This window comes from Lepidochelys olivacea, assembly GCF_965140295.1.
Source record: "Lepidochelys olivacea isolate rLepOli2 genome assembly, chromosome: 25".
In the NCBI taxonomy this organism is placed as follows: domain Eukaryota; kingdom Metazoa; phylum Chordata; order Testudines; family Cheloniidae; genus Lepidochelys; species Lepidochelys olivacea.
Window position 1 is genome coordinate 15,184,943 of NC_140435.1, and position 284,744 is coordinate 15,469,686.

Genomic DNA, 284,744 nt, shown 5'->3' on the forward strand with positions numbered 1-284,744 from the left:
TGCAGTGTCTGGGGGCACAGGGGGGTGTCCTGGGCTGTGCTCTGGGGCACATGGGCTGTGTTTGGGGGGATGTGCGGGTTATGGGGGGGGACATGCAGTGTCTGGGGGAACAGGGGGTGTCCTGGGCTGTGTTTGGGGGGATGTGCGGGTTATGGGGGGATGTGCAGTGTCTGGGGGCACATGGGCTGTGTTTGGGGGGATGTGTGGGTTATGGGGGGACATGTAGTGTCTGGGGGGTCAGGGAGGTGTCCTGGGCTGTGCTATAGGGCACAGGGGCTGTGTTTGGGGGATGTGCAGGTTATGGGGGGATGTGCGGACTATGGGGGGCACATGCAATGTCTGGGGGCACATGGGCTGTGTTTGGGGGGATGTGCAGGTTATGGGGGGATGTGTGGATTATGGGGGTACATTCAGTGTCTGGGGGCACATGGGTTGTGTTTGGGGGGATGTGTGGGTGATGGGGGGATGTGCGAACTATAGGGGGGACATGCAGTGTCTGGGGGCACAGGGGGTTTCCTAGGCTGTGCTCTGGGGCACATGGGCTGTGTTTGGGGGGATGTGCGGGTTATGGGGGGGACATGCAGTGTCTGGGGGTACAGGGGGTGTCCTGGGCTGTGTTTGGGGGGATGTGCGGGTTATGGGGGGACATGCAGTGTCTGGGGGGTCAGGGAGGTGTCCTGGGCTGTGCTATAGGGCACAGGGGCTGTGTTTGGGGGATGTGCGGCCTATGGGGGGCACATGCAATGTCTGGGGGCACATGGTCTGTGTTTGGGGGGATGTGCGGGTTATGGGGGGGACATGCAGTGTCTGGGGGTACAGGGGGTGTCCTGGGCTGTGTTTGGGGGGATGTGCGGGTTATGGGGGGACATGCAGTGTCTGGGGGGTCAGGGAGGTGTCCTGGGCTGTGCTATAGGGCACAGGGGCTGTGTTTGGGGGATGTGCGGCCTATGGGGGGCACATGCAATGTCTGGGGGCACATGGTCTGTGTTTGGGGGGATGTGCGGGTTATGGGGGGGACATGCAGTGTCTGGGGGTACAGGGGGTGTCCTGGGCTGTGTTTGGGGGGATGTGCGGGTTATGGGGGGACATGCAGTGTCTGGGGGGTCAGGGAGGTGTCCTGGGCTGTGCTATAGGGCACAGGGGCTGTGTTTGGGGGATGTGCGGGCTATGGGGGGCACATGCAATGTCTGGGGGCACAGGGGCTGTGTTTGGGGGGATATGCGGGCTGTGGGGGGATGTGCGGCCTATGGGGGGCACAAGCAGTCTCTGGGGGCACAGGGGCTGTGTTTGGGGGGATGTGGGGCTTATGGGGGGACATGCAGTGTTTGGGGGCTCGGGGGGGCTGTCCTGGGCTGCGCTATGGGGCACATGGTCTGTGTTTGGGGGGGATAGGCGGGCTATGGGGGGATGTGCAGCCTATGGGGGGCACAAGCAGTCTCTGGGGGCACAGGGGCTGTGTTTGGGGGGATGTGCGGGCTATGGGGGATTTGCGGGTTATGGGGGACATGCAGTGTCTGGGGGCGCGGGGGCGGCGTGCTCGGCTGTGCTGCGGGCGACCAAGCGGCTAACGGGGGCCCGTGAGCGGCAGGCCCAGCAAGACGCGGCTCGCCCGGCAGGGCATAACGGGTAGCTGCACGGACCGTCCCGTCCCTCCCCCACCCAAGATGGCGCCGCCGCCTCAGGCGGCCCCTTTGTTCCAGCAGCGGCAGCGGGCGCCGCATTGCTGCGAAGGGCGCGAAACTAGGGCAGCGCGGCCGCGGCCCCGCCCCCTTCCCGGCCTGGGGTGAGCCTGTGGGCTGCGCCGGGCTGCGGCTGGGAAGGCCGCAGCCAATCAACCTCTTCCAATCTCTCATCCCACAGGAACACGTCCCCTAACTTTCTCCCCCTCCCATCCAATCAGCACTTTGCCTCCCCCCCCCGCACTCCACACCACGTGGGGAATGCGAAGCGTGCATCACCTCCCTCTCAGCATCTTATGAATATTAACCAGGCTGCGACCAATCAGGAGGCGAGGCGGTCCTCGAACAGTCGCAGTTATCTCATTCAGGCCGATGGTGATTTGCATATTCATGAGCAGGGCGGGGGGGGCCAGACGAGGGGCTATATAAGCAGTTGCGCCGCCAGCTCTCAGCGTACATCGTGCTGGGATTTTGAAACGTTGTGCTGCCCTTGCACTCACCGAGGACCGGTAAGGAGCCCGGGGAGAGGCAGGGGAGGGCGATATCGCCTCAGGCGGAGGCGCCCTCTGTAAGGCGGTGTCCCATGGGAGCGCCCGCTTCCCTTACAGGGAGAAGTGGGTAGGGTCGGTCCGCCCGCCTTTATCATCGTATTCAACGTTTTCAACCGCTGGAGTCCCCAACAGGGCGAAGCGCCCCGCTTGGGCTGCTGTTAGGGGGAAGGGCGATCAATTATCGACGACGCGCCTTCGGAAACAAAATGGCGTCCGGTCACGGCCGGCGCAAAATGGCTTCCCACATATGTGTAGCGCGCATGCGCGGAATGGGCGGGGCAAAGGGGAGAGGCGCTGAGGCTTCGCTCCTTGGCGCAGGACGCATGTGCGTTTGCCGCATCCGGTGGAGTGTTTGCGCCTGCGCCCTCCTGGGTGCCTGCAATGCCGCGAAGCTCGTGCGCTCTTCCATGGCGCGTGCGCGGGAACGCAGTGGGCGTAGTGCGGCAGAGCATCTTCATTTCGGGCTTGGGTCCTGGCCTGGCGTCGGGGTCCTGAGGCGCCGGGAGCCGTTAGGCTCATCGAATCTAGCCACAGCCCATTCAGAGGCGGCCTCATTCCGTAAGTGGCGTGGTGCGCTGTGCCATTGGGTCCCACTCTACGGCACCCGAGTGGTATCGGGCCTGATGCTAGATAATCAAAGCCTGAACGGGGTGGGCAGGGCGCTGCCTGGTATGGACCCGCTACGGCTGGAGACTAAGGAAATGGACCATGCAGCTGGATCTGGGTGATAGCACCAGGCCTGCTGTGATACTGTGTATTGGAGAACGTCTTGGGGGGGGATGCTGGTCTTGGGGGGAAATGTTGCTTGGCTGCAGGGATAAATCATGCTGTTGGATAAATTACATTCTCTGTGGTCTCCTCATTTCTGTAATCTGGCTAATTTCTTGAAATAAACACTTTTAATCACCCTGTGTTTACATGGAGGCTGACTACCAAATGGATTATCTCTAGATACAAAGCTGTGATTCTCTTCTGTGAATTACACATGGCAGCTTCCTACTAGCAGTTGTGGTATTGGTATATAAGTATTATGGTCCTATTGACACTGGTCTAGTGAATTAATCCCTTGGTCCTGTGTGAGTCCTACATACTGAAGCAACAAAAAATAACTTTTCCTGTGGGATTTAACAGTTGATGTAATGTCTTTGTTTACAGAACAAAATGGCATCAGATGAGGGAAAGCTCTTTGTTGGTGGACTGAGTTTTGATACCAATGAACAGTCACTGGAGCAAGTTTTTTCTAAATACGGCCAGATATCTGAAGGTAAGAACAAAATAAGTGGTTGTGATGAGTTTTATCTTTTTGTGCTAGTGAGTATGTGCCAATGGTGTCTTTGCATTTCAGTTGTCGTGGTGAAAGACCGAGAGACCCAGAGGTCCAGAGGCTTTGGGTTTGTCACTTTTGAGAACATAGATGATGCTAAAGATGCAATGATGGCTATGAATGGAAAGGTAAAGAGATCTTGTGTTCCATTTCTTCAGAGACAGTGTATAGAGCTGCAGAATCATGGTACTATCATTTCCAGAATAGTAGCTTTGTGTTTTTCTTAAGCAGAATTAACCATAGGGGATAGTTAGAATCCTGAAATCATACATGATTCAGGAATTAAAATATTTTGGCAACATAATGGAATATTAAAATTTCTAGGAGCAGTTAAAGTAATGTATATATCTAAAAATATGAATGAAATCTAAATATGCAGACTTGCCCTTTTCCTTATTTCAAGCAATATTTTTATTTTTGAATGCTCTGTAAATAGTTAATGGTGGTGACTTGGTTGTGATTTTGGGTATGAGGGCAAATCATTGTGGACACAAATGAGTAAAACTGCTTCCAATTTGTACCTTCAGTTTGGACAGCTTATTTGGCAAATGCTGTCCTGTTATGTTTTAAAAGCATGTAAATACTGGTACAGTTTATTTTTTTTCTGTTTTGTGTTTAGTCTGTTGATGGGCGTCAGATTAGAGTTGACCAGGCAGGTAAATCATCCGAAAACAGATCCCGTGGATACAGAGGGGGTTCATCAGGTGGCAGAGGCTTTTTCCGTGGAGGCAGAGGTCGGGGGGGCCGTGGCTTCTCTAGAGGTGAGTTAGTGTAACTGATTTTCAATAACTGACTTGACACTGAGAAGTTTTTCAATGTGTTAATTGGTCCTTTATTGTGTCCATTCAAGGAGGTGGAGACAGAGGCTATGGAGGAAGCAGATTTGATTCCAGAAGTGGGGGATATAATGGGTCTAGAGACTACTATAGCAGCAGGTAAACACGATGAAAGTAGACTGCAGGAGTTCAAATTGCTGACTGTTGAGGTTTTTGTCGCGACAGTCCTGAAATAACTGTTAACAACTTGACTGGGATGTAAATTGGCTCAGTCACAATAGCACAGCAAAAGTGTAATGTGTATAGATCACAGCATGTTTCATAAAACAAACCTTTGTTACTTTTACCAGCAGGAATCAAGGTGGCTATGGTGACAGGTCTTCAGGAGGGTCCTACAGAGACAACTATGACAGTTACGGTAAGTTTTAGTTCAAAAGGGAACGAAGAATACACTGCCTTGGGAGCTCTCTAAATCGATTGACCTGTTGAAGTCTGGAAATACTGTAAGGCTCAGTTGGACCATATCACACTCTGTTCTTGCCCATAAGAACCAGTCTATTTGCAACCAGGCCTTGGAAATGTTTGCCACTTAAATTCCTAATTTTAATGCATGTGTAGGACTTGCTTGGATCTAAGGCAAAGCAAGTAGTAAATTCTCTCATTCATGAAGCTCGAGAATTAGGCAAAACTCCAAATGCCCTCTAACAAACTTTAATCAAGGGTGGGGGAAGTTCTCTTAAGCTCTAGTGAACTAGCACTAGCCTCTGAAATAATACAGGGAGTAAAATGCTAGAACTTGTCTATGCTTCGGTGCCTTTACAATTGTGCCTGCTTCTTGTCCTCAGCTACACACAACGAGTAAAAATCCTTCCTGACTCAAGATCGTCCTTCCAATGGCTGTATTTATAAAGATTTTTGGAGCTTCGCTGAAATCGTTATTGTGTAGTACATCTACTTGTATTTTCACTTTTGTAGTATTATCAGTTCTGATCTTGTCAAACACAGCCTGACAGCTTCTGATATAAGATGGTCTGATTAGACTTTTCTTTAAGAAAGCTCTGTTTCAAAGTGTTTTTAATCTTTTTTGAAAGCACTACAGATTTTATTTTATCCTCTGTGATAAGCCAAGGTGTTTTTTTAAAAGTTGTGAAGTTGGGGCCCTAATTCAGTTTTTTGAGATAGAAAAGGACCTTTAATTCAATGTTCACTGGAAGCTGAACAAGCTGTGGACTTTTTTTTTTAAAGTGCATTACCTTCGTCTCTTGTAACATTCCTTTAGTGTAGCAAGGTAGGCATGCAGCCTGGGTGTAAATTGGAAGGCAAACCACCTTGATATACTTAAAGAGAAACTTGCTTGTATGTTCAACCTGCATAACGGTATTTTTACTGTATGATGTAAATTACCCAGAAATAGACTCGCAAACTTACCATAAAAGAGGTTCTTGAAAATGTTTATTTATATTGTCCTTTTTTTACTGGAAGAAATATGCATATTCCGTTGATATTGTATTTGAAGTGGTAAAGGATTCTTGTATACAGTTTTCTTTGGCTTTACGAAGCCTATTAAAAGACCGTCTGAAATGAACTCTGCTCCTGACATTTACATTTCATTGCACAACACAGTCCTTGAAGATCTTGTGAACAAGCTAAGTAATAAGGAGGACGACTCTAGAGAAGAGAGCCTAGTGATAGGAGTATTAAAGCAAGCTAGACTTACTGACCATTGGAGAGAATGTAATCGTAACTGGTCTTGACATGTGAATACTGTCAAGATGTTTTCACATAAGAATAGTCAAATTGTCTAGTGGCAGACTACTAAAAGTATACTCTAGGGAATTGTAATCACTAACTTGTTATACTTAAATCATCAAAAGTGGAGGGAAAACCCAGCTGGCCAGTTTAGTCAGAGGACAGTTCAGGATTTTCATAAAATAAGCAGACATTGAAATTTGTAGTCTGAATCAGACTTTTGATAACAAGTAGTTACTGGTTTGACACAGTGTTCCAAGGTAGACAAATTGACTTAATTAGCTAGCTTTGTCATTGCCTTACAAGTTCTAAGAATTCTCTGCTAGCGTATGGAAACTGCAGTGTCCTTGGAGAAAAGAAGTGTTGTGCCTCCAACAGAAACCTCTGAGACGAAAGCTGCTTTCTGGGCTAGTTCATATGTGGAAATAGTCCTGTAATTCGAGGTAACTCCTTTTGCTCATGTCCGCATCCTTCCTCTTGTTGAGAGCTCATTTGAAAGTCTAATGTACCTGTGAAATATTCCTCTGACAGTTTTGGTCAACTAATGGAAAATTTTTAAATCCATGCCTATGCAATCTTTGGTTTGTGGCACAACATCAGTTCCACAGGTCAGAGTTGGGCACACAGTCATGTCTTGCCTAGTAGGTATGGAAGCAAGATGGGAAGCAGAATTCCCTGACTTGATTTGTGTTCATCTATTGAGACTCTTCCTAGACTCATTAAGTCACTTAATGTAGCTTTCTTTACCATCTTGTTGCCATTAACTTTCTCCCATAGCCCACACTGTTCCTAAGCAGCCATGTCAAAGTGGTTAACTGTTTCTGCTTAAGGATCAAATGAGATATATATTGGCTGGTATATCAAAGGCATCAGCCAGCCCTGGAATTTCCCAGACTGTGCTTCTGTGATGTGATAGGGTTCAGCGAATGGCTTGTGAAACCCTTGTATATGATGTGACTTGTGTTTGGGGAGGTGGGTGGCAGTGTAAACACCATGGTTGGATATGGCTAGTAACGCACATTTGCTTTACCAGGGTGAAGAGAAGATGGACAGTTGAGCCTGAAACAGCATTCCTGAGCATTTCATGAAAGCAGTACCAACAATCAACTTTCTAAGCAGGTACCATCTACAGTGCATTCCCTTGTAAGAAATTACTGGAGTAGAGGGGAGCTCCTCTTGGAGAAATTTGATTTTAGGTTTGGCATATGTACATGTACCAGAATGAACGTTTTGCCTTGTGCTAATATCCTGTGAGAAATAAGTTGGGGTTGATAACTTGGCTAACTCTTGGTCAGTAGCAGTTTTAGATAATTTAATATACGTATGGATCTGCTATTTGTAGAACTCATTGTCTTGTTTTATTTCAGCAGTGAGCTGCATTGAAGAGGATTGATACGGCTGACTGACCAGTGGAGTTCAAGAGCTTTGAGCAGTGTATAATATCTGATATAGATCAAGTGAACAATCTGACTTGTTATAACTGATAGAATAAAGAATTGGACTGGAAAAAGCAATGATTTTTTAATAATTTTATAAATGCAAGAAAGATGGATTTAGTCAAGGCACGATTTGATACAGATTTTGGGTTATATGATGTATAGTTTAAAGCTTTAGCACTGGAAATCTGTCCCTACTTATGAAGGTCCAGTTGATCCATAAAGGGTTAAAGATCATTGAGTGAGCCCCTGTGTAGGATTCTAAGAGGTTTGCTTATGACTGGGGGGATTGAAGGCTCCTCCTAAAATACTTTAGAATCTGTCTGTTTTAATGGCTGTTGAGGGGGTAATGATTTGGTGGCTTACCCCTTCATGACCAAGTCAGAGTTCAAAAAAAAACCTAGTCACTGAAACACCATTGGAACCTTGTATATGGTTGTTCTAGCTACATGTATTCTATCTATTTTGCATTCACAAATGTTACTACCTTCTGATAACTTGAGTTTGAAGGGGCCCTATGGTCATTTGAGCAACTACATAAACACTAGTGGTCAGTATTCGTTTCTGTCCCAAACCTATTACTCTAATAAAACTTGGAATTTTAGAAATCAGATTTACATATTGAAATTTTTGCCTTCTAGATTAAGGTTCATGTACATTAGTCTACAGGTGGTTTGTACCCTCTGCTGATGAATGTTAAAAATTCTAGGGAAAAGTGTCAAAATTGCACTAAATAGTTTTCTAAAAGCTTTTCTACCAAACCTCCATATTGGGTGGCAAATCAGAGCTAACTATTTTGCAACTAATTTTTTGCTATTTATCAATTTCCAGCATCCAAAAAGTTCTACCTAAGTAGTGCTATTACTTCTACAGATTCAACTGTAAAAGCAGTGTTTCTTTGTAGCAGCTGTTCGAGGTGTCTCATACAGTGAAGAGACTTTCACATTTGGGTTTGATTAAATATTTCTAACTTGAGTTTATGTTCAGAGATCTCTCCAAACCCTATTGTGTAAATTGTCATTTAGCAGTTGGGCTACTGAAGGTGACTCAGCACTAGCAAAACCTTTTCTGCCAATCCTCCATATCCACAATAGGAAATTGTCTATCATGGCAGTTGTCTAGTACTGAAGACCTACTAGCTGCTTTAAACTGACTTAATGAAACTAGTATGTTGAAGCAATACTGACCCACTAACTTACATTGAAGTACTGCAGTCAGGGAAGCTTTTCAGAAATACTTTAATGCTGGAAGAGACTTAATACAATAGTGCTCAAAAGCCTCCGTTACTTTGTAGCCCCATAGTTTTGGTGCTGTACAAATGCCTAATTTTGTACAAAAGTTTAGAATAAGGGCTAATCTAGAGGTTTTGTACTATTCATTTTGTATAAAACAGTACAACCTAATGCAGTTGTAGTTGCTGTTATAAAGACAGACATACAATAGATTAAAGCTTTTCCCTCAGTGCAATTCCCTTATCTAAATAAAGTGGTACAAAAAGACTAAATGAAGGACCAAATCCTACAGGTAGGAGAAGGGTGAGGAAAAATGTTTCACAACTGTTTAAAATGTATAAATAAAAAGATGCCAGTGGCCACCTTGGCAGTTGCCTTCTGCCAGCTTGCCATAGGTGGCATAGAGGTGGGCTTTAATGGCTTCCTAAAGGAGCATTCCAGGAGGACGTTAAATGCATAGGAGGTGGCTCCCCAAAAAGCCTGAAGGTTTGTGGGAGAAATGGACATAGTATTTGATTTAACTATCCATTTCTTTCAAAGCTTTTACAAGTGCATCAGTTTTTATACTTAGCATGTACAAGTGCTTTAGAAACATTTGTCTAAAAGTATCTCAAAATAGGATCAAAAGGAATACATTGGCTACAGCCAGTAATAAACACCACCTTGAACAAAATATTGAAGACTTCTTGACTCCAGCCCCTAAAGCCAGGCAACCCAATACCTGTCTTTCCTCAAATGTGTTGACTCAACTTCTCTTACTAGCTTTGTGCTTTTCTATTAGTCTTTCCCAGCAGTCTTTCCAAAATTCCAGGAAAGGGCTACCTTATGCACTCATTGCTTTTGTTTCCTTGTACTTCTTTTTATAGAAAGGTCAAAATTAAAGCCCTGTGGGGGTAAAAAACATAGCCTTGTTTCCATGTGATCTGCATGCTAAAGTTAGTTACTTCTGCTGCATGAACATAACTACAACTTACTCTTTCCCTTGTAGCTTCATCTGGCTGGTGCTGCTCTGAGAACTTGGTTTCAGGTGTGGTTTCCCTAACTGAAACTTAAGTGAATCCTCCAGTTCGTAGCTTGCTTTGTACGTTGTTCCTCATCCTTGAAGAACTTACGCTGGTTACTCTGCTTACTGACTCTGATTTACCAGTGCCTTGCACCATGTGCATTTATTTACAGCAGTGCAAAGTGGATGTGAAATGCTCACAGCTCAGAATTGGTACTGTTTTCACCCACCTTGCACAGGTGTGACAACACACAGTGCAGAGCATTGGCGTTGAACGCCCCTACATCTGAAATCTTCAGTCCCATACTTACCCTAACATTGAGCATTCTCATCAGACTGTAATTACACTTTCTAATCTGCAGCTGGGTTCCAACCATTTGATGAAAGTTGCTTGAAGTAGATTTAATTGCCTTACTTTCATAGAATGTGCCTCATCTAGTCATACTATTTTTTCAAATATGTGAATCCAAACTCTTAGCTTCTAGAACTAAACCAACTTGAACTTGACAAAAAACAAGTCCACCTTTACAATGAGATGTCCCAGAGGCTGACTCCTCTCATTGAGCCACATTGTCTTTGTTTCCCTTTTGTCTTAGTGAGCAGTCTGGATGTAGAGTGCATGCTTGTTTTTGTTCCCCTCTTAATTTTCTTCCACTGTGTTAATACAGCCCTTGCTAATTAATGAAGTCAGGTCCCTTGTTTAATCCCTTGAGTTAAATTCTTAGTTTATTATTTCCTGCTCTAAGATGCTTCTACCTGTATATCAAAGGCTCCTTTCCATTAAATATTGCCTTACCTCATTTTATTGTCTTGTCTTGCTGGAACAAGGAGGTGTCCTCAGCTGGTTTCAAGAACTTTGATATCCAATAGCTGGCTGTGAATGTTTCCAATACATCCCTTTAATTCAAACCTCACCTAAGTCTCTGCCCTTGTGGCTGTCATTGATGTTACACCAGTGCCTTGTCATGCTTAAAAGTCGTAAACTAGAACTAAAGCTGAGTGCATTTCTTTATTTCCAGCTGTTTGCTGAGTTTTACCTGTATTGATCTGAAGTTCCCTTGTGCTGTGCACTTTCCATACTCTTGGAATGTGTTAGAATTTCATTCTGCTATACTGACTTCAAATTCCTTTTCAGTAGCCAGGGGACTGATTTTTTTTTAGGTGTGCTGAGCACTTACCGAAGTGGCTTCAGTTGGTTCTGGGGTTGCTCCACACTGAAAATCTGGCCCTATGCTCCTTGTTTAACTCCTGAAAAACCATGTAGCTCTGTAAGCTTACAGCTGCAAAGTAGGTTTCTGAGACTTGATAAAGGGAGGAGAGTGCTGTGTGCAGGTGATAATTGAAGGAAGAGGGTTACTGAACCTCTGTACATACACCAGATTTACAAACAAAGGTGCTAATGGGGAAACCCCATTCCCCTTCTCATATTAATAAACAATGCATTTGATCATATCCCAGCCTTCCTTTGCATGCTGCCTCATCTACCTCTCTATTATGAGATTTATGGTAGTGCCAGTTGTTAAATTCTATTGAAGATCTGCCTTTCTAAGAAAGTGTATAAGAGTTTGTACTACATGATGGGCTAGTGAATAGGGCACTAGACTAGGAGCCAGGAGATAAGGTTTCTATTCTTGACTGTACCACTGATTTGCTGTCTGACCTTGGGAAAATCACTTTTCTGTGTCTGCATCTTGGACAGATATGAAAACTTACAGGAACAATTAAAGGATTTATGTGTATACGCAGCAGAGCAAATCCTGAAGTCTACTTATCTTGTACCCCCATCAAACTCATTGAACCCAACGAGAGCAGAAAAAAACATTTAATCAGAATGTTGCCTGATGTATTTAATAATTTCTCTGTTGGTGACTGTGGGAGTTCTGCATGCCCACTGTGGTTAGTGCTGCATATGAATCCTAAACAGCTTGGAAGCCTTCATGATAAATACCCTCTCAGAAGTTAAATACACATAAAGTATGATTTGAAAAACCAAGTTCCTGATATGAAGAGGCCTTTGTGCCCTAAATTACTTATGCAAATAATTGTAGGTGCAAAAATGGAGGCCTGACTAAATTTGATCTACAGCATAACTGGTTTCACAGATTACAGCAAACAGATTAATGAAATGATTCCCAGAATCACTTTGGGATGAAATAGAATAACTGGCTGAAAGGACTTAATAGAAAGTCCCCTGTTCAAAAAAATCCCGGGAAGTGGTTTTGAGATGTGGAACTATAGTGACACCTAATGGCCAGTGTGAAAAGGAAGTGAAATCTTGAATTAGGGCATTTTGAAAGAGCATGCTGTAATCTTCCAGACATCCCACTCTTTTCAAGTGTGTATCCTTTAAAGGTTTCTCTACAGAGAACAGGACTATTAACACAATATTACCACCACCAGCCTGCAAAATCTCTTAAAATTGCTGGGGGGGGGGGGGGAAGCACTGCTAAAGTGAAATGTTTATTCATTCAATGGACTTTACTGAGATTTCCAATAAAACAATTAGGGCCAGATGTTCCAAAAGAGCTCGGCACTAAACAGCTCGCCATCATGACAAACCCAGATGTCCAAAAGACACCTGCATCTTAAACTTGATGAGCTCTTCAAAATCTAGCACTGACAGCCTGTGCTGAGCTATTTTGAAAACCTGTGGGCAGATCCTCAGCTCGTGTAAACTGACATAGCCGCACAATGGAACTATGACAGTTTATGCCATCTTGGGATCTGCCGGTGCTTCACGCAGATTAAAGTGGTGGCTTTTGTGATGTGGTTGTTTGTTCAGCAGAAGCTGGGCTGAGCCTGTGAACTCCTTTAAGCTGTCATTGGTAACAATTTTTAATTAGTCTGGTCCTGGTCAAATTCAGACCAGTGACTTAGAGTGTGTACCCACGTACGTCATGTGTACGCACATGTGAAACCAGAATGTTTATTCCTGGTTACAGAGTAACAGCCGTGTTAGTCTGTATTCACAAAAAGAAAAGGAGTACTTGTGGCACCTTAGAGACTAACCAATTTATTTGAGCATGAGCTTTCGTGAGCTACAGCTCACGTCATCGGATGCATACTGTGGATACTGCAGAAGACATTATATACACAGAGACCATAAAAGAATACCTCCTCCCACCCCACTCTCCTGCTGGTAATAGCTTATCTAAAGTGATCATCAAGTTGGGCCATTTCCAGCACAAATCCAGGTTTTCATACACATTTTAAAGAGAGTGGTCACTTTGGATGGGCTATTACCAGCAGGAGAGTGAGTTTGTGTGGGGGGGGGGGGGTGGAGGGTGAGAAAACCCGGATTTTATTGCCTTATTGGAAAGCTCAGGGAAGCGGGCGGGTGCAAGCGTGTCTGCTTCTAAAGGCCCCTCCTGCAGCCTTGCAGGAGGGACCACTGGACCCGGGATTCAAACGAGTTTAGGGGACAACTAAGAAATAACAGGGTCAGGAGTGAAGGTCAAAGGTGCAAAACTAGGAATCCAGAAGGGGACACAGAGCGGAGAACCCCGGACAGTGTCCACTGTTCCTCAAAGGTGTCTAGGGAGCAAGCAGATGCCGCCCAGAGGAACTCTGCCTGGATGCGTGAGACCAGGGAGGAGCAGAAATAGGCCCCACAGTCGCAGAGCACCCCCTCGTTCAGCATCCTCCTCCTGGTGTTGAAGATGGTCACTTTGGCCAGGGCCAGGAGGAGGTTGACGTGGTCTCGCGACTTCGTGGGGCCACGGACAGGGTGTGCGAATATAAACAGGTGTGGGGAAAAGTGCAGCCAGAACCTCAACAGGAGGTTCTGGAGGAGCCAGAAGAGGGGCTGCAACCTGGCACATTCAAGATAGGCATGTGCCAGGTTGTCCCTCATGCCGCAAAAGGGGCAGGCATCAGGGATGGGTGAACCACGCCAGGTACATGCCCATGCTTACGGTTCCATGGAGGAGCTGCCAACCGATGTCCCTGTGGCCGTGGGACCGGGGTGGAATAGAGGCTGGCCCACCAGGGTTTCTCATCCTCCACAGGTGATAAATAGTCCCACCATTTGGTATCAGGGCGGGACATGAGGGTGAGGAAGTGAAATGTGTGGAGCATGAGTGTGTATAGTTGTTTCCTTGGCACAGTTCAAAGGAAACTGGCTGCAGGGCATGCAGCTGGCTCAGATTGTGGAAGGGAGGGGGCCCGATGAAAAGGCCTGGAGGGCCTGGGGTGAGGGGCAGGTGGGGAGCACCCTCTCGCAGTACCCGCTTAAGTAAAACCTGAGAGGTGGGCAACAAAGCTGCCCCCACCTCCCGGAGTACACGCAGGGAGGTCAGAAGGATGGAGAGCCCCATGCACTGACCGAGTGCTCGGGTGTCCATCCAGTCCCCCCCGTCGTAGTCCAGGAGGTCTCAGATTCTGGTGGTTTCTATCAGGACAACCTCCGGTGCACCTAGGGGGACTCTGCCACCTGCATACGAAGGTAGGAGTTGTGTAGCCGGGGCTCCGTGAGGAGGTCTTCCCCCTTGGTGGCCACAATGGAGCTGGTCGCCGAGAACAGCATCCAGGTCCGGAAGAGGTCCTGGTTGAAGATTGGCAGCTCGGCGAGATCTCGTGGAAGACCCCTCGGGTGGAGAAAAAAAGGGCTGCTGGTTGTATCAGAGCCCTCGGAGGTGGCGGAGGAAGGCGTGTGCCAACGTGCTCCACGCTGGACTACCTGCACCGTAAAGGATTCTCTGCAGGGCCTGGAGGGGGAAGACATGGTCCTGGCTGTGGAGGCAGACCAGGCCCTGTCCTCCCTCCTCCAGGGGAAGACTCAGGACCTCTGCAGAGACCCAGTGCAGTCCTGGCTAGAAGAACTCCAAAACTACCCTCTGGAGCAGGGCCAAGAGCCCTGGGGCTGGGCTCAGGGTGTTGGGCCAGTGCCAGAGCATGGACAGGACTAATTGGTTCAGCACCAGCGCCCTCACCCTCAGGGAGAGGCACTGGAGCAATCCTGTCAATCTCCACAGCCGCTCACGCACCCTGGCCTCCAAATCCCACCAGTTCTCCAGTGGAAAAGGATGCGTGGTGGAAAGGTAAACACCAGGATAGAGCAGTGAACCCGCACGCCACTGAATGGCTTGAAGTTCAGGTGGGAGGGAGCTCATCTCCCACCCATCCCCGACCATCATGCCAGAGCTCTTGACCCAGTTGACCTGGGCGGAGGAGGCCGCCAAGTAGATCGCCTGGCAGGACTCCACCTGCACCAAGTTGCCTGGGTTCTGGACCATGAGGAGCACGTTGGTGTACACTAACAGGACTAGCTGCAACTCCAGCTCATGGAGCACCAACCCTGTCAACTTCCGACGGAGGAGACAGAGGAAGGGCTTGATCACCAGAGTATACAGCTGGCCTGACAGTGGACACCACTGATGAACCCCCTGCCTGAAGCTGACCGGCTCCGTCAGGGTCCAGCTGAGCCTGACCAAACACTGCACGGTGGCGTACAGCCCCTGGAGAAAACCCACAAATCGGGGCCCCAAACCGAACACCCGTAGAGTGCCCAGGAGATACCCGTGGTCCCTCCCACCTGTCAAATGCCCTGCAGCCCCTTGGCGCATGGGTGGCTAGGGAAGCTCCGTGCGCTGCCCCCGCGCCCAGGCGCCATCCCCGCAGCTCCCAGTGGTCGGGGTTCTTGGCCAATGGGAGCTGTGGAGCCGGCGTTTGGAGCAAGGGCAGCGTGTGGAGCCTCCTTGGCCGCCCATGCACCTAGGGGCTGCAGGACCTGGCGGCAGCTTCCGGGAGCCGCGCGGAGCTGGGGCAGGCAGGGTGCCTGCCTTAACCCCGGCCCCCCACTACGTCACCCACCAGAGCCGCTCGGGTCCCTTTTCCAGGAGCCTGGAAACCCTATTGCTCCCCCATGGCCCCATACCCCTCTGCACCCTGGGGTCCCTTTGCACCTTCCTTCTGCTTCCTGATACCCCCTGCTCCCCTCTGAACCGTTTCCCCCCTGTTCCCCTCTGCACCCTAGAGTCCCTTTGCGGGCCCCCACTGCTCCGACACCCCTACCCTACTCTGTAGCCTGCCCGGAACCCCGCGTTCCCGGAACCCCGTGGGCGGGCTCTACAGTCCCCGGCCGGACCCCAGCCAGCGCTGCGCCGGGCCGGGCCATTTCCGGTGCGTTGGCCTCTCTCTGAGGCCGAGGCGCGCGTGTCCCGGTAGTTGCCGTGCGCCCGCCATGGTCCCGCGGGAGCTCGGTGGCCTCCTGCCCCTGCTGCTCTTCCTGCTCGGCGCCTGCGCGGTGTCCAGCTCCCCCGGGCCGGGCGGGACCTCGCCGCCCCCGGGCCCCACCGCCGTCGCCAACGGGACAGGGCCGGCCGGGAACCACAGCGACGGCGGGGTCCGGGGCCTGGACCTGCTGGGCGGGCGGCTGCCCGCGGTGCAACGGGGCTTCTACGTGCTCAGCGGCCTCTGCGTGCTGGCCGCGCTCTACTTCCTGGTGCGGGCGCTGCGGTGAGTGGCGGGCGCGCGGGGGGCCGGGAGAGGCGGGGGGGGGCAGACATGGAGCTCCCCGTATTAGGGACCCATCCCAATAGAAGGAAGCTGGTCATGAGACCCTCCCTTCCTTTCCCCTATATTCCAAGGGGATGGGTCCCCTGTAGACCCCCGCCCCCTGGAGCATCTCCTTCACTCCATGGAGTGTCTTTGTGGGGGTGTGTGAACAGGGGTGGGGTCCTTACCCCCATCTCCCCAGGAGGCAGGCTTGGGAACCTCCGTTGCTTCCTCCCCCCCCCCCCCCCGCCGTTCCTGGGAAGCAGACATGGGAACATCCTAGACTCACTTTCCCCTGGAATAAACACCCCTCAGCCCTCCCCTCCTCCGGAGGCTTCTGGGAGAGCCATCGGTCTTCCACGCCTCTGTCATCCTTTGTGGATTCTCTGTTTTCCCACGGGGCGCTTTAGAAAGAGTGAGGAAATGCTGGAGCCTTTTGCAATTCCTAGAGAGATTACGCCATGCCCTTAAAACACGCCTGCATTCTTCTATTTCTCTTGGGAACTCTGAAATCTTTCTCCTGTCGCTTGAGAAAGCGGCTTCTCCAAAACCCCACCCTCTTCTGATGAGTGTGGGCTCAGTGAAGGTAGCTCTGTACTTCTGCTGTAAAAGCTGAGAGGAGTCTGGAGGTTGGTAGAAAAAATGTCCCCTGAGACTCTGCCGTCCCCTTTATCCCCGTGCTGGTGTAGCAGGGACAGAGTAGTTGTTCTTTGTGCCTCAGGCCCTGAAGTGAGAGACAGAGTCCAGCATTCCACCCTCTGAAGTGTGTGATATCCTTTCCTGCCTTAATAAGGGTTTGTCTACACAGGAAAGTTTTTTTTTTTACCAGTCTAACTGCCTGTATGGACATTCTTATCCTGGAATGAGAGTAGCTTTTTTTGGTTTCGCTTAAGCCCCTTTTGGATGGCTTGTCTGTATTAGAAGAGATCTGTTGGTATAGCTATGCTGGTATAGCTCTGTTAGCAAGCCTTACTGATGTAGACACAGCATATACCCATAAAAGCACTTTTTTTTGTTATGATTGTCTACAATATAGCTTTTACTGGTATAGAAATGTCAAAAAAAAAATCACATCCCTAACTGGCATTACTGTGCCAGCAAAAGTCCTAGGCATAGACCTGGTCAAAGTGACATGGAAACTGAACTGAAAAAAAGGCACTCTGAATCCGGAATAAGAGTACCCACACAGGGAGTTATACTAGTATTACTATTCTAGTCAAAATTCACTCCATCAAAAGCACCAACTAAATTGTTTCCGATACAGTCTTTCTGACTAATATCCCCCATTGGCAATGGTATGCAAATATAAGGCTGATATTTTTGAGCTACTCTACAGGTGATGACCACTGAAGCCAAACTATGTGCTATCCAGGAGCAAACCCGAGAGTATGTAATAAATAGTCCACAGACAAAACATCCCGATTCCCTGTTTTTGTTCATTTTGTCCTTTTGGCTAACCAGGCCTCTCCTGTCCTTATGAGCTCATGACATTGTATGCAAAAGGGAGCCTACATCAGGGTTTGTGAATGAAAGTTCTAGATCAGAAGTACCTGTGAATGAGCTCAAAACTGATTTCAGGTTGAAGAAACCTCAGCGGAAGAAGTATGGTCTCCTTTCAAACTATGATGAAAATATGGAGTTGGGTTCTCTGGACAGCGATGAAGACACAGTGTTTGAAACAAGAAATCTGAGACGGTAGGTGGATGTTTACAAGTAGCTAAATGTTGCTTTCAAAAGATGCTTGACGCTTGGGCACAGAATCTGCAACTGGATCCATACAGGTGAAACTCTGTGCAGGTGCAAGGGTCCAACTGTGTGGATGGATCCAATTGCAGTGTCAGGCATTTGGGTTAACAGTCTCAAGAGAACGACATTGCATAGATGGTCTTGCTTGGGATACTAAAGGGCCTTTATACATGTGAAATTATTAGAGACATGGATTAAAAATTAGCTTTTACAAAACCTGAGATCAATAATGGGGGGGGGGAGGGAAATGGGATTTTTTTTTTTCTGTAACAAGGTTTCTCCTATTGTTTGCCTCAGCTTTGTAGCACGGTGCTAATGCATGAAAACCAGCAAGTGAAACTGAATAAAAGCTTACTAACACCTTCCCTAAATGAAAATGTCTAGGTTATTTTCTTCCTGGGACTGAGTGAAACACAGATAGTAGACAGATTTCAAATCCTTTATTTTAAGAATCTACTAAATGCTTTTTATAAGATAAGACTCTTTCAAATTATTTTTCATGTGATAATTCCCTTTCCTCTGCATCTCATAGTTATTTTAATTCTTCCTCCTTCCACTCTGCAATACTGAATGGACTCTTCAGTAATCATTTTTATTTTGGTTATTTCTGCAGTGGACACAGTGCAGTACAATAGGTGATCTGTGTTAGATAGTTATGTCGCTCTCCTAGAGAGGTTGCAATTCAGAACAAACACAATGACCCAAGGTCACTTAGAACTGGAATTTATCATAGAACGGTCCTTTATAAAGAAGGAAAAGGGAGGGGGTTTGGCATGCATATCTCTCAGATTCAGTTCCAAGCATATGGAACGCAGTGAAAGACCCAAAGACTAAAGAAGATGAAGGGACTTATCCCCCCGGAAGTTCAGGTTTATTTAAGAAGTGTCTGGAGTACAGGTGGCGTGCAAGAATATGTAAGCGGGTAACGAGTGCTGCATGCTCCCACACAAAGTGGGAGACTGAGAACAGCAGCTAGAGGCAGGCATATTGTGGGTGGACTGCGTGTGAACTTCTCCCTGCACAGCTCTGGCATTGCATGTCCTAAAATCATCTTCCCTGCCCTCCTGACGTCTGTGCATTGTTCTCCAGTCTCCTTCCATCTCAAGGAATCTGCTCCTCATTTTGGCTCCTACCTTCCCTGTTCTGAGAACCAAGCAATCTTTTTGCTGCATCTAAATTAAACATTTCAGACTCCTTTGCATTTAATCAGCTAATGTCTGTAAAGCACTTTGAAGTTAAGTGTTAATCTGGTACTTGGAATTTTGCCGTTTAGAATATGGCTGACTGAACACCTAATAAAGCAAACTTGGCTTTTAACACTGAACTCAGCTCTGCACAATTCTACATTTAGAGGCGCCTCTGGCTTCGTTCAGATATCGCTTTCTCTTCATTATGTTTTGTTCTGATCTCATACAGGGGGGTAATAATACCTAGCTTTTTATCAGGAGTTCTCCAAACACTTTACAAAGAAAGCCAGTATCATCCCCATTTTACAGATGAGGAAATAGGGACATAGAGGTGAAGTGACTTTCCCAGCAGAGCAGTGGCAGAGCTGGGAATAAGCCAGGTATCCTGTGTGCCCAGTCTAGTGCTCCATCCACTAGACCACACTCCCTCCTTACAGAGTGGAAGCAGTTAGTAGTCCGATAGCCCAAACACACACTTCCTTCAGGGAGTCAGAAGCGTGTGCTGTATAGTTGCTTCTGCTAGAGATTCTAAAACCTTTCTCAGTCTTATGTGGAGGAACCAATGGTGTCCTAACTCAGAGCTGTCTTTATCCCATTAGGACACGTGTTAATTTTAGCACTTACTTTTTTGCGGTGGAGTCTTGATAAGTGGGTTTGATTCCTTCAAAGTGTTTTCAAAGAGGAAGAGAATCACATGCACACAGCCCTCCTTCATCTCCCCCTCACTCCATCTCCCTCCCCCACAGCTATTTCAAGGCATGCTAAAGAACTGTCAAGCTGTAAACGCTCATGCTGGTGCTTGGATGTCTTCTGTTTTCCAGATGATGTGGGACCAATGGCTCCAACTCCACAGACTGACCGAGAAGGTGCAAGTCCACCAGCAGAATTGCCTCACCAGTTCTTGGGTTTATTTTTTCTAACTGCTTAAGATGGCTGCTAGCTAACAGCACACAGTTTTATAGGTGTGTGTGTGGGAGGGATCTAAACCTGTTTCCCTTATGTAGGAGAAGGCAGAGTGGTAAAACGATAAGTCCTACTGCCCTGGGTGTTATTGCTCATGCAGGAACCGTTGTAACTCTCTTGATAACGAAAATGTGACTCTCTAAGGTGGGCTTTCAGTTTCTAACATTCCTAGTGATGGACTGAAGTATTGCAGCCACATCAGCCGGCCTACGAAATCTAGTCAGTATCCTGTATACATTTATATCCCACCCTCTAGCAACTATTGCAGTGAAACTGAAGTGGTATCAGGCAGTTGGATTCTGCTTGTTGCCCACACAATGCTCTTACTTTATAACTGACTCCACGTCAAGCGATATCAGTCTCTGAGGTCTGGAGCTATCCCTTGCATTAGGTAATGGATCTGTACTGTAGTTCAGTCAGCTGGAGAGCGGCTGTGGGGCGGGGAGGGAGCGTTCAGTGCATCAGTGTTCTTGCAGTTGCTATTAGGGCTAATGCTGCAACCCAAAGATGGAAGCGACGCAGTGACAATACAAGTCATTACCTGACTTACAGAATGAAGAAATGTGTTTACAGCTAAGGGATATCACTGAGCCAGGAGGAGAGTCTGAAGTAGTAATAACTTGTTTGGCTAGACTGTGGGATCAACACGTGTTCAAACTCTACTATTTTGTATAGTTGCAAACCAGAGTACCTGCAAAAGACCCCTTTGCCGCAGAGTTGTTTAATATCTACCATGCTATTAGTTTCAGTACAGATGGCATTGTCGTCAGACATAGAAAGTCGGAAGTACTTGTTCCCAATGCAACACATCCAAGAACAACTGTTGGCTGGAAAAAGCAGAATAACCTTGAAGAGGAGTTGAAGCCGGATCCCTGTTGACTGCAAATCTTAAACTGAGGCAGTGCTGGTTCAAAAATAGCTGCTCTTGCGTGTAGGGAGCAGTTTCAGTCCATGCATTAGTGCTCTGGGCTGAGCCATGGAATAAGCCCAGTGAGCCGCAGAAATGTCCCGTTGTAGCCTGGTTGTGTTGATGGTCAGTGACCTGTGGTGAAGGGATCATATGTGAATGTACTAGAAGTGTGCAGCAAATATCTCCTTCCCTGTACCCTCATCAAGTACAGACCCTGCTTATACTGTGATGGAAACTGCTAGCAACAATCCTGTTTAAAGTACACTTCTTGCAAGCGTGTGGCTTCAGCCACAATGCAGATGCAGGGTGCAGTTTATTTGAAAATTAAGGGCCATACAGCCCTGCAATCCTGAAGATCCCACCTCTCCTCTAGGGAGCGGGTGCCATTGCTACAAGAATCCCAGCACAGTCAGCCTGTAAGCTAGAAAATACCCTACTGGAGAGGTGCAGCTTTAAGGCTACAGGACTGTATTGTTCTCAATACAGATTGGGTGCTACATGAAGCATCTTTGGGAGAGAAATATGGGATAGCAGCTCCTTTCTCTCGGAAATGAATTCTGTCTTGTTAATGAGGGAGAAACTGACCTGTTACAAAAAGAGCGCCAAGGAGAATGATTAAAAATTGACCATGCTTAAATGGGTTTGCTGCCAGCCAGGCAGCAGAAGTGATCTCTGGGAGCTGAGCCATGCTTTGAAGTCCTGAACCAAGATAGTGTAGAGAGCACCATGTCCCTTGGGGTCATCTACGCAACAGGCAGTATTTCTTGATACCAAGGTATCCTGATTAGAAGTGTTGATTTCCTCTACCACCCCAGATACCTTAGCTCTTAGCTGTAGGCTCCCCAGCCTGCTGAAAGAGGTGCGTACTTGTTTAAGATTGAAAAACAAAATATTTTTGAAAGGACGACTTCCGTATGATCAAAGAGCACCTTGATAGTCACAAATTTCATCTAATTTGTATCTGTTAATGTCCATTTTAGCATCTTTGTATGTTTAACTGATGCAGAGATGAATGTGCTTTCTGTGTTACCCGAGCACAGCTGTAATGGCTGAGTTTGGCCGGTGATGCAGAGAGTTAGCTTGTTTTGATTCATTAGAATGGTGGTGTCTTCATCCCTTCTAGGGCGGTACTCCATAAACACCAATGGTAATGCTTGCCTTAACCCTTCAGCTCCCATCACACCTCTTTTCCTGTAAAGCATCATTCACAGGTCACTTAAGTCAGACGCTGCATTGCAGGCCAGTTAGTTAACGGTTTGGCTCAGGTTTTGTAATGTTCATTGGCCTTGCATTAGCTGAGGCAAGTTATTTTTTCATTCCTTAAGTTCTGCTTCTTTGTTGGACAGAGTGAGTTTGCAATCTTTGATTTTCTTGGGTCTGTTGGAATGAACGATTCTAAGACCGTATTGATTTTAATGTGTTAATGGTTTAATAATTCTGGTGAAAGAAGATGGGACCTATTTTATTTTTATATATAAAATTTTTTTCAATTATTCAGGTACAAACTAGGGGCCTATTATGAAAATGTTCTAAGTGGAGTTTGATGTCCCCTTAGTAATTATTAAAAATCTAGGTGAGGATAGCACTAGTGTATGTAACCTGTGAGATACCAGTTCTGCTGGTATTGAGTAGGTGCCTAAATTCACCCCATTGCAGAAGGCTGGCATGATGCCTCTGTCCCTCTTTAAACCCTCAAAATAAGCTGTGCATGGGTGAATTTTGCCCCCTGGAGAGTAGAAGCAATATTTCTGTGGGTGTAAAGGGGACGCTTGCTACCTAGGAAAAGCCTCTTGCACTTTTTGATCTGAGTCTGTTCTGGTTGGAGACTGACCTGACCTCTGGCCAATTCCATATTAAAAGCTGACTTGTGTAGGCTATTTTTTCTCTTAAGCATGGGGAATGCACCTTAAATTCTGTGTCTTGAAGTCTTTACATCAGCTTGGCTTTGCACGTCACAAGCCAAGATTATCTCCTCACATTCCTGCTCTCAGGCTTTTGGTTGCTCTAAATTATTAATGTACCTTGCGGGAAGAAGTAAAATTGATGACAACAACAAGGTAAGACTCCTTTCAGTGCAGATCTATTGCTCCATGTGGCTTTTGTGCCTCCCCAAGCTGACCCGAAAGAAGAGTGGGAGAGTCAGCACTGTGGCGAGACCCGCTTCTGAGAGCGGTGGAGACGTCTTGGCAATGGACAGTTGGAGTGAGGCCAGCATAGCCCTTGCAGGACTATTACTGATAATGGTGGCTTTTAAATCCTGGCTCTTATTTCCCCCAAAGAGAGGAGCTCAGGCTGGGAGGTGCCTTCAGTGGTTATTTTAATTTTTTTTTTTTTAAAGCATGTTTTGGGTTCCATGTGGACACCCCGGTAGATCACTCTGCAGTATGCCTCCGGCAAAGCTTTTGGGGCCCTCCTAAAGTGCCTCTGGCAACACCCCCTCTTCTGAAAAATGGTTTTGATGTGTGTCCTACTTCCTGTTGTTCTGGGTGTGAGGGGCCACTCGCTCTGGCTGCTGCCTCTTGCCATGGGCCTTCCCAGTCTGCTCCCTCCAGACTCTTGAGCTTCAGAGCCTGACTCAGTGGTTGCCAAAGGACCTGATTCTCAGGACACCGAGCACTCCTGAAGTCGATGTGAGCTGAGGATGATCAGGACCAAGATTGTGTGATGCTTCTTAATGTTCATGCAGACATTGACCAGCGTGTGCTCCAGGTAACTGCTATAGAGTTGAAACTGTTAGGGTTGTTTAAGCCAAAGGCTAATTAACAAAATTTACATAATTCTCTCTAATCTGTTTGGGGGGTTGTATCGAGTTGTCTAGTACTGGCATTGAACTACTCACTGCTGAACTAATAGGCAAATCGTCTGGGGCTTTGGTGCGGTTAATGAGATTGATTCAAAGTGATACCAGGCTGCAGCGCTCTACTGTTAATACTGTACTCTTGTTTTGTTGCGTTTGCACATGACTTGAATGTGATCTGTAGCACTGAGTTGCTGAGAGAGACCTGTGGTCTGAACAGATTGCTTGGCAGTCAATAAAAAAGCACTCTAGTGCACAGTGGTTTCCCTCCCCCTTGGAGTGTGCTTGTTTTTAAACAGCAGCCAATCCTGTATTGATCTTCCATTTTCCTTTTGGTCACCACTTGTCTCCACCCCTCATATCTTCAAACCAATAAAATAAAACATTCCATTTCAACAGATTCCTCCTTTGTAGCGACGGTGACTGTGACCTTGGTTATTCTGAAAGACTGCCCAGTACCAAGGGCCCAGTGCTGTGCTGATCCACAAGGGGCTCTGTTCTCAAACTCTCTCTCTGCTTGGGTACTCTAAGGCTAAAAGATGTCTTGCAAGCAAGAGGGCCCAGGGATATTAGTGTAAGAGTGAGTGGCATGTGCTAAAGCAGGGGAGAGCACTGCTGTCTTGTCTAGCTACTAGCTGTCATCTGCATAGCATGACATAGCACCTCCCAATCACACATGGATTTTTATCCACGTGTCACCCCAAGAAGTATGCGCAAAAAGAAAAGGAGGACTTGTGGCACCTTAGAGACTAACAAATTTATTTGAGCATAAGCTTTCGTGAGCTACAGCTCACTTCATTGGTATGCAGGATCTGACCAAAACCACCCCAGTGCCTCCACCCCCAGACTATTTACTGCATCATGACAGACTATAAACATTTGCAAATGGGTCCTGAGCCCAAAAAGATTGAGAACCAGTGCACTAGATTATCCTTCCTATCCCCAGCTGCCTTTTAGCCATCAAAAATGGTATAGAGGCTATAGATGTGTTTTGCTTGTTACGATTTTACCAAGCGTCCCTTTACTACAACTCCTTGCTCTGTGCTCTGCTTTTATCAGTGTCCCTCATGCAGACCCTGTGGCTTAAGCCCTGCTCTAGCTTGCCCATTGGTCCTCTCCACTGATGGAATTTCCTTGCATGTCTCAGCTTAACCTTTTCCCTCATTATGAAGATCCTCACTCCCACATTGCACCTTGTTTTCCTTTTCCGCAGGTTAGCACTTACCCTCTTCTCTCCCACTCCCCCCTTCATGCATATCTAGTCCCCGCTTCAGGTAAGAGAGGCCTCACAGCGCTCCTTGTGCCAGCTTTATTTCTTCAAATACTTTTCTGTTCCATCAGCTCAGCAGCAAGCCACCTGTTTTCCCCATCAGTGAGAACAGGGCAGTTGATACCTGGACCTCTAAATGCAATGCTGGCCCTTTTCCCCATAGCTCAACGGCCGAGTTTGCTTATTTGACACCTGATGGAGCCCAAACTTAGGAATTAGTCCAAATCCAGGCCCAGAAAAAAGCTGAAATTACTATGGAATTTTTAAAATACAGTAGTCCACTAGGTGGCAGTCTCACACTGAGTGTGCCTATTAATAGGGGGATGAGGTCAGGGAGGGAATATATTGTATTGGACCAACTTCTGTGGGTGAGAGAGACCAGCTTTGGGGGTAACACAGAGCTGTTAATGGGGGGTCCCTTGAGAGTTTGTTACATGCTGGTGCCACTGGGTATCAATAACTTCAGGCACTCTCCAAACACACAAAGACCACTCCCTGCCCCAAATAGCGTTCGGTTAATTATGGCAAGACAGAGACTCTATGGTGGAGAGCGAAGTAGGCTTGTGGGCCCCATTTTGTGAGTTGAATTTTGTAATGGCTGGGTATAAGCTGGGGTTGTTGCAGCCAGTGTGGCCTTGCCCAGACTGAGTTTACAGGTGTGATGTTAGCTAACATGTTTTAAGTCTAGTGTAGACAAGCCACATGGCTTTTAATAACTGCTGAACTGCTTGAGTTAAGCCCTGGGCTCCCTGCTCATACATGCTATGTGGACTTTTTACAGCAAGGGTAAAGCTTGTCTGTGCAGGAGACTGAGCTGGGGGGCTGCTCAGTCTGTGGAAGGAACTCATGCAGGAGCTAAGGGTCATCCCACATCTTCCCACTTCCTCTCCAAGTGCCGGGGTGCTTCTCTCATGGGCCTTCTGAACCACAAGCCCAGGCAACGTGGACATAACATCACCCTAGCAAAACTACACTGCACGTGCAGTTTCCCACCTGGGGAAGAGAGTGAACCACAAGTGTCAAGGTTAGTCATGTTGTTGATGCACTAAGGGAAGGTGCTCAGATACTCCAGTGATGAGGGTGGGATAAGGACGTGTATGGGACAGAACAGTGCTAACCGCACCTTTAAATTCTAGTGCAGAGAACGCCTACATAAGAGATGAGAGGGTAGTAGAGGGAAGGCTGAGCTAGAATGGAGTGGATGAAATCTCTGTACACCCTTCCTACATATCCATGGGAGTGCTAAAATAGTGAGACACCGCCTTGGGGTGGGAAGAGCCAATTGGTATGTTCTCTGGATGGGGAGAGAGACAGCCTGAGCTTGTCTGATGCGGGATTTGGTTCACACATACCAGCCCGCAGTGGTCTGCCCTGATTTTATATTAACGTCCGTTAAAGTGATCTGGATTCAACTTTCGCTGCCTGAAATGGGAACTGCAAGCCACTTTCTGAATGGCTGTAAACTCTCCTGGCTGTACTGTCATCTGTTCACTGCTGGAATGCTGTTGAAACTGACAGCAGCGCTTCATAGAGTGGAGGGGAAACTATTTTTCATTTTTCTTCCATGGTGGCAGAATTACAGAAGTCTGTATGGCAGGGCTCTAGCCATGGTTTTCATGATGCTTATGTATCAAGCGTAGGGAAGAGATGAACAATAGTTTGTGTGTGTGTGAATGTGGTCTGCTAGCAAAAACAAACCCTACTGTAATACTTAACTCTTACGAAGGGGTTTTTGTTCATAAATCTCCAAGCACTCTGTGAGGGAGGGTATATACCAAAGAATCATAGAACTGGAAGGGACCTTGAGAGGTCATCTAGTTCAGTCCCCTGCACTCAAGGCACTACTAAGTATTATCTAGACCATCTCTGACAGGTGTTTGTCCAACCTGCTCTTAAAAATCTCCAATGATGGAGATTCCACAACCTCCCTGGGCAATTTATTCCAGTGCTTAACCGCCCTGACAGTTAGGAAGTTTGTCCTAATGTCCAACTTAAACCGCCCTTGCTGCAATTTAAGCCATTTGCTTGTCCTATCCTCAGAGGTTAAGAAGAACAATTTTTCTCTCTCCTCCTTGTAACAACCTTTTATGTACTTGAAAAACTGTTATCATATCCTCTGTCTTCTCTTCTCCAGACTAAACAAACCCAATTTTTTCAATCTTCCCTCATAGGTCATGTTTTCTAGACCTTTAATAATTTTTGTGGCTCTTCTCTGGACTTTCTCCAATTTGTCCACATCTTTCCTGAAATGTGGCACCCAAAACTGGACACACTTCTCCAGTTGATGCCTAATCAGCGCAGAGTAGAGCGGAAGAATTACTTCTCAAGTCTTGCTTACAATATTCCTGCTAATACATCCCAGATTGATGTTTGCTTTTTTTGCAACAGCGTTACACTGTTGACTCATATTTAGCTTGTGGTCCTCTATGACCCCCAGATCCCTTCCTGCAGTACTCTGTCCTAGGCAGTCATTTCCCATATTCTCTGGTAGAGAGAGGTGAAGTGACCTGTCTTAGGGTCACACAGCAGGTCAGTCGCAGAGCAGGTAATGATGCTCAAGTCTTTGGCTCCATTGTCCCTATTTGCTGCCCCCACAGCCTGGCAGTGAGCATTGCCACTTAGGTTTCTGGAGTCTTGTTTTATTCTGGTGAAGGGAAGTGGCATGGTCCAGTTTTTAGGACGTGTATTCTGGAGACCTGGGTTCTATTCCTGATTGAGTGCGTGACCTTGGCTGAGTCACATCCCCATTATGCCTGTTTCCGGTTCACTAAAACTAGAATAAAAATAGTCACCTCTCAGGAGTGCCTAGGGTAAATGTATTAATACTTGTAAAGTGCTCTAAGATCCTCGAATTGGATGTTACAGTGTTACTGAATAAAAGACAGTGCTCAGACATTGAACAGGAAAATATCTGCATTTTCATGCTAAAATATTGTACTTGCTGCTCCAATTAAGTTATTACCACACACCCTTAAGGCTAAACAAAATGCATAACTTTGGGGTTGTACTAGTGCCCCCTGCAGGCTGCACTTCCACATGCACCGTCTAAATTTTGTGCTTGTAACCATTTTCACTTATGCATAAACCCCCACACAGCAAGGTACAGAGGATATTTGCAGGAGCCATTTGGGGTAGCTGTATTTACTCAGTTCACAGCCGCAAACATTGTTTCTGCAATGAACGGGGAGTATAAAATCTGCTCGGAAATGTTGGCTCGCTATGCATTGGTAATACAGACAGCACGTTCCTCTTCAGCATAAAGATAGCTGGAAATATTTTTAAAGTCTGCTGTAGGTTCTCTGTCGTCTCTTCTGTGCCACTCAACAAAGCCCCTCTCTACAGCTAGCAAGATTCTCTGTAAAAAATTAACTTTACTTAGTTGGCTTTTAGTCTAAATTCTCCTTCTGATCTTTATCTTTCTTCCTTACAGGATGGAAAGGTGAGTGGAAGTGGCATTTCATCCAGGAAGGACTCTCCCTTAGAAATGTTAATTGTTGTTTTTAAAAAAATTTGTAAAGAGGGCGGTTTTGCAGTGTGTGCGTGCATGTGTGTGCTTTTCTCCCCCTCCTCCACCCTGCTTAAGGCGCACTGGGGAATAAGAGTATAAAGGAAAGACATGAACCTAACTCCACTGGCAACAGAACAATATTTTTGTGAGCACCATCGCTAATTGGAGAAGGAATTCACACAACAATTTTTGCCATCTAAGGAGGAGTAAACATTAAAGGGGATGCTGTACTTTTGATGCATGCTAATGAGTGTGTGTGTGCACAGAACAGAGAAGATGCCCCTAAAATTAAACTCGAGATGAATGGCTCAGATGTTACATTTTAGTCTTTTATTTCTTACATCACTGGATCAAAGGCACAAGCCCAAGCCCACGTCCGAGAATACCTGTTGAGGGAAGAAACATCCAGTAGACCTCACAGGTAGTGAAATTCAGTACTCAACTGGAATGGGAGCCTGGTTCAAACCCCATTGCAATTAATGGGAGTCTTTCCATTGGCTTCAAGGGCCTGTGGATCAGACCACTGAATGGCATAATGAAGTTCCAGTCCTGCATGTGGGCAGACTTCTGCGCCTGCGTGGTGGTCCTTGTTGGCTGTGCTGGGGCAGCATACAGGCACGGGTGCCTGCCCAAGTGGAATTAGTTACAGGATCGGGGCCACACACTGAATTTGCACTGGATTAGCTAAAATTGTGGTTTAGATGGATTTAGTTAAACTCATGCTAGCCCTTGTGTGCCACGCTTTATAGGTCAGTCATAAACCAGTGGTGGTTCTGTTGTTGGCATTTAAATGCTCCCCTGCCCTGTTTGCAACCCAAATATTCCAACTTCCTGCTAGGTCATGAGCACCAGAAAGTGAAACTGCCTAGACTTGTAGATTTAAGGCTGTTCATCTAGTCTGAGCCTCCCCAGCGGACAGGCCAGTGATTCCTGCATGGAGCCCAATCATTTGTGGTTAAAATAGAACATCTCTGTTAGAACTTCAGACTTGATTTAGAGTCTCAAGTGATGGAGAATTTACCACATCCATTGGTCATATGGTCCAGTGGTAAATTACCCTCACTGTTAAAAATTTGCATTTGTAACTCATGTAGCTTTGTCCGGGTGCACAACATAAGGACGGTACATGGCAAAACATTGTTTAAACTCCTTGGGTGCTTTTAGCTATAGTACTCTAATGTGGCATTAGTTAACACAGGTATGGAGTTGGGGTTTTTACTTCTTGTGGAAGGTGCTCAGATGCCGTGGTGATGGGTGATTAAAAATCTTGATAAATTACAGTGATTTTTTTTAACTTGACAGTGGCCCCCTTTGTAAAAGCAGTGACCCCTCCAATAATATCTAGTTGCATAGGTTGTGGTGTTCTTCCCCAGCAAATACAATTTTTCCATTGCAATTATTTAGGATATGTATTGTGCTGGTGCCTTAATACATTCCTCTCATGTCAGTGCAGTCTTTGTTAAAGCTTTTATGTGTGTCATGCTTAAATCTTTTGCCCGTATTCAAAGCGGTGTCTGGGTTCGCTTGTTGATATCTCTTCCTGTTGTCACTGTGGCTGCATTAAGGTTTTCATGAAACTGTTTTGGAGGTGACTGAGTATTCCACATGGTTGGGCTGGTGATCTGCCAGCTGCACGGCTTCTCCAGAACTGGCACTTTTTGCTCTGAATTGCGGATTTGCCTTATTTTTAGCCTTATTCTTAATAAACATTTATGTTTTTCGGCACCCAAAAGCCCCCAGTCAGGCTCAGAGCCTCATTGTGCTGAGTAATGTACAGAGAAAGATGGAGGCTCAGACCCTCAGCTGCTGTACCTCAGCGACTTCACTGGAGCTACCCGGATATACACCGGCTGAAGATCTGGCCCCGAATCTCTGCCTCAGAAGGTTTTAAAATCTCTGGATTTAGGATGTAGCTTATAGGATGGTTTAGGTTAAGAAATAAGTAAAAATTAGGTTGTTCTTCAAGTGATAGTCCCTGTGTGCATTCCGCACATGGGACATGCATGTACACTGTACTCCTGAGTCTGGAATTGTTTGTAAGCCCTGTCTGTTGCCTGTACATGGGCTATAGCTCTCCTTGTGCTCTAAACTGAGGGCATAAAAGGGGGTGCAGGCCCACACCTCTCCAGTTCCTTCTTAGCACTGCATGGTCTGAGTCAGAATCTTTGGTGTCCTCAGCTTCGTTTTTTACTGCTATCATTGCTGTGAGATATTTTATATAGTTAGTTTTAGAAGTTAGTGTCTCCCCCCTCCCCCCCACCTTTTCTTTCTTCCTCACTCAGGGACACCCCCTGCCCCAGACCCTCCTAAGAAGTCCGGAATTATGCCCATGGTCTCAGGGTTCAAAAACTGTGTTTCCTGCCATACTCCTTTTCAGTGAGTGACGAACGAACATCAATGCTGCCTGGGTGAGGCTCATATTTCTGCCAAGTGTGGTATCTGCTGCTCTTTCCCCCCAGAACTCTTGGGGTTAGGGAACTGAGACTCAAAAAACATCTCATGGAGAAGACAATGAAGCCCCAATCATATCTGGGCTGGAGACCCCTAGCCCCCATCTTACATCAGTTTCATCAAGCGGACAGCACTTCTCTGAGCATGAGCTTGCGAATGGAGATGAAGACTGTTAAACCCAAGGAGAGGGCTTCACTTGAGAGCAGTGGACACTCCCATAGACATAAGGACAAGTCGTCTTCGTCTAAAACTGCCCTGAAGAGAGAGGATACTTCCCAACTCTCCTAAAGGATATAGGCCTGAGTAAATCTTTTGGATAGGAGAAGGTGACACACATGGGTACGGATCTGATGGTTCTGACGTTGGGTCAGATGGGGAAGCCTTGGGATAAACAGCTCCTACTGCTCCCATCTGCTTCTAGAGCCGATGTGGTACGTTCTCCTAGGGCGCTGACTGCCCCGTTGACCAGGGGAGCGCCAGTTCTGATGGCTCTGCCAGTGGACTCTTCCCAGGGCGATCAGAGACCTACGTCTCTCTGGAGGCCATCTTCACGCTTCCCTATCTGCAATCACCCCTCCCATTGGGATCATCTATTCTGGGGTGTTGTGACACCAGAGGAAGAGACCATCCCGACGAGGCAGAGTCGTTCTCCCATCCTGCCTGCCAGCCTTGAGGTGCAACCATTGGTACCATCGGTTCCACCAGAGAGAAGGGATCCGGCTTTCTCTTCAGATGAGCCAGAGGCCTTGCAGGAGTCTCTGTGGCAGTGGGTGGAAGTGGCATGAGACAGGAGCCCCAGAAGATTAGGGTTCCGGTCTCAACCAGATATGATTGGCCAAGAGACAGGTGGTAACCTATGCCATGGGGTTCTTCTCCACCAGTTGATCCATCCTACTGGCAATATTGGGGACTGTGGGAGCCTTACTCTAGATTCCCAGGATTAGCGTTGGAGTCCTATCTGCTATCGCCTGGACACCCACAACTGGTCCTGCCAGAATGTTCGGAAGAGGAAAGTGAGCTGGGTCTGATAGTTCCGGGAGCAGTCTGATCATCTTCAGATGAGGCGGTTCCTCCAGCCTCTCCGTCTCCGCTGGACAACTTTAAACAATATCAAGAGGTGATATCATGCCCGAGGTGACTGCAAAGCTACAGATTTAGCTTGAGGAAATCCAGGAGCCTCAGCACTGTCTACTAGACATTCTGCAGCCTTCCGGTCCCAGTCGAGCAGCCCCTCCACATCAACAAGGATATCATGGACCCAGCAAAGACAGCTCCCCAAGAGGGCTGAGAAGGGCGACTTTGATTTGCTCAAAGAGAAGAGTTTTTGTTCTCTCAACCACCACTTAGGTGCAGGTGGCTACAGAGTGGTCCAAGCAATGGTATCCAAAGGCTACTCCTTCTGTTAGGGGTCACAAACCACTCAACCTTCTGTGGAGAAAAGGTCGTCTTTTCCACCTCCCTCCAGTTCAGGATCTCAAATTATCAGGCCCTCTTGGCCAAAGATGATTTTATTAATTACAATAAGTTTTTGGAATTTAAGGACAAGCTCCCTGAGAAAGGATAGGGCTGCTTCCAGGCCTTAGTGGATGTGGGAAATTGCTGGTCAAAACTTCCCTCCAAGCCATGGTGGACACAGCAGATACTGCATCTAGGGGGATGGCTATTGTTATGAGGGGATACTCATGGTTACAATCCTCACATTTCCCTAGAGAGGTGTAGAGTGCTATTCAAGATCTGCCCTTTGATACCATCAGCCTCTTCCACAAGAAGATGGATGTGTCTCTCCACTCCCTCAAAGCCTCAAGGACAATGGTTTGTTAAGTGGGCATTTATATCCCTTCTCTGAAGAGAAAACACCATAGAAGGGTAGAGGGTTAGACTACTGTCTCAGCTGTTTTACCTCCAATGTCCTTAGGAGTCGCCATGCAAGAGACAGAGGTTTTTTAGACCCAGGAACCCAGGCTCTGCAACATCCACCACCACATCATGCTCTAACCCCATGTGAAGAGCGTCTTTGGATGGGACTGTTGAGACCTTTATTTTATCCTTTTATTGATGTTGCTTCATTCCCCTCCGCTGATATTCAGAGGCTGGCTTACCCAATTTGCAAAAAACCGGAGGGCCCCAACTACAGATACATGGGTATTAGAGATTATTCATGGCAGCTATTTGATCGAGTTTCTGGTTCATCCGACCCACAAACCCCCCTCCTGGTTCCTGTTCAGGGACCAATCTCATGAGGAGATTCAATGACAAGAGGTAAACGTCAGGGGAGCTATAGAAAGGGTTTCACCTCAACATCAAGCAAAGGGATTCTATCCCCCTTAATTCCTGAACCCTGAGAAGAATAGGGGATGGAGGCCAATTCTCTATCTGAGACAGCTGAAAACCAAAATTCCGCATGATCACCTAGATAATTCCTTCATTAGAGGAGAGCACGTGGTTTGTGGCTCTTCATACGAAAGAGACACATTTTTCACATAGACAACCACCGAGCCCATAAGAGATTCCTCAGGTTCCTCTATGATCAAGAACATTACCAATTTGGAGTCCTCTCCTTTGGTCTAGCTACAGCTCCCAGGATGTGTACAAAGGCTTTTTCAGTAGTGGCAGCTTGGATGAGAAGAGAGGGATTTGCAGTCTTCTCCTACCTCAGCTGGCTTCTGACGGGCGGTTCCTACAGGGAGGTACAGTGGGCAGCCAGTGTTCTTCTCAGCCTTTCTGCCTTCCCTAGTTGTCTGTGTCAATCACAAAAAATCCACATTGGCCCCCATGAGGGTCATATATTTTATAGGGTCACACTGGACTCGACTACAGTAAGAATATATCTCCCCCTTGAGCGGTTTCAGGCCGTGAGTGCTCTCCTACATCAGGTCACTGTCAGTGCCAGGACATCCACCAGAATTTGTCTTTCCCTTCTCGGCCACAGAACGTCATGCACACATGCGGTGCTGTTCGTCAGGTTTCATCTTCGCTGCCTATAAGCCTGGCTTCTCTCCATGTACTCACCAGAGAAGGGCAACATAAACGGCAAGGTCAAGGTGACAGTTCTGTCCGAAGTTTTGGACTTGATCTCATCTGGCAAACAGAACTGGAGAATGGTTTGGGTGGGGATCCCTTTCTTCACACCGACTCCTGATTCAACTTAACTGGGAACATTTCCGCATGAAGTTTACAAGAGATTACAAGAAGCAGCGGACTCCCAGTGGGAAGAAATGTTAACATGGTGGTGCCCACAACAGGCAGGAACTGTCTGTTGCTATAGCACAATAGGATCTGGGGGTGGTCTTTGGGCACCATTGTCATATCAATGTCAAGAACGATACGTAGAAGTTACAGCAGGAACCAGGGATCGATCAGTTTAAATACCAGGTACTAGTTTCTCCCATGGACCTTTTCTTACAGGGTACTTGAGTCACTGTGTTAACCCACTTCATAGCAGAAGGCAGACGGACCAGTTTTTCTCTTCTACACCCAACACTTCCTGTTTAAAGGGTTGGGGTGTGTTGGGTTCCTGCCCTTTGTGATGTATACAGACAGCTGGAAAGGTTAGTTTTTCTCAGAGGGTTTTTAGGCTCCCACCCATCGTAAACGTCAGGATTGTCAAGTCTCATGTTCCCTTTTATTGGTGGATGGCTTCTTAGCTGACTTAAGTGCTTTCGGAGCTCTCTCAGCTGTTCTTAGAAGAGGCAGAAATGGTGCATCCTTAACTAAGAGCCTCCTTCCCTGCCTCCCAAGTGTTTGAGGTAGATAAATTTCAGTAAAGACCGTTCTGATTATGAATAAAATCCTTTCCTTTCTCGGTTAGGGTTATGTTGTGGCAGCACCTAACGGCTCAAACTGAATCCCAGTTGGGCTGGGCGTTGTACAGACATGAGAGACAGACCCTACTACAAGGAGCTCACAAAGGCAGTATTATCCTTTTGTTACAATAGATGGGGAACTGAGGCACAGAGGGATGAAGTGACTTGCCTTAGCCTCCGCAGGGAGGCAACAGCAGAGCTGGGAATTGAAACCAGATCTTTTGAGTCCCAGTACAGTGCCTTTGCCATTCTTCCTCTTTCCAGTTCTCCAGTCACCCGCGGAGTCTTCCAGAGAAGCCAACACCTGACTTTCTAATGTAAAATCCTCTTTTTGAGGGGTAGTCTGGGGACAGATTCAGGCCAACTTCATATCACAGAGCAGGGGACAAAGAAAGCACTAGCATATTCCTCACTCCCCCATCTTTGCAGGTCACCGTTAACACAATTGGAGATGATTTTTCACCCTTTCCCCCCCCCCATGCATACACGCTGTTTTTAAAAGCACTCTGCTCTCCTCACTTTCCCACTGCCCTTCTCCCAGCTTCAAAAGGTTTACTAATTACCCTAATGAGGTCAGGAGAGACCAAACGCTTCTGTCACTTAAAAGAGGAGGGGGGAAAGAATATCTTGACTTCTACCCAAACAGATCTATCTATAAGAAGATTGTGTCTCTCTGTATCTCATAACGCATTGCCTTCAACTCTCCCCCCAACTCCCCCATCTCCAAATCTCCAACAAAAAAAGAAACTATGGACAGAAGATCTCAAATGTATCAAACAGCTTTTAAAAAGAAATTCCTTTTGACTGTCAAAAGAACAAACAGATACACCAAAAACTGTCAGAATTAGTGTTGGAGTAATTGCAGAAGCTCTCCAAGGTTAATGCTCCATTAGTGAGCAGCTCTCACACAGCTAAAAGCCAGGAAGAGACAGGTTGTCAAAGGCTTGTTGGAGATTAAAGAGCTGCGTTCCCAGCCTAAACTCTCTTGTGTGTGTTGTGTAGGGAGGATGGGAAGATGAAGATAATAGCAGCGTTGGTTTGTGCTGTGTGAAGCCACCCAAAGTATTTGACAGCAGTGTCAAGGGACAGAAGCAGACTCAGAGCTGAATTAAGGCTCTCTCAGCCCATGGCTCCCCCCGGACCCCAAAGCTCCCTGGGGCCACATGATCATTGCAGGATCTTAGCTTTCATTACAGAGTAAATTAAAAAAAAAAGTTCTCTAGCCCTCATGGATGCAAAATTAAGCAAAGCTTAAAAACTTGACCCGAGGATACCTTGATGCCTGTCTGAGTTTGCAGACAGCCTAGAGGGATGGCTCCAATAAGTGTGAACTGCCCCATTTATTTGTACTTTGCAATATGCTGCTGCCCCAAAGAGCGAGGGGCCCAGGCAGGGATGGGAGGCAGAGGGGTGTGCCTAGGGCCCTGGATTGCATTAATTAACCCTGAAAACAGACCACATGGGTGCCACCTGAGCCCAGTGGGCAGCTCCAGTGAGCAGGGCCTCAGTTTTAAATGTCACTGGGGCCCAATTCCCCTCTTGGGCCAGTTTAATGCTGTTGGTTTTAAATCCAGGTGACAGTGCTGAATGACTGGAGCATTGTGCCCTGTCTCCCAGAGCACAGCCCCGCTGCCCCTAAATGCACTGTGGTGGGGGCTGGGGCAGCTGGAACGTGGAGGGCACGGCACCACTTGCTGAGCCGCCATCACCTTTTCCTGCTGCAGCCGCCGGGTGGTCCGTGGCGGTCTCCCAGTTCAACGGCAGATTTATTGCTAACACTGAAGACCAGCTCGACGTGTTAAGAGAAAGGTACCTATATGAAAATGCAGCTTTCTTGGGAGCACTTTAGCCGTGGGGTGTGTGGATTTTGGATCGTCCAAAGAATTGGGTCTATGAAAACAACACAGAGAGACCCCAAAGTGCCATGCTACCAAACAGCCCCATTGCAGCTCCCCTTCATTTAAACGAACACGTGCTCAAAACTAAACCAGCAGACGTTTTCAGAGCTGCTGGTGAACTAAGCAGGGATGAGTCTGGTTTGACTGGGCTCTGGGGCTACTCCAGCGCCGGTGGGGGGTGGATTTGGGTTTTAAATTATTTATTTGTATTATGAAAGTGCCTCCTGGACTCCCATTGTTCTGGGTGCTGTACGCACCCACAGTGAGAGAGTCTCTGCTCTGAAGAGCTTACAAGATAGACAAAACGTGTGAGGGAAAACAGGCACAAAGGGTATGTCTACACTGCAAAAGAAACTCAGTGGCAGCAAGTCTCAGAGCCTGGGTCAACTGACTTCATAGAATCATAGAGGGTTAGTGTTGGAAGGGACCTCAGGAGGTCATCTAGTGCAACCCCCTGCTTGAAGCAGGACCAATCCCCAATTTTTGCACCAGATCCCTAAATGGCCCCCTCAAGGATTGAACTCACAACCCTGGGTTTAGCAGGCCAATGCTCAAACCACTGAGCTATCCCTCCCTCCCTTGGGCTCCTGCGGCTTGCGCTGTGGGTACTAAAAATAGCAGTGTTGATGTTCCCACTCATGCCGGAGACCCTCCTCCCTTGCTGGGTTTCAGAGCCTGAGCTGGAATGTGTCTGCTGCTATTTTTAGCTCTGTAGCGTGAACCCCATCAACCTGAGTCAGCTGACCCAGGTTCTGAGACTTGCGGCTGCAGGGTTTCTCTTGCTGTGTAGATGTACCCTTTGTGCCTGTTTTCCCTCACACGTTTTGTCTATTTTGTAAGCTCTTCAGAGCAGAGACTCTCTCACTGTGGGTGCATACAGCACCCAGAACAATGGGACTCCAGTAGGCACTTTCATTGACCTGCCACATGACTTTGGCAAGGCACTTCCTCTCTTGAAAGTTCAAGGGGTGACTCGATCATGGTCTATATCTACGTGAGATGATTTCTGATAGTAAAGGGTTCTTTGGTCCAGTGTATAATGACATAACGTTGCTAAGTGGCTGGAAATTGAAGCTAGACAAGTTCAGACCAAAAATAAGGCTCAACTTTTAAACAGGATCAGTAACCTTTGGAACAACTTACCAAGGGATGGGGTAGATTCTCCATCACTAAAAGCCTCTAAATCAAGACTGGGTAGCTTTTTATAAGAGATGCAGGAATCACTTCGTGGAATTACTAATATTTTTTATTTGTATTAGTGTGTCAGGGACCAGGCTGCCACGGTGCTAGGTGCTGTACAAACTCAGAATAAAAGACAGTCCCTGCCCTGAAGAGCTGACAATCCCTGTGGGGTGAAACTAGATGATCATAATGGGCCTTTCTGGCTTTGAACTCTACGGGTGAAATCCTGCTCTACGGATGTCAAATGGGGCTGGGATTTCACCCTATAAATCTTATGAAATAGTGAAGAAACCAGGTTTCCTGACTCCTCGTCAGGGGGTTCCATCTGCTGCACCATGTTGCTTCTTTAAAGGATCAAACATGAGGAGGGGGAAACAAACAATGTCATAATTAGAAAATTAAAACTTACTTATCCTTTTGCTGGCTGGATAGAACTTGTAATTATTAGACTTAGGGTACAGCAGAGCCAGGCAATGCAAGAATATTTTGGAACAGCAAAGAAAGACTGCTGCTCAGACCACATTGCTTTAGTGAGTTGATTTGCATTCATAATCTTCGTTTGGGATGATTATTTTTTCCCCTTGTGCTTAGCAAGTGATATTAGCATAAAGTCCCTTTTTTCTTGTTTTCTATACATGCTCAAGGTCAGAGACTTAGCGAGACACCACGGAAAACAATCTCTTCCTCACCCTCTTTTAATTCTTTGCAGAAATGCGTCCTGGGGATTTTAACATAACAATTGCTGGGAAAGGGGAAAAAAGGACCTGAACAGAGGGCCCTTTCTGTGTTGGAAACAGGAGCTGCCCCAAAAAGAGATGCAAATCCACCAGAGGAAGGGAGGCGGGATAGATCCCAGAACAGCGCCAGTCCTGTCTTATTTCTCTGACATGTGTGGGCTAATTTAGCGATTGGAAAGGCAGGGCTCGTAGCGCTGATTTGGAGCAGACCTGAGGCTGGTGGGGGGCACATAAGCAGCTTCTCTATGGACAGCTTTGCTGAAGCACCTGGTTTGGAGCCCTGCCCTTGCTGTTCCACTGCTAGGCTTCCCCCACTTCCACAGTGCTTTGCCCATACCCCTCAATCTCAACCCGCAGCCCTGCCCTTGCTATATCCAGTCCTGGGCTCTTTCTTCACCTCCCCGCCAAGCTTTGCAAATACCCCTCAATCCCAACCTGCAACTTTCCTATAGTTCCAGTCCTGGGCTTTCCCTACACGCATAGCTTTGCCAATGCCCCTCGATTTCAAGTCGCAGTCCTGGGCTCTCCACACACACAGCTCTGATGATGCCCCTCAATCCTGATTGGGACCTCCCCATACAACTCTCCTATCCATGTACCTTAGTCTTGACCTGCTGCTAAGACTCCACTGGATGGTTCCTGACAGCTCCTCGTAGCTTTTTAAGTTAGATGTCTTCCTTTTGGTTCTGCTAGTGTCCACCAGGGGCGGCCATTTCACTGGGGCAGGGTCCTTCGGTCTGTCCCTTTTCTCGCTCAAAGGCCGTGCTTGGGAGTGATCCCGCTGGCCAGGAGAGGCTAAACCAGGCGACCCGGGCATTCCCTCACCACACTGAGCATCAGAGCGATAGAATCAGCACCTGCTCCTTCTGCAGCTGAGCACACTTAGCCTGCCGCTGCCAGTCGCTGTCGAGGTTTAGTGGTTAGAGCCAGGGCTCCTGCTGGGTTCAATTCCTGATTCTGGGAGGGGAGTGGGGTGGGTCTACTCACTTGAGCCATGGGCATCGTGTGCTGCTCATGCAGATTCTCTGTAAGCCAACGGGAGAGCGCTCCCCTCAACTTAATTACTCCAGCCCCTGTGTGCGGTGGTAGCTACGTTGCTGGGAGAAGCTCTCCCGCTGGCATAGCGCTGTCCACACTGGTGCTTAGGTCGGTATAATTTATGTCACTAAGTGGGGGGTGGCTACTCAGACCCCTGCGTGACATAAGTTATACCAACTAGTGTGATATAGCCGTGAAAGCCTTATGTTCTTTTCATGCCTCTGCTGCCAATTTGCTGTGTAATGCTGGGCAATATTCGTAATCTCTCTGTGCTTCGGTATCCCCGTCTGTCAAACGGGGATAACACCACCAACTTAGGGGTGTTCTGGGGCTTCATAATTAATGTTTGGAAAGCAATCCAAAGGCAATAGCTTGAAAGGTCGTTTTTACTGTTTCACTGGGAAAGGCGAGGCAGCGCATGACGGAGCAGCATTGACTCTTCCTAGTGGTTCTTGAACAGAGTCAAAAGCACAGCATTTTCCAAGCACAGAAAATTAATCTTACCGACTCTCAACCCTGCTCAGGAGCCGGCAGGGGACTCCTGTGTGTTGCCTCTGGGTTTGTCTACACTGCAGCTGTGCCTCCCAGCCTGGGTAGACGGACACGGGCTAGCTCCACTCTGGCTAGCTGCCCAAATCCAAGCCCATCCCATTCCCTGGGTCCAAGCTTGGGAGGCCATGCTCCATTGTTCACACTGCTGGTTTTAGTGCACTAGCTTGAGCTGGGAGACTGTCTCCTAGCTTCATTGTAGAGGTACCTTAGTGCCCTGTGCTGCAAGAGACAGGCCCTAATTGGAGCCACACCCTAGGGCATGGTTTGTACATATATAGCAAGGCGCATTTCTTCCTGGTTTTAAGTCAGAACTGTATAATCAGTGAAAAGGGCAAGGAGGGAAGATTTACCTTTAATAGCTTGAGATAGTTAAGGTTCAACTTTTTTGGGGGGGAGGGGTGAAGGGTAGGAAATTGATTCTTTTTGTGTAGTCAGGCTTTGATGGTTTTAAAAAAGAATCTATATTTTATATAAATCTCCCGTCTTGGGTATAGACTTCAAGGCAGAATGATTTTCTGTTAAACTACATGTGGGGGTTGGGTTTTGGCAGGTGGCAGCTGCTTTTGCTAATGGCCCAAATGATCTGAGCAATCTAGCCATAGGAATATTGAGAAATTGACTGCAGAAGCTGTTAATTAAACTTCCAACGGCCAGTCTGGAAGTGGAGATGGGAGGGTTGCATGCATCTGAAAGCTCAAGTGTTGTTTCCTAGTGCTAAGAGGTTTTCATGTATATTTTCTTTTGTAGGATTAGATGGTGGGGTGCTCCGGGGGGTTTAGATGCTATGATATGCAGTCTGAGTGTTTTCATGGCCCCTGTAACACGCCACTAAATAGTCTGAGATGCTGTCTCTTAATGCCCTAGTCATGCCGCAAATGCGGTAGAGCTGGGCAGAGCAAGCAAGAGAAATGGGAATCGATGAAAAATGAGCACAAGAGAGGTAGAGATAGAGGGGAAGGATGGTGGGGAAAGACTAAAACGGGAAGGGACTTCCTTTCCCATTCCCTGTTTAAATAAACCAGCCAACCACTTTGTCTTGTGGGCAGAGCAGTGGAGTGAGGGTCCGCACTCCTGGGGTCTGTGCCTGACTTGGGGAGAGGAGTGTTCTAGTCCACTGGTTCCCCGCTTTTTCCAGGACCCCATGTTATGGCAGAAGAAAGTTTTGGGATCCTCCTCCTGTGCAGTCATAAAAGAAGGGAGGAAGGTTGTGAACCTAAGGCTGAGAACCCATCTCCTGGTGCTTAGAACGAGGGAGTGACTTCTGTTCCTGCCTCTGGGAAGGAGCATGGGCAAGTGGTTAGAGTTGGAGAATTGGGAATCCGGACTTGTGGGTTCTATCCTGACTCTGGCAGTGATTTGCTAACCATGTCTAGCATTACAGGCACTCCAGCAGGGCTGCTAGAGCGTAGATGCTTTCAGCAGTGACAGAAGGGGTTTCTCCGTTGCTGTAGTTAATCCATCTTCCATCCAGCTACTGCCATTTGGAGAGAATTCTCTAGCCAACCTAGCCGCATCTACCCCAAGGGTTAGGGCAGCTTAACTATGGTGCTCAGGGCTGTACATTTACCCTTGAGCGATGGTGACCTGGGCCTTGTGACCTTGGGCAAGTCACTTCCCTGTTCTGTGCCTTGGCTTCCATCCCTGCATGGTGAGTGCGGTGAGCTGATGGGATGCTTGGCCCATAGTACAACACAGTATTGTTCCTGCTTGCTCAGGGACTCGGGAGCTGTCTGCTAGGCAGGGCTATTTTGGGTGCATATTTTTTTTAGAACAGAGACATTTAAAAGGTGGAGAATGGGGGTGGGAGGAAAAAGATGAAAAGTTTTAATCTAACAAGGTAAAGTTTGTGTCTCTTCCCAATGGCAACTGAGGGGAGTTGTTGGCTCTTGTGTTGTTAATTCAAGTCATTAAATTTCCTGCACTCTGTGTATTTCTCCACAGCACCACTTGCCCCGTCTGTTTGATCTGTAAGTACCAAAAGTACAGCCTAAGGCGGCGACATCAGCAACCTCGCGGTCGCCATAGGAACCAGAGTCTCCTGCTCCCATATGCCTTGGTCTCTCGTGGCCCAGCTCCTGAGGCTGTGCTGTAATGAGCCTGTGAAGTTTAGCTTATAAAGGCCCGGCTACAAGGCCCTGGAGGCCTGCGTGCTCTGCAGCAGGCTGTTGCGAACCTGAAAGGTAGACTTCCTTTCTAAGCAGAGCGGCACAAGGGCAGAGGTTATTAGCGTCCGAGAACTTGCAGATTGAGAGGCTAAACTGCTATAATATTCTCTTGACTATGGGGCGGGGAGGGAGAGGGGGAGAGCTCGCACAGCGAGGCCCAGCAGCCTGGAGCCAGAGCCCGTTTCCTCAGGCTGGATAGTTCTCCGCCAGGGGAAGGTGATGAGTTATGATCTACAGTAGGCAGGGTGGTGTCATGGCCCTGGACTGGGATTCAGGAGGTCAGTGCCTGGCTCTGCCAGAGAGGTGTGACCTTTGGCAAGTCCCTGCTTCTCTTGAGTCGTCAGTGCTGTGCCTGTAAAATGGATGTAATGATCCATCCTCCCCTGCTTTGTCCATCTGGTCTGCCTAGAGTGTAAACTCTTTGACAGCCCTTGCCCTGTCTACTACGTGTATTTAACTGTGGCTAAACTAAGGGAGTTAGGCACCCAACTTCCACTGAAGTCAGTGGCTGTTTGACACCCAACTCTCTTGGATGCCCTTGAAAACCAGAGCCCATTTGGTTTTCACTGGCTCCCAGAGGCCCTAACCAAGCTGTGCTCAGTTCTGCACAGACATGGAATAAGAGACGTTCCTGCCCCAAAGAGCTGACAGACTAAATAGACAAGACAGACAAAGGGGATGGGGAAAAGGACTTGCCCAAGGTCATCCAGAAATCAGTGGCAGAGTTGGGAATACAACCCATGTCTCCTGGTTCCCCCTCTAGTTCCCATAAAGGGTTTAGTAAGGTAATCAGGTCCTAATCTCAGTGGGCGCTACCATACAAGTCATTGATGATGATGATAATAATAATCTGTGTATCATGTCTTTGGCAGTGTAGTATCCAAGCTCTAGAGATGGTTGAATAATATTGGCAGTAGAGGGGGTGAATTTTTTCCATCCATTAACTAAATGAGGCAGCATGGTCCAGTGGATAGAGCACTGGGCTGGGACTCAGGAGACCGGGTTCCAGACCTGACTGTGTGACCGTGGCAAATCTCTCTGCCTCTGTTTCCCCTTTGTCTATTTACACTGTACGCTCTTATGGGCTGTCTCTTTGTCTTGTCATGTGTCTGTACAGCCCCTGGCACAGTGGGGCTCGGATCTTGGTTGGGACCTTTGGTACAATGGTAATACAGATGACTCCTGCTAGTGACAGTTAATAATCTCCCCTTCCATATCTTGAACAGTTCTGCTATACTTCAAACCCTGTGATGGCAGACCGGGCCCTGAGCAGGGCCCTGGTGGGCTTGCAATACAAAGGCAGCTGTCACTCCCCTCCCTTTGAGGCAGCTGCAGAGGTGCAGTCCTCTTGGTCCAGAGCTCGCTGCCTCTCTCTCTCTCCCTGATTGACACCCCCGAGCAATCCTGACTCCCGTCTATAAACACATACACTTTCTAATTGCTGACAGTTATTTACTGTAAAGAAAGGAACGCATGCACCGCCAACCTTGACATTTCATGTCAAAACCCCGCAGGAAACAAAATAAATATATATATATATATATATATATATTCCCCCTCTGTTCCAAACAGTCGGATATATTTCCCCCTTCTCTTTGTCTTGTTACCTTTTGACAGGTGAGCTGTACCTTGGGGTCCCCCCCCATGATAAAATCCAGTCCTGGTGAGGTGCTAAGGAGGGGGAGGAATCTCCCTTCTAGTCCCTCACCCCCTAAGTCCATGGCTGACTGCTCTCTGACAGATGGGTGCAAACTTACATACAGTGAATTCTAACTCACGCCTACTTGTTTATTTGCTGTCTGTTGGACCCTCTGTGTTCAAACATAATTGGTTCTGCTCGGAGCAGTAAACAATGATGTGCAATGCATCACTAATCCCTAAACGGCACCTACATGCAATTAAAATAATTGGGCCCGTACCTAGGTCTGATTTCTCCCCCACCCCCTTCTCTCTTCATCTGCTCTTTTTCATGCTTTCATTCCATCTTGGCAACGCATCACACAAACGCGCGCCCCCTACCCTTCTTTATTCCTTTTAGCCCTCTAAACCAGGTGCAATCACTGAATCTGTTTATGATTGGTGAGTGTGCAAGGAGGTGCATTGTAGAGCACGGGGCGGGGGACGTGCGCGTGCGCGGGAGGGATGGGGGTGCGGTTTGGAGGCTTATTCAGCTTGGCCTTGACACAAGTGCAAAGTGAGTTCTCGAGCACTGAGTGAGAGAAGATATTCCAGTCGAGGTCCATGAAATATAATGAAGGCCCAAGGGATTGTACCAGCTCCTTGGTTAAAAATGATGCTGTTATATTTAGACAAGGTAACTAGAGGCCCCTCTGGACACAGAGGAGTACAATTTTTTGTTTAATGATTCCATAATCTGATATAATGTTGGGTCTGTAAGACATAATGAAGACCTGGGGGAGTTTACATCTTCGCTGCTTTAAAGGGCCCGCACTGGGGGCTAAGCCAGGTGGAGGTTTGAACTTTGGTGCAGTCAAACATGTTTTTCTCTGGATTTGTTTGACGTGATTGAGAGAGAACCTGGCAGCTGTGGGAAGGGGGGAAGACAGCTGTAAACACGGGAATGTTTAAAACCAACCCAGGCAGCTGGTTTGCTGGCGTGTGGCTACGTGTGGGGTTTGTGCCTGGAATGCTTTGTGGCCCAATTTGGAGTGTCCTAACCCCTGGGTGCTTAAGAACTCACAGGATCACCATTGTTTATGGTATGGTAGTGGCCCCAGCTGTGACAGGGAGAAGGGATGGGGAGTGGCAATGGCTCGGCGCGGCACAGACAGGCAGAGACAGAGTCCCTGCTCCAAAGACTTTACAATCGAGACAGGTAAGGAAAACCCTAAAAGGGGCTGATTATCCCCATTTTACAGATGGTGAATTGAGGCCCAGAGGGATTAAGGGGTTTAGCTTCACCAGGAAAGAAGGTGTGTTCATAACTCAAGTTAGCCATACACCTGGTAAAATCCCAGTAAAGATGAAGCAGTTCGTAGTTTTCACATATACTGAGGTCTAGGTAAGGACTGAGGGGGATCCTTGGGGTTTGTCTCAAACTGCTCACTCCTGTGAAACTGACCAGCTGCCTTATCTTTGCTAGGATTTTACCTCAATTTAGCTAACATGAAGTAAGGACACCCCTTTTTTAATCAGTGAAGACCAGGCCTAAGTGACTTGATCCAGGTCACAGGCACAGTCCATGGTAAAGCCAAGAATTGAACCCAGGACTCCCAAGTCCCCCTTTTGGTGCCTTTAAACACAAGACTACAATTCCTTAATCAGGCCCCATGGTGGGAGGCAGCTGGAGGAGTCAACGAAAGGCAGGGAACTTGGTCCTGCTGTGTGTGTTATCAGCCCATCTGCAGGGTTCCAGCCATCTCATCATTGGGCAGAGACATTCCATCACCGTCTCTGATCAACACAAGAGATGACGGTAGGCTGGGCCTGAACCAAGTTTGGATCCAGACTGGCAAATTTGGGAGGGTGTGGAGGCAGGTTTTGGGGTTGGGTTCATCTCTAGACAGGTAAGGAATCGGAGGGGCACTGCAGTGGTAGGTTATGCTGCACTTGTTACGCAGTGTCCCTGGGTGGGTTCGTGTCGGGGATTGAACCCTGGATCTAAGAGCAGGTGCTGTTACTGCCTGAACCCATGCTCCATAGCTCAAAGGCTGTGGGAGGGTCATGCCCCTGCACACATGGACTAGCTCCTAGAGAGGGGCAGAAAGAGAGGCTGTTTAGGGATGGTGACATCCGCATCACAGCAGGTGATACAGAGTGGGAGACCTGGACAGGGACTGAATGGCTTGGGGAAATAGTCATAGTGCCTTTAGGTGGCCAGTCCGGTTCCAGCCCAGGGCAGTGACTGAAAGTTACCATTGGATAAGGGGTTGGTGGCTCTAGCTCAGTTCCTCAAGGGCCAGTGTCCATATCGTGCACAAAGATCCCCCCAGTTGGTTGGTCGCCTCAGCAAAGAGGCCGAGGGCTGCCTGGGCTACGAAGACTGAGCTCCTCTCCCATCCACAGAGGTGGTCACCCTAGCTCAGAGTTGAAGCATGATGGCGGGATGGTGTGGGCAAGGGAGCCCCAGACCAGTGGCTAAGTGTAGGGCTTCAGTCTTCAGAACTGTCGGCTGGCCACCGTTCACCAGCATTACATTTGTTAAGGAAAAGCTTCTCACTAAAAAATATAAACAGGAAAGAGAGTGGGGTCTAATAGGGAGAGCTGGGGGAGAGGAGATTGGGAGTCAGGATTCCTGGCTTCCCTCCCAGCTCTGAGAGGGGAACAGGGATTAGTGTTTAGAGCAGGAGGGAACAAGGAGGCAGGGCTCCTGGGTTCTATTCCTGGCTCTGGGAAGGGGTGTTCTATTGTGGTTAAAGCAGAGGCTCCTGGAAGTCAGGATGCCTGGGTTCTGTTCCCAAATCTGCCACTGACATGTATGAGCTCAGGAGAGTACTATGACCTCTTTGTGTCTGAGTTTCCCCATATTGTAAAGCAAAGATGATCTCTCCCAGGGGTGTTGTACTTAGAGAAGGAGCAATGTGAGTGGCCAGTAGGATGATAACAGTGATATGCTCCTGGTCTGCAGGATCCCACACAGGCAGAGCAATCCTGTACTGGGAGATAAAGATGACAACCACCCTCCCCCACCCCGTCTAATATAACCAGTTGTGCCATCTCCCAGATCATCTCCTCCCCTCCTTGTCAGCCTGGGGAGTGGGGATTTGGAGGGACACAAACAACATGCAAATGGCAAAATCCCTTTGCTAGGATACACTGTGATAGAGTGAGGAGCATCTTGGAAGAAGGTGAGGCTACAGCTAAAATTTACTCCCATGGATTATAACGAACCACCAGGTCTGCTCTAGTTAAGGCTAAAACCTACTATCTGTTTAAAGCACGACTCTTTTACGTGCTCTAAAGTCCACATGGTTATTCGGTTTGCCTTGAAATCCACTTGCAGCTTCTGTTTTCCATTGACACTCATTCTTGGGGGGCTGTATACATTAAGCTGTTGTGCAGGGGAGCACAAGCCAGAGAAACTACAGTGATGAGCCTTATATAAGCTAGCCAGGGGTGTGGTTGTAACATGGTCCTTGCTTCAGTGCTTGGTCCAGGCCAGGATTTAGAGATACCTAGCATGGCGGCACTGGGCAGCATAGGCTGTGTAAATCTGGGAACCAGAGAGGACCTCAGGGTCTGTCCGTGTCCAACAGCTTATATAAAGAATCCCCGATATATTTGTTACAGTTGTCTGTTCTTTACTGCTGTGGATGCACCAGGGCTAGTTTTGCAGCAGATTCTCAGCACCTATGGCCTAATCCAATGGCTAGTGGAATCCATGGAAAGACTCCCATTGACTTCAGTGAGCTTTGGATCAAGGACTTGGAGGTTATCATTAATCTGGAATAATCCCCCCTCCTTCCCCGCTTTCACCAACCCCACTGATTTCAGCGAGAACCGGCTGCATGCTGGGCTGAGCGCACTGGGCCCTTCTGAACTCTGTGGCTGGCTCAGGTTTCAGCATTTCGAAAATAATCTAATCCCCTTTAGGGTATGAGAGAGCCTGCAGATTCCTCCATTAGGAATAGCCCCTCTGGGGGGGGAACTGTAATGAATTCCTATCATTCCAAGTTTTTCCAACACAAAGGCAGCTTGGCAGAAGATATGTGGGTCACTGACCTACTATCCCCTAGAGACATCAGTTGTACACCAGTGATTCTGTGCTCCTGACAGGCAGTAGCTCAGAGCTGCAGGGAGGTTAGTGGAGAGCGGAGAAGCAGGACTCTCACTTGCTGGCTCGCTTTCTTCTTATTTCTTTTTTTAAAAAACTTATTTTCTGCCTAAACAAAGGTTATTAAGTACCTGACTGGTGCTGCATTTTCCAGCCCCCACCGCACACTCTGCTCTGCTTGCGAAAGTGCACCCGAGTTATCTGCACAACATGAGGTGGAATCTCATATACCGTGGCAAACTCATGGTGTTCCAGCATGGTGCAAATTATGGTCATGTGCTGTTGTATTATTTATTTGTGTCCCAGTAGCAGCTAGAGCCCCTAACCAAGATCAGGGCTCCATAGTGCTAGATACTGTATAGACCAGAGTAAGAGACTGCCCTGAAGAGCCTACACTATGCATCGGCAAGGCAGGCAATGGGTGGGAAAAAGGAAGGATTATTATAATTGTTACTTTGGAGGACAAGTCACTTTGTTGCTCTGTGCCTCAGTTTCCCCATTTGTAAAATGGTGAGAATAATTGCCACTTCCCTGGGATGCTGTGAGGCTAAATCTGCTCCTGCTTGCAAAGTGCATTTGAGATCCTTCCTTGTTATAGAACAGGGGTTCTCAAACTTCATTGCACCGGACCCCCTTCTGACAACAAAAATTACTACATGACCCCAGAAAGAGGGACCAAAGCCCAAGCCCCTCCACCCTGGGCAGGGGGTCCAAGGCCGAAGCCTGAGCCCCGCACCCCCTGGGGGGGTGTCAAGCCGAAGCTTGAGAGCTTTAGCCCTGGGTGGGTGGGGGCTGTAACCTAAGTGCTGAAGCCCTCAGGCTTTGGCCTCAGCCCTGGGCAGTGGGGCTCGGACTTTTGGTTTCAGCCACAGGCCCCAGCAAGTCTAACGCCAGCCCTGGTGACTCCATTAAAACAGGGTCGTGACCCACTTTGGGCTCCCGACCCACAGGTTGAGAACCACTGCTATAGAAGAACAAACTATTACCCTTCTGTTTCATGTGGTCGTTGGGAATTAAGGGACAGACGCTCCGCCCTAGGCTGTTTGGAGAGAAGGCGCCTGTGCCCCTCCTTGTGTTGCTAGAAAAGTTACTTCCTCTAGAGCGCCAGGAAGTTCTCTGATCTGGACTATCAACAGCAAAGTAGTTTGATCCTTATTCTGAGCAAATCTGCCTCCAAGGGGGAAGGGAAAAATCTGATGCATAATAGAGGTGGTTGGTCTGCGAAGGTTGGACGTTTCTGTGGATAAGAAGAGTTACAACAGAAAGGGTTAAAAGAGAAAGAAAGAGGCTATGACCCCTCCTGGGTGGGGACTATGAAGAAACGGCCCGTGGGTAGGTTATTCCATAGCCGTCCACTAGGGGCCAGACTTTCAAAAGTGTTTGGTAGAAGCAATGAGAGCCGGATTTTCCCAAATGCTCAACACTTTGCGGCTCCCATTGGTTCTCATGGGAGGGGGCAGTGGGGATTTTCCATCATTCCCACTGAGGGCAGAGCGGGATGGTCCATTGTTCTCTCCTGGGTGCAGAGCCCTTGTGAAAGTACTGAGCTGTTGGGTTTTCTTGCAGTGCTGGAGGCAGATATTGGCGAGGATAGACCCCTGCTCTGATCCAGAGTAGCAATTCCGATGTCCCGCTGGGCTTGATCCTATAAGGTGCCAAGTGCACGGATGTCTGTGTGACATGCAGGTCCTAAGAGTCATGAAAAATCTTGTCAGGGGCTTGTACAAACCCTGTGTCAGTCTGGGAGAGAGGGGGATTGCATTTCTCCACATATCTTTGGGGTCACCAAGCACATTCCTGCCAGCCGGTGAGCCCACAGTGCATGGACCCTGGCCCCCCAGGGACATGCCCCCCCTCACTCAGGGTTTGTTCCATGTTTCTGCTCTCCCGTTTCCTCCCTCCTTCCCCTCCCCCCCCAACATGAAAATGAAATAATGAAACCTGTCCTGTCAGGATGCTCTTTAATATGGTTCCATGTCTCGGGCTTGGATGTTTCACCTCAGGAGCTGCCACTCCATCTCTGTCAAGCTGTCAGATGCAACGTTTGCGCTTTGGCTGAAGCCAAGTTGCAATTCAAAGTGGATTAACTGTTTGGGCTGCCTCCCGCCCCCCCCTTCCAATTCCACTTGGGTGGGTTCTGGCCAAGCAGAATGTGGTTTTTCTTTCGCGGTTTCCATATTCAAGAGGCAGAAGCACAGAGTTAGACACTGGAGGGGCTGATTCTGCTCTCGCCTGTGTAAATCAAGAGTGATTCCACAGCAGTCAGTGCAACCCTATTAGTGTGAAAACAGCACAAGTGAGAGCAAAATTGAGCCCTAGCAGCTTCACTCCAGCATCAATTCTGCCCATTGTTTCTTGCCATAGTCACACCCATCCAACTCCATGGACCATAAGAATTCAGTTGGAACGCTGGGATTACTATTCCCCTCCTCTTCTGATACATGACGGTGAGCCTTTCACCTCCTACAGGGATGTTGAGCCAGATCCTCCAATGGTGTAAATGGACACAATGGATGTGCATTAATTGACACAAACAGAGCATCTGGCCCCGTGTTCCTATCCCTCCCTCTGTACGTCGTTCCTGGAGAAGCCAACCACACAGTTAAAAAGTTTTTGGTGCACAAACTTGATTGCATTTGGTGTGGGGATGGATGGGGGAGGCAGCCTCAAAGGGGCCATCAGGCTTCTGGGGTCAATGCAGCGTTTGGGTCTGTCCAGGTTCATAGACTGTGTCCATCAGTGCAAGATCTGACTTAGACCTAGCCTGTTAACAGGCACATCCCAGCCATTGACTAGGTAAGAGCTGAGAGGGTGGGAAAAGATCATGGCCACTGAGCGTGTGCTTGTGTGTGTATTCCTCATGGGCTTTCATATGGCAGTATCCACAAGTAACATTTCCTACCATCTCCGGTGGGCTAGGAGTCTCCGTCCCATCTTGGCGGATGATGACCTGGCCTTGGATATATATTGGCTGGCCTACTGCAATGCAGTACACCTAGGTACTTAGGAAACCCCACCTGGTGCAGAATGCTGAGGCGCATCGTGTCCATTGTCCGTGGTCTGTGCCAGTTTCCTGTAGGATAGCGAGTCAACTTCAAGCTCTCTGTCCTTATCTTCAAGACTCTGCATGGCTTGGGCCCAGGAGATCTAAAAGATCAATTAAAGCTCAGGGATGAAGACCACGTTGACAACTTCACTGCTCTGCCACAAAGGAATTCTTGGTGATACTGGGGAAGCTCCCAGAACTTCCTCTGGGGCCTGTCCGAGCCAGTGCAATGAACGCCCCAGGCACTAAGGCCCATCGCAAACCTCCCCCCCCGCACCTTCCTCTCCAAGCGCAAGATGCATTTTTTTGACCTGCCTTCTCTGCCAAAAACATATAGCAAGGGGTGTGTCTATACCAAATAAATAAAATCAAAACACTCCACTGCATATGCTTCTCCCCTCCTTGCCCCCCCCTTCCCTGGAAGAGGAGGAGGGGACAGACACATGACAGATGTTTGTCATATATACTAGTGGAAGGTGCTCAGATAGTTCAGGAATGGGTGCTGGAGAAGAATCTATAGAATGGATTTGTACCGGCAGGCAGGTGTTTAGAAAGTGGGGTTCAGGTCTCAGCCATCCTTGTCACATGGATTCCAACATATCCTGCTGTTCTGTGGCCTCCTTTAAAAAGGCCCTCCAGGTTCTTTACCAGAACTCTAATTCTGACAATGCCCCATGTGCTACAGTAGATCAGTGTTATCCCCGTTTGACAGGTGAGGAGCAGAGAGAGGAAGTGGTTTCAAGTGCTCATGGTCTTACTGCAGGTCAGAGGCAGAGCTGGGAATAGAACCCAGGAGTCCTGGCTCCCTGTCCTCTGTTCTGCCACTGCTACCACAGACCCCCTGCCGGAGTGCTGCAATGTAGGTTTCAAATGTTAATATCCCCATTCACCCAAGACTGTTAGCGCCAGCATGGCAGCTCGCTTCCCAAACTTTGTGATCCTCTTTCCCCATAACTTTCCGTTCAGGTTTCCACAGCAAACAAACGAAATCTGCAGATGTTTGCACTTCATGGGCTGTTTGCCAGGGACAAACTCAGCTTAAGAGGGTGAAATTTGCATCCATAAATGCAAAAAGCCCCATGTGTGCCCCTCAGAGATTCCAGTTCCAATGTGTGTTTACAAAGCTCCTCTGGACTGGAGAGAAACTACCTTCTGAGCAGGAGGTGGGGTATTCTCTCAGTGAAGCAATTATTACAAGGGGGAACATAACACAGAGCTGCCACTAGGGGGAAGTATTGTCTAAGCGATTGTGTATGTCAGTTACCCCCTGCAGAAAACCAAGGACAGGTTCTTTGTCTTCAGCTGCAGCTTTGGTTAAAAAATGAAATCAAAACTGTAGAAGAATATAACTTTGTATTTTATTTTTTGAAACAATTTAACATTAGTCAGGGAATCACTTCAGCTTGGCAAAGTACATTTAAAATTTAACTTTTTCTTTTTCTTTCTTTGTCGTATATCTCTCAAATTTTCCCTAATACATTATTTTATATATAACTAAAACACCCCTCTCCTCTTATGAACTAAGATCTGGATGTGTTGCTGCGGAATGAGGGAGGTATCGGAAAGTCATAGTTTGTGAGGCGAGATTAATTGTTTTCCCCTAATGACGGCATGGCAAATCGCAGTGTTTTGATTCCACCTTTTCTGCTGTGTATAGTGAAGAAGAATAAAAGTGTGAGAATCCCAGACTTGTTCAGTAAATTTGGGTCTCAGAGGATGGGACAGTTCGGGTATAGCTCAGGGATTGTTACTTCTGCTCTTTGCTTGTTCTAAGTGGCTGTTAAGAGCGTCATGTAAAGAGCTGCTTTCATGAAGCCATTGGCAAAGCACATTTGATTGGTCTTACAAACCCCTTATCTTGAGCGCCCTGTACTGGCACCGTATCTGTTAATTTAGAGCTCTACATACCTCTCTCATTTAGAGACCATGTTCATCACAGTGGGCAGAACTTGATATGGGACCCTCTAAATCCCAAGGGAGGTGTTTCTGCACCCTGCCTACCATTGGGCACCGTATTTTATCCTGACAAGCTTCATTTGGTGCCGCTCCCTTTCAGGGGCTCCTGCAGCGTCACACACTGCTGTAAAAGCGTCCGGCTTGTCTGCCGTTGGTCTGAGTTATGCTCGCTAAACAGCGAGGATAGCCATTGGTTCCCTCCCCATGGCAGGGAGGAAAGGCCTCATAATTCTTGCTGTCGTTAAAATTAATTGGGTTTCTTCTGCCGTGGATATTCATAGTAAAACGCTCATAAAATCTCCACTTGGTTTAGGATTTATTGCTTCCCCCTTCAGAGAACCTTTTTAAAGAGGTGAGTCTAAGAAGGCTGAGATGGCGGAGGTCTCACCCATCCTGTTCTCCAGGCCCCTGTCCCCTGGGAGCTGCCCAGAGCCTGCTGGAGAAGAGAAGCTGTGAGCAGGGCGTTAAATGGAGTGCAGGAAATGTCTGTCAGACCGTGGGCCCAGTGCATCTGCTACTTGGCCTTTGATAGCTGCTCCTGCCTTGTAATGATCCTGAGAGATGGTGCCATGGAGCCTGACTGCACGTGTTTTAGCATCTTCAACTTGATCCTAAACTGGAGCAGCCTATCTGAACCCCCAACTTTGAACTTTGAGCAAGTTTTAAGCTAGAGCCCGATCAACACTTTGCAGCTTTGGACTCATCCTATAATGAATGGGTCAAAGCGTAACACTGACCCCCCCCCCCAGCACCCCTGAACCTTGAGGAACTTACGGATCAAAGCCTCTTGGCTCTGATCCATCACCCCGTACAAGCCTGGTAGGGTATGTCTGAACTGCAATAAGAGACCCATAGCACATTGGATCAGCTGACTCAGGCTTGGGCTGCGGGGCTAAAAATTGCAGTGCAGACCTTCAGGCTTGGGCTGGTGCCTTGCCTCTGAAATCCAGCCAGGGGGGTGGGGCTCAGAGCCTGGCTGAATGCCTACGCTGCAATCTTTAGCCCCACAGCCTGAGCCCGAGTCAGTTGACCCAGGCTCTGAGATTCGCTGTTGTGTAGATGTCCCCTTAGTGACCAAACCCTGCAGGACGGGACCGGGAGCCCTGAATTCTTACCTAGCTTCTGAAACCTCTGTGGAGATTCCCAAAAAGAGGCTGGAGATTCCTACCCAGGAGCTGGGACAAGCCTTTCTTACACATTTATACCCAGTGTGTCTCACTTCCATCCCATCTAGGACATGCAGGTGCAGCCTCACCCCTTTGTCCTAGGCTTACTTATTGTCCCCAATAATGAATAATGTCACCCCTCTGCAAGTAGTTGTCATTTTGAGGTGGCCTTGCAGGTCTGTTTTCTGTTGGAGAAAAAACCAGTGATGTGGAGTCAGGTATTTTCGTAGTATAACTTGTTTGATTTACACAAATCCTGGGACAGAGCTGGTCACAAACACCCCTTAGGCACGCCCCTTGTTCTGAACTCTCCGCCCAAACACCAATGCCCAGTTCCCAGGAGGCAACTCTCTTGGACTCTCGCTAGAGATTAAGGCTGGGAGCAAATGCTCTTGCTGCTTACAACAGCTCCCCCAAAAGGGAAACTTCATCACAAAAGTAACAGCCCCATGCTCTCGCCATTAGACCACGTTTGAGTCTGAATCTTGGCCCTCCATAGGGCCTCCGGTCCTGGGCCCTTTTTCACCCAGGAGAATGAGAGGCACCCATCAGGCATTAATGACCCACCATGGCAGCACTGACTAAAGAGCGTGGCTCAGTGCCTCTGTCTCCCTGTTGAAATATAGTCTGAGCTGACCCCTCTGCCCTTTGTAACAGCTTGGAAGGATGGTCTAAAAAGTTGCCTTCAGTGGCTCCCAGCTTCGACAGAAGCTGCTGTTTCTTCTCTCCCAACATGCACCATTCAGCACTTTGTCTTAGAAACTGCAGGACACATTTGTTGCAGGTTTTGAAGCAGCCGCCCCATCTAATCTGGGTGGATGCAGGGAGCCCCAGTCTGGAGTGCTGGCACGTTCACTGCTCACACAGGCATTGCTAGCGCAGAGATCCCAAGTCTTTTGAGTCCCCCGGTGCTGGCTTCATGGCTACGCTTTCCTTCTGCTTTTATATTTTGGGATCAAAATTAGTGTCCATACCCTGCTCTGCACCTTGTTCCTGAGCAGTAGCCCTCTCAAGCCTGCTATTTCAGTTCTGTGCTACTCCTCCCAGCTCTGTTGATGCCACTCAGTCTTGACCCTTAGCCCCTCCCATGGGTGGTGGAACAATTTTTATGGTGGGGGTGCAACAGAAGCTCTGATAAGCACCCCTAGTTCCAGCATCTGTGGCCCCTTCTGCTATTCCAGCCCTGGCATCTCTGCAAAGTCCACATGGTCTGTCTTACTGTGGTTTGGCAATGTGGACTAATGCTCACTAGATAAGATTACCAGAACAGTTTCACTTGTAATTTAAGCCTCATTTGAATCCCTGTCTCTGGCAGTAAGAAGGTTGCATGCAACCCCTGACCCCCAACCTCCCCACCTTACAGTCTCCTCTCTGCAGCCCTTACAACATGTGACTCTTGAATTCCCTTCCATCCTCGCCCATAAAAACGGGGAGGCTGATCTTTTAATAATCCCTTTTACAGAACTTTTTATAAAATCTCTGAATTAAAGGGAACACCCCCCCCAACCCTCTTCAATGTTTTATGGAAATCCCTTATTGCATGGAGTAGACTGTCTGTATGTGCAATAAAATGCCTTTTACTGTCCACCTTATCCATAATGCATTATTTTATGTCCTGGGAAAATAGACCTCAGACTGCTATAAACTTCCACTGGCAGGAAGCCTTTGGATTAGGAGCTGGCATGGTATGGATAGAGCCTTCTAGCACAATCCATATCTGTGGGAGTTAGGTACCTTGTGCGTAGTGGTGTCACGTGGCTGCAGCTGCTGTTTTTGTGTGTTACTGTAGCACCTAGAGGCCCAGCTGAAACTGCAGCCACATTGCGCTGTGTGCTGTACAGACACCCAGTGGGTCTGCTGCCAACTCAGCGCTGAGTTGAGTTATCTACACTCAAGTGGCTCCTCTTGTGTTAGCCTCGCTCGCTGCTAGGACCCACACTGTGCAACAGCCCGCGAGTTGCTGCAAGCTTAGCTGGAGTTACTGCCCCCCCTTGGGGGTGGAGGCACGGCTTGCGGGGCACATCCCCTGGTTTGTAGCATGGCGCAGACGAGGCTGCCCTAGGATTTCTTTCGCAGTGGTTTGTGGGAGGACGTGTTTGTCTTTTCTGGGCACCTGGGAGGAAATGGTGTCGTCCCAGCAACTCCCTCAAAGAAAGTGCTTCTGGCTTGGCATACTGCAGATGGCTGTCTGTGACCTCCCTTCTAGCCGGTGGGTAGGCACAGCGCCTACTCTGAACAAAGTCTGGTGCTCAGGGCTAGCTTAGGTAACAACCTAGGTGAGTTTCAGTTTTGGGAAAGGAGGCTGATGCAGGGCCCAAGATGCAGCGGAGGGCATTGTAATCAAACCAGAGATGAGGTTTATTATCCCCATTTCACAGAGGGGAACTGAGGCCCAGAGACATCAAGGGACAGGTTTTCGCAAAGAGCTCAGCTCTCTTTTAGGCACCAAAGTAACTGGCGAGATTTTACCCCATGCTGAGCATGCTTTAGTTGGGGATTGGTCCTGCTTTGAGCAGGGGGTTGGACTAGATGACCTCCTGAGGTCCCTTCCAACCCTGATATTCTATGATTCTATGCTTGAAAATCTGGGGTTTATCTATGGGCCTATATGAGAATATGACCGTTGTGTGCTGAGCTCTTGCAAAGTTAGCCCTCGGGCTCTTCAGGCTTAGCTCCCATAACCTCCTTTGAGCCAGCCTAAGAGGTTTGCCCAAGATCACCCAGGCAGCCTGTAGCAGAGCCAGGAACTGAACCCAACTCTCCTGAGTCCTAGCCCGCTGCTTTATTCACAAGCCCCTTCCTCTGGCTGGAGCTCCCTCAGTTGTGGGAGAGAGGGGGTGTAACCCTGGTAACAACAAGACCTTCCTTCCTCTGTAGCCAGCCCTGGAATTTCTCAATGGCTCCTTTAGAAACTCAAGACAAACAAACCTGGGTGTATAGAAACAGGAAAGGCTCCAGAGTGTGCATCCTACGGGCAGCCAATCTGTACCCAGCAGCCCAGATTTCTCCCCCAGGTGACTTTCCTGTTAGGATGGGGCTGGATTCATGAGCAGATCTGATCCCAGCTCCGATAAGGAATGGTCTGGGGTTTGTCACTTTGTTGGGAAATTGTTGCTCTTAAATGAAGCTTTAGATTCTGAAAGTAACTGACCCCTCTAGGGGGTTTGCCGGCTGCCTGGACAATGCTACAGGGGCAGGAGATTTAAGAGCATTGAAGAAATGGAAGTGACTTTCATAAATAAATAAAGCCACACAGGGCTCTCTGAGCATGGCTGATGGACAGCAGCAGCGTACACAGGAAGGGGTATTTACTCGTGGTTAGAGAGCCGGACTCCTGGGTTCTACTCCCAGCCCTGAGAAACATGTGCTCTAAGGGTTAGAGCAGGGGGCAGGGAGTCAGCTTTGGGGCAGGAGAACACACTAATACATGATGTGGAACTGAACACCAGACTCCTGGTTCTACTCCCAGCTCTGGTACTGTGTGACCTTGGAAGAGTCACCGCCCGGTGCCTCAGTTTCCCCCTCTGTAACAGAGGGATTATGTATTGAATTGCACATACAAGGCGTCAGTCACTTTTGTAGCTAGGCAATATGGGGGGATAACTTACCTACCTCCCTGGGAAGGGGCTGAGGTTTAATTAATGTTTGCCAGTTGCTTGGGGAACTGCTGCTAAGAGGGCCTGGGATATTAGCAGTGTTTGTGAATGGCAAAGCTTTTTCTGCAGGAACATCTGCTCAGACGGAGATAAAACACTGGTTAATTTCGCTGCACACCGTGGGGGCACCATGCTGAGCCCTATGGAAAAGGAGCTTTGGGACAAATAAGGGGTGATCTTGATCAGTTCCCAAGGGACCACCCTCCAGGTGTCCTGGCTAAGAAAGCTTTGGGAGGGGGCTACGAGGCAGGGGGCTGGCTGCAGAGTTTTGGGGGTGAGGGAAGGGGAAACTGGAAGAGGGAAACCTAGAACTTCTGACCCCCCCTCACCTAGAAAGGTAGGTAAGTCTGGGGATCTTCTGCCAGAGGCTCCTCTCAGCCGTCCCCATCTCTGTCCATGAGACTCTGCCCTTCTTGCCATAGAGATGGGAACCTGACACAGCATTGCCAACCCCCAATGTTAAAAAACCATGAGTTGGGCTCACCACAAATCATGAGACTGGCTTTAAAATCAGGAGATGATGTAAAGATAATGAATTTGGCGATCTTTTTATTTCCCTTCTGCTTCATGATCCTTTAGGGTGCGCCCAGGTCACATTTTGAAGTTTTCTCCACAGCCATGAGGGCTAGAAATGTACTTTTTCTTTAAGACTGAAGGCTGAAATCATCACTTGACTCCAGGAGCTGGGGCTTTAAGGAAAACAAGAATGATCATGAGACTCATAACAGATGGCAACGCCACCTACATTACCCCTTACTAAACTGAATTCCTGCTGAGCCTTCCAGCTCCCCCATTTAGCAGAGAGAGGCTGAATTTGCCAGCTTGGAAAGAAGCCCCACCACCTTCTCCTCCCAGAAGAACCCACTTCCCACCTGCCCATCGGCTGCCTGTAGACATTCTGCACCATCCACTCTCTCAGCTGGTGCTCTTGCTGGGAAGCCCCTAGTCTGGGATAGGAACTGACCACAACAGGGATGGGATCGTGGTGAACCCCTTCACTGGGGCATGCACTGATGCTGCTGCCTGGAGGATTCCTCCACAGCAATCGCCCCCCTCGGGGAGCACACGGGGTCAGACGTATCCCTGGCTGACACAGATCAGCTTTGCTCCGTTGAAGTCAAGGGGAGCTATGGTCTCTCTCAGCAGATGACGGAAGGTTTTATATGTAGCTGGATTCCTAGGACTGGCATTTTAATGAGCATCGGGCAGCACAGTTCTTCCAGGTGCTGCATTCTGAGGAGAGAATCATAGAAGATCAGGGTAGGAAGGGACCTCAGGAGGTCGTCTAGTCCAACCCCCTGCTCAAACAGGACCAATCCCCAACTAAGAGAGAGAGCCTGGTCCTCGCCCACTGCACTAGGACAGCAGCAGTGTGTTTCACTTGCTTCCCTCCTCTGGCATGGAGGCAGGCCTGTTGCCCCCTGATTACTGGGTCAGAGCTGTATTTTGTGGGCATTCCAGTCTGGCTCGCCTTTCTTCAGGAGGGCGAGGACAGCCTTGCAGTTAGGACTCCGGAGACCAGGGTTTAAATTGCAGCTCATGCTGCGGTGGTGTAAGTGGCAGGGTTTTGCACCGGGGCAGATCCCTACCCCTGTGGCTCACATTTTGTGCAGACCACTTGAAATAGTTTCATCAATACAAAGAAAATCACAGCCCCAGCAGGTGGGTGTGAACTCTCTCTAGGGGGATGGGACAGAGAGAAGGAGGCTGCCCACCCAGCCTGCCTTGGGAAGATCTGTTTCTTATGGCTTCTCCTGGCAAACTGCACCCAGGTGTTTTTTACTGCTGGCTGCATCCTGCTGTTGCCCTTTAAGCAGAACTCTCCTCTGAAAGCTCCGCTGCCAATGGCCTGGGGTTATTCGCTCCCTACTGCTGAGTCCTTCCTATGCAACAATCAGTGCAAATGTGTCTCCGAGGGAGTTTTGCTGATGGACAAAACATTACAAGACAAGACATTACACGTCTCAATCCGGGCCAGCAGCTCTGGGTCTCAGCAGCTGCTAGCCCCTTGTGTGCCGGGTCCCTTGTGGCAGCACGGGTACCAACTGGAAAAGGGAATCTCTCTCTCCAGACTGCAGGAGAGAGACAGATCCTGTGGCTCTCTCTGGGTTTCTAGTTCCCAGCCTGTGCTGCCTAGTGTCACCATATGGAGTCTCCCGAGGCTGGCACCCAGCTGTCATAGACAGGAAGGGACCGCTCACAACCACGTGTGATGGGCAAAAAAGGCTTGTGAGCATTAGCGTCTGCCGCTGGCTGGCTGTGTTTTCCAGACTGTTACCTGGTCTGACCTCCTACATAACCCAGGCCAGAGGATTTCACCCGGTTATCCCTGTATCGAGCCCACTGGCTTGTTTGACTAAAGCATCTTCCAGAACAGCAGCCAGTGTTGATGTCAAGACTTCAAGAGATGGAGAATCCACCGCCACTCTCGGTAGTGGGTTCCGCTTGTTAAAAGTGTGGGCCTTATTGCTATTTGCCTTTAGGAGAGGAGGGGCAGTGGTTCTGTGCCAGCTGATCCCTCTTGAACTGGGAGTGCAGACACTTCTCATGCTGCCCGGTGTGGAGCGAAGCTGTTACAGTTCAGGACAACTGGCCTCCCAGCCCGGCGCGGCTTAGGGGAGCGGACAGGCCTGAGCTGACAGGGGATGCTAATAAGCTGGCAGTAATGTACTTGTGGTTGTTCATTACTTTGGGTTTCCTGACATTTGGGTGAGTTAATGGATTTGTCTCTTTCCCTCTCTGTATTCCTCCCCCTCCAGTGTCTGCCTGGCCTAGTTGTAAATTAGCCCTTAATTTCCCACATGTGTCTTCACTTAACTAGCAAACTCCACCCCGCCCTGTAAACATTTTTGGGTGAGTTTGGTATTCATGAAAGTGAGGGACTAAGAGCATTGGATTAAAGCCAAGCCTAGTGTGGGCAGATGCTGGGAAAGCTACTCCCCCACTGCCCCAAATCACACACAGCCCTGCCAGTTGCAACAAGCCCCTGCTGTTTTGGTCCTGCCCTGCCTCCCCCAGCTCTGATGATGCCCCTCAGTCGTGACCCCTAGTCCCCCCTGATATTCCAATCTTGGGTTTGCTGCGCATACCCAGCTCTGCCAATGCCTTCAGTCCTGACCTGCTGTCCCCCTTGCCTGCTACTCCGGTGCTAGGCCCGTTCCTAATACTCCTTCCAAAGCTTCTCTGTCCTGACTGCAGCCCCCCTGCTGTACCAGTCCTGAATCTCCCCCTCCGGCCTGCCAGCTCTGCAAATGCCCCTCAAACCTGACCTGCCTCACCCCTGTCATTCCCATGCTAGGCTCCCACACACACAGCTTTGCCAATGCCCCTCAGTCCTGACCCACAGCACCCCCTGCCATTCCATTTCTTTCCCTCCCAACGCAGCTTTGCCAACGCACCTCACTCTTGACCTTCTGCAGCCCTGGCTCTCGCAGTCCTGAATTTCTCCTGAGCAGAGCTGCCAATCACGTCCCAAATCTGCAGTCATTTTATGGTGCAGATCAACTCCTCTAGGGGCCGAGGCTCCCCCTTCCCCCACTCAGACATACTCATGTCCTGCTAAGGATTTGAATCCAGGTTTGCAAAAACTCCCAGCAAGTCATAAGAGCCCTCTTTTACTGTTGCGTCTAACAGGCAGTAGCCATATGTGTTATTAAAGAGACAGATTCGTTTCTGTGCCACATTTCACTTTCTTTCTTCCTTTTTTTCTCTCTTTTTCTTTTTCCCCACTAGCAAATATTTTTCCTGTTCTCTGGACCAGCTCTGATGAAGCTAGAGCAAAGAGGTGTAAATTACACTTCCTTACAACCAGCCCTGGCCCCTAGAGTAGCAGAAGGTTGGAGATTTGAGAACTGCCATAATTAAGGTGAGTAGGGGGTGTTTTTCTTAATTAGCATCGTTACAAAGAAAGAAAGAAAAAATCGTACAACATGTTTTTCTTCCAATTACAAAGAACTAGCAGAGGGGAAAAAATATCAAGATATGAAAAGCTGTGGCTGAGCTTTGGGCCTGACGAGGGGACACATAGAAAGTAAAACAGAACCTCAGAATAAAGTAAACATTCGTCTCTGTCGCGGGAGACTGCTAACAAGGAGAAAAGATTACCAGGGCTGTTTCTTGTGTTCTCAATGCTTCTCTTCTTACAAGCCATTTTCCAGTAAATTTGATCCATGACTTTCCTGAACACTGGCGGAGCTGGGTAACCTGTCTGCCCAGGTGCGACCTGGCAGAGCTTCTCCGAACCAGTGTTGTCTAGTGGTTAGAGAAAAGGACTGGAAGTTAGGACTCCTGGCTTTTACTCACAGCTCTGGGAGGACAGTGTGGGGTTTAATGGTTAGAGCAGGGGACAGGGAATCAGGACACCTGGGTCCCTGTTCCCTGGTCTAGTAGAGCAGGAGATTTGGCATCAGGACTCCTGAGTTCTGTTCCTGACTCTGCCACTGACTCACTGCATGACCTTGGACAAGCTGGTTAGCCTAAATTTTCAAAACTGGCCATTAATTTTGCAAGCTTTAATTTTGGGGTCTTAGCTGGGCACCCAAAACTAGTGGCCACTATTGAAAATATTGATGTAAACCTCTCAGTGCCTCTGTATCTGCAGCCACAAAAAAACAGATTAATCCCAAGGGATGCTGTGAGGCTTAAAAGTGTATTAAGTGTCATTATTAATGTCTCTGTTTAGGGGCCTGATCAATGGGAGTCTTTCCATTGATGTCCTGAGGTTTGGATCAGGCTGTAACTGCAGCTGGTACCATAGGAAGTGAAAATGTGCTGAACAATTGAGAGTCCCTGCCCCAGAGAATTTACAGGACAAACCACAGCTGCTGTAAGTAGGTTCAAATCTGTGCATGTTCTGTAGTGTTGCACCCTCACACCCCATGTCTGAATTTGGCTCCCATCTAAGGCACCAGCTGGCACAAGGCAGAGTCCTGTGAAGCTGGACAAAGTGGGTGTGTGTGTGTGTGATCCTGATAGCTGGAATTCTGGGGTTGGGAGCAGGCACGTCTTGAGGAGGAAATGAAGGTCTCGGGGTGGCTATTAAATGGCCAGCTTATCCAAGCATAGCTAACGTTAGTGCGGAGCTGGAGATGCTGGAGAGGAAGATATTGTAGAAAGGCGGGCAGCTATCAGTAAGACCTGGGTCTTTCCACCGCTCCTGTGTCTTTCCAGACAGGGTTTCCCAGTTGCTAATGCTGCTGTTTATTCCTTCAGGGGCTCGGGTTACCTTCTGAGCATCACTGCTGGATTTTCTGTATGGAAACAAGACTAAGGCCTGCCCTCGCCCCCACTCCCCATTGTAACCATTAGCCAGACTCCTGCTGACGTCAGTGGATGAGAGTTGGGCTCCATGTCCTTTTCCTCCAGCTCGCTGTAGCCCCCTGGAGGACGGGGAAATGGGGCAGGTAAGGGCTGATCTGCTACACCAAGGCCAGTAGGTGACTCAGCTTTTCGAGCAGCTGGTCTCCTGCCCTCAGCAAACCCTGAAGAGACCTTGCGTTTCTGCCAGGGCAGGGTTAGGTATGAACTGGCCTCATTTCGTCTGACCTCCCCGAGCCAGGGAATGTCTCCTGGTGATTTCTGCGTTGAGCCCCAGTCCCTAGGGCGTGACCCAGACCGAAAGTCGCTAGTCCCCATCGTACAGAGACAGAGGCCCAAACAGACCCGCCCGCCCCACCTCCACATGGAACTGTTCTTTTAGGGACCACTCCGCAAAGTGAGCTCCCCCTGCAGACATGACCTAACGAGACCAAGCAACCAGCTCCCCTTGCAGCCAGCCCTGCAGACCACTCTCCTGTATCCCAGGGAATGATTGCGCCAGAGCGAACATTTCCTCTCTTAATAGCTTCCTGCTGACCTCGTGGCCCCAGTCCTCCTGCCAAGGGAACACCTCCGCTCAGATGCCCCTAAACCTGCCCAGACCTATAAAGCAGCAGTACCCTCCTTGTTCAACCCCAGCCCCACTGACTCCACCAAACCCCCCACTCCTTCTGCCAACACCTCCACACTTCACACTTCTGAAATCTGCCAGAAGCACTAGCCCCTCATCCCACATCCTAGCCCACTCAGCCCAAATGTCCCAGCAGGATGGGCCTGGAATATACAGGGGCAACAAAGTGAGTAGGCTGAACTATTCAGGACCCCAGTCCCTCAAAACCAGCCTAGTTACAGTCCTCCTGATTCAGCTGCCTGCATACACCCCAGCAACCCTGGGGCCTCCCCCTCAGGTACTTCCTGCCAGCATCCGCTTCCCTCACCCATTGGCTGGTGGGAAATTGCTACCACACATACTTGTTTCCTCTCCTCCCTTTGCACTGGGTATTAGGTTCCTTTGCAAGCTGTGAGCAGTTTGCTGTGGACTCAACTATTCTTTACCCATCTGCTTGCAGAGCACTTAACCCTTCTCCTCTGCATCCCATTAGCATTTCTGTAATTGGAGCACCACCCAGCCAGCTCCAGGCCAGACCCGTGCTCCTAGACCTCACCCTGCTCCCCATCCAAACCACATGGTGGCTGACCATCTCTGTGGGCTTCTCCCAGACCACAGACCACGGGTTCAATGGTGATTGTGGGGGTTTCAAGTACAAGTTTCAGGCCCTTTAGGGCTAACCAGTATAGAGCAGGGACAGGCGGTATGGTCTAGTGGGCTCATCTCAGGGTATGGAGCCAGGACTGATGAGGTTCACTAAGGACAAATCCAGAGTCCTGCACTTAGGACGGAAGAATCCCATGCACTGCTACAGACTGGGGATTGGCTGGCTAAGCGACAATTCTACAGAAAAGGACCTGGGGATTGCAGTGGATGAGAAGCTGGATATGAGTCAGCAGTGTGCCCTTGTTGCCAAGAAGGCTAACAGCATATTGGGCTGTATGACTAGGAGCATTGCCAGCAGATCGAGGGAAGTGATTATTCTCCTCTATTTGGCATTGGTGAGGTCACATCTGGAGTATTGCATCCAGTTTTGGGCCCCCATTACAGAAGGGATGTGGACAAATTGGAGAGAGTCCAGCGGAGGGCAACGAAAATTATCAGGGGGCTGGGGCACATGACTTATGAGGAGAGGCTGAGGGAACTGGGATTGTTTAGTCTGCAGAAGAGAAGAGTGAGGGGGGATTTGATAGCAGCCTTCAACTACCTGAAGGGGGTTCCAAATAGGATGGAGCTCAGCTGTTCTCAGCGGTACCAGATGACAGAACAAGGAGCCATGGTCTCAAGTTGCAGTGGGGGAGGTCTAGGTTGGATATTGGGAAACTATTTCACTAGGAGGGTGGTGAAGCACTGGAATGGGTTACCTAGTGAGGTGGTGGAACCTCCATCCTTAGAGGTTTTTAAGGCCCAGCTTGACAAAGCCCTGGCTGGGATGATTTAGTTGGGGGGTTGGTCCTGCTTTAGCACGGGGTTGGACTAGATGACCTCCTGAGGTCCCTTCCAACCCTGATATTCTATGATTCTATGACTCCTGGGTTCTATTCACAGCTCTGCCACTGACTTACTGTGCATCCTCAGGTAGGTCATTGGCCCTCCATGTGAGTGTTTCCTCATCTGTAAAATGGAGGTAATGGTACCTACCCCCCCTACAGGGGGTGCTATGACCTGAATGTTGATTCAGTGCTCTGGGTATGTAAAAGCACCCTAGACAAGCTGAGTAGTAGTATCATTGTATTCTATTTGATGTCTGGAAATTGCCGATAGGTCAGAAAAAACAAGCCGCTCTGATGGGATTTCACACACAGCCAGTTTATTCTCCTGGGTCCCTAGCATTCTTTGTCAGTCTCCACTCATGTGACCCTCCCACTGAAGTGTGAAGTCAGTGAGTGTTTGCTTGGGTGAGAACTGAGCAGACGCCCCCGCTTTGGCCCCGGAGCACGGGAAATCAGTGCTGTCCTGGATTGAACAGTAACTATTCACTGGGCTGCGACTTGGAGCGGTTGGAAAGTGAAAGAGTTATTATCAACAGCAGCGTTATCGAAAGCACCAGCTGGCTGTTTTGGTGCCTTCGTTTTTGGGTGGCCTGACCTGATTCACCCCAGGTCTGATTTTCAAAGCTGCTCAGCACCCACGTCTCGAGTGGAACTCGGGGCTTGGGGGCGGGTGGGCAGCACAACCCTTCCACAACGAGGCCCTGGGGGTTTCCCGTCGAGTGCCCAGAATCAGTGACCACTTTTGAAAACACTGGTCTGAACCCCTTCAGGCTTCATTGCTTTATTCAAATATTAGATGCTGCTACTCCTAGGTTCTTTTCTTGACTCTGCCACTGACTCACTGTGTGATCTTGGGCGAGCCAGTGATGGTCTCCAAAAGTGCTCAGCACCCAGGAGCTCTCATTGGCCTAGATTTTCACCAGTGACGAGTGGTTTGGGGTGCCTGACTTTAGGTACCATAAAGTCACCCGATTGTCAGAGGGCAGGTGCTCAGCACTTTCCAGAAACCAGGCCCCCACAAGGGGTCTCAAGTTGGACCCCCAAAGTTGTTAGCTGTTTGGAACGTTTGGACAATGGGGGGTGCTGGCTGCTGAGCACTTTTGAAAATCTGGCTGCTTCAACTAAGTGCCTAAATGGAAACTGAGCTGTTCTGGTCAGCTGGCCGTTAATCATGCGGTGCCTCGGTTTCCCCATCTGCAAAATGGGATAATAATAGTCCACTGGCTTTGGAGAGCATGTGAAAGACCTATGGATTTAAAACACCTATAGAAAAGCTAGTGGATGGTTTCTGTCTCCAGGGTTATCCCCATATGTTGCTTTGGTGGTTTACAGGGGGCAAAACTGTGCCATGAAGAGCCAGGGGCAGGCAGGGCCCTGTGCTGTCCTCCTTACAAGCCCTGCCACAGGTGGCATGCCAGGGGTGGTGCTAAAGGTGAGAGGGGGAGTCTTCGTAGCACATGCTGTCCTGGAGTTTCTGTGCTGTTCCAAACTGCAAAGTGACCCGTAGCCAGCTTTGGGGATCTTCCTGTACCCAAGAGCTCCCGGGGGGCTGCTTTAACTTATGCAGGGGACATGGTTACGCTAGAGCAGCCCAGAATGTTGCAGGCACAAAGGGTATAAAGCCCATCCCCACTTCTGCTTCTCCAGCACCTAAGTATTATTTTATTAGAGGCACCGCATGGACTGCACCACACCATCGCCACACATGAGCCACATACATAGGGACAAAGCATCTTGGATCATTGTTTCCTTCATATTGCCCTCCCCTCTCTCCTCCCAGCACTCAAGTGCGTGCGGAGCTAAATTCTCCCAGCACACAACATCTTCCCCCTGTAGGAACATTAACAGCACAGGGCCAGATCCTCCACTGGTGTAAATCAGCATCCCACCATTGAGGCTGATTTATACCAGCTGAGGATCCTGGCTCACTCTGTTTTTTAAAAAGAAAGAATACACCAAAAGAATAGAAGGAAAATACACCAGAGAAATCTGATGTCACTTGGTGATGCTCAGCACAACAATACGTACATGTGTGTTATCCGTTAGAGCCATAGGGCTTGGAATGGGAAGTCTCCTCCCTTTCCCATTCCTTTATTGTTCATATTATAGTAGCATCTAGAGGGCCCAATGAAGATCATTGACCCCATGGTGCTAGGCACTGTACAAACACCTTGCATGAGACAGTTCCTGCACCAGGAGCTTGCAATCTAAATGTAGTTAGCTGCCCAAAGTCATTTAGCAGATCAGTAGCAAAGCCGTGAATAGGTGGCTCAATGCTTCCCATTATAAGATCCTGTTTTCCGTCACTTATAACTGCCAAACTTCAACCATTTGGGCTGACATTTTCCTTGCTGGGTGTCTGTCTGAGGCCGAATTACTCTGGAAAATTTCAGTCAAAACAATTAAGCCATTTCAAAGAATCTGCCTAGGGAAAAATACATTGTTTTGCCCATGCTAAAAAATTCTCGCAACCTTTCCTTTGAAAAGCTTTAATGTCCCCATACTTTAGAGCAGGGACTTGAAATTTGCCAGGCAGTGGCCGTTGTGTCAGGGATGTGCCTTTAACCATCTCTGTGAAAACCTGCTCAGATTTGGCCAAGTTATAAAGCTTTGAAAAATTGCAGTTTGCACATGCTCAGCAGAGCCTTCCTAGATTTTTAACTGCTAAATTTCCCAAAGATTGTGTCTCTAGCGCACGGGGCATGCTCCAGCTCAGGGCTGAGCAGGACTTTCCCTGCAATTGCATCTCTGGACTGCTTCAGGCCATGCTGGTCTCAGTTTGAGTTGTGGCACCTGAACTGCGTGCAGGGAGACTGTCTATCCTGTGTTCTTGATGACTCTCCTGCTGGGCCCTGCAGCATGGAGGAAGAAGCTGTTTAATTCAAATATAGAGGGGACAAAGGCTGGACCTGCAGGGGAGGGAGTGGGGGAGGCAGATCTGATGAGGGGAAAGAACTGGGATTGAATGGGCCAAGAGACTGGGACAAGGAGCTGGGGGGGGGGGGGGGGAGATGTCGGGAAATGAAACAAACTGAGCATAGACAAAAATCCTGGGGAGGGAAATTGGGACTGGAAGCCAGTGGGGATGGGGGAGAAAGACAAATAACGTGAGGAGCTGGGAGTGGGGGAATTGGGACTCTGGAGGGGTCAGAGATTAGGACTGGCTGGACAAGGAAACCGGGACTGGGATGAGATGCTGGAGGAGTGGAAAGTGGGACTGGGACAAGGACAGGGTAACGGAGACACAGCAGGACGGGTCAACATTGGAGGGAATGAGTAGAAGACTCTGTGCCCACTCGAGCACGCTCCCCTCCAGGGCCTGGAACGAAACCCAGGATTCCTGAGACTCGCCATTCCTCTGCTGTCAGCAGATATTGGTGTACCTCACCAGCGAAGTGTCCCCCCCCCACTCGCTGTAGAGCTCTGTGTGGTGGCTCTGAAGGTTCCAAGCCTGCTGATGAACCATGTGGGTGTCAATATGGCCAGGTCTGTACTGTAGAGTTTTGCTGGCATAGCTGTGTCGGCCAGGGGCGTGAAGAGGTGTCAGAGCTGGTGTAGGTGCAGTTACATCAGCAAAACTGCGCTTTGGCTGGCTTACATGGCCCTGGAACTGCACCCCTGACAGTGTAACACCGACACACCCCAGTTGTCGGTAGGCCCGATCAAACCTGGGACCTCTGGAGCTAAATGCATGAGCCTCTACTGCAGGAGCTAAACGCCACAGGGCCCTTAGCTAAGGCAATGGAGCAGACTCATTAATCTCTAAGTGGTCTCGGTGCCACTAGATGGGACAGAACACCACCCCCAGGAGGTGTGTGGATTACACCAGTTTCAGGGGATGGGGGAGGGAGGTGGGGCCTCGTAGCAAACATGGGCAGGGCCACGGCCTGGGCTAAGGAAGGCATAGCCTGTCCTGGCCTTGGATACCCACTGCCCATGCTGGCTTAGCTGGTTTCACGCAGAGGTGGGGGGAAAGGGTTGGAATGAGCTATGCCAACAAAATTGCAGGTACGAGGAGAAAACGAAATATTGACCAGCTGTTCGTTAAGTGAACACTGTCCATTCTGTGCACTGAATGGGGCAGGGGCCTTGTGGGAAAAATAATACATGGGATCAGTTAATTGAAGACTGTATCCTAATGCACATCCACAAGTGGGCTGAGTTAATGTTGCTCCCACAACCTTAATTCTGGCATTTCCTAACATTCGAGGGCTTGGCTTTGCAACCTTAATAAAGTTCCTTTAATGTAGCTTTGTGTATGCCATAGATAGGGCATCTGAGAGGAGAGAAGGAGGACTTGTGGCGCCTTAGAGACTAACGAATTTATTTGAGCATAAGCTTTCGTGAGCTACAGCTCACTTCATCGGATGCATCTGATGAAGTGAGCTGTAGCTCACGAAAGCTTATGCTCAAATAAATTTGTTAGTCTCTAAGGTGCCACAAGTCCTCCTTTTCTTTTTGCAGATACAGACTAACACAGCTGCTACTCTGAAACCTGAGAGTAGAGAGAGTGTCCATTCCTGGGTCTCCAGGGCTTCCTGAACTCAAAGGAGATTTGCCAAATGCAAAACACATTCCACATCCAACCTTGAATCAGAAACCCCAACATCATGGATCTTAAATCCCTTACATCATACATGTGTGTATGTGGGGGGGGTCGGGTCTCAATTTTTGCAAACACACCCCTGCCTTAATAATGGGCTGAGTCCAAATTCCAGATCCCATTGCCAGCGACTTTGGGGTGTTTGAACTCTGGATCCACACCTGAAACCTGCTGCCTGAGCCAGTGTCCGTAGATAAGTTTTTGGGTGCGGAGATGGGGGAAGAAGGTGCTATGAAAATGTATGGTATTGTTAATGATTATGATTAAGATCCTGGATGTCTCACAGACACACACAAAGCAGCTGGGGAATCTAAAGCTGCCGGAGCATGGAGTTTCTCTTCTAATGCCTAGGGAAAAGTCTCTGCCTGACCCCCCCTCCGAGCTCAGCTCTACCTTGTAAGTGTGATAGAACATAAGAGGAGGCCTAAATTTGTGACTGCAGGCGGTAGGGAAATGTGTCCTTCAGCTGATGTGCTGAGAGAGACGTTTCACCTACTTTGCCGCGTCCCTCTGATCTTCCTCTGCTGGAGCTGCCTCAGTTCAGCCTTCAGTGGTGCTGAGCTGGGAGGGGCACTAGCATGTGTGGCTCGCAGTTCTGTGGATCCAGCGGGGATGGGAAGTGGGGTAGTCATGGGGGGTGGGTCAGAAATGCAGGGTTTCCTTGGGAGCCAGCACCAGGAAGACGGGAAGGACCAGACCAGCTCAGTGGAAGGATATCTGCAGGAAACCACTGGCCCCAATGCCACCAATAGCTTTTGATCCCCCTGTCCATGTCTTGAGGTGGGTCCCACCAGCACCATGGACCCAGAGCAGCACTGGAATTGGAGTGGTAGTGAGAAGGGAATGCCAGCTGTCTCCTGATGCCAAGCTCCCTGCTGGGAGATGGGGTTGTGTCCAGCATTTGGCAATCTCCTCTGAGCCCGCTCTGGGCGGGCTTAGGAATGCAGGGTGACGGAGGGAAGGCTATTGCTCAGTCCCTGCTGGGACTTGTCCTTCTGGTCTGAGTGCGATCCCCTCAGCTGCCACACAGGGCATCATCCTCTTTGGGCTGTAGCTGTGGCAGGCCCTCTGCTTGCTGCCGGCCTGTTGCTTTGCATAACTGAAGTAAAGTCAGCCTGGATCCAGTTGTTGGATGGGAGACCACCTCCCCATCAGTTTTGGTTGGTGCTTCAGTAGATGGCGCTCTTCCCTCTGAATACTGAGCCAGTGGGGCACGAGGGCTATTTTTTGGATGAGCTGTACAGCCCAGATCCTCCCCACTTGTAGCTGTCACCGACCCTGTAGCTAATAATGCTTTGCTCTGCTTTAACACCTTCCGCTGAAGGATCTCAACGTGCTTTGCAAACAGGAATGAATCAATTCTCCCTCAGATCCATGTAGATATTGCCCTTGTCCCTCCGCATCCCTCTGTCCAGAACAGAAAACCGAGACACAGAGCAACTAAGCAGTCACTTAGAAAGTCTATAGCAGAGCCAGATCTCTGGTCCCTTGACTATTGTGTGGTAGCCCCAAGAGAGGTGTTAACATGGCAGCTAGACTGAATATCCGAGTTGGAGTTTACATTCAGCCTCTCAGAATTCTCCTTCTTGCTCCAGTTGTGCTAGATATGCCATTTACCCTCTGTCTGTACGTTTTTGTGGGCAGGCTTGTAGGTTCTCAGTTGCTGTGTTCCACCCCAGGGCAGGCTGCACCTCTGTCCTTGGCGAAGTGTCCCTCCCCGTACGTGTAGCTTGGGATCCTTCAGGATCAGGAGCCCCACACAAAAATGTGAGCTGTGTCATTGTTGTTATTTTTAGAAGATGGTGTAGCAAGGACAGGGGTAACCCGGATGGGAGCTGGCCGTGAATTTAAAAGAACGCTCTCATCGTTCTGAAAGCTCCCGTGGGGGAGAAAACATTTCTCTCTGTGTTTCTGCTCTCTCGATTGTGTTTGAAGTTAAAAGTTTTTTGATCTTAATTGGCATTTGTAAGCCTCCTGCCAGCAGCCACCATCCAGCTGGGAAGTAACATGGCCAGGCAGCCCGGTGTCAGGGATTGACCATGGGAGGGATTGTGCTTTTTCTCTGCCTATGGTCCCACTAATCCCATCCATGTTAGGGGGGATCTTCTCTCTGTCCCATCAGTCAGCTGGAGGGGGATCCTCCAAGAACACGAGGCTCCCCCTGTCCTCGGATGTCCCAAATTCTGATTTCTGTGGGCCACCTCTCTGTGCTGCAGCTAGATGCTTGGGCAGGTCCAGGCATTTTTCCCCTTTTAGATTTAAAAAAGGGATTGAATATAGCCCTGGCGTAAACAGGTGCAAATTGTTTTGAAACCAAAGGGAGTTGAGAGGAAGGATGACCTTATGGAATGGGACTCAGGGGAGCTCAGATCCATTCCCAGCTCTGCCATGGACTCCCTTGGGCATCTCTCTGGGCCTCAGTTCCCCATCTGTAAAATGGGGATGCTAATCCTTTGTCTCCTTGATTTAGTTAGACTCTTTGGACAGAGACCATCTCTCACTATGTGTCTGTACAGTGCCTAGTACAGTAGGGCTCTGATCCTGACTGAGACCTTTAGGCGCTACCGTAAACACAATCAGAAAGATGATTACCAGCCATGAAATTATACCCTGGAAGTGGTATAACGAAGTTGTCTCCCGTATGATCAGATGCTTCCTTCTCCGGTCCACATCAGAATCTGTAATATACTATATACCAAGCAGCCATCCTGAAATGCTCGAGCTTTCTGAGCCACTTTGACCTGTCTTATCAGCACAAACGTGAGAGGCTTTCTATCAGAGACTGTTTAAGTGGCAAAGGTCATTTGCAAGTTCTCAGCCTGGGTACCTTTTCTGCCTGCTGTCCAAACATATAATGTTTATCCTGGGTTGTTTCTTCCTAGGGACAGATGCCATTGTTTCGCTCCAGCTTTTGACAGGTCAAAGTCATGAGAAGCTTTTCTCCAGTATGAAATCCCCTCTCCCCTTGTCACGGAAAGCTTGTTATCGTTATGGATCACGTGAATGCCATTCCAGAGGCTCGAGGCCAGAGTCAACCTATTCCCAATAGTTCTGCTTCATAAGCTCATTTTGGGCACCTCAGACCATGCTAAGCTATTGATGAATTTATGAGTGGCCAGAGTAACTCACTGTTCTTTAAAGAGTCCTCTCCTGGTTCCCAGCATTCCAATTCTAGGTGCTTTAAGGTCTTGGAAAAATCTCAATTCTAGCTTGACTTGGGGACTTCTCTAGTTTTTACTGAGCCTCCAGCTCACTTCTCTTGCTCTGCTGCTTGGACAAAATATGTTTTTGTTTGGTTTTAGTTTATTTTCCCCTCCCTTGCACTGCAGGCTGCAGTTTTACACAGCCCAACTGACAGCAGCCTGACACTACACCAACAGCGGCCGGTCCCCTCTTCCCAAATCTGTTCTCTTGCTGGCCATTGCCGCTGTGATCATACATGATGGGACCACGTGTGAGCCCCGTTGGTGTGGGGAAAAGGCTTTTAGTGGCTGGGCTTGATGAATGAAAACAAGTAAAACTGATGGACAAGTGGACAGCTTTATGATAGCTTCGTGCTGACAGGAAGAAAGATTGGTTGACAGTGGCTTGATAGAGAAATATCTTGATGGGAGTCAGATAAAGAGATGTATAACCTTGATGATAAGATGGGCATCAATAGGAAAATTGAAAGGTGGATAGGGAATTGGTTAAAGGGGAGACTACAACGGGTTCTACTGAAAGGTGAACTGTCAAGTTGGAGGGAGGTTACCAGTGGAGTTCCTCAAGGATCAGTTTTGGGACCAATCTTATTTAATCTTTTTATTACTGACCTGGGCACAAAAAGTGGGAGTGTGCTAATAAAGTTTGCAGATGATACAAAGCTGGGAGGTATTGCTAATTTAGAGAAGGACAGGGATACCCTACAGGAGGATCTGGATGACCTTGTAAACTGGAGTAATAGGAATAGGATGAAATTTAATAGTGAGAAGTGTAAGGTCATGCATTTAGGGATTAATAACAAGAATTTTAGTTATAAGCTAGGGACGCATCAACTAGAAGTAACGGAGGAGGAAAAGGACCTTGGAGTATTGGTTGATCATAGGTTGACTATGAGCTGCCAATGTGATATGGCTGTGAAAAAAGCTAATGTCGTCTTGGGATGCATCAGGAGAGGTATTTCCAGTAGGGATAAGGAGGTTTTAGTACCGTTATATAAGGCACTGGTGAGACCTCACCTGGAATACTGTGTGCAGTTCTGGTCTCCCATGTTTAAGAAGGATGAATTCAAACTGGAACAGGTACAGAGAAGGGCTACTAGGATGATCCGAGGAATGGAAAATTTGTCTTATGAAAGGAGACTCAGGGAGCTTGGCTTGTTTAGCCTAACTAAAAGAAGGTTGAGGGGAGATATGATTGCTCTCTATAAATATATCAGAGGGATAAATACCAGAGAGGGAGAGGAATTATTTAAACTCAATACCAATGTGGACACAAGAACAAATGGATATAAACTGGCCACTAGGAAATTTAGATTAGAAATTAGACGAAGGTTTCTAACCATCAGAGGAGTGAAGTTTTGGAATAGCCTTCCGAGGGAAGTAGTGGGGGCAAAAGATCTATCTTGCTTTAAGATTAAACTCGATAAGTTTATGGAGGAGATGGTATGATGGGATAACATGGTTTTGGTAATTAAATATTCATGGTAAATAGGCCCAATGGCCTGTGATGGGTTTTTAGATGGGGTAAGATCCAAGTTACCCGGGAAAGAATTTTCTGTAGTATCTGGCTGATGAATCTTGCCCATATGCTCAGGGTTTAGCTGATCGCCATATTTGGGGTCGGGAAGGAATTTTCCTCCAGGGCAGATTGGAAGGCCCTGGAGGTTTTTCGCCTTCCTCTGTAGCATGGGGCACGGGTCACTTGCTGGAGGATTCTCTGCTCCTTGAGGTCTTCAAACTACAATTTGAGGACTTCAATAGCACAGATATAGGTGTGAGGTCTTTTTTAGGAGTGGTGGGTGAAATTCTGTGGCCTGCATTGTGCAGGAGGTCAGACTAGATGATCATAATGGTCCCTTCTGACCTAAATATCTATGACAGAGAAGTCAGTTGCACAGGAGGAGGAAGAATTCTGCCTTTATTTTTGGGGGGTGTAACACCCACAGTTCACTAGCATTTTCAATTGAGATTTGCTAAATAATTATGCAAATCCGTATTGTATTCATACTGCACCTATCCAGAGAATGTATCCAAGGTGCTTTCTAACAGAGCTTGTTTTGTGTTAAAAAAACCACCCCTCCTCCAAAACTAAAGCAGTAGCTGAGATTAAGGGCCAGATTTAAAGAGGTAAATAGGTGCCTAAACATGCCGCTAGCCACCCTAAACATGCCGCTAGCCACCTCGTCAGATGTACAAAAGCATCTGACTCCCACTGACTTCAGTGGGCAGCTCGTCATTTTTAACAAGTCCACTAGGCGCCTATCTGCAGCTTTAGGTGCCTAAACACCTTTATAAATCTGGAGCTTCAGCAATACTAGATTTGAGTGAGGGCATGGCTTTGTCATTTGAGTGGCTAGACTAGACTGGACGGAGCTGCAGGCTCAAATCCCCCCCAGCATCAGCTTATCCTGTTGAGGTGATGATTTGTGCTTTGGGATCTGAAACTATAAGGTGCTGCGTGCCCTCAGCTCTCACTTGAAGTCATTGGAAGGTGAGGGCACTTTGCAGTATCAGGCTTTCATCTGAGGCCTGTAAGTGGCTCACCATATACTTTACTGTGTGTGGGTCTTTTAGAAGAGACCTTAAATAACCAAGCTCCTGTCTGCCTGCTTGGAATATAACGATCCCAAGGTGTTTTTCATACGGATTTGCTCCTGCATTCCTGGCTAAGAGTTCTCCTCCCCTGCACTGGTGTTAGAAAATTATCCTGCAGCAGTGGGTCGAAAACACCGCAGTTGACATCAGTGATTCTGCAGGGTTCGGGGCACGTCTTGCTCTGTCTCTGCTTGAAGGTGGGTGACTGCGTGCCAGCAGGCCACCCCTGTGTTATACAGTCTGTGCGGGGTTTGGGGATGAAAGATGCTGTGTATAATGGGATAGGGCTATGAATGCAAAGGGCCAACTGGCATTGCAGTGGCTGTATAAGTGTTAAGTATGATTATACATGTTGTCCGTCTACAAGAGCTACGAATGAAAGTGACCTATCAATGCAAACTCTCATATTATTAGATTATTATTTGATTTGATCATGGATGATCTAGAGATAAAAAGGGCTGTATAAACGCAGAGTATTGTATCTGATCTATCACCCCAGGTAGTCGGCCTGGCTTCCTACACCATATTTGGGCCCTTTGACTGTGTTTTTGTGATGCTGATCCCTTGCAGGGGTCACTCAAAAGACCCCCAGGAACAGACGCCTAACTAAACCCACCCAAGCCTTGAGACAGGGCGTGAAAAGCGCAGCCCAGGTCCATCCAGCCCAGCCGCTCCGGCTCTCGCTGAGTGCCACTTCCAAGCCTTCCCGCTCGCCCCCCAGAGCTCGGACCGACTCGGCAAGAGACCCCCACCGGCAGAGGTGGGGCCAAGCCCGGGTGAGCTTGGTGCCGGCCAACCAACCTTGAGCCCGGCGCCCCGCCCCCGCGAGTGGGGGGCCGAGCCGCGGGTAGGGTGAGCGCAAGTGGCAACAATGTGAAAAGATCGGTTCGATTCCCCGGCACCCGGCGACTCCGGCCAAGGAGCCGCTGAGCAGCGGGCGGCCCGGGCGGGCGCTGCAGCAGCCGCGGGGGCAGGGAAGAAGGGGAGCCGTTCGCCTGCACATCCCTGCAACTTTGGACTGAGGGATGGGGGGGGCCTAATTGATGATCATGCTGCTCTTGCATTAAAATACAAGGGGGGTTGGGGGGGGAGGGGGAGACGGGACGAGGAGAGGCCTCCTGCCCCCCAGCCCTCACACCCAGCCGCTGCCTTTTGCACTTCATTTCGTTGCCATGTTGGGTCGCTTGGTTTCTGCCCAGTTCAGTCTGAAGTGAAAGAGGGGGAGGATCCTGGATGCAAGAGGGAAGCTGCATATTTCTGTGAGCAAGGGACTGCGCGGGAGTAACCTGTTGTAGGCTGGAGCTGATCTTGGCACACGCCTTTCAGAGCCTGTTCCCCAGATCTCCTCCCATTCTGTTTTTACAGGTGTGGGGAAGGCACCAGGAAAAAAAACAACAACCCAGCAACTCTTTTAATGGGGAAAGAAAGGGAAGAAGGGGCCCTTTAAGAGAAGAAGAACTTGGATAAAAGTTTGCTTTGGCGGTGGGGGGAGAAATTATTCACTCTTGGAAATATTTTTTCTCTCTTTTGCTGGGCCGTGGAAGTGCTGGGGAGGATGGGTTGGCGCTAAGACTCTGAAGGAACCCCCTTTCCCCCCTTTGCACCGCTAGTGCTGAGGGCCAAGGTGCCCGCTCTCTGTTTCTTTCCCTCCTCGGAAGCCGTGGGCTGTGTCCGCGTGGCAGTGCTCTCGGGCACCAGAGGAGCCACACGCTTTGCCTGCTGACTTTGCTCCCCTTTGGAGAGGGCTGGACCATGACTGCTCAGGAATGGAAAGGGGATCATTTGCAACCTGTCGCCTGATTCTGCCGACTGCTGCTGTTCCTAGCTCTCGTTTTCCTTTACATTTGCACCGGTTGGATTGAAGATTTTTTGTTTTTAAAGACGTGGGATCCTTTCACTTCTCCTGCAGGAAAACCACCGAAAGAGTTGGAGAACCAGGGACTTCGGTGGTGCAGAGGGAATGCACGAGAACAAGGCGAAGGGAGAAAGTTATCCGTGAATTCCCCCCCCAACCCCATCGGACTTTCATCCACCGCTGGATTGTTTAAAACAAAAATTCCCACAGCCCCACCTACACCAGTAACACCCAGATCATACTGAAGACTGTCAATACTTTTGTTTCCAAAAGATCCGATTGCAACAGACTTTGCAACAAGGGGCGACTGCACACAGGAACTGCACATGCTGCCTAGCAATGATTGCAAAAGGGGATTCACTGCTCTGAATGAATCAGGAGTGTTTAGTTGCATCAAGAGAAAGGGCAGCCAGAGGCTCTGGGAATAAATGAACCGGTTGCATTCTTGGTAAAGCGAAGCCTTGCAGATACATCGGAAGGTGGGGGGAGGGGGGAAGAGAGAAAAGAAGGAAGAAAGGACGATAAAATACGATGGTGCATTTGGAGGTGGCCGTGCTGCTGGTAGCCCTTGTCGGGGTTTGTGTCTGGACTGATGATGCTGGGAAAGTTATCTCGGATCGTTATGCTGTTTATTGGAACAAGAGCAACCCCAGGTAAGATGGACAGAAGCCAAATGCATGCACCCTCCACGCCCGCCCCCCTTCTATGCAAAGCCAGGGCAGCATCAGAGAAAGAGCCAACATCCCAGTGTTCTCCTGCAGCCCTAGTAAAGAGAGAGCTGTGCTGGGGGGAGGGGGCTGGTGGAGGTGGGAGAGAGAATCTGGCTCACATCATCATTTTGCTGTTGTACATGTGTTTGTTTGGTGGGTGGTTGTGTTGGCTGGGACAAGAGGGTCTTTTATTCTCCAGGGATGCGCCAAGCCTGCAACAGAGCAGTTCCTCTTGGGAGATAGATCTCTCTCTATGTATGCATGTAGGTATAGATATATATACACACACACACACATTTTCTTCTCCCTCTCCTCTAAAAAGCCCAGTGGCGGTGATCAGGACAGAATGCAAAGTTAATGATCCATTCAGGCTGAGTCAGGCTGAGGCAAATAAGGTGAAAGGTGCAAATCAGATGGTGCCTGGGTTTTTCTGTTTGTTCAGGGAGTGGGAGCAGAAAGCGCAGGATTATCATAGACACTGGGGTGATTATTTTATATGAAAGTTGCCACCAACTTTTCAGCTCAGCCAAGGCCTGATTTCCCGAAGAAGTGAGAGAGATGCCTACCTGGAGAGTTTCAAACAGTCTACATTAATTTATTTGTCTAGTGTTTGTGTGTATGTGGGTGGGTGGGTGTTTATTGCTGACTTGTTGCAAAGCAAAGCATTCCTAAATAATGAATGGTGTCAATTTGCTCATTCAGTCTCCTCTGTTGTAAAACTGGGAGTGGCAGAAATACACATGCATACATGTGTATATAGACATAGATTTGGTCTAGCTATTATTTTATTTGGCTTCGCTTGCATAGTGATTTGATATCCTCAGGAAATCAGTATGTTTTATTAATAAAAGTATTTGTTGCAAAAAAAGCAATTCTGGGCAATATCCATTTGCAGTGAATAATGGATTCTTTTATATATATAATAGACTGCAGCTACCAGTAAGTCTCATATTTAACAGGAAAAAAAACCCCCAACCATTATATTTTATTTTATTTACTGCTGCTAGTTTTAAGGGGCTTTGCGAGAGTTTCACTTTTAAACTTGTAAGCCCTTGTTGAAACAAAACTGATGCAAACCCAATAGATATAGATATTAATTTTACAGTTCTGTTTTTTGGCAGACATGGTTCTGGCACCAAATACCCATTCACCCAGAAGCCAATTCTGGGAAGTTGTGAGTCTGCTTAGCCAAGGTGAACAAATTATAGCAGTTTTCAGAACCACTGCAGACTGTAAAATCAATTACACGTCACTTTGGAACTCTCTTCTTGTTGAATTAAACACCCTCCCTCAGATGACAGTTGTTCATCTTTCTTTGATTACTGCCTGCTGGTTCAGGTATATATTGGATGCAGGTAAATATGGCTCATGTAGGAATCTTTTTCTCAGTTGCCTTTTTAAAGTTTACAAATGGCTGAAGAAGAAGCCTCGCTCCTGGTCTGAGCTGCAGTAGGTATAAAGATGAGGTCTGTGTGGGAAAGTAATGTTGTTATTACCTGAAGTGCAGGAGGGCTGCAGATTAGTGTGTATTTTTCAGTAGTGAGGATTTCCATTTCTCAGGAAGTCAGAACCTAAAAAGGCCACATTACCTTTAGAGATTCATATTAAGCCCAATAAGAACGCCCTGCCCTGCTCTACGAACCATACCTAGGAGTTCTGCAACCCATGGGTGTGGGTTCTTAAATTTGCCCAATTTCTGTTGTGAGATATTTAAACTCTTCCATATTCCTTGGTGATGAACTTTGGGAAAATTAAAGTTTTCCCTTCCATGCAAGATCCTGAGCTGGTACTATTTGGGGCTCTTGAAAACAGAATGGACCTTCCAGTTTGACTTTAAAAGAAAGCTTAACTGTGTGAAATGTATACTGTGGAGCCATGAACGTACTCTGTGAGAACCCGAAATATATAACAAAAGGCATCTTGTACTGCCACATGATTATTTAAAATAAACTCCCATGGCTGCTTCAGTGGTGAGACTAGAAAATGGGTTATCTGTGTTCAGAGGCTCATAATGGCTTTTGCGAAATATTATTCAGTCTACCAGTGTCTAATAAATAGACCACAAAACAGTGATTACATGTGGTGTGGAAACCTGAGAATTGGGAAACAAGATTTCCCAAATACTGTAAAGGAGGGAAAAAAATTAAAGTTTTTTTTCTCTTTTCATTGCTGTTGAAAAAAATGGTATTTGGTCACTTTAATTTGTCTTTGAATTTAATTCTGCTCTTTTAGAGGTTAATTTAAACAAAACAAAGTTTCAGGTTTGTTGTAATTCTTTTAAGTCTGAATTTTTTTGGAAAACAAAATAGTTTGAGTTTTAAATCAAAATGAAATCATCGTCCCCCTCACAACTCAGGTGACTAAGACCATAAGGATTTCCCCCTCCCCCCCAAACTACTTGAAATAGACAAATAAGTAGACAATTCCATAGAAAGCCTACTTTTTACAATTCAAAAAAAAAAAAGTTCCGCTAATCACAGAAATCTTCTCTATATGGAACTAAATATAATGATCATTGAGTTTGGAGGAACAGTAACTGTACTAATTTTATTCACTAGATGGTTTATATGTGCTGTTTCCTTTAGATCTTGTTTTTTTTATTTGGGTAAAAAGCGTATTTTTCGGCTATCTTCAGAACCTGCAGAGTGTTAAATCCGCGCAAGTATGGAAACATGAACCTTAGCTGATCCTTATGTAAAGACCTGTGCCCCCCTTGTAATCGTGAAATAGACAAATAGGTAGCAAAATAGATGAAATGTTGCTTCTGACATGGGGAGACCTTTTGCGCTTCCAGTGCTAGAGATATTTTCCCCCCTCTTGCTGTGGGAAAGCTCCAAGGGGAACCTTTAATAGAGAACTTTTTATTTTCCAGTTTGGTTCCTGACAGTCTGAATGGACTCTTCATTCTAGAGTTGATCTCCAGTGAAATTTTTTCATTTTATTAGAGCTCTCCCAACTGTATTTCAGTGAGGATCTCTGTCCAAATGAGCATAGCATGATGTACGAAGTGGGTGCTGGTGAGACAACTTGTACATGGGTCTGTGGTGCAAGTCGGTCTGTCTCACTAGTATGTCACTTATATAATGTATCTATAGTCACCTATAGACTGTTAGGTGCACACAGGGTTAGGAGAATGTTAAGAGTCTTCTTACGAGCTTTATTTATCCAGCCATCACATGTTCTCTTGGAGGGATAAACAGGATCCTCAAATGTACAGTTTCTTCCAGCGTCGTGTCTGCTTTGCTCATACGATAACCCTAAAGTTTGGGAATCCCATCCTTTTGTGCGTGCATCCCAGTAATGGCTTCTTTATGGGCCGATTTTGTTGCATATGGATTTTATTATCTCTCTCGCATTTTTGTGGGGGGTTGGAAAGGAGAGATTCCCCCACCACCACCCACCCTTACTAAGTTTTTGGTTACAGCTTCAATTCCTTCCCAGCTTCCACGGCCTTTGCTCTTTTCTTTTGTTCTGTTAAATGCCAAACATGTGCGAGGGCCCTTACAAGACAGAATGGATGTGGCTTTAACATATGTTATCTGACCGATCCAGCTTTAGGATCAAGGTCGTTGGAACTGGGGGACAGTACTGCCAGTTATTTTGGGTCAGTTTCTGTTACTAGGTGCTCAAGTATTGTTACAATAGTACTAAAAGCTGAAATTAATTGATGGTACTTCACTCCCCCTTGATATAAAGATCTCAGTAATGATGCTCACCTTCTGTTATAAGGCTCGTGACCTTTACCTCCCAACTTCATGAAACACCACTATAATTGCCCTTTTTGCCACAGCGCCTCTGTCCAAGCCCCGGGGTGGGGTTATGTAGGAGGGAGTTGGGGTATTTACCACTTAAAATAATGTTTCACAAGGAAAGTATATCTGTAAAGAAAAGAAATAGGGCAAGGGGGTGGAAAAATGAAAAAAAAAAAGCAAAAGGAGGAAAGGAAAAACAAACAATGAACAGCGTCAGTGGATTTTAGCGAGATGCATTAGCAGCATTTGGATCCAGTTAAAGGTGCCGAATTTTCCTGATGCGGTTCTGTCCCGCATTGTGGTGTGCCACATGTGTATGTCTCCATTCTGCGTGACTGAGTGCAGGAAATTTAGGGCAGTTTATTAGATGTAGTAAACACAGACATTTCTGTTGAGTTTTCTGTTCGGTTTTTAAAAAACCAACAAGTGGTGTTTTTATTTATTTACCTCTAGAGATGGCAGAGGTTTGCTTCAACCTTTAAAAAACTATTTTTTGTCCTTTTCCGTTTTGATTTATGTTCTTTTCCATCTTGTTTAATAAAGGAGAAATGAGAAATATTAAAAAAGAAAGAAAGAAAAGGAACAAAACCATAATCCTTAAAACCCGCCCGCTTGGCTTTGCAATACATGTTTTTCCTTTCGACTTGTATTATAATTTACACTCCATAGAAGCCAATGTTAAATCTCACGGTCCACATGATTTGTCCGAGTTGCACAGTAATTCCACACTCGATAATTGTGACCAAATTAAAAATGAATTGTAAATTGAGACACTATGGTCTACCCGTTCTGTACACGTTTTTAATACAGGTAGTCTCAATAGATTGTGAGGGACGTATTTATAAGGGTATTTTAACCATGCATTTGGAAAATGATAGATAAATTTTATTAAATAAGTCTCATATTGGGCAGTATCGAAATACCTGTAGGAGAGATTAGCTAGATCATGTATCTATATCTATATCTAGCTCTAGCTCTCTTTCTATATATACACCCACTTATATACAACATATATGTACTTATATACACACATTTATTTGTGTGCGCGCGCGTGTGTATGTGTGTGTAATATATACACAATAATACTTTTATATAGGCTTAAATGATGGCGGTAGCAGTTGTTCTCATGAAGCTGTCAACACCCCAATCAAGCCGCGTAAAATGGACATATGTGTTTCCCATCCATAGATGTATCTCTACAAATCTATGTCATACTATGTTACATGCATGTTGACTATAATATCTAAAAGGAGGGACTTTCATATTGGTTCACTCAAGCCATTATATGATTGCATGCAAACCCCAACGTACAAACCATGAATGTTTAATTTCTAGTGATGGAAAAGAACCTGATTTGGAACTCCAGTCCATTGCTCGGCCAATGCAGGATTGTTTGCTCCAGTATATTTTCTAGAGTGCTGTACCTTAGAGTTTTAAAGGTCCCGAGCGGGGGGGTTTTCTTATGCAGCACCCACATAGACATTGCATATATTTTTAATCCATTTGGCAGGGAACCCTTATCTGTAGGGCTTGTGAGCCAATTGTTTGGGTTGAATTAAAAATACAGGCAAGGCAAAGCCGATGGAGCGTGGGGAGTTGAGAGAGTTTTGTGCGTGTGGCACGTATGTATCTCATGCCATCAGTTAGAACCAATACTGAAACGCTTCCAAAATCTGTCCTCCAGCTAGCTGGCTCACGTTATGTCCGTCGATTGGAACTCACCTCTACGAACTCTGGTAGCTGCATTCGGAGTACGGCTGTTTAGTGGGAAGGAACGACTTCACTCCAAGAGGGCTCTCTGATACTGTACGGCCAAAAACCCCACCAAGCCCGCACTGTCCTGTGCATGATTGAAAATCTCTACAAAGGCAGAGGGAGGACTGTGGATTTAATATTTGTCTCCGTTCCCCACTCTACCTGCAACTATGTAATAGGCAGGTTATAGTAATTCTAGAGTGACAGCTTTCCTGCAGCAAATGCAGGTCCTGTGTATGCAGCCATATATTTATATATATAGAAAGGAAGAAATGTGCAGCGTATTACGTATTTTTTCTCTCTGTTCCCAGTAGAGGGACAAACACCGTAAATGGTCTAACGTTTACCCATGCCCTGTATTTACCTGCCAAGTTGTTTCTTTGCCTCGGAAGATTTATTTTTTTGATTTTTATTGTGTGAGCGCCTCTGGGGTTTCTTCTCTGCTCTCTTGCACTCCCCCAGTTTTGTGGAAGTCTGGGATCAGCAAGCTGGACAAATAGTCCCCATCAGGGAGGTAAACCCTTAGGATGGGGCAGGCCACGGGGCAGATGACCAACTGCATGGTGATGCTCAGTGACACTCCCCCCAATGGGAAGAGCTTTCTGGGGACTGTCCAGGCACCGATCTCAGCCCTGTCCAGAGTGGGGTTCAGGTGCTCGCAGATGAGTTGGTGAGATGTCAGAGTTCGTCTTGCTGTTTGGATGTGAGTGGGAGGTTCCCTTTCAGACAGGGCAGGTTTGAAGGCTGATCCGCATTCCCCTGTCCCTCAGTGGGGACAAATTCCCCCAATCCACGTATCGTGCACACACTGTTGTCTGTGTTATTTCCCCATAAACGGTGGAGTCTCCTACCTGAAAAGCTTTAGCTAAAGGCATCTGGAAGAGGCACTTCTTTGTACTCCAGGGCGCTGGCTGCTGGCATGGGTCGTGCTTTACCCAGGAGTTCAGTGCATAGCAGCTATGAAGGAGACAAAAAACAAAACAAAACCCCAGAAACTTAGGTTCTTTTGGCTAGTCTGGGATCTGGATGGTTTTGCTCATACACAACTTAGGTGGCAACGGTTAAACTGTGATGGGCCAAATTAATCACCAGGATCTGCTGACTTAGTGGAGTTGCAGCAAAGGTGAATCTGGCTCAGTGAAAACACTTTTATTTAAAGTAGAGGAGCAAGGGGCACACGTCTTTATTATTCTGGGGAGCGGTCGATGCCAGGTAGAGATGATGGGGGATTGAACAGGGCAGTTAGAGCCCACTGGGAAAGCGCACGCATTCAGTGCCAGGCTTCCAGCTGGCCTTGTCTTCAAGATCTCTGCTTGCCAGCACTTTCCGTGGGACCTTGGGGTTGGCGATGGTCCTTTTGGATAATTTCTCCAATATCTCCAGCTCACGCCCCACACAGATTTTTCCAAGCATCGCACTGGGATTTTTGCACCAACCTCTCCAAGGAAAGTGTCTAACTCTACGCTCAGACCTCTTTAAAGCCCAGTTAATTTCAGAGTCCTTGACAGAGTGCAGATAATTGCCCCCACACTCCATTAATGCCGTGCACTGCAGCAGGCTGTCGTATTTTTTGGGGGTGTGTGTGAAAAGGCTTTTTCGGGAATGCTGATTTGAGATGCAAGACGCGACCGTCCGAACTGCCCCACTCCCCTCTGATACACGTGTCATTCTCCTCTGTTAGCCCTTTTTAGTTTTCATTTATTTTGTTTTCCTTTTGTACAAAGATTGTTTAAAACCTTGCCCCCACCCCTTGCTCTCTCCTTTCCAGGCCGTTAAGCCCTGTTAGCTATTCTTTACTTACCGAGATCTGTAGCAAGCACAGTTAATAAACAGCAGATACAAACAGGTCCAATGTCTCTGACAAGATTTTCTCTCTCTACCTGTCTCTCTCTCTTTCTAGGGATTGCAATTACATTCCCCACTGGTTGCACATTTGGTATCCAGATGCTGGCTATGTACAGAATCCTAATATAAGGCTGGAGCTCGGAGGTTTGAGGTGGAGTGAAACTGTTCGCAGGTTCACTACTCACCTATGCACTCCACACATTAAATCCTCTAAGCCATCCACCTGGTCTTTGTGCGAGAGCAAAGCAATAGGGAAAGGAGCCAGAGTGGGAACGGTGGGGAAAAAGCCACTTTGAATTGAGACATGAGGGCTTTATATCTCAGCCAAACATATATCTACATCTACATACAATACACATGCATATAGAATCTGTCTAGAGGCATGCACGCATAAATTTATCTCTTTGCATTGATATATAATATATACACATTTATCTATAGCTGTCTATGGGTGCACACTCATCTCTATATTTATCTATAATATACACACATGTATGTATATATAATGCGTGCACACGTATATCTATAGGCACACATACATCTGTATGTATCTGTAATGTGTATAACACATATTTATAACTGTCTGTCTATAGGTACACATCATATCTATGTTTCTCTAAATAGGTGATACTTTCCCACACATGTGTATATGGTTATAGAAATAGTATGTTGTATAAAACAGCCCTTGGTCTCAGAAGGTGAAAATTTTGGCTCTTCTGCATTAGGAGTAAAGCAGGTTTTTAGGGACTGCCCCCCGCCAGTAGAATTAAATGAATCTTTTGGCAGGTGATCACATCTGAGCATTGTCACCCTCAGCACTGATGAGTGTTTTAACATTTTTGAGCTCATCACATCTTATCCCAGAGGCAGCCGCATTCCAAGCCCTGAATTCCACCATTCTCATGTGCCCGTGGCTTGTTAAAAAAAAACCAACCAAACCCACCTCCCGCCACCCCAACAGCCTTTTGTGCCTTCTTGGGTGAGAGGATGAGAGGCGCTTCTAGAAAGGTAAAATATTAATATAATTGCAATGTCGTGTAGCTGATCCTGCACACTCAAGCCCCTTGCTGCTTGGGTGCTGTCTGGCGCCGTGCAGACACAGCTTGGGAGGTGAGGTCCTAATGTATCAAAATGGGGAGAGAGAGAAAGCAGAATTCTCCTGCGGCCTGTGACATGCTGATATTTAGTAGTTGAATTTGTGGAGCATCTCTAAAATCAGTTTTCAGAGTAACAGCCGTGTTAGTCTGTATTCGCAAAAAGAAAAAGGAGGACTTGTGGCACCTTAGAGATTAACCAATTTATTTGAGCATAAGCTTTCGTGAGCTACAGCTCACTTCATTGGATGCATTCATTGGAATGCATAATGCATCTGATGAAGTGAGCTGTAGCTCACGAAAGCTTATGCTCAAATAAATTGGTTAGTCTCTAAGGTGCCACAAGTCCTCCTTTTCTTTTTTCTAAAATCAGTGACATTCTCTGAGCAGGTGTGGTGATTCACTATGGGGTGCGGTGGGGAAATCTGAACTCTTCAGCCACGTGTTTGCCAGCGGAGTGCAGTTTGGAAAGGCTAGTCTAGAAAGGTCTGCTCCCACAGGCTGCGACTCCTCTTAAAATCTCCCACCATTGCACTATCACCAGGGCAGTGCTAGCAACTGCAGGCGTGTTAGTGTGGACAGGGCAGGGGTGGCCTGGCAGTTGTGCTGCTCTATGCTACGGTTGCGGTGGGTGGGAAATCTTAAGGAAAAAGCCTAGCACGGGCAAGACCGATGAAAGAAAGAAGGAAGAAAGGAAAGAAAGAAAGAAAGAGGAATTGTGTTAGAGTAATGGATAGGATTTATTGCATGCACTGCCCTGGCCTGCTTCCCTTGCTCTGAGTCATCCCAGCTCCATCCAGACAGTTAATCAGCATTTATTAGTAGGTGTTAAAAGTGACTTCATTTATTTATTTATTTCTCCCCTTTGGTTGTTGATGCTGTTGCTGCCAGGCTGCTAAACAGCTTGCCATTGTTCAAGGGCTAATTAGCTCTTAATGAACCTCCTTGCTCGAAAGCCAGAGAGGAATGGAAGGGTGTGCTGTGGGTTTTTTCCAGGCGCAAGAGTTGAGGGCAAACTGTGTGTCCGAAAGAAAGCATGGCAGGCCGTGAGTGACTGCAGCATAGGGGTCGATAGAGGGATGCCAGGGAAGGGCCGGGGGGCTCGGTCGGACTCCCAGTTGAAAGTCAAAGAGGGGCGTGCATCACCCCCCAAGATCACGCACTTCATCATTAAAAAGAAGGGGTTTAGTTTTGCACTGATCCAGGACTGAAAAGCTCCACTCCCCAGACTAGTGACAGTTAAAATATCTGTGGTGTTTACGCTGTATGTCCTCTGCTCCCACTGCTTCAGAGCCTGTTCTCAGAGGGTAACGAGGGGAACAACCTGGCGATAAGTCATATCCTGGGCTTGAACTAGGGAATTTTCGTTTCTGTTTTAACTTCTCAGCTCCAAAGTGGGTTTCAGAAAACATGTGCAGGAATCACAGGGTGAGATTGTCTGGCCTGGGTTACGCGGGAGGTCAGACTAGATGTTGCTAACAATCCCTTCTGACCTTAAGAATCTAGGACAGACTGGGTCTGCTGTGAGGAAAATAACATTTTCAATGGTCGTCATTTATATGTATCACTATCGAGGACAATCATTTTAAAATGTTCCATTTTCATTCATATGTGCAGCTGTCCAGGATGTTCTAAGCAGATTGTACAATGCCTAACACAACTGGGGCCTGGTCTATGACCAGTGGTCCTTGGCACTATGGTGATATAAATAATTAATAGCAATAATAATAACTTGCTTACAGCAGCCTCACATATCAGGGCAGATCCTCACTCGGTCCAAGTCCACTCAGCCCAACCCTGTTTTGGTTGACGTCGCCGAGCCGAGCCATCCTGGCAGGAGAAGATCAAGTAGGGCTGTGGCCCATAGCGAAGCTCCGTTGATGGGGAAGTAGAATCAGTCGCTGTGAGTCCTGAGGAGTAGGGTGATGGGACAATGTTTGTATAGGGTAACATGGTTGCGTGTGAAATAAAGGCTTAGACGGTTCTGCAGCACACGATGAGAACGCATGTTCTCTGTGTGTGTGCATGTGTGTCATATCTAGCTTGGGTATTTGAACCAGTATCTTAGTGGTTTCACTCTTGTTACCAAATGGAAGAGGGCAAGAACAAAATAAGGTTTTTAATGTTTGCTGTGTTCCTTTCACCCCATAACTAGCCACGCAGAACTGGATCAAGCCACCGGAGCTCCCTGCGGGTTTGAATGGGTATGACCCGTTGTCTTTTAAAAATAGCAGCCAAAGGGGGCCTGATCCCACAACCAGGAAACGCAGGCATTATCCCATTGACTTCGATGGGAGGTGGATGGGGGCCTTTGATTTCAGTGATGCGACTTGCGCCAGCAAAGGAGGCAGGATTGGGGCCAGGGTGGTATATTTCTGCTAGCGAATGTACCGAGATCCCTGAATCTGAAGCATGCTGCCCTCCACTGTGCCCAGGGGACTCCCCTGTGCTGCTTCAGGAAAAGAGCTGGCACTCATTGGAAAGAGATGGCTAGCGCTGAGGGGTGCCGCTTCCTAGCCATAGAAGAAAGTGTCTGGCCAGATCGCCAGAGTGGCGGAAGGAATGGAGTGAGTCCTCTTCTCTCTGCTCATTGGATGTGGAAGAGCAAACCTTGGGTATGTTCACATCGCGGCCCCATTCAGCCCGACTCCTCTCTCCCCAGCTTGTTCCGGCGGCTGGGGATTGGGAGCGGGTGCCATGGATGCTCAGTCGTGGCACGCCTGCAGCGGCTCACGCAGCTCCTCTCTCTATGAGTCAGCTGGCGAGGCGGACAGGGTTGAAGCTTGGCAGACTTGATGAGAAGAAGGGTCCTCTCCAAAGCGAGTTCGGAATCCACCCCCCTTCCCCACCCACCTCCTGGTCTGACTGAAGCTGGGCTTTGTGTCCTGCTGTGCCCCGGTCTGGGGGCGGGTAGGAGGCTCCGAAACATCAGATGGGGGGTGGAAGGTGGCCAAGCAACAACAATGGAAAAATAAAGGGTGGAAATTGACTTGCTAGAATAATAACTAAGACGGGGAACAACTTTTTATCCCCCCGCACAGCGCGGGGAGCTCCCGGTAATGCGGTCGGGCTGTGCGGAGGGTGGACCTTGCCTCTCCTGGATCTGACCCTATTCTCAGTCAGCCGAGTGTAAATCAGGAGTGACCCTATTTACACCAATGTAATTACACCAGTGTAAGCAAGACCAGACTTAGGCCCTAGTCTGGGGGTGATGGGAATCTCAGGAGCTTCTTTCTAGCCCCGTTTTCCTGACTCGTTGTGGCACGGTGGGTTGAAGGGCCACATCATCTGCTGGGTTAAATCGGCAAAGCGCTGCTGAAGTCAGTGGATCCAGGCCAGTTTATGTCAGTGCAGGATCTGGCTCTAGGCTGGACGGAGCATGAGAGTGATGGGACAGCCCTGACCTCCCCCAGGCCCTTGGGTGGGAGATGGATTGTGGGAGCATTTCCCATCACTGATGCTTCTCGTCCGGTGATGGACAGCCCTGCGGAGATGGGTGGAGGGCCAGGGGAGGTAAAGGAGAGTCCTGCTGTGTGTGGATCTGACAGAATTCTGCAGCAAGGAAGGGTGTGCAGGAGAGAGGGGGGAGCCTGGTGTGCGTTTGATCTTTCCCCAGTTAGCATGTTAATGAATGCACCCTGGGAGATGGGGTGGGGTGGGGGCAGGGGAAAGCAGAGCTGCTGAGTTGGACAGGGCTTTCTGACCCTATAACGGAGATCCCAAGTCCTTGGGCGGCAAGGAGGATCCCCAGTTCCCTGGGTTTCCCTAGTGCTGTCCAAAAGACCCCCTGAAGGTTTGGCGCACCCAGCTCCTGCGCTGTTGGCCAAGAGCAGATCTTGATGCCGGGAAGCAGGGCCCTCAGCATCGCTGGCTGTATTGATCCTGGAGAGAGATTTAAATGCCACAGAACAAGGCTATTGACATCTCACGGCCTCCAGTGAAGCCAAATCAACATCGGGGCTAGCAAGGTCTGAGCTTTCCTTTCCCAGCTCTGCTCACATTTGGTTTGATGTTTCCGTTCAGGTTGTTAATTGAGGAAGGTGGGAGGCAGCGGGAGGATGGAAATTAAGACTTTTTAAACACCCCCCCGCCCCAAGATTGGCGTTCCAGCACCATGTATTTCCCCGACATGCTAGATGAGACATGGCGCGGTACCACTTACAGGCAGGTTTGGGAGCAAGATGCTGATCTCTGTCCTCCCCTGCTGTTTCAGGAACAGTGTTAGCAAAGTCCCCCCAAACTTTGGTCACTGAAAATCCCCCACTCCTCCAAGCAGGAGCTGTTCCCCAGAGTCAGGCAGCCTTGGTCTCTTTCAGCGCGTTTGCTCCACCCGACGCTCCGATTTTTTCTGCCCCTCTAAATTCTTTTTCCCCCCTGGGCCTGGCTCGGGCGTGCTATAGCAGTGACTCGGAGGTGTACGGTATTGAAGGGCATTGATCTGGCTGCTCCAAAAGGCCCTTCCGAACAGTCCAGGCTTCTGCTTACACTCAAGATTCCACCCGTCTTGCACTATGAAAGTGACAACATGCTGTACCCACCAGAGCCCATCTGTAAATACGAAGGTTATCTCCGCCGAATGCTGCAGTAGCATTCCTGTAAGTGGTAGCATTTAGGACCATTGCTCTCGACTCCAGTACAGGAAGAGAGCGTTCTTTTCCGTCCTTTGTTAACAACCTCCCAAACTCCCTTTCCCCCAAGGATGAAACCTTTTTATCTCTGGTTATTTTACAAAACAAAAATCCCTGTCTTTGAATTTTATGATTTTATTTTCTAGTGGGTCCGAGATCAGCTGCTTCTGTTATTGTAGGATCTATACCAAAGGCATATAAACGGCCAAGCTGATTTGTAACAATCAGAGATGGAAAAGACCTATTAGATTGTTTGGTCGGTTCTCCCTCCTGATGTATCAGAATTGTCTCCTAAGTGTGTTTTATTAGCGCATTGTCCAGTCTCATTTCAGAGAGAATATTTGCTGTTTCCCAACAAGTTTGAAACCAAATGTTGTAGGATTTTTGCAAAAGGGGAAAAATATTTGTATAATCTTATTTGCTCTTTAACATTCTCTGAGGAGCAAACCAGACCCCAGTAAAAACCTCCCCATGTGCTAGGAAATAGACCAAGTGTTTGGACTACTAATAAAATATTTCTGATCAATTGGTCCAGCTACTGAAATTCCCTGCCAGGTGGGATTTCTTACTGTGCTTTCTAGTGGGTTTTTATTTAGGCTGGATTGGGATATTTTTTTAAAGCCCTATTTATGTTTGCAGTGAAATAAAATCCACCAAGCCTGACCCTGTAGAGAAGTTGGAAAATCGCAATTCTTCCTCTTTTCAATCTCGTTTCTACTGAGAAAAGCCACCAGCCCTCATGCCCTGCACCAAATCCAACCGCAGTGGAATTATTTCAGCGGCTGAGATTTCTGAAGTCAAAGGAACTGGTGCGTGTGTGTTGCAGGAGGCGGTTGGAGGGGTAGAATGGCGTCTCCTGATCTGTGGGAGGTGCGGACGTGGAGGATTCTTGGGGGGAATTTGCAGGGCTTTTCAAGATCTACTTTCCATCTCGCCGATCTGCCTGTGAAATTCCTAGCGGGGTGGGTTGGGTGTGGAACAGGCAGCCACATAAAGGTCTTTGAGCCATAGACCAAGGTGACTAGGGCATCGTAATACACTTACCAAACCATAGTGCAAAGCACAGAGAAAACACAAAGCGACTGAGGAGTTGCGGGAGTCACAATAGATTCCCCGGCGGGCGAGTTGTGGCACATTGAGCTGGGAGAGTAGGTATTTCATGGCACGGGGGAACATAGATTTCCTCCATATGGATAAACCCGCACCCTCAGTTCTGCCGAGAGCTCTCCAGAACCCTGCCCCGGCATAGAAGGCAGGAGTCCTGCGTACTTTTAGCTTTATTCCCCCAGACGCATTTATATTTGTAAAAGAAACTCTCGCATGTGTGATTTTTAAATGAAGTGGCCACATAGGTTCCTTTGATTCATTCTGCCCCACAACCACCCCACCCCAATCTGGGGTAGAGAGGTTGGTAAAGAACCCAATCGTGCTCTGTATAGATTGTGGCCATTCCCCCTTCTGTCTGCTCACCCTGCTTAGATCTATGAGTTTTGGGGCTTAGCAAATATCCCGTACTGGGCAGTTTAACTAGGGGTTTTAGCCTTGTGACCTTGAGATTGTGGGGGGAGAAGGAAGAGACTGAATCAGGGGGTTCCCACTGTGAAAAACCAAGCTTGCAGTTATCTTAGGTACCAGTGAGGTGTCTCTCCCCGTGAGCCTCACAGCTGGGGTTGGCGTGGAGATGCCTAAGCCATACAACTAAGCCAGCTGCCAAAAAACCAAGAGATATCAGGAGCAGGGGAAGCTGTTTCCCAGCCAGCTCGATAATCCCAATTATTATCTGGTTTCTAGATCAGGATTCTTATTAAATCTGGCACAGTTGGATTTGCTGTTCCGGCCGCCTGCCTCAGCAAAGGGCTCGGAATGGATTTATCTCCCACAGATTCAGGAAGGAAATTGAGTGGAAAAAAACCAGCGCCCCACAGGAATGCTTGGTATTTTGGAGTAAGCAGAGAAAAAGTGGCCGGGGGTTGGGGTGGGGGAGTTAAGAGGGGTGTTTGAATTTGGGGCTGATGGCTTTCCTCTTTTGAAGTGACAATTGAAGCTGATCTGGTGATGGTGTGGGAGGAAAAAGCTCTAAAATGTTTGCGTGTGCACATGTGTGTGTGCATGTGCATAAAACCACATCACTATGGGCCTGACTCTCGGCTGCCCGGCTTCTTCTTGCAGTTATTTACACTAGTGCAAAAGGGGTGAAACAGAACCAGGCCCTGTCTGTGCACCCGTATCTCTGTTAATATATGTACGTGTGTATTTGTATTCCTGTGTGTGCCTGTCTACCTACAGCAATATGTGGATAGATACCTACAGCTGTGTAATCAGGAACAGGTTTATTTCAGATTATTTTAAAAATTTGTAAATTGAAAAACGTTTTAAAAAACTTAGTAAAAAGTGGCCTTAAGAAGAGCGCTGTGTAGCTTGAAAGCTTGTCTCTTCCACCAGCAGCAAGTAGTGCAATAAAAGATATTATTCCTCACATTGTCTCTCTCAAAAGTTTTTCGCCCTCGCTGATGAAATTATCAAATAACCCTATACTCTTTCTTTCTTTCTTTCAATAGAGAACACCCCTAAACATTTTTATTTAAACAGAGTTTTCAACCTCTATTTCCCCCGCCTTACATTATGATTTGTTTTTTTCAAATGCATGCATCGGACCCCTCCCCTCTGTTCATTAGTATAAGGGATTCATTTCATGACTGGTCGCAGGACTTTAGTTTTGCAGGGCAATGTGTTTTTATAAATCTGAGCCATTTATTTTGCCTCACAAGGGCCCTGGGTCCCATCCTCTGACTCACCTCTAATTCTCCATCTGCGAGTTTTCTCTACGTGGTACATTTGCAGCGCTGGCTTACAGACCCAAGGGGCTGAGTCCAAGTGACTGGACCACAGAGGGGACAGGTAACACTGCTGAGGGAAATGGTACAAATTGGAAAAGTTTTCCCTATGAAGTTTACTACTTGAAAATAAATCTAAATTTCCCTCCCCTGCTCCACTGAAAAACCAAGGACCTGAGCCTCAGCTGGTGTGAATTGGTGTAAACGTCAGTGCTTGCTGGGGAATTGGCCCGTTGGCTTCAGTGGAGTGACGCTGATTTACACCTGCTGGGGATCTAGCCCTAAAACACCTTTTTCTGGCAGCTGGGATTCCAAAACACAATCAACAATGTTGTGCATTCGCCCGTAATAATGAGGCTGACGATTCACGGCCAGATCAGAAACCAACTAGAGCAAAGCGCCCCAAAACCCTGAACCGATCCGGGCGCGGGGTGAGTGTAATTACGTGATTAGCAGCATGGCAACAAATGCAGCCTAAGCCTCTTAGCCCAACTCATTTACAGCACTGGCTGGCTTGCAATCGGCACCTCGCACTGGGGCGAGCCGGGCTGCTGGTGCCGCTCAGCACAGAGTTTTGCTAGACCCTAGGCTGGGCTATTGACTCAAGAGGGTGCAGGTCCTAGACCTGTGTGGCCTGATCGTGGGAGGCACAGCTGCTGGGGGCATCCAGCACCTCTCCAGATTGCGCCCGAAAGCGGAGGAGGATTTCAAACTGGCTGCCGAAAGTCAGGGTCCGTAAATCCCCATGTTAGACCCCCGAGTCAAAGTGGCCGGGGGTCTAACATGGGGATTTACGGACCCTGACTTTCGGCAGCCAGTTTGAAATCCTCCTCCGCTTTCGGGCGCAATCTGGAGAGGTGCTGGATGCCCCCAGCAGCTGTGCCTCCCACGATCAGGCCACACAGGTTTTTTTCCCTAGAGGAGCTGGGCTCCTGCTGACCCCATCAAAGCCAGTGTGAGCAAGAGGGGCTCAGCACCTCTGGGAAAAGCCTGGCGCTTTTCCTTCAGTGCCTAAGCGCGGGTTGAAGGAGCGGAGCTTTAGGGATGGAAAAGTTCAGCCTAGGGTTTTTGTGGTTGATGGAAATGGCCTTTGCCCCCGAGACCCTGGCTCTAGATGCCCCGGAAAGTGGACTCTGTCTCATGAAAGAAACATCTGTGTTCCCTGCCCTGCACTGCTCTGTCGCCATGGGCTCTCTCCTTCTGTTTTTCTCGGCAACTGTGTTTCCGTCAGACTCACAGTTCTGTCATTTCCCGTCCTTTTTTAATCCTGTTTTATTGTTTCTCCTCTTTTTCTTCTCTCCCCTCTGCTTGGTCAGTTTTTATCTTCCAGTGTTTCCTCTCCTCCCCAACCCCATCCCAGTCTCCCCCCATCACCCCACTCCCTGTCCCACAGTCTTTCCCTCCATATGTACGCCTTGATCCTCTCTGCCCTCTGTTCCGAGCCGCATCCTTGGGTCTCCGTCCTTCATCCTTCCTGGCAGTTGCTTTTCTCTCCCCCACAACTCCTTTGGTCCTCTTGGGATGGGGGCTAGATCCCAGCCCCCTTCCAGATATAGATGAGGAGAGTGTTTTGGAGGGTGAGCAGGTGCCGGGATGAACTTGCCGGTCTCACCTGTCAAACAGAAGTGAGTTGACAGCCCAAAGCTGGGTTCTGGCCTCTGCAATCACACAGCCTAGATACTGATGTGAACTATCCCTCTGCTCTGCATTGTTTGGGGCCTTGGACAGGGGATGAATTCTTAGAAGTGGAGGTTTTTTTAGGTATTTTATTAAAATAAATGACTGTTATTCCTGATCTTGACGGTTCTGTTGTCTCGACAGCAACCTCACGCATTGGGGACTGGAGGCCAACTTGAAAATCCCCAAACTTCCTCTTTCCATTCCAAGTTTCCTCGAACTTAGAGGGTGCCGTGACTTACAGCTAAATGGAGTGTTTCCCTCCCCCCGCACCAAAAAAAAAAAATTTCTTTCCTGGCTCTCTCCTCTGCAGTATCTGAGTGCATTTATCACAATATTTCTCTCCCCAGGAGAGGTTCCTGGGCTTGTCCATATAGTCCCTCCCGTTCTCTAGATCCTTGAGACAGAGGGAGTTATGGAAACATTACACCTCTCCTGTGCCTGGAGCCTACCTCGTACTCCCTCTCTTCCTGCATCTCCATTACTGCCTTTCCCGGCGCGGTGAAGCACTGGGGATCTGGAATGAAGCTGTATCCCAGTTGTGCCGCATGCTACTGCATCTCAGATGTTGGCATTTGGAAGCAGATGATTTAAGTGCTCCTGTTTGGACACCTGTTCTCACTCTTTGTGGCTTGTCCTCTCCAGGGACATCGTCTGTAAATACCTGAGCCCCTTTGAGCTGAGCATCGCTGTTCCGGTGCAGAATAACGCAAAAGTCCTGTGGGCACTGGGCCCCCAGAACTCCCCTTAAATACTGTGCCAGCTAAAACTGTTTCTCAGGCCAGCCCCAGTTTGGCTTTTTATTTGGCGCAGGGCAGTGGAATCCAAACCCAGCTCTGGACCTGGATTTGCTTTCAGCTGTTGGGCCTGAAACGGTCTGAAGCAGAACCCCAGGTCCAAACAGCCCTCTGCCTGGGATCATAAACTAAATCTGACTCTGTTATTCCTGGTTCTGACACTCTCTGGTTTGGCTGGTGCCGGACACAGGTGTGTGCCATTCGGACCTTTAAAAACCCCAGGGCCTGGTTCTCTACCTGTCTTGTAGGAGCAGTCAGGTACCTTGCCTGTCCGACCCAGCTGGAGCACCTCTTGGTTCTGTCCATACTGCGCTAGAGACACTTTGACTGGAACCCTGGTTAAACCCAGTTGAAACCTGTCTCCTTATCTCGGTGTCCTGGCTCCAGGATGAGCCGCAAACTCTCGAGCAGAGACTAACCCTACAAGTTTAGTGGGTATTGTGGGATGGCGTTTGGGGTGGGGTAAACAGATGGACATAGAGGGCAGGTCTGTTTCCACAGCATGGGAATGTGGTATGGGGGGTCATGTTCATAGGGGAAGTCGGGCTCTACGGGGTTGGATTTTGCGTGCGCTCTCGCGCTTCTTTTTTATAAACCAGTTACTGTCGATCCAACACGTTTTGGAATTCTCATTTACTCTTTAAATTTCTTGTATAATTACCTTTTATGCCTGCCCAAACTGGACTCTGTTCCCCCTTTTCTGCTGTCCCTGTTGGATGTTAGGTTCTCATGGGCTGCGGTTCTGAGCTCCAAGCCCCAGTGTGGTTTCCGCCTGGTCTGAATTCTCTTTACGCCCCATGAGCCCAATGCCCAGCCCCGTCTAGAATCTTCATTTCTGTTTTCACTCTGGGACTTCACTGATTTGCACAGATTTCCTGCGAACCATGAACTTCAGGGAAAGCCGCCCGTTGGGACAGATCCTTCGCTGGCAGAGGTCACAACAAACCTGCATCAGTTGACACCAGCTGCGGATCTCGGCCCTGTGTCTGTGCTGTAGAGAATTTTTTTAAGTTGATTAAAAATCATCATAATCTCTTCTAACCAAATCAGAAAGTGAGACTTTCAGACAAGGAGAAAAGATACTCGCCTGGTTAATAAAGACACAGGGCTGGGAGTTAGGTCTCCAAGGTCCTATTCCCAGCTCAGTGCATGAGCTCAGGCAAGTCACTTCTACTCCATTTCCCCACCGAGAGAGTGAGGGTTCCTCGCAGGAGGCTAAATCAATTAATTAACGTTTGCAAAGCGCGTGGCGAGCTGGAGCCGGGTGTTGCTATCCAAGTACAAAGCACTGCATCAGCTGCAGAGAGATGGTCCTTCCTGAGCGGTGGAGGTGTCTTGTTCCGTATCATGTCCTCCCACAATTTAGACGCTGGCCAGACCTAGATTCTGTCGTCAGCACTTGGGGTTCAAGCTGGAGCCAGGGGGGCTCTGGCACTTCTTTCCACAAAGCCTGGCTGGGAGAACTCCTTTATGGGAGCTGGAATCTCCAGCTGTAAGCACTGGGCTCGTAGTCCCACCTGCAGCTCCAGGAATTCCACCATTCCCAGCCGGAGGGAGAAGGCTGGCTGGTGAAAATTGCTGACATGCTTTTAAAAATGCACTCTGTAAACGGCATGCTCCCCTCCCCGCCACTGTGATCCCTGCAGCCTCCGGTGCCCATGTACACTGTAAAACTGGGGAGCCAGTTACAACACAGGGGCAACTTCCGGTGTGGTTAGAACGTTGGTCAGTGTAGCTGGGCCCTAACTGTGTTTTACCCCCATTCCCATGCTGCTGCCTGGGACAGATTGTGTGGTTAGAGCCTCTCTAAGCTGCACGGCCGGGCGCGTTTTAACAACAGCGGGGCTCAGCTTTATTAGAACTCCCCAGCCTGGCCGACATTCTTGCTTCTATGCTGTAGACGGGATCTTCTTGGATCCTGGAGGGAAGAATCTGGGCTGTCTGTTTAGTGGATGAAGGTATCCGATTGCAGAGGGTCACCACGAAATGTCCATGTGCCAACGGGGGAGGAGGGCACAGTTACTAAAGTCGAGCCTCTGGGGTGCAGGGGAGAGGCATCCGTCTGATTTTTTTTTTTAAACCATTTAATATTTGTTTCACCTTATAAATCATCCCACCCAGCCAGCTCGGATTTATGGGCCCAGGTGTAGCTGCAAGGAGATGAACTCGGTTGCTGGCGACCAAACTGGTTTAATGTTTTTATAATGATGGCATTGCAGGAGCGATTTCGTTTAAGCGAGAGGTCTCTCTTGGCCATAAATCCTTCCCCAGACAGGCTGGGAGGCACTGCCAGCTGCCCAGGGAACGTGTGAAAGGAATAAGAATCGGACTCACAGGGAGGGACGGGTCCCGGCAGGACAGAGTGAAATCCACCAGGCCGTATAGTTTTGCACTTAGGGTTTGTTTCTGCGCTGGAACCAGTTACGAAACTGACACCCGGACACAGCATGAGGCTGTCGGGTCTTGTCTAAAGCCGGCTTCCACCTTCCTCTGGATTCTGGGCCACCTCCCCAGTTGGTGTCAATCAGGATAGCTACAACGGGGCCTGCACCGATTGACAGCATGGGGCATCTGGCCATAGATTTGAAGTCGGCCAAAAACGGAGCCGGTTTTCTGACTCCCGTACCCTCCATTTTAGGGGTTTGGATAAAACAGTCCCTGGATCAGTACCGGCACTGGTGGGTTGTTTTTGGCTTGGCACCCTGACTGCTGTAGATTTGCAAAATCTCAAACGTCCCTCTGAGTTAGTCCTGCTCCTAAGTGTGTCTCTGTTTATCCCCATATCTGTGACATTGGGGGCCAGATTCTCACCCGTAGCTATGTTGAAGCAGACTGCCCCGCAAGCTGTGACATTTATCCAGGGGGAAACAGACATAAACGTCTCCTTTAAATGTATTTTTCGCTCTCCCCTCAGCCTTGTCCGCTAGCTGGAAAATGGCGAATTTAGGGGGAACCTGTCTGTGCTGATTGGGGTTATGAAGAAAGGGATGACAGACACTCTGATCTCATGCTGATTATGACCCATCAGTGCCTAGACAGTTAGGATTTCCTAATGGCTTCAACTTTCCCAGCAAAGAATTTAGCTGGTGTAAATTGACATTGCTCCGTTGTCTGTACTGGGAGCGACACCAGTTCACACCAGCTGAGGATCTGGTGTATAAGTGGAGTGGAAGTGGCAATGTGACTGGCTCTGTCAAATGGTACCAGGAATCCAAATGGGATGATGATTATATTTACTAACCGTGGACTGAGACTGTTGGGAGCTCTGCGTTACCACTAAAGAACCAGCCACGCATAGGTGCTGGAAGTAGAGGTGCGGGGGGTGCTGCTGCATCTCCTGGCTTGAAGTGATTTCCATCATATACAGGGTTTACAGTTTGGTTCAATTGCTCTCAGCCCCCCCACTTTACAAATTGTTCCAGCTTCGCAGGCGATGTAAATCAGCAGAACTGTGCCAGTTCACGCCAGCTGCGGGTCTGGCTCTATGAATTAAAACAGCCTCAACGACAGCTGACTCAGAAGCGGTTGTGCTAAAAACATGCGGGTTGTGACGGTGACTGGAGCCGCAGAAATATCCTGGGGAGGGTGGATGGATGGACAGAGGCATGTTTGCGGGTGTGGTTGAAAAACGGGGAGCGAATGACTAGGATCTTGCTTGGAGGGCTGGGACCCCAGGAGTGTGAGTCTCACACCAAATAAAACAAGCCAGAAAGGGGCAAAATTCCTATAGGGCGGAGAAAGGCTCAGTGGGATTTCCCTTGCGCAAAAAGTGGCTCCTACACCAGCACAAACGAACCAAGTAATTGACGAAATTGTAACATTTCGTGCTCATTAGACAGTGGGAAGCAGCTGATGGTAAAGTGAGCCCTGTCCAAAGTGAGCAGAGGCTGGGGAGGAAAGAAGGGGGAAGGTCTCCCCCTTCCTGCACCCTGGGAATGGACTGGGTGGGAGCTGGTGGACTGGAAAATTGCAAACCTATGGCAGCGAGTGCAAAGCCACTGCAGCTCCATCTGCCGGATTGTGGGGTGAAACTCCTGGGGTGATTTTAAATGCATGGCAATATGCAAATTGCACTTACCCCTGAGCCGAAGGGAAGGGTCTCAAAGCACCACACTAACTGTGCAGAGAGGATTCCTGCAGCTACCTCTGGGGTGGAGAGTGGCAGCTAGGCAGACAGCTGTGATGCACAGGAGGGAGTGAGATTGGGGAGCCCCATATTAAAATCCTATCACCAACTCCGAGGAGTGTGGGAGCGGATGGTGATTCCTTTCTTGCTTTCCAGGACACAGAGAGGGTTGATTATTTGCCCTTCCTTCTCTGGATACTGTTGAAATCCCGCTGCCGGAGGCGACTAATCCCTGGGGGCCTTGTTAAAAAAAAAATTTTGTCTGAAGCGGGTGGAATGGGCCAGATTGCACCAAGTGTCAGGTATTTTGAAATAAATTCCTGAGGGGAGGATCACCTCCCTTTGGGCTCTGTAAACCTTCCCTTCCTCCGCAAGCCAGGCACACTGAAAACCACATGTCAATAGCTCAGAATTCTTCTCGCCAACAAAAGTCTCCACATTCCCAGCAAGTCACTGGGACAGAAGTTTGTTTGCTCAGTGATGCTGCTTCCCCTCCTGGGTTGCAGTTAGGGGAAAGTGCTTTCTGACTGGGAACCAGATGACTAGAGCCCTTCCTCCGTTCGCACCCAGGGCTTCATCACAGGTTAAGGGGGGTTAATTTTTGTCAGAGCCCCTTATAATATCTACAGCACATCCCCTGCTGCCCAGCCGTTCAGAAGGGGGGGGGGGGGTTGGCTCGCAGGTGCCGGGGAAGGCACCATGGGGATCTTTAAGGCCTCAGCTTGCCAGGTTTTAAGATGGGAGCTGAGTTTGCTGGAGGAGGTTGGTGGGAGAACATCTCTGAAGTGGGGTCCAGTCTGGGAGCTTAAAAAAATCCCGATGAGCCGAACTATGAGAGCGGCTCAGTCAGTCAATTGATTTGCTGAATGCGAAGCGCCGTTGGCCCAGCTGTGCTACTGTGTGTGTGTGGGGGGGAGAGGGGGGGGGGAGGTGGTTTTTTGGTTTGATTTTAAGCATCCCAGCAGTGCAGCACCTGCGGAGTTAAAGTGTGAGGAATCAAATCGAGGGCTGGAGGGGACTGACGGGTTTCAAAGTCAGTGGCTGAGGGGCCCAGGCCGTCACTGAGCGCTCTCTCCTAACTACCATAAAGCCGATGGATTAAAACTTGAAACGGCGATTCTCAGCCACCAGCTTTGAACTCCTCCAACCCAGGCATGTGTTGCTGCTAGTCTCCAAGAGGGGTGTCTAGGGGACGCATGAGAGCTCAGTAGCCCCTCTTGGTCCCATCTGGTTCCTGCCTTACAAAAAGAAACAGGGCCTGATTTCCAGAAGGGGCTGAGGCCTGCAGTCTGCCCTCTCGGCGCTGCGGGTGAGGTGTAGTCTGGGTGATCTGGCCCGAAAGGCGGAGGAGGGAGCTACAGGTCTGGGGAGCGAAGCTGGGAGAGATTGCCCCTGTTCTGTTCGCGCCAAGCCAAGGAATTGCTCCGGAAGTCTCAGTTCAGGGCTGGGGAGGGGCTTTATTTTTCCAAGCCCACTGGGTGGAGGTGTCCTTAGCAGCTCGGGAAGCTTGGAGGGATCCTGGTGGGTGTGGGAACATCACTCGCCTGCTGGAAATGGCGAGGGAATAGGATGGGGAGATGGCGGAGCCAAGAAAGGAGAGGGACCTTGGGGGCTGTCTGCCTGGCACTAAGGACAGCCTGTAGACAGAGGGAACAAAGGGGAAACTGATGGGAGATGAGACTTCAGTAGCTAAAGGGAAGGAGAGGGGATTTAGCTTGGTGTGTCTGTCTGGTGTGGGGAGGGAGGGGTCTCCCCATTGGTTGGGGCCCAGTGAAGGCTGTGGTGACGGGGCAAGGGGAGTACCTGCAGCCAGGGGGAGGGGGACAGGGCAGAGCTAAGGGTTGCGTGGTGTTGGGGAGGGCTCTCCGACCAGTTTTCAGGGCAGGGGCAGTACAGCGAGGGAGGGCAGAGCGGTAGCCAGCATGGAGAGCCTGAAGTTCTCCCTGGCTGGGATGCAGAGAGGTCAGAGGGAAGGGACCAGTGGTTCCTTTGCTGAGGAGCTGCAGACGGTTTACATTGAAGCTTCTGAGCTGAACTACGGATTCCCCGGCTCAGACAAGGCCTCTCTGTCTCTATTCATGCACAGACCCTGATCCAGCAACGCACGTAAGCGCCTGAGAACCTCGGGGCTTCACGTTAAGCACGTGCTTTAGTGCTTTACAGGACCGGGGCCTGAGCCCTCAGCGGTGCCCTTGGCATTAACACCGAGAGAGGGGCCTCATCTGAGTGGCTGGGAAACGCGGGGCCTGTAACTTGCCGGCGGTGGAAGCTGCAGTGTGGGGAGAGCGCTCGGGCGTGTTCTCCAGTGCGTGGCTCGAGGAAGCAGCCGTGCCTGGGCCACTGTGGCTGCCACCGGTGGTGAGTTACGGGCCGTGTTGCCGTTTGCGTAGAGACCAGTAAGAGCATGTGAGCTTTATGACTGTTGTTCTAGTGACTTTATGATATTGTAGCTGAGCAATTGCCTGCTGTTATCTGGATCGATGCAGCGTGATTGAGACCATCCGGCCAGGCCCCTAATTGCCGTTAAACGGCACAGGGTCATTTTCACTTTTGCTCAAACCCCTCGGCATCTTCTGTTTTAATTTTCTGACAGTCTCCTGCTTCTGCCACCAAAACCACAAGCTGCTGGGCTGGGGTTTCAGGCAGGTGTGGAGAAGTGGGTCTCTGTGCTCCCATAGGGGGTGTGTGCGTGTAGATGGAAATAGGTCGGTGAGAGGGTAGGAGATCCTGGATTGCCCTCTGGACTACAGGGCATTGGCCCTGTTTACTATCTCCGTTACTCACTTGTTTGATCTGGGTAGATAATGGGCCCTTCCTGGTGTTATGTCCCTGACCCGCCTAGGGAGGCAAACATGATGCAGGATAACGGCATAAAACAAGGAGGGGTCAGGAGCGCTGAGCCCAGCTCTGATAATGGCCACTTCCTTGTGTGTGAGCCAAGCGCTTCCTGTTGCAACGAGACAGGAGAGCTGCGAGTGAAGCTCCCTGGTATATTCCTGAGGGGCTTGCTTTGCCTTCTGCCTGGCAGTTCACCGGTGTGATGAGTTTTCTGGGTCCTCTGCAAGGGTGGGATCAGTCCTCTGAGGCACTAGAAGAGGGGATTGGGAGCGTGGCCTCCTGCCTTCTTTCCCCAGCTCGGGGAGGGGAGCCGGGCATGCTGATAGGCAGGGCTCCTGGGTTCTATTCCCAACTCCTACGAGTTCAGTATGTGCCTTTAGGCAAGTCGCTTTCATTGCTGTGACTCAGTTTCCCAGCTGTAAGATGGGGATCATAACACTGACCTACCCCACAGGAGGGATTGCGGTGGCTAATTTAAAAAGTGTCTGCAAAAAGCATGCTGAGGTGCCCCAGCTCATTAATGCCCCATCTGCCTGGCGCCAGCCATCACTTGTGCCCGTGCTTGGACTTCACAGGCACCTTCCCATGGAATGTTATTACTGTCCCTAGTCCTGTTTATTCCAGCCGTCCACTTTAACTCTTTCTTCTTTTGGGAGCATTAACAATTCAAGCCGAGGAGTGGGAGACAGGCCCCGCGGGTTCTATTCTGAGCTCTGGGAGGGCGCGCGATCTCGGGAGTAGAAGAGGAGTGGGCTGCAGGACTCCTGGGTTCTCTTCCCAGCTTTGCCTCCGTCTTGCGTTATGACCTTGGGCGAGACACGTAAACTCACTGCACGTCATTTTCTGCAGCTGTAAAATGAGGACAGTGCTACCTTCCCCACCTCGCAGAGGGGTTGGGAGGCTTAATTAGTTAATGTTCGTAAAGTGCTTTGAGGATTAATTAATACTGTGACTCTAATTTCTCCGATGGTAAAATGCAGTTTAAATATCTCAGTGACGATACGTTTGCTCTGACCCTATAAAGCGAATCCACAGAGGGTCTTGCCTCTCGGCAGGAGCTGAATGCAGCTCGGTTTCGTTTCTCTCTCTGCCCTGGGTTGCATCATCTCCGAGGTGCTGAGCTGGGAGGCTGCTGGTGCTGGTGAAAGAGGCAGAGCCTTGCCTCAGGAGAACAACTGGGCTGAACAGCAGGACGGCCCAGTTATCAAACACTGCCTGAAGCTGCCCTCCCCCAGTCAGCGCAAGGCCACGCTCCCTCACGGAGCTGGGCCTAGAACCCAGAAGTCCTGGCTCCCTGAGATCTTCCTCTGGGCTGATCCTCCTTCCCTGCAAGGCTTTCCTCTGACCTTTAAAAATTACAACTCACAAATAAGGGACTCCTCCGGTTCCGCCTCTGAGTGACTCTGCTAGAGTTCGAGGGGTGGCGTGGCTGTGGATACCTGCAGCAACCATCTTGTTCTGTTCGTCGTTGCATTCGCAGTCGTGTCTCCAGCAGCCGGGGCTTCTGCGGCGCCACCCAAAGCCCAGAGAGATCAGAGCCCGTCCTGAGAAATCTCCGACCTGCTGTGGGGTTTATGGCAGGCACAGCCGAACGGCGAATGCTTTCTCTCCGTCCAGGGCTCCCGGGTGTTTGTTTCTGGTTGAAATGCTGGGATGTGGATGAGCCCAGGCCCTGAGGCTCCCTGTGTGGTACCAGTGTGGTGGTGGGTACCTCACTGGGGCATGGTGGGTCACACCCTGCGCCCTGGTGTGCTCTGGCCTGTATCTCTGTCCTGTGCCACTAGGAAAGGAAAAAACCAGCTCATCAGCTTTTACAGGCAGGAATCCGTCTTCCTTCCCTGTGAAAACACGCTGTTGCAGACACACCTGCCTGGGAAGCTGCTGGCAGGGACAAGAAAGTATTTTCTGGTGTCTTAATTCCCATATGCTATTAGCTAGATCGCTGACAGGCAAGTTTTGTTTCCTCTGAGATGGTTTCACAGCCGCTTCTGTGGCTCTGCAGAGCTCTCTCCTCTGCCTGCTCTCCTGCTCAGGTCTCTACCGGGTCAGGGAGCATGGGCCGGCACCTGGCAAGCGGCAGCTGGGTTTCTCTATGGATCCCAGGGAGAAGGATGGCTCCAGCAGTCCTTGGGCCAAGCTTCAAAGCCTCAATACGGATTCAGAGAACGAAGGAACTTCCAGTATCCAAGCCCGCATCTCCGACTCGGGGCCAATGAGAATGCATCTGCAGTGCACAAAGACCTATTAATAACAGTTGCAAACGGGACTGCTGGTTCTCCTGACCTCCCATCTCTCAGCTCAGTTAATAATCACTTCCCCAGCCCCATCCATCCGAGGAGCTCAGAGCCTTTCTGCTGAGGTTAGTGAACTAAGACTGGCTGCCCACTGTGATAGCACTATCATTTGCCCATATTTTCAGATGGGGTGCAGGGCATGGAAACAGCAGAGCTGGGGGATAGAACTCAGGTGTCCTGGGATCAGCCACAAGGCCAGGCTGGCTGGGGTCAACTGACTTGGGCTTGGGCTGCGGGGCTAAAAATCACTGCGTAGACTCTTGGGCTTGGGGGAGCACCCTCCCCCTTCCCTCCTCCCAGGATCCCAGATGCCAGCCCGAGCCTGACCTGCAACGATTTTTCAGCCCCGGAGCCTGAGTCAGCTGATCTGGGCCAACAGCCAGTTTTTTATCCCTGTGTAGAAGTACCCAAAGGCACTTGAGCTGGGACTGAGGTTTTACTGGTCTCTATCTGCACACAGGGGCCCCTGGGTTTTTCCAGCCATTTATGCACATGACACAAGTAGTGCTGTTTTTCGGCAAAACACATGGTGATCGGTTTCAGAGTAGCAGCCGTGTTAGTCTGTATTCGCAAAAAGAAAAGGAGTACTAGTGGCACCTTAGAGACTAACCAATTTATTTGAGCATAAGCTTTCGTGATGCATCCGATGAAGTGAGCTGTAGCTCACAAAAGCTTATGCTCAAATAAATTGGTTAGTCTCTAAGGTGCCACTAATACTCCTTGTCTTTTTGCACATGGTGATCGTCGGGATCCCTTGCAGCCAGGGGAATCAAATGGCTCTGCAATGTGGCATTCCAGCAGTTGTGACGCAGAGTCACCCTGTGAGAGCACGTATGTCCCTTTGCCAATCCCAGCTGCCCTGTAACAACGTGGACACAGGTAGATTCCATCTCTGCCTTTCGAGAATGTTACCTCTCAGCGCCCAGGGGCTCCAGAGCAGCCAGGGAAACGCTCCGGAGAGCTCTCTCACCTGGTCAGTGGCTGCCCTGGTTCTCAGCTGCACCTTGGGTGGGCTTTTATGCCCAGTGCGGAGCGGGTGTAAGGATCGGAATCTGCACCTACGGCCAGGGGTGGATTTTCGGACGTGCTCGATGCCCAGCCTCTCCCGCGCTGGCACTTACGGCCAGAGTTTTGGAAGCGCTCAGCATTCAATCTGCCAAGCTCTGTTGAAAATCCAGCCCTGTGGTTTTGCACAGCAGCATGATGCAGATTTCGACAGGCAGAGTCATACATTTCGAAGGCCAGGAAGGATCGTCGTTAGGATGGAGAACTCCAGATTCCTTCCCCCCAGTATCCAAATCTCTTTCTCACCCAGAATTCGTATCAAAACTGGAATATTTTACAAAGGCTTCAGATCTTCCACCCAGCCTTGGTAAAACCAGAGTTTCATTGTGTGAGATCCAGAAGGCAGTTTATTATTCTTTTGTATTGTGATTGTTGCTCATGTATTAGTATTGATTTTTTTTATGCCTCACCGTTCACCTGCCTTGAGTCCTTTCCACACATATTTAGGGGTCACTTAGCTCACCCTCTCTGCGGTGGAAAGCAGCAGCTACTTAACTCAACACCTCCAAGCAGAGCTGCCCCACAGGAAGGAAATGTTGCATTTACTAAAGCGACACAGGTGACGAATTTAATTCCTCGCAATTGATTTGCCCAAAGTGGAATTTGGCCAGACAACAGGCTGGACCCCCCAAAAATGCCGGGGTGTCTCGGATGACTGAGCGTTCCAGGCCATAGACTTCTCTATGAAATACAGAGCCTCCAAGCAGCATTTCCTTTGGCTTTCCCTTGAGGGGCTCCCATATGCAAGTTACTGAGGGGGCCTGACCTTCCAAAAGCCAACGTGCCCGCAGCCCATGGCAGTGCCCTGTCAGCTCACGCCCTGCAGGGGCTGGATCCAATCTGTTATTAGCATCAGCACGAAGTGGGGCTTTTCACCGGTGCAGGGAAGGGGGCTGTTCCAGAAGGCTCAGACAAGGAAGGCGACTCGCAAGAAGCAGCGTGAGCACCGATGGAATGAATTTCTGGAGCAAAGTGGAACTTGATACCAAATAAATAAGTGACTGGAGGGGCATTCTCCTCTCCTTCTGGGGCCCCTAGTTCTCTCCGGGTTACGGGGGACTCACTATAGACCTGGAGAAGGAATGTGGCATGCTGGGAACGCTCACTTTTCCTGGCTGTGGGAGAGCCCCAATTTGTGATTGTTTAAATGAGCCAGATCCCTCCCTCCATTCCTCCCCCCCGTCCCTCCCCCCGCAAAAAAATGCGGAGCGAGAAAACCCTTCATCAGGAGAGGGAGAGGCTTTAAACTCCGGAGCGAGCGAACGAGCCTCAATCCATCGGAGCGAATCTTGGCAGGCCCCATGGCTCATCTTGCTGCTCGGGAGGCCCAGCCAAGGCCTGTGGCAAACACAAACACACGCAAGAGGCAGGAGTCCCATGGACTTCAGTGAAATAGGAGATGAGATGCTGAGAGAAAAGGTCCCTGGAGCATATTGAATCAAAGAGGAAGCTTCGGCCCTTCAGCTATGACTTTGCGGTTGTCTTTCTCCTGCAAAATGCTTGGTTCTGCGCCCTTTGGTCAGGATGTGAGCTGAGGTTGGAGCCCTGATGGGCCAGCGGGCACGGCTCACGGTCCGTGGGGCAGATTCATGCTCACCTTGCCCCTTGTGCGGCTGGTGGCACGAGGGCAAAGCCAATGCACATTGTTACTTCTGATTCAGCAGTGATTTGTACTCGCTCGGCTCTGGCGTGAATGACCACATGAGGTGTGGGCCCCGGAGAATGGAGCTGTACGTCAAGTTCTGGATTGGCTTGGCTCCCACCCACACTAACTGAGACTAGCTCTGCCCAATCCACTGAGTATGCCAGGCAGATATTGGCCCTGGGGCTGCTGGAAACATGGGATCTCAGACTTGGAATGGAGCCATCCACCGAGCCAGCCCAACCCACAAGCCCTCAGCTCAAGCGATGATTGGACTCCAGGCAAGTTTCCTGGTTTTACTTGAAAACTATCATGTCCCCTCTCAGTCTTCTCTTTGCCAGTTTAAACAAACCCAATTTTTTGGGTCTTCCCTCATAGGTCATGTTTTCTAGATCTTTAATCATTTTTGTTGCTGTTCTCTGGACTTTCTCCATTCTGTCCACATCCTTCCTGAAATGTGGCCCCCAGAACTGGACACAATATTCCAGCTGAGGCCTACTCAGAGCGGAGTAGAGCAGAAGAATTACTTCTCATGTCTTGCTTACAACACTCCTGCTAATGCATCCCAGAATGATGTTCGCTTTTTTTGCGATAGTTTTACATTGTTGATTCATATTTAGCTTGTGGTCCACTATGACCCCCAGAGTTCTTTCTGCAGTACTCCTCCATAGGCAGTCATTTCCCATTTTGTATGTGTGCAACTGATTGTTCCTAAGTGGAGTACTTTGCATTTGTCCTTATTGAATTTCATCCTGTTTACTTCAGACCATTTCTCCAGTTTGTCCAGATCATTTTGAATTTTAATCCTGTCCTCCAAAGCACTTGCAACCCCTCCCAGCTTGGTATCGTCCACAAACCTTGTAAGTGTTCTCTCTATGCATTATTGAAATCACTGATGAAGATACTGAACAGAACTGGACCCAGGACAAATCCCTGCAGGACACCATTCGTTATGCCCTTCCAGCATGACTGTGAACCACTGATAACTACTGTCTGGGAACGGTTTTCCAACCAGTTTTGCACCCACCTTATAGTAGCTCCATCTAGGTTGCATTTCCCTAGTTTGTTTATGAGAAGGTCGTGTGGGACAGCATGCGCTGACTCAGTGGGAGAGCTGAGAACGGAACCCAGAATCCCTGACTCCTGGTCCTGTGCGTTATCCACCCGATAGCGCCTCCTTCCTAGAACTGGGACTGGAACCCAGGAGTTTCCAGCTCTGCCCACTAGACAAACTCTGTCCCAGGGCTAGGAATAGAACCCAGGAGTCCTGGCTTCCTGTTCTTTGCCCTCCTCACTAGACAGCCTCCCTCCCACATCCCAGTCCTCAGCCCTCCGTACTCCCTCCTGAGCCGGGGCGAGTATTTAAGGGGTGAGAGGCTGGTTCTGGGTAGAGGAGCTGAGAGAGGAAAGCCATGGCGTCTCAGGGTTAGGTGGCTGGCAGATCACTCTGTCCTCAGCCCTGTGAGCTGGGAGCTTTTCTGGAAGTGGAGTGTGTGCAGATCTGAACGGCAAATGAAGTGGAACAGCTGGTTGGGGCAAGCCAAGTGGCTGGGCTGCCTGCTAGGCTGGTTAATCGAAATTTACATTGCAAAGTGACCAGGGAATTGTCGGAGGGAGAAATCAGGGAGGCAGAAAAGGTGAGCGAGGAAGGTGACAGAGAAAGGCAAACTAATAACTCGCCTCCCCCCACCTCTGCAGTGCCGGCCAGAAGAACCCATGGCCCTGGTGTGATGCCAGGACCTGGGAGAGGGGCCTGCAGACAGGGTCCTACGTAGGATTTTCTGGAGAGAGGGTTCCAGCCGGCTGTCTCTACCTGAGAGAGGAGGGATGGAAGGGAGAGGCCGAGAGCGAGAGGAAAGGAAGGCTGAAGGAGTGGGAGGCCAGGCAGGTGAGATAGAGAGAAGCAGGGTGAGGAGAGCTCGAAGGACAGGAGTGAAGGGGACAGACCCCCAGCAGGGGTAAATGGGCGTAACCCCATTGGCTCCGGTGACAGTCCGTGACTCCAATGGAGCTGCACCGATTTACACTGGCTGGGAATGTGGCCCGAGAACTAACTAACTAGAATGTGCCCCCGGGCCAGTGCAGCATTGTGTCTGCATTGTTCCTAATGGCATCCTAGACAAGTCCTTCTGAAGTCACCCCAACGGTCCGTGCATCTCCTAGGGGCCAGGCTGGGGAGACAGGGGAGTTTGCCTTGTTAACCCTGGTTTAGGAGCTAGCTGCATGAGTGCACAGGCGTCAGCTGCAGCTGAATCCACTGGCCTTGCTCACCTCTTTCCAGGGTCCGACAGAGCCTGCTGTGTCCCCTGCCTGCCTGAAGAGGTTTGGAGCCATTAGGGATGGAGAAGATCTAGCCAAGTGTAGAGTCCCAGCGGAGCGAGACAGGCTGCACCCCAACCCAAGAGGGAGGAGCTGTGTCAGCTGCGGGAAGGACCCTGCCCTGGGGCACAGCAGAGAGCCGGGGTAGTCTGGGCTGGGATGCTCGGGTTGGGTCTGGAGAGCTGCAGGCTGTTACTGGCCCAGCCGCTTGCCCACCTCCCCTGTGCTTCCCCGGGGTTCAGGTGACCTCCCGTGACGCAGCGATGACATCGCTCCCAGGGGTAGCTCTCGCCAAGGTGCGCTGATCCGCCCTGGGCCCGTGGGCTCCAGCGGAACCACGGCCGTCAGTGAAGCTGTTCGGCCTCAGGCCAGCTGGGAACTCGACCTGTAGCATTTGGAGATGGGAAAGTCCCCTGCTCCCCCTGCCTCAGCCGCAACGACAAGTGGGGCGCAACCGTCACAGTGACGTCTTTGCAGGAGAGAGGATGCCAGCCCTGGAACCTGCTGCATGTTACCGGGCAGTGAGGACTGTCCTACCACCGCCCCCCGTCCTGGCTTTTGGCCTTTTCCTGCAGCGGGTCCCTGTGGACTCTAACCTGCCCTACGGTTCTGCCGGGGGTGAGGTGAGGCTCTCACGCCAGCCCGTGGATCTCAGGGAACTGCCAAGCTTCGTTTAATGGGGCAGCACCCTGAGACGGAGTTGCATTCAATTCGGGCTGGTTTAATCTGCGTGTCTCACTCCACCCACTGCCCGGCTGCTTGGCTTTCCCAGGAGCAGGGCGTTGCAGCCCTGAGGGGCTGAGAGGGGCAAGGGCTAAGCCCCCTTCGATGGGAGGTGTTTCCAGGGTTTGGTGCTTCTGTGTGGTTGGCAGGGTGGGTGGGGAGAGGAAGAAGTGGCTGTGTGGCTATGAGATGCCACGTCCCGTCTGCAAAGGCAACGGCTGCCTCATTTGCTGGACTCAGATCCGGGAGCAGGGAGGGCCCCAAAATTGCAGCCTGGAATTTGTAGGCTGTGGGGGTGGGTCTGAAGCTGTGGAGAGTCTGGGCGCCCGGATCTTAAATCTCAGGCCAGTCTCCAGTGCCCAGGATTACGGTCATTGGGGAAAGCCCCTTGGTTCCAGCGATCCCTTTCCTGACCTCAAAGCGCTGTCAGCATGTGCCCTGCCCAGCCCTGCGCCCTGCCCCAGGCCTGTGTTGTGTCACTTGCCGTTCTGTCAGGTTCCGTTGGCCGCTTCTCTGGAGGGGAGCTCCGTGGGCAGCAGGGCAGGGCTGTCATCACGGACTGACGAGCAGCCACTGCCCCCCGCGGCTTAGTGGATCCCTCAGCCCGTCTGGCTTCATTTAGCTGGCAAAAGCAGGCAGCTTAATTGGAGGGTCTTGAGCCCCCTGCTCCTGCCTTGCCAGGCCCTGTGTGCCCCACCTCTGGGAGGGGATGGGGTTCTCCAGCCACTCTGCTCTTGGCCTTTGGTTGCTGAACTGCACCGTCATCGCAGCACGCTGCTGGGGCAAAGGAAGAATCTGAAGGAACAGTGAGAGGTGAAGTGGCTAGAGCTGGCGGGAGAGGGGCTGGGAGTCAGGACTCCTGGGTTCTGTTGCCAGCTCCAATAAGAGGGAGTGTGGTGTAGTGGTTAGAGCGGGGCTGGGGGGACTGGGAGACAGGACTCCTGGGTTCTGACCCCGCTACTCTCTCTGCTGGGCAAGTTGGAGAAAGTCTCCAAGCCTTGGTTTTCTGGCTCTTTGCAAAGGGGCCGGCTGATGCTCACCTCCCCCATGGGCCAGCCGTGGGAACCAGCGAGGGCTGGTGAAGAAGGTTGGGGTCCTTGGATGCTGAAGGGGAGCCTGCCAGCTCATCTCACAGGTGCACCCCGTCAGTCGAGCGATCAGCCACCCTGAGACTTGCTTTCCTGGAAGGCCCCGAGGCTGGGAGTCCTGGTTGTCAGTGGGGCTGCTAGTTTCGCACCGGCCCATGTTGACAGGTGAAGAATAGCCCTGTGCTGATGTATCAGCCCATCAGGGCTGCAGAACAGCAGGAGCCCCAAGGCCAGAGCGCCTTGGCAGAGGGTTCTGGGGCAGGAACACACATGCCTTTGTGGGGGAAGCTGTAAAGGGAGTGTGTCAGGGCTGAGCGCATCCGTAGCTGGCGTGGGGGCACCCCCAAAGACGTCGGTGGCCGGCAGGAATGGTGATTCTGGCACAGGCCCAAAGGCCTCTGATCGCCCAGCTGCATTTGTGGCCGTCTCCGAGGGGAAGCTTCTGCCCCTCCTTTGCCCCAGCTGCAGCAGTGATGGAGGATGGGTCGGAGTCAGACAAAGCTGCGACGTGCCTCTCTGCAACTGGCCACTGGGGGGTGGTAAATCGCTGCTGACGTGCTGTGCCCCCCCCTTCTGAAGGGGGTTGGGGTGTTCCTCCCCCCACATCACCCCCAGCAGTAGGTTCTCCAGGTGCCCTGGGACTGGCTGTGGCCCCCATCGTTCCCCCCACTCTCCATTGTCTGGCTCCGTATGGCTCTGAGGGGACCGATCAGATGGCATCTGGTTCCGATCAAGGCTGGTCGAAAGGGCTCTGGGAAGGGGGCTGAGTGGTGGCTGTTTAACGGTTCCCCCGTGGGTGGGGGGGCAGAGCAGTTTCCTAGTTGATGGAGAAAACATGTGGATCCAATCGCTGGCTCCCTGTGTGGGGAAACTTCAGGTGCTGGGCTGTGGGGGGGTGGGGCTGGGTGGGGCGAGGAATCATGTCCCCCTCCTCTATGGGCCAGAGAGGCTTTTTGTAATAAGAATCGCCACATCCCCCATGTCCCTCCTCTGCTGTCTGATGGAGGCATCTGGGTTAGGGGTCTCTCCTTAATGGCACACAGTGGGGACCCATCAGCCAGAGTGTGGGACCCCATCAGTCCTGCGGACAGGATCGCACCATGTCCTCAGCCCCAAGAGTGGTACCCTCACCTGGTCAGCTGGACCGGAGCTCTGTTCTTTAACCATGCTGAGCCCACCCCTGACCTGTCTCAAAGCCCTGCCCCCGTCCTAGTGCCCAGCTGCCCTTCTGGGTCGAAGGGGCATCGCCCCTGTTTCTTCTCAGCCTCGGAGAAACTGACCTTGAGGCTCGCTGGAAAGATCCTGCAGCTAATCACGTTCGGAGGTGCCTGACTGCAGCTTCTTGCAGACCCTACCTGAGTGGCATTAGCAAGGGGGGACACATCGCTCCTGCTCAGGAATGGGTGTGTTTTCTTGGCTCCCCCTTCTGTGAAAGGACAGTGAAGGGACTCGAGGGCCATTTCTCCTGGGCAGGGGGAGAGGAGAGAAGATCGGGGCTGGCTGGTGTCTTATCGGCTGGGCGCCAGAGTGATGCCGCTGGGAAAGGGCCGTCTGCTCACCAGATGTTGCCAGGCAAGGGGACATTGCTGTAGCAAGGCTGGCAAGGGAGTCAGCCACAAACCATGTGCCAGGATCCAGAATGGCGGCTCAGGGGGTCAGCCAGGGTCTAGAGCCCCCTCCCAAACAGTGGCATTCTGTGGACAGACAGCTCCAGGATTAGGGGAGTCCCCAGTTCCCCTAGCCCGCAACACCTACATGCGTACACGCATGAACACACACGTGCATGTACTCACAAGCACACACGTGCAGGTACACGCCCAAGAACACACGTGCACACGCACAAGCAAATGCCCCAGCCCTTTGACTGCTGTAGCAGGATGGCTGCTAGATTGGACCCTGGCTGCAGTGTTAACACACCCAGCTCTGTGGACACCTGCCAGCGCTGGGGTGGGGAGAGCTCCCCACCCCAGAACATGTAATTGGCCCAAGGGGGACAGTGAGGACTGGGACAGGGTGTATGTGTGTGTGTGTGGGGGGGGCTTTTATATTTCTAGCTAGATCTGCCAAGTGGCGTAACTAAACCTATCCCTGCTGACCCCCTCCGCTCCTTCCATGGTAGGCTGCTCTTTTAAGGGGACTTCCAGTGAAACTATTAACAGACTGTCAGTGTATATCAAAGTGGAACGGAATTGGAGATTAGGACTCTTGGGTTCAATTCCTGACTTTGCCACTGGCCCACACTAGCTGTGTGACCTCAAGTGACTGCATTCCTGACCTCCTGCGTGCCTCAGTTTCCCCATCCACTAAACAGGGACCCTCCTCAGCAAAATGCTTTGGGATCGACGGATGACCAGAGCAGGAGGAGCATGTCTGCCTTGTGTAGCTGAGTGTTAGTGTGTTGTTCCTTACAGACCTCTCTGGTTCAGAGTGAGACAGGGATAGACTCTAGAGAGAACATTAACTCTAGAGCCACTGAGGACAGGGAGGGGACAGGTGTGACTCAGATTAGTTATTAACCCCTGGTGTGGAAGCCAAAGGCCTTCCCATATGAGATGCTTGTGAGAGCCCAATCACTCCTGCACCTTCTCTTGGGGGGTCTCCCGTGCCTCCCCCCAGCTCTGTTTCATTGGGGGTCATGCCACAAGAGTGGGTGTCACTGTTCTTCCTGTCCCCCAGTGCTGGGTGAATCCGCTGGGGCCACATGCATCCTGGTACCAGCAGCCAGTCTCCAGTGCTGGCAGGCCTAGTGCTGCGGTTCCTCTCTCTCTCTCGTTAACCTCCCCTCCCCATCATAAAAATGGACAGGGAAGGGGAGAAATTGTGACTTTCTGCCTGGACCCAATTAAAAGGTCTCTCCGCAGAGACGAAAGCCCCCGTGCACCTTTGTGTGCTGCCAGTGGGTGGAAGAAAGCCGAGGCAGCCTTTGAAGGGGAGAAGGAGGTCTCTCTGTTGGGACCCCTCCAGGCTTTCAAAGCTGGTGTGATTGCTTTATTTTTAAATAGCCAAATTAAAGAGGCTCCCGGCTTCCTTTCCTTCCCGTTAGCTAATCACGCGTTAAGTGCACAGCCCCAGCGAGCTGCGGGGAATTCGGCCCTGGCGAGCTGCGGCGGCAATGTTTGGCATGGAGGCGGCTGCTGGGCAGGGCTGGCATTAGGAGAGCAGCGTGGCCCAGTGGTGAACACTGGGGAGAGGGAGGCTGGCTGGGTAGATGAGCCACTGTGCTGGGACTCCGGGTTCGATTCCTGGCTCTGCCACTGCCTCCCTGGGTGACCTTTAGCCAGTCACTTAGCACCAGGGTTTTAATTGCTCAGCTGCCATTTGGGCACCAAAATGAAGTTGAATGAGATGATTAAATGGAAGGTGAACTTCTCTGAAAGGCTAAATTTTAATCTATCTGCACCTGACTTCCCCAGCTGTAAAATGGGCGTGATAACTCTCCCTTTGCCCCACCCTTTGTTCAGCCTGTCTATTTCGTGTCAAAGGCAGGGCCTGGCTCTCACTCTCATTGGGGCCCTGATCTCGGAGCTACGAGGCTATAAATAACTGATCATAATAAAGTCTGGGGTCTCTTCCCGGCTTGGCTGCTGACTCACCGAGTGATATTGGGCCAGTCACCAGTTGGCTCTGTGCCTCAGTTTCCCCATCTGTGCTGGGGGTCAGAGGGTAGGGGATAGTGGTACTGATCCAGCTTTGAAAAGCACTTTGAGAACCTTGGCCAGAAGGGGCAGTATAAAGACAAAGGACCTTTATAAATACCCCACCCCTGAAGGAAGCAGGCTTGGGTTTGCTCTGGTGGCCCCTGCAGCTTTCTTTAGGGGCAAGGGGGGTCATGAGGAGTGGGATGGGGTCGTTGGCCAGGGAAGGCTCTCCACAGCGGAGATGTGCCCTGCAGGTCCTTGCACACAGAGCTGGAAGGGGCTCAGCCAGCTGAGGAGCTAAGGCCGGTGGGACCCCAGGGGGTTTGGGTGGCGGGGCCCAGGGGCCTGTCCAGGGGTGGGTGAGGTAGGAGGTGCCCTGGCTGTGTGTGGGGGGTAGTGTGTCAGGTGCGGCGGGGGGGGCGCAGAGCCCAAGCACAGGAATGCAGAGCTGGATTCCAGACCCCTCCCCGAATACGCTGGGATCAGCCCTGGATTTGCTTTCCTCCATGGCGGAGCCAAGGGGCTGTCAGCAAAATCTGGAGCCAGGTTCCATTCTGGATTTCGCCACCCAGCCCCCTCCAAAGACCAGACCCCTGTCCTGTCTTGAGGTGGAACCTGAACTGTCAGCATCTGGCCATTGCCACGCCACACTGCCCAGCCACGGCTTGTCCATTGACATGAGGCTTATAGGACTGATGGATGGCTCAGACAGACAGACTCCTCCCCAACCTGGGACTGTGGCAGGGAAGAAACAGCACACATGCACCCTGCAGGGCCTGGTGGCTTTGACAGACGCTTCCTCCTCCCCTGGGCTGCCTCAGCACACCAGCTCCTTGAACTCAACCAGCCGAATGGATGAGTGGGTTTCTTCAAAGGGACCCCCTTAAAGATCTCCCTCCCCTCCCCGCCTGCCTCCCTTGTCCCCCCACGCCACCTCCTTAAGACTTCAGTGAAAAGGCGACCAGAACAAAGCACAGGAAGGATTTAAGGTGGTTTCCGCACAGACCTGAATATCAGATTGTTCAAGGGAAGAAAAAAAGTCTCTCAAGCTGGAACTCTTTCATCCTTTGACAGGAGACTGGCCAATGGGGTGAAGTGGGGAGAGATCGGAACCCCCTCAACCCTTCCTGACACCCCCTTCCTCCCCAACTCCATTCTTTTCTTTTCTTTTCTTTTCTCTTTTCTAATATATAGTCTCTGATTTATTTTTCCACAGTATAATTCTGAAAGACAGCGAAGTATGAATTATTCATTGGCCCCTAACTGCCTTTGCATACAATCCCAGGCTGGGGAGAGTGCCCGTGTCGAATGCATTTGTGTGCTGAGCAGGGCCCTGTTGAATTTCAATCATTTTTGTAAGTTTGGTGGTGGGTATTTGCTGTAAGGAGGGACATGGGCATTGGGGGGGCGGGGGGTTAAAGCAGTAGAGTGGGGGAGAAGTCGAGAAGTTTGGAGACGGTGGAATTTAATGCACAACTTTCCTCCGTCCGTCCGTCCCATCCCGCGGATCCCTCCTTTTGCCAGAGACAGTTTTATTCCCACCCTAAAGATTCCCTTCTATAGGGTCTTGTTTTAAAAAAATCGGAAGTTGCAAAGCCTAGCTGGCCTTACGTGAAAACCTCCTTGATAAAATACAAGCCCTGGGGTTCCCAGGGATAAACTGGGGGTGTGACCTGGGAATATTGATTTGGAGGTGGGCACTGTAAAAGAGGCCCTGGGCTTTTAAATAACAAACCAAAAGTCTGGGGTGTCTGTGGATCTCCCACTATCTGGCTGGTTATTCTCCCCAGAAATTCCCCATGGCAGCAAGAGTACCCTCCGCCTCTTCACCTGGGGCACTGGCCACTGAACTGGCCCTGAGCCATGCCCAGCTTTCAAGCAGCCATCGCCCTTACCCTGGTCTGGAGCCGAGCCAGCCGCTTAGCTGTGAAAGGCCCCCCATGCGCATCGCTCCTCTGCTGAGCCCCTCGGAAGTTGAGCCTTTTGGGTCCTGGTGAAGGGACCTTTAGGTGAAACAGAACCAGGGACAGAGAGATGGGAGGGGAGCGAGACAGCCCAGCAGGCGGAGAGGGATGGGGCTAACCTGGTCTCTCCCCAACATTAGACCCCTTCTCGCTTTGGCCCAGGAAAGCCTAGACTCCGTCATGCCTCAGGACTGGAATCTGGAGGTCAGAAACCCAGTCGGCTCGTCTAGCTGTTAGAACAGAAGCATCGCCCCCCCACTCCCAACACCAGTGGGTTGATTTATTTGCTGATGGTGCCAGAGTCCCAGCTGGCGAGGGAAGAGGAGAACCGCGAGGAAGTTGGCGGGGTTAAGGTCACAGCCTCAGCTATTTCTGCTTCTAAGGAAGCTGCCTGTAGCCTTCAGCTCGGAGCAGTTTGGTCAAGGGCAGCTGCTGGGGAGCGGGAGTTTCTGTCTGGAGAAAACTCCTCTTGGGTGGAAAAAAACATCCTTTTTACTACATTTCTTCTGTTCTTAGATGATCCTTTAGCCTGACTTGAAATGTGAAACATCGCTGAAAAGAGGGGAGGTATTCCCCAAAGAGAGAGTGTTAGGCTTCAGGAGAGGGCTGGCTGCCTGGCTCTTTCTTTCTTTCTTTGTTTTCTTTTTCTCATTGTCACTACCTCCCTTTGCCGTACTTTATTGATGCCCTCTGGGCACTCATGGCCCATCCTCAGCGTCTCTCGCCCATCTTGGTTGGCATCGGCCCATTCCAAGCAGCACCAGCTTCCTACCCTCTTCCCCCTGCAGTCAGGGCTGCTTCCCCCAGCCTTGCTGCCACCCCCAACGGGGTCAGCCCAGGCATGCTCCACGGTGGACCCTGTTGCCAAGGGGGATGCAAACACTGTAAGGAAGGATGAAGTTGCACCTCGAAGCTGAGGGAGCTCTGGCTGCCAAGGGGGCGGGGGGCTTAAAGACAGAGCAAGCGAGAGCGCACCTTTAGGAAAGTCTTTAATCTGATTAGCCTTTGAGTGAATGAAGAAAGCGAAAAGACTTAAACCCCAGTGAAAGAAGCAGGGAGGGGGGCTCGGCTGCTGTTGTGTCCTGTGAAGTGGAGACCCCGATAGATCATGCCAAATTAGGTCAGATTTGGCTGGGGGATCATGAGGGAAAGAAATGAAAAAGGCAGGAGAAGAAATAAGTGTGTTTCTGTTGGCCCTGCTGACCTCCCCCAGCTGTGGCCCGGGCCAGGGAGCAGCACGGAAAGTGCAAACAGAGACACTGGCATCTCTCTTGTGGTGGGGTAGGAATTGTGAACAGGGTCTGCCTTGCCTCTGTCCTTAACGGGAGCTGCCTTGGCAAGCAGTGTCCACAGTGCCACACTGTGAAAGGGTTTTTGCTGCTCATTCAGGCCCTGAATGGCCGACGTTGCAAGGAGCGAAACTCCCCTTCTCCTCTGTCTGTGCCCCCTATTTATTAGACCCATTAATTAATTGGAACAAGAGGAGTGGCTTCCCTCACTGTCGCCCTCTTCCGAGCCCTGATCCCCAGCCCAGTGGTTGCCAAAAGGAACATAGGCATCACAGCCATGCCAGAGTAGCTGAGCTGATAGCGCTGTCAGGCTCCGGCTCCTGCGGAAGCTATGGAAGAAATGCTCTTTGACTTTCAGTGGGAGCGGGGCTAGGGCTTGTTGACACCAAGCTAAGTGTTTCCAGATCTGGGCAGAAGCTGCAGGAAAAGGAAACAATCTTTTGAGTGTCATGAAAAGTTGGAGAGGAGGGAAATTGAGTTTTAGGGAGAGTTAAGAGCCAAAGTCGTGGCTGGCATTTTATTTCCTCTGAGCCCCGTTGGCGTGCCCTTAGGAACTTGTTGAGAGAGGAGAGCAGTTGCTGCTACTGGAGAGGAACATCGGTTGGTAAAAACCAAACCAGTAGATTGCTCCATGAGGAAGGATCTTGTGGTCAGGAAAGCATGAAACAGACCCTTCCCCTCTCGGCAGGCTGTTTCTTTGAACAGGGAACGTTCCAGCCACAGATCAGCCTGGGGAATTGGTAAAACAAACCGCGTATCTGCTCACCACTTATTGATTTCTCATACTGTAATAAGGAGCCTCCTGACCCCGCTGCCCGAGCGCTCTTTGTGTCACATGGATCTGTAACATATTTTTATTATTCATATGACAAGAACGCCTAGAGGCCCCAAACTGACTCAGCTCCCCGTAGTGTTAAGTGCTGCATAGATGAACAGGGAGAGCCAGGCCCCGCCCAAAGGGTACGTCTACACTGCAGTCAGAGGCTTGACTGTAGCATGGGTGGGCAGACCCGAGCTAGCTTTGATTTAGTTAGCTTGGGTACGAGCGGCAGTGAAGCTGAAGCAACACAAGCCAGCCAGGGAGCCTGGGTACATAGTCAGGCTCCCAGGGCTGCTGCGGCGTCCCTGCTCCTGGTACCCGAACTACCCAGGTCAAAGCTAGCTCGGATGCATCCACATGTGCTGCAGTCACGGCAGTGTAGACGTACCGGTAGAGCGTACAATCCAAAAAGATAAGACAGGCAAAGTTGTGGTGAGGGGAAACTGGGGCACAAAGCAGGGAAATGACTTGCCCCAGGTCACCCAGCAGAGCCAGGAATAGCACCTTATCCAGTAGCCCATTATGGTATATGACTCGTTTTACAATAGACTGATCTGTTATAAGGGCACGTGAAGGGCATTGCCTCTGCCTGCACTCCTTCCTTTGCTCCCACGGCGGGAGCTGCGCTGGGGCTGGCAGGGGGTATGTTTTATACTACGGACACGAGGTTTCAGATCCACCAGGGTTGAGAAGCCAGGCAGGGCTTGGCTTTAGTTTCATGGTCAATTGCATCTATTCCAAGGCCAGAAAGCACTGTTTGCTTGTCTAGTCTGACCTCCTGCATAACACGGGCCAGGGTGTTGAGCCCAATAGCTTGTGTTTGACTAAAGCATAGCTTCTTCCATTGGAAACACTCAGCCAGAGCTGGAGGGAGTGCTGCATTGTACCTCTTCTACCAAGTTTGGGTGCTGGTGGCTTTGCTCTCCTAAGGCTATGTCAAACCTGGCAGCCTGCCCACCCGCCTTCCCCCTTGCCCCCCAGGCAGCCAAGTGTCAGTGCTCAAGGGCAGCAGAGCCCAGGGGTGCGGGAGGGTCCCCTGGCGATTGTGTTCAAATTTATGCCGGGGTTTCCATCCTCCCTTTAATTATTTCCTATTGTATGGATCCCGTCCCTGATCAATGAGCCTTTCTATTCAGGGATGGGGAGCCAGGGTCGAGGGGGGGAAGTGAGTGAGAACTGACTTTTCAAAAAGCCTTGAACCAGTTCCAGCATCGATCACTAGGCGAGAGAAGAAGCTCGTCGGAGATCAATTAGGCCAGTCATTAGCCGTGTCCAAATGTGGAACCATAAGTCTTGCTTGTGTTTTAAAAGAGAGAGAGAGCAAAAAGAGTTTAAGGGATGGATGATGTGGGAGGGACTCCAGCTGGCAAGGGGAGGCGGCTGGGCGGGCTGGGTAGATGGGAGAATGGGTGACTGGCTCTGTCCTTTGTTAGCCATACAGGGACTGGGAGACGTCTAAGGCAGACCTTGGCCGTTGTGGCTGGCAAGGTAAATGTGCCAGGTTCTCAGCAGGCGTAGATCAACACAGCTCCGGTCAGCTCATGGGAGCTAAGTTGAGGCTCTGGCCCAAACCTGTATTGTGCCGACTCGGCAGCAAGGTGTCCGGGGGGATGTGCTGCAAGCTTCCGAGCTCCACAGAGCTCTTCCTCGGGTCTGGGAAACGGACTCAGAGAGTCACCACTCAATACAATGTTTATTTCGTTTAAAAACGAAATGCTAAACGATCTGTTCCGTCTTGTGTGGAGCGGTGACACTGGTTACCTTTCCCAGACCTGAGAAGAGCTCCATGGAGCCCAAATGTCTCTCTCACCAAGAGTGGTTGGTCCAGTAAAAGATGTTCCCTCCCCGACCTTGTCTCTCTAATGTCCTGGGACCAACATGGCTACAACAATGCTGCATCCATAGAATCATAGAAGATCAGAGTTGGAAGGGACCTCAGGAGGTCATCTAGTCCAACCCCCTGCTCAAGCAGCACCAATCCCCAACTAAATCATCCCAGCCAGGGCTTTGTCAAGCCTGACCGTAAAAACCTCTAAGGCAGGAACATCATAGAATCCTAGAATACCAGGGTTGGAAGGGACATGAGGAGGTCATCTAGTCCAACCCCCTGCTTAAAGCAGGACCAATCCCCAGTTTTTGCCCTGGATCCCTAAATAGCCCCCTCAAGGATTGAACTCACAACCCTGGGTTTAGCAGGCCAAAGCGCAAACCACTGAGCTCTCCCTCCCCCCCTCTTTCAGAGTTGTTAAATGAAGGTTCTGGTCCCTCAGGGAGGAAGGCCAGCCTGATGACTAGAGGGCTAGGTTGTGATTCAGGAGCCCTGGGCTCAATTCTTAGCTCCGTCCCTTAGTTTCTCTCTGCCTCGGTTCCCCACCTGTACAATGGGGTTAACATCACTGCCCTGCCTCTAAATGCATGAGTGTGTGCAGTGCACAGGTGCTGCGATAACGGGTGCTGCCTAGGCACTTGGATAGACGTCGCCAGCATCCGTGGCACTTTGTGCTGGGTGTGAGCCCTGGCCTCTCCATCAGATTCCACTCGACATCATCCCATTCTCCCGAGCTAGTTTCTCCCTGCAGTTACAGAGAAGGATGGGTGAGGCTCTTAAACTCTGGCTGCCTTCCGCCCCAGGGGAGGCTGCCCTGCCGCATGGGCAAAGTGCATGATCAATAGTGTTTAGAAAGCACTTGGGGAGCTGTGCAGATGGAAGGATCTGCATCACTGAGAGGTAACTTTTATGATTACAGCAGCTGCAGAGCTGCAGGGAGGGATGGCAACCAGACGTTTTTTTCTCAGATTTTTTAATAGCGGGAGTTGACAATTAACGCCCTGATGCGGCTCACAGTCAGACATGTGCCCAGTAAAGATCAGCAGGTCTGCCACCTGTTTGTAGTTCAGGGCTTACATGAACACTGACCTGGCCATGGGCTTGTGGAATCAGAACACCACTTAGCTCCAGGCACTCTGCAAAGACTGGACAGTGCCATTGGCCCCATTTAATAGGTGGGGATGCTGAGCCCCCTCTCACAGTCCAGGAATTGAACCGGTCTGTGCTGTATCCCAAGGCAGTTCATAGTCCACTGGGCCACAGTGAACATGAGGTAGGTGTGGGGAATGCAGTGATTTGCAACATGGATTGGACACTCCCGTACTGCAAAAACAATAAAAAGTTTAGAGGGGAGACAGGACCAGTGTCATCTTCAAGGGTTTTATTTTTTCAGTCTGAAAACAGAGGTGGGCTAGAAGCTCCTAACATTTCTACGAGGACAGATGCACCTCCCTTATTAAGAATGCTCCTGTGTTAAAAATACCAGAGTGCTACATATGCAGTCAATGATTCTGCAAGGTTACAGTAGTAAATACCCTGTCGGATTTTTAATGCACATTGAAACAGTTAGCAAGGAGAAAAAAAGAACCCTATAGAATTAATTCTGTACTTTTGATCATGCATGTATTACAAGAAAGATGATCTTTTGGTGAGGGCTCCAGTGACGCACATTCCTGGCCCTGCTAGACCCCATGTGTGACCTTGGTGAAGTCACCGCATCCCTCTGGACCTCAGGTCCCCATCTACAACGTGACCCTTCCTTTATTATTGTCTGTATTGCAGTAGCGCCTGGGAGCCTCAGTCCAGGACCCCACTGTGCAAGGTGCTGTACAAACACAGAACAGAACAGTCCCTGCCTCGAGGAGCTTTGTTGGTCCATTCTATTTTGACAAAAGCTTATGCTCAAATAAATTGGTTAGTCTCTAAGGTGCCACAAGTCCTCCTTTTCTTTTTGCGAATACAGACTAACCCGGCTGCTACTCTGAAATCTATTTTGATTGTAATTGCTTTCTGGAAGAGCTTTGGGGGTTTTATATTATGTGTATGTGCAGCGCCTGGCACAATGGTTCCTCATCTCCGTCTGAGATGCTGTGCACTACTGTATAATAATATCTGTTATCTGTTAATGTCACTACCAAATAATAATATCTGTTACCCGAGGGTTTTCTGTAGTGCAGATCACAATAGTACTTAAGCACTTGACTTTCATAGTGGCAAAATCTCACCTTGTTAAGTATATAGTAAAAATACCGCCTAGTTATGTAGTTAAAAATACAGAGTATTCAGTATATAATAAAAGAATAAACCAGGGTACAATATATAGTGAAAATGCTGCACTAGTGGCCCAAATCCTGCAGTGACACTAATGTGAGCTGTGGTGTTCGGATTGCTGTAGTATGTTTTTAAGGACTCTTCTCACCTGCTTTAACCGACCCAGGTGCTCAGCCTGTGTACGTTGGCCTGGACTATCACAGCACCATGCTGAGGGCTTGATCTGCAGTGTTCTTTCACTGGGGAGGCTCCCGACTAGAACCCGTTGGGATTTTTTGAATAGATTTTGTTGTTGAAAAGTGGTGTCTTTCAGAAAATGGAAAATGTTTGTTTGTTTTTCCAAACTTTCAGCATTTTTGCAATGAAAACGGAAACATCGTCAGGTTTTGGTTTTTTCTTTTTAGCCCTTTCTCTCCCCTCTTTTAAGTGGCAAAACGGATGGAAAAAGGGGAAAGAAAGAAAGGGTCAAAAAGCAGAACCCCAATGTTTTGAACCAATTGGTTTTACTGGGACTCTCTGGCAGCAGTTAGTATTAGGGCTTATCTCATGCCTGCGAACCAGCCACTAGGGGGCAGCATGATCTCTCACACCCACAGCACGTTACACCCTGGGCTCATGAGAGTCAGGTCGAAGTAGAACCGGAGCAGGGGAGTAAGCTGCAAAAGGCCCCTCAGCACTCCTGGACCCAGGAGTCCCGACTCCCAGTCCACTTCTCGAACCCTAGAACAGCCCTTCTCAACCTTTTCAGGCTCAGGACCCATGATGACGAGGGAGGGGTGGCTGGGCCAAATGTGTGTGTGTGGAGTTGCAACCTGGAGCGTGGGGTTGCAATGCCGTTCCACCAAATTTGGCCCAGCTGGCCCCCATCATCATGATGGAGCGGTGGCTGGGCCAAAGCTGAGGGCCTTGAGGGACCAGAGCTGCAGCAGCCCTCTGCAGGGTGAATGTAGGGTGGGCTCTGCAATTCCCCTCCATCCCAGTGCCTTGCCCTCCCCAGGACATGGACCCCAACTTCCCACATCACCCTTTGACACATTCTGGGGAGCCAGTTCTGAAATGTGACCCACAGGTTGAGAAACCCTGCGTTAGAACACAGCCCCTTCCCAGAGCTGGGACAGAGAGCAGGAGTCCTGACCCCCCAGTCCTCCTCCTTCAGCTGCAGCGGTTAGCCAGTGCATGCCTGGGTGGACTGATTTAAGTCCAAGCGATTTAAATCACCAAGTGGAAAGTCTCGATTGAAACCAAGGATTTGAATCAACTTTTCCATTTGTACTTCAGTTATTTTCTCAAGAAAGGTGCATTCTCATGGGTTGAGATAATCATTAAAACATGCTGATTTATAACTAAATAGAGCCTTTTCACTAGATTTGGTACATCTATTTGCTATTTAGGAGCATACAGTATAACTATATAGGTCTGTTTAAGCAATTATGTAGCTTAACATTTTCAGATTCTTTGAATTGTACATTTTTAGAAGATGGTGAATGATATATTGTTTACTTACTAGCTAGTTAACTCTTTCCTCATGATCTGTGTCACGCTGCATTAGGATGGTAACTGGAATTTAATTCAACTCACAAAACCGCATATAAAACTTATTTTTATTAAACAAAATAACCTCAAATGTTTTGGATACATAAACTTCTCTTCTCAAAGCATGTTTCACATTTACAACTAAATCATACTAAGTTTAGGCCTTCACATGTTTTGTATCAAATTCAGATTCATTTTAAGCAGGCTGATTTTTAAAAAGAAAACGCGTTTTCACGATCGTTTAAATAAAATTTAAAAAATTGGATAGATTTTTTTGAACAAATCACCGATTTTTATCCACCCTGCTTGTGCATGGAGACCCCTGCCTGTCATGCTCACCAGGACAGTCCCTTTGTTTCCTTGGACTCCCCCGCTGATCTGTTGTCTCTTGTCTTATGATTAGACTGGACGCTCTTGTGGGCAGACACTGTTTTTTTGTTCTGTGTCTGTACAGCGCCTAGCGCAGTGTGAGCCTGGGCTGTGACTGAGTGCTACGATAAGAAGAATAGAACACTCTACACCTCTTCAGTGCAGATTGTTAAAGCACAGAAGGGATGAAACGGGAGAAGTGGAAGGCAATGTGGTCTGGAGGAATGGCTTCTGATACAGACAATCCTGCATTCTGCTCCCAAGCCCTACCACTGACTTGTCAACCTCAGGCAAGTCACTTCTCCCTTCCGAGCCTCGGTTTCCCCCTATAAGGCAGGCTTGGTAAGTTCCTCTTGTGCGGATTAATGAGTTAGAATGGCGTTTTAAACACGGTAGGGGATATTAAGTGGAACACATGGCAGCAGAGGCGGAAATAAACATACTTGAGAACCAGAGAGACAATAAACCTTCATGCATGAAGGGGCGTGGAACCAGCAGGGTAGTGGGTTCAAAATCCACCTTGCATGCTGCTGCCCTGCAATTCTTTCTAGTTCTTTAGTCAAAACCCAGCTGGAGAACCAAGCAAAACAAAACAGGCCCCTGGGTTAGGAAAGAAATAACCCAGAGCAGGAACCTTCAGTGACATCAGCCTGCTACCCGGGAGCTTCAGCTTCCAAGAAACAGAAAATAAGGTTTAAAAAAAAAATACGGTCCCCGATTACATCTGGTGAAGTGACAAATCTGCCAAGCAGGTGATTATTCTGTGTACAGACGTGCTGTACACAGATGCTGGAAGGATTAAAGGGGAAGGAAGGAGGGGAAAAAAAACCCACCCTGTTAAACCAACACCTGATAAAAGAAGAAACCAGCCAGAGGAATAAATTGCCTGAACTGCCAAGGTCACGCGCTTCGAGATGCCTCTGCTGTTCTGCGAAGCGGGGGTTCTGAGCTTGCTAACCACCTTTGCCCCTGGTTGCAAGCCGGCAGACAAAAAAACACCGCATCCCTTACGCTCTACACTGGCCCCTTTCCCACTTGTCCCCGGCCCCTCTCCGTGCCTGGCATTCCCACTCTGAGTTCCCTTCCTTCCCCCAAACCACCCTCCGTACCCGGCATGCCCTGGGCTCACTGGTTACTTTCCAAGCACGTTCCGGGCATCCCCTTGGGAAGGCGCAGAAAATTAACAGCAGTTCAGATCTGAGGAACTTTATGACACGTGTATGATAGGACTGAACCAGGGCATAATTGAATGACGGATGAGCTTCCAAGAGCCACATTTCCAGGGAGTAATGAAAAATAGAACTGATATTGACTAAAGGAGCTTTAACTGGCTGCTCTGCGCTGGGCTGGGATGAGCAGGCTGCCGGCAGGGGGAATGCATCAATACACCAAGTAATGGCTCAGTTATTATAACTCTGAAAATGTCATTCAGGCCTAACCAGAGAACACTAGCTATTAACCAGCCTTAAACAGAAAGGACAAGGGGGTGGGGGGGGGAGGGAAGATGAGCTGGGAGCTCTCCGTAATTATTTTACTTTTGTTCACTGCTCCTTAGCTGTTTGCTTCATCAACCCGTTTTCTTCCCCATGTCCCAACAGGGGCCGAATGGTCCCTTGGCCTTCTGCAGAGACCACTGTCTGCTCCCTCTGGGGGTGTGGCCCCCCTGCGTGTAAGCAGAGTTCACACCCACTCCATCCTTGCGTAGCTCCCACTACGGGTCAGATCTGTTTCAGAGCAGCCTTCGCTGGTTTTACACCCCTCCGTGGATGTGTGCTGGGTGTGATTTGCCTCTCTCTTTGCTCCACTGGCTTTGGGGGGGATTGGCTGCTGATTTACACCGGGGTATGGGGCAGGAGGAACCAAGCTGCGTTGTCACTCCTTGCTCCCCCTCTGCTCACCTAGCAGCGACCTTCTCCTTGTGCCTTCCTGCTCTGGGTGCAAGAGCCTTCTCCTTTGCAGCCCCTTGACCCCTGGAATGGCCTTGCTGTACCCCTCCTCCATGATCCCGCTCTTTATCTTTTCCAGCTTCTTATGTGTCTCATCTGTCTCCCTTTGCTGTTGTTGTCTAGCGCTGGGGAGCACTGTGGGGGCAGGCTGCGTGACAGAGGGTAGGTGAAATAAAACCACGAGTGTGTTGTGTGGTCCCAGAGCCTGCATGGGATGTCAGTGCAGGGGGCTAGACTATAACATGTGTGACTCATAGGATGTTCCCAAATCCCTGTACATGTCAAAGCATGCTGATTGCTGAACTGCATCAGAGCTCAATGGCTTTCGTACAGCATCTTGCATCCAGCCAACACCCGATGCTTTAGCGAGAGACAAGCTGCGTTCCCTCACTCCACCCACACATAACGCACCTGACCAATGGAGGTGTTCCTTCCTGACAGCTACAGGTGATGGGTTTGAGCCCGGAAGCATGCCATTTGATTACCCTTTCCCTAGCCAAGTCCTGTGGTCAGTGCCATTACATTCAGATCTGGGTCCAGACTCCTCCAGAGGTTCAGGGTGTTTGGAGCCAGGGTTCTGGTATTCTCGTCGTTATTGACCCCCCCAGTTATCCAGGCCTCTTGTTCAGATTGTGGGAAACCCTTCTTCCCAGGAGGGCCAGGGTCTCCTTTGTGGGCAGAAGTGGGAGTCTGTCTCCCTGACAAGGCAGTTTGCTCCCTGCACCCACCCACCCTCTGCTGAAGGTGCTGAGGTTACCAGCCAGATGGTACCAGGTCTTGTGTTTCTTTCAGGCGAGCAGGGCATGTGCCAAACCCCAGTGGGATATTAATGTTGCTTTTGCCTCCTGTGGCTGCGAGTTTAGGGCTAAAACACCACTTTCGCCACAACAGGCAGGTTCTGCTTCCCTCTCGAGTCTCTGCAGAGAGACAGATAAACGGTGGAGATTTGATCTGGGATTGCACAGTTTACCCATATCAGGGTATAGTGCACTGCAGACCCCTGAGGTGTAATGAAAGCCTGTGGGGAGAGTATCGAGTGAACCTAAATGGATTTTCTCCATTAACACAGACCTATCATCCAGTTATCAGCTCCTCAGTGCAGCGCGCCAGACCTGTGGGCTGAATGGCTGGCACTGAAGCACTCTGCCGTGGTACAGCAAACAACTGCACACACCTGTTCTCACACATGTCCACACTCAGCCCCCCTCTCTCCCGCACGTGCACACGCTCATGTTCTCCCCCTGGTTCATCCATACAAATGCACTGGATCACACATGTGCACACTTGTGCACCCTCCCGCGCACGGACATACACGCTCCGTCTCCGACATATATAGACACACACATTCTCACCTGTGCACGCTCACACGCACCCAGCGATGCACATACATGCCAATGCCGATGTTCTCATGCACACGGCCCTGTACACATGTTCCATTCAGCACATTTTGAGCTGACTTTTTTGGGGGTAGCAGGAACAGCGGCTGACCCCAAAGGGCCGTGTGTTGGCTCACGACCAGCTGACTGACAGGGACGATGGGGCGGGAGGTGGCGTCTGTTTTCCCTCCTTTCCGGGCAGTAAGAGGAGAAAGCAGTGTGGTTTAGAGTCAGTAACAAAGGGCTCAGCTTCTGCTGCACTGGGTGCCTGGTGGGTCTCTGGGACAGGCTGTGGCCGACATACAGATGGAGGGGAAATAGTCTAGGATCCAGTGTTGTTCGGGTTGCAAACTCCAGTGACATATGGCCAACCTTCCCCCTTGCTTACCAACAACCCCACCCTCACATCGGTTCCACCAGTCCTTGGACAACCCCCCAAGTATGGGTGTGGGAGGGCATGTGTGGGCTGGAAGGCTGGGGGGAGAGAGAGAGGCAAAGGAAACTGGCATCATTCCTTCACGCAGCCGCTACCTGCTTTGCAAGTCAGAGTTCATCATTAGCCAGGAAATAATTAATTGTCGGGCAGACAAAAGGCATTGCTCACACCCCCCCCCCCCGGGGACCCCGTCAAAGGGAGCTGTCAGGGGCTGGCCTGACAAATTATGGCTCCTTTGACTGTGCAGTCCATCAACATCAGAGCTTGGAAGCAAGTCTCACATTGTCCTTTGGATTTGGGGGTCATCCGGGCTCAGATCACTTCCCATCGGCGTCCCCTTCAAGATGCAAGGGAGGCCAGTGGGGTGGGGTGGGGTGGGGTGGGGTGGAGGGACAGCTGAAGGGTGTGCCGCTGGGGTGGAGCGTGGCATGGAGATGGGGGGATAGGAGTGGGAGCCCAGCTCTGGGCCGCCAGGCTCTGTGATGGGAGGGAGCAGGGAGGAGGGATCGTGCGGGTTCAGCTCCAGGGGAGACATAAGGGGGGTAGGGGAGCACAGAGGCCACTCCTCTGCTTTGAGTTGAGGGAAGCTCCCCCTCCTCTCCTCAGCTGCGGTAGGAGGGGCTGCCCCAGAGCTCCCCCTCCCGGCTGGAATGGTGTGCACCCCCTCCTGTCTCAGTCAGTGTGACCTCTGAGTCACCAAGCAAGAGGCCTGGCTGGGACACAGTCTGTTCTGCCCAAGCAGGGGGTGTTGAGATTAGGAGGAGCGATCCTACTCTTCCCACAGTGCCCTGCGGGGAGGCTTGCAATGGCGGTGACCTTAGGGGATGAGTCAGGGGACGGGGAGGGGACTGAGCAGCATCGGCCTTGCTCCATAAAACACAGCTGGACTGGACAGGAGAAGAAGGGGTGACAGCCGGGCTGGCAAGAGGGTTGCATGGAGCCACGTGCTGCAGGGCATAGACCTGGGCAGTTCAGGAAGGGATGCCACTGCCTGCGCCCAGGGAGAAAATTGCATAATTGGAGCCCATTCCTGATAGGCTCTGAGTGCTACCAACTCCCACTGTCTGGCAGACAGACAGTCAGACAATCAGTCTGTCATACATGCGCATCTATCTATCTATCTATCTATCTATCTTAAATACATTCATATACTACTGTCTGTCTGTCATACATACATACCCACCCCACTATCTGTCCATCCAGTTATCTATCCACTGAACTACCCATTTATCTAGCTCCATCAACTCCCATTGACATAACCACGCCTTGCTAGGCAGAACCTTTAGGCAGCTGATTTCCACGTCTGAGGCATTATCAGCGTGATTGCAAAGCTCTGGGTCTGGGATGCTTTCTATGCTTCCTGCCGATCAAGTTACCGCAGGGCGCATTTGATGGCCAACACATTTAGAAACTACTCCTGTTGCTTCTTTGAAATTTCCTTCGAATTAAAGTGTTACAAGGTTAAAATGTCACCCGTGAAACACGCTGCCCCTCCGCCTCCCACAGTGACCAACCGTGACAAAAGACCTCCCGACGGTAAAGAAACCAGCAAATGAAATAGTAAAAAATGAAAAGCAGCATAAGCCAGTGGAGAGCAATCGCAGTGCGTCCCTAACAGCTTCGTCTGTAATGGGAGCATCTTATCTGTGTCATATCCACTAACATGGACGAAAACCAATAGCTCACTCTCAGGGAGAGACCCAAATTCAATCAGTAGCTCATAGGCCAAATAAGTATGAAGAAGGCCATCAGATCAGCCTCAATAAATCCCACACGCTCTCAGCCATGTTCATTTATGTGCTTAAAACAAAGCGAGATGGTATACTGATACTTATTATTCATATTATGGTAGTGCCCAACCAAGATCAAGGTCCCACTGTGCTGAGTGCTGCAGACATAAAGTGAGAGACAGTCCCTGTCCCAAAGAGCTCACAGTCTGAATAGATGAGATAGAGAAAAGGTGGGAGGGGAAACCGAGGCACAGAACAGGGCAGTGACTTGACCAGGGTCATCCAGCAGGTCAGTGACAGAGCAGGGATTAGAACCCACGTCTCCTGGTTCAGAGTAGGAGCTATATCTTTTCTTTGCTATAAATGGATCCAAATCCCACTTCATCCCACGCCAGAGGTGGTTTTTACCCAGGGATCCCATCAGGAGGGTATTTTTTAAAATTCCTTTAGAGGATCCAGAACATCAGTGGGATGGCCAGACCACTTCTGAGACCCTTACGCTACTAACCTGTGCCATCACACCTGTCTCCCCGGCTACTCCGATCTCTCCCCTCTTGTCTGCGTCATTCACTAAGCCCTGATTCAGCAAGTGCGTAAGTGACTTCAGTGTGGTAGGGGCTTAAGCACAGGCTGGACATTAAGCACAGGCTTAAGTGCTTTGCTGAATCAGGGCCCTGGTGCCTACTGTCTAAATCCTAGACTGTGAGCTCTTTGGGGCAGGGTCTGTCTCTGGGTTGTCTATATGTACAGCCCCAAGCACTCTGAGACTATAGACAGATCAGTGCATCCTGGCTTCTCCCTTTCTGCTTGTCCCCCAACGCTGCTGTTAGTTGGAGCGAACACAGAGGAGCTGGCATGGTTCTGTACAACACAAGCAAGAGCGCTGGCAAAGGGGGCACTGGCATTGCTGAATGAGGGGATCTTGGTCGTTATGTGTCTGGGAGGGCAGTGGTTTCTCCCTGGATCTGCTGGGCCCTGGATGGTGGGTTGTAGGTGGGCTGCTGGGGAGCAGTGGGGACCAGGGGATGGAGGTTAGGCCCAGGAAGCAGGAACTCCATCTTGCTGCCTAGGTGCAGTGCTGCATTTCCCCATGCACATGTGACTCTACAGTTTGGTTGTGTGCCATCCTCACCCGCCTACCATCCCTGCCTATGCCCCCTGCCCATGCTGGGGCTGCCGCTGCATCTCTGGCTCAGTGTCTCTGCAGCATTTGGCAAAGAGCTTTGGCCATGTCTCCAGGCGGCGCTTTGCTTTTCCAGCCTGCTGGGGAGATCGGAGATGGCTTGGCAGGGGCATGTGTGTGGCCCAGGGCCAGCGGTGGCCCAGCGTCCACGAGATCCTTCCTCTGGTGTCTGCGTCCCCCTCCCAGCCCAGGAGCCCTGCACCTGTTAACGTTGGTGCGAGTCCGAATAGCCAAGGGGCTCTGCATTGTCAGGGATCATCCCAGCAGGGCACAGGGCACTAGCCATGGAGCTCCAGGGATGGGCCCATCCGAGCAGCATTAACGAGGGCAGCCCCTGTGTTGTGGCACTAATTATTGATTTCCAGCGGGATTGTTTACCTGTGGGCCCTCCCCCATTTTTGGACAGTCCCAAAACCTGCTCCCCTCTATCCCTTTCCTGATGGATTCCTAGTGAGATGCTGTTCGGTGTTGAGCAGCTGTGGCCTGGAGGGGTCCCCAGCCTGCCTCCGGTAGATAAACTCCAGCAGCTCCCAGCCGGTGCCAGCTATCAATACCCGCTTGCGTTGCCAGACACGTTAATTAGGGCATGCAGCATGAAGAAGCTGGGCTGAGCCAGTCCAGAGGCTGGGGAGGAGTGGCTATGGGGCGGGCATGAATCTGACGTACCCTCGAGACCCTTTATCTGCCCTAGATGCAGACGAGGGGGCCAGCATGCAGGGAAGAGCTGGGACCAATGTGGAACATGTGGTCCATACAGGGCTACTCCAGATCTCACGGGTGAAGCCTGAAATGCCTGATCAGTCCTGTCACTGGGATGTCCTGCTTTCTGTCCCCTGGATCTTCCTTGGGGTGAGGCCCTCTGCCCCTTTCCATGTTGAGCAGCGGGGGGGGGGGGGGGTGGTCCAGCAGCAGTGCCCTTGCAGCACACCCAGGTTGCGTGCATGTGCGAGCGCCACACCTGTGAGCGTGTGTGGACGGGGGCTTGAGTATGCGTGCGCGTGGCCTTGGGAGCCTGCATGTGGTTGTGGGCACCCATGCACAGGTGTGAGCCCATGTGCACGGGTGTGGGTCAGTGCACATGTACAAGCATGCACATGCGAGGGGCACATGTGACCATGCATGCACACATGCGAGAGTGTCTTTGTGCGGTGTGCGAGCATGCATATGGGTGGGTGCACATGCACATGGAGGCATGTGTCCTGAAGCAAGGAAGGAGACTTAAACCGAAGCAGGTTGCCCCTCCGCCCCCCCCCCCCGAGCCCAGCTCTCTCCCTAACCCTTGCAGTCAGCTGCCACAGTGAACACCTTCTGCTTCTCCTGAGCCATCTGGCCACCTGTCCCCCGTCCCTTGCCATGCTCTGAGCTGTTCCCCTCGCTGGCAATGCACCCGCCCCTCTTCACCTTTCCCAGGGGATGGTCTGCAAGACACATGGGTCTCCAGCTGCACTTTTGCATGTCTAGTCCCCCTGCGCAGGAATATCAGGATCCGGGAGTTCATGCTTTCCAGCCTCTGCTCTGGGAGCTACATCTCTCTCGTCCTGTGCCTTGTCCCATCCCTCTGTGCATCTCTGCCTTCTAGGAACGTCAGAGTGACGAGGAAACGCAGCTGACAGCGCTAACGTAATTATCATTAAACTTCCCAGCCGCCATCTTTCTGACAATGAATTTCTGATCTGATTCAATTTGCATGGATCCCGACTTCACATACAAATGGCTGATGCCATCCTCTGAGCAATGCAGCCTGGATTCCCCCAGCATTATCAACAGAGCCTGGCCCCGTCCCTGGACTACGGGCATGGTGGAGTGGGGTGTCAGCAAGGGAGATGGGCAAGATGGGATGGCATTTGTAATCCCTAAAGCCTTTCGATCCAGAGGAGGAAAATAAACGTTTTCCTCTGTGATTTGGGCTGACATGGGCCAGCAACAAAATATTTCACTGTGTTTACAATTAAAGATACAAGCAACTCCTTGTGTGTAATTATACTGATGTTTTTCCAAGTCAGCAGTAAGCATGAGTGAGATCAGTTTGGCCAGCTGTGTAGGGAGAGCTGCCCGGGGGAGGTACCTACTGGCAGGAGCAGCCACCTGAGCCTTACGGGTGAGCCGTGGAAATACCCATAGTCTGATATCACTGGTGCTTCGTAATCCAGCGGATCGACCCGCAGGGCAGTAAAAGCGGAGGTGGGGGGAAGCAGCACAGAATTGACTGGCCACGAACCGGATGCAATGATTTAGACTGTTCTCGGGTTCGGAGCTCCCAGGGGATCTGGGAACGGAGCATGTCTGAATGGTTAAAAATACGGAAAAGATGGGAAGAAAGTGCCCCAGGAGGATATCAAATGGGAGGAGAGGTTCGGGGAGACCTATCACGGCATCTGGGGAATTGGCCAAGAGCCCAGGGCTGGACTAGTGTGGTAGGGTTGGGGGCTCAGGTCGCAGTTAAGGGACATTGGCAGATCTATGTGCGGGAGAGCCTGGGATGGAGCAGCAGAAATGAGGGACAGTGGTGGATGTGGGCTTGTGGGGGCCCAGGGTTGGAATAACACAGAGTGGCATCAGGAGAGCTGGTAGCAGCCAAGCAGGGGGGTGGCGGGTCAGGATTGAAGTGCATCACAGGGGATCGAGGGGCGGGCAGTGTGGTGTAATGGAAACCCCTTTGCCCATGCTGTGCCTGATCACATGGCTGGTATGACCCGGTGGTCACCAGGGGCAGCTGCCCAGGGAGAGTTGCCTGAGTCGTGGACCCCGCTGCTTATTTCTATCCCCGCCAACAACATCAACAAAAAACGGGGGAGGGGAGGGCCTTTATTCCCCAGTGAAGCCAGTTTGTGCCCACCCCTGTCCGTTCTTTGTGCCCATTGAGATGGGCACCATGCCTGGTCCCGGCCTCTCCCCTGCTCCTGAAAGTTGATTGCACGTATCATTCAATTGTCGGCTAGTCAAGCAATATTTATAGATGGGATTAGGTGGGGAGGGGGAAAAAATTCTCTCTTGCTTTATTATTGAGTTTAACCTACAGTCTTCCTTACATGCCACAGTGCCCGAAACTAGTCCAGAGGCTGCTTTTATGTGCAAATGAGCCCTTTTTTTGGGTAATCTTTGACAGAGGATGTGCTGTGTTTACATAACAGAGAGCCCTGGTACTCTGGAGAGGGCCACTGACAGCACTGGCAGGAGATGTTAAGAAAGATCTAACATTTCTGATCTCTGTGTAGCCAGAGGCTGTAAGAGGCAGCCAGGGAGGAGTAGGGGAGGGTGTGGGAGAGGCAACTCTGTAGCTTGTTGCCTTTGGTGCCTTCATGGATTGAGGTGGAGGTACCAGGATTTCTGGGCTGGGGTGGGTGGTCCCTGTCTGTGGCACTCCAGGGGGTGGGGGCACAGCAAAGGCTCATTAAGAGCCAGCCTGGCTTGGCACAGGAAGGATGAGGAATGGCAGATCTGCAAGACCTCTCCCCAGGACCCTCCAGAGCAGGGGTAAAAGCTGCCCCTCTCGGGGGATATTACTGTGTTGTGTTCCTAGGCTAGGGTCTCAAAGCACTGTGCAAACATAAATGAATTAAGCCTCACAACCTCCACTCTCACCCCAGGACAGCGTCATTATCCCTGGTTTATAGATGGGGGTCACTGAAGCACAGAGAGGAGAAGGTCTCAGAGCGAATGAATGGCAGCATCAGGATTAGAACCCAGGAGTCCTGGCTCGTGAGCTTTACCCACTAGGGCAGATGTTAGCAGCTGCAGAGCCTGTGTCCACTGGGACTTTCCTCCCTTGGCTGTGGAACTGAGGTCCTGGCTTTTGGATGCTTGTGGTGTCTGTGGGTTGGATGGTGCCCAGAGGTGCAGGAGCAGTTGGCGATCAAAGGCCAAAGCTGGATATAGCAAAGCATTTGGAGATGAGGGCTCTTTTTAGCTCCATTTGAAATACGCAGCCTGGACCTTTCCGAGATGAGTAAACATCTCAGCTCTCCTGGGACCAATAGTCTTCATCTGAGTCACCTCAGACTTCTCCCGGAAGTCCTTTCCTCGCCTGCCAGCACCCGTGTGAAATTCGAGGGGGGTCGTTTTTCAGTTTGGGCAAAGCGAGAGGACAGAGTGGGCTTGGGAGGGGAAGGTAACAGCTGGGTTTGTGTTGGGAAGCTGGCTTCTCTATACGCACCAACACACACTCCCCATCCTGGTGCCTCTTGGGGTCTGCAGAGGGTTCCCCTCACTCTGATGCAGCTTCCCCTTTTTCCGGATCCCTTCCCATGTTGGGCAGCCTGCTGTGAGAAGTGGGATGGTGTGCCACCCCCAGCTGCTCACAAATCAGGAGTGAAAGGGGAATGAATCAGGGCAATAGGACATCCGTGCAACATCCTATTGCCCTGTCCTACCCTATGGAGCAGACAGGGGCCGGCACGCTGCCTGCTACGGGGGGACGAGTTTTGGTGCTGCGGCTAACCTGGATCTTACAATGCCTTTTGCCGACTGTCGGTTACAGATCAGCGACTGAACTGGGAGCAGATATCCTTGGATCTTACCGCCCACCTGGGGGCCTGGCCAGAGAGGGACAAAACCACCCAGATTTGTGTCGCAGTCAAAACAGTTGGGATCCTCCAGGATAGGCCTGGATTCCATGTGTATCACGGAGGTTGCAGAGCTCCTCTGTACAGTTTCGATGCAGGGCTGGATTGAGAACCCATTACGTGAACGGTGCCTTGCAAGTTGGGCTGAAGTTGTGTCATGACTCCCCAAGAGAGGGAGATGTCTGAGACCTTTTCAACGCAGATGTTGGAACTCAGAATGTAGAACATGAGAACGGCCACACTGTGTCAGATCAAAGGTTCATCTAACCCAGTATCCTGTCTTCCAATGCCATGTGCTTCATAGGGAATGAACAGAACAGGGAATCATCAAGTGATCCATCCCCTGTCCCCCATTCCCAGCTTCTGGCAAACAGAGGCTGGGGACACCATCTCTGCCCATTCTGGCTAATAGCCACTGATGGGCCTATCCTCCATGAACTTATCTAGTTCTTTTTTGAACTCTGTTATAGTCTTGGCCTTCACAACATCCTCTGGCAAGGAGTTCCACAGGTTGACTGTGGAATCTAAGGCACTTCGTCATCATTACTGACAATCTCTGTCTGAGCCTTCTTCCTCCTCCTTTGTACTGCAGAGCCCCAGTTGTGGGCCAGGACTCCACAGTGCTAGGTGCTGTACAGAGTGCCCCAGAGAGCTTACAGACCCCAGGAAACCATTAGTCTGGACCTGGTAGGGAAATGGGAGAATGATGTAGCAAAACATATCCAAATCTCGCAGCTGGTTCTGTTTCGTAGGATTCAAACCAGACCGATTTTTCACATCATTTTCTGTGACAGTTATTTTTCTCCCAAAAATAGATAGAAATAATTTTTGAAATGTTTTGCTGACTGCAATCAGTGCTTCCGTCTTGGAAGCCGTGTTGGGTGGGGGAGTTTTTTGGGGTAAAGGAAAAATCCTGATAATAATTTCAAAAGCACCGTTCAGAAAAATAGCAAAAAGTTTTTAAAAGTTCTGTAAAACATACAGTGAAAATGGAAACATTCGATAATGTTACTGATTTTGGATGAAAAGTTTATTTTTTTTGGAAATGCTGTTTTTTGGGGGTGGGAGGGGGGAATTTCAACCAACTTTACTTTAGTCTTGTATGGAAGAGGAGGCATAGATGACCAGAAAGCCTAATTAGCTTTGGTTCTGGTGTCACCCCTCTAGGGGGGGAATTGAAAATGTCTTGCATTTCCTGGGGTACCTTTTTTGCCTTAGACATGATAGATTTCTGTAGGTGCCTAGCAAGCTCTTAGGGAAATAATAATACTTATTATAAATGTGTATGAATAGGGATAGATGAGCATGTGTGGGGATAAATAGATGCCACAGGATACAGGTTTGTAATGGGGTTCAGAGTTTGAACACTTTCAGACATGGGAGTTCGGTTCAGGTCCAGGGCTCTCTACCTCTCACCCATAGAGATAGGTACCCATATATAGAGAAAGACGAAGCATTGTAAAGATACAGAGAACTGCTCACCCACAGCTGAAAATCAGCCACTTCTGGGGTGGAACATGAGGCAGCCATTCTGCGCCAGTGGCAAGTGCTCCATAGAAAAAGTGCAGAGCAGCTTCCCTAAACAAATCCACAGGGTGGGTCAGCAAAACTCAACTGCATATGTGGGAGTTTGGCTTGGGTTTATAGCCCCTGGCCACGCAGAAAGCGCCATGGGACCCATCTGCTTCTCGCAGGAACAGACGCAGCTCCAAAAAGGGAATGTTGTTTAAACGTTTTGTGTCGCGTCATGGCACCTAAGACACATGGCACGAAGGAAGCAAATACACATGGCTTCCATGGGGGATTAATCAACTCTGGGTGTCTGCTTGCATTGTTTTCCACATAGCAGGAAGACAGATGCAATGGGAAGATGCCAGCGGTTAGTGGTGAAATGTGGTAGCAAGGAAAGGAGACTGCCTCTCACCAGTCTTGAGTGGTGGAGAGTAGCTTTGTGGTGAAGACACTAGCCTGTGGTGAAGACAACGCTTTCTAGTCCCAGCCCTGCCACAGATTCCCTGGGTAACCTCAGTCAAGTCACTTAATCTCTCTCTGTGTTAGTGCCTTATCTTTCAAATAGGATAATATTTCCCTGCCTCCCAGAGTGTTATGAGGATAAAATCCATTCATGATGTTGAAGGGCTCAGATACTACAGCAGTGAGGCCATGCGAATAGATCAGACTATCATTTCCCCACCCTTTTCATTCAGCTTGAAGTGTTCTTCACTTCCTGTCTCAAACCACTGTGCAGTTTCGTCATGCACTGCGAAAGCTACTGCCATGTTCCACCCCAGAGGTGGCTGCACGTTGGTGATGCCGCATAGCTCGAAATTGCTGAAAAGCAATTTCTGTGTTTTACAGAGAAGGATATGGGGGGTGGGGGGAGGAAGGGGTTCTTCAGAGCAAAAAACCCTTTATTCAGGGGTAATTTAGCATCACGTCACCTCTTTGCACCCTGCCAGGGATCAAGTCTCTTGGAAGATGGAATGTGAGAGAATGAGGTGCTATCTGACAGGGAGTTGCCCGGTGGCAGGAGCCTCGTGGTTTGGGCTCCGATTCAGAGAGGGCATGTTAAGAACATGCTGAACTTTTCTGAATCAGGGCCTCAGTGAGGCACTTGGGGACATGACAGCATCCAAGTTAGTTGGCAAAGGGAGCTCTGGCAAACAGAATGGGTATACGGCCACCACACACAGCTAAGGTTACGTTTACACTGCAAAAAAAACTTACAGCAGCCAGTCTCAGCATGCAGGTCAACTGACTTGGGCTTGTGTGATGGGACTAAAACAGTTGTCTAGACATTCCCACTTAGCCTGGAGCCCGGTTCTGAGACCGTTTCCCCTTGCTGGGTTTCAGAGCCTGGGCTCCAGCCCAAACAGAATGTCTACCTAGCTCTTTTTAGCCACAGAGTGCGAGCCCTGCAAGCCCGAGTCAGTCGACCAAAGCTCTGAGAGTGGCTGTGTGCACATACCCTGAGAGGGCAGCAATCCGACCTAGGAATCTATGGCAACATAGGTTGGGAAAGGGAAAAAATAAACCTTTTTCATGATCCTAAGGCCTGCCAGGTTACAATGCATTAATTCAGGATAGTTCGTTAATGGCAGTATTGATTAGTCTCAGTGCTTGACTAACGAGCATCCATGTTAATGAAGGGTGAGTGGTGTGAATTACAGCAGCTGGTACAATTCCAGGGAGCTTTGATTGTGGGAGCTAATGATAGCTCAGCTCAGAGAGGGGCTGCAGGTTCAATTACCGTATTTGTGTGGCCTCTTATAGATTTTCTACCTTCTCGGGAAGAAAACAGCAACAGGGGGTAGGGTGTGGAGGGCAGAGAGAAATGGTTAAAAAGCCACTGATTGGCTAAAGGAACTTGGACATGTCTGGGGTTTTGAGAGAAATGTTTGGCATTTGGGAGGCTGATTATTTTTGCCAAAAAAATTATTTTGGGTTTTGTTTCTGATTCTCTCACAGTGAAGCAGGCAATCTTATGAGACAGAGGAAAACCAGTATCTATCTGCCATTAGCAATATATACCCATCTATCTGTGCATGCATCCATCTATTTTATACTGTGCCATGACAGCAGTATCAGACGACAGTCTGATCAGGGCTTGTGTTAAAGGATCTGTGCTGTCAAATCAAATTTGGTCCCAAAATATGTTTTGTTTAAAACAAAAATGAAGTTTTTATGGGACTTCAGACCAATGGAAATATTTCCATGAATTTAAATCCAATGGAAAGGGATTTCTTTCTCTTTCTTTCTTTCTTTCTTAAAACTAAAACCAAAACAAATATTCCCCTGGAAAAGCGTGTGACCCAAATACTGCAGCATGATACTAATGCAAGAGGCCCAGGACATGAAACGAAGCTTGAGGCTGATTTCAAAACAAAACAAAAAACAAACAGAGGCCAATGAGGCTGTTTTCATGAGATTAAAAAATGTAAATGATGAGCAGGTAAAAACACCATTAGCTTTCGCAGATCCTTTCATGGTTAATAATCAGAGCTCAGGCTAGGAAGCCAGTGTTTGGTGGACCGGGCACTGGGCTGGGAGTCAGGAGATAGGGGTTCTTGTCCTTCTATGAAAATGTTGTATGTCTTTGGGCAAGTCTGTCTGCCTTCCCCCTCTGGGTTAATTCAGGCCCTGAGCCTGCAAACTCTTGTGCGTCTGCTTAACTTCACTGCTGGAGCACCCACGGGGAAAGTTAGTGCTCTGCACCCACCGGCCCCGCCTCACCTCACCACCTCCTCCCCGGTCCTCCGCCTCCCTCCCAGCGCTTGCCGCCTCCAAACAGCTGTAGCACGCTCCGGGAGGGAGAGGCAGAAGGCGGGGAAGAGGTGGGGCCAGGGCAGGGATTTGGGGAAGGGGTTGGAATGGGGGCGGGCGGGCCAGGGGTGGAGTCGAGCACCCACCGGTGCCAGAAGAAGTCGTCTATGCTGTGAATAGTTCCCTTGATTTCAAGGGGACTACTCACAAGAGTAAAATGGGGGCCTTGACTCTTCGGGACAGCGACTGTCTCTCACAATGGGCTGGTTTATGTGTATTTTTTGTTCTGGTATAACTGTTGATTAGGAGTGTTTAACCAAAATAGTTAAACCAGTTTGGAAGCAGTTCTCCTTCTATAAGGGTGCCTCCTACCAGTATAGCTTACTGCCCTTCCCTCATGGGTCTAGCTGAACTGGAATAAGCATATTTATACCAGTATAGCAGAATCCACACTAGAGTTGTATCATTTTAACTATACCGATGGAGTAAAAACATTCCAGCTTTTGTGGGTAGACAAGGCCTGCATGTGTGTAGCAGAACTAGTCAACGCTGTTTTCCTATGAAAAGTGGGGGGTTCCCCCTCCTGCAACTGAAAATTTTCATGAAAAGCTTTTGGGTTTTTAACATTTTACAGTTTTTCTTCAAAACTGAAAATTTTCAGTATTTTCGACATTTCAGATTTTTCTTTTTTTGTTGTTTCCCGCTTCCCCCCTTCTATCCTTTATTCCTTTCCCCCACTGAATGCCACTGAATGAGTTATGCCTGGCTTTGTTTCACCTCCCCTCTTTCATTATTTCATTTTTCCTTTTGCTGCTGTGTCACGTTTCAAAAACCTCCCCCGCCTTGGACAAATTTAAAGTGGCAAAACGAAGAAGGGAAGTCTGTGACTCAGCCATGCTGTAATTTTGAAAATTCAAAATTTAAAAATCTGAACATTTGTAATTTTTCACACACAAAAAACAATCACAAAAAATGTTGAACCCCCACCCCCAAACATTTGTTCTGTTTTGAACCAATGCAAAATCAGGGTGCGGGGGGACTTCAATTTTTTGAAAATTTTCACAAAATTGTTTTATCATTTTTTAACCAGCTCTGGTCTGTCTGGCTCCTGGGACAAAGGGCCCATGACTTTGATCATGGTTGGGGTCTCTCAGCGCTATTATGTAACACAGAGTGATCTAAAGGAATAAAGAATTTTCTAGGAGGTTTTTGATTTATCCGTGAAGGACCTGATCCTGCAAACACTTAAGCATCGGCTTAACTTTACCACTGAGGCAACGTGGGTGAGGCAATACCTGGTATTGAACCAACTTCTGTTGGTGAAAGAGGCAAGCTTTAGAGCTTAAGGGTCTTCAGAGCTCTGTGTAAGCTCAAAGGTGTGTCTCTTTCACCAAGAAGATACTACCTCACCCACTTTGTCTCTCTAATATCCTGGGACCCACACGGCTACAACAACACTGCAAATACTTTCACTGCTCTGAGCTCTCCCGTTAAAATCAGTGGTACTGCTCATGGAAGTTAAACATGAGCACAAAAGCATTTGCTGCATCAGGGCCTCAGCCCCCAGAGAAGAGCCTCTGGACATACTCCCCTTCCAGGGCTGAGAATAAAATGTAGGACTCCTAGTCCCCTACTCTAGCTCCTGGAGCAGGGGTTGTCAACCAAGGGTCTGTGAGCCCCACACCCCTCCACCACCTGCCCGGCAGCTGAAGCCCAGAGCCCACACACTGGACCCTGGAGTTTTTATAGCATGGGGGGGGGCAAAGGGGGCTCAGAAAGAAAAAGAGTGAGAGCCCCTGCCCTAGAGCACACTTTCCAGCTTGGGTTGGGAACAGAACCCAGGAGTCCTGGCTTGTAGCCCAGGCTCTAAGCACTGGCTTTGCTCCCTCCTGTTGCCTGAAAACCAGTCATGAGGGAAGAGACTCCATTACGGTTTGGGGTGCCCATGGATTTATTTCAGGATCAGGACTGTGGCCGGGGAGTCTTGCTCCATCAGTATACAACACACAGCCCGGAATCCTCATGCTGGCTGTGTCTGAATCGAAGGAGGAATAATATATGTATAAAAGCCCATTGGAAGAGTTGTTCCATCCAAGTCACTTTGTAGCTTGTCTCAGACATCCAGAGCTGGTCTGCATGATTCAACTCCAAATTAATATGTACGGTTGAGGGCACATCTTATCAGATAAGTGTGTCGTCTGGAGAGCATTTGAGATGTGAGAACGGCTGAGTGCTTCTCTGGGCAAATGAGACCAAGCTGCGATAGGACCCGCCTGGAATTGTTTAGATTCTGCCTTATTATCAATCACCGCAGATTGCCTTGGGGTTATTTTTGTATAAAGAGCCCTATAGGTTGGGAAGGGCTGTTTTCTTCTGTTGCAAGAGAACCGGTGACCTGTGACGCCTTCAAGAAATGCAAGAGCTTAGGGTTGGTCTACATTTCAAAGTTACATGGATGTAGCTACGTTGTTGGGGTGTAAAACTGATACACCACATAGCTAAGCCAAAAAAACCCTCAGTGTAGACGCAGCTATGTCCACTTAAGAGGGCTTCTGTGAGGCTTGGTCTACACTACCGAGTGAGGTTGATGCAAGGCAGCTTATGTCAATCTAACTATGAAAGTGTCTACACTTAGCATTTTGCTCCCGCCGACGTAATAACTCCACCTCCAGGAGTGGTGTAGAGTTCAGGTCTGTGTAGTTAGGTCGATGCAGTGTCAGTGAAGACCCTGCGTTGCTTCTGTTGACCGTTCCTGGCTTTCAGGAGCCTTCCCACAATGCCCCACACTGACGGTACAATCGATACAAGTGCTCCTGGTGAGGACGTGCACCGCCGACACACGGAGCAAAGTGTAGACACGCACAAGCGATGTCATTACTGCAGCGGCTGTGTGCTGACGTAAGTTAAGTTGACATAATTTTGCAGAGTAGATGTGGCCTAAGTGTAGCTAACGTCGTCCAGAGAGTTGGTGTTCCTACACCAACAGAAAATGGTGTTGTCCGTGTCTATGCTAGGGGAAGACGTAGGTGCACGCTGTGTCCGTCATGAAGACGTAGCCTTAAACTGGGTTGGTGGAACAAGGTGCTGAGTACCTTGTTCCAGGTTTCCCAAGCCACTTGGGGCTGGAGAACAAGGCACTGATAGAATGCTCCATGAGTGACTTAGCCCCTTACCGTTTGGTATGTCTACACTGCAAAAAAGTTGTGTTCTGAACTCAGGTTCAAATAGCAGTGAAGACACGGCAACTCAGGTCAGCACAGGCTTGAACTCAAGCAGCCGAGCAGAGTTAAAAGTCAAGTTGCTGTGGCTTCTCTGCAATTTTAAGCTGAGTTAAAACACACACTTTTCTCTCCCCCTGCAGGGTAGATATTTCCTCTGACAGAGTCGGGAGTAGGGGATACGACTGAGACGCAGCGAGACCTCCGCCTTTCAGTCACAGATTCCGAATCGGTACCTGGCCTGTGAGTGAATCTGATTGGTTGTCCGGGGCCCAACAAGCTGCTCCTGGGACGCTCAGACTTTCCCAGTGGGCCCCACAGATCGTGTACAGTTCAAGTTTTCATTAAAACAAAATGTAACTTTCTAGCCCTTTTGTTTGTGAAGGAAATCTGAGCATGACTGATACAGGGCTGTCTTCCTAGGACTGCCAACAATAGCTCTGGGAGATGTGAAGGGCTTCTTTCTTTCTATTGTGGTACCTGTTATTCTAGCATATAAGCATCCCCCAAAAGATGAGGCTGAAAATGAAGTGTAAGTTGGGGCGTTAGCTCTGGAGTGTAATGATGACAATTTAAATTCCAGCCTTAATTGTTCCGCCACTGAGCACTGTAACCAAAACATCCAGCTCCTCTGGGACCATGGACAAAGCTTGTGTGAAGTTGCCTTTGCTCTTCTTTTTCTTTGCCCTGCTTTTCCTTGCAAGTCATTTACAAAAAGAGGAAAAGTCTGTGTGTCAAAATCTAATGGCCTCTTGGGGGCGCGGCCGACCCGGCCTAGAATTAGCATGGTGCTGATAAAAACGGAATGCTTAGGGGGTCTGAAGGTGCCAGCAGGACTTGTGCTGGTATGAAGGGATAGAAACTGAGCTAAGTTGCATGATTAACAAATTCTCATAGGGAACTCCCAGTACAAGGCAGGACTTTACCAGCCTCATTCAGGATCGGGACATTTTTCTATCTTCTGATTAGATCTCACTTTTTTATTTCTTGTTTGGGGGTGGGGGAGGGGGAAGAGCACGACCCGCCGCCAGATCCTTCAATGTCCCCTCATCTGGTTCATTGCCCCCCCCCCACAGATCCCTTGGTGGCAGTTTTTGTACAGATTTCCCTGCAAATTTTGCGCGGCGGGCTGAAAGTGATTACCTTCAGCTTGGGAAAGTAATCACCAGCAGGCGAGTGTCAGTTCTGCATGATAATTTGCATACCATTACCCACAATACCCTGCCCCTTCCAATTCTACTTTGAAAGTGTGTGCGTCTGCTTTTTTTTTTTTTTTTTTTGCGCTCAGGCTCGCCATAACCTCATTGTGTCAGTGCTAGATAGCTGATGGCATTTATATCACCCACTGGAAAGTTTAAAAAGCAATTTAAAATAAAGTAAATTTAGGAAGTGGTGGGGGGGGAGAAGAAACCATTCCTCGCCACAAGTGAGAGAGTGGTGCAAGGAGTGACCCACTGCCTGAAGGTGCTGGCCTGGGGATATGTGCATTATACAGCCAGCTCTGCATTGCAAGCTTCCTTTGCTGTGGCTGTCCTAGGGAATCTCTGCTGGGTAGGGTGCTAACGCTTGACTTTCAAGGCCAAGATTTCCAGCCTGTTCCAGAGGACGGTTGGGCTTGTGGTTAAGGCATGGGACTATGCCTCATTTTGCCCATGAGTGACCTTGAACAAGTCTCTTTGGCCACCAAGCAGACCAGCGATCTTGGGTGGTACCTGGAAGAGGCCTGAATCTGAGAAGTGCAGAGCACCTGCTCTCTGGGCTACAGGACCCTCGAAGGTGTCACCAGTTGCTTTTGAAGATCTCAGCCCATAATTGCAACATAGAAGAAGAGAGGGAAAAAAATTTCCCCGCTCTCTCCTTTCTCCTCTTTGAGATGTCATGTTGAGAGCTGGTGTTGCCTGAGGCGTGACTGCTTGAGAAACTCAAGTATGCTGGAAGAGAAGTACCAAGGCAACCGGGGGTATGACTTAGTGGTTTAAGTGTCTAGTATGCCATCCTAATGCTGCCTGGAAATGGACGAAATCCTGCCTCAGCCATGTCTTTTCAACTTCTTCTGTGTGTGAATAACCAGGGACACAGGCAGTGTGAGGGTCAGTTTCTTAACACTTCTGCATGAACCAGAGGGCTCTGTTTGTAAGAATAGGGGACAGGGGGATCAATACTCCCCTCTTTCCCACACTGGCATGTCCCCCTCAGAGGGGGGCACTGTGTCTCAGTGGAGTGATCCCCTAGGGTGGCAGGCAGCCTTCTGTTATTTCTAGCTACGTAAACTAAGCTAACAAGGCGAATGGAAATCTCATGCACCAGGGCATAAACTCCTTGCTGCAGAGGTCAGGAAGGAATCTTTTCCCCCTGTGCATAATTATCCAAGTGCTTATGGGATTTTGGAGGGGTTGTTTTTATTCTCCTCCAAAGCATCTGTTCCTGGCTACTGTCAGAGGCAGGATAGTAGGGTAGATGGACTGATGTTTTGATGTGGTCTGGCAGATGCCGTGTTACCAGAGAGGGTGCGAGGGCAGGGCCTCTGAAAACTGCTGACTGCAGAGAGTCCAGACTCCTGTCTGTTTCACTTAATCACCCAGCGCTGCCTGCGCTTCCGTTTCCCGGATGTTGTGCACAACCCCCCAGTTTGGGTAAGTCTCAGGGCTGCCTGGGGTGCCTGGAGCAGATGTGGCATGGGGCTAGGGCAGCTGGGATCCTGGCAGCGAGCAGGTGATACAGATAACAGGCAGAAAGTCGAGATGGCCCTGGGCGCTGAAGGACCTAGATCTGGGTCTGTCCGAACCACTTTGCAAACTCCATCTTTAGTTAGATTAACGAGGCAACTGGGACATGCTGCTCACACCAGCAGCCTGGTGGCATCTTCTTGATACGCAAGTGCCCAGAGGAACCAAGCCAGAGGCTTTCGCCTTGGATACTGGAGCAAGCAGATCCCTCCTTCCTGCCTGGTCCCCTCTGCAACTGCCAGGAAGGAGGCAGCTAATTCTTGGATGCTGAGTCCTTGTCACCATCATGCCTCGGAGGGCCTGTGTAGGGTGAGCAGCCCCCCTCACTGTGCAGCTGTGCGCCGCGGGAGACCCGTCTGCACTGCGACACACGTGTTGTGGGAGAGTCTGGGGAACCCGGGCGGGTTGGTGCATTGCAACAACGCAGGTGCCCGGGTAACACTCTCGCCCCCTGCACGCACACAGGGGATACAGGCTACAGGATGCAGCAGCCTTGGAAACTGCTGTAGGAGGAGCCTCAGAACAGCCTAAGATTCGGCCTCACCTCCTGGTCCCCAGGAGAACTCCCCAGCTACCTGGATGTGCATATGGAGGAGCCAGCCCTAGGGGAGTAAAAGCCACAACTGTGCAGAGCTGGAAGCAGGATAAGGCAGGAAGCAGCGACTGTATGTTGCCTAGATTTTAAAGCAGATTGTTGGGGGGCAGGACTCCTGGGTTCTATTTGCAGCTCTGCTACTGACTCACTGTTTGATCTTGAGCAAGTCATTCTCCTGCCTCAGTTTCCCCATCTGTAGAGCAGACACAGTGATGCCCAGTTCCACACTGGGGTGTTGCGAGACGCAGTTACTAGTTTTTAAAAGGACACTGGGACCCTGTGGAGGAAGAAGCCTGGATCCTGCTGCCAACAGCTCATTTTTGCCAGATGGAAAAACACTAATGCTGAATCCATTCGTGATTTACTGATACTGAAGGTGGGTGGCACAGGATGGGATCGAGGAATGAATCACAAAGGCAGGAAGCAGATTCTGATGCCAAGCTGGGGCACGTCAGGCCGACCCTTGTGACTAATGAGATGAGTGTGGCCCTGGGAGCAGGAGTCCAGGCCCTGGAGCATGTTGTAGCAGGCAGGGTTGGGGCAGGCCATCCACCCAGCTCAGAGCAGAGAGAGAGAATGGGAGAGATATGGAGGAGGAGGAGGAGAGAAAGGGATCAGGACTCGAGAGTGAATGTGCCAGAGGCTCTATGCAGGGCAAGAAGGATGAGAAGAAACTCAAGGTGATAGATATAAACTTCTGGGGTTGGAAGCACAACATATTAAATTCATAGGTGTCCATAAGCTGTGGGATCCATCAATTCCAAGGACAGAAGAGATCATTCTGATTATCTAGTCTGACCACCTGCTGAGCACAGGTATGGCGGTGTATGCACACCCCATCACCCGCTAGGGTGGATAGTGGTTGTGTGCATACCGTGGTTACTGTCTACCCGACTGTCTCGGACCTTATCACCCTGAGGTTCAAGGGTCAGAGTGAAAGCAGTGGTCCTTGGGTCTGGTGCTGCATGGCCTAGCGGTCAGTCAATACAGCAGCCCTGGTGTTCAGGGCAGCGTGGCCTAGCGGCCAAAATCAATACAACAGCCCTCAGATACAGGGCAGTGCAGCCTAGTGGCCAATACCCGAGGGGCTGGCACTATGGGGGTGGTGGCGGCCCAGGTAAGGGGGCATGGGCCCACGCAACTCCACTGGGTCAGCAGAGAATCCCACCGAAACATGCTGACCTCACACGGGTGGAGATACCACTCGTTCACCCTCCCTGGGTCACTTCCATACTTCCTGAAGCTGCAGTCCATGGGGTATCAGGGTCGCCAGGTTCCTCAGCATGGGCCATTCCCTGGGGCGTCATTGGCCACAGATCTCCAGTCTCATTCTTGGGCTCTCCAGCTCTCATAGGCAAGTGCTGTGATTGCTCCTCAGCTGGAGACTCCACCAAAGGTCCTCCCCCTCTGGCAGTCAGCCCACACTGAGCTGGGCTGCTCCCTTTTATACTAGCATAGCACTTGGAGCCTGCCCACTATGGTCTGAGGGGCGGGACTTCCTCCGCCCATAGTGTGATGTTAACCCCTTCCGGCCCAGCACGGGGTATGCACACCCTGTCACAACAGCCCATTGTATTTCACCCAGCGATCTCTGCCACTAGCCCAGTAACTCGTGGCTGAACAGGAGCGTATCTCTCAGAGAGGCGTCCAGCCTGGATTTGTGAACTCTGAGCTGTGGGGAATCCAGGGAGCGAGTTGGCTGAAAACATTCCCTCTAAGTGCTTTGGAAACTGGCTTTTTGGAGAAAAACAGACATTTTCTTGAAAAATATCTGTTTTTGTCAAATATTGTTGGGTTTTCCTAGAAAAACCAAAAATTTTTTGTTTACAGTTTTTCGACAAATACTTGAAGAATGCCATTTAGACAAAACCAAAATGATATATGCTGACTTTTTGTCATGGGGGGAGAAAAATCATTTCCTACCCTGCTCTACCTTGGTCAGCTGTCCCAGGGGCTAATTATCCTCAGTTGAAAAATTGGCCCTTAATTCCACTTCGAATTTTGCTGGATTCAGCTACCAGCCACTGGACCTTTTTATGCCTTTGGCTGCTAGGCTAAAGAGCCTGTTACTATCAGACATCTCCTCCTTACGTAGGCTGAGATCAAGTTGCCTTTTAACCTTCTCTTTGATAAGCTAAATACACTACGTTTCTTAAGTCTCTCATTAAGTTTTCCAGCCTTATATCATTCTTGTAGCTCTTGTGGGTCCAGTATTAAAGGATAGCTAGCTAGATGTATATGGAGGGAGATAGAGAGAGAAGCAGAATTCCAGGAGTATCTAACTACCTGTGCAGATACTGAGTGAATACCAAAGACCTCAGAATTCGATCTGTCATCAACCGAATGCTAGTTCCGCAATGGTTGCTAGTTAAGATGTTGCTGGTCTATCATTTCTCAGCCTTTGTGAATCCACCACTGCTTAGGCCAGTGGTTCTCAGCCATCTGCTTAGTGTGACATCATGTTACAAGAGGCAAAAAAATTCAGGGCCCCTCCGACCTCCTGAGGTTCCAAGCTGAGTGCCCAGGACACGTGCCCACAGGAGCGGAGAGGTGTCCTCCATGGGTTTGGTAAGTATGCATGTGCTTTCCCCCGCTTAGACCTTAGAGGTGGCTGTGATGGTGAGAGGCTGGCATATATTTAGAAGCGTTGGGGGGAGAACAGGTGTTATTCTGACAAGTCATTGTGCCTGTGGATTTATCCTGCACCGTCAGGGAACACTACACCCTGTGGGATTGTTAAAGCTTTACCTGAATGACTTGCCAACAGTGGAAGTCAATGCAGCGTCCTTGCATTAGTGCCACAGGGTGTTTCCTGCTCCCTCTAGGGTCCATTCCAATGCCGTTCCAGTTCTCCTCTTCTCAAGAACTCAAACTGGACTCTAGTGGTGGCCACAGAAATTCAGGTCAGGATCTTTGCTTTGGGGATCCATTTGCTTCCCAGAATCCACTGCAGTAGCAGAACCTTCCTCCTCTCAGAGGCGTTAAGTCGTGTCCATCCAACGTGGGCACAGAAATTCTGGCTCTTCTTTTGCTCTTGGATGGGACCCAGTATCCCTTGCAGTCGGACGCTGCAATCACCTTGGGTTCTGCCCTGCTCTGAACCCAGGGCCTGATTCTCAGTGGTTCTGTTCTTGTGTTAGGGGAAGTGATGGAGGGGAGGAATCAGGGGAACATTAGGGTGGCTTTAAGCTACCTTTGCACTCCTGTATTCTGGGACTGGGCAGACACCTGCCTGGTGTAACTGGAAGAGCCTCCAGGCTGCTCTAAGATATTCTCTGCACCCCATTGCCTCCTATGGGCACTGGCCAGCAGAGCATAGCCAGAGAACAGTGCACCGTGGACACCCCCTCACCTGCCTGGTGCCTCTCTACTCTGGAGGGTGGGTGTGTAGCTCCACGCAGGCCAGGGAAGCCTCCTGCACAGGGCGGATTTTCAGGGGGCCACTTCCATCCATTTTAAGGCCCCTTCAGGCCTTACGGGCTACCAAAGGAAGCCTCACCATCACTGAGAATCAGGCCCCACCCCGACGTCTATTCCAGCAGAGCCCTGGTGGCCCAGTCCCAGTTCTCCTGAGCCTCTGGGAGCTGGCAGAACACAGAGGCCTGTCTCTGGCTGGCTCCAGAGCAGCCCTTTTACCCAGGCCAGGGTTATTTATTGATTTACCGGGCGATTCCCTGGAACTGGTGCTGTCTGGCTCCAGTCGCGCTGAGCGGAGCTCCTGGCCACGAGCTACAGCAGGCAGGCCTGTCAAACAGCATTAAGCCTAAACTAACCTCCCATCTATAGAAGCCGTCACAATCATTTCAGATAACTGTAATCGAGTTGCTGAATATGTAGCTGGGATCAGAGTTTTGTAGTTGAGATAAATATTGATATTAAAGCTGTCAGGGCTGGCGAGGTAACGCTTGACACGGGTTCTGCAGGTGTCTAATCGCCTGACCCTGCCTGTCAGCTTCCTCCAGGCCAGCTGGCGGAATGGCACCAGTGTCCCCACAACTACAGGGAGTGGGACATTTGGGGCCCATCTTTCTTCCCAGAGCAGCCCCCTGTTTCTCCCATCCTTTCCCCTTGTGTGACCCCACAGCTGCTGAGATCATCTGAAGCAAGGGTCTTCCTCCCCTCTAAGGTTTAAACGGGAAGGCGTTTGCTTCCTGGTGATGGCCTGAAATTGGTGTCACTGGTGTATTACTCCAGGCACAAAGCAGAATGATCCTTTTTTATAAGACTAAGGACCGGATCCAAAGCCTAGCAGACAGAACACAAGTAAAGTCTCCGTGAGAGTGAGAGCACAGTGTGTGTCTCTCCTCTCTTACAATCGGCACTGAGCCACACACAAAATGGTTACATGGCTTCCCCAGATGAAAGGATCCATAAAGATTTAAAGATATAGTACCCTGGACGACATTAAAGCCTAAACACGTCACACAGCGAAATACAACAAAATTGCCAGACTTGTCTCTTTCCAAGGGGGTGGGAAAGTTCTGTGTTGTCAACTCTTGCGATTTTACCACGTCTCACGAGATTTATTGTTTTTCTTAAAGCCCCAGCTGCTGGAATCAAGAAACAGCATGAGTATCTCGGCCTTCATTTACAAAATAGGTACATTTCTAGCTTACATGCAGCGGGAAGCTTGAACATGGGACATGGCGGCATTCTAAAGGCTTAGACACTAGAAGGCTAGTAAAAAGAAATCTATTTTAAAAAATTCTCATGAGCTTTGAGCAAAGCTTGTGATTTTGGGGGCCTGACCCGCCATTTTTTGAAGGTTTGGAGTTGTGGGACTGAGGAGGAGGGTGGGAATGTCATTGTTGGGGCATCAGGAGGGTTTTTAATCCAGGTATCTATCCCATTTGATTTTTTAATGAGTTTATATTTGCAGGGGCTCATAAAGGCATGAGATTTTAAAAATATTTTAGAAATCAAAATTTAATAAATGGGCCTTTCTTTCTTTTAATATTAACCAGCAGATTTGCTGACCTGCTTTAAAATGGCTTTTAAAATTTCAAATGCAAATTCCCCCATCCCATAAGAAACGTCATGAGACAAACTTAGCAGGCTTTTCCTAAACTCATGTGTGTGTGAGAGACCCTCCATTACTTCCGGCCCTTCACGAGGAGGGGACTTTACACGTGGCTTTCTGTCCTCCTATTTTGATTTCTTTTCCCCATCCAGACACCTGTTTTCTCTCTCTGTGTCTCTGTCACACACGCTCTCTCATTCTTTATTTTTTTAATTAGCTGATTTGCTATCTCATGTCGAACTGCATTTCCAGGCACTGCACTCAGGAAACCTCATTAACACAGATCAAAAGCAGCTTTTAATGATTTATAAAGGTGCAGCAGTTTGGAGAAATTAAATAATTTACGTGGAGTGTGTATGGCAGGTCCCTCAAGACCACATTACAGACTTGCTGTGAGATCCAGCCGCACACTGATTTCCTTTCCTCCCTCCGCCTGCCCCAGCGTCCCCTTTTCCCCACCCCTTGTGCCGCACCTCCCACCCTATGACTGCCTAGGCAAGGCAGTGTCATGCTGATTGACAGCTGGTCTGGCAAATCCTTGGGTGATCATCAGACTGGTGAGTGGAATTCTGGGAAATTCCTGCATTCACCCCATTCTGATCCTGGAGGCACGGGACTAAATCCATCCCTTGGCTTTGATGACATTTGTGTTACGGTAGAGCCTCAAGACTGGAGCTCATTACGCTAGGCGCTGTGCTTTCGCATAGAGGAAGGCTCACAGCCTAAACAGACAAGGCAGAAAGGAAGGATTATTGTTCCCATTTTACAGATGGGGAAGCGAGGTATCAGAGAGATGAAGTGACTTGCCCAAGGTTATTCAGGGAGGCTGTGGCAGAGCTAGGAACTGAGCTTCGCTCTCGTAAATTCCCAGCCAATGTCTTAATCACAAGGCCAGCCTTCCTCTTCAATGTGAAATGGCTTCCAGTGGAGACATGCATCTCAGCCCCTTTCCCCAGTAGTAGCGTGTGAACTCTCGGGGGCCAGGACTGCCCCTTCCAAAATGCCTGCACAGCACCCAGCATAAAAAGGGTTGGGACTTGTAGGTGCTACCGCAGAGGTGGGCAAACTACGGCCCGTGGGCCACGTCCGGGCCACAGGACCGTGCTGCCCAGCCCTTGAGCTCCTGGCCGGGGAGGCTAGCCCCCAGCCACTGCCCTGCTGTCCCCTCTTCCCTGCAGCCTCAACTCGCCATACCACCGGCGGTGGGTCCTGAGGGGGGCAGTCAGGGGGGTGGGAAGTGGGGGGGGGCGGATAGGGCTCAGGGGCCAGGCTGTTTGGGGAGCCACAGCCTTCCCTACCTTGCCCTCCATTCAGTTTTACAACCCCAATGTGGCCCTCGGGCCAAAAAGTTTGCCCGTGCCTGTGCTACCGAAACACGCGTGATAAACTGCCGTCAGTTTTATTCTGATCTCAGTGACGCTACTGTCAATAACTACTGGGAATAACTACTGGGATTCCCATGGGATTACTCCAGATTGACACCCATTTAACCGGAATCAAAGTTTGCCCCCTCCCTCCCCCCGGCCTCAATTTGATTCATAACCCAAGGCAGAGAATAACAAGAATCAGTGTTGTTATTGTGCCTGGAGGGCCAAAGCGAGGTTGGCGTGCCCCACTGTGCTAGGTGCGGTACGTACACATAGTGAAAGACGGCTGTAAACACGGCTGATTGAGCTGGTACCTTGAGGATTCTCTTGGCAGCTAAGTGTATCTATAGCTGGACACTGAAACTGGAAGGAATATTTACTCCACTTCCAGTGTCACACACATGCTGAGAGGAAGGAGGAGAGTAATATCCTCACTCGAAAGGTGCGGGTTGAATCTGGATTGGGTTCCTAGAGCCTCTGCTAAGCAGTTCCATGAGCCCTCAGATTTCTGTCTGCTGTGCCCTCGGTGCCCCGTCATAGCGATACCCCTTCCTCATCCCCCAAGGACAAGGCTGCGCCCGGAGAATCCATCCTGGCTTTCAGACTGAGTGCAGTGCCCCCCCGCCCCCACCTCCAATGGTGGCCTCCACCTGATGTTTCCAAGGAAACTCTCCTGGGCCCTGGTTAACAGGGAAGTTGTGCAGCACTGTGTGAGTGTGTGTGTGTGTGTGCGTGTGAGTGTGTGATTCAATCCCTCAGGCAATGAGCATACACAATACAGCAAGCAGTACGATCATCCCTATTGCAACATGGACAGCTACACACATGGTTATTGTTCATGTAACCACCCAGCCGTGTCTACAAACCTGACCCCCAGTATCTGACTCTCCGAGCGCCTGGGGCTGTGAATTCCACAGGCTGAGGCATATGCTAGGTCCCTCCACCTTTACCAGTCATTAATTTCACTCCGCAGCTCCTTGGATCTTTTGTTGTCAGGCGCTTTGTGCCACCTTCCCCCCGCTTCGCTTCCCCACATTCCTGGCCTCTTTAAATACAGTTGTGGGGCCTGATTCTCTGCTCTCCAATTTGATACCCCTCGTAGTTCTGTTATGAGCCTCGTTCTCTGGTGCCCAGCAGCATGGGTAGTTATTTCCACCAGTGCAGTTCAGAAGAGCAGCATTTCACACCTTGCTTTGCGGCGGGATAAGCCACCTCACGAGCGACAGGAGAATGGAGAGGCAGCCCCACGGACTTCCGCGGTGTTACTCCTGATTAACTCCCAGTGCAAGTGGAGGATCAGTCTCTTAAAGAGACAGGGACCCCTGGAGTCCTGATGTGGATCCAAACCCTGGGCATGTTGAGAACTGGAGATTTTAGGGGTGGAGAGGAGCCATTTCCAGATGTACAGTGAATATATTTATAGCACCCCCACTTTTTTTCTTCTTCTTTTTTTACTTCTATTGCTTTTGTCTTTAATGCTCAGTCTGAGCCAGTTTCTGTCCTTTGATACAGGCCTCCGGTTACCACTGAGGGCAGGGAAAGACCCTGCAGAGCCAGCAGCAGCAGTGTTAGAATCATAGAATCATAGAATATCAGGGTTGGAAGGGACCTCAGGAGGTCATCTAGTCCAACCCCCTGCTCAAAAGCAGGACCAATCCCCAATTAAATCATCCCAGCCAGGGCTTTGTCAAGCCTGACCTTAAAAACTTCTAAGGAAGGAGATTCCACCACCTCCCTTGGTAACGCATTCCAGTGTTTCACCACCCTCCTAGTGAAAAAGTTTTTCCTAATATCCAACCTAAACCTCCCCCACTGCAACTTGATTTTTTCTAGAAGATACAGATGTTGTTTGGTCAGGACTCCAAGTGCCCAATAGGAAAGAGGCAGGGTTCTCATATACCCAGCTTCATGGGGTCCTTGCTCTGAGGGAGAAAGAGAGGAAATCATCCTGTTCCCCTCGCCTCCACCGTACTGCGTTGTTGCTGTAGGAGGTGTAGGAATAACGGTGGTAATTCACTGAAGTGCGTTGCTGCCAACAGCTACAAAATAACATTTACAGGAGCTGCAGTGGAACTAGAGAAACCGTCCCAGGTAGGAGGAATAACAACAGCGCTTTCCCTTTGTAAGGTGCATTTCGTGTAGGTGCCTCTGCCCTGGAAAAAACAAACCTCAGTCCCCCTGTTCCCACGAGGCAGGCCGCTGTTCTCACCCCATTTTACAGATGGGGAAATGAGGCATGAAGAGGGCAAAGTCGGGAATCAGAACCCCGATTGTTAGACTCCTGCACTAACCACACTCCCTCCTGGAGCAGGGAGTAGAACCCCGGAGTCCTGATGCCCAGGCTCCTGCTCTAGCCACTACCCCTCACTCCGCACCCTGACAGAACCCAGGAGTCCTGACTTCCAGCTCTGCCTCTGTCCACTTGACCACACTTTCTCCCAGAGCCGGAAGAAATGGTGATTTCCAGCCTCTGTTCTGAACATTAGCCCATACACTCCTCCCTTTCCTGGCGAAGCAAAATTAACTATTAAGCAAAGAAAATTAATCGGTATCCAGGGTATTTTCATAAATACAGAACTAAAATTAAAAAAATCGACTCAGTGTAACCTTAATGGGTTCCGGTCACCTCCTGTCGTCTGTGCAGCAGCATTAGCATTGCCCACAGACACAGGATTTAGCTTCACACAGGACAGGGCTCCAGTCCGAGGCATTTTAATACAGACTGTCCAAGGAGAAAAAGAAACAGATGGGATAACTAGCTTAAATGTTCCCGGCATGAAGTCCATTGCGAGCTATGGACATGCCAGGAACCAACAGAGCAACAGGATTAATGGAGAAAAAAAGCCTTAATATTTCTGAAAGAAAGCACATGCACATACCTCCTCCCACGGGAGTAATTCCTGTGCAGTCCCACATAAGAAATGAGGAGCTGGATTTTGCATACTTACTCGGGGGGTGGCGGGGAAGGGGACATGCAACATGAGCTGGGAGGGCGAGTGTTATCTCGCATTTTCATTTTCATGTTTAAAAGATGGTCAGAGTGAGTTGTGGGGGGGTTGTTTTATTTTTCTTTACAATAGGCTTATTACCCACGATCAAGCTGTGACAATTTGAATGAAGGAGATTTCAGGAAAGGCAAGTGTAGGTAAGATTTTTAAGTGTCTCAGTGAAAGATATAGCAGAATCCATGGTTAGCGGGGGCCACTTGGAAGGAAAAAACTGTCTTATTTAACCCTTGGGACACTGGCTAATCCTGTGCGGTTTAACTAGGGACCAGGAGACTTCTACCCAGTGTTCTGGTATCATGTTTTATCTTCAGTGTCCCAATGTGCTTTTTGTTATTCCTTGTTTTCCAGAAGGGGAAACTGAGGCACGGAGAAGGGAAGTGACTTGTTATGAGTTAGTGGTGAAGCTAGGACTAGAAGCCAGATGTCCTGAGTCCCAGTCCCTCTGCTCTAACATCTCCCAAAGTTGGGGATAGAATCCTGGAATCCTGTCTCCCAGGCTCCCATTCTAACCGCTAAAGAATACTCCTTGAGCTGGGAATAGAATACAGGTTTCTGCCCTCTTTCTTTAGCCATGAGCCCATACGCCCTTCAGCAGAAGGGAAGCAGAACCCAGGTGTCCCGACTCCGTCTTCCAGACCTATGACAAAGAGATTGTGTTTGGATCTGGAGCAGGCACGGGTGCAGGGCTCTGATTTATGGCCAAAGCAGGGTTCACATTTGAGCATGGATTCAGTGGGGCTAGTGGGAAGAGAGATGGGGCCCCATCCCCAGGACAGGGTGGGCCAGTGGCAGGGAAGAGGGAGGATTAGGGTTAGAGAGTGTGTAGGGAAATCATTGATTCTCTATGGAATGCCTTCTCCCTAGTTGTTGATTGTGAGGGAATTCCAGGTGCTGGTGGACTGACCCTTCCTGTGGGTGTTGGGAGAAAGGTTCTTTACTGGAGTTCGTGTCAACTCTCTGGCCCTTTTGTTTGGTTTTGAAGCTGCTTCCTAGTGCTTGGAGCCAGCTGGAGATTTTCAGCCCAAACGTTTTTCCGTTGGGGAAGGGAATGCACCTTTGTTGAACAAGAATGGTTCCTTCCAGATTAACAGTGACCACAGCAAATGGGACCATGTGTGCGTGTGCATATGGAATAAGCCACCGAACACAACCAGGACCTAGTGGCAGAAGGGAGGAGGAAGCAGGGCTTGGAGGGAAGCAGTATCAGCAAAGAGATTTAAACCTTATCTGCCCTGGGGATTTGCCCGAATTCCAGGCTTTGGTGTTGACCCTCTGTGTAGACAGGGTAAACCACTGTTTGCACTGGCGAAGCGCACCTCTGCTTAAAACGTAAGGTGCAAATCATAGCTTGCACTAAGGTGGGTTGCACTGATGCAGCTAGTTTGGTGGCAAACTCGTACTGTGGGCAGAGCATTAGACAGGGAGATGAGCCTAACCATGTTTTGCAAAATGTGCTCAGTCAGGCTTTTAGTTTGCAAAGTTAAGCCCCAGCCCAGGGATTGGATCCCAGTGTAGCCAACTTCTCTGTTGGCTGCTAGCAGGCTGGGGCTTGGGCTTGTCTCTGCTTTGAGAAGTAATTGATAAACTCCTGAATGGATCAGCTGTCCGTGAACCCATCATCATCACCGGAAGTCTGATTTCTTCTGTGCCTGGTGGAGTTGTCCCTCGTTCGATGAGAATGATGCTCTGTGTTTAGAAAGTGAGTGGTTTATTCCTCTTTCTCTTCGCACGCAAACATTTCTGATTCAGTGCAAACCCAATGCTGTGTTGGGCGAACAGGAGGCTTCCATCTGCAGATCATTGCAGGGGCCGTAGGAGCGCTTGGTGACAAGTGCATTTCATTTTCCATTTCCTGTGCTGGTTGGTGAGTGTGCGATGGGCGCTCTCTTGCTCAGGTCATTTTAGGTTCAAAATGTGGGCCAATGCCCTGTGTACCAGACCATGCTTTGTAAACCAAAGGTGCAAAGTGAATGGGATTATTTTTTTAGGGCCTTTCCTGTTTCGATCACAGTAGCACATGTGGCCTAATTCCGGTCCCCTCAAAGCCAATGACAAAACTCGCTTTGGCGGTGCAGGATCGGGCCCTCGAGGTGATACTTTTTAGCTTCCCCCTTTTAAAAATCACAGCTGTTGCTTTTCCGGAGACTTGGTTCCATTCGCCGAGTCAGAGACGTCATTATTATGACCGAGGAAGAGTCAGACGCGATCAGACTCTTGCCAAAATTACTGCGAGCAGCCGCTGAGAACGGAGGGTTCTTTCAAACAAATTGGAAGTAGATGGAATATTTATTTTCTCAGGGTATTTAAAAAAAAAAAAGTGGTGGAAAAAAATAGAGAGAGCCAGTTTGAGCAAAGTCTCCCACGAGGGGCCTGTATAATAGGAAATGTTCTTAGAAGACTTTTTTTTTTTTTTTGGTGAATATCTGAGAGTTAAAAACGTTGGAAGTTAAAAGCTCACAAAGCAATCCCCGAAGAGGAGTTAATTTCCTGCCCCGAGTTTAACACAGGGCTGGCATATAAAGAAGCATCTGTCAAAGGTTGTGTGTAGCAGGGTGGGTTGGGGGGAAGGGCAAGCAAAGTCGGTTCATTAGTTCTAATATTTTATTCCAGGCCATTTCAATCCAATAGATTTCTGCTCTTGTCTGCGAACGGGGGGAGGCACATGACAGCTGGGCCTGGCGCAGGGAGAGTTATCTCGGAGGGACAGGCCGAAATTGCCCCGGATGGATTAGAACAGGGTCCACAGCCGCAGTGAGTGCTGTTAGCATCCCAGCTGACAGCCGCAGGCCTGCGGGGGAGAGGTTTGCATGTCGAGGATGTGGCATACCTAATAATGCAAACCTTGGTCTTTGAGAGTCTTTCGTGCAAACTGGGGGGGCTGGATTTATCCTTGGTGTCACTCCAGGGGTGTCTTAACAGGTGGCACTGGGGTGGGGTGTCCCCACGGCCTGGAGAGTTAACGAACGGTGGGCAGGAGCCAAAGAAGTCATTAGAAATGAGATGAAGAGTCAATCCAGGTGGGAATACCTGTTATTTCATGGCTGCTGTCTCTTTCTGATGCAGTCTTCTGGTTGCATAGTTCCTTTGTACTGTAGCAAACTAGCATATATGGGCAACAATCAGAACTGCTCGGCTGTGTGTCCTAAGCCCTACACTGTGCAGTTAGCATGGATTTTCCCTTAGCCCAGGTGGTCTGGGCCCGTGCTTTTGGAACAGGAAGATCTGAGCTCTGGCTGTGCTATTGGTGTGAAGTCTTGTCAGCTGGGCAGAGCTGGGAACAGGTAATCAGGACGCGCCAGTTGCAATCCTGGTCCTGCTGCAGACTTGCTTTTTGAGTATGGATTGGCTGTGCCTCAGTTTCCCCATCTGTTAAGTGGGGGTAGTAACACTGACCCCACTCCAGGGAAGAGGATCATGAAACCGGATTCATTAATGTCTGTAAAGTGCTGTGAGGTCCCCTGGTACAAAGCCCTGTCAAACTCAGAGGATTGTATCTACCTCAAAGCAGCGTTCTGTGTCTGTAGTCAGCCTTTACTCTGAATACTTTCCTCCCCTGACGTGAGTGCAACATGGGAGACCAGAGTTAAAATCAGCGAAAAGCCCAGATGAAGCCCAAAGGGAACTATCCGTAGCCGATCCCCTTGTGGGGGAATGACGTGCCCACACCTGACTCAGCTGCCATCTCCATCCCAGCTTGATATTTTTAAATGGAGACTCTGGCAAGTCGGATGCCCCCAAATTTATTGATTTCTATGATCGTTTTTTTCGTCCCCATCAGACTCGCAGCTGGCGTAAATCAGCGTAGCTCCAACTGACTTCAGCTTACACCAGTTTTGCACCAGCTGAGGATCTGGGTCCATAAAAGGGTCCCAGGAATTTGGATGGTTTCCTGCTGCAGTTTCCACAATATGCATCTGAGGAAGTGAGCTGTAGCTCACGAAAGCTTATGCTCTAATAAATTGGTTAGTCTCTAAGGTGCCACAAGTACTCCTTTTCTTTTTGCGAATACAGACTAACACGGCTGTTACTCTGAAACCTGCTGATAATAAGTAACCCACACCGTTCTGTTTGTTGTACCATGTCCTGCAGGTGGCCACACGTGGGTTCCAGCCACCCTGCCCACTCCCAGGACACAAGCCCCGGGGCAAGATAACCCAGGCCAGGTGCACCTGCAGGGGGCAGGGCAGAAGCCGGAGGGGGAATGTGGATATTTCAGCCCTGGCGTAACTGTGCCAGAACCAAGGGGGCTGCATAAGGGGTATGGGGGGGGGGCAAATGCTGACCTCGGGATAGGCTGCGCTGCCTGCTCCCGTCACGGCGATCACACCTCCCACACCCCCAGTCCCGGTCCCGGTCCCAGGCCTGCAGGGATCTGAGGCCAAGTGCAAGCCACCTGGAGGAACATGATTAGAAAATTTAGTGCATGTCAACATCCTGGCTGCTGCACCAAGGCCGAGCTGGGGATTATTTAATAAGACAGCTGGAAAACTGCCACGGAAGGGGTAGGGGGGCAGAGAAGAGAGGGTTCATTAATAAAGACATGAGGCACATGGGCCAACGTCCTTCATGCCTTCCCGACCCCACCCGAGAGGGGCCTTGGCAGCCTGCGCCTGAGCCAGGCAAGGGAGGAAAATCGGGCCCCACGGGAAAGGCTGCAATGCTGCTGCCAACAACCTCCAGCACCGAGACTGCCTCCCGCCGGGGCTGGCTGTGCCGAGGCTGCTTCGATTTGGCTCTCGTCTGGATCGAAAGCCGCTGCGCGCTGCTCGCACTTCACTTCGTCGCGTGCTGCAGCCTCTGCTCTCAACAGGTGCAGCCCGAGCAACAGACAAGCTCTCCCTGCGCGGCTAAAGAGCTGGAGCAACGGGAGGAACAATCTGGGACGGACAAGCCTTTCTTACGGACTGGGCCTCAGGACATCTGCTAGGGGATCCCCCGCGTGAATTTGGGCGAGTTGCCTCAAGCCAGAGGTTTCTGGGTGCTGAGCTCTTCTGAAAGCCTGTCTGGAAGTGTCACAGTGGCAGCTGAGCAATCTCCCCTGGGAAGTGGGCAATTTCATTATCCTCCATTGTACAGATTGGGAAACTGAGGCACAGAGCAGGACGTGACTTGCCTAGGGTCACACACTGAATCAATACCAGAGCTGGGAATAGAACCCAGGCGTCCTGATGGCTAGTCTCCAGCTTTAACCACTAGACATCACGCCAAGCTAGTGATAGGACCCAGGAGTCCTGAAACCCAGTCCCCAGCTCTTGCCCCTACAGTGATCACACTCCCTTTCAGATCTAGGACTAGAACCCAGGTGTCATGATCCCCAACACCTTGTTCTTGCCACCAGACCACCTTCCCTTCCAGGAAAAGAACCCCGGAATCACTGGAAGAGAGGAATTGCCAGACTGAATCAGATCCCTGGTTCTTCAAGTCCAGGATCCCAGAGTGACCTCACCAGATGTCTCAGAGGAAGGTCTAGAATCCAGCAGGAGGCAGATGTGGGATAAGCTGCTCCTATGAAAATCTCATCCTAACTCCAAATAGTTAGAATTAGGCTTAAGCCCTGAAGCACGAGGGGCAATTTTAATCCTTCCTGAAACTTTGTGAGCATCAGCTATTATGGTTCTGGAAATTCTTGTTATCCATTGAAACGTCCAGCCTGCCTTCAAATTTTACTTATGTTCTTGACATCAGCAACATCCTGTGGCAATGAGTTCCACAGTCCAGTTACCCATTGAGTGACTGTTTCCTTTCCTGATTCCCAATCCTTTGCTCTCACCACTAGACCATGTTGCACCATAAAGTTGGGGGCTGGAGTGGGGGGTGACACAGACATGCCTCAGTGAGATGGATGGAGAACCCTTCCTTCCTGGATAAGAACTGTGCAGGGGGGCTGGAGGGATGGCTTCATTCCTTCATCTGAACAGCCATATGCAGGGGGCAGGATGTGGGGGAGGGACACGTGACACAGTGACTTACCTGCCCTCAGTCCTCCAAATGCTGACCCAGCGCTGTCTGAAACGCACGCGGCACAGGGTTAGAATTCGTCCAGGTGCCTCACCCAGCGGACTCTCCGGAGAGTTTGAACGCTCCAGGGTTGCGTTGCATTGTATAGAGATGTCAGGAGGGGTGGATTTCCTCCAGATTACAGCCCCTGGGTGCCCTGGCCTGTATCGGGGGGACGTCGTCTAATGGACCTGGGCATTGAGGGAAGGGATTGAAAGGATCAGGAGCTGGTCCTGGTCTCCACCCTATAGGGGAGGGAGAGAAGCCTGGTTGTCAGCCGGCACTAACAGTAAAGAATGCCCCTAATGAAGCACCCAATTAGCCAGGATCCCAGCCTTAATGGTAGCTGACAGAGCTGAAAGCTGCGAGTAGTCAATTGTCAAGCGGAACATCCCCTTGGAGTGAAATGTGGAGGCTGCTCCATTCATCTCTGTCAGGAAAAAACAAAGCAGTACACGTTAACCCCTTTGGCGATGGCCAAGCCCTGCTGGAGGGGACGCTCTGGGGGCCTGGCCATCAGGGGTGGGGGAACAGAGCTCCGGGGAGCTGCAGCAGGCCAGGGCAGCTAAGGCCCATCCTTCCCAGGGAGACGGACTGAGTCCCACGTCTCAGTTCAGACCGTAAAAGTTAGGGCCCCGTCTGCTCCACGTGGACATAGAATCATAGAATATCAGGGTTGGAAGGGACCTCAGGAGGTCATCTAGTCCAACCCCCTGCTCAAAGCAGGACCAATCCCCCAATTTTTACCCCACATCCCTAAACAGCCCCCTCAAGGATTGAACTCACAACCCTGGGTTTAGCAGGCCAATGCTCAAACCACTGAGCTATCCCCATTAAAGATCCCAGGCTGCTTTGCCTAGTATGGGTCTGTCCTGAGCTTCTTGACCCAGACTAGCCCTGCATTTGCTCATGCTGCCTGTTGCAAGGGTGGAGTGAGGGGGGCTCCTGTATCATGAGACCTCATCAAAAATCAAGCACAGATACCCCTGACACAAGCAGGAGTTATCTAGTGTCCATCAAATACCTTGCCCGAGGTCACGCAGTGCATCAGTAGCAGAGCTGGTCCTAGGAACCCGGCAGCCTTGGCTGCTGCTTTGCTGCTCTAACCACTAGACAGCAGTCCCTCTCAGGGCCAGGCATAGAACCAAGGGGTCCTGATGGGATTTGATCCCCAGACCATCCTTCCTGCCTTGTGTCCAGGCACACTAGGGTGACAACACTAGCAACGTTGGGACCCATGGCTCCCTTTTGCAGATGAGGCTCGGCTGCTTCTCCCGCCCTGTGGTCTGGGCCTGCTCTCCACGAGTCGGTCCAATGGGACTACCACCAGGGCACACAGGGCCCTGTTGGGCCCCAACTCTCAATTCCTTCCTCAGTTCCCAGGCGAAACACTGTCTGGAGTGAGACCCAGCCCAGGAATGTCAGGGGTCCTTTCTCCCCATCCTCTCCTGTGGACAGAATATCACTTTGTGAGCAGCCCCCAGGCTTCCCTGCGCTGAAGACATGCAACAGATGTGCCCCAGGGCAGCCCAAGGCGATTCCAGCATGGGATACTGTGTTATACATCGGGCTGGATAACAGCCACTGTCCATCTTCAATCCCCATCTGGGAAAGTGCTTCACAGAGATGCGTTTAGAGGTGACTGTTGTACCCAGCTCTTACACTGGTAGATTGCAAAGCACTTGACAAAGGAGGTCAGAATCATTTCCTCCCTCTTGGACAGATGGAAAACTGAGGCACAGAGCAGACATGAGTTGCCCAAGGCCTCCCAGCAGGCATGGGGAAGAGCTGGGAATACAGCCCTGGTCTAGTGCACTGTCCGTTAGGCCACACTGTTTCTCAGTGCATTTGGCCCCGTGTGTTGTGTCACTCGCCCGGCAGGGGCTAGGGTGCTGCGTAAACTGTCCAATCTGACACCCTGCTGTCGTTCGTGACGACGTCCCGCGCTGCAGTGAGTGGATGGCCTGCCCCGTTTTCCCCCTCACTGGTATTGCAGGGCCCGCGATGCGCTGTCCTGATCCAGCAGCATGAGGCCAGGAACAATGAGCCTTTCCTCTTCTGATTTCTCCATTTGCACAGGGAGTAACTGGGATGGTAACAAGGGGCACCGGGAGCCTGGCTCAGGTCCTGCCGTCATTCAGAAACTGCTGGTTTATTGAGGTGAAAGTGAGTTGAGCATTTGGGAAAGGTGCCACGGGGAGGGCTTGGGAGACCAATGGCTGCTACCCCATTGATGCAAAGGCCACCTTGCCCCACCTGGTCTCTTGCACTTTGCATCGCAACCCGGAGTTGGAGGGACCACGGGCTGGGGGCAGCTCTCCCTTGTGCCCCTTACTGCAAAGCCCTTTACTGTAGGGATGCAGGTCTGCCTCAGCCACACCCCCTGCTCCCACCAGCCTGCCCCCTCAGGGCTCCTATGAAGGTGGCAGAGGGGGCGAGGGGCAGCTTACATTTGTCTCGTGGACCCCTTTGCATCAGACTTGCTAGTGCCATTGGGCACAGCAGCAGAGAAAGCTCCATGCCAGTCGTGCCTCTGAATGCACTTAGTACTAGAGTGCTAAGGGGGGGCATGAGACCCTGCATGGAAGTGCTCATCCCGTCTTCATCCTTGTGTAAAGTGCGGGTAAAATGCCCCAGGCAGAGATTCCGCAAACTCCTTTTGCACAGGCTGCCACAAACAGGTAACAGATTCCAGACCCTCCGAGCCCATCCTGGATTTGAACCAGCAACCTAGAGATGAAACGTCCCCTCTCCCATTACCAGTCCCCTGGCCACTCACCTCCCCTGTAAGTTTCTGACTTTATTTGTGTAAGACAGGGATAATCATCTTCATTATACAACAACACAGGAGCGGTTCCATTTCCAAATGTGGCCTGCACAGATCCCCACACAGGGGCTGTGGGGGAAAATTTGGTTTTCATGGCCAAATGAAAATCCCAAGAAGCCATGGACTGGACCTGATTCCTTGGAAATGCAGGGACTAGGCAGTGTTTCCCCATAGCATATCCTCATGCAACGATGTCATGAGAAAATTCCTTCTCAAAGTTGTGAGGTTTGTGTTATCAGAACCCTAGCCATAAAAATAACACTTTAATTCACTGGTGTGTGGGTGTGTATGTGTAGATCTCATTGCCCTCTGCTGGAGGGAAGCAGAACTACTATATGGTGTGTCATATGCTCTGTATTGCTGATAACTAAGGAAGATTCTCCTTCAGCTCACGTGGCAGGGGCTTGTGCTTTTGTAGAAGGAGACCCTTTTGAGTTCTTTCCCTGCTATCACTCTGTGGTGGCCCCAGGATACATCAGAGTGACAGCTGTGAAGTCTTAATTGGCCTCGATTTGTTACAATAACAATATGTCCTTCCCCAGGCTGAGGATCTCAAAGCACTTTACAAACAATGGGATAAGCCTCACGACCCCCCACTGCGAGACTGAAAAATAGTATTATCCTCATTTTACAGATGAGGAAACACGCAGAAAGAAGAGCATGTGACTGACCCGAGGTCACACAGCGAGTCAGTAGCAGAGCTGGGGAAAGAACCCAGGCATTCTGGTGCCAGAGGTGGCGAACAGCAGACTGCACGGCCTCTAACTGCAGCCATAGATGGGAGAGCTGTGGGTATTTACTCTTCCTCTATGAGAATTACATGGTTCTCCTGTTCAGTTAACAGGTCAGCGGTAGCAAGCAGCTCGGTAATTCACCGTTGCGAGAAATCTTGTCATTCAGGGGTGCGGTGGCACAAGTTTAACTGGACATGCTCAAAAAACCGGTGATTGAAAGTGAAAGTGCAGGATGCAGTCGCGCGTCCGGCCGGGCTGTGATTAAAGGCCGGGAGGAGGAGCATTTGTAAGAAGGGTGGAAACGGTTCCACTCTCGAGTCACTGGGCCAGATCTTCAACTGGTGTAAATCGACATAGCCCTTCAGTGGAGCTGGGCCAATTTACGCTGCCTGGGGATTTGGCTCCAATTTGCTTGACACCAGCTAAGGATCTAACTCTCTATGTTGCTTTTCTGCTGATTAAATATTCCCTCCATTGAAGTGTACAGTTGGTTTCTAGGTAGCAGGAAGAAACACCTTGAAAGTCTTAAGTAGGTTATTACCGTCTGGGATCCCATTAGCCTTATCGCAGGGCACTTGAGCTTCGTCCTGATCCTTTATATCATTATCTGCCTCCCCACAAACCCGAGCAGCTCTAAGCTTTCAACCAGCAGCCCCATGTCTATTAGTCCAGACCCTCCAAAATTCAGGTGCGTGCCATTCGTGATCAGTGGAACCAAATGAATATATAATAATTTGCCCTTCTCTAGCAAATTACACCAAGGAGTTCAAAGTGCCTGGTAAATATTGATGATTTAATTCCCGCGATTCCCAACTCTCCCAGGATACGGAACGTCATCTTTATTTTGTAGAGGAGGGAACCAATTGGAGAAAGAATGTATAAGAGGAAGGGCACTGGGCTGGGACTCAGGAGATCTGGCTTCAATTCCCAGCCCTGCTGCTCGTTCCGTGTGTGACTTTGGGCCAGTCACTCTCTTGCTCTGCACCCTGTGTAAAAGAGGGTAATAATCATTCATCTATCAGTTGTGTTTATTTCGAGTGTAAGTTCTTTGGGGCGGGGACTGGCGCCTATTATACATCCGTACAGCTCCTGGCACAGCGGGGCCTCTAGATACTACTTCCCTACACATAGTCATATGGGGAAAGAAATCTGTCCGAGGTCAAAGGGTGAGTCAGGACTAGAACCCGGGTGTCCCACCAGCCTCCCACAATGAGCTCCCTTCACACCAGCTGGTGCGACTGCTTTTTCCGATGCTAACTGAGATCCCCACCTGGGCTGGTGGGAGAGTGCTCCTGGCAGAGCACGAAATGCATTGCTCCTGGAAAACAATTAGAGTCCCCTTGAGTTGTTGCAGGCTGACCCGTGGAGAGATTATAACCCTGTTTCCAGCACATCCTCTGGAGCACACATTATTTCTGTTTTCATGAGCATTTAGCTCGCGCCGTTGAGGGGCTGGTAATTACACCTTAACTGCTGGCGGAGCAAGGCATAATTACCTCGCCGCTTTCTGGAGTTCCGCAGACCTGCATAGCAATTGCATCTCCGTGGGGCCGCGGGTGCTGAGGTACGGCGTGTAGGGAATGTGCCCCTGTGCTTTCCCCGGGGCCTAGTGCGTTTCTGGGGTGCCAAGCACCCTCCACTTCCTGGAGTGGGACTTGAGAACTCGCCCCACCCTTACCTGATCAATAGACACCTGCAAGGGCCTCGCCCCAGCAGAGAGAGCCAAGAAAGTGACTTAGAGGAAATGTTTTCTAGCAGTTGGGGGGAGATGTCAGGACTCCTGGGTTCTATTCTCAGTTCTGAGTAAAAATGTGGCCTAAGAGATAAAGCAGTGGGTGCTGGGAGCCAGGATTCCTGGGTTCTATTTCCAGATCTGGGGAGGGAGTGTGGTCAAGTGGGTAAGAGCAGCAGTGGGGCTAGGTGCCAGGACTCCTGGGTTCCATGCCAGCTCTGAGAAGAGGGCGAGGGCTCTAGTGGGCAAAGCACAGGTCTGGGAGTTCCTCTGTCCAGCGGTTAGAGCAGTTTATGGGGTGCCAGGACTTCTGGATTCTGGCCAGATAACCGTACAGGGGGACAGGCAGACCCTTCTCCATGGGGGTCAGTCCTGGATGGAGTGCAGACTAGTCTCCTCTGCAGGTTTTATTTTTTCACCCACATTTAATGGACTTTACCAGCTCATGTGGCTACCCCAGCCCTGAGTGCAGTCAGAAGAAGCCCCCTCTCCAGGCCCAGCTTCTCCATGGCCCCATCTGAGCAGCGAGGCAAAGAACAGCTCCCTTTGTGTAACCCAGGCAGACCCCATTCTCCGGCCAGGTCCGTCTGCAAGAGCTGGGAGCCCGAGCCGGGAGCCTGAGCCGACCAAGCACAGAACAAAGGGAGGTGCTGTTTGTTGGATTTGGTAGCTCGTGTATTTGGGGTGGCAGTTAGGATTGCTCTCTGCCTGCCGTGGGAGCGCCCCGACATGACTGTTGGTGCGATTGGCCCCCCCGTCCCCACGGTTACATTCATTGTTATTAAAAATTAAAAACATTTGTCTCCTTGGGGAGCTGGGAAAAAGTCTTTTGGCAGAAACGCAATGTTGAGGGGGCAGAACAGCACCTGGATGGGCTCTGCACATGCATTCCCCCATCCCCACCCCGAGACAAGTCCCACGGCACCAGAAAAGAACGGCCGAGTGTCTCATAGGAGGCTGGGGGAAAAGGGTGTGGGGAGTTGTGTGTGGAAGAGAGAGACGGGTTGTGTGTCCCTCTGAGACACAGAATATATGCTGGGGTGGGGGAGTGAGGGCCTGTGTGTGTTGGGGGGGTTCGTGGGGATGTGTCTGTGATACAGTGATTTCTAAAGGAAGGCCCATGCTGGTCCACGTCCCCATGCAGATGTCTAAGTGCTCTGATCTCGCCTCTCTCGGTGCCCCTACTACACAAAATTATAAAACAGTGATGAAACAAAAAAGCCTGGTGCCAGCCAAGGCCTCTCCCAGCCCACTCGCTATCCCCCCACCCTGCTTGGGAAACCCCAGGACAATGGGCCGCCTTTGCAGCGTCACCAGACCTGGCCGCTGGCCAAGAGGGAGGGCAGGAGATTCCAGAGACAAAGACCCCTGCCAGAAGCCCCCCTCCCTGTAAGCCATGGGACCACGGGTTAGTGGCAAGTGTGGAAGGTGCACTTGTGAGAACATGTGCGTGTGCATGTGGGTGTGTGTTCATCCTTCGCTGCATGGGCTAATGCATGTGGGTGCTTATGCATAAGTGTGTGGGGGTGAACTTGGGGGGGTCAGAGTGTGTGGGCATGGTGCCTGTGTGTGTGTGGGGGGGTGCAGGCCTGCATGGGTGCCTGCAGAACTGGGCGTGTGTTTGTGGGCGCATATGGGCGTGGGCTCAGGGTTGCCTCTGTGGTCCTTGAATGAGTGTGCTTGCAGGGAAGCCTGCCTGTGTGCATGGGGCCAGTCAGGGAAACTCACCAGGCTTGGTTAATAACCGAAACTCCCCCCACCGTTTGCAATTGGCAGGAGAATGGGGGGCTGGGGCTGGAGCAACCTTGGGCTGATATTTTGTTTTCATGGGAGGGGTGGGGAGCAAAATCTGGTGTTTGCTTCAGCTGCCTTTCCCTTCACCCCGGGGAGCTTGACCAACATGTGCTCCAACCCCTCTGGGAAGGCCCATCCCAACGCCGGATGGTCAGCAGCCCCCTTCCCTCCCCCAGCCTGTCTCGGAAGGATGGGCAGAGCTGAGGAGCTGGTGTGTGGGAATCAACGGAGGGAAACAAACAAAGAATGAAGAAGAAATTATTAGGTGCGGGGTGGGGGGGGGAGAGAAAAGTTCACATCCATCGCATCAGGGAGGAGCCGAGATGTTCCTGTCGCCGTCTGGGAGGGAGAGGTTTGCTGCTGCATGGGGTGTTTTTCTGGTTTTGTTTTTTTCTTGTAAAGGAGCTAAGTGGCATGAGATTTATGAAGCCCAGACAGGGGAACACTCTCTCCCTCGCTCCTTCCAAAGTGCTCCCTAATCACAGGTTGTAGCTCTGCTCTGGAGGAGGAGGCTGCATCTTAGCTGCTTGATAAAATGCAGCCCTGAGACAGCGCCTCGGCTAACCCAGCCCTGATGGCAGATAATAAAGGGGCCGTTTGACAAAGGGCTGCCGCAATCCCAGCGGCACGATCAGTCTCTTTCGCTGCCTGGGATGGCCATGGGCGTGTGCCCACGGGGGCGTGTGCATGCGTGGACGTGCAGGATTGCATGTAAAAGCGTGTGTGTTTACCTAGGTGCATGCACATGTGAACACGTGTGTAGGTGAATGTGGGTGCAAACATAGCCTCCGTGTTTTCTTGGGTACGTGTGCGGGCATGCATGTGTATAAATGGAGGGTGCACATGCCTGTCTGCTTGGCCGCATGGGCATGTAAATCTGTATGAGTGCACGTTTACATGATTACATGTGTGCATATATATGACTTTGTGCATGCATGAGTCCATATATCTGGAAATCGGCATTCATGCATGTTCGCATGGCTACCTATGCATGTATTTGTGTATGGAGGTAAGATGTGTCAGGAATCACTTGTTCCCCTGGGGATTGAGGTGGCCCCCGCTTCCCTCCCGACCCCCACATTCCTCCTGGCAGCGGAGGGGTCAGGGAGTGTTGTGCCCTGTCCTCAATGGGGCAAACTCTGGTCACCACCCTTTAGAGCAGATCCCAGCACTGAGCCGACAGCTGGCGTGGTCGGCAAGCGAGCTGTCATGCGGAGAGCAGTGATAGGGCCTTGGGGGAATGGATGAACACTATTTATGCCCTTGCTCCAGCATCTCCCTTCGCGTTGTCCCAGCTCCTCCTTGGACACTGAAATGCAACCATCTACACAGGGCTTGGTCTGCCCTCAGTGAGGTGAATGGAGGGGCATGTGCACCTCGTGAGGGGGCCAGAATTCCTTAGTATGAGTCCCCTCTAACGCTCATCCACGAGCAGGAACATGGGCCAGTAGTTACAGCAGGGAACAGTGAGTCAGGACAGCTGCATTCTATTTGCAATGCCAAGAGGGGAGAGTGGTCTAGTGGTTAGAGCAGTATCTCCTGGGCTTCTGTTCTTGCCCTTGGGCGGTGCGTGTGGGCTAGTGCTTAGCAAATGCACTGGTAGCTCAGGACTCCTGGGCTCTTTTTGCAGTGGTGCCTCAGACCCCCACATCTCTAAACTGGAGGTAACAATATAGAATTGTAGGACTGGGCAGGACTTCTAGAGGTCATCTAGTCCAGTCCCCTATGCTCATGGTAGGACTAAATGTTATCTAGAGCATCCCTGACAGGTGTTTGTCCAACCTGCTCTTAAAAGTCTCAGTGATGGAGATTCCACAACCTCCCTAGGCAATTTATTCCCGTGCTTAACCACCCTGACTGTTAGGAAGTTTTTCCTAATGTCCAGCCTAAACCTCCCTTGCTGCAATTTAAGCTCATTGCTTCTTGTCCTAGCCTCAGAGGTTAAAGAGAACAATTTGTCTCCCTCCTCCTTGTAACAACCTTTCATGTACTTGAAAACTGTTCTCATGTCCCCTCTCAGTTTTTCTCTTCTCCAGACTAAACAAACCCAGTTTTTTCAATCTGCCCTCATAGGTCATGTTTTCTAGACCTTTAATCGTTTTTGTTGCTCTTCTCTGGACTTTCTCCAATTTGTCCACATCTTTCCTGAAATGTGGCGCCCTGAGTTGGACACAACACTCCAGCTGAGGCCTAATCAGTGCGGAGTAGAGCGGAAGAATTACTTCTCGTGTCTTGCTTACAACACGTTCCGACACCTTTCCCACCACGGCACTGAGATGTAGCCGCCTCTGGGCTGGAGCCGTGGCACAGCAAGTGCTTGGCCAAGACATCGAGACAAACCTTTGGTGCCCAGTGTCCCCAGCCTGGGCCTAGGCCCCATTGTACAGCTTAATCAATGAGTGCACAGGGCCTTGGGAGCCGGGGCTGAAAGGGGCAAGAGAAGGGCAGAGAATTACACTCTCGTTATGCTGCAGAGGAAGGAAGGGTTTGCCATTGCGGTGCTGGCCTGGGGGTCAGGAGTTTGGGGTTCAAGTTCTAGCTCTGCCACACGTTTTCTGGGGGACCTGGGGCAAGCCACTTCCGCTCCGGTTTTCAATAGCTCAGTTCCACCAAGATACAGGGCCAGGCTTTCAGAAGAGCTCCGGGTGTTGGCTCAGGAGCTGTAAGTGTCCCAATGAGCAGGGTTGCTGAGTGATTGAAAGTCTGGCCTGTAGCCCCCCTCAGCCTCAGTTTCCCTGTCTGTAAAATGGGAATAACATCCTTTTCTTTGTCTGCTTAGCCTGTAGGCTCTTTGGAGCAGGGCCTGTCTCTCGCTCTCTGTGCACAGGGCCCTGACCTGGGTCAGGAACTACTGTAATGCTGTTATTGGGAGTGTTTTCAAGCTAGTTGGATCAAGACATTTGGAAAGCGAAAGAATGGAGTGGGAATTCCCCCTCTCCTCCCCCTGCCAGTTCCGGTACCAGCCCCACCCCATTCTCATTCCTTCTGGCTGAGTTTTAAAGCAGATGAGTTTTTTTAGCAGACGAATTAGTGATGTGCCTCATTGAGACAGTTCAAATCCCACTCATTTTAATTATCGCAGCCTGGCAGCCCTGCTGTGGGTATCACACGGGGTGACAGGGAGCTTGCCAGGTGGGGGTTTTATTTTAAACGCTTTTGACATTTTACAAACTGAATGACTTAAATGATAACAAATGAACAGACGGCTTCGTGCGTGCAGGTGAGGCTGTGTCTGTCTGTCTCTGTGTGTGACTCTGCGTGCTTGTGTGTGAGTCTCTGTGTGTGTCTCTTTCCCTCTGTGTCTGTTGCTCTGGGTGTTTGTGGCTGGGTATGTGAGTTTGTGTCTGTCCCTGTGTGGTTATGTTTTTTTCTGTGTATGTGTGTCTCTCTCTGTCTCCACATGTATATACGCACATGTGTGTGTGTTTCTGTATGTATCTCTGTGTGTGTCAGTTTATGGGTGTGTGTCTCTCTCTCTGAATCAGTGTATGTGTGTGCATGTGTGCCACTCTCTGTGTTTGTGCATTTGTATGTCTGTGATCCTCTGTATCTCTGTGGGTCAGTCTGTGTGTGTCTCTGCCTCTGTGTTTGTGCATTTGCGTGTGTTGTGTGTTTGGGTGTCTGTGTTTGTCCGTCTCTGTCTCTCTCTGTGTTTGTACATTCATGTCTGTGTCTCCGCCTCTCTCTGTGCCTGCGCGTGTGTGTGTCGGTCCATCTGGTTGTGTGTGACTTTCTGTGGCCTGGAAGGCGCTGAGCTCTGGGCAGGCAGCACGGATCACATTCTTTCTCCCTGTTACTACAGCGTTAGGGTCCTGGTGTCATTGCAGACTTCGCTCCCCTAACAAGCTCTGACGGTGCCTTCCAAACAGCTGCCTTTGCAATCAAAAGTGCAGTGAGGTTATTTCATACACGCAGACAATCCGAGTAATAAATCCGAGAGTTTCGGGAGTGGAGCTGAAGAAGAAGAAAGCTTTTCAGTCCTCTGGGGGACCCAGAGATCAGACACGTGAGAAAAGTCCAGGGCATGATCCCCCTTGTTGCAAATTGATCTGATAGCCACTGGTCTGACATGGGAATGGCACAGAGATCTATCAGAAAGTCTGAAGAGCCTGCCGAGTCCACGCTGCACAGGCCCTGGCTGAGCATGTGATGAATGCAGCCATATCAGCTCTTCCTCATGTCTCTCCACCCTGGCTAGAACACTGGACGTCGGTGAGACCTTAGGGAGTACCGCGCCGAATGGCCCTGGGAGTTTGTTCAGAGTGGTTAATGCCAGAGTACCGCAGAGTATTAGTGTATCTTCTGGTGTATTCCAGCCAGACATACTCCGGGTCACTCTGGCATAAAGTATGTCTGGCTGGAATACACCGGAAGATACACTAATACTCCATGTTACTCTGGCATAAAGTATTAGTGTATCTTCCAGTGTGCTCCAGCCAGAGTGACATGGAGTGTTAGTGCATCTTCCCGTGTTTATTCCAGATAAAGGTACTTAATGCTGGAGTAACACAGAGTATTAGTGTAACCTCTGGTATATTCCAGATTAAGGTACTTAATGCTGGAGTAACACAGAGTATTAGTTTCAGAGTACCAGCCGTGTTAGTCTGTATTCGCAAAAAGAAAAGGAGTACTTGTGGCACCTTAGAGACTAACCAATTTATTTGAGCATAAGCTTTCATGAGCTACAGCTCACTTCATCGGATGCATTCAGTGGAAACCTCTGGTATACTCCAGATAAAGGTGCTTAATGCCAGAGGAACATGAGGTATTAGTGAATCATTCGGTATGCTCCATGCCAGCGTAGCGTGGTGTATTAGCATGCCGGCAAGTATAGTCCAGCCAAATGTACTTAATGCTAAAGTAAGTGGGAGTGTTGTATCTTCTGGTGTACTCCAGCCAAATGTACTTAATACTAGAATAATATGGGGTTTTAGTGTATCTTCTGGTATATTCCAGAGTAACTGGGAGTATTGATGTGCCTTCCAGTGTACCCCAGCTAGCGGTACTAAATGCCACAGTATTGCAGAGTATTAGTGGAAGGGTCACTGAAACTCCCAGGACTCCTTGGCCTGATCTAGCTCATGCTGGAGCAGTGTGACGTGTAACTGTAGATGAAGGTGGAGTAACAGGAAGTATTAGTGGCTCCTCAGGTGTGCGCTGGTTCATTTGGATTTGGTGGTGGGGGCAGGCTCGCTCATGACTGACTGTCACCCCAGCTCTCTGTTTTGTTCTCAGAGGGAGCTGGGTTCCAAGCTGCCTGGGATCTGCATGGACACTAGTCCCATGAGATTCTAGTTTTCCATGTGCTGCTCCTCTCAGTGGCCAGCGGGAGGCGTTGTTCCCAGATAGGCTGTGTCGGGGAGTGGGGACACCATGAGTGACTGGGCTCTTTAGTGGTCCCCCCTGTGAACACAGTGCTGGCTGAAATAGCAGCCCTGGGACTGCTCATCCCTGGAACCGGAGAGGCACGCCTGGTGCTGCCCTGCCTCGGTGCCTCACCCTTGCCCTGGAGACACCGTCCCATGTGGTGCTAAGATTGCTCAACTCTGCGGGAGGGCCTCCCTGCTGAGGCTGTTAGCACCAGCTGGGCCTCTCACTAAGCCGCTGCGGCTAGTGGCCAGCCTGACTGTCTGGATCGTCTCCATCCACAGGAGCTTCCAAGCATGTTGGTGCTTCCTGAGGCTCCTCTGGGGGAGCCGTGACATCTGTATTCAGTGCCATGCTCGGCAGCCTGGGCTAGACCCCAGGCCTGGGCGCTGCATTGTTTACGTTTGCCCTTTGCTCCCAGGTGAGCAGGGAAGCAGCTGAGCTCGAGGATCAGGCACAGGCCACACATACACACACACAAAGAGAGAAGCTGCTTTTAAAAACCAATTGGGCCTCTGGAATGTGCTTATTGCAGCGTTCAGCAAAGCCATTGGGAGGGAATATTTGATCAGGCCGAAATGTAATATTTATAGGAGGGGGCGAATCAGCAGGGGAAACAGATACATAAATAAAAATGCACTGGCAAAGAAAAGTCAGGACAGACACGCTGAGAGCATGCACACAACCCTGGAGAGGTCCTGCAGCGGCAGAGGTCCCCACAGGAACATCGCCTCCCCATCCTCAAAAACTCCTGCAGCTACTAGCAGTGGGGGCAAAAGACCTATCTGGCTTCAAGATTAAGCTCGATAAGTTTATGGAGGAGATGGTATGATGGGATAACATGATTTTGGCAATTAGTTGATCGTTGATTATTCATGGTAAATAGGCCCAATGGCCTGTGCTGGGATGTTAGATGGGGTGGGATCTGAGTTACTATATAGAATTCTTTCCTGGGTATCTGGCTGGTGAGTCTTGACCACATGCTCAGGGTTCAGCTGATCGCCATATTTGGGGTCGGGAAAGAATTTTCCTCCAGGGCAGATTGGAAGAGGTCCTGGGGTTTTTTTGCCTTCCTCTGCAGCATGGGGCACGGGTCACTTGCTGGAGGATTCTCTGCACCTTGAAGTCTTTAAACCATGATTTGAGGACTTCAATAGCTCAGACATAGGTGAGAGGTTTATTGCAGGAGTGGGTGGGTGAGATTCTGTGGCCTGTATTGTGCAGGAAGTCAGATTAGATGATCATAATGGTCCTTTCTGATCATAATAGTCTATGAGTCTATTGGGGTGCCCTGCTCAGACAGAGACCATCTTTCGTCTCTGTAGCACTTTCTGGCTTCCAGGGATGCTCAGCACCTGGCAGCTCCCCCTGAGGACAATGGAGCACATTCCTTGCTTATAGGATGTTTCTAATGCAACGGGCTGGGAGGGATGGATTGGACCCACAAGTGGCCGTGATAAGCTTTGAGCATGTGCAAGGTACGGGAGCCCCGGGGCAGCCCTGCGGGTCTGGTGCATGGCCCGTTTCCTTTGGAGTGTGCTGTCCATCTGACCTGTCATTCCAATGGTTGATGGTCCAACTAGGCATGCTAACAACTGAAGAACAAGGGTGGCTAGGGCTGCTCGAGAGAGGGCACTGTGCGTCCACCAAGCCACACCTCACATCGCGGTGCCTCTGATGTGGCCTGACTTCCCAGCACTGAGGGGACATGGTTCAGGTGAGTCCCTGGCCTGAATGACTACCTGAGCTTAAGGACCTCTCTGTATCTCTCTAGGGTCTTAAGTTGCATCTGTTCTCATGGGGACTGAGTGCCCGTTGCAGCTGGGTATCTGGCTTTTGGCTTGCGTCTCCATGGATTCCTGCTGGGCCACCTGGGCTGTGCTTTGGGCAATGCAACCTGAACCGTCCCAGGAACCAGTGGAATTGGTTTGCAGCAGGGTGGGATGATCCAAGGAGCTGCGGATGAGGTTGAATTTGCTGGGAAGCTTAATCAATCCTCTCTACTGTACTTTATCATGACATCCCAAGGGGCCAATTAATGTGTCTCAACATCCCAAACCAATACGAATCATTTCAAAACCACCTGGACGCCATCTGCCACTCAGAGCCCTGCGCCATGGGTCAATACTGCCTGTCAGTCCCCAGCAAACGGGGCATCACGGCTGATGGTGCCGGGGGCAGGGTACGGAGAGGGTCATATCTGCTGGGGTTGGACTTAATAAATAATCATAATGCATCTGGCTGGGTCCTTACATGGTGTAAATTGGATCAGAGCCGCTGAAGTCAATTGAGTTATGCTGTTTTCCATCAACTGGGGATCTGGCCCATTGACTCCCATGGAGCTGGGCTGACTCACGCCAGCCGGTGTTCTGAGCCCTTCACACCACTGGCGCTCGCCTGATTTACACCAGCTGGGGATCTGGCCCCATTCTGCCTTTCACCGGAGGGTCCTGACTCCTGTAACGTAAAGTTTAAGTGTCATTCTCCCCAGCGTATGTTTCAGTGGCGGTGAAATGACTCACCAAAGGATCAGGGCAGCACGGGGAATAGAAACCTGCCTCTAACCAGAAGACTGCACTGCCTCCAAACCCTGGTAACCTTTCCCTAAAGCAGCTGGGGCATTTAGGCTGTGTCCTGGAAGAACACCGCAGTGATCCAGGGTGTGGGGAAGGAGAGCGTGAGTTACACACACTAGGCCCCGGGAAGACAAACCCCAGCATAAGGGGGAAGCTTTTGGATCAATGCTGAAGCCTATAGGAAGGCTGGGCTTGTGGTTAAAATGCTGCTTTGGGCTCTGAAGGGTTAGGGGCAGTTCCCAGCTCTGTCATAGATTTCCTGTGTGACCTTGGGCAAGTTGCTTATCCTCTCTGTGCCTCCACTTGCCATCTGTAAAATGGGGGTAACCCATCCTTTATCTCGATTGCAAGCTCGTTAGGGCAGGGACTATCTCTTACGTGGTGCATGGTGGGTGCCTAGCACCCTGGGGGTCTGATCTCAGTTGCGGCCTCTAGACGATACTGTAGAAGGAATACTCCTGAAGTCCAGCTGACATCTGGAAGCCAGATCCAGGAGCACTGGAAAGAGGCTCTTTTTGCTGTGTTGAGCCAGAAGTACAGCATTCCTTGGCCTCGTTCGCGGTCCCTGAGAAGAAAGGAGTGAGCTGCAGTAGAACAGGCTAGGCAGCTGCCTCCGTAAGTCCCCACCCTGGCTTTGCCCCATTAGCCCTGGGAGATCCTGGCTGCTCCCACCTTGTAACCCATCGAGGTTCCAAGTTAGGGCAGGGACTTTGCTTAAAGGCTCCCAGTGCTGCGGGACTGCGTTGGGACCAGATGACTGGCAGTTACCTCTGAAATCAGTAGGGCAGTAGGTTAGATGTCGGGACCTCACAGGGATCATGCTGGAATGGGATGGAAACGCCCACATTTTGTTGTCCTTCTGTGGCTGGAAAACCAGCGAACCTGGTTTCCAGGGCTTCCACCCCTTGATGAAGGACTGGATCCCATAACCCACAGCTGCTGCTACGCTCAGGATCCGTAGCAATGAGAGGCCGGGCAGGGTACCCAGGTTAGGAGCAGTGTTCATACCTGAGGGAGGCATCTGGAACACAGATGGCTTTAAACTCAGGGAGAGAAAGACAGTGTGCGGCACTCCCCTGGCTGGCTGATTCACACACTGCAAGGGCATAGCTCTGCGAAGCCTCTCTGAGGAAAAAGCCTGGAGAGAGACATCTGAAGGGCCAAACGCAACACATGGGTGTAGGGAGCGTGTGCAGTGTAAGTCACAAGCGTACCTGGCATATATGCACACATGGCATGACAGACCGTGGGCTTTTAGTTGTGCGAAGGGATGTCAGAAGTCAATAGCTAACAGCAACAGAGACAGGTAATAAAAAGTATAAGGAGGTGGGGGAATGGGTTGGGTTGTGTGATGTCCTGAATGATAGACAAGGCCTCGTTTTTATGCCTAACGTATAGGGCTTAGATCATCCTTTCGCTCTTCCTCACTGTCCTATCGGAGCACTGGCAGGATTTATATCCTTATGAGGTTGGGAGATATTATTTCTGTTTTTCAGAATGGGGAAACTGAGGCACAGAGAGGGACGACCTGCCCAAGGCAATGACAGAACCAGGAATAGAAGCCAGGAGTCCTGCGTTCTTATGCCATTTGGAAGTCAAAGAGCTTTCTACAGACAGCGTCTCCCCTTGTAGGCAGGGGCTAGGGGAACAGTGGCTGACCAGATCCCTTCTGCGGGCCGTATGTGTCCGTCCCAGATGCCGGATGTGGGTAAATGGAAACAGGGTGCCAAGATCAGGACGGGGTGGCTCAGGATAGTTGGGATGGTGAGTCTCACCCCTGAATCACTGCCCCAGCTCCTGCCCAGGTTGGAGTGACCAGGAACCGTTCCCATCTGGTGACAGGTTGTGGAGAGTAGGGGGGGTCTCAATCCAGCTTCTAGTGGGCACTGAAAGCATCATCTGACTTCGCATGAACTGCCCCTCCACACACCATGTGCCCTGTCTTAGCAGAAGGGACTGAGAAGCCTTTGATGCTATTCCATGCAGCGGGGTCCTTCCAGCTCAGCCTTGGCTGGGGGCAGCGTGGCCGGGAGAGATCTGCAGGTGTGGGAGCACCAGCCCACTTGCAGCCTCAGGATCAAGCACAGCTTCCCAGTTGTGGTGCTCCCCTTCTCCTGGACTCCCTGGGCGAGACGCAGGCTCCGTGTGCTTGCCCCTGGGTTTCTGCAGCTCCCTTTTCCGAAGGGGGGGCTGCACCCTGGAATTTGAATGTGCAAAGGAAAAAAAAAAACTAACAAGCAAGGGCTCCATGCCACTGACCCGCTCGTGTGGAGAACCAGACAATGGGCTGTCTGTTGTCAGTGCGGTTTCAGGCTCAGATCCCAGCTGCAAGATACAGGCTATACAAGGCGGGGAAGAATGTTATCAGGCGGCTATCTGCTGGCTACACTGAAATGTAATCCTAGTTTGGGGTGTTGTAAGAGACATGAATAGAATCTGAGCGAGGGAAAGGACAGAGCTTACTAAGCGCTGGGAAATTTCAGAGATTCACCTTTTCTCTCTCCTGCGGCGTGGAGGGGGGAGCGGCACGCAGGGCAGACATTAGATGCATGCAGCCGACTAACGGTTAGATATTAATAAAGACAAGTGCAAAATACTACACTTAAGAGGGAAGAATCAAACGCACAGCTACCAAATGGGGACGAACTAGGTGGTGGTACTGCGGAAAAGGGGCTTCTAGGAGATCACACATTGAATCTGAGCCAACAGTGTGATGCAGCTGGGGAAAAGGCTAATATCATTCTAGGGTCTGTTAACAGGCGTGTCGTATGTTAGACACGGGAGGTGATTGTCCCCCCCTCTAAGCAACACTAGTGAGGGTCAGCTGGAGTCCTGTGCCCAGGTCTGGGCGCCGCGGTTCAGGAAAGATGTGGATAAATTTGAGAGGTTCAGAGGAGAGCAACAAAAATGATCAAAGGATCAGAGAAGCTGGGCTCCGAGGAAAGGTTTAAAAGAACTCGTCATGTTCAGTCTCGACAAAAGAAGACTGAGGAGGGACCTGATGACCTTCTGCACATGCACTGAGGGCTGTTATCAAGAGGACAGTGAGGTCTCTATGTCCCCTGTCGCTAGGACTAGAAGCAATGGGCTTAATCTATAACAAGGAAGATTTCAGTTCAATGTTAGGAATAAGGGGTCTCTGGAACAAGCTCCGAAGGGAGGTTGTGGAATCCCCGTCACTGGTGGTTTTTAAGACCAGGTTGGACAGACCCCTGTCAGGGATGGTCTAGGGTTACTTGGTCCTGCCTCAGTGCAAGGGGCTGGATGCGCTGACCTCCTGAGGTCCCTTCCAGCCCAACACTCCTGTGATTCTGTGATCAGATGCCTGCAACTGACTGAGGATGAAGCTTGTCAACTGCCTCATTCCAAATGCAGTTGGGTCCCTTTAAGACCCCGAGCAGCCCCTCCTTTGCCCAAAATACACAGCATGATACTAATCAGGGCAGAAGGCCTCCTGCTGTGGGGAGTGTTTGGCAAATGGGTCAGGATAGAAGCAGGGGGAGGGGAATCCAGGGAGGGACTAGCCTTTGGCTATCTCAGCAAAGGAGCAGAGAGCCTCCTTCTCACTGTGTTAGTCCAGGACAAACAACCTCTCACTCATCCCTTAAATCCACCCTGCCCCCTCCAGAGTGCTCACTGCCCCATTTAATAGTGTTCTGCTGGATGGGATCCCTCCTTCTCAGGGAGCATCTCATTCTAATATTGGAGAGGAAGGAGAGCACTGGCGTGGGACTTAGGGGATCTGGGTTTGGACGCCCTGTGTGACCCTGGGCAAGACATTCCACCTCTCTGGGCCTCAGTCTCTCCATCTGTAGAATGGGGATAATGATCCTTCCTTTCCCTCTCTTGATTATCTCAGCTCTTTGAGGCTGGTACCATCTTTGTTTGCACCTAGCACAGTGGGATCCTGGTCTGTGATTGGGGCATTTAGGCACTACTGTAATCCATCTAATAAATCCTCCTCCTCATAATCTTATAAAGTGCGGGAGGGGAAGGCAGTGTAATGAGTAGGGCCTTGGGCTGAATTCCCAGCTCTGCCATGTGACATTGGGCTAGTCCCTTCGCTGGTCTGTGCCACCGCTTCGCCCTCTGTAAAATGTGCAGACTGACCCCCCCCCATTTGTAATGTGCATTGAGTCCTGTGTGTGGAGCGTGCTAGAGAAGCCCTGAGTGTTATATTAGTGAGCAACACCAGTCCCGGGGGCGGTTCTTGGTACATTGTCCAAACACCAGAGAGCTGCGGGGAAGAGAGAAAGAGCCTCAGGCCCTCACCTTTCCAGCAACCTATCGTGTTGTGTGACGGAGCAGGTACTGTCTGCTTCGAGGGAGCCGGGGTTTGGAAACTCAGCGCCGAGTGGCAGGTCTCCAGGCAATGAACAACCCCTTCCCTGGTTTTTAAGGTTGGGGCACGTCTCTCTTTAGTTTTTAAAGTCTTGAAATGGTCCAAGAAACCAATGTCAGGGGGGAAAAAATATCCTTGGCTAAGCCTGGCTCCCCGTCCTGCAGCCCTTGTCACCCTTTTGAACGCTCTAGGAGCCCACACAGAGGTCTGGCCAAACCGATCAGATTGCAGGGGGGCCCACTCCTGCTGCCAACTCTGCCAGTGTGGTGCCTCATTGAAAACAAAGGATTTTTGCGCAGGCATGGGGGACCCCCCACTTCTCAGAGCCAGCTGCAGGATGGCCCTCGTCAAGCCATGTCCCCGCCCCATTCCTCAGTTTCCCCTTCTGTAAAAATGAGGATCATGCTACTGAGTTGGTTTGCAAAGCCCTTTGAGATCCACGGATGAAAAGCTCTAGATAAGAGCCAGGGATTACTGTTATTTTCACTTGGTGATTTCATCACCTCCACCTCAGACCTGAAGGCTAAACCTTTCACACACACACCCCCTCCCCATACCCATCAATCCTCTCATCCACCCCCCATTTATCACAGCTGATCGGTTCTAATTCAGTAGCTTGTCATCCAGCAAAGGCCCTCTGCATTATTTGGACTTTTTTTTCCAAAAACCCCATAATAATAATTATTCCCTGATAATCCTGTTTTCTTCCTTTCTTCCTTCGGCTTTAATAACAATCATAAAAATAAATAAATAAATAAATAAATACCTTAAAACAAAAAAACAAAAACAAAGGGAGAGAGGAGAGGTGGGATTTTTTTTCTTTATTGTGTGTGCGCATTTGAAAATTGTTGCCCAGTGAATCACGGCCCTCGGTATTAATTTTACATTTTAAAATGTTACCTTGCCAGGGGCAGGGCTGGCATGACTGAATCGGAAAAGGAGAGAAAGAGAGAGAAAAAACCCTTCTCCTTAATTAGCGTATTTCACTGTGTGATCAGAGTGCTTATGAAGTGAGTAATGAGGTGTATAGTAGCTTAAAGACTGCAAGAGAGCTGCTTCAGTGATATTCAGGGAACAGCCTTCCCCTTTCCTGCTCTCCATTTGTTCTCTCCTTCCTCCTTTTTTTTTCATTCCCTTTTTCCCTTTGTGATGACTGCATGTCTTTTATGTCATCCTCTTGAATCCCCTGATACATTTCCTGGTGGTTCGGGGGGGGGTTGCACTCACACACACACATCCCTATCATTGTCCGTACATTTCATTTTTTTCTTACCCTGCTAAGGCTGTGGGAATCACAGTGTCACCAACTATCTTGCCAGTCTATCAGTAGTTACGCGGTGTTTGGTGCTTTCCTTAAAGCCCCACCTCCTGGAGTCATGAGATTTTCACAAGAACCTCAGCTTTCACTTACATTTTCTAGTTGTCTGAGTTGCAGAGCTTGAAAATGCCTTTGAGTGTGTGTATGCCAGAGAGTGCAAGAGTTATGGAGTGTGTGTATGCATTTTCTGTGTGTGTCTTTGTGCACGCATTGTGCATGAGTGTGTGTATGTGCCCATGTGTGTGTATGCCTGAGCATGTGCATAGTCTGGTGTGTGTGTGTGTGCATTGTGCATGAGCATGTGAAAGTGACTCTGTGTGTGTGTATATACCTGTGTGCGCGCATCGGAGGGAGGGAATGGGTGTGTATATGCTTCTGAGTGTCAGAGTGAGTGACTGTGTGTGTGCGCACACAACAATGGGAGAGTGCGTGTGTGTCAGAGTGTGTCTGTGTGTTGCATCTCCCTGCTGCCCCACAGAACTGACCCCTGCCACTGCCTGGATTTCCATGACACACACAAATCAGCCAGACACACTTTTGTGCAGACAGCAGGGCCAGCCAGGGGAGCTCCACTCGCCTCCTGCTGCAGGCTGACCGCTGGGCCAACATCTCCCCCACACCCTGCCCTGTGGGAGGGAGGACGGCCTGTCCCTTTAAACCTTCCCACTCATTGGCCCCATTACCATGCAGCCCCTCTCCCTCCCCCTGCCTGGCTGTATTACACACACAGCAGTGTGTGCTTGGCTCACTAGCAGGCCAGGGGCTTGGAGAAGGAAGCTCATCCCACAGCGCTGAATTGCCACTTAGAGACCCCGTGGGGCTCTGTTTGTCCACTGGGCCATCTCCATCTAAATGGAGATGCAGCTGCATCTTCCCCCCAGGAGAGGGGAAGCAATTTGTCGATTGGGCAGGGGAGGGAGAGATGAATTATCCTCTGAAACCGAGGCTCTTTACCCAGTTGCTGCAGAGTGGCCACCTTCCTGCACCTCCCACCACACACACCCCGGGGCACAGCATGGGGGAAGCTCAGGGAGATGCGGGAAGTGGAGATGCAAAATTCGGAACGAGGTCCGGATCCTGCAGCTCAGATACTACAGGGGTGAGTGCAGGAGAGACAGAAGGAGAAATTTCATACACCAGGGTTTGGGGGGCAGAGGCCTGGGGTTTTGGTTCAGGCCCATTATGAAGCTGGGAGGCCACTTGCAAAATTCAGATCTGTATCCGGATCCAAATTTCGAACCTCCCTAGACTTGGGAGTGCTTGGATCTTGGGCAGAGCTCCTGGCCTGTGTGTAAACAGCTCTGGGGGCTCTGTCCCACCATTTGACCCCCAGCCCCCCGTCTTCCGTGACAGTTCCACCCCCACCTCCCAGTCAGTAACAGTGTGTGTGGTTCAGTGGCCCTCATGGGATGAGTTTGATGGGTCTCAGCCCAGCTCCCTGTGGCACAGGGGCCGGGTCACAGTATCCACTGTTGCATTCAGTGGCTGTTCCTGGTGGACAGATGTGGCAGAGAGACTACGGACTGAGTGGGCCACGGAGAGTGAACTCCCTCCTGGCCCCCAGCACGGGCTCCTTTGAGGCAATATGGACCTAGGGATGGAGGTCAGTGCATATAGCTCGGCCTCTCTCTGCCGTACAGAAGAGAGGCCCCCGGGCACATCTGCATCACAAGGGCTACAGTGGCAGCTGCAGCTTCCTTCAGCGCTGGAAGGGGGTTTTTCCGATGACGTCGGTAATTCACCTCCCCAGGCGGTGGCGGACCTAGCCACATCTACACCGGGAGTCAGGCCAGCTTACCTACAGCACGCAGGGGTGTGAATTTTCCACCCCTCTGAGCAGCGTAGCTAAGTGTAGACCAGGGCTCAGGCCTCATCTTCACTGCAGACTTAACATGGGTTCAAACATGGGCTTTGCCTTTAGCCCATTCTACATTCACACACTCACATGCCTCTCTCCCTGCCCCACAACAAAGCAGCCCTCACGCCCTGAGCTACTGGTCAGACCCCGAGTTAGCTCATCCTGCGTGTTGCTAGCCCGAGATAACTGCAGTGAGAATGTGCAGCCAGGGCCACTCACAGGAATCAGTACCCAATGGTCCTCCAGGACGCCCCTTCCCACAAACTTTCTTGCCATCTCCTTTGCTCAGACCCCTGACAGAAGCAGTCTGCCTTCATGTGCCTCTGCTCAGCATCCTCACTCTCACCCTGCTCGCGGTTCCTTTAGCCTCCCCATCTCCAATGCCCAGCAAGAGGCCCATGTACCAGCGGACAGGCTCCGGGTGCTTTCCACCACTGCTGAATTCACAGTGGCTGTAAGAGAGCCAGACTCCCCAACACAGATCCTCACATTGCAGGCCACAGGGAGGTTCCAGGGGGTGCAACCACCCCATTTTTAGGGCTAGCTAGGGGTGGGGTCCTTGAAACGCGTGGAGGGATCCCTGAAAGTTTTCTGTTGTTCCACAGGAATACATTCTGGAAAAGGCTGGCTACCACTGGCAATAGGGAGACACCCGGGTTGTTAGCCCCTAAAGAACTATGGGCCAGATCCCCAGCTGATATAAACTGGTCAGTGGAGTGACGCTCATTGAAACTGGCAGAGGATATGGGTTTTATAATCTGGGTTGGTTTCCCACAGCTCTGGGCCCCCTTTGCAGCCGAGCGCTTGGCTCAGTAGCGGTGGGACACATGGTTCCCAGGTGGCCCTGGCCCAGCTGTTGGTCATGTTCCATCGGTTCCAGTACCAATTCACCGGTTGCCTCCCGGCCCCGGGACTGCACCAGGTCCGGCATGCATTGCAGCGGGGCACAGGCTGGAATCTCTCTCACACACACACACCCTGCCACTCATGCTGCCCTCCACTCACAACCCCCCAAACTTTTGTTGTTTGTCTTTTAAGGCTCCTCCACCCGGCGTTCATGAATAATTCCTCTTTTGGCTGCCTGAGTGTCAGTGACCTGCCTGCTGCCTTCGCAGTGGGGTGTCTGCCCGCTTTTTTGTCTGCCGTGTTTTAAAGAGAGACTGACAGCTGACAAGGCTTCCCGTAGTGCCCGGCCGCCTCCTGTCCCTCCCACAACAGGGGGCCCGTGTACTGCTGTCAGTTTCACCAGATGGGGAGTCCTGGGGCTGGAGGAGAGCAGGCCTGAGGAACTACAATGGGGACTGTTCTTGGCCTGCTCTTTGCTTCAGGGGGCCCTAGAGGTTCTGTGAGGGGGGCACACCCAGCATCACGCTGAGCGGCCAGTGTCCCAGGTGTGAGCCTCTTGGTATCCCTTGCCCCTTACCCTGGTATCTGGTACCATCCTGACAAGGGAAATCTTCACTGGTGCCAGGACAGCGATGTAGCAGGTCAGGGTCGAACTTCTAATGGAGACACACTGTGCTAGTCGCTTCTTGGGCTCAGTAGCATCAGTGCCGCGTGTTTACACTGGAGGGGCTTGCGCTGGTGTGGCTACTTCAGTGGAAATCTCCCCCCCACTCCGACCCCAACACACACTACAGACCAGGCAGGAGAAGTGACTCACCCAAGGTCACACAGCTGGGCAATGGCAGAGCCAGGGAGAGAGCCCAAGAGGCCTGGTTCCCTGTTGCCCGTCACCGCGCGCAGTCAGTGCAAAGAGCCGCGGGGGTCGTGTTTGCCACTGATTTTGGCCTGCTTCAGATGACTGCAGCTTGCCCTTCGTGGCTCTCATAGCTCTTTGAGCACTGCTGTCCCTGGTGGGGAGACTGAGTCACAGAGCGGTAGATAGAATGCAAGCACGCTGACAAATACAAGCGGAAGAAGGAACAGTTTTACGTTAAGTGTCTCCTGGCATCTCGTGAATGCCTGTGTGCACGCACGCACACACACGCATCCACAACGGCCCCAACTTTTATTCCAGATGTTCTGTGCTCTCTCAGCAACTTGGAAGTGAATCAGTCCCCCACACCTGCCCTAGCCTTGCTGATGTCGGCAAGAGAATTTCTATTTGAGGGCAAGTGCCTCTGTAGGAACTTCAAATTAATTAGCAGAGAAAACCCATTCGGTGTGGGGAGAAGTCAGGATCGCTCCTGAGGGGCTCATGCATTTGACAGCAGAGTCTTCGTCAAACACGAGGGCCAATCAAATCTACACAGCAAGTTATTTTAAATTTCCCCAGAAGGCGGGCATGGGTTTGGAAGGTGGCAAACGGAGCTGGCTGGTCTTAGGGGACTGTGGTGTATCATGGTCTAAAATGGGAATTGTTGAGGTATTGTGGAGTCATTTTCTAGCTCTGCTAATCCCTTAATCTCTCAGATAATCAGTACCAAAAAACATAAATTACAATAGGATTGGAGCGCACATCTGCAGTAATACCAAAAGGGTTTGATGGTATCGCAATGCATAATGATTTTTTGCTACTTATTACCAAGTGTTGCCAGTTTATTCCTCTTAAAACAATGAGGTACTGAATTTAATCTTGTAGAGTGAATGCGGATTCAGGGTGTTTGACTGGTGATTAGGGCAGAGGACCTGTGTGTCAGGATTCCTGGTCTCTGCTCCTGGCTTTGGAAGGGAGCGTGGTCTAGTGGTTAAAGTAAAGGGGAGTAAGAGTCAGAAATCCTGGGGTGGTTGGATGGCAGTTGTGGCCTATGAAATACAGGGGCTCAGACTAGAAGATCTGGTGGGTCCCTTCCAGCCTTAAACTCTATTCCCAGATATACCACTAATTTGCTGTATGGGCTCAGACAAGTTGCTGAAAGTCTCTGTGCCTCGGTTTTCCTTCTGTAAAATAGGGTGAGTCAAACTCCCCTCCTGGGGCTTTTCTTGGGGTCCATTAATTGATGCTTGTAAAGCGCTTTGAAATCTAGGTCAGGAAGCATTGGATAAGGGAAAAACTCCTTTACTGTCTGTTTCCCTTTTTTTCTGTGTAAGGGATGGGTGGTTTGACACAGTGAAAAGTAGAATCAGAAAAGAAGAGGTAGGTTCTCTATGCTTGTTACAGGTACCAAAAAGGAAGAGGGAAAAAATTTAGGGCCCGATTCTCCATGGCTTGGCCCCATGTGCAGTTGTTTATATATGAATCAGCATGGTTGTGTTCTCCACTCACTTTGCACAGCTGCCAGTGGCTGTCCAAGGAGAAGGGTAGCAGAGTCAGGCCTTAAGGTCAAGCTTTTTATGAGTGGCTAGTGATTTTTTTGGTGTCCAGTTTGAGACACCGAAAAGGGTAGTGATTTTCAAAGGGTGGGAACTTGGCACTGTCTGGAAATCAGAGCCCTTTAAGGTGTCCCAAGTCAGGCTCCTGGAGTCACTAGTCACTTCTGAATTTCTTATGCCCGAAGCATCCCATGACTCATTGCATGGACCCCACAAAATGAAGCCTTGGCAAGGCATGTAGTCCGCTGGTTCGTGGGAGCCAGGACTCCTGGGTCTTCTTCCTGGCTCTGCTGCTGGCTTGCTGTGCAGCACTGGGCATGTGGCTTAACTCAGAAATCTTTCAGAAGTGGACACTGCTTTGGGTTGGTCCACTTGAGCCCCTTCGGGGTCTGAGAGTCACAGGTGCTAAGCACCTGCAGTGCCAAGCAGGCACATCCAAAGCTCTGCTGCCAAGGGCCCCTGAGCTGTCATTTTGCAGGGAGCCTGATGTTCTGACTGACACATGTCAGGCTGGCCAGTCCGCCGCGGTCCTTCCCTGGATCCCCTGCTTCTCACCCCTGCTTCCTCCTTCCATTCCCTGCAGGTTCCATCGGGGGGACTACACGGTGGAAGTGAGCATCAATGACTACCTGGATATCTACTGCCCTCACTATGAGGACCCCTTCCCGGTGGACAAGATGGAGCGGTATATCCTGTACATGGTCAATTACGAGGGCCACGCTTCCTGCGACCACCGGCAGAAAGGCTTCAAGCGCTGGGAGTGCAACAGGCCCGACTCCCCCAGCGGGCCCCTGAAGTTCTCAGAGAAGTTCCAGCTCTTCACTCCCTTCTCGCTAGGATTTGAGTTCAGGCCAGGGAACGAGTATTACTACATCTGTGAGTATCCCGCGCTGCAGACGGGTGGTGCCCTGCACCCTCTTGGGGAACGACCCTTGTGCACATTGCTGACCGTGGCACTTCCTGTTCCTAACAGGGCGAGGGTGACTTGAAAAGCCCGGTGGAAGGCCTGGTGCAGAACGTGCAAATTTGCACAGTGAGTGGTTAACAGAGCTCGGTGCAAGCATCTCGCTTAGCAGCCACCCAAAGACCAAGGTGGAAGCACATTGTAGTGAGCTGGAGGGTGGGTATGTGCAACCCTGCCCGCTACTGGATACAGTCAGAACCGTTCAGCTGTGTGTCACATCCCGGACACTGCTAGCAGCTCTAGTGGCAGGGGCTGTAGCTTTGGAATAGGACAATTCGGGCTCTATCGCGGCTGTCCCGGTGATGTTTCAGGCGGCTTCTGCGTGCCACGTAGTCCCAGCCGTGACGCGGCAAGCTGGCTACAATGTTGTTTCCTTGCTGACTCTGGGCTTTATGAAATAGCTTGTAAAGCCACAAAATCCACAAAATAAACCATGCAAAGATTCAGGGAGGGCTGGGACATTTTGCTCTAGGTAGAAATTTCCACTGAAACACACATATATTCCAACAGAAAAACACATCGGTAAGGCAGCGGTAGGTCTACAGTCGAGTCTGTACTTCAGTGAATAATACTGTTCAAGAATCTTCGAGTTCAAATAGTCAGTAAGTAGCCCCGTCGCATCAGGAACCCAGGGTGCTCTTGTCAAACCAGGTGCTCAGACCGCTTTACCTCTGCCCCCATGAGAGGTCAGCTGACCACCTGCCCTCCTTTGCTGACGGAGTATTGAAAGCTTGGCCCATGCCTGCGTCTCCAACTCTCTGCTTTGTCACCGCACCCACCTTTGCCCTGATTGTGCTGTCCAGACACATGGAGTTTTTATATGGAGACGGGCTGGCTCTGGGTCTAATGACACTTAGAGAACTGTCTGCCACATGGAATCCCAGGCCCGGATCCCCTGGGAGCACCTCCTCTGAGATACTCAGTTCTCTCAGCATCTCCCAGGATAGGGCTCTCAGGGCTCCATCCTGCCAAGTGCTGAACACTCTGGCGCTGTCCCAGCAAAGCATGTACAGACACGCTGAACTTCAAGCACATGAGAAATCCTATGGACTTGGGTGACGGACCCAGCGCTTAAAGTGAAGCCCGTGCTTGATCAGGGAACTGTTCGTTGTGGGTGGATAAGGAGTTTTGGATCTTCCCAAGCCATAGCTATGGAGGCAGAGCACAAGGATGGGGAGTAGCGTTGGCAGGGAAGCTAGCAGCATTGTGGTGAAATCCTGTCATTTGGGCCTCTTCCCTCCTGCAAGGCTAAAATTCCTTTTAGAAAAAGAAAACACCACCAGAAAATACACAGTCTGAACGGGAGCCAGGTTCTGCTGGACGTGGTCTGTCTGCTCTGTGCTGCTCCAGTGATGCAAAGCAGCTGTGAAGCCATCTTAAGCAACCTCTTCTAAACCCTGCTTTATGGCTGCGTTGCAATACCAGAGGTGTGCAATGGAACCGGAGTGTGCTGGGCGAATCTGGCTCCAAATGTCTCAGCTGAAATCTGGAATAACTCTTAGTGCTTTTCACTGTCAGAGCACTTAGCCCTTTGCAGCACTCCTGCTAGAGGAAGGTGAACGGGGAGACAGGCAGAGCAACTCACCCAAGGTCACAGCCAGAATCAGAGGTCAAGGATCAATGGCTCCCCAGTCCAACATTCATACCCCCACTGACTAGAAATCTGGGTCAAGTGAAAACCTAGCGGGCTGGTCCAATGGGAGCCTTCTTATTAACTTCAACGGGCTGGGCTCAGAAGAAGATCCAGGGTCAGGTTTGAATGGACCTGTCCGTAGCATTCTAGGAGGAATTCTGAATGACTCCCTGGTCTGCTGGCTGTACGGTAACCCCAGACCTGAAATCTTGCTGGGGCTCTTCCTTTCCCTTCAGGATGGGGCCTCTCTTATTTCCATGCACCAGACTTTGCTGTGTTGGTGTGCTACGGTCATGTCAGTCGCCTCTGGGACCAGTGTAACCACTGCCTGCTTGGGTCTGCCGAGGTCCTGAAACAAGAACCCCAAGAGGTGTGAACTGCCCCAGTCTTCTTAACTCCGGGGACGGCTGTGAGTGAGCGTGCTTGCGGGCCTCGGTTGCCTTCATTCTGCCTCTCCCGGGACACAGCAGCTTCCCGTGCAGCCAATAATAATACCCAGCTCTTCCCTAGCGCTTTTCATCAGTAAACCTGAACATGCTTTACAAAGGTGGGCAGTATCATTAGCCTCATATTACAGATGGGGAGACTGAGGCACAGAGCAAGAAAGCATTCCTCAGGGTCACAGCCAAGACTAGAACCTAGGTCACCTGAGGCACAGCCCAGCACTCCAGCCACAAGGCCCTGCTGCTGGTCAGAACAAAGCTCACCTTTTTGTGGGGTGATGGAGGGTTTATTATGGTTTAAAGCAGCCACTCCGTTTACTGTCCACGGATCATGCCAGAATCTGACACACTAAAGCTGGCATTAACTGAGCCTTCGTTTAAGACCTGGGCCAGCTGAGTGCTCTGAAAAATAGTAAACCAAACACCAAACACACAGAGAGGCTCCTAGGTGAGTCAGTTTTCCTCCCCGAGAAGCCAGGGATGAGAGCATCAGAGCTCATTCTGCCCCTGCCCCATGGACCGTTCGCCTTGTAAAATTCAGAGCTCCAGCTTCCTGGGGGGTCTCCCCTGCCGGGGGCTCCCAGCAAGCAAAAATAATCAAGTGACTGTAATTAGCCGCCCGACCACCCATTGGGGAGGCTGGTTTACGTCTCTGTTTTAACAGAGCCCCACTTATCTTGATTAGAAGCAGGGCTTTTGTCCTGCATTTCTTTTAACGGAGGCTGGAGCATCGTGGAGAGGGACACCTAGCCAAACTAAAGACACTGCCCTTGGGGCTAGGACAGAGGAGAAGGTTCCATCCAGGCCTCCTCATTCGGAGGGCCAGGTTGGGGGCGGGCGCAGGGGGAAGCCGTTGAGTCCCTAGTTCAGTTGGAGAACTGATCCCTGGTGGAACTCCATTGATTCCAGCCTGGGAAATTCTATCTGCACCGGTGGGGGCCTAAAATTGGGGGTCTGAGTCAAAAGCGTCCACTGAGTCAGGTTCCAAACCAGCCCCCCCATCTGTATCTCCCAGTGCTGTCACGGCTGGTGGGGTCTCCAAGGACTAGGAGATGGGGGTACAGCCTCAAAGGGACGTATTTGGCCTTTGAGAAGACACGGGAGGCTGATCTTCCTCCTTGGCCAGAGCTGCAAAGTTTTGGTGGATACAGGAAGGGCTGGGTCTTGGTTTCCAGGAGAGGGTGAAGAGTCAGAGGGTCATGTGGCTCCCCAGTATCTGTCGTCAAGGAGGTGGTACTAAGGGCTGTCTCTCGCCTTCCTCCTGTCCCTTCCCTTCGTGGTGCTGAGAGCCATTAAGCCTGCATATAATGGAAACCACTTCAAGCCCCTAGTCCTAGCATCTATGTTTCCTTTGGATTAGACCCACGTAGCAGAGAGCAGGTTTCAGCTCACCCGCACCTCTGGCCCGACCAGCGCTATATAGAGCGCTGCTGATTTAGGGACTGCTCTTGCCCTACACACCACAGGAATGGCTGAGATCAGCTGCAGCTACGTTGGCTTGTGGCCCTGGAAGCACGTGCTTGGGGACTGGAGTGAGGCCATTTTCAATAGAGCATCCCAGGTGTGAAAAGTTTTAGATAAGGATATAAATCCTCATTCTTTACGGCATGAGCCAGCCTAAATAAGAGGATCAGGAGGGAACTTTCTATGGAGGCAGGTTACCCCCTCACTGCCTCCTGCAGGATTTCTTACACCTTCCTTTGAAGCATCTGGTGCTACCCATTGTCAGAGAGAAGACACTGGGCTAGATGGACTTCAGGTCTGATCCTGTCTGGCAATTCCTACGTTCTTGTGAATCTCATTCTTTTTAGAGTTCTGGCCACCTCCAGAGTTACAGCCTAGCCCAGTTTACAGCATTTAGCACCCTGACAGGTCCTTTACAAACAGCCCAGAGAGTTACTCCTGATTTGCCCCACTCCAAGGCCCTGATCCTGCAAATGTTTAACCACATGCAGAATTTGACTCACATAGTTAACTGAAATGCGCTGCGGGACTCCTGTTCTTAAAGCCAAGCACACGTGTACAGGATCAGGCCCGAAACAAGAGGAGAATTGGGCCCATTTTTAATTTTCAACCTCCAGAGTGGATGTACACAAGACAAAAATCAAATAGGGAAAAAGAGTTGCATGATGGGGCCTGAGCCAAAGCTGATTGGAGCCAGTGAAACAATTCCAACAGTTTTGCAATTAAAGGTTAAAATTAAAAAAAATTAAAAATCGTGACCCAAAAGCACTTGATGGTGTCATTTGAAGCCAGGCGCCCTTCTCCTTTTGTGTGGGAACTACCAGCACCGTTATCTTTCTTATTATTTTCCCCCTTTTTCTAAAGCATCTGTTTGGAAACCACTTAATTTGTTCCTTTTATCTAGATTAAATTACCATTCTCCCTTCCCCCATAAAATGTCACTTGTGAAATAACTGCGTCTACAACTCTCTCTTTTCGTATTCTGTTTTTTATTATTATTTTTTAATGTCGTTAGGGACAGATTACACAGGAGTAAATGGTGAAACTGATCATTGCTAAACCAGTTAGAATTCATGTCATGCGGAACATTAGAAATTATGCCTCTTTGAGGAACCGTATTTAGCAGACATGAAAGAAAAGAAATTACCTCCTTCTAGAGCTCACAAATTGGAATTCCATTAACCTCGCAGGCATAGAGATGAAGCTTTGTGTTCCCAGTTCTGGGTCAAGGTTAAGAGCCGGCGCTGGGGACACGAGCAAATGGTGAGATCCATTTGCCGATTCGTACTGGATCAGAATTTACAGCAGGGGTCAGAAGATCTGGAACTGGGTTACTTGGTCTCTCCCCAGTTTAGGAGGTTAGTTCGTGATTGGGATGCAGCATGAGTGAGACAATGTACTGTATGACTCCTTGGGAAAAAAATCATTAGGCATGGGAATCAGAGTGGAGTCGAGAGCAAGAGTCAGATGCTTCAGGATTTCAGCCCCCTGTTTGTTTCAGTTTAGGGTACCTGTTATTCCATTTAAAACAAAGATTCATGGGTAAGGAGAGAAAAGCAAAACTATCGAAGAGGCCAAGAGACTGACACATCTTTCCCAGTCGGAGACAGGTACTTGGATGAAGTAATCAGGTTGCTAAGCCAAAGAAAGGTGATTTGGGGACCTGGGGGGAGAAAACGATACATGGGCTGAAATAGGAAAGTCAAGTTAATGGGGAACTTTGCAAGATTGGGGGAGACCAGAAGTGTGACCTGACTTCTACGCTACGTTCAGTTAAACATTATGGTTAAAATGGTTAATTTGTGTTACAGTAAGACACAGGCCCCAACCTAGATCAGAACCCCATTGTGCTGGATGCTTCACAGGCACATAGGGAGAGGGAATCTCTGCTGCAGAGCAAATCTGAATAGACAATGGGTGGGAGGGGAAACTGAGGCACAAAAAGGGGAAGGACCTCACCCAAGGTCACACAGCAGGTCAGAAGCAGAGCTGGGAAGGGAACCCAGGTATCCTGAGTCCCAGCCCTTATCCACTAGATCAAATCCGCTGGAAGCTGCAAAGACAATTTATTTGCTGAAAACAGATAAACAACATGAAATGTGCTGGACCCCGTAACAAGAAAGCAACAAGCAGGGGGCCTGGCAGGTACGTTACAGATGAGCACTAAGAGCTGGAGCTCTTGGTAACATTTCACTCTCCCGCCCGCAAACAAGCCTGTGGAGCAGACAGGCCCGGCAGGGGGTGGACAGGAACACGCACTCACACACACACAATTACAGGAACGGCAAGTAGGATGCCGCTTGGTGTCTTACGAAGCTAGGCTGCGTCCCTTTAGACTGTGGAGTTAAGAAATAGCCAGTGACTCGGAGGCTTTGTCTGCGCTGGGGATTTCAGCCATCGGCGGCCAGTTGTCAGCGTAGCTGCATCATTGCAAATCCCTAGTGTGGCTAGACAAAGCTGCTACAAGCCACATTTCGCCTTGGTGCTGTCTGGCCCCAGCCTGTCTGCACTTGAGGTTTGCACTGATGCTGCTATGCCAGAGGCTGGCTACCAATGGTTGTGACAAGGGCAAATTCCCAGTGTAAATAAGGGCTAAGTTCAGTCTGCAGGGTCTTTTACTCCTTCCCTCGGTCCGCGATTTCAGTTTGGATGCAGGGTTGGAGTTCAGGCTGCATATCAAAGAGACAGTCACGAGTCCCAGAATTCAATGGTGGGACTCTAAGCAAACAGAGATTATCCATGCAGCTGGGGCAGGCTATGGACACTCCATCTGGGACCCCGCCCCCCTCCATGCATCCTGCCACCTACCAGCATGTGGCTCCCGCCTGGACCTTCCTTCTCTGGTTTTTGAGGCTCCACAGCATCTTGCGATGCTTCTTAGCTGACACCCCCTGACAGGGGGCAGCAGCGGAGGAATGAACTAGTTGGATCTATTCCCAGCTCTGCCACTGACCTGCTGGGTGACTTGGGCACATCACTTGGCCTCTTGGTACCTCCATTTCCCTTCTGTCCTGATTTCACCTGGGGCCTGTAGGTCCTCCTGTACTACAATAATAATGGATGTGAAGTGAGTGATGAGAATCAGACAAGAGAGCACCAGAACCTGGACTAGCATGAGAGGAGATCCAGAGGGAAGAACAGAATCAGGGGGCAGAGAAGATGGCTGGACGGGACTGTCAGGGTACGTCTGCACTGCAGTAGGGAGGTGTGATTGTGGCATGTGTAGACACACCCAAGTTAGCTTTGATCTAGTTAGCCTGCAGCTTGAGTAAGTACCCAGCATTGTGGGCTGGGCTTATACTCAGGTGGCTAGCTCATATTGTCGCCCGTGTGGCCACAGCTTGGCCATTGCTTTTAGGAAGCTAGCTAGATCAAAGCTAGCTTGGCTTTACCTACGTGTGCAGCAGTCACCTCTGATTGCAGTGTAGACGTGCCCTCAGTGGCACTGTGTATATTCTGAGTATGTTCATGGGTGTGTCTGAGTGGGCAGATCCCCAGGTTGTGTGGACAGAGTGGTGGATCTGCACACTCATTACCGTTCATTTGTCTCCTCCACCTGGCATGTCTTGTCTTTCAGACTATAAACTCTTTGGGACAGAGTCATCGGGTCACCAAGTCTTGCAATAATTTGGGGGTTTTCTTAAAACTCCAGCTCCTGGGGTCATGTGAGAATCTCAGCTTCCCCTTTACAACAGAAGTATGTGTCTAGCTGTCATGACTCCAGACGAACGCTTGAAAACGTGGTGCCTTGAAGGCAATAAAATCCAGAGGACAAACAGAAAGGAACCCAACCTTTAAAAAAACCTTATGATTTTTAAACCAGTCTTGTGATTTTGAGGAGCCCGACTCAGGATTGTTGAACAGTTGAGTGAAAGATAGTGGGACAGCCATTGACTATAAGTATCTACAGCGCCTCGCATAATGGGGCCCAACCGAGCTGACTTCCAGGCAGTATTGTAACAGATGTTAAATGATAACCATTAACAATTATAAACAATGCTCCCTCTCCCCATCAGGTTACTCATGAACATGCTATTTATTAATTCATAGTTATCAAGGCCCCAGCAAGTATGCCCAATGCACACAAGACACAACCGGTCAACCAGTCCTTGTGCCACAGAGCTTACCACCCCAGCTAGCCAGCCCTACAACAGGCTGGGAGCATGGTCATGTCTGCAGTAAGATACTGCTCATAAAATTATATTGTGGCTTGAATGGAGAGCGTGCCTGGCAAGACATAACAAGGGAAGGGAATTAAGATGAGGCTGCGTGTCTGGTGCTGAACAATGGAAACCACTAAGGGGTAGTAATGATTTTGAGCAGTTCCTCTAAAGCGAGGGAGGTGGGCAGAGGGCCCAGTTCTGAGCTCACCGTCCGCAAGTTTAGATCAGTCAGTCGAGTCGCTTCTGAATTATACTGGGCTGATTGAGATCAACCCCAGGCCCAGAGACAGGATGGCGGGAGGCGGATCCAGAACCTCAGCCCTTCGCAGCCAAGGCCCGGTCCCTGGCGAAACGCCCTGGAAGTCGGGGTCAGGGTGTACGTGCGTGTGGATTGCCTTGAGTACATGGAGCAGGAGGAGGAGAGCTGGAGCGGGGCCTGTGCTATTAAGAGCTTTCAGAGCCACTGGGGAGAAATGAAAATCAACCTAGCACTTTGTGGGCAGCCAGCAAAGAGCTCAGAGGGCAGGAACACTGGGGATTGCCCCTACTAGAGATGGGCTACTGCAGCGTGAGCGAGACGTGGAGGGGCAGCTGCGGCCAGTGGCACATCCCGAAGAGTGCAACGCTTGGGATGTTCAGCCAGGGTTGTCAGGTCCCCTCCCTAACAGCTGGCATCTGCAGGGTAGCTGCCGAGCCCATGTTAGTTCACCCTTGCAAACAGGGAGGGGCACTTGGAGGTATTTTCCTCATCAAAGTTGGGGCAGGGGAATCTCTTTGGAGAGGAGAGGGGTGTGGTTGTGTGCCCTGGAGAGGGCTGTACATGTCTCCACCTAGAAGGACATGGGGGGATCCATCTGGAGAGGGGTGTGTATGTTTCCCCCGCCCCCATTTGGAGAGGAGAGGATTGTGTGTATGCAGGGGGTGGGACATGAGAGGCCCATTAACATTAGCAGTTGGGAGAATCACACCTCCTAGGTCCATCTGCTTTAACTTTTAAATTAAACTTTATTGAGAATAATTTTCCCCTTCCCTTTTTAATTAAAAAATAAATAAGTTCTTTTTAAAATGCACATAAAAAATTTCCATTTTCCATTTGGAGAGGGGAGTTTTGCCAAGATAATTATTGCAATTACGCATTTTATCTCTCCCAATGAGTATTATTTTTATTAGGTGCTTTTATCTTCGTTTTCTCTGTTAAGGGGGAAGGGCACACAGACCGCCACTCGTAACAGACAACAGCATGAAGCCCCCAAGGAGTCATTGCAGGGGTCGAGTTCTCTCACCTCCTAAAGGGAAGCCCCTCCCTGCTAGAGGCGCCGGAAGGGCTGGGAGGGAATGATGAGAACTCTCCTATTGTTAATAAGTGTCATTGTAAATTATCAGTGTCACCGCACAGGCCACGGAACAATATTGAAAGGTACTGGCAACAGCTGGCTTTGGTCATGTCACACAAGGGGGCAAAGGGATTCATGTCGGCTCAGCCAGACCCACACTCTCTGCTCTAAGTGGGATACTTTGCAAAAATGCAGACTGATTAAGTTTTTCCATCACCACAACATTCACACATCACCAGCCTCCTTCCACTGCAGGGGACACAAAAATTGGGGGGTGATAAATGAGGAGGAGGACAAGTCACTGCTGCAGAGTGATGTGCAAGGCTTGGTAAGCTGGGCTCAAGCAAACAGTGTGTTTTAGTACGTTTAAATGTACACCTCTAGGAACAAAAAGACATAGGCCATACTCAGAGAATGGGGAACTCTATCCTGGGAGGCAGTGACTCAAAAAGATTTCAGTATTGTGGTGGATAATCAGCTGAACATAAACTGCCAGTGCAAAGCTGGCCAAAAGAGCTAATGTGATCCTTAGACATACAAACAGAAATCTGGAGGAGGCGGAGAGAGGTTATTTTACTTCTGTATTTGGCACTAGGACAACTGCTGCCAGAATACCATAGCCTATTCCAGTGTCCACAATTCCAGGAGGCTGTTCATAAATCAGAGGAGATTCAAAGAAGAGCCATGAGAATGAGTAAAGGATTAGAAAACCTGTCTTATAGCAAGAGACTCCACGAGCTCAGTCTATTTAGCTTAACAAAGAGAAGGTTAAGGGGTGACTTGATCACAGTCTGTTAGTACAAACCTGGGGAACAAATATTTGATAGTGCAGGATTCTTCAACCTAGCAGCTACATGGTGAAGACCCAGTGGCTGGAAGTTGAAGCTAACCAAATTCAGCCTAGAAATAAAGCTTTAACCAGCAAACCACATTCATCTAGACTTCCTTAGGGCCCCAGCAGAGAAGTGTTTCATGTCTCTTCCTCTACAGTCCTTAATACCTGCCTAATCCCCACAGCCCACAGCCCCACCCAGCAGCAGAAGCCTGGTTGTACCTAGAGCCAGCTTTTTATAGCTTTCCTGGGAGTGGGTGTGGTCTGAGGCATGACTCCACCCCCTGCTTCCTCCCTATATAATAGCCTTTGCACAGGGCCTCTAGCTTTATAGGGGTGGCTATTTAGAATTTGTAGGTAGATGGTCTCCTATGAACAGTCCTGCCTTCTCTCTAGAAATTGGGTAGGTTTTTGGGGCCCATGAATCTACTCCTGCTTTTCCTCAAGCAAATGGAGTTTCCTCTGGGTTCCTGGCCCTAAGGAGCTGGCTGCTGTTTCCTGGATATTAGACTGCATTGCAACCTCAGGCTGAGCTGCCCTCCAGGCTGTATGGGAGCCAGCGTGGCTCCTTCCTTTCCCAGAGCGGCTCCTTCCTTTCCCAGAGCAAACAAAGAAGAGCTTGACACTCAAGTGCCTCTCCTTCCTGGCATTGTACAGCAGCTCTGGTAGCTGCATTTTCAGGGTCTCAGCTCTGCCCCTTGAGCCCTGGTTCAGGGAGTGATGAGCAAACCATGCCCCAAACACACCTACCTTCTGATGTTCTCTTAATCCCTTGTTAGTAGAAAGGCCTTTCATTCCCACCCTGTCCCAAGATCTCCAGGGGGCATTTGACTAACCTGTGTTTTGGGGGCTGCCCTCCCCTGAAATGCTCCTGTCTGGGATTGGGGAGGGCAGGGGGGCTCCTGTCTGGGATTGGGGAGGGCAGGGGGGCTGTCCGGTCCTCACTCAACTCTGTTTCAATTGTTGTTGCCTTGGTCTTTTGATCCACTCCTATACCCTGAGTAACAACATCCTGCACAGACTTCTCTGGGGTGTGGGGGAGGCGGTAATTCTGAGGGACTGGGGTGCGGGGCGGCTTCCATCCCCATGTGCCAGGAGGCAGTGGGACAAGCATATCCCAGGCTGCACCTTGGGGCAGCTGGATGGTCTGTAGTCAGAGCTAAAGCCTTCAAAATATTTGACTCCCCAGGCCCTTAAGAGGAGCCCCCTTTGGGGCACTTCCCTGGAGTTCCCAGTCTCTGGTTTGGGAGGAAGTGGGGAAGATGGAGGGGAGCTCCTGCCCCTGTGAACTGGGCTGCTTGGCTCTACCCGGGGTCTGCGTGTTTCGTCCCCTCCCCCAGGCCCAGGTGACTTTGTGCCTCAGTGACTCAGCAGGGCCAAGCACCCACACAGACCCCATCCTCTCACCTTTTTCTGTGGGCTCTGATTATTTTGTTCCTGGCAGCCGCTTGTTCCTCTCCCCTCGGTGTGAAACGTGCAGCGCTGGCTCCCGGCTTTGTCGAGCCCACACAATGGAGAAACGTTGGTCATTTCCTGCCTGTCTCGATGCCAGCTCCCTCCCCTGCCATGGAGGAGGCGACTGGGGAAAGGCTCAAGGCGTTGCTGCGTCCCCACGGGGCACTGAAAGCACACACGCACGTCCTTAGCTGAGCTCTTGGGGAGGCTGCGGTGGCTTGGCAGCGCGGCTCGTGGGGGGAGCCTGTGGGTATAACGTGGAGAGGGAGAAATGGCATTCATTAGGGGCTGAAAATGCATCACAGAGTCAGCTGCCGCCTGCCCTCTCCAGGTTTGGATCGTAGACCTGGGGGCGGTGCTGATGTAATATCGCTCCTCATGTGTACAGGGCTAGCCAAGGAGCCCTCACAGCAGGGGGAAGCTTGGGGAGCGACTCGGCCGCAGATTGGAAGCCGGCGACAGAGGTAGGGTTAGAATCCAGGGGTCCCTGGATCCCAGGTCTGTGTTTAAGACGCTGCTGCTTTCAGGCCTATGTGGCATGTCATTCTGTGCTCTGGCCATTCATTCAGATCCTAGAGTTTCTCTGCTTCCTTTTTCCAAGGTCCAGAGAAAAGGAATCCAGGGTTAGCTGGATGGGAGCCAGTTTCTAAAGGGAAGGGAGGGCTGCCTGCTCCGGGGAGTTTGGGGAGGGGGGGGAAGGCGTGGAGAGACCGTTCCGCTGGAGGCCACTTGTTTACATCCTGCCCACGTTGGCAGTAACTGCAGGTTGTTCCCATTGGATGGGGCCATTCAATGCCCTGTGTGAAGTCAGTTGCATGGATCTCATTCCCTAACGCAAAGGTGCCCTTCTCAAAAAATCCACCTGCCCCTTTAGGGCTGATCCTTTCATGCCTCTTCATACCTGATCTCAAAGAGAGGGCGTGACTATGCTGCCATGAAACCCGGGGGTGGCAGTAAATTGGGAGGAGTTTGATCCTGAAGCAACTTCTGTATCCAGTTCTGGTCCCACACTTCCAGAAGGGGGGTGGTACATTGGAGAGGGCTCAGAGAAGAGCCAGGAGAAAGATTAGTGGGTTAGAAAACCCGCCTTGTCTCAATCTATTTCGCTTAACAGAGAGAAGGTTAAGGGGTGACTTGATCACAGTTGATAGTTTTCCCCCCATGTAGGTACCTATGTGATAATAGAGGGGGCTCGTCAGTCTAGCATACAAAGATCTAAGATCCACTGGCTGGAAGTTGAACGGATTCAGACTGGAAATACGTTGCAAATCTCTAACAGTGGGAGTAATTAACCATTGGAACAACGTACCAAGCGCTGGGGTGGATTCTCCATCACTGGCCATTTTAAAATCAAGATTAGGCCCCCTGCCCCCCTCCTCCCTCAAAAGCTCTGCTCTAGCTCAGAGGAATTAATTCAGGGAAGTCCCATGGCCTGTGTTATACAGGAGGTCCGACTATGTGATCACAGTTGTCCCTTCTGGCTTTGGAATCTCTGAATCCATGAAATGCTGATGAGGACAGAGAAACAATGAAGTGCAAAGGGACACTGAGAGATTAGGAATATGGCCAGGCAATGACCAAATGAGATGTAGCTTGGGAAAATGCATCAGAGAAAAATGAATTCCTGACACATGGAGTTGAAGGCAGAGCGGAACTGGGGAAGTAGTGAAGAGGAGAACTGAGAGCAGGTTAGTCAGGAGGTCGCAGTGGGATATGGCTGCAAAAGAATCCAAGACTGGTTTTGTGGTTAAGACACTGGACTGGGTGCAAGACCGCATCCTAGCTGGGCCACAGACTCCTAGCATGACCTTGGGCAAGTCACTTGTGTCTCTGTTCCCCAGCTGTCAAATGGGGATAATAGCACTTCTCTCCCTCTCAGGGATGAACTGATCAATGTTTAAGAAACGTTTAGATGCTGTGGTGAATGTAGATAGAGACATACATAAAAACATTATCTTCAGTTAGTCCCATGGTATTAATGCGATCCCGCTTGGGACAGTGTTTGTTTTCTTCACACAATGCACAGTCAACCTGTGGAACTCCTTGCCAGAGGATGTTGTGAAGGCCAAGATACTAACAGGTTCAAAAAAGAACTAGTTAAATTCATGGTGGATAGGTCCATCAATGGCTATTAGCCAGGATGGACAGGGATAGTGTCTCTAGCCTCTGTTTGCCAGAACCTGGGAATGGGCGACAGGGGGTGGATCACTTGATGATTCCCTGTTCTGTTCATTCCCTCTGGGGCACCTGGCATTGGCCACTGTCAGAAGACAGGACACTGGGCTAGATGGACCTTTGGTCTGACCCAGTGTGGCCACTCTTGTGTTTCTGGGCTCCAGAAAGTTATTGACAAAGTGCTCAGAGAAGAGCAGTGAAAATGATCGGAGGAGTGGATTACAAGGCTCATGTCTCTGGCTGTGTGTTATGCAAACAGTTCCCTTCCTGCTTGTGGCTGGACCTGCGAAACAGAGGGGTTCAATTCCTAATGGATCATAATACCCTTCCTGGGGGAGTCTCCCTCTCCCATGGAAAAAACACTGCTTGGTTTTGCTAGCATAGTATGTAGGGTGTGGGCCAGGTGCAGAGAGGACAGTCCTGGTGCTGGTGGGAGGAATGTCCACACTCAAGGGCCCTGCCCCCCTGGTGAACATGCTCACAATCAATGGCTCAAGCTGCTTTAACATTTATTTGAGATGACCCCGAGGGGGGGGATAGCAGGCTTTTCTCATCAGCACAGCTTGGGGTCGGGGCTGTCAGAGAGGATCAGTTTCAGAGCGAGTTAAACCCCCCCCCCCTTACCGTGTTCGATTCTGCCCCTCCCCCAACACACGCTCTCTACCCGTCACTCTGGCTTAACCCCCTCCCCAACCTAATCTCTTCTCCGCCTCCCCCCACCCCCATGCTTTTCACATGGCACCCTTTTAATTGCAAACTGTTCCCCTTCAGTAGCTACTCAGACCAACTTCAACGAGGCTTTGAGGTGCCCCCTGTATCCACTTGCGTCTGTAGTTCTCCCGCAGCAGGGGTTTCACACACAACCCCCCTTCCCTTCCCTTCCTTCGGATTGAAGGAGTCTGTAACAAGCATGAAATCTGGCTTGGCAGACATTTTTTTGCAGTTAGAACATGTATCCAGGGACAGTGCGGCAGAAAGGCACAGCCCGGGGTCGGGCAACTTTTGACACCAGTTAAGTGTTGATCAAAGAGGCGGTTTAAGTGGCGGGGATCACTTCAATAATGCAATTGATGCCTTCAAACTTTTAAGCTCCTTAAAGGGAGCTGGGAACAGCTGGAGGTCAAGCAGAGATGGCTGGGTGTGCATTCTCTCTCCCAGACTAGCTTGTCTCCCCTTTTATAGCCCTGGATCCCAACCCATATGGAAGCTCGGTAGGAAGCCCCATTATCTCAACGACTTGAGAGCCAAATAGGTTAGAGCCAGGAAAGCACAAGGGAGACCGGACTGCACTTCTGTGAGGTGTTACTTTCTACTGCCTGGAACCTCTCTGGAGCTGCAGACGCAACAGCTGCTGTGACGACACCAAGCCTAAAAAAGATCAAGTCAAAAATTAAACTCACTGAAAGATTTCACTGCTGCATGCACAAAAGGCACGTCAGGGACACAGGGACTAACCTACCAGAGCACACCAGCGGTCAGTCTGTCTGAGCCCTCTGACCTGTCTCCAGTAGTACCAGAGCAAGGTGCAAGAAATCGCACAAGGGGACAGGCTGCCCGAGTGAGTCAGTTGTTGATCCATCCTCTGAGCATGAGGGTTTGTGTCCCATTTTACATGTTCAGGCTATGCAATATAATTGTGGATGTGTTTATGGTCCGTATAAATGTCAAATCCCCCTTGGAATCCCTCTAAGCCTCCATAATATCATGTGGCAATGAGTTCCACTGGTTGATTAGGCATTGGGTAGAACACACAAAGTATTTGACTTCATCAGTTTTTAATTCGTTGCCTTTTGAAGGCAAGTTCCTTTGCTGGGAGAAAGGAAATAGGAGAACCCAGATGTCCTCCTCCACTCAGTAAAAAGCCACAGAAAAGGCATTTCTTACGCACACGCCCTTTGCAGTCGCTTTGCAAGTGGCAGTTTTAAAGGAAAGTTGCACCCTGTTTTGTATAGTGCCGAGAACCTCAGATTATGAGCAGCGTCCCTGGATAGTCTGTAAACTGCCGGATATTTGAAAAACATCCTGGCCCTAGAGATCCCAGCTCTGATCATGGCCTTGTCGTGCTAGGTGCTGCAGAGACACACAATGAGAGACAGCGCCTGCCCAGGAGAGCTTGCAGTCCAAACCAACAAGGGGTTGGGGAAAGAAAAGACGCTTACCCCCACTTGACAAATGAGGAATTTAGGGAGATTGAGTGATTTGCCCAAAATCACACAGGGGAATTGGTGGCAGGTCCAGGCCTCCTGAATCCCACTTGCCAAGATCTCATGGGCTGGTGCCTCAGCCCATTTCCCAGCTGTCCACCTCGCAAAAACCGGCACACAAAGGAGCACAGGGCCCCCGCAGCAGAGAGGCCAGGGCTGGAAAAGGGTGGATCGTTGGCATTCAGAGACCTCAGCGCCAGTCTTTTTGAGGTCTGGGCTGAGCCGTGTTAATGGGGCTGGGTGAGGGAAGTGTGCCGTGCTCTAAGCCATGCTTGGGTGACCATATTTCCCAAAAGGGAAAATGGGACACCATGTGGCGCTAGCCTGAGGTCCATCCCCCCCCAGCCCCCTGTGTGTGGGGCTGGCCTGAGCTGCTCGCCCGAGCCTTGCACGGCCCCCCCACCGCCCCCGGCTGCTGGCACGGAAGCTCTGTCCTGGGGACTCCAGCAGCACCGGAGACAGGGAGAACATTGCTGTCCTGTGTGGATACGGGCGTAGCGACCTGATTGCTAAAGACTGAACAGAAAAGGGACCCCAGGAGAGTATGGATTCCCCACCTCCCAGCTGGGGTACAAAGCAATAGCAACAGCTCAGCAGGTGCCACAGAAGGAAAATCTGTGTGCTTAGCTGGAACTGCTAATTATAGGCCAATTCCGGAGGGGTTAGAACTAGATCAGTGATCCTGCAGGCTACTGCCCTCTGCAGATACCTCTCCCACGCCCAGCTCTGGTGCGAAGCCCCTAAGAAATCTGCCGAGCAACACTGGCTTGAGGGGCAGGTGGGGGGCGCTAGCCCTCAGTCGTTTAAAAATTGCAATGACACGTATGTCTATAAAAATCGCACCTGCCTGACCATCTCCCTCCTCCACCCACACCCCTCATTTGTCGCTCGTCTGCTTAGGATGTAAAGATCTTTGGAGCAGAGGCTCTGTCTTTATATGAGTTAGTCACACAACCAGTTCAACGTGGCCCTGACCCTGAGTTGTGCCTCTGGGAATGATGGTTGGGAGTTGCAAAAGTGCCTAAGGGAGTTAGGTGCCCTTCTGGCCTATATTGTCGTCAATAAACTGGGTTATGTTCAGTCCGCCGCAAGCCGGGGGAGTTGCAGTGAGAGATGCTGCTGATTTAATAGGTAGCACTGTGCTGGTTTTTGTTAAGGCAAACGGGACGGGATGTCACGCTCCTCTTCTAACACCACTGTGTTTTCTCTCTCTCTCCTTTGTGTTTCTTCCAGCTGCTCCTCCCCTTAACATGGTGGACAGGCCCTGCTTAAAGCTGAAGGTTTATGTTCGACCAACGAGTAAGTAGCTCAAGTGTGTTGCCTGCTCCCATGTGGGCGATGGGAGCTGGGAAGCTGTGTATGCAGGAGGGGAGAACTCGTCGTACAGAGCTTAGAACCCATGGGTTCTCGACATAGAACCGGGCACGGAGTCTGCCGAGCTTCCCGTTCCATGTGGCTAGGGCGAAATGCAAGGTCTGAGCAGCTGTGAGTTTATTCATGGTATTTCCCCGACCAGGCTAGGAGCAGGGTGGGAATCTGCCAGTCAGTGATCTTTTGAGTTTGCCCAGCGTGGAGCGCTGGGGGGGTGGGGATTTTACTAATTAAATTTCCCTTCAAGTACAATGGCTTAAACGAAGGGAAAAAAAGATTTGGCAAAACCCCATGCTAGAGACGGAACTGAGCCAAGTGCTCAGATCTAAACAGCCCTAAACTTTGCGCAAGTTCTGACCCAGCCCCAAACGTTCTGGCTCTGCCCCACTTCACCCCAATTCATCGTTGGCTCCTTCAGTCCCTGCTTTGTAAACTCTTTTGTTCTGCCCAGGCTCTTTGAATACTGTAGGGGGCTGTCCCTTTGCGGGGTGCATGATCCACGCCAGGACTTGGGCAACCCCCTGTGTGGTAACATTGGGCAGCCCAGGTGGGAGCTAGAGAAGTAGAGGGGACCGCATGGTGGGTCTGTGTCCAGCACCCTCGAGAAAAGAATCCCTGTCATGTTCATTGCACCGGAGCCCTGTCTCTTCCCTGCAGTGTGGAGATGTTGATCTGGCCCCTTGTACCAGCACAGAAACACACTCAGGAAATACTTCAGAGGATCCTGAGAAGGGTCTGATAAACCTCCCTGCCATTCTGATGCGCGGGGAAAGCTCCTGATCCTGCCTTCCTGGGCCAGATCCTCCTCTGATGTAAATCAGTGCTGATTTCAGTGGTGTTACACTGGTTGACACCAGCTGAGGAGCTTGGCACTGTGTAGGTGCGATGGGTGCTTTGCTCTGCATTCGTTTGCTCTTCCTGGTTTCATTTGCGATGTAAAAAAATCCCCACAGGTCCTCAGGGCAGCCTTAAAAACATTTGAAGGTGGTGGCGAGAATAAAGCCATCCCCATATATCGACCTTGTGCCCACGGGTCACTCGGATGCAGTAGGTTAAAACCCTGGCTATTGTCACAGCTTTGAAGGCGCACTGATGTCACCCTTTTGCCAGGATTTTTGTGTAGGAAGAACGCTCCCGCAGGAGCTCCTCTACCAGCTGAATGGCACCTGAATTCCCAGCACACCAGCCCCGCCAAAGCCTGCAGGAGGCTGCGTGGTACCTCATTCATGCCAGGCACATAACCTGCAAGATGGACGTTTGCCGCTGAGTTCCAAATGAGGGGGAAAAAACAATAATCTCGGCACAGTGGTGACTTTTCAGAATCGAATAACTCAGGCGTTTCAAAAAACAAATTAATAATTTTCTTCTCCTGTTAACATGTAATTAGTGCATGGCAGCAGCTCTCGCTGGGGAAGTGAGGGACCGGCTGCCCTGGTGAAAAGGACATCGTTTCTCTTTGTCATTCGAGCGGCTTTAAAATAAAACCCAAAATAGCGAAGCCACCTAAAAACACATTCTCGTTTTTGGTTGACCTTTGTAGAATGAAAAAAATCTCGATCGATATTGTTAGTATTTTCTTATGCTACCACCAGGGAGCCCCAGCTGAGATCGGGGACCGCACCATGCTAGGCGTTGGACCGGTACTTAGTCAGAGACTCCCATTGACTTCAGTGGGCTTTGGATCAGGCCCGAAGTCAACCCTTTAGTTATTGTTAAGCGAGATCAAATGAGGATCTGAACTGCCAGCTTGTGCCACGGGGTCCTGATTCCAGCAGGTGGATTCTGAGCCCCTGTATGTTCAGAAGCAGCCACAAAGTCTTTGAATGCTTCTGTTCTCTGGGAGGCCGACTTGAGGCAGGGAGCAGGCCTGATTTTTGAAGAGGTGCTGAGCTCCTGAACGTTCCCCCTCCCGTTGATTTCAGGTGGCGTTATGGGGGCTCAGCAGGCCACGTGCTGGGCAGCCCAAAACTTTACCTGGCTGAAGGCTCCCCACTAAGTGGGAGTTCGCAGGGCAAGGGGAGTACTCAGTGCTCGCAGGACAGCACCCCGCTGCATGCCGACTTGAGTTACTTAGACTGCAGACTCATGGAGGAAGAACCTGTAACTAGGTGTCTGTGCAGCATCGAGCAGGTGGGGGCCCTGCACTTGCGTGGAACCGCGAGGCGCTACTGTAACCCAAACAATAATGGCACAAGTGTGTAAAACCCTGCAAAAGAGCAGCAGCAAAGGAAGAAGAGCAGAGGAAAAGAAGAGACACAAGAGGGGGAAGGAAATAAGACAGCCAGGAGCAAGAGAAAATTGCACCAACGGCTGGGGAAAGCTCTGCTTTTCCTGGCTTCAGGTCTGTGAGATCCTTAATCCAGTAATAAACATAAGAGAGTGGAGCCCAGGGAACATGTTAACAGCTTTAGTCATAATTTAACTTATTCCCTTTAATGCACTTTGCTTTGCTGCCTGACTAGGGTTTTGGATGCTGGATTATTGGAGTGTTATTAAGCAATTGCCCTTTGACCTCCCAAACGTTGGTCCAACTCCAGCTCTGGCCAGAATTACAGGGCGTCAGTCTCCCAGGCTTCTTACAAGTTGGCAACAGCAGTCGGATCTAATCCATCCTGCACAATACCACCCGCATAGTTGGCATACCCTGCTGTCAGGGAGAGGCTTAGGAGAGAATCGGGATGAAATGCCTTCTAATCCCATTTACAGAGCAATAACCCTACCCCTACCCCCAGGGTCAGTGCGGGGAGTTCCCGGGCCCCCTCTCCCACGCTGCACGGAGGCTGGGAACAAAAGCAGATAAGAGCATGCCCCGGGATTCAAAGAATTTGCCTCCCGATTACCTGTTATTCAGCTGTTTATATTACAATAAAACATGTGGGAAAGACAGATGCATCGTACTGCGTGTGAAATACAGACAGACACATGGCCAGGGATGCATCGTACTGCGTGTGAAATACAGACAGACGCAGGAAGAGAAATAATGGAAATCATAGAAATGTAGGGCTGGGAGGGGCCTCAGGAGGTCATCTAGTCCAACCGAGAGGCAGGATTAAATAACCCAAGACCAGCCCTGACAAGGGTCTGTCTAATCTGGTCTTAAATCCTCCAAGGACAGGGATTCCGTAACCTCCTTAGGTAACCTGTTCCGGTGCTTCACTTTCCTTACAGTCGGAAAGTTTTTCCTAATATCCGATGTAAATCTCCCTTGTTGCACATTAAACTGATTCCTTCTTATCCTAACTTCAGTGGACAGGGAGAACAACAGATCCTCCTCTTTATAACAGCCTGTTACATAGTTGAAGACTGTTACCAGGTCCCCCCTCAGCCTTCTCTTCTCCAGACTAAACCTGCCCAATTCTTTCAACCTTTCCTCACAGCTCAGGTTTTCTAAACCTCTGATCATTTCTGTTGCTCTCCTCTGAATTCTCTCCAGTTTACTCACATCTTTCCAAAAGTGCGGCACCGAGAGCTGAACACAGGACTGCAGCTGCGGCTTCACCAATACGGGACAATCACCTCATGTCTTGAGCAGTTACCTCATATGTTTTGAGAGGTTGACGGCTGTCCGGTTTGTGGCTTTTTCTCAAGTCCTCAGATCACCAGACTGACAGTCCAGCACCCAAGACCCAGTTGGACACCTCTGGGTCCCAGCCAGCTTTTGAACAACATCTTTGGCGTTGAACTCCATGGGGCTGTCGGGGACTTCATTCCGCAAGGCTCACTGTGCAGGCAGGCAGATATTCCCATAAGTCTGTCAGCCTGGTTTTAATGAAGCAGAACAAAAACATCCTGCACCGCGCACCTTGAGAACATCAGCCCATAAAGGCAGCGATAGAGCCCAGCCAGGGCTGAGCTTTCATACCTGCCCAGCTGGTATTTTCATTTTGCATCATTCCCTCCAGGCCTTGCTGAGTGCCCCACTTTCGCTGTCCTGTAGCTGCTGGCTCCAGTCAGCCTCCAAACTCAGCAGCTGCAGTTCCTCGCTGTGGTTTAGCTTAGCTCTCCCGTCTGGCCAATGTGCACAGAACTCCCTTTGCAAGGGCCTGTGTTTGTCTTGGAACTGGGGGTTCCTACGCATGCCAACATTGCTGCCGGGACTGCACAAGAGTAGGACCGGGTCTCTGCTTCGCTAGCACCTGTCTTCACGCTGCACCGAGAGCCCGATTCAAAGCCCTTCCAAGGAGAGATTGAAAAGACTGTGACTTTTCAGCTTGGAACAGAGACGACTGAGGGGGGACGTGATGGAGGTCTGTAAAATCATGCCTGGTGTGGAGGAAGTGAAGAAGGAAGTGTTGTTGTTTATTCCTTCACATAACAGGAGAACCAGGGCTCACCCAGTGAAATTAATAGGCAGCCGGTTGAACAAACAAAAGAAGTATTTCACACAACACAGTCACCCTGTGGAACTCATTGCCAGGGGATGTCATGAAGCCAAAGGTATAACAGGGTTCAAAAAAGAACTAGATACATTCATGGAGGACAGGTCCATCCATGGCTATTGGCCACGATGGGCAGGGATGCAACCGCATGCTTTGGGTGTCCCTAAACCTCTGACTGCCAGAAGCTGGGACTGGACAACAGGGGATGGATCACTCGATAATTGCCCTGTTCTGTTCATTCCCTCTGAGGCACCTGGTACCAGCTACTGTCAAAAGACAGGATCCTGGGCTAGATGGACCCTTGGTCTGACCCAGCCTGGCTGCTCTTATGCCCATGGTCTTCTGTGGGCTTTGGATCAGGCCTCACCTCAGAGGTTTTGCAGAACCTGGTTGCATGGGGAATTAAGCAGCGAGGTTGACTACCAACACGGGGACTAAGGTGCGGAAGGAACCGTTATCATTCAGTGACGGTGCCCAAGGGCTAGGCAGAGCCTGTCTCGACTAGACGCTGTCTCCCATTCCTCTGGCAAGGCTCCAGTGCCTCATGCCATTTTTACCCGCGTCTCAATTAAAGGGAACTGCTCGCGGGAGAAAAGTTACTCACCTGCTTAAGCGTCCCCAAGAGCAGAGCCATAGCTATTTTCTGGGCTAGCACTTGCCAGGTACACGTTTGCAACCCCCTTGATTTTCTGTTTCTGTGGGCCAGATTTTGCCACCTTTACTCAAGCTCAACAGATCTTTCCTGGCTGAAATCAGTGAGCGAGGATGTCGGATCTGGACCCATTGTTTCCCCTCTTGGGTCTCATTGCTGGTGCCGGGCTCTTACTATGGAATTGCTTTTCCATTCCTTTGATCCAGCACTGCCAGTTCTCACGATTTTACCACGAGGCTCACAATGTCTGAGGTTTTTCTGATTCAGAGATTCCTAGGCCAGAACGGATCATTGTGATAACAAAATCTGGCCTCCTGTGTCTAGCACGGGCCAGGGGACTTCCCTGAATTAATTCCTGTTTGGTAAGTTGCTAGTGTGGTAAATTACTCCGGGTGTCATATGATTATATGAGGATGTTGGCTTTCATTTAAAAACAAACAAAAAGACCCGAAGCTAGAATTCCAGCCCCCGTGGTGGCAGAAGAAAATTAGAAGACGGGACCTGTGAAGTTTCCGGCACAAGAGGCCAAATAAAAAAAGAGCCTAGCGTGCGTTCTTCTTTTTTAAATCTTAAGAGCGTTAAGCCAGTCTCATGACTTCTGAAGGCCTCGCTCTTTATTTTTGAATGCTTGAGATTGACTGTATTCTTGCTCTACAGCCTAATCACTTTCCGCATGCTGGTTGTATGTTCCTGTTCCCTTTGTTGGTATTTCTATGGATATAATAAATCAAATGAAACAAAGAATAATAACTGACCAAACGAAGCCAGGAGAAAGTGGCAGGTGAAGGAGGGAAGCTCCATTGAAATTAAATGCGGGGGGGGGGTGGGGATCAAGGTGTGAGCAGCTCTAAAATGCAGCAGCCGTATTTTCTCTCCTTTTTTAAAGTGAGTTTAGTTTCCCGGTGTGGATATGATCTGGAACGCCATGTGTCTGGATCTCTTGAAGACAACAAAATCAGTTGGGAAGAAGTTTTCTTTTGATGTGCCCTAGAAGAAAGGATTAGAAACTACAGTGTGTTATGCACACAGCTAGCTACTGACCTTCCTAGATGAAGAGCATGTCTTTGATTATGCAAATTGATTAATGACGCCAAAAATTTATGAAGGGACCATCAGCCTTCAGGGCTTAAGCCAGTCACCTGATGTAGGGAGCAGATTATCCCACATCATTAACCAATGTCTGGGTTCCTACATCTTCCTCTTATTGTCTGGTATTGGCCACTGTGGGAGACAACATACAGGGCTAGTTGGTCTTGGATCTCTTCCTGTCTCGCAGTTCCTATTAGGATGATTTATTCTTTCACGACATCCATAAGTATGTACTAGGCTCCTCCCAGGGCAGCTAGAAATGCTCATAGTCCTAGCTCCAAAGAGCTTTACAATCTCAGACACCAATTCTGCAATCTCAGTGTTGCGTTTATCGCCACTCTTCTAATATTTGGTGGGTTTCTTTAAAACCCCAGTTCCTGGAATCATATGATTAGGCAAGGCTCTCAACTCATTTAAACACCCTATTAAAGTACGGTTCTCACGTTGCTAGCTATGGAAAAAAGCTTGTAAGTGTGTCTCTCTCACACACACACACACACACACACACACACACACACACTGAAAAAAGAACCTAATAGTTGTTACTTCAAAATTTCATGATTTCTAAGCCAATCTCAAGATTTGTTGGGAGGTGGGGGCTGACTCCTCATTTCAGAACCCAGGGGGTTGACAACCTTGCAGTTGGATCAGGTCTCTGCAGGCACCACAGATACGATCCAATGCAAGAGGAGCACAGCTCAGACCCCTGGTGGGCCTGATCCTGGGAGAGAACCAAACAATTCTTTGAGGTGCCAAGCGCCCCCTGTTGACCATGCTCAGCACATTGCAGGATCAGGCCCTACAGCTTCCCAGGTGGGCATTTTGTGGTCTGACATGTCTCTTTTCCTCCCCCTTCACAGATGACTCCCTGTACGAATCTCCGGAGCCTATTTTCACCAGCAATAACTCCTGCTGCAGCCTCAGGGTCCCGCACCTCATCCTCGTGGTACCGGTGTTTTGGACTATTCTCACCTCCTAGCCCCAAGAGGAGAAAACAAAGGAAGAGGGGAGTGGTTTGGCAGGGAAAGGAGGAGAGAGATGGGGACACGCAGGAGAAGAGATGCGTTCTCTCTGCCTCCGGGGAGAATGAACCCTCTCGAGCCAGCCTTTTGCTTTGTTTTTAAAAAGTTTTCTCTTTTTCACAATAACCTTTGAACTGCGACTCCTGAGCTGGGAGGTGGGTTGGGCAGGGACACGAAGAAGGATTTTTTTCCTATCCCGGCCTTATTCCCAGCTCGGAGAATTTTTGTTCCTGGCGTGGATTCACTTGGAAGAAGGCTGCAAAATTTCTACCAATGTACAAAATAACACCCCTGCCCTGCACCCCAGCACTCTGGTTTGGGGGCGGGGAATGACAAAATACCAGTGGAAAAGAGCAGTGGGGGGATCGGCGCTGCTTTCCTGCTTCCGGGATGGCCCACTTTTCATGGTGCTGACGCTCAGCTCACTTTGACCCTCCTTGTAGGACTTTGCTTTTGAAATTTCTAGACCAAATATTAGAATCCTTATTTTATTTTTTATTTTTTTTTAGTGCTTTTCTCGCACTTCTTGAGACTTAGCCACACAACGAGACCCCCTCCCCCATCTGTGGTTCAGAAATCTCCATGAGCAACGTTCCCTTCCAAGCCGTCAAGGAATGCGGGATCAGGGGCTAGCTTGGGCTTTCCTTCCCAGGTTTTCCGCGATGCTCAGACAGATTCAGTCCCTGGCTGCAAGCAGGGGAGCTGGTGGCTGGCAAACAAACAAGGTGCCCGGACTCTGGGACGTGCCAGATGCAGGCCGAGAACGGCAGTGCTTACACTGCATTGGAGTCTTTCCCAAACTAGCCCAGCTGTTTGCCGTTGCTCGTACCGCTGGACTCAGGGCCACCTGGACAGAGCGGTGCTAATACCTTAATGCTCCTTTCAGGCTTATGTTTTGGAGGCGGGGGGCCAAGATGGAAACAGGCCATCGAAAGCTTTATGGAGGAGCGCTGACCTGGCTTGGTTGTCAGAACCTTGTGGGATGACTGTACTGTTTTCATAGATATGTGGGTTGTTTCTTTGGGCGGGGGGAGGGTCGGTTTTCTTGTGGGAGGGATGGGCAGGTATACACCTAAGCCAGCCAAATGTAATTGACCCTGCAATTGACGTCCTTGGAAAACCAAGGAGCAACGCCAGCAGAAGGGTTACTGGGCCCAGTGAAGACAGTGGGTAAATGTGGGGGGAAGGGGGGTTGCCACTGAGGTCACTGAGAGCAGGATCAAAAATCTAGTTTGGGAAAGGGGCATCTGGAAGTTGAGCAGAAAGGCTTGGGGGGGGGGGTGTGTTAATGTCAGGAATGTAACCAGTCTCGGGTGGGGCTAGAATTTAGAAGAGGCTCTGGCTGGTTACCACCTCCCCATGGCGCAAAGGGGAATTAAGTGGGCAGGGGATGCAGAGGGAGCCTGGGGCCTTTGGAGGGCATCTGGGTTGAACTCACTCTTGGGCAGAGCCCTTCCATGGCTCACGCGAGCCACTAAACTAGGCCGTGTGCAGGTGAAGGTCACCATCCTGGGTTCCCAAAGCTAAAAATTCCGCTGGTTGACATCAGCATCGCTCCACTGACTTACGTCCGTTTACACCAGCTGAGGGTCTGGCCCCAAATCTTTGCCTAGTACCTTCCTCCTCTCACATCGCTGACTCCGTACTTAGGTTTTAATTCGCTCCCAGCACTGACGGCAACCTTTCCCTCTCCCCTCCCTGCTTCCCGCAAGTCCCTTTGAGAAAGCAGTGCCCCTTCCTCCATAACCCCACTGATCCATAGATTCATAGATAGATATTTAGGTCAGAAGGGACCATTATGATCATCTAGTCCGACCTCCTGCACAACACAGGCCACAGAATTTCACCCACCCACTCCTGTGAAAAACCTCTCACCTATGTCTGTGCTATTGAAGTCCTCAAATCGTGGTTTAAAGACTTCAAGGAGCAGAGAATCCTCCAGCTAGTGACCCGTGCCCCATGCTACAGAGGAAGGCGAAAAACCTCCAGGGCCTCTTCCAATCTGCCCTGGAGGAAAATTCCTTCCTGACGCCAAATATGGTGATCAGCTAAACCCTGAGCATATGGGCAAGATTCATCAGCCAGATACTACAGAAAATTCCCAACACGGATCTGCATCACCAGTGCTGCCATTCCAATTCCCTCTCCTGTGGCCACTGCTTCTAGACATGAGGAGCAGAGCAAACCCATCTGTCTTGTCCTTACCACCCAGCTCAGTGATCCCGGGCTGTATTACACATGCAAGCGAGCTGCTAATCGGGCTGAGACAGCAGTAAAGAGAATGGAGCTGACCTGAGGGGGTGGATCTCTATGAAGTTTTCCCTGGGGATCCTTCCTTCCCTTTACGAGTCTCCTTCGATCCTGCACATCCTGATGGCTTGTTCCTCTGTTGCGCTGTTACTTGCTTGGAATAACTGCTGGCTTGGCTTTCTTTGCTTCCTTCTCCACTTTCAAATAAAGCCGCCGATTGGCCCCACACTTTGGAATTCAGATGATTAGATGGGGCCTGTTTTGCAAAATTCAGATCCCCATCCAAGCCTGGATCTCAGCCTCTCCTGTCCTTACATCCGGGGACAGTCTGTCTGCGTCTAGTGTTTTGGCACAAGCCCATCTCCTAATAAAACCCCACTTCCTAATTTCTGCCCCTTCTCCTGTGCTCCAACCCCTAATGGAGGCTTTTGGTGACAAAAGGAAGTTACATTCCAGGGAATAAGAACTAAGAAAGCGGGACAAGCAAAGGAACATGGAAGAGGTCGTGGCAGTGGTGGGGGAAAGCGAATGGCTGATTCTTCCTTGCACATACCAGTGCCCATTAGAGAGGAGTCCAGCAAGGTGCTGGCAGAATGCTACCGTCTCTCTCCAAGGGATGCAGTGGGTGGGTTTGGGGTGGGGGAAGAGTCTTTGGCTGGGAAGAAGGGGCCGGGGGTGAGATTTGCATCACCTTCTAAAGCAGGAGCCCTATCTGCAGGTGTCTCCATTGCTGCCCGGCTCGCCCCACCATGAGGGCAGAACTCAAGTCGTCTCCTCCATTCCAGGAAATAAAGCTTAGATTTAAAATCACAATCCTAATAATAGTACAAAAAACGGTCTTTCTACGGATGTCTTTTTCAAACGCGCACGGAAACCGTCAGTTTCTACAGCATCTCTCCGTGAGCCCCAGGGACTGAACCAGAGCAGGTCTGGTCCTTCTGTAAATATGGCCAGCAGGCATTATACTGTGACAGGTTTGTTTTTTTTAATGTATCGTTGAGAATGAATTTTATGGAAGGTTTTATGTTAATTTTATTTTGTTTTTATTTTTTAGACTAGGAAGCTAAAAACTCGCAATAAGCTCATCTTGATTATCAACAATTCCAGCTCCGCTTCCCCTCCCTCCCGGCCCCCCCACTGTATCTAGACCAGGGAACGTTTCTTAAAGGCAGACGAAAGTACCACATTTATACAAGCATCACCCTCCTCCCTGTCCGTAGGGGCCAGGCTTTGCTTCCCTGGCTCAAATCGAGTAGCCTTGTCCCAGCAGTCAGCCAATGGCGTAAAGAGGGAAGGGAGGGTGGCCTGGCACCCAGGAGACCAGATTCTGGTGGGACCTTTGGACCGGATTCAGCAAGCGACGTAAGCACATGAGTGGTCCTGGAGGCCAGTGGAGCTACTCATGTGCCCATGTTTAAATAACTTGCTGACTCAGCTGGGATTTTCAAAGGAGCCAGAAGGATTTTACGTGCCCAGCTCCCATGGACAGTCAGTGCCTCCTTTAAAAATTCAAGCCTCAGTCCCCCAGCTGGTAAGAATACTTCCTTTGTCTATCTTGTCTGTTGGGGCTCGATCTTGGACAGACCAGCTAACCCAGAGCCTGCTTTCAGGACAAGGGGCTTAGACTGTAAACTCGTTGGGGCAGGGACGGTGAATGTCCAGCATCTAACACCATAAGACCCCCATCTCGTTTGGCTCTCCTAATATAAATAATCTTGGGACCGCAGGCAGTGCAACGGTGGCAAAATCGGGCCTTTGGTCTGTGGTATATATGTTATATATATATATAGTACAGCGACGGTGAGAGAATAAAGAAAAAGCAAACAAGGAAGCAGCATTTAAGTGAAGCTCTAAATTTAAAAAATGGGGTTTTTTGGTTTGTTGGGGGGGGGGGTTGGTTTGGTCTGGGGGTTTTTGGTTTTCCATTCGGGGATGAACCCATCTTACGGGAACTGTTTTTCGCTTGTGGGTCTCAGCTCAGCCTAGCTTGGTTCTTAGACATGCAGCTTTCGTTCTCGACGTCGTGCTGATGGTAAACCCGATCCCTTCATCTGGAGTCTGTATTTTTTTATAATAAAATAAAAATAAATGTCGTGTGAGTCCGTTGCTTTTGAGGCCTCCTGCCTTTTCCTCCACACACCTCTTCGGCATGTACTGTTTTCTGCTCCACTTGCTGACAGACAGTATCTGCCAGGGCCAAGAGTAAGTGAGTGGGAGTCAGGCGTCCTGGGCTCTTTTCCCCGCTCCAGTGGCCAAAGCTGGGAACAGGGAGTTAGGATTCCTGTGTTTTATTCCCTGCTTTGGAAGGGGAGTGTAATTGACTTTTTTGAGCAAGGAATTTGGACTCGGGGCTCCTGGGTACTGTCCAAGCTCCCACCCACCCCTTGACTTGCTGTCTGACTTCGAGCAAGTTACTTAAAAGCTCTGTGCCTCAGTTTCCCCTTCCCCCCAAGGTGCTCAGCTTTTATTGGGCCATATAAATTCCTTAGATATTTAGGGATAATATTTCCCTACCTGGGAAAGGGGTGGAATGATTGACTGTTAAGGGCTTTGAGATCCCCAGGTGGGAGGAGCTTTGAGCAGTGCAAAGTGCTGTTGTTTTCTAGTCGATCCCTTCACGTCACAATGAGCTAGCGCAGTTAGTTAATTAGACTTCGAAAGTCAGAGCCACTGGATGAGCCAAGAAACGAAATTCCCAAAGGATCAAAGAAACCAGGAGCCCACGAGAGCCAGTGATATTGCGGGAGGCAATGAAGCGGGAGTGAGGCAGACGCTTGTGAAGGTCACACTGACAGCAGCCATCACCTGGAAAGGAAATGACTGCAACTCCCGTGCTGATGGGCGCAATGCTGTGAGAAGAAGTGTGGCCTTGGGGCTAAGGCAGTGGGTCCACACTCAGGAAATGTAGTTGCAAATCCCAACCCTGCCCCAGGCTTCCCAGGCAAGTTTCTTTGTGGCTCTGTGCCTCAGTTTCCCCATCTGTAAAAGAGTGCTAATCTCCTGTCTTGTCCACGGAGATTGTAAGCTCTTTAGGGCAGGGTCTGTCTCTCACCGAGGGCAGCACCTGGCACAAGGGGGCCCTGCTCTCGGGGGAGCCTCTACAGTACAAACGACAAGACAGTCCCAGGCAACTATACCAATGCTGTGGCTCCTGCCTCATGGGGGTGCTTTCTCCAGGACTTGGCTCCTGAGGGAGCCTCCTGCCTCTGAGCTCCAACACGCGTCCCTGCAGCCTGGGAGCCCTGGTTCTCTTTGGCATCCCGTGTTTTATATGGTAAAGAAACACAAGGAGCTCTCCTTCCCCACCACAGACGCATGGTTACATGTGGCCTCCCTACCTCATTTCCCTTCCTCTCCCAGTCACTGACACGTCAGTTACCATCCAAGGCTGCTTAGCCCTCATTAAACACTCCAGAGAACAGTGCCATCCTGCAACTCACGGGTCACGCAGCACAGAACCTGCCCCGTCTCCTCCCCACTGCCTGACACTGGGGCCGGGAGTGGCCATCACCCAGGGCCCAGCCCTGCCATCCTTGCTCAGGTGAAATCCCTGCCAGGGCCCGATTCCCTTTGTGTTTACACTGGTGTGAATCAGCAGTCACTCCACAGAGGTCGACAGGCCGGTTTGCCCAGCCTGCATTGTCATTGACATCTTCGCAATGGGGTGGGGTGGAGGGTGGGTGTTGGAGTTTATGACAGCACCGAGTGCTGGAGACCCCGTGGTGCCAGGTGCTGTACAGACACAGTAAGAGGCAGTCCCGGCCCCCCAGAGACTTTTATTACTTGGATTTGTTTCAGAAAGAGCTTATTTCATTTACCTAAAACTTGTTCTCATTCGACTCAAGCTAAACCAAAGCAAGCAACTCTTCAACTGAAACAGGAGCGTCCACACAGGGCTTGAATGAAACCAGCTTAAATTCCCACCCTTCATTAAAGTGGTGCAATTCTTCATTTAGGCCAGGCCTAAATAGACAAGACAGACAGACGGTGGGAGCAGGTAAATTGAGGCACAGAGCTGGGACGTGACTCCTCCAAAGTCACACAGCCCTACGCAGTGATGTAAATAGCGACACAAGAACCAGGGCTGTTTCAGACTCAAAGCCAGCTGCACCGTCAAGAACCTGCTTTGCATTGGGACGCCAGTTCCAGCCAATTCCCTCCTGCGGAAAAAAAATTGGGTTTTTTTTTTTAAGTGCTAAATAATTTTTTTGTGCAGCCCATGTTAATTTCCAGTGTTTAATGCATATTTCAGCATAATTAGCAGAATAGGAACAATCCGCTGGTAATTAATTCAGCCTAATACAGCTGATCCGAGGCTCTGAAGTTTGCCACAAGAGGGTGAAAGACTAATTTTGCTTTTTAATGAGGGCCATCTGTGCGCCAAGAGTGGTGAGAAATAATAAAAATGCCTGGAGAGCAAGCGGATGGAAAGCCAGGGTGGTACGACTTGCTGAAAACGTGGCTCACCTGCCTGCCCGAGCCCTGTTCTGAGGGCGGACGCTGTGCGGGCTCTTTCCTCCTGCCTTTGCTGCCCCTGCTACGTTTGCTGGCACTATTGGCTTTTGTTTGCTGTTTCATTCCGCTCTTAGCCTCTTTCAGTGTTTTTTTCAAGCTGTTTGCAAGCCCGGATTAGCTGCCAGTTTAGGTCCGAGGCCAAGATTCGGAAGCTGCCATGTATCTGGACTGGAGCGGAGCCTGTCTGTGCAAAGCACAATGCAAAGTGGAGTTGAGACGGGGAGGGGGTTCACAGCATGATAGCCCCCACCCCGCCCCTTTAGCCCTCGGGGATCCAGCAAGCTTAGGGAATAACGCAGCACGGTTACGCACAGGCTTGATGGATCGCTTCCTCTTCGGGCTGGCTGCAAACTGGGTGGCAGCATCATTTGCGAAGTGGTGGGGTGCAGACAGCAATCCCCAGACTAAACAGGGGTGAACGCTTGGGACCCGAACCCCCGCTCAGCACATGTTTCCAATGGCAGCAGATGCTCAGCACACGCTCCTTCCTTGCCCTGCTGGGTGAGAACAAAGGGCGTAATTCAGTGACTTAGCGAACAAGGTTCCCTCTGGTTGGGAAACAGGATAATTCAGGGGCTGGCGCCCACCCAGCCATGAACGTGAGGGGAGGTTGGTGGGCACTCTGACTGCACAAGAGGGGCTGTTGTTGGGTGTACCCCAAAACCCACCCTCTTCTGAAGAGCAGAGTGATGGGGCCAAGCTGCAAAATTCAGCTGGGGCTCAGGGATTCGAGTGCCCCAAGGTTCAGGGAAGGCTGGGCCATGCGTGTGTGTCTTTCAGTCCAGCGAGAAGCTGGGAGGCATTTGCAAATGTTGGAGCTGGATCCAGATTTTGCACCCTTCACAATGCAGAGGTATTATGATCCAGGGTTTTGCTACAAGTCCAAACATAGCCAGTCTCCACCCTATCAAGGGACCCTGATTCTCTGTGACTGCATCCTGTGCTTGGGACAAGGACCAAGGGTCGGCAATTAAGGTAGCTTTAAGCTACATTTGTGCTCCCTGCATTTGGAGGGTGTTCAGAGGCCTGTCCGTTCCCCTGGTGTAATTTAGAGCAGCCCCAGGGCTGCTTTAACGTATGCTGCTTCCCATGACTCCCTTTGGGGCCTGGGAAGCATTGACTTGCCAAAGAGCAGTGCGCTCCAGCCTCAGGCCAGGATGGGGGAGCTGGGCTTCCACAGGGGAGGTTTTCAGGAAGCAGGTTTCACCCTCTTTAAGGCCGTAGCATAGCAGAGAATATACAGGTGCCTCACAGGTAACAGACATCAATGGGCTAAGCTTATGGCTCAGTGCCCCAGATCGGAGACTAGCTCTCGAACAGGGCGCATCCGCACCAGCTGGGGCCCCATCAGCCGCGCTCTTCTGCTGCTATTCGCGTCCCTGCCGGCTCTTCCACGGGCTACCACCTGGCCCCACAGATTTGGCAGCAGGGACCCACTTTTCTGGGTGAAGATGAGGATTCCTATGGCTGTTGTGCCTCGCCTGACCCCACCGAGGGCCTGCACGGCCGTCTGTCAGGAGAGAGGCTGCGGCGAAAGCTGCCCTGTCCACCCCACTCCTTCGCTGCACTAGCTATTCCACTCTACCCGCTGCCTCGCCTCCCCTCCCCACGGCAGGCAGCGTCTCCCAGCCAGAAATACAGTCTTTGGGCTCCCCTCTCCCGGGCTGGCATTAAGCGCTGCTCAGTCATCTGTGACCTGAGACGTCCTTGGCACCTAGTGCCGGGTGGTGGTGCTGACTAATCCCAGCCTGAGGGCTGCCACCTGGGGCGAGGGTTTGAGGGTGCTGGTGGGTGTCGGGGTGGGGTTGCCCGTCAATGGGCTGCCTTGGGGGAGGGGCGTCATGAAGCCTGAACTCTGGTGGCGCTGATGAAAGCCCAAGCTAATAAATGTTTAATTATGAGAGACTCGCTCATCAGCGGGGGAAATTCCTTTGAACCGTTTAACTCTCGCTGCCCTGGATTACAGGGAGTCACTGTCGGAGCAGCAGCCGCCCCACCCCCCACCCCCGAGCTCCTCTTTGATGCGCTGAAAGAGTCAGTCACCGAGACCATCTGCAGCCCCATGTGCTCCCAACACATCGCTCGGAACAGCTGCAGCAGAGAGGTGGAAGCGGCCTCGGCCAGGAGCAAACACGTCTGCGTGACGCCCAGCCTGCCGTGGCCAAGCCGCCCCGCTGGCCCCCTCTGGCATGAGGCAAGCCGACGCTGGAAGTTACATGACGCTGCCCTGGCTGAGTGTGGGACCCCACGGTGCTGGGCGCTGCACACGCAGCCTCTGCCCCAAAGAGCTCACAAGAGAGGGAGGGGAAACAGAGGCAGATGCACTCGCCCGCGGTCACCGACACAGCTGGGACTCGACCCCTTGAGCCCTAGACCTCTGCCTTATTTAAGGGACTGGAGCAGGGGCACAGGTCCCCCCCTCGGGCTTCCCCTGCCCCTCTCCCAGCCGGGCTGTCACCGCAGCTCCGCCTTGTCGCAGGTCTGGAGGCTGCTGCTGAGCGAGTCCTGCGGGCAGAGCAGTGGGCTGCTGGGGGAGGGGGCGAGGCGGGGCCGCCCTGGTGCCCGGCCACGGGGCCAAACCTGCAGTTAGGCGGCCAGGGCTGCTTGGCCTTGCCGCTGCCGTGGGGCCGGCTCCTGCACCAGATGTGCGAACTCCCTGCCCCCGCCCCCTGGCACTGAGCGCCAACAGGCACCCTTGGCATGGCTCAGTGCCAGGGGCAGGGAGTGCTTTGAAAGGTGCCCGTGTAACTGGCCTCCTTTCCTGATGGTGCCTCCCCATTGGCCTGAGCTGCCTGTCTCAGAAGTCTTGGTTTCGGACGGTTCGACAGGGCCCAGGGTCGAATGGCGCTTGGCTCCCATATGCTGATGGTCACAATGCTTGGCCCGGGGAGGGCCCGGAAATGCAGCCTCTCGGCAGAGGGTTTAAACTATTTTGCCTTGATGGAGAATGGTAGACGAGAAGCAAAACAAACAAACAAACTCTGCTTCCCTTGCAGTGAAACATTTCAGAGGCTTCTTATCTTGTGGCGAGCGCCACAAAATTCAGCTGAGATTGATTTCCCTCTGTGGGAACACACTCCATGGAGGCTGGCTCCAGGGCTGGGTTTTTTTGGTGGGTGGGGTGTGTTTATTCCCCCAGGGGTGTATTATCTTTATTGCTTCCTCTTGAAATGGCATGTGTCATCAGGCAGGTCTCCAGTGGCCTTAATCAGAGAGCCCGATAAAAAATGAACCTGGCTGGCTCCTTTGCTCCAAACTCTCGCTAATTTCCAACCACAAAGGAGCTGTGTGACATGCCAAACAATAGGGCAGGAGGGAGTGGTAGCCATACGTACTTGAGAACACTAAAGGGCGCTTCGTGAGGGTAGCTGCTGGTGGAGAACGGGATGGAGCCTGCCACTGTGTCCAGTCCAGTCTCACCATGACTGGGCCACATTTTTGATCTTCGTGGCAGTGAGTGAAGCAGCTCCAAGCCCAGTGCAGCTGGCTCTGTGCCGGGGCTCCTCCCTGCTGCCAACAGACAATCCAGGGCTCAAGTCGCAGCTCTGTCAAATCCTTGGAAATCGAGACATGTGGCAAGAGGAGTGGGGTTTGGCCGGCTTTTAACAGGCTCCGGGAGCGGAGGCAGCCCGGCTGAGGGACCCACCAGGAGCAGAGAAGGGGTCGAGTTCGGGTGACCTTGGCTTGATGGGCGTCATGTGGGAAGGCAAACGGCTCCAGCGGTGAGCCAGAGACTAAGCCAGTGCTGCAGCTCTGACCACCTCCCTGCCTGGGCGGGATGCTGACTCCACAAGTCAGCGTGAGGCAGGGTGGCCTTGTGGGACAGGCACCAGCTGGGGACTCAGGAAACCTGGCTTCAACTCCCAGCTCTGCCACAGACTCCCACTGTAACCTTGGGGAAGTCACTGCCTCGCTCTCTGCCTCAGTTTCCCCCGTGTAAAATGGGGCGAATCAGCCTGCCTTTATCTTTCCCACTGGGGTTGCTCAGAGCTGCACGGAGGACATTGCTGCAAAGGCACCACAGCAAATATTGTCAGACCTACTAAACCCAGGAACCTGTCGATTTACTGAGCCCCATCTCCCGGCACCTTATCACCAAACTATTTACACGTACGCAGGCCTCTGTCCTGGAACTTTCACGTCTTTCACCACGTGCGTTCGCAGCTGCTAGCAAAATGAGGCCCTGATCTTGATTCGGAGACAATACGAATGAATCAAGGGCTGGCTAGAAAAGTGAAAGAAAACAGCCAGGGGCGGGCGCGCTACGTACAGCGCCTAGCACAGAGGGGCTTCCGACTCGGGCTCATGGGCTTGAGCTGCGTCACTAACACTAGCCGTGTAGCTGTTTGGGCTCCCAAGCCCGGGGGGGAGGGGTGGGGTTCAGAGCCCAAGTTCCAGCCTGCACGCAAATGGGCTACCCGGCTGCTTTTAGCGCTGTAGTGGGAGCCCGAGTCTGCAGACCCCGCCTCTGAGGGGCACTGCCGCGGGTGGGCTTTTGCTGTGTAGACGTACCTTTAGGGCACACTTACACTGCACACTACTCCTGGGCTCTGAGTCAGGTTGGAGCCCAAACCCCACTTCCGTCCACACACAACTCAGTCTGACTCAGGTCAGCAAGCACTTGGGATCTGGGCCCTAGGATCCGGCTAGGAGGAGGGACGAGAGTTAGAGTCCTGCTGGGTCCAAGCCCTGTCATTGTGCAGTGTGGATGCTGCTCAAGCCACAGACCTGAGTCAGAAGAGCTGCGGAGTGCAGTGTGGATTCAGTAGTCCGGCTGTAAGACCTGGGGGCTGGCAATCGTTAACCCGGCTTAACAACGCAGTGTGGACGCTCAAGTGCAGGCCTGGAAACACCAAGTCCACAAGCCTGGGTCCCACAGGCAGGGTTTAGTGTGCAGTGTGGACACATCTTTTGGCTATGTCTATATTGCAATAAAAGCCCAGGGGCGTGGCTCTGGCCAGCCCAGGTCCTCTGACTCACGCTTGTGGGGCAAGTTAAAACCACAGTGTAGACGCTTGGGCTCAGGCTGGAGCCCAGACTCTGAGACCCCACGAGGGGACAGGGTCTTAGAGCCCAGGCTCAAGGTCTACGCTGCAATTTTATAGCCTGAGCCCAAGCCAGCTTACCCGGGCTCTGAGACTCTGTGCTGTGGTTTCAGAGTAGCAGCCGTGTTAGTTTGTATTCGCAAAAAGAAAAGGAGGACTTGTGGCACCTTAGAGACTAACCAATTTATTAGAGCATAAGCTTTCGTGAGCTACAGCTCACTTCCTCAGATGCATATCGTGGAAACTGCAGCAGGCTTTATATATACACAGAGAATATGAAACAATAAATGGCCCACCTGATGATCACTTTAGATAAGCTATTACCAGCAGGACAGTGGGGTGGGAGGAGGTATTGTTTCATATTCTCTGTGTATATAATGTCTACTGCAGTTTCCACGGCATGCATCCGATGAAGTGAGCTGTAGCTCACGAAAGCTTATGCTCTAATAAATTGGTTAGTCTCTAAGGTGCCACAAGTCCTCCTTTTCTTTCTGTGCTGTGGGTTTTTCAATCGCAGTGTTGATGTCCCTTAGTGGGAGACAGTCCCTGCCTTGAAGAGCTCATGGTAGAAACAGACAAAGGGCAGGAGGAGAAACTGAGGCACAAATCAGCAGCATCACTCAGCGGCTTCTCCTCCCCCTCCTGATGGGGCGTAGCAGTTACCAGCACTCAGGGGTTCTGTCTAGAACCCAAGAGTCCTGATTCCCAGTGTCAAATTCCCCTAGAAATGAAGCGGAGAGGCTGGGCTGCTGGTGTCGAAAGAGCTTCCCTGCTCCTGTTGTTTATCCCCATCAGGATTCCCTCCCCCTCCTCCCCCCAGTCAGCATCACAGCCATTACCCCGGCAACGCGCTGTACCTGTGAATTTGTGAAGGAAGGGGGGGTCACGGTTCGGAGGGGGGCAGAGGAGAGGCCAAGGCGTCTGGCGTTTGCAGGCCCCGCGGCCTGCGCTTGGCAAGGGACGCGCCTGCCCCAAGCTGTGGGCTGCTGTGCGCTTGTCTCTTCGCGGCTGCTGGGCAGCACACGCGCCTGGCCTTAAAATCCGCTTCCACAAAGACGCTCTTTGCCAAGCCTTCTCCTGCAGCTTTGCCTCGCTTGGTTCTGGGGCTCGGCTCCGGGGCCTTGTTTATACCTGGGATTAGCCCTGCCGCAGCCCAAACTGGCTGCCTACCCCAGGGGTAGCTGCGGACGGGGACAAAACCAAGTGCAGACGAGGACAGTTCCATTGGCTCCAGCTGAGCTTACAGCTGGGCGATGTTTTTTGGAGGAGCCCCATGCAGATTCGGTGACGCCGCCCTGGCGAGCGCGACCGTCTCCGTTTCCCCAGGCTAGCTGGGGAGAAACAAACCAAATGCCGAAAATGTCACAGTTGTTTCAGTTTTTCGGGATGAAACGACCTTTTTGTTTAGAAATGTCTTTCAATGGTATTGAAAAGAAATGCAAAACCCCCCTCAAAATCGAAACAAAATGTCTTGTGTTGGGGCAAATGAAACATTTCGTTTGACCAGAAATGTTTTGTTTTCTTTGGTTTTTTTTACTCTTTGATTTGTTGGAAATTTGGGGAAATTCCATTCCTGGGTCGATCCGAAATGCTTCCCCCCCGATTTTGTGGCACTTCCAGAGAAGCAAAAAATCTGTCTTTTGCCCAGTTGTAGTTGACCGAAGCCCAGTTTCGCGCAGGGGTCAGGTCATCCGATAGCCACGTGCCCAGGAGAACCAGCTCTCATTGGCGGAGGTGGGAGAGCCTATTATGTGTTAAATTAGGGTTTTTTCATTTTCAAATGTGGGTGGCATTTGCACCATTTACTCCCCTCCCTCCTGGTGTTCACGATGCTGGTGATCACTGGCGGTAGTGTTAGACCAGCCCATGGTCCTTATTCAATTTTTACTCAGTCCTTATCTAGGCAAAACTCTCATTTGAGCCTAATTGTCCCCTTATTTAAAGGAGCAAAGCAAATATGTAGATCACTGCTTGATGCAGAGGCCACACCGGTGCCAGAGGACAACTGGTTCCAGTGAGAGTTGGGCCTGAATAAAGGCTGGGTTAAAAATTGAGGCCCAGATCCACACAGGCCTTTAGGCTCCTAACTGTCACTGATTCCAGAGATTGACTGGCTTACTCGCTGTGAGTAGCAACTTACACTGCACATGGTTCTCCTTCACATTAATGGATTTAGGCCTGGAAGAAAAGTGCTATTCCGTATAAAGGAATCAGAATCTCGCACTGAGTTAATTGGTTATTTATTATTAAGGCCCCAAAATTTGTCTCATTTACACTGGTGGAGTAACTACACAGAGTCACTCCAGATTTACACTAGTGTAAACAAGATCAGAATCAGTCCCTTCGAAAATCACATTAAGGGATATAATTGGGGCCAATCTTGCTGCCCTTGCTTATTTGAGGAGAGGAGTCCCATAGAATGACTCACATGAGTAAAGACGGAGGCTCGGACTTTTTCCTTCTTCTGGGTTAGCTTTCTGTGTAGCCCTCTGCCTGAATCCTTGCCCCCTCCACCCCCATCTGTGGCATCGGGATTGTTTTGCAGGGGAAATGAATGCCATCCCATAAACTGAGGATTGTTACGACCCCAGCTGGGGAAGAAACAGCAGAAGCCGATGGACTTTTAAGGAGCAGACCCTGTTTCCATGTCCCTCTTGTTCCTTATTGAAAGGTGTCTGGCTCTGTTGGGAAACAGAATTCTGCTCCGGAACGACCTGGCGAAATGAAACACGTCTTAAATTTCGTTTTCTCTTTAATGCCAAACCATATATAGGACCAGTGACTAAAGCTAGAGGGGCCACAGCCTCAGCTAGTGTCAAATCAATGTCACTCCCTGTTCTCTAGAGCCCCGACTCAGGGAAGTCCTTAAGCAGATGCTTCTCCTTGCACATGTGAGTAAGCCCATTTCTCTTCAGCGTAACACTAAAGCCCGTGCTTCAGTAGAGGTGCACACTAGAATACTTTCCTGCATCCTATGCTCCAGGTGCTTTGCTGAACCGGGTCCCAGACGATTTCAACATAAGGGATTAGACTCGATTCTCAATGACACTGCTGTCCATCTAGATTTGACCAGCTGAATAGAGTCACTCCAGATTTAAACAGGTGCACTCTATACCAGAATCTGCTCCTTCTTACAAGACAGGGGGTGAAACTCCCCCCTAGCAAAGAGGGGCCAGTATGAAATGTATGCACTGCTTAAGTCCCCTTTCATCTCTATGGGATGTAAGTGGTGGCTGGTCTTTTGCACAGAGGGGAATTTCCCCCAGATGCAATGGAAATGAAAGGGTAGGGGGCTAAACTCTTTGCCATCAAGCCCTTGGTTAATGGGGAGGCCAAATTTTGTCCTTGGTCACAGAACTATCTCTCTGTCTCAGAGTCGTTTTCTGCTGCCCATCACCGTGCTATCTGGGTGCCTTCTGTCATGTTCAGTGATCACAGAATCATAGAATTGTAGGACTGGAAGGGGCCTTGAGAGGTCTTCTAGTCCAGTGCCCTGCACTCAAGACAGGACGAAGTAGTATCTAGAGTCCATCCCCCACTATTTTCAGGAGATCTGGTTTGTTCTGTGTCTGTGCCTAACAACCACAGCTTCACAGTGCTCGGCCCCACACTCTGCCTGGGGAGCTCAGCCCTTAAAGGCTCAGTCCCCGACACCACACCTTCCACTCCTGTCAGGGTGCACCATGCAGTCTTCCCCCCCAGTGCTCGACTTGAAGGAAAGTTTTACTGGACAAGAGCAAGGGTTTTTGACCTGCTGGCGTACAAAGGATTTGCACGGGTGGAACCAATGGCAAAATTTGGCTTGTAAGCTATTAACCAGGCAGACAGAGATCTGTCCAGCAAAGTGCCAATAGCTTTGAAACACTCCCACAAACACACACTCGGATCTGCTCCTCAGAGGAGAGGAATTCGGGAGTGACAGCCATTTCAGAAGAAGGGGGTAACCCATCCCACTACTAAAACACCCACCTTAACAGGGGCCAGCAGCTTCTGGTGAGGCACAGCTGAGCCGAAACGCCTCAGAAGTTCTTTCAGTCCCAGCATTAGCTTTCATCCAATGTTTCTCAGCGGGTGTTAGACCCCAGCCATGTGATCAAAAGGACCCCCTGAAAATTATTACCACTGGCTCCAATCTGGATTTCATTCTAGCAGCGGTGGTCAGGGCTGGCAGCTGGGCGGGGAGGGGGGAATGAGGGAAGGAGAGGTGTGGGCAGGCACAGAACACGGGTGGTCCTAGGGGAGAGCCCGCCGATGGCTGATCACTATGAGGATCAGCAGTGACTCCTGCTCTGGGGACTTCAGCTTTGCTTCTCTCTTTGAAATGACTTCCAGATGTGAGGGGCAGCGTCTCTGCAAGGACATGCCAAGAAAGAAAGAAAGAAAGAATCCCCCCCCCCCCCAAAAAAAAAAAAAACAATTAATCCTTGGGACCTCTCTGTTCCCATTACAGAGACGTTCAGCTGGGACAGATGAAAAGTGCAATTACACTTTGAAGTGGTGATGAAATGCTGCCAGGGTGAAGGCAAAACCAAAAGAAAAAAAAAAAACCCCAAAACCCAAACTCCTTTTTACTGATTTCTTTTAAAAACTCTTCTTTTGTGAGATGGACTTTTTAGGAGCCATTCGCTCCTCTTTTTGAGGGGGAGGCCAGGATTTGTACGTTTTGATCCTTCTGCCCTTAGTTCTCCCTAACACTCCCCCCGCCACTCCCCCGTTTATTTAGGACACCTCTCTGATGCAAGGCAAGGGCAGAATATCCCCGGACCCTGTCTGCAAGCTGGAGCGGACCCCGTGCAGTGCACCGTTGCCAGGATGAATGACGGGATGGAATGGCCCATCATGGAGATGCTCCCATTTCTGCTCTATCATGAGGAGGCTGGCGGTTGTTTTGCAAAATATGGCCCAGATGTGCATTAGTCAAACACAAGCTGCTGGACTCAAAACAGGGTAAGTGGGCGAAATTCTCTGGCCCATGCTAGAGAGGAGCTCAGACAAGATGATCTAATGGTCTCCTCTGGCCATAAAATCTACTCCAGTTCTTTTTATTTATTTTTACCAGCTGGGGGGGAACCCCCATTTTTTACGTGTTCATGTGATCAAATAGTGGGATGTGGGATTATTAGTTAAACCCTCTCCCAAGGCCAGAGCTGGAGGCTTCCATGCTTGGGATGTTTAAAACGTGGGGCTAAGATGCTCTGGAGGAAAAGATCCTGCATTGGTCTTGCACCTTTGGATTGGAGGCAATTTCGTGGGGCTCTCCTGTCTCTCAGTTCTGGGATCGTGCAAACAGCCATGCAAGAATATACGCTTGAGGTTTTCAAAGGGACCTCTGGCTCTCAGAAGCTGGAAGGGAAGACGGGGGCCAAAATTGCTCTTCGATCCCAACTAAAGTGAATAGGAATTGGGCAGCCATTCAACCCACATAGGTGAGTTTCAACATCTGAGACTAGTTGTCTGTCTGGTGCTGGGACTAGCTGATAACGTAAAGTGCTGAAAACGCTCTAGCCCGTTGCACTGGGATATTGTCTTAGCTCCCAGAGTAGCCATCTGAGCAATCACCATGAAGTCCCTAGCCTGGGCTGGTTGGCAGAAGAAACACATCCAGTGTCTGGCAGCGCTTGAAGCATGTTTGTAAGGGCCTGATTCTCCTCTCACACCAAGTGCAGGTCCGTCAGTGTAAATGGAGTCACTCCTGATTGACACTAGTGACAGCTGCGCTTCTTTCCCTCCCGCCCTTTGTCTAGCTTGTCCGTTTCATTGCAAACTCTCCCGGGCATAGACTGTCTCGCCCTCTGGGTTTGTTCAGCACCTGGCACTGATCTTGGCTGGGGCTTTTCCGTGCTACTATAATTCAATAATAATGACCATTAGTAATAGGCCTGGTATGGGGCCCGCAGTGAGAGGCGGATCAGGCCCTGTGAATGCCACGGGCCTGATTCTCGTTGCCCTGCATCTCGTGCAGTCACTGACACCACTGTAAAGTGCTCTTCTAACACGGCGGTGTTTTACACCCCATTTTTTCCTGGGGCAAACAGCTGCACAGGACACTCAGGCTGTAAGACAGCAGGCTTGACGGGCCCTGGCTTTCAGGTGACCTTTGGCAGGACGGTCCTGCAGTTATTGCACTGCGGAGACCGGGCTTTAACCCCCTGCTCTGCCACAGACATCCAGTGTGACCGTGGTTCCGTGCCTCAGTTTCCCATCTGTAAAAGAGGGGTAACAGCACTGCCCCGCCTCCCAGGGGGGTTGGGAGGATATATACATTGCAGGCTGGGAGACGCTCAGATACTCTGGCAACGGGGTCCAGGTAAGCTCCGAAGCTAGATGGTAAGAAACAGAGGTGGGCCTGGGGATTGTGACCCCGGTGGGTGGGGATAGGTGAGCGGGTGGCTCTGAAGTTTCTGCACATAGCAGAAATGGTGGGATTCTGGGGGAGCGGGGTGAGGGGGGGAACTTAATGGAGAGAAATCTGTCTGGCTTTCTGCTCCTGGGCCCGGCTGATGTGAGTCAGAAGCAGTAATGGCAGGAGACAAGGAGGGACTAGCAGGGGTCTGAGGCTGACGCGTGTGGGCTGAGCAGCATATATGTGGACCTGCTGCAGAGAGCGTCCTGATTGACAGCCTTCATTCCTGATGGGTGTGCACAAAAGCCTGGGCCCAGGGGGGAGCCCACGCAGCTGAAACCGGGGGCTGCTGCTTCGTGGAACCGATTTGATCACAGTCCAAGCAAAGCCTATGGGCCAGATCCTCAACGGGGTGTAAGCTGACAATAGCTCCTTTGAAATCCTGGCCCCATTGAAGTCATGCCCATTGAGCTGTGCCAATTTTCGCCAGTGGGGGAGCTGGCTCCGTGTCCTGTTAGAAGCTACCCTGCCCTGCTCTATCACGAGGGGCAGAATTAACCTTTGAAAGCGCTGCAGGGCTGCATTTGGGGAGGAATATAATGATCGGCCTTTCTAAGGCACTTTTCATTCCCAGATCTCAAAGCATTTGACAGCGGGGAGCGCGGTTAGTGCTCCGTTGCCCAGGCGCAGCCCGGCAAAGGGACATGACTCACCCGAGGTCGCGTAGTGAGGCAAGACGAGAACCCAGGCATCCTGACGCCTCGAACACGGCCGCCCCCACCCTGCGGAGCAGGCATCCCATTAGTGCCAGGGACATGCTCTGGGGTAGGAGGAAAAGTGGGGCAGTTGTAATGTGATTTACTGCCTAATCGGGACCCTCCCTTCTAACCAGCAGCAGTTACCTGGGATGTGGAATTCCGCTGGTCCGTTTCATCTCACAAGCTGTCAGAGGATCATGGAATGACTGTTCTGAGGGGGACGCGGACCCAAGGTGCCCAGAGCCGAGCCAGAGCCACTTTCTTGCCCTCCAGACCACATGTGTTTAAGAGCAGGTTGGACAAACACCTGTCAGGGATGGTCTAGATAATACTGAGTCCTGCCATGGTTGCCGGGGACTGGACGAGAACTAGATGACCTCTCGAGGTCCCTTCCTGTTCTATGACTCTGTGTTGGAGAATCAATCTGGTAACTCAGGGCTTTCGGGACTGGTTCTGTGTTCTAGCTTCCCCCTTCCCTGCTGCGTGCTGGCTCCCAGAGCGTCACCTCTACCATTTGCCATCCCACCATGCACCTGGTAACTCCCCACGGCTATTGCTCTGCCCATGAGATTCTGGTCTGGGATGATCCGCTCTCCATGGTGCCCACAGCTGCATGGCAGACACCAGCCTGGCTCTGCACAGACAAAACCTGTCTGGTTGCCTGATAAAAACCCTGGGAAGGGTTTCCAGCTGCACCAGCCATGGCAACGCCGGAGGTTTACAACTCCCATTAGGCCCCATGGTGGAGATTTCAAGGCTGATGGATATATGGCTTCCACCTCCTCTGGCCGCAATGAACGATGATTTACGCTGGGAGTAAAGCTGGGCCAATTAATCAGGACCACACCGCTCAGCTTGCTGGCGGTACGGTACGTGACCGACAAGCCCGCTGCTGTTATTCCAGATGTTAGGGTGCCGGCAGAACGAAACCAACGTCTCCAAGGCTTATGGAAACAAAGCCAGTTTAGACCCCAGGACCTCTGCTTTCTCCACGCACCATAAATCCTCCTCTAATAGGCAACAGGGACTCTCTGAACACAGCCCGGCTTGAGCGAACACTCTCTGTTCTGTGCCCTCGTCCCCCGCCCTCCCTGAGGACGTACCAGGCCTTCCACGCTCTTCATCTTCTTCTAATTGACGGGGTGTCCCGTGTGAGTAATAAGTCTGGCTGCTGGGGCTGCCCTATTAGCTGTTGATGGAAAGTGCTGGCGACCGCCGCACATAATCCAGCCACCCCCCTCTTGCCAGGCAAGCGGCCACCGGACAATTAGCAGGTAGGCGCGTCAAGGGGAAGAGGGCTTGAAACGTGTCTTCGGTTCATGGGTGGACGGACGTCGGTAGCTCTGCAAGGCAGGCCTCGTACAGGGACACAAATACGCCCACACGCGCACCGTGTAGATCACACCCGTTCTGCTGGGCCGGGCACCGTCTCTCTGACCATGGGGGAGGAAGGGGAGGATTATGCCCAGGTAGGCCTGTGCACTCTGACCAGGATCTGTAGGGAAGGGGCTGGCGGGGAATAGGAATCCAGAGCTTTCTGTTTCCAGACAGATCTGTGGGGAGAAATGCAGCTGTTGAGGCCTTCCCTCCCTTTGCTCTGTGAGTATGCTACCACCCTGGGGCTGCCAGTCCCAGCAGGAATGGATCTAGCTCTGATCGGGGCCATGCTGGATTCGCTGCACTGCCTGTGTGCCCTGGAGCAAGCCACTCCCTTGCTGTGTGCCTCAGTTTCCCTGCTTGCCTTGTGAATTTAACTGTGAGCTCTTTAGGGCAGTGACTGCCTCTCGCCCTGTGCATATACAGAGCCCAGCACAACAAGGCTCTGGTCTCATTTGGGGCCATGACGGTGGCTGGACTGCTGACGTGTCAAGGCCACTCACTGCCTGTCAGTCCTACGGCCCAATATTGACTCATTGGTTCCTCATCCTTCCCTGACTGTCTGCAGCCGTCTGACTCTTGTCTTACATGTGGATTGTCGGGTCTTTGGTTCTGTGTTCACACAGCACCTCGCGCCAGGGGGTTCTAGGCCGCGACCGGGGCGCCTTGGCAACACAAATGGTAAATCAGCATCATAGTAATATCAAGTCGCCCTTCATCACAGTTTGCCAGGATAAATCATAAGCGTCTTCCTGCACAGAGCGTGTTCCAGGTTCAGCATCCCTCTCCATGTGCCTTTCTGAGAGGAAACAGCTCCTGTTTGTTCTTGAACAGTACGTAGCTACTTGGTCAATTTCAACATCTCGGCATTAATTTTTTTCACCCTTTTAATCCCTTAAAGGAACTAAGCACATTACGCTCTGCTGGCAGGAGGACTATCCTGTCTGGCATGAAAGGATGGTGGGTTTTGCATTACAGGTGCATACAACATAGGGAACCTGATTCTGATCTTGCTTATCTCTTGCTAATTCTGTTGACTTCAGTGGTTTTAGCTACAATTCGCACCAGGGCAACTGAGATCAGGATCGGACCCAGCGGCTGTGCTCTGCTCACAAAGACTTTTATTTTCCTTCGCCTGTCGGAATTCATCAACAACAGAGTTTTAAATGGCGTTCACCAAAATAAAAGCAGTGGTCCCGATCCTCCAACGGTGCAAAGCCATGTATGATTTCAGTGCCCATTTGCACCAGCTGAAGATTTGGCCTCCAATCCTGAAGGCTGGGAATGAAATTTCAGCCCCTCCTCCGAGCAAAGTTTTTGAAAGCTGGGGTTTAAATGCAGGGCTGAAGGGAAGCTCTTAAAGCCATGTATGATAATGGAAAGGCTCACAACTCACAGAAAGAAGAGCTTTCCTTTCTGCAGCTGCTTTCAGGAGAGGATCTCCAAGCACTTTATAAACCTATTTGTGAAAAGTTATAGTTCCCCCCACCCCGGAGGTCAGCGATTCATTTTATACAGAGAGGTTAAGTGACTCACCCAAGGCCATACTGTCAGTGGCAGAGCTGGGAACAGCACCCAGGAGGCCTGATACCCAGTGCCTGCTGCTCTAACCACTAGACACCACTCCCCTCCCAGAGACAAGGGGGCGGGGTAGAACCCAGAAATCCCTATGCCTAGACTCCCCACCCCCATTCTCTACCCACTAGACCCCACTTCTCTCCCAAAGCTGGGAATGGAACCCAGGAGTCCTGACTCCCAGCCCTTCACTCGAACGCATTGCTGCTGCTACTTTTTGTTTGTTAACACTTATGCGTGTGCTGAGCAGCTGCTTAGAGAGCGAGCCGCCCCATGGAAAGCCTCAGCATAAAGTATCTCTCAGCGTGAGTAAAGAACTCCGAGTTCGGCCCTCGGTGATTGCGTACCTCTGCCTTTCCCAAGCACAGACTCCAACTCCCCCTAGCCACAGCTGCTAGGCCCCTTGTAACAGCCCATTAGGGGCCTGGAAAGAAAGCAAACCTGACTCCTTTATGTAACTGTTTGGATGGGGTGGGGGGTATAACACACCGACCAAAGTGTGGATTTTGTTCAGTGCTATAAATATCCTTTGTATCCAGGCTGCTTGAATCCCCAAAGTTCCCGGCGCTTTGAATCCCACTTGCTATGCTGGTGCGTGGGTGGGGAGTCAACGTGGCGAGAATTCACGCCTCGACCTGTTTGCTGTGCTGAACCCTGGCGGATGTTAGCTTTGCACGGAGGCAGATTTGACGCAGTCCCCTGGGCATACAGAGGCAGCGTGGAACGTAGGCCGGCGCGGGAGAGGCGTTTACCCACGATCCCTCCAGGGTGCCACTGGGCTAATGCGCCCCAGTGTGTGTGTGTGAGCCATGGGGCAATCCTTGCTCTGGGAGAAATTCACCCCTGCTCAGAGAGGCCTGCCCCCCACTTACGAACTTTTGCTTCCCAAGGGTGACCTTCATTGCCAAGCAGAGGACCCAACGCCAGGTGTAGGCCCCCCTTAAATCCAAAAGTTTGGTTCCTAAGCCTCACGCTGGCCAGCCAATGGCATAAGCCTTTATGCTAATTCTCCAGGGGGGCATTTGATGCCTGTGGTGTATAACGTTCACAGGGTGTGACGAAGTGGGACTGTTCTTAATGTTTCCTCTGAATAGTGTGGGGGTGCCTCAGTTTCCCCTAGGCAGTTCTTAAGTATCTAGGGGGTGGAGTAAGGGTGTATGATCATTGCAGAGCCCTAGAGGGCATGTGTGTGCAGGAGTCTGGACACAGAGAATGGCCGACACCCTGTTTCCTGGCAACTGATGGCCTGGGTCCTTCCCCCCCTGCAAGGTGAGAGATGAAGGGTTGGAGAACGAAGGAATCAGGTGACCACCTGGCCGGGAAAGGAACAAAGCCCAGAGGAGGAGGGGCTGGAGGGGGTTTTCAGTTTGGGGCTGGCTGGGACATGGAGTGAAGTGCAGACGTGGTTGTCTGGCTCACTGCCCCCAAAATGGACCCAGCTGAGGGGTCCCGTTCTCTGCACCTGCAAGCTCTGTGTTAGACCATGTTCCTGTCGTCTAATAAACCTTCTGTTTTACTGGCTGGCCAAGAGTCACGTCTGACTGCGGAGTGGGGGGGCAGGACCCTCTGGCTTCCCCAGGACCCCGCCTGAGCGGACTCGCTGGGGGAAGCGCATGGAGGGGCAGAGGATGCTGAATGCTCCGAGGTCAGACTCAGGAAGGTGGAAGCTGTGTGAGCTGTATCCTGCAGACAGGCTGCTCACAGAAAGGCGACTGCCCCAGAGTCCTGACTGGCTTCATGGGGAGCCGTTCCAGAGCATCGCCCGGGGACTCTGTGACACAGGGGTTGCTCAGAATGTACAATAAATGGCTTGGCACGTTTGGCTGGCTGCAGTTTGTGGGCTCATAGCATTTGTGATTCGTAATTAATATAACCACTGGATTTCCAGGACATCCTGCCTGTCAGCCTCTGTCACATCTGCTCACAAGCGGAGCCCGTGTAGCAAATGAAACCCAAGAGGGCGGGGAAGTTAGAGGAACAGGGTCAGATTCCCAACAGGGCCGTGGCTCGGTTGGAGTTTGGACGGGGTCTTTTTTTAGCCAAGCCTTATTGATTATTTGTAGAAGCCAGAGTCCCCCAAGCCCGGGTTAGGGCCTCCCAGATACATGTTAAGAGAGCGTCCTTGCCCGGAAGAGCTTTACAGTCTGAACCGACAGGACAGACCCAGCCTGGGGGAAAGGAGGTATCATTGTTCCCATTTCACAGAAGGGGACCCGAGGCCTGGAGAAATTAACTCTTTCAGTCTGTGTATTGTCAGAACAGTCACTCCTATGCCTTTCACTGTTACCTCCTATACCCTGATCCCTAGCCCTGCCCAGTTGCGTGTGCGCACACACACACTTGCATGTGTACACATGCATATTCTCACACTACGCACGCCCATGTGTACACACACCCATTTTCCCCTCCCCTTCCAGCAATGCGCGGCTCCCATCCGAGCTCACTCCTTTTGCCCCAACTCCTTTCCCTGGACTCCCCCTTACGCTCTCTCAAACAGTCTCTGTGTGTAAGCCCTGGAGCTCCGTCTCTCTGCAAGCCCAGTTCCACCCAGCCAAGAAGCTGTGCCTGAAGGAACAATTCCTAAACATCTGTGGTGAATTTCCTTCACTTAAACTCCCATTTCTGCTCCCGCCATCCCAGCCTCGGCCCTGTCAGTTCTGCAGAAGGCTGAGCAGGGCTGACGTGGTGTCTCTATAATTCAGTTTAATCGTTTAGCCCTTGCTTTGCAGGCTATTTAGGCTGGAGTTCTCAGCATGCACCTCAGAGCTGCGACTTCTGAGAATCGCCTCAGTGTCCTCTGGAGCCCTGCAGAAGCAGCTATTTATACGTCCGCGGTTACACTCTGAGAGCTGGTCTTTGTAATCAGAAAAGTCCCAAAAGCCAACGGAATGGTAGGAGCTATTTGGAAAGGGATAGACAATAAGACAGAAAATAGCATCATGCCACGATATAAATCCATGGTACACCCATAACTTGGATACTGCGTGCAGTTCTGGTCACCCCATCTCAAAAACAGAGTGGCAGAAGTGTAGAGAAGGGCAATAAAAATGAGTAGAGATATGGAACAGCTTCTGTAGGAGGAGAGATTAATAAGACTGGGACTGTTCAGCATGGAAAAGAGGTGACTGAGGGAGGATATGACAGAGGTCTGTAAAATCATGACTGGTGTGGAGACACTGAATAGGGATGTGTTATTTACCGCTTCACATAACACAGGAACCAGGGGTCACCCAACGAAATGACTAGGCAGCACGTGTAAAACAAACAAAAGGGAGTATTTCTTCACACAACCCACAGTCAACCTGTGGAACTGCTTGCCAGGGGATGTTGTGAAGGCCAAAATTATAACTATGTTCAAAAAAGAATTACATAAGTTCAGAGGATAGGTTCATCAATAGCTATTTGCCAAGATGGCCAGGGATGCAACCCCATACTCTGGGTTTCCCTAAATTTCTGACTACCAGAAGCTGGGACTGGCTCACTTGATAATTGCCCTGTTCTGTTCATTCTCTCTGAAGAATCTGGCACTGGCCACTGTCAGAAGACAGGACACTGGGCTAGATGGACCATTGGTCTGACCTAGTATGGCCGCTCTTATGGTCTTATAATCAAGAACATAGAGGATTGGTTTTCTTTCCCCTTATCGGCTCCTCATCCGTAGTTTCGTATACTACACACCCCGTCTTCCTATGCCAGGTGCCGTCTGCCCTGAGCGCAGCCTCAGTGCAAAACTAGGCAGGGCCCAGTCTGTGCTTTTCCATGTGCACCTCTAGGGCTCCCTCTGGTCAGTTTCCACCTTGACAGGCTCTCGGTGAATGTCCGTAAATCCGTGGAGGAACTGCTGGATCCAACAGTGTCACGATGGGGTCCTCCTGGGATATTCTGCCTTTGCCCTCCGGGTAGCTCAGCAATCACTTTGTCCCTTTGGGTAGGGAGCTATGGTAACAGGGATCATATAAGAACCATGTAAGAGCATGGGTAGCTATACAGAGGGATCTCTGTGGAGATGGATAGATAGATGATAGTAACGACTATGCAGGCACCAGGCTGTGATCACTTCTCCTGCGAACTCTGCACTCCCTCTTTTTTTGGTTACCCTTTGTGTCACCCCCTCCCCCCCGTCCTCCCCACCATCCCGATCTGCTCGCTCGTCTCGTCCACACATTGGGCCTTGTCCCGTAACCTGTCATCTCTGTGGGGCAGGGACTGTCACTTTGTGTCACAACAGGGCCCTGACTTGCCTGGCCTCTAAGCACCACTATAATATAAAATGTTAATTCCTCCTCCAAACAGACAGACAAACAGACAAACTGTCGTCTTGGTGTGTAAGTACTGGTAAAGCTAATGGAAAGGCAACCCACTGCCCCCTTCCCTTTATTTCCCGTAAGCCTATTGTCTCCATCATTTTGATTCTATACTTTATCCCACGACTTCTCTCTCTCTCTCTTTCTCCTCATCCTTATCTCTTGATAGGTACAAGTGATACAACCAGAAATGTTCATGTAACAAGCTGCCTGCTGTTAAACGCCCAAGAAAACACCAGCTCAGTAGGATGATGTATGAAAACAGAGCGAGGGGAAAGCAGGGAGCGTAGCAGTGCACAAGTCATAGGCAATAATGAATGCCAGGGCCACAGCTCCTCTGGCGGAGCGGCGAGAGCCCCTTTGAGCCCCAGCTGATCTGAATGCACAGTCTCCTGTGCTGCCAGCAAGCAGATGAAATATGCACCGGCGGGGCGAGGACGTTCTCACACATCATGGGAGACCAGCCAGTGTGTGATACTGCAGAGCCCCTAATGCGATCTCCCTGCGCGGCCATTGATTTCCATGGAATAACCCAGCCGTGTGTGTAATTGTGTACAGATATTGTAGCCTCTTTTACATGCTATTCTGCAGGGCCCTCGCTTGCAGGAAATGAAACTTTTCAGGCCATTAGACATTTATTTTGTTTCTTGAGCTGTTAATTTTTTTTTCTTGAAAGACAGATCCAGGGGGAAAAGACTTTAAAAAATATGGGGGGAGGGTCACACTTCATAGGAGATTCCCTATGTAAGTGGTTTATAAAGGGTTAATAGCTGTTATAAGCATGTTATGGGCGTGAGTAGTATGTTACAGATGGTTCTAAGCACTTCAGTAGAAGTTGCTATATAGATGGTTATAAACCATGATGCAGCCGATGAAGTGAGCTGTAGCTCAGGGAAGCGTATGCTCAAATAAATTGGTTAGTCTCTAAGGTGCCACAAGTCCTCCTGTTCTTTTTGTGAATATAGACTAACACGGCTGCTACTCTGAAATAAACCGTGATTGTAAGCAACCTATTGACCTATTCCAGGGGTTCTCAAACTTCATTGCACCGCGACCCCCTTCTGACAACAAAAATTACTACATGGCCCCAGAAGGGAGGACCGAAGCCTGAGCCCCACTGTCCCAGGCCGGGAGGCCAAAGCTAAAGCTCAAGGGCTTGAGCCCCAAGCCGGGGGCCTGTAATCTGAGCCCTGCTGCCCAGGGTTGAAGCCCTGGGGCTTTGGCCCCTTGCAGTGGGGCTCGGGCTTTGGCTTTGGCTCCAGACCCCAGCACCTCTAAGCCAGCCCTGGCGACCCCATTAAAATGCGGTTGCGACCCACTTTGGGGTCCCGACCCACAGTTTGAGAACTGCTGACCTATTCTATTCTATTCTGCGCTTATCTGAGCACCTTCCAGTCATGTATTAACCATGTAGTAAAGCATCTCTTACTCACGAAGTAACCATTTATACCATTACTATGCCATACTATCATCATTATCTTCATCAAGCCAAATCCCAGCGGGACATAGTTTCCTTGCAGACTGAGCATGTCCTGGCTCCATCTCTAGCTGGGTCCTTAGGTCTGGCTGGATGGTCCGTCTGTGTCCACCATTGGCGATCCTATGGTGCCATTGAAAAGTCTGGCAACCATGTGATCACTGGCCATGTAGCGCCATTCCTTGGTAAAGACGCTTCGTAATTCGCGGGTCTTCATCCGACTGTACTATACTATTTATAAATGGGTCCATAAAATAAAATGTGACCAGATTAGGTGTATATAATGTGTTGACCACATCACCCCACTCTGTGTATCCTTCTGCTGGCTCCCCTTCTCCACCACTTCAAAAACCAGCTACTTGTCTTTGCTTTTAAGGCCCTTCACAGCCTACCCTTGTGCTGTGTTCTCTCTCTGATAGTCTGCAGCCTATGGCCTATCCGCCAATTAGCTCTCACTCAAGCTCATAGGCCCATGTACCACTGAAGAGCCACTTAATCCCAGAGGTGTTAAGTGGGACGTAAGTGGCACATAGACCTTGGGCAGGCTCTCTGCACAGCAGAGAATTTCTTCCCCCAGTGATTAAGTCATGTTTCCCGCAGACGCTTGCCCAGCGCAGGAGCTAGAGACTGCCACAGCCTGACAATGTTTGGCTCCGGATTATGATCAAACCCAACTCCTGACGGGTCTGGATCTCAGGGGTGGGGTGGTTGAGGCTCCTCTGGATCATTGTGGCCTTTTTTTTTGGTCTCCTGCTCCCGTAGCCTGGCTGATATCAGGAGACTTGAAGAGGGGGCATCAGAACTCAGTTCTCCCCAGGGGATGGGGTCATGCATTGACTTTGGGGTGGGCAGGGCTGGCCAAAAGCTTAGTGTAGATGGAGCCTGCTGGGAGAAATTGCCAGACTGGATCAGAACCCAGGTCCATGTGGGATCCCGAGAGCCCCAGAGCTTGGGATCCAGCCTGAACCCAAACGTCTACACTGTAATTTTATAGCCCTGTGGCCACTGACCCGGGCCAGCTGCGGGTGTTAAATTGCAATGTAGACATACCCTGTGAGTCTTTTTCGCTCTCTTTCTCCATCCCCACATCTGCCTGTCCTGCTAGAGTGACCCGCTCCCTTCAGCCCACAATCTTAATGTAGCTCAGCCCAAGGTGCTTTGGAGAGACGCAAAGACCCATTTGTATCCACCTCCACGACTCCAAGCTGGTACTTGATTCCAGTCCTTTTCCAGCCCAGAGAGCTTTAATAGGGAGCGATTTCTCTCCGAGTCAGAGAACGAGCCTCCGTTCTCTCTTTGTGCACTCCTCTCGCTCTAGGTAACCGGCATTATATTCGGACCAATTGCTCCAGCATGAACCTCATGAAAGTTGCACAGCATGGACGCGGCGTGTTATGTAAAATACATGCCCCTGCGCAAACCTCTTAATAGGAATGTCTCCTACCCAACCAGGTGGGGGGGAAGGAACGCTCTGGCATCTCGATGGCAGAGGACGATTGAACCAAGCTAGGGCTCTCCATAGGAAACACCCCACTGAGGAGAGCAACGTATTTTCATTTCACTGCCAGGTAACAAATGAAAAGAATTGCAATGAATGCTAATGACTGAGACCGCCATGGTCCTTTTCCGGTGCATTCAGTCGCAAGGCGGGGGCTGGGGATGGCATGACGGAGCTGGCAAGGGCCTGGCCATACAGGTTTGATGCAGACAGGAGGTGGCCCTGAGTCAAGTGCCCAGATCCAAACCATTGAGACTTGGATGGAATCTTAACGGCCAGCCCCTGGTGAAGTCAACAGGATCCTTTCCAAAGAACCCACCTGGTCTGGAGGCCAAGGGGAGTCAGCAAAACTTACTGCATCCCAATGCAGGGAGCTAGATCCTGTCTCCTCATCACACAGAGTAACCTAGGATCACATGTACCTGAGATGGACAAGGCCCTCTGTGTAAGTTTAGACTCTGCTTTCCTGGCCAATGTTAGGCTGCCCCAATGCAGTCTGTTCTCCAGCACTCGCACCGGCCAGCTTGAGCCCCCTTTCACTGTCTCATGTATTTATTTACACACGCACTGGTCTCAGAACCCAGATACAGAGCCATGACTCATGTCCTGAGCAAACACATGGTTTTTCTACCAGGGCCCAAAGGCCAATGAGCTCATGGTTCTGCCAGCCCCAAAGGGAAACAAGGATTCCCAGGTCAAGAATCAACCACTGAGAATATCCAGCTGTGGCTGCAGCATTGGGATGTTAAAATCAATGGCAATATCTCATCAGCTGACCTCCGGTCACACAGTGCTGAAAGGGCAGACTTCCATCGCTTTACTCCTGGCATCAATGGGAAGTGAATCAGAACCAGCCTCTGTAACCATTCAATAAATTATTCTCTTGTCCCATGAATGAGTAACGGGACTGGGGTCAGGGCTTCTGGGTTCCATGCCCAGCTGTGTTGCTATCTAACTCTGTGACCTTGGGCATATCACGGCCCTGCTCTGTGCCTCGGTTTTCCCATCTGTGACGAGGGAATAATAATTATTCACCCTCGCAAGGCTGTTGGAAATCTCTGGGTAAAAAGTTGGCATGAAGTGATATTATTGTCTGCTTAGTTCTCATGCTATTTGGGGCACAAGATAGTGAAATGGGTCAAGTTTGGCCCCAAAATTAGGTTTTGTGAAAATAAAAAAACAAAAACAAAGAGCAAAAAAAAAAAAAAGTGTTTCCATGACTTTATTGTTTAATTCCATAATTTTTGCCTGGATTGAAATTTATCTGCATTTCCAGCCAATATCCCAGAGAGAGATTTCTCATAAGAACCTGAGAAACAGATCGAAAATCGCCTTGCAGGGTTTACAGCTAGCCTGGTGCCAGTGAAAAAGAACCAGCAAGTGAAACTGACGACAAGTGAATGTGACTTGTCTCTTTCAATCATTCCAGATGAGTGACCTACAAAAAGCAAACAAACAGTGGTAAACAAACCAGGGAACAGGAGAGTGGGATTTTAAAAATTCGTCCAGGTTTTTTGGCTACGGTTAGGGACAGAGCCAAAAGCCGTTTGGGGATTTTTTTTGCTTTTGTTTTCGCTTATTTTGAAAGATAGCGAGCCAGTGCCGCGGCTGGTGCAAATTCTACACTAGGGGTTTGCTCTGGTACAATAAAATCCAGTTAATCCCTGCACTCAACAGTGTCCTTCGAATGTCCGGCTGAGTCAAAGCTAGCACGCGCTCAAATTCTACATTCCAAACACACGTTTAAGTCAATGGGATCAAAGTTAAGTATGTGCTTAAATGCTTGCTGAATTGGGGTGGGGGAAAGCGGGAGGGAGATTGGGGGTGGGTGGGGGGGAAGAATGTGAAAACGGAGCAGGTGAGAGCGTCCTTACAGTTAAAGAACAGTGTAGCTACAGGAATACGGTAGTATCACTTTAAATAGTTTGTGAGGCTTCCAGTGGTGCTCACTGTGTTCTATGGGAGCAGCGCCAGCTGAAGTGTCTCTGTATTTCGTAAACACACTGTCCCACGTTGTCTTGGTTCTACAAAGAGCAAAAGATACAACCAAAAGAGAGACAATAAATAAGCAAACAGATGGGTTACGTCAACGGGGCTCAAAGGTCAGTATGTGCGTAAGTGCATCCCGAATAAAAGCCCCCAAAGAAAAATAAAATACAGCAAAAATATTTTTCCTTTCGCAACACGCAAACCAGCTTCCGCCACCCTCCCGTGCAGCCTCCAGACACTTCGCAGTGGAAGCTACACCTCAGCTTGTGTTTATTTCATTTAAGGCCCCCCCCCGCCCTTTTCTGGGGGTTATATCCTCTCCTTCACAGCCCCGGCTAGGCAGGGAGCTCCGGGATTTTAATGGATGAGCCCTGCCACTTAACCACGTCTTCTGCCTGGACACCTAAGGGCTGTGCCAAGCGGAGCTATTTGTAAATGTAGCCGGTTTGCTAAGCGGGAGGGTAAACACGGATGAGCAGCCTTCATCCACTCCAGTAAATATTTTATGTCGCGCACCAAGAAAAGACACTCCTATTTAAATGATTTATAAAGGAAGATCATGTAGAGGTTTCTATAAAATATGTAGGGCTCCTAATCCTGACAGCATCAAGCAAAGAGGACTAGACTCATATATTACCTTCTGGACAGGCTTGCAAGCTGCAGGGATACAACTGACAAATAAAAGTGTGTTTACAGCTTCTGGGTGACTCCGGGGAGCAGTAAATCAAAGTGAGGGTGGGGAAGGAGGGGCGGGAGGAGAAAGCTGGAAATTAAGTGGCAACTTCTGTCCGTCACAGTCCTCAAGGCTGGGGGCAGGGGCCAGATTCTGAGCTTCCCCACGGTGGGGATGATGGCATCGCAGCGCTTCCTGATTTACACCACTGCCAGGGAGCACTTTGTTTCTCCAGGAGGGGAAGGCTGGCTTGTTAATAACTAGGCTAAGGGCCAAGTTCTTACTCCACTGATGTACGCAATAGTCTTCGGTCTGGGTTTGTAGCGGGGGGGTGGGCCCTGGGCCATGACCGGGGCTCCCAGCCGCCATGGTAACACACTCGATAAATAATAACACTAATATTTACTATAATGGCCATAGCACCCGGAGGCCGCAGTCAGCATCAGGGTCCCACTGGGCTGGGCGATGCTCAGATGCATAGCCAGGCACTGTCCCTTAGAGGCTCACAATAGGATTGCTGGCCCCATGTCACCCAGGGGGGAAGAAGGTCCTGTGAGATCAGCCTGTGACGAGCTTGGGTGTTTGTAGCAGAGCCGAGCGCTGACCGCAGCGCTCCTAAGCCCCAGCTCAGTGCTCGAGCCACTAGCCCGACGTTCGTCATCTCCCATTGCCTGTTAGGGCCGGGGGAGGTCTGGAGCCAGGGGGGCGGGTTCGATTTGTTACGCAGTTGTGTGCCTGGTGTTTGGTTTTGATTTGCGTTAGATCATGCGGATTTTACACTGCGACTCCCCTCGCTGGATGACCACCACCGGGCCTGCTAGAGCCTCAGCGGGGGGCCGCGCGATGGGGAAGGGCTGGGCTGGACATGAGGCGCCGGCTCCTCGGCTGGGAGAGCTCTGAGAACGACTATGATTTACACCAGCCGATGATCTGGCCCTGAGTCCTAAGAATTGACTGAGGGACATGAGGGACTGTTGCTATAGATCAGCCAGTTCCCAGCAAGCAGGGAGCCACCTCCCCTCCACGGCTGGCATTGATTGCTCCCTTTGCCGGTAGGCTCAACGGAGAACCCCAGTGCTCAACTGGCCACAGGGCATGAACTCCCCTCTTGTGCCTCAACGGAGCCTGGACGAGTGCTGCAGAGGACAGGTGCCTTGCTTATGTCTGTTTCTTGGATAAATCATCAGATGCGACCGGCCGTGCTGGTGACATGGGCCCATGCACCTGCTCAGAGCTGTCCCACGAAGTCCTCATTCAGTTTTCACACCAGCAAAACTCCCGGTGACTTTCATCGCAGGCATGTCCCAAGAGCTGCTGAGGGCCCCCAGCTCCCCGTGACGTCAACGGGGAGCTGTTGGCTCTTCTCAGGATTTGACCCTTGTGAAAGGACCTGTCCTGTTCTCACCAGTGTAAATCAGGAGCGACCAATGGAATTACACCAGGGTGAAAATCCGTGCCTGGAAGATCCGGAGCAAGCCAGTTGGCATTTACATCAGTGTGAAAGGGGGATCTGAACCAGGTTCGGAGTAAGGGTTTCAGGCCTATTTCTCCTCTCACCACAGATTTAAACCAGGCTCCGGGTGTGATCCTGCTCTCGGTACGGGTGGTTTTTGCACTGCTGGAACGCCGTGACGTCACTCGCGTTGCTCCTGATTTACCTCTGCGTAGCTAAGATCAGAGGCAGGTCCTTCCTGGGCGGCAAAGCCACGGCGTGCGTTGCTTTTAGATTGGACGGTCACCTGCAGAAACGGCGGATGCGTAGCCCCAAGAGAACGCAGCACCCATCTCCTTCGGCCCCCTCGCAGTGGGTGCGTCCCCTCGGCTGTCTCCGTCCTTGCTCCCAGTGCTCAGGGAGCCGGGCCCGGGAGGCCCAGACAATGGCTCACATCGCCAGTCATTGCTTAGGAATTGCTGACAAAAGAGCAGCAGCTGGAATAATGCACCCGCACACACACACACAGACAGAGAGCGAGACAGACTTTGGCAAGCCAAGTAGCAATTTCACAGGCAGCTGAGGGAGCCCCGAGAGCTGCCAGCCAATGAGGCTGGAGATGTGGCATTATTAAGGGATTAGCAAGTTGTCTCGGCTCTCAATTGTAGATAAGTGCCCCCGTTTGTATTATCTTTTCACGCCGCACCGCGAAGGATGACAAAGAAACAACATGGGTGTCATGGCCTTCAGAATATTATTAAGCGTAATTTGACTTGCGGGGGGAAGGGGGGGGAGAGAGGTGGAAGAAGGAGAGAAAAGGAAGAAGAGGAGGAAGAGGGAAACAAAACCAGCCCAGGAGGAGTGAGTGGGATTAAAACTAAGGAGAGAAGATTAGGAGTGAAATATGAACTCTATTCAGAGTCAGTCAATCAGGGGAAACGAAGATCTAAGAGGGGGTGGCTGGGCCATTCGGAGAATGCCAAAGGCAGGCTTAAGCCACCAGCAGCTGTTCTGAGCCACACGAAGGGCTCTTGGCAGGTAGCAAAAGCTCTGCTGTGCAGATGATACCCAGTGGCAGCCACAGATTTGGTTTTTGTGGCTCTCATTCGGCCCCCTTTATTTTTAGTAACGGAGATGGGGGGGGTTCGTTTTCCCCCCGTGTTGGGGCTGGGTGGGGATGGACTGCGTCCGTGGAACCAGGCAAGGGCTAGATCCCCATGGCAGGCAGGGGAATGGGACCTGATCCTATGTGCTCACTTAGCCAATGTCTCACTGAGATACCTGGCCTGACCCGGCCGGCACCCTGGGGTAAATCTGGAGTAACGCCCCGGAAGGCAGCAGAAGTTACCAGGGTGCCAGAGAGGAGGCTCAGACCTGAGCCAGGAGACCAGCCCATCAGCCAAGCACAGCGGTGACAGCAGTGCCGCTGTTCGGATTCTGGGAGCTCCGGGAGGCCCCGTTGCGCTTGGCGCTGCACGTGCTAGAGAGCTTGGAGAATGCCTACAGAGGGGGAACCACTTAGCACTTGGTACCTAGGGTTCTTACACTAGCATCAGTGCTGGGGCCCCCCAAGTTATCTCCTGGGAGACTGATTCTGATCACACTCATGCCACTGGGAATCAGTGTGGTCACACTGGTGTAAAGCCAGGGCAAGGCCCCAGAATCAGTTCTGATGAGTTCCCTCGGGTCTCAGCCTTTTCCCTATGAGCAGGTTCCTGCTTGGAGCAAGGACAGAGCCTAAAACAGAGCCTCAGCTGGGGTAAACTGACTTCCATGGAGCCAGGCTGATTCAGGATCTGACTCTCCGTTTTGTTCCTGTCTTAAGCTGATGGATGGATGTTTGTTTTTTAAGTAGGATTCTGACTCAAGTCAACTTCTGGTGAGGCTCAGCTCAGTGGATGGATCCCGGCCTGGATTTATTAGTCACTTTCTGATGTGATGATGCATCCGATTCACTCACCCAAAGATAAGATCGGGCACAGCTGGTGGGATGGATAAAGGCTGCACGGCCCTGGGAGCTTTTTTCTTCCTGGCATAAAAGAATTCTGAATCCACCCTCAGCCCCATACCGCCTCGGCCTCAGTCGTACGTATTAATCTATAATAATAAGCAGCCATTCTGCCCTGTGTCAGCTGCAATAAGATGCACAACAGAGAAATTGAGTGAAGCCATTTTCCCCTTTCATGACTGACTAACCATTTTCATCATTCAGGGACCCTGGGGTTTGGCTGAATTTGCAGCTGAACAGGACAGCCCCCTCTTGCAATCCGCAGGAGCAACCCAGTGTGAGTGGCCCTCCGCCCAGAGATGGGAAAGGAGGAAGGTCTCTCTCTCTTTCTCTCTCTTTTCATGGAGGTTGAGGTGCATCTTCGCTCCTTCCTCCTGGGATGATCAAAGGGAGTTAGTTTTTCTTCACAAGCACCTGTTGGGGATGGTCTAGATACTAATTAGTCCTGCCACGAGTGCAGGGGACTGGACGAGATGACCTCTCAAGGTCCCTTCCAATCCTACGATTCGATGATTCTATGTGCTTCAGTGACTGGGGTGTGACTGGGAAGTGTTTTGTTTTTTTAAAGACCACAGTCTGCTCTCATTCTGGAGTGACTCTACTCAGTTCACTGGGGAGTGACTCTGGATTTAGTGGTGTGACTGAGAGCAGTATGTGGTCCATGATTGCAATCTAGCAGGCATTGGACCTCCACTTACTTATTTCAGTCACTTACTCAATAACTCCACTGACTTACCTGGCATTATTGTTACACTTCACTGGGGTGAGTCAGAGGAGAATCAGGCCCATTAATCTCAGTGGAGTTACTCCTGATTTACACCAGGCTGAGTGAGAGGAGATTCAGGCTCCACATACCCATGGAAAGGCAACAATGCAAACAGGATGCCGATTGCTCAAAGGCTGGCAAGACGCTGACCTGGCGAAATCAGACCTGCCTCCGAATCTAAGGACTGAAGCAATCATGTCTTCTGCCTGGGGGCCGTCGCGCCTGAACTCCGCCACACTGAGCGTGGTGCGCGAGCCAGGCCCGGCCCCAAAGGGTCTACAACCTAAACCACCAAACCTGAGAAAAGGCAGTCTGCTCGTCCCCCCTGGACGCAGAGAGGCCACTGGTGCCCTTTTCAAAAGCGCCTCCGTGACTTAGGAGCTGAAGTGCAATTTTCAAAGGAGACGTCGGCATTTTTTGAAAGCGCCTCCCAAAGCTCAGGCCAGCAGACCATGCTAGAGGTGAGAATTTAACCCAGCTTGCCAAGCCCGAGGCCCAGTGCTTAATTTGTGCCAGGGCTGAGCCCCGGCACCTCTAGGCTTGGCAGTTTCTAGCCTTGGAACTTAGGCGGTTCATAGCCCCGGCACCTCTGGGCTTGGCGGTTCCTGGCCCTGGCACCTCTGGGCTTTGCTGCATCAGTTAGGAATGTAAAAAAATTCCTTGAGCCCTGGCACCTCTTTCGTTACAAATTAAGCCCTGCCAAGGCCAGTGCCCTAATCACCAGTGCTCTCCCCGCTAGTAATTTTCACCCTACCTTGCTGACCTGGGGAGGTTTGGAGGCAGAGGCAGTCAGCTCCTGCTGGAGAGACACGGCTGAGGACTTGCCAGAAGGTCCTACACTGGTGGCTGCAGCTGCCGGGAGTAAGCAAGGGGGGTGGGGGTGGGGGGCAGGTCAACAGCACAAGACCCGACTTTGGCAGGCAGAAAAAAAAATTCCTTTTTTGTGTTCTCCCCTCTTTCTTCTTCATCTTCTATTTCCCCCCCACACCCCGCCCCTTCCTGGAGCTTTATTGTAGCCACGATGTTATTTCAGCGTTTGCATATTATTGGCAGCAGTGGCTCTTGGCTTCCTCGCTTGTTAGTCACAGCCTGACAATGCGAAATCAGTAATGAAGCATGACAGGTTTCATCCAGCTCAGAAGCGGTCGTTGCAGCTGCAGAGTTCCAAGAACCACGCGGGGGAGAAATACGTGCCCAACTTCTGGCTTCTCCTAACTTTCCTGCCTGGGCTTGGCAGGTTGAGAACATGAAGGAAGCAGCCACAGATGGAGACCGTTGCAGAACTGAGCCCCGAGCAGGGAGGGTAGATGGGTTCCTAAGATGGGCGGTGGGGTGGGCCATCAGGCAGTCAACAGAACAGAAATGATGTGCGGTCTGTACATGCTGCTACCCCATGCAAACAAATTGGCTGGGGCCAGGAGCGAGGCTGCGCTGAAGCCTGCAGCCATGTCAAGAGGAACGTCAACCAGCTCATAAAAGTTCTTTTGGGAGGAGTCATGTCCCCCTTCATCCCCAGCCAGCAGCTCGTTCTCCGTCAGCCTCGTGTCCTCATTTGCATAGTTGCAACGTGATGGGTGAAGCGCTACCAGTCTGAGCTGGTTGCATTTTGCGCCCAGTGGAGCAAAGGACTGCGAAGTGCAGGCCAATGGTGAATTAACCAGCTGGCCGGGGAGAGGAGCTCAAGAACCCAGGGCCCTATTCTCTGTTGTCGTATGGCCCCTTTGCGTCAGCTAGATTGGTGGAAAGAGGCTGTAGATGAAGCATAAGGCCTCCCCAGGGGAATACCCACCCCCTGGCGCATGGAGCCCCTGAATTGTCTCTGCAGGAAGTCCAGACACATGGGGCATCCTGAGGCAGAGGTGGAGTGAAGATGTGGCCAGGACAGACCCAAGTCCTTGCAATTCTGTGTCTCTGTAGTGGCCTCATAGTGGTCACCAGAGTTGCGGGTGCAATGTAGGTTAGTCACAGGGGCAGCTCTCTCCTATGCCAGGTGCCACACTGGTCCTCACAGACCTAAACAGGTGAGGTGCAAGCTGGCACCTCTGCCAGCACAGTGAAGGGTCAGCTGCCCACCCTGTGCCTATGTTTCCAAGTGTCGCCGCTGAGCGGTTCTCTCTCAGCAGACTCAGACAGGCCATTGCAGGATCAGGCCTTCGACTGCCAGCGGGCTTGACTTGAAGCCAGGGATTCAGGGCGCTCAAGGATCTGGCCCAGTGAGCAGCCTGACATGATCAAGGTGGATCATTTGCCAGGGGGTTGGGGCATTTTACAAGCAGATCAAATCCAGCCCCTTCCCCCAGGAAATATAGGCTAGTCTGGGCACCCGGCCAAAAAGGGGGGAAAGCCATAAGTTACTCAGCCTAGTTTTGGAAGCTTGGGTTTGATTTCTGAGTGACAATTCACACCGGGAAGAGCTTAATCCAGCACTAATTCACATCAGCTGGCATTCAGAGGAGCCCAAGAATTTAGGCACCCAACTCTCATGGGGACTGAATTGCTTGCTTCTGAGTTGCCATGGCTGGCAACTGCTAGATAACTACACCGTTGTAACAAGTGATGAGCCTGACCCAACCCCCTACCTCCCCAGTCTGAACCCCTACAGGGCTTTTTCACACCTGGACCTGGATCCAAATTCCACAACTGGAGCCTCTGTCTGAGTACAACAGCTTGTTTTGTTGTGTGTTATAAAATTACTCCACCCCAGGAGCTCTGACATCCTGTGTGCCTTCCTCTCTCTTCCGCCATGACCTTGGTAGCTTGCTTATTTCTCATGTCTTCCAACGGGCGGGCCTCCCCTTCCACCTCCACCCAGCTTCCGCTGCCTGCATGGCAAATGAGGCACTCAGGCTGCCTTCCACCCCTAGCCTGCCTCTCTCCCCTCAGGCAATCCACCCTTCCATCAGCTGAGAGCCGGCGGTTCTGATTCCCCGTAACCGCTTTATGAACCGGTGGAAGAACTTAATTGAAAACGTTTTGGCTCGGACACAGCAGCCTGCTTTCCGTGGAGCTTGTGAAGGCTGATTTCGTAGCTAAAATCCCTCCTCCTTTCCCCCGCAGATCCCTGAGGCAAGAACCTTCTGGTGTTTGCTGTCATTTGTACTAGCTTTGCGTGGACAATTATTTTGCATTCCATCCTGTTAGGTGCTTGGAACGGTGCCTTGGGAGCTTGGCCTGTTCTACACAATATTTAAACCAAAAATAGAACAAAGGTCCCCTGCTCTAGGAAACCACAGGGCGGCTCCATGGGGTTTTATTATATTGGTCAATCAGTCAATCAGGAAATAGGAATTTAGCTGCAGCTGGAAAATAGAGGCCCCGGTATTGATTGGGGAAGATGGCTTTGCAGGGGCCGGGTAATGGAAATATGCATCTGGAGACACAGTCAGATGGAACAGCTAATACCGAGATCACTGATATGAGAAGATGAGTATCTTATTTGCAGGAGGAGAAATCCTGTTACGATATTTTACATTTAGCCAAAATCCATTTCAGCTGGTGCCTCCTTCCCCCCCCCCAACCTCCCTCACACCACAAGCCTCAGTGTGGCAAAGCCGCATGATTGTTATAATTGGAGTTGAAAACTTTTCACAGCCTGATCCAAACACCATTGGAATCAATAGATGAGATTCCCATTGACTCCAGTGGGCTTTGTTCAGGCCCTTACGCAGACAGAGAGTGAGCAAGACGTGGGTATAAGAGATACATGGGTATTCAGCCCAGTCTTGCAGTGGGCACTGGCAGACGGGTGTGACCCGCACAGGCCATCGCAGGATTACAGCCTTAGACTACAAGCGCTCAGGACCTGGCCAATGTCACAGGGGTGGTCAATACTTCATGGCTCCAAATAACTAGCTCTCCACTCCCGAGAGCTGCATTCTCTGCCTGCTGGGTGACCTTGGACTAGTCATTTGCCCCCTCCTTGCCTCAGTCTCCCCATCTGTAAAATGGAGATTATGATACTGACCCCCTTTGTAAAGTGCTTTGAGATCTATGGCTCCTAGGGGTTATTAGTGCACACGCACACGCGCCCCCGCTTTCTGAGCTGAATTTAGGCCCCCCCCCTTTTATAGTCGAATTATGGATCATTTTGCTGCTGCCCCAGAAGGACATCACAGCTGCAAAGAGAGGGGTTTACCCCATCCTGAACAGAAAACTGGATTTAAAGGGCCATGCATTCATTTTTATGCCTCGGTTGAGCAGGCATCTCAGCCGGGCGGGGGGCAGGTGGGGGGTGCTGGGGTGTCCACATTTCCGTCAGGAAGCCCCACCCTGCCTCCCTCCCTCCCCCTTTTTTTTGATAATCTTATTTTTGAGCCAGGGGATTACGATCGATACTTCACTCCTAATGCTGTGGTAATACAGTGTTACACTGGGAATGCCAGTTCCCCGCTGAAACACTTAAGGTAGTTTAAACCCATTTGTGCTAGGCAATGCAGTGAATTCACAAAGAGCCTTCTAGCAGCTGACACAGCCCAGCAGTGGCTGGGAGGGTGGGGGTGGCGGAATGGACCAGCCAGGACAGCTGCACTCAGGGTGGCTGATGAGATCATAAAATCATAGGACTGGAAGGGACCTCGAGAAGTCTAATCCAGTCCCCTGCACTCATGGCAGGGCTAAATATTATCTAGATCAGTGCTACTCAAAGTGGTGGTCTGCGGACCGGTGCTGGTCCGCAAGCCATCAGCTGCCGGTCTGCGCGCACACTGGGGAAAAAAATGCTGGTCCCCCACATCAGATAGCTTGAGAAGTACTGATCTAAGACCATCCCTGACAGGTGTTTGTCCAACCTGCTCTTAAAAATCCCCAATAATGGAGATTCCACAACCTCCCTGGGCAATTTATTCCAGTGCTTAACCGCCCTGACAGTTAGGAAGTTTTTCTTAATGTCCAACTTAAACCTCGCTTACTGCAATTTAAGCTCATTGCTTCTTGTCCTATCCTCAGAGGTTAAGAAGAACAATTTTTCTCCCTCCTCCTTGTAAGAACCTTTTATGTACTTGAAAACTGTTCTCATGTCCCCTCTCAGTCTTCTCTTCTCCAGACTAAACAAACTCAGTTTTTTCAGTCTTCCCTCATAGGTCATGTTTTCTAGACCTTTAATCATTTTTGTTGCTCTTCTCTGGACTTTCTCCAATTTGTCCACATCCTTCCTGAAATGTGGCATCCAGAACTGGACACAATTCTCCAGTTGAGGCCTAATCAGTGCGGAGTAGAGCGGAAGAATTACTTCTCATGTCTTGCTTACAATACTCCTGCTAATACATCCCAGAATGATGTTTGCTTTTTTTGCAACAGCGTTGCACTGTTGACTCATATCTAGCTTGTGGTCCACTATGACCCCAGATCCCTTTCCGCAGTACTCCTCTGTAGGCAGTCATTTCCCATTTTGTGTGTGTGCAACCGATTGTTCCTTCCGCAGTGGAGTCCTTTGCATTTGTCCTTATTGTGCTGGGCCTGTGTTTTTCCAGCAGCGAGGTTGCAAGTGAGAATCAACACCAGAGACAGAAGCTGCATTTTCTCTCTTTGCTGCTCTTTTCTCTTCTGTATGTTTGGTTTGTTTCGTCTTCTAGGAAACAGGATCGGATTTTAACAACCACTCCAGCTCATCTCATCTAACTTCTTCTCTTTTCCCAAAGGCACAGTAATTGCCATCTTTAATACTTTGTAAGAGATTCACAAACAAGGGTTTTTTTCCTTCTAAAAACTCTCCAGCTAGAGGGAAAGGAAACAAGGGATGTTGGTAAAATGAAAGCCTGCCTTAATACTTTACATTTCAAATGCTTTCATTGTTTCCCACTCTGTTCTGTATCTTTAATAACAGGCTAAAAGGAATGTGTTTGCCATGGTACCAAGCAGGCTGAGGTCCCAAATCCCAAACCTCGTTTAACACTGGACAGGGTTGGACAGTTGCAGTCATGTTAACAGCTTTGACTCTGTGGGTCCCTTAATTCCATCTAAATTAAGACAACAGATTTTTGTTCTGCCCAATCTATCAGTGGCTGCTTCCCTTCTTCATCCTCGCCCTTGCAGCTGCGGATGCAAATGTTGGATGGGTGATGCGCTGGGGAAACTTTCCACCCGCCAGAGCTGTCCCTTTGTGTCTCTGCTCACTTTTCTTTGGTTTTAAACCTAGGAACGCCAAGCCCATGGCAGCCAGCTGGTGAAAACCAGCCCCTAAGACATCTGCAGAAGCCTGCCAGGCTGGAGGGCACGGTAAGGACCCCAGCATGGCAAAAGCAGATGTGCCTGGAGAGTCGGGCTGGGACTTCGGATTCTTGCAGCCTCAGAATTATAGGCCTCTTATAGAATCATAGAATCATAGAATATCAGGGTTGGAAGGGACCTCAGGAGGTCATCTAGTCCAACCCCCTGCTCAAAGCAGGACCAATCCCCAACTAAACCATCCCAGCCAGGGCTTTGTCAAGCCTGACCTTAAAAACTTCTAAGGAAGGAGATTCTACCACCTCCCTAGGTAGCGCATTCCAGTGTTTCACCACCCTCCTAGTGAAAAAGTTTTTCCTAATATCCAACCTAAACCTCCCCCACTGCAACTTGAGACCATTACTCCTTGTCCTGTCCTCTTCTACCACTGAGAATAGTCTAGAACCATCCTCTCTGGAACCACCTCTCAGGTAGTTGAAAGCAGCTATCAAATCCCCCCTCATTCTTCTCTTCTGCAGACTAAACAATCCCAGTTCCCTCAGCCTCTCCTCATAAGTCATGTGTTCCAGACCCCTAATCATTTTTGTTGCCCTTCGCTGGACTCTCTCCAATTTATCCACATCCTTCTTGTAGAGTGGGGCCCAAAACTGGACACAGTACTCCAGATGAGGCCTCACCAATGTCGAATAGAGGGGGACGATCACGTCCCTCGATCTGCTGGCTATGCCCCTACTTATACATCCCAAAATGCCATTGGCCTTCTTGGCAACAAGGGCACACTGCTGACTCTTCCCTTTCGAGCTACTAGAGAGCTGCTTTAGTGGGGAGAAGCAGACGGTCACATCTGTTTTCTGTGGGTCCAGCCAGAAGAGGTGCTTTTTTCATCCCCCTCTCTCGCACGAACGCACACACACGGCTAACGAGTACATTGCAACGTCGCACCCTTGCCACACGCTTCTGGGCCAACCTTGGCAGGGTTCACCCAGTGCCGTCTGGCATGCTGGGCCAGGGACAATGAGGAGCTTCAGGGCTGGGGCTGGGGCTACTCTGTTCACCCCCTTCTTGTAGCGCTGACAGCAACCAAGCGACATCGCCCGGCACTCACCTGACAGCGAGGGAAAAGTCGGTCTCTGTTCGTGCCTCAGCCTCTGCTCAATAGGCCAGTCGGCACCAGCCAGGGCCTGGTTTTAGACAGGAGGACAGAGCACCTCTCATGTCACAGTCAATGCTACGGTGGAGACTTCTGCAGCGGGAAGGACACTGAGTCATCACAGCCATGGCCGGGCCCCCTTTCCGTCCAGCACCGCCCACTCTCTGAACTAGCCTGCCCCCTCTCCAGCTGCCCCCCTATGGAGCCAAAGTTGTGGCCACTTTCTCCCACCTCCAGCCTCCTTCCCCCATGTTGGGTCTTTGGACCCTGCTGCTTTTAGCCAGGGCAGAATCTGACCAGCTACGACTCTCTCTATTCATGATCTACCTGCTGGGATCCCTCCCAGTCCCAGACCCAGACCCCCATCACGGTAAGCTCCCCACACAGCCTCTGGCGACTCGGGCTGCTGGCACAGAGGTGGGGGAAGCCCGGTGGTAATTTCACTCCAAATTGGCTGAGGGGCTTCCGAGGCAAACTCCCTGGGAATAGAAACACAAATATTTCCATCCAGCGCTATAATTATGAATTAGCGCAAAGCTCTGTCTCTATTAGGTGTTAATAGAGACAAAGGGGGGGTTGGGAATGCAAGGCACAGCTATATAAATGCTAATTCACCCAGAGACCTTCCTCTCTATCCAGGACACAGAGAACGGAGGTTTCAAGGCAACTTTCAAGCAAACTCAGGGCAAAGCCATTTCAGCCACTGAATTCCGTTTGTGTAGGGATGCAGCAGATTCCCCACCCCACCCCTTCCCCGCCCTGTGGACGGGATAATGGAGCACCCTTAATGGCTCGTGCTGTATCTCTTCTCCCAGGCTGGCCTGTTACAACAGCAGCACCTAGGTGAGCAGCCTGGCCCTCAGAAAGAGGAGAGGGGTGCAAAGGTGGGAGCTTCTGGAGATTGGAGGGCCAAACACTGTTGCCCACTGGAGCCAAAAAGAGCTTTGCCATTGGGCTGCGCTCTGGTGCAGCTCCACAGTGACTCCAGGAACGTTGGTGGGGTCCGCCTGGATTCCCACGGGTGCCAGTGAGAGCAGGGGGCAGGCATCAGACCGGCTGGATTTCCTCCGCTGGAGCTGAGCAGCCTGATTGCTGAGGTCAGCAGTGAAAATTCCAGGTCAGGAATTGACCCCAAAGGGACACCGGGAAGCAGCAATGGAAAGACAAGGGAGAGCATCACTCGGGCTTTCACATGGATACTACAGAGCTGTATTCAAGGGGGCAGAGGAGTTGGCCTGGGGGGCTGACTTTAGGCTGAGAATAATTAGGCTCCAGCTCTGCCCCTGGCATTACAGTGACATAGGCCATATTTGACTCATACATTTAAAATCCCGGAAGGGTTCTTTTAGCAAGTCGCCCTGCTGAGGGCCATGCTGAGGTCCACAGGCTGAAGTCCTGCCAGACCAAATTCTGGTCACCACTTTGCATGCAGGAAAGATCTCAGGCACTTAGCAGCTTGGTTCCAGCTTCCAGCAGCCAGCATCAGGGCTCAGGTGGTGTATCTGCTCCAATTTTCCAACCCCCCGCCCCCAGCATCTCATTCACACTGAGGGGAGTGGTATAAGAACCATGGATGGATGGCTAGATAGATAGACAGACATCACTTGGAGCACCATGGATATCACAGATCAGAATTTCCCCTCTTATGTTGCTTATAATCATTGCCCAAAATACTCAGTGGGGTTAAATAACAAACATTAGGAGAATGAGGGAAGAGCTAAGAGCTGTAGAGAGGGGAAAAAAGATCCATGAGATGTGGAGAGAGGGACTGGGGAGTCAACGAGGCGGAAAGTGACAGGCAAGATATACTTCCAAGTATAAAATTTGCTCTCTAAACACATATGCCGCACTGGTTGGATGTAGCTCTCCAGAAAGACCTATAAAGCAAATCACAGCACAGGGCTGCACCCAGTCAGGTCCTACGAAGCCTCTTTCCGGTAATAGCAGAGCCTGGGTCACAGAATCCTCAATTTACTGTAGCTTTCGGATCTATAAAGCTGCAGGAAATGGCTTCCCTTCCACTTCCCCGCCTCTCTCCCTGGCCATGCCATGCTGACATATTTATTGACCGATGACTCTCGAGGTCTCGCGTGCAGGCTGTGTGCCTCACGGCATCTATTTCACACACACACAGGCTCCGTATTTGCCTGGCTGGCTAATGATCTGATGCTCCCCGGCCCATACTTCACATAGAGCACGACTTACACTTGAATCTATGCTCACGTTGTAAGGTGTGTTCATGAGCGTAAACGCTAGTGTGGACGGGAAATAGACTTTTGCCGCTAACTGCATTGAACTCTAGGCTGAAGGCCAGTGGAGAGGGCACTGCCCCCACTAGATAGAAAAACTGGCTTCTATTCCTGGCTTTGACCTTCTGGGTGAGCTTGGGCAAGTCACTCCTCCAGTCTGCACCAGTTTCCCCTCCCAAACTTGGTCTGTTCACATTGTCAGCTCTTTTGGAGCAGGGACTCTCTCTCACCAGGCCTCTCTGCAGCGCCCAGCACAGCTGGGGGGAGAGGGGTGTCTCAAAGCGCTGCTATAATCCAGATAATAACAGGGTTCCACATGACTACAAACAAACATTTATATCACGTCTACCCTAGAATTTACAGTTGTGTTCAAACAGGACTACACATTCCAGCTTTGCCCGATGCGCCCTGGCGGGCTGTTGCATTCACCTGCTGCTTTGGTGAAAGGGATGTTTTTCAAAAGACTCCAAGTCACGTAGGAGAATGAGTCCCACGGGAGTTCAATAGAACTCCTAAATCAGCTGGTGCTTTGGAAAACGCCTCCCTCTTGTCTTAAAATTAGGATTGCAAGCTCTGCAGGCAGGTCAGAGATTTTAAGGCCAGAAGGGAGCATTAGATCAGGTAGCCTGGGCTCCTGTATAGCCAGAGAATTTCACCCCGTCACCCTGGTGTTGACCCCAATAGCTTGGATTTGGCTAACACATCTTCTAGAAAGGCACCCAGGCTTGATCTGAAGATTTCAAGAGATGGAAAAGCCACCACTTCCCTTAGTAGCTTGTTCCAGTGGTAAACAGCTCCTCTCTGTTCCAATGGGAATATGTCTGGCTTTTCCTTCTAGCCATCGAGTCTTGCTATATCTCTCTCTGCTACATCAACGTGTGCTTTCCATGGTATATAAGTATACAGCACCTAGCACAATGGGACTCAGTCCCTTGCTTAGAGCCTCCAGGCACCATCACAATACAAATAAGAAGTTAGAAGAACAAAACCATTCGTACGGACAGCATTCTGCAAACTCCCTTTGGATACAGCTGCGTCTGCTACTGTGGACACATGCTAATTCTCAGCCTCAGCCTTGTCCTCTCATCTTTTGTTTTTTAACTTTACAGCAGTTAGAAGAAGAAGAAGAAAAATCCCCTCCACCAGGGCCTGAATTTCAAACACCCATTTATCTCACTACAGAGGGAGAGGCAGAGGGGAAGAATGGAGGGAAGGAAGGAGGTGGACTTGTCCGATGAGTAAAAGGAGAAAAAAAACCCCCAATTTTAGCCCACTGCTGATCTAATCAGGATTTGATTGGGGAAAAGCAGCAGACCCTTAGCAACAGGCTCATGCCTTCAGCAGGGCTCTAAGTGCTTAAAAGCTTTCAGGGTGGGTTATTAGGGAAATGAGTGGCATGGATCCTAATGAAGGGAAAGGGATGCTTTATAGCCTTCATCCCACTTTTTGCAATCAACCCATCAATCTATTACTTCCTTTTTACTTCCTGGCTTCCTCCTTTCTAGATAACTTTTCTGGTGGGTGGAAGAGAAAATGTGATGTACTTATTTATTTATTGGCTGGGTGTAATAAACCAGTAGCAATTAACCCCATGGGTCTCGCTCTGGTTGAAGTTCTCCCCTCCCTCCACGCCCCCCAAATATGTATTTTTCAATTTTCTTTTGTATTGATTTTCAGTCTGCTACAGAGAAACAAGACTATCCAGGATGAAATATGCCAGCTTTTGCCTCTGGTCAGCGGAAAACTAATCACTGCAATTAGCGGCTGACCTAGATGGGCAGTTAACAGGTCAGCTTTCTCTCCAAGCCATGGCTTCCAGCACCAGTATGTCATTATCACTGTAGAATCTCACAGTCATTATTTATCTGAGTCTTAGCAGAGCTGAAAGGCTCTGACTGAGATCTGGGCTCCATTGTGCCAGGTGCTGTGCAGACACATGGTGAGAGATGGCCCCTGCCCCAAACAATTTAAATGGACAAGAAAGACAAAGGAAGGATCGCTACCCCCATCTGGGAAACTCATGCATGGAGTTTAATAGGCAGCAGGTTTAAAACAAACAAAAGGAAGTACTTTGTCACCCAACGCACAGGCAACCTGTGGAACTCATTGCCAGGGGATGTTGTGAAGGCCAAAAGTATACTGGGGTTCAAAAAAGAATTAGGTAAGTTCATGGAGGATAGGTCCATCAATGACTATTAGCCAGCATGGGCAGGGATGGTGTCCCTAGCCTCTGTTTGCCAGAAGCTGGGAATGGATGACAGGGGATGGATCACTGGATGATTGCCTGTTCTGTTCATTCCCTCTGGGCACCTGGCATTGGCCACTGTCAGAAGACAGGATACTGGGCTAGATTGACCTTTGGTCTGACCTATGTGGGCATTCTGATGTTCTTATTATGTTCTTGTGGAGAGATGAGTGACTTGCCCAAGGTCACCGAGGACATCAGTGGCAGAGCCAGGGATGGATCTTAGATCTCCTGATCCCCCAGCCAGAAGTGCAGGAGATGGGGAAGGATGGACCACCATGGCCCAACCAGATTGTGGGCTGCTGTGGTGGGGCTGATAGGGTGCCTGACAAAATGGAAAACAGCTTCTGGGACTGCTCTCACTGACAACAGCCTCCTCATGACTGTCTATGGACATGCCCCCTACCATCCTTGCCACTGCCCCTACATTGAAGCCTATGTGGTGACAACATAGGGCTGGCCATGTTGACATCTGCCCCATGCTATTCAGGGGTAGAAGGAAATCTCATGCTGCCCATGGTGGCTCAGTTTATAGGGGTAGGGACAGGATCAGACCCATGGTTTTGATCCAGACTAGAGATCCTGTCTCCCAGTGCCATTTTCTCATCCAAGACCAGGTCCCCATATGCCTGAGAGCAACTGGCCAGCTGTCAGTTGTCATTCCTGGCTCCGGTCTCTCTCTCAGTTCCTCTTTGTTCTTGATCCATCGGATCAGAAAAGCTGAGAGGTACATTAGTGGCCACACTATAAAGACATCTAACAAGGTGTTCTAGTTAATTAGTTTTGTCTTTCTTCCCCCCTCCGTGAATACAATCATTTTCTACCTGCAAACTGAGATCGGACTGGAGGGCAGTGATAAAAAACACAGCCCTTGATTGATGAGACACCTCTGCCTTCCAATTTTGCTTTATTAAACAGGGACAGAGAAAACATAGCTGGGAAAAATTTTCCTAAGGAAGGTTGAGATCCCAGTGTTCCCGACAGCCAGAGTCCCTTGCAAAGCAACAGTATAAGAGCTTCAAATTAAAGATGCGGGCATGATAAACGAATGCGCGGGGTATAAAAGTGATGAATGGAATTACAGGGTTTGAGAGAAGACAAACGTCTAAGGGAAGAGACACCATTCATCGTTTATGCATCTCCTGCAACATTAAAGCTCCTCGTAACTGAAAGAAGGCAAATGAAACCCATCGATGAGCTCTCTGAGCTTGTATTTTAAGAGACAGACGGCTGGCAGAGAGGCAAGCAGCCTTCCACAATTCCCAAACTCTATATTCATGGTTTGGGTTTTTTTTGTTTTTTTCTAAATAATAGCTTTTGCTGGAAGGCAGAGGTCTGTGAGACACACAGAGATAGATTTGAAATGCCCAGGGCTCAAGGGTTTGACCTGCTGTAGAGAAACTGTTGCCAGCCCCAAACGTTAAAAAAAAACCCACAAGGCCACAAAATATCATGAGATTGGCTTTAAAAACATAAGAATTCTTTTCTTTTTTAATAATATACTTCGGTTCTTTTTCTTTGCCATTTGGATTCAGAGCCTTTAGGCTGCCCTTGAGTCCCGTTGCCAAGTTTTTCTCTGACACCAGGAGGGCTAGAAACGTACTTGTTTAAAAAAACGAAAGCAGAGATTCTGATCTCATCACCAAGCTCTAGGAGCTGGAGCTTTAAGAAAAACACCTTGTGAGACAATCGCAGGAGTTTGCAAAGTTGAAACAGCCAGGGTCTGCTGCAAGATTTGGATCCAGATTCAGACTTATTCATGTCTGGGGGGCTTGATTTTTTTGTTTGTTTGTTGGTGGTTTTTTGGTTCACACTCATCTCAAATGCACAGTTAAAGGAGAGGAAACCTCTCGCCAGCTTCTCTCCTACTCTCCGCAGAGTTAGTAATCTTAGTAATATATGTATTTGTATTTTGGCAGAGCCCCCCCTGGAGATCAGCCCCATTGTACTAGGCCCTGTTTATACACAGAGCAAATTTGTACCATGCCACAATTCCCCTTCCCCAAAAGCAATCGCTCCTCCCTTCAGGTCACTTTTGGTTCCGATTTTTAGCCTTAAGGGAACTCCCTGCCTCCCCTTCCATTTTTGTCTTTGCACTCTGCTCCTCTCCCTTCCCATTTCATCCGATTCCCTCCTCCTGGCTCGTTCGTTCCCAGGTTATCTAGTACTTTTCCCAAGCTTCACACGCTCTCCCCTTCTCCAGTAATTTATTCACTGCAATCAGATCTGAATTTTAACTAGGAGCAGCAGTGATTTTGTAAGGGTCCTTTCGCCATCCAGGCTCTTGGCAAAGCTCTCATTGGTGCAGCCAGGAAGGAAACCTGTATTAACCCCCCAGATTCCATCAAGGTACAAAGCGCTCTTGACTTGGGCTGGAATTGAGGCTGCTCAGCACCCCATAAGATCTGACATCAATCGTCCTTACTCCCAGGGCTTCAGCGTTTGCAGGATCAGGCCTCTTATTTTGAGGGGAGGGAGGAATATATTGGGTTCATTTAACAGTGCTAATTAAAGGAAATAGACCCGTCCTTGCAAACTTGAGTGACTCCTGCATTCAGGTAGCGCCTGGGTCCCAGTCTCCAGCATCAGGCTGCCTAGATGAGGGCTTTGGATGTGAATGGTTTTTAAAGGTCCTGTGGACAGAGCACAGGCCCGGGACTCAGACTCTGTTCCTGGGTCTGCCGGGTGACCTTGAGCAAATAATTTAATGCCCCTGGGCTGGTTTCCCCTGTCTGTCTTGTTTATTTAGCCTCTGAACCTGCAAAGACCTAATCAAGTGCTTAAATTTAAGCACGTGAGTCCTTGTATTGACTTCAGTGAGATTATGCATGTGCTTAACATTAAGCACCTGCTTAAGTCTTTACAAGATTAGGGTCTTAGACTGTAAGTTCTCCTGTGGATGCCCAGTGCCTAGCACCCTGGGGACCTGAGCCTATCTGGGGCCTCTAGGCGTTACCATAATGCTACAACTGAAACTGCATGTCCGAGAGAGAACCATTTTTTTGCTAGTGACTGACTCTTGGATTTAAACATGGGGGTGGCCTGGAGGATAGCGCACCAGCCCGGTATGCAGGAGACCTGAAGTCTCTTCCTGGCTCTGCCAGTGTCCTGCTGGGTGACCTTGGCCAAGTCACTGCATCGCTCCGTGCCTCAGTTTCCCCATATGTAAAATGGGGATAATTACAGTGACCGCTTTCATAAAGCGCTTTGAGATCCATGAATGACAAGTGCTAGGTAAGAGCTAGGTGTTATTACTTTACAATCGATAACAATAGCTCTGGGACTAATACAGAAGCCATCAGCTGTGCAGTGGGGGTTATGAAGCAATTTCCACCCTTCCCAGTCTAGTTCACCTGGCTTCCCACCCCGTATCTACCTGAACACAACCGTGCACAATTGGCCACCTGTTTTGGCAGGGATTGGGCGAGCCCTTTTTTCCTCCATGGCATCATGGACAGGCTATTGCCATAGGTAGACAGTGACCAGACTTAGGCACTCAACAGCCCAAACTGCTACTGGAAAGCCAATAGCTCGTCTTTGCTGGGGTTAAAATATCTGTCCTTGGTGCACTGGTGTTTTCCTTTCCAAGGGTAATTCTGTTCTGAAAAGTGACTGTAAAAATGCTCCCCTCTGACTCAGTGGATTCTGCACCTTTGCGAATGGGAGTCCGATCTGCTGACTTCAGTGACAAAAATAGTGGCTTTTACTTTGCTGGATTTTTATTGCAATCCCTGCAGAATTAACATCCTGGAGAGGCAGGAAACTGGGCTCTTGTCCTGCTTGTGCATCAGCACAATTGCTTACGGCCCGTTATACCTGTGCGAACCCACTGACAGCAATGGACTCGCACAGGTGTCACTGCGGACATCTTCTGAGCTACATAGCCTCTGTTACTGGAGGTGATGTGTAGGAAGGAAAGAACCAGCTTGAATGTCAGATCCCAGGCTACGTTAGCAGGCCTGCCATTAGGAAGAGCAGGCTGGATCCTCAGCGTCTGTAGACGGGCACAGCTGCCTTGAACTCATTGGAGATATACCAGTTTACACCTGCTAAGGATCTGCTCAAGCACCTTTCTATTTATAAATTGAACACTGGCTCTGGAGTCTTACAATACACCTGGAGCCCCTGATGCCACATTTACAGTCAGTTTTCAGAGCAGAACTGTACTTTTAGGCTCATCACCTGCCTGATTTCACATCTAACCAAGCTCCATTGACTTGCTTTGCTAAAAAGCAAATCTGGAGCAAAGGCTAGGTCTGGCCTCTTTGACACGTTTGCATTTGTCTATGGCCAAAAGTCTCCTGAAATGACTGGCCATCAACCCCCCACTCTTCTGACTTTGACACTGAGAAAATTCCCCAGAGGTCACCATGGAACCAACGCGATGGCACCTATATTAAAACCTGTTAACCGCAAGGGGTCCCATATTGATCTCAGTGACACCAGTGTAAAACGAATTCCAACTAATGGAGTTAATCCAGATTTTAACCACCATCACAGAGAAAAGAATCCAGTTCTGGGAGGGATCACTGGCTCCCATGCAGAGCTGTGCACCGTGACTATTTAAATTTCTATTTCTTTTTGCCAGCCAGGAGGGGGTGAGCCGCTTAACATCCTGCTATTGTACATAGTTTCATCTGAGCTCACTTGAGCTATTGCTCAGTGGCATCCAACTTCCCGATCGGTTAAGCCGTAGCGAGACTCATGCGTGCAGAATGCCGGGAAAGGGGCAGTGGCAGAGCCGGACACAACAGGCCGCGCTTTCCGCTAGTGGAAATGGGCATTGGTCTATTGAAACTGACATAGCGGTGCTGATTTACTCCAGCTGCGGATCTAGCCCCTCTGAGTTCGGAATAGTTTTCAATTAAAACGAAAATATCCTATAATAACCCTCTGAGGGTTTTTTTTTTTTTTTTTAAATAAATCCATTATGAAGAGCTTATAAATGTATGTAAAACCGGCCAGGGACAATTCGGGGATTAGGAAGCTGAACTTTCCACGTGTGACAAGCAAAGAAAAGAAAATCCTGCTGGGGGAATAAAAAGCAGAATATTGCATCCAGTGAGAGAGGGAGGAGAGATACCTGTCTCTGGCGCGGAACAGAAGGGTTCAGGAGAGGTTACAAAGAAGGAGATTACTCCTTATAAAAGACAAAGGAGCAGCAGCCCCTACCTCCGCTCCTAGCACCGGACAGAGCGCTCGGAGCACTGGAGAAGCTGGTCTCCGCCCAGGGCGGGACAAAGAAAAGACGGGGGAGGCGCGAGTGACAGGTCAAAGAGTCACAAGCCCCCGCCCTCCGTACCTCACACCCCAGGGCCTCCTATACCCCACATTGGGATATTGAGGGCTCTGCAGGGAGCAGATATATAGACCCACCTGCCGTGTGTGAGAGGGGGCTCTGTGGGGTGATTCAGACGGAGCTCTGAGGGTGAGAGGGGCAGAGACAACCCCTTCCAGTGTGGGGCAGAGAGGGATCTGGGGGGTAGAGGGCATGAGGTATGCAGAAAGCCCTTCCCAGTGTGTGCTGTTGAGTTCCAAAGTGGAAACACGGGGAGACGAGGCCACATCTGCCCCTGGAAACAAGCCCACCTTGACAACAGTTTCCAAGCACAGCTCCTCCCTTCTCCACCCCCTGCACTATACTGGGCCATGACTAGCTGGCCTGGGTAGGCTGGAACCTAGTGAGGGTTCGAGCCTTTGTCCACAAGTCATTCTCAAGACCTAGTATGGGGCCCAGGGTGGAACTGGCTGTGAAACATGGTTGGTCCAGTTTATGTGGGTCTGGCCAGCCAGCCATGGTCCAGTTCGACCTATTCCCAAACACAAACCATTTCTGGAGGCAGACAAGGCACATGAGCCAGGTTGGCTCCATCTCTGGTGAATCAGAAAGCGGCCATCTTGGGACATAGACACCCGCCACCATCCTCCAGTGCTCCCTTTCCTCCCCTGTGGAAACCAGTCAGGCTTGGGCCCATTCAACGGGTAAACAGTTAGTCATAGACTCATAGAAATGCAGCACTGGAAGGGACCTCAAGAGGTCGTCTAGTCCAGCCCACTGCGCTGAGGCAGGATCATGGCTGCTTCTGCAGCTCTGAGGAAGGTAGAGGATGACTCCAAGCAGGGCAGAGGATTAAGACCGAGGAGAATCTTTGGTGGACGTGGTACGAGATGCATCCCCACTTTCTGCCCCATCTGTTAGACTCTCTGACGCTTTCAGTGCCCATCTGTGGTGAAGGAAGGGGATCAAGTGTCAGAGCTGACTAATGTGCCACTCAGTTGTCCTTAGATGGAAAGGAGAACAACGTCTCCGTCATTCCCTTGGTCCACAAAAGCAGTGGTAGAAGGGCAGACGGGGTGAGGTCCAGAAGTCAGGGGCAGAGTGAAGGGCAGTGCTTAATTTGTAATGAAAGAGGTGCCAGGGCTCAAGCAATTAGGTGCCGGGGCTCAGCCCTGGCAAGCCTTGGCACAAATTAAGCACTGGTGAAGGGGGTAAAGACATCAGCAGTGGAGAACATGACAGATGCATCTTAAATCACTGGCTGTGCCCTGAGGAGCTATTACAGGATGCCGTGTGGCACAAACCTGCCAGCAATACAACATGAGGCTTGCAGTGCAGCATGGGGTGGGATGTGTGAGGTCTGCTTGTGATGACCAAGGAACATAACCTATTGTGGCATTGTTGCTCAAAGCCAACCCGGCAAAATCAAGCCCAGGGTGACCTCAGGAGCTAAAGAAATGCCCCTACATACACATTCCTGATCTTTTGATTGGCCTAAGAGGACATGAGGATTCTCTTTGCTTTGGGTGGAGAGAATTCATCACCCAAAACTGGCCCAAATTGAAATCCTGCAGCCAACCACCCCTACCATTTGAAAGTGTCCAGAATCAGAACACCCATCTAGAGTTTGCAGCTAGCCCCTTATCTGTCATGGGCTGAACCAAAACCCCTTGAGCTTTAAGGCTGTCAAGCCAAAGCTAGCTCCAGATCTGGATATTGCAGCTGGCCCCATAATTCTCAAATGGACTGAACCAAAATTCCGGATCTGAACATGGGGTGTTCCAAATCTGGGTGTTCTAAGGCTGGATTTTTGCAGCTGGTTCTTTAATGGACTCAGATAAAACCCCACATCCGGATACCCCTCAGTGTTCAAAACTTTGGGCCGAGCTCCGAATCCTCTTCGCCCTTCTTTTCCGGGGAACAGAGATGGGAGGGATGAAAATGGAAAGAGGAGAGGGCAGTCCAGCTGAAGCTAATTCCATCCACGTTCAATCTGTTCTTTCTACCCGCTAATGGAGAGCAACGGAAATGCCCAGCCAAGGAAAAGTACGTCATGGTCTCTTACATGGGCTTCTAAACTTGCTTTCTGACTGAGAACATTCAGCCGCACCATTTAGCATAAAAGTAATTTTAGTTCAGGCCCCCTGTCTGCTACTCACTTATTTACAGGCGGATGATAACTTTCTTGAACATGGAATGAAACCCACTGGCTCGGTGCAGATAGCTGTGCAGGGTGAAACGCATTTGACCCCCTCCGCCAAGGATAATCGGTGTGTTTACCATTTTTCTGACCCCCAAAAAGACAATAACATTGTGCAAGAAACCAATAGATTTTAGCCACATGCCTGCGGTGTGAGTGGATATATAAATAAAATATAAGTACAGAATTGTACGGCAGGGATGGATAATGACTCCATAATGTTCGCCGTGGAGGGGGCAGTCGGTAGAGCTGTCTGTTCCCTGGAACTTCAGTCAGCTTAGCTGCCCAGCACAATTCCCCTCCTTGAAGCAATTGCCCGCTGGAGGTGCCATCTGGGAGAATGCCCCTCGTGCACCTTTGGGTGTTCCGATGGGGACGCTTAAGGGTGGACATGCCAAAGAACTCAGCTCCCAGAATCCGCCACCAGCATTAGTGGCTGGATGCTCAGCTGACTTATGTTGGTGCCTACACAGCAGACAAACTCTTGGGGGGAATCTTGCCCCGTTTATGGGGGCTGAGCACTTGAAAAATCTGGCCATTGAGATTTTACCTTGCAAAGTGCTGATGGCTCCCACTGGGGGCCGAAGATGCTCCTCGGCTCCAGGAAATGCTCCGGGTGCCATCCTGTAAGGTCCCAGGCCCACATCACCCATCGACTTCAACAGCAGGAGAGGGTGCTCAGCACCTTGCAGGTAGGGTGACCAGATAGCAAGTGTAAAAAATCGGCATGGGGGTGGGGGGTAATAGGTGCCTATATAAGAAAAGGCCCCCAAAATCGGGACTGTCCCTATAAAATCGGGACATCTGGTCACCCTACTTGCAGGAGGTAGTGAGACTGATCCCCAAAGGCATTTGGGTGCCTAATCCCCATTGAAATTAATGGGAGCTGGGTACCCAAACCCCTTAGGGGATCTGGGCCTTAGTGTTTTGCTGGGACCAAGGCCTCACCATGGGAGGCGCTGAGCACCTGGCATCAGTGAGAGCAGCAGGATCCTGAATAGGGCCCCCAATGCTGCATCAAAGTCATTAGCAACACTCCCATTCGGGGCAGCAGCAGGAACAAGGGAGACCCGATGGTTAGGGCACTAGCCTGGGATGTGATTCAACTAGATTCAACTCTTTGCCGCAGGCCTTCTGTGGGACCTTGGGCAAGTCACTTAGGATGGAAGTTAAGAACCTAGCTGCTTGGGGGATTCTACCCGTAGCCTCTCTATGCTTCAGTTCTCCTTCTGTAACGTGGCAATATCCCCCTCTCTCACAAGGGCGGTGTGAGGGCAAATATATTGAAGACTGTGAGGTGTTCTGGTAATGGGGGGCCAGATTAGTAGCTTAGCTAGGTCCTCAGCAACACCGTGTTAGGCAGATACAAGCAAAGATTAAGGAACAGGTGGTGTCCAATGGCTGCAAGAACTAGTCAGGACTTTGAGGAAATTCCAGGGGGAAGAGGCAAAGCATTTGTTGTGAGCAATGGGAGAACCAACCAGAGAGTTGGCTGGATTTTTTCAAGTGTCTACATTTCGAAATTTGAAATTGAGGGAAGAAAACTTGAAAAAGAATGGCACGTTTCTTTCCCCTCCTCTCCCCCATCCAGCTCGAGATATTATGGCATTGGATGAATCTGAAATCCACAGACAGAGCATTGACGTTAGACAATTAGCCTTGGTTTCCTCTTCCTATCCACAGCAAATCTGATTTTTTTATCATGCTATTGATTGTTTTAGTACATTTGCCTCCCTGGCTCTAGCTGCTCGCTCTTGTTCATAGAACACACTGTTAAGGGAAAAACCCTGGCACGTTTTGTTTTTTTGGCTTCCCACTCCTACCCTTACAAAGCAGTGAACAGGGACTTTCTGGTGTTGTCTCCTATTAGAGTCCACGGGCCATTATGTAGCTAAGTCCCTGTGCGCTGGCTGGAGAACATTTGTGGGTAAGCCTGAAAAACTATAAAGGCACGGTTTTAAGAATGTTAAGAACCTAAAAATTTTTCTAGATGAGTCAAACCAATGACCCACCTCGTCCAGCATCTTGTCCCCTTCAGTGGCTAATGATGAAGGCATCGGATGAGGAGTAGACCAACATCCATCTGCGCTGCACAGAGTCTCATCTCAGAGGGGAAGGATGGTCTTATGGCTAAAAGTGTTTCCAGTGCAGCATTCAGTTCCTGGCTCTGGTATTTATGTGCCGTTTGACCTAGGGCAAGTTGCTTGGTCTCTCTGTGCCTCAGTTTCCCTTCCGTAAAATGGGGATAATACTCTCCCCTTTGCTTTACCCGTTTAGATTATAAACCCTTTGAGGGCAAGGATCATCTCCGAGGCCCAGATTCAGGAAGGCACTGAAGCATGTGCTTAGCTTAAAGGACAATCCTCTGCTGAATAGAGATGGATTTAACCACATGCTTCAAGTTAAGCCAACACTTACGTGTTTTTCTGAACCAAAACCTTGCTGTGTCTGTACAGCGCCTTGCACAACGGGGCCTTGATCTCAGATGGCACCTCTGCTGTAGTAATGATGCTAATCTATGTGAGGTGATGAGGGTCAGATGAGAAGAGAGAGAGCAAAATATGGGCACGACTGGAGTATTAATACTAGACTGTGAAATCTCATACCCTGAGGGTTACATTTTTCCCAGAACATGATGACCAAGAGCCATTATTAATTTAATCCAAGTGTATGTGTCTGCCCGTGTTATTCTAATAGCATCAGTTTCATTCTTGGGAGGCTCTATGGGCAGATGGAAACTTGCTAGAAGTCACTGTGCAGCCCATTATCTGTTGCTGGAGTCCCCATGACCTCAGGGAGAGCACTGGTGAATTACACCGTAACTGGCAGGGACGCCGTGCGTTATCGCAGTGAAGCAGCGCGAACTCGAGGAGGCAGTGTTTGGTGTGGAAGCCCCCTTGGCGTCCCACAGAGAGAACTGGCCACTGTAACAAAACAAAACACCCTGGAACCACACACGCACAAAATCAGGCAACTCTGGACGGAGGGTGGGAAGATGGGAGAAAGTGAGCCTTCTGTGTGCTGTGATCTATGAGAGCTGGGGAGCAAGAAACATGATCAAAGGGAATTTGTTCCATATCACTTCCCTAAAGCAGGACTCGGGCAGATGGGCTGCATGGTTCAGGCTAAACATCTTTCCTCCAAGTCAGTGGCTCTCAGCCCTTTCCCCAGGCACTGAGAGATCCGGTGACTCGCCCTCGGTCAAAGAGCATGTGCGTATTAGAGCCAGAAACTGAACTGTGCTCTCCAGATTGGCAGGCCAGTGCTTCTAGCCACGAGATCATCCTTCCCCATCCCACCTCCTGGGATTCCCCTGCCATCCATTGAGAATCTCCTCCAATCTAAGAGCAGGAGATGGGCAAGATGACTGTGGCCCCTGACCCCATGCTCTAAGTCACCAGTTCAACTCCAGCTCAGGGGAGTCGTTTATTTGTAACCCATGACCTCAATTGTCACCTCTCCTGCCGCCATGGCGCAGATGGGGAGAATGTCCCACATCTCTCCCCCGCCCCACTGACCTGGCTCTAGTCCCATGGCTAGTTCTGCCCTTGCCTCAGTTGATCCATCTGTAATGTCGGCATAACAATACCGACCCGCCTTCGTACAGCACAGCTGGATTGTGCTCTGAAGGCGGCGGGGCGGCGTGTGCGCGACCAGCTGTGTTGTGGCATAAGCCACATGGGAGGGAACAAGCTTCCCCATCGGCTAGAAGGATCCATGAGTTGGGAAGGCCAAATCTGATTAAGTACGGCTATTGATGGTACTGTATGGCCCCAACACTGTAGTATCTCAGAGTCCTCAATGTGTTTATCCTCCTAACCCCCCCGGAGGCAGGGCAGTGCTGTTAGCCCCACTTCCGACAGCGAACTGATGTACAGAGAGGCCACAGTCACACAGCATTGAAGTGGGTCTCTATAGTGCCAGGCTAGCACCCGAGCCATCGGCAAGATGCTCTCCTATTCTCACCTCCTTTCCTGACGTAGACAAAGCTGGCCCAGGCCTAGGTGTGCCACAGGGGTGCTCATGTTGCGGGTCAGTCACAGCTTAGGGGGGACACAGTGCATGTGTGTGTGTGTTTGTGGGTTAGTGTGTGTGTGTGTGTGTGTGAAACTCACCCTGCAGCTGGCTGTCTCGTACCTGTCCTGGGGTTATAAGAAGCTGCAGCTCTCAACCTAATACAGAACTGGACTGGAACTCCAAGACCTATGAACCTTGCTATGGACCGGGAGGAGTGGAGAAGGATTGTGGGCACCTCTGATCAGGGATGCCGGGACAATTTGTACAGTGGGGGGTGCTGAGAGCCACTGAACCAAACTCTAAACCCTGTCTGTGATGGAAACCACCTCAAGCCAGGGGGTGTGGCAGCCCCCCCCAGTTCCATCACCTATGCCTCTGACCCCATGTAAACAGGGAAAAGGAGGCGAGAAGTGAAGTGATTGGAATAACAGAGACTTGGTGGGATGACTGACATGACTGGAGTACTGTCACGGATGGATATAAACGGTTCAGGAAGGACAGGCAGGGCAGAAAAGTGTGGGGGAGTTGCGCTGTATGTAAGGGAGCAGTCTGACTGCTCAGAGCTCCGGTACGAAACTGCAGAAAAACCTGAGTGTCTCTGGATTAAGTTTAGAAGTGTGAGCAACAGGAGTGATGTAGTGGTGGGAGTCTGCTATAGACCACCGGACCAGGGGGATGAGGTAGACGAGGCTTTCTTCTGGCAATTAACAGAAGTTACTAGATCGCAGGCCCTGGTTCTCATGGGAGACTTCAATCTCCCTGATATCTGCTGGGAGAGCACTACAGCGGTGCACAGACAATCCAGGAAGTTTTTGGAAACGGTAGGGGACAATTTCCTGGTGCAAGTGCTGGAGGAACCAACTAGGGGCAGAACTCTTCTTGACCTGCTGCTCACAAACTGGGAAGAATTAGTAGGGGAAGCAAAAGTGGATGGGAACCTGGGAGGCAGTGACCATGAGTTGGTCAAGTTCAGGATCCTGAAACAGGGAAGAAAGTTAAGCAGCAGAATACGGACCCTGGACTTCAGAAAAGCAGACTTTGACAACCTCAGGGATGTGATGGGCAGGATCCCCTGGGAGAATAACATGAGGGGGAAAGGAGTCCAGGAGAGCTGGCTGTATTTTAAAGAATCCTTATTGAGGTTACAGGGACAAACCATCCCGATGTGTAGAAAGAATAGTAAATATGGCAGGCGACCAGCTTGGCTTAACAGTGAAATCCTTGCTGATCTTAAACACAAAAGAGAAGCTTACAGGAAGTGGGAGATTGGACAAATGACCAGGGAAGAGTATAAAAATATTGCTCGGGCATGCAGGAGTGAAATCAGGAAGGCCAAATCACACCTGGAGGTGCAGCTAGCAAGAGATATTAAGAGTAACAAGAAGGGTTTCTTCAGGTATGTTAGCAACAAGAAGAAAGTCAAGGAGCGTGTGGGCCCCTTACTGAATGAGGGAGGCAACCTAGTGACAGAGGATGTGGAAAAAGCTAATGTACTCAATGCTTTTTTTGCCTCTGTCTTCACGAACTAGGTCAGCTCCCAGACTACTGCACTGGGCAGCACAGCATGGGGAGGAGGTGACCAGCGCTTTGTGGAGAAAGAAGTGGTTCGGGACTATTTAGAAAAGCTGGACTAGCACAAGTCCATGGGGCCGGATGCGCTGCATCCAAGAGTGCTAAAGGAGTTGGCAGATGTGATTGCAGAGCCATTGGCCATTATCTTTGAAAACTCATGGCGATCGGGGGAGGTCCCGGACGACTGGAAAAAGGCTAATGTAGTGCCCATCTTTAAAAAAGGGAAGAAGGAGGATCCTGGGTACTACAGGCCAGTCAGCCTCACCTCAGTCCCTGGAAAAATCATGGAGCAGGTCCTCAAGGAATCAATTCTGAAGCACTTAGAGGAGAGGAAGGTGATCAGGAACAGTCAGCATGGATTCACCAAGGGCAAGTCATGCCTGACTATTCTAATTGCCTTCTATGACGAGATAACTGGCTCTGTGGATGAGGGGAAAGCGGTGGACGTGTTGTTCCTTGACTTTAGCAAAGCTTTTGACACAGTCTCCCACAGTATTCTTGCCAGCAAGTTAAAGAAGTATGTGCTGGATGAATGGACGATAAGGTGGATAGAAAGCTGGCTAGATTGTCGGGCTCAACAGGTAGTGATCAATGGCTCCATGTCTAGTTGGCAGCCAGTATCAAGTGGAGTGCCCCAAGGGTTGGTCCTCGGGCCGGTTTTGTTCAATATCATCATTAATGATCTGGAGGATGGTGTGGATTGCACCCTCAGCAAGTTTGCAGATGACACTAAACTGGGAGGAGAGGTAGATACACTGGAGGGTAGGGATAGGAAACAAAGGGCCCTAGACAAATTAGAGGACTGGGCCAAAAGAAATCTGATGAGGTTCAACAAGGACAAGTGCAGAGTCCTGCACTTAGGATGGAAGAATCCCATGCACCGCTACAGACTAGGGACCGAATGGCTCGGCAGCAGTTCTGCAGAAAAGGACCTAGGGGTTACAGTGGACAAGAAGCTGGGTATGAGTCAACAGTGTGCCCTTGTTGCCAAGAAGGCCAACGGCATTTTGGGGTGTATAAGTAGGGGCATTGCCAGCAGACCGAGGGACGTGATCATTCCCCTCTATTCGACATTGGTGAGGCCTCATCTGGAGTACTGTGTTCCTTAGAGGTTTTTAAGGTCAGGCTTGACAAAGCCCTGGCTGGGATGATTTAGTTGGGGATTGGTCCTGCTTTGAGCAGGGGGTTGGACTAGATGACCTCCTGAGGTCCCTTCCAACCCTGATATTCTATGATTCTATGAAGTGAGTGGCTCTCGCTGCCTTTCTTTGAGGAAGGTAAGAAAAGAAACAGCCCGGCCGCTGAATCCTTCATCTCAGAGGGGAGAAGTGGCAGCAAATTAGCTGGCACTCAAGCTTGGAGTGGCTCTTGTGCGGCTGGGCAGAGGCCCGAAAAGCCTGATATTCATACATAATCACACCATGTTCACAGCCACCGCCGGGCAGGGCAGCGCCAGGGCCGGACACAGTGTTTGGGGATCTGTGTGTCTGTGATGGCAGGGACCGGAGGAACAATGGCTCACTCAGGCTCTTCATGATCCTTGATGACTCCTCTTCCTCGTAAGCTGGAGGAAGGCTCGCTGCTTGTTCCAGGTGACTGGGCAGGGGAAGGGGGAAGAGGCTGGTTTTTGCAGTAAATGCTGAAGAATGATCTCAGCTCTTTGCAGTGTAATGACCTTTCCGGCCTCTCTGATGAGGTGTGTGTTGCTTCCGGCTCTCAGACAGGCACTGCCCAGCTAACCAGAGGGCCGGACTTACGAGCCAGGGTAGAGCTGCAGTCAGCCAGCCCAGTGCTACCTGCAGCATCCAGGGGTATAGAAAGCCATTCCTACCTGCTGCCCTTAAAAAAAAAAAAAAAAAAAAATCCCCAATCAGGTTTGCTCCTTGCCAAGTCACCTTTCCCCCATTGTCGGAAAATACCTCGTTTTCTTGCTCGACAGCTGCTGTGACGACCTGAACATGAGACATTATACGGCGGGTGGCCTTACGGGACCGTTGCTGCAAGCCTTTGCTCAGCTGAGGAGACCAAGCCCTTCATCACCAGCCCCTCTTAGCAGACTGGTACAAGCAGCTTCAAGTGATAGGCACACTCTGCAAAGCTCCAGGATAAAAATAAGTGTGCCTGGTTGTTTTTTTCAGAGGTGGGTGGGCGGGAAGGCTAGGAATACACCAGAGAGTAATAAACCAAGGAGGTAAATGAGAAGGATAGGATGGGGCGGCATGAAATAGATATTACAGTGTCTGAAACTGACAGAATTCGGGAGGAGGATGGGAGGGAGGGGGCTCTTCAGCGGATATATTTAAAGCCTGTTTGAAGTTAGGAAGGCAGGATGGGAAAGTAATGTAATGGGTTCATATTTAACAAGGGACCTAGAAGAACCTTAGAAGAAAGAAAGAAATGCAGCACTAGATAGATTAATAATAATACAGAGCTCTTATGGAACACTTTTTCACCCATTGATCTCAAAGAGCTTTACAAAGGAGGTCAGAATCATTACTGCCCATTTTACAGATGGGGAAACTGAGGCAGAGAGAGGGGACATGCTAAACCCAAGGTCAGTGGCACAGCTAGGAATAGAGCCAGGGATCCTGCATCCCAGTACAGTGTGTGAGCCACTGGGCCTGATGAGTGTGCATGGAACTAGATAAGCTCGATAACTCGCTCGATCTGTACAGTCAAAGGGACACTGTCAAGAGACGAAACATTTTAAATAAAAGCTCCTTGTGGATGATTATGGGACTTACGTGTTGCCGAGACATTTGCTGGCCTTCTGCCTAGGGCCAACATGCTGGATCACAAACCACCCCTGCCCCCCCGCCCCATGCACATGTCTGGGGGATGACGTGAACGCTACTAGAATGTCTCCAGCAGCGATTTGGCTGTTGAGTGAAATATGGCTCGAGAAGGATTAATTTTGCTCACTTCACATATCAATGGCCTGCTGATGAAACCCACTGATGATGCAAAACTAGGGAGTGGCCCCGATCAAGGGGAAGGAGGATGGAGGAAAATTCTAATTCCAAAAAGGAGTGGGGCACGGATGGAGGCAAATGTGCTTCTTGCCCTCTTTCTGCCCTAAATCTTGCTCGGGTCTTTATTTGCAAATGCATCTTTAAGGCTCTGAGGCTGGCATTCGCCTCTGGGCACAGGCATTGCCTAAGTTGAACCTCATAAGGCTGGTGCATACACCTGGGTTTAGATGACACATTCCTTTTGCTGGCCCCTCTCCACAGAAGGGAATTTCGCCATCTGTGTGCAAAGGAAAATGAAGTTCAGAGAGTTAATCATCCACCTCTTCCCTTCGTGTAATAAACAAGGGTCCCTCTGGCTGGATAGAAATAGGAGCAGAGAAGCATTCACGAGCAGCACAAAAGGGTTCCTGGCGCCTGCTAGCAAACATGCTTTTGCTGCTCACTTGGACCGCTACCCGAGTGGAGCCTCGCTGCGGTTCCCTGGCTGTGGAGCAGTGTTGTTCTCCCACACATCACCTAGGGAGGACATTGAAAGGGCTTGCCTGGGCTGCTTAACTAGCTCCATAAATCTACCCAGTGACTAAAGCAGCATGTTCAAGCAGGGGCAGGCCAACAGTCAGCGTAAGGCATTGCTCCTCTGAGGCACCGTGATGGAGTGCCTTGCATAATCGTTCCCCTGGAATTCTCCATGTCCAGATTTGCTAGGTCAGGGGGCTGTGTCAGCCCACGCTGTACCTATCCGTCACCACGCAGCAGAACAGCGTCCGGCCATATACAAACCAGTGCAAAGCAAAGGTGCTTTCTAGTCCCCACCTGTCTTTTCCCATCATTTATTTGTTACGCACAAACACACACAGGGCTGGAGACAGCAGCTGAGTCCTGACCTCTGCCATAAGACAGGGGCATTAACCTTTCGTAACCCAGTCTGCTGTCAGGTAACCAGGGCCGGGGAATAAACTTCCGTCTCTTACCGGCATTTCTGTGCCACTTTTATTACAGGAATCACACGAGTAGTCTTTACTCCCGGAAGTAATCTCATGGTTTAAATAAGACTGCTTGTGTGAGTCAGAGTTGAAGGAGATCAGATAGATAGATGGGTGTGGGGAGGCTGGATAGATAGGCAGGTAGGTAGATACAGGCTATAATGTTCTTAGTTTACAATGGTACAAAATATTATTATAAGAGGTCAGGTTAGACAAAGATTTCTAGGTGTTTGTAAAAGGGTTTCAGCATCATCTCGCAATGCCAAGTGCAGTGAAACACTTCCAAGTATTCCCAGATTTACCGCCACCTTCTTGTGCAGGCGAGAGAGGCTCTTCTGGAGATTAATCAAATCGGAGTCCGTTAAGAATCGCAGCATTACTCGTGTGACTACAGAAATGTGATTCATTGAGTGCAAATGGTAAAGTTTACTGCAGGAAAGTCTGTTTCTTATTGGCAACCGAGTGCTGTTACAAAGCTGCGTTATGCCAGCTCCCTGGTGAAACACACAGCACTCAAGCTTCTGCAGTACATCTTTAAATTACGAAGTTGGAGGGTAGTTTATTCTCTGCAGAATGCAATTCAGAGGGGCCAGCGTGAGGCCTCTACCTCACTGAAGTCCTAGCGGAGTCCTCAAAATAGGATTTAAGGGCTGGCCCTGTGATATTGAAGACTGTAACTTTAAGGGCTGAGCTTCCCAGACAGAGTCTGGACATGGTGCTGTGAAGCTCTTGTTGTGCACAGCCAGGTGGAACCAGATACAGACCAACTCGATCGCTTGCAAGCACCTCAAGCACTGAGACATGAACACCCCAGGCCCTAGGGACTTGTGCTACCTCGCTACACAGGGGTGAATTCCATCTGGAACAGGTGAGGGCCAGCAACACAAGGGTTAATTAATCAATGCTTGTGGGGTGTTTTGAAATTCTTGAATGGAAGCTGCTATGGTAGAGCATTCTATCCATCACCATCAACCTCATCACCATCATCATCCTTTAAAACAGTCGATTCACACTTGCTTCCCTAGGCCCCAGCCAATGGGAGCTTGGCCTGAGCAAAGTGCCTGGTATAGAGCGGGCAGATCTGATGCTCTCCATCCTTCCTCAGACTGCAAGAACAAGGAGATGTTCAGTGAATGGCAGCAGATATAGAAGTGATAAAGAAAATCTATTTTTGCTCTGTTAGCCTGTGGAACTCATTGCCACCAGATAGGGGGAACCAAGAGCTTGGCAGGGATTCAGAAAAAGGCTAGCCATTTCTATGGATCACAAGAATAACTATCGATGGTACTAATGTGGCCCTGCCACCATGGCATCTGGGCATGTCACAACTTCTAATGTATTTTCCTCACAAGGATCCATCCCCCCAGCTCTGGGGCAGGGCACTGCTATTATGCCCATTGTACAGAGGGGGAACTCAGGCCCCAGGGTATATACCCTACCTGGCTCTCAACAAGCCCAAGCAGCACCTCCTTCACCTATACTGATATTTTTAGCAGCATAGTGTCCAACTGCCTCCCCCATCCCTGCCGCCTGCCAGAGCCTTTCACCGTGGCAGGTAGCTACTCAGGTAGGCCCTGTATGTTGCCACACCAGCATAAGTGTAGGCAGAGCCTAAGTCACAGCCCAATGCCTTAACCGCTGCACCTCCCTTCCTCTCTAGAATTGTCTAATAATGAAGCGTTTAACAAAGGAAGGGCTATAAACCCTCCCGCTCTATGGCCTGGACCAACCACTGGGAACTGGGAACTGGGAAGAAACTTCCCCTGGGACCAGGTCATCTGAACTACCTACTGCAGGGCTTCTTGCAGCTGGGCTGCAGCATGCGACGCTGGCCACTGTGGGAGCCAGGCTACCACGTTAGCAGGACCATGGGGCTGATCCAGTCCAGTGAGGCCTGTGTTCCTCAGAGCAGAGACACTATTATCCTTATTAGGGATGATGCAAAACGAAATGTTCCCGTGTCATCGGAGGGAGATCCATAATCAGCTCCAAACAAGGAGATGTGGCAAGGGGAGGAGGGAGGCAGTTTATTCTTGGAAGGTTTCTTTTCTTCTCCCATTGATGAGAGCAAACAGAGCTGGGCTACCCTGTGCTGTCATCCGCCATGCTCCGAGCTCCTTTGCTCTCTTGCTTTAATGCACCACCTCTATTTATTCTGCTCCTGTAACTGTAAAATTGATTTTCTTGCAACAAGACACTTGTCTTTCACCACCGAACGCACCCAAATGCTCCAACATAAGACACTGGCAATTTTTAATTAGTTTCCTTTATACCTCCTGCCTCCCAGAGCAGGCGTGTGGAACCAGAACAGGGAGGCCAAGAAAGGAACAGAATCCAGAGATGACAAAAGCACTTTTTCATCTAGATAGGATTATTAATAATACAAGTCGTTTACCTAACAAGGCAGACAAGCTGCTTGGGAGAGAACAGTGGGAGCAGGGCAGGGGATTGGTGTGTGTGTGGGGGGGAGAAGTAATTATTGTGTCTTTCGCTGTAGGGTTTGAAAAGTGACTTTAACCACTAAGGTAATCTTTAACTAATGTTTCGAACCAGCTAGTTCCCTCTTGGCACCTTCTCGTCCTCCCAATGCACAATTGTAGCCAAATTTCCTTGCCACTGGTTTGCCCTTCCTAAGAGCAAATGGCCAGAGCATGTCATTGATTTTTTTGTTTTAAAGCAGAGCTCCTCATTGAAATCCAGGGCGGGAAGAGCCTCCAGGGTCGATGACGTTGCCCAGTGTTGCTTAACAGGTGTAATTACCCCACTGCCCATGTCAATGAGCTTTGGGCAGGCACCTCTGTGGGGGTGGAATTTTTCCACACCCAGGCAACAGGCTGTGGGCGTGAGATGCCACAACCCTCCACGTCCTGGACTGGAACATTGGCCAAGACCCATGCCCAGGTGGGAATTTATAAACACCTACCAGCCCACCCACAAACCATCCCCTCACCCTCCCTCTGCACCTCCTCAAACCTTCCCTCTGCACTGGCTATGGAGAGTTGGCAGCATCCAGCTCTACCTCTGCACCTGGCCCCTCCTGTGCAACAGATTCATGGGGGTTCTGCTGCAGTAGGAACCTTTTGTTGCTTTTGGGGGAGTGGTTAAGGCACTGGGTTGGGACTCAGGAGATCTGGGTTTAATTCCAGCTTCCTGGGCAAGTCACTTAACCTCTCTGGTCCGCATTTCCCCGTCTGTAGTCTTCCTTCCTTTGTCTGTCTTGCTTATTTAGCTGGTAAGTGCTTCAGGGCAAGACCGTCTCTTACTCTGGGTTTGTACAGCATGAAGCCCAATGGGGCCCTGATTCCAGGTGGGGCACTTAGGGGCTACTCCAATACAAGTCATCAGTAACAGTAATAAATTGGCAAACGTAGATTTGTAGATTCCAAGGCCAAAAGGGAGCACTGTGATCATATGGCCTGACCTCCTGCATAGCACAGGCCAGAGAACTGCCCAAAAATAATTCCTACAGCAGATTTTTTAGAAGAAACATCCAATCTTGATTTAAAAATGGCCAGTGATGGAGAACCCACCATAGCCCTCGGTAAATTGTTCCAGTGGCTAATTTCCCTCACTCTTAACAAGGTACACCTTATTCCCAGTCTGCATTTGTCTAGCTTCAACTTCCAACCACATACCTCACTGGCATGACCCCATATTATACCAGCGGAAGACCTGCTCTCAATTGGCTTAAATATTTAGATTGTTTTGCCCTCTCTGCAAACTGAAATTTAAAAATCCACATGGCTGCTAGTAACTGCTTATTGGACAATGAAATGGTGCTAGTCGTGGGTGCGCTGTGGGACAGGATAGTGAATTATTGTTTACGTCTCAGTAACACCTACAAATCCCCATCAATGCCACTGTGCTAGGCGTTGTACAGGCAAGTAACAAAGAAGACAGTTCACACCCCAGAAAACTCACACGCTGGGTTCCTGATACAATGCTACGTGCAAGCAGAGCAACGGGGGAACGTGTATCTTCCACGGGAGGGTTTGTTTTATTTTGCCCAGTGTGAATTTTTGAAACCCTAGTGTAACCAATGAGAAGTGATGTGTGAAAAGCGCCTCTGGACAGGGACCAGGACCGGGCTCATACGTGCCGCTGCAACAGAAATAACAAATAATAATGTTAAAATGCTGCCCTAGGCATCTAGGTATGCTGTTGCTGCAGCATGAACTAGGATGGAATCAAATTCCAGCAGGTGCTGGGTGCTCCCACTAGAAAATCTGCATCCCCATGATGAGAGGAGGAGGGTTAATAAATCAATGTTTGGAAAGTGCTTTGACATGCCCCAGATGAAAGGTGACATATGCCTGCAAAGGGTGATGATGAATAATTAAAATGGCCGACTGTTTGGTTATAGATTCCTATGGAGTCCAGCAGGTCAATAGGTGGCTGATTACCATCTATCACCCCTCCTCCTTCTGTGCTTCTGACCATCTCTGCTCTTTGTGTTGAGGTAGCAGCTAGGAGCCTTAGTCATGGCCCCAGACAGCACTGTGCTGAGCAAGTTCTCAATCTCAGTTACACTCCGGCTGCAAACGGAGAGACTCCAAGGCCGTCAACAGGCCAGCTGGGTCTTCTGCTGGTTTCAACAGGCTATTGCCATCGGTGAAGCTATGCAGTTTTACAGCAGCTGAGGTGCTGGCCCAGTTTAGAAAAGGCATTAGAAGCATTAGCAGGTGTCCTAAGCATTTCTAGACAGAAGCAGGCTGTGTTAGAGGTGGTTATACATCCGCACCGATCCTGCCTTAAAACGCTCCTTGGAGGTGATGCTACAAAACTGACAACACTTAGACCTCTGGTGGGCTGAGGGACTGCCCCTCACGCTGACCAGCACTGTTGCACTGGTTCCTTGGGCTGCCCTGCCGGTCTGGATCCATCTGTTGTCTCTTGCCATCCTTAGATTGCACGT

General features: G+C 50.3%; 3 protein-coding genes and 2 long non-coding RNA genes across 15 annotated transcripts; 3 read left to right on the forward strand and 2 right to left on the reverse strand.

Annotated features, from left to right (window-relative positions):
- Window positions 1-2,084: 2,084 nt before the first annotated feature.
- CIRBP (cold inducible RNA binding protein) lies at window positions 2,085-8,128 on the forward strand. Of its 6 annotated transcripts, none has more exons than XM_084614691.1 (8): window positions 2,085-2,188; window positions 3,386-3,494; window positions 3,576-3,682; window positions 4,174-4,315; window positions 4,405-4,489; window positions 4,681-4,748; window positions 7,113-7,198; window positions 7,447-8,128. In XM_084614691.1, exons 2-7 carry the CDS (start codon window positions 3,392-3,394, stop codon window positions 7,115-7,117), a joined length of 510 nt encoding a protein of 169 aa, XP_084470817.1. In that variant the 5' UTR covers window positions 2,085-2,188; window positions 3,386-3,391; the 3' UTR covers window positions 7,118-7,198; window positions 7,447-8,128. The 6 variants fall into 6 exon arrangements, with proteins under 6 accessions (XP_084470817.1, XP_084470818.1, XP_084470819.1 ...); XM_084614692.1 differs by having other exon boundaries at window positions 7,450-8,128; XM_084614693.1 differs by having other exon boundaries at window positions 4,684-4,748.
- Window positions 8,129-15,868: 7,740 nt separating this feature from the next.
- On the forward strand, window positions 15,869-24,244 carry FAM174C (family with sequence similarity 174 member C). The gene is made up of 3 exons (XM_084614501.1): window positions 15,869-16,206; window positions 17,824-17,940; window positions 20,000-24,244. Exons 1-3 carry the CDS (start codon window positions 15,932-15,934, stop codon window positions 20,001-20,003), a joined length of 396 nt encoding a protein of 131 aa, XP_084470627.1. The 5' UTR covers window positions 15,869-15,931; the 3' UTR covers window positions 20,004-24,244.
- A 52,670-nt stretch (window positions 24,245-76,914) lies between these two features.
- On the forward strand, window positions 76,915-217,478 carry EFNA2 (ephrin A2). Of its 4 annotated transcripts, none has more exons than XM_084614496.1 (4): window positions 76,915-78,335; window positions 190,395-190,687; window positions 207,712-207,777; window positions 214,830-217,478. In XM_084614496.1, exons 1-4 carry the CDS (start codon window positions 78,214-78,216, stop codon window positions 214,946-214,948), a joined length of 600 nt encoding a protein of 199 aa, XP_084470622.1. In that variant the 5' UTR covers window positions 76,915-78,213; the 3' UTR covers window positions 214,949-217,478. The 4 variants fall into 4 exon arrangements, with proteins under 4 accessions (XP_084470622.1, XP_084470624.1, XP_084470625.1 ...); XM_084614498.1 differs by lacking the exon at window positions 76,915-78,335 and adding an exon at window positions 145,453-145,538; XM_084614499.1 differs by lacking the exon at window positions 76,915-78,335 and adding an exon at window positions 170,641-170,709.
- LOC311512987 lies at window positions 195,337-202,557 on the reverse strand. 2 transcript variants are annotated; one of them, XR_014709626.1, is made up of 3 exons: window positions 202,052-202,557; window positions 197,269-197,360; window positions 195,337-195,978 (listed from the first exon to the last, which is right to left on the reverse strand). It is a non-coding gene; the product is annotated as an uncharacterized lncRNA (long non-coding RNA). The 2 variants fall into 2 exon arrangements; XR_014709627.1 differs by having other exon boundaries at window positions 196,275-197,360.
- Window positions 217,479-245,386: 27,908 nt separating the features above from the next.
- On the reverse strand, window positions 245,387-251,819 carry LOC311512843. 2 transcript variants are annotated; one of them, XR_014709577.1, is made up of 3 exons: window positions 251,756-251,819; window positions 246,008-246,157; window positions 245,387-245,571 (listed from the first exon to the last, which is right to left on the reverse strand). It is a non-coding gene; the product is annotated as an uncharacterized lncRNA (long non-coding RNA). The 2 variants fall into 2 exon arrangements; XR_014709578.1 differs by lacking the exon at window positions 251,756-251,819 and adding an exon at window positions 248,020-248,714.
- Window positions 251,820-284,744: the final 32,925 nt, after the last annotated feature.

Excerpts from the sequence above, each read along its gene's own strand:
- CIRBP (XM_084614688.1), top strand. The coding sequence starts at position 3,392 with ATGGCATCAGATGAGGGAAAGCTCTTTGTTGGTGGACTGAGTTTTGAT. Across the intron at positions 3,495-3,575 it reads ATACGGCCAGATATCTGAAG|TTGTCGTGGTGAAAGACCGA; the intron begins GTAAGAACAAAA and ends TTTGCATTTCAG. Across the intron at positions 3,683-4,173 it reads TGATGGCTATGAATGGAAAG|TCTGTTGATGGGCGTCAGAT; the intron begins GTAAAGAGATCT and ends TTTTGTGTTTAG.
- FAM174C (XM_084614501.1), top strand. The coding sequence starts at position 15,932 with ATGGTCCCGCGGGAGCTCGGTGGCCTCCTGCCCCTGCTGCTCTTCCTG. Across the intron at positions 16,207-17,823 it reads TTCCTGGTGCGGGCGCTGCG|GTTGAAGAAACCTCAGCGGA; the intron begins GTGAGTGGCGGG and ends AACTGATTTCAG.
- EFNA2 (XM_084614496.1), top strand. The coding sequence starts at position 78,214 with ATGGTGCATTTGGAGGTGGCCGTGCTGCTGGTAGCCCTTGTCGGGGTT. Across the intron at positions 190,688-207,711 it reads GAACGAGTATTACTACATCT|CTGCTCCTCCCCTTAACATG; the intron begins GTGAGTATCCCG and ends TGTTTCTTCCAG. Across the intron at positions 207,778-214,829 it reads GGTTTATGTTCGACCAACGA|ATGACTCCCTGTACGAATCT; the intron begins GTAAGTAGCTCA and ends CCCCCTTCACAG.